Source organism: Magallana gigas, chromosome 9 (genome assembly GCF_963853765.1).
Source record: "Magallana gigas chromosome 9, xbMagGiga1.1, whole genome shotgun sequence".
Classification (NCBI taxonomy): Eukaryota; Metazoa; Mollusca; class Bivalvia; order Ostreida; family Ostreidae; genus Magallana; species Magallana gigas.
Genome location: NC_088861.1, coordinates 49177987 through 49456468, shown reverse-complemented (window position 1 = coordinate 49456468; position 278482 = coordinate 49177987). Strand labels below are relative to the sequence as shown.

The 278482-nt window shown below is 32.7% G+C and overlaps 11 protein-coding genes, 4 long non-coding RNA genes and 1 pseudogene across 22 annotated transcripts; 7 read left to right on the top strand and 9 right to left on the bottom strand.

Annotated features, from left to right (window-relative positions):
• Positions 1 to 1999: 1999 nt before the first annotated feature.
• On the bottom strand, positions 2000 to 14113 carry LOC117692039 (multiple epidermal growth factor-like domains protein 10). The gene is made up of 16 exons (XM_066072535.1): positions 13994 to 14113; positions 10131 to 10361; positions 9233 to 9487; positions 8223 to 8357; positions 7900 to 8037; positions 7152 to 7289; positions 6872 to 7009; positions 6375 to 6512; positions 5944 to 6081; positions 5663 to 5800; positions 5157 to 5294; positions 4720 to 4860; positions 4236 to 4370; positions 3721 to 3858; positions 3595 to 3624; positions 2000 to 3072 (listed from the first exon to the last, which is right to left on the bottom strand). Exons 1-16 carry the CDS (start codon positions 14076 to 14078, stop codon positions 2711 to 2713), a joined length of 2478 nt encoding a protein of 825 aa, XP_065928607.1. The 5' UTR covers positions 14079 to 14113; the 3' UTR covers positions 2000 to 2710.
• A 2690-nt stretch (positions 14114 to 16803) lies between these two features.
• On the bottom strand, positions 16804 to 21996 carry LOC117691902 (uncharacterized). Its single transcript, XR_010709559.1, has 8 exons — positions 21843 to 21996; positions 21086 to 21509; positions 20658 to 20800; positions 20074 to 20208; positions 19296 to 19430; positions 17319 to 17456; positions 17196 to 17228; positions 16804 to 17102 (listed from the first exon to the last, which is right to left on the bottom strand). It is a non-coding gene; the product is annotated as an uncharacterized lncRNA (long non-coding RNA).
• Positions 21997 to 28079: 6083 nt separating this feature from the next.
• LOC117691879 (multiple epidermal growth factor-like domains protein 10) lies at positions 28080 to 35628 on the top strand. Its single transcript, XM_066071973.1, has 9 exons — positions 28080 to 28158; positions 28979 to 29138; positions 30797 to 31045; positions 31538 to 31672; positions 33289 to 33420; positions 34004 to 34141; positions 34482 to 34619; positions 34877 to 35008; positions 35353 to 35628. Exons 3-9 carry the CDS (start codon positions 30862 to 30864, stop codon positions 35496 to 35498), a joined length of 1005 nt encoding a protein of 334 aa, XP_065928045.1. The 5' UTR covers positions 28080 to 28158; positions 28979 to 29138; positions 30797 to 30861; the 3' UTR covers positions 35499 to 35628.
• A 736-nt stretch (positions 35629 to 36364) lies between these two features.
• LOC117691883 (baculoviral IAP repeat-containing protein 2) lies at positions 36365 to 58814 on the top strand. The gene is made up of 10 exons (XM_066071972.1): positions 36365 to 36940; positions 42814 to 42960; positions 43450 to 43575; positions 44001 to 44078; positions 52888 to 52992; positions 53912 to 54001; positions 54214 to 54339; positions 54754 to 54879; positions 56681 to 56833; positions 57815 to 58814. Exons 1-10 carry the CDS (start codon positions 36847 to 36849, stop codon positions 58000 to 58002), a joined length of 1233 nt encoding a protein of 410 aa, XP_065928044.1. The 5' UTR covers positions 36365 to 36846; the 3' UTR covers positions 58003 to 58814.
• Positions 58815 to 64321: 5507 nt separating this feature from the next.
• On the top strand, positions 64322 to 72893 carry LOC136271354 (E3 ubiquitin-protein ligase TRIM71-like). 2 transcript variants are annotated; one of them, XM_066071251.1, is made up of 3 exons: positions 64322 to 64465; positions 69487 to 69573; positions 70292 to 72893. In XM_066071251.1, the coding sequence occupies exon 3, from the start codon at positions 70323 to 70325 to the stop codon at positions 71991 to 71993; it is 1671 nt and encodes a 556-aa protein (XP_065927323.1). In that variant the 5' UTR covers positions 64322 to 64465; positions 69487 to 69573; positions 70292 to 70322; the 3' UTR covers positions 71994 to 72893. The 2 variants fall into 2 exon arrangements, with proteins under 2 accessions (XP_065927323.1, XP_065927322.1); XM_066071250.1 differs by having other exon boundaries at positions 69487 to 69607.
• Positions 72894 to 76338: 3445 nt separating this feature from the next.
• LOC117691867 (uncharacterized) lies at positions 76339 to 79242 on the top strand. The gene is made up of 2 exons (XM_066071971.1): positions 76339 to 76770; positions 78441 to 79242. Exons 1-2 carry the CDS (start codon positions 76434 to 76436, stop codon positions 78983 to 78985), a joined length of 882 nt encoding a protein of 293 aa, XP_065928043.1. The 5' UTR covers positions 76339 to 76433; the 3' UTR covers positions 78986 to 79242.
• A 5782-nt stretch (positions 79243 to 85024) lies between these two features.
• Positions 85025 to 253352, top strand: LOC105323696 (uncharacterized). 7 transcript variants are annotated; one of them, XM_034478767.2, is made up of 20 exons: positions 85025 to 85113; positions 95989 to 96097; positions 97083 to 97121; positions 97569 to 97640; positions 104478 to 104519; positions 121177 to 121218; positions 122031 to 122072; positions 233132 to 233257; positions 234367 to 234459; positions 235733 to 235870; positions 242907 to 243023; positions 244074 to 244220; positions 244499 to 244621; positions 245596 to 245721; positions 245871 to 245945; positions 246143 to 246256; positions 247002 to 247211; positions 247692 to 247817; positions 248280 to 248432; positions 252726 to 253352. In XM_034478767.2, exons 2-20 carry the CDS (start codon positions 96001 to 96003, stop codon positions 252911 to 252913), a joined length of 2070 nt encoding a protein of 689 aa, XP_034334658.2. In that variant the 5' UTR covers positions 85025 to 85113; positions 95989 to 96000; the 3' UTR covers positions 252914 to 253352. The 7 variants fall into 7 exon arrangements, with proteins under 7 accessions (XP_034334658.2, XP_065928034.1, XP_065928036.1 ...); XM_066071962.1 differs by having other exon boundaries at positions 85026 to 85113; positions 246134 to 246256; XM_066071965.1 differs by lacking the exon at positions 85025 to 85113 and adding an exon at positions 96879 to 96981 and having other exon boundaries at positions 96010 to 96097; positions 246134 to 246256.
• On the bottom strand, positions 133593 to 136195 carry LOC136271697 (uncharacterized). Its single transcript, XR_010709636.1, has 3 exons — positions 135934 to 136195; positions 135620 to 135759; positions 133593 to 133779 (listed from the first exon to the last, which is right to left on the bottom strand). It is a non-coding gene; the product is annotated as an uncharacterized lncRNA (long non-coding RNA).
• LOC136271614 (multiple epidermal growth factor-like domains protein 10) lies at positions 178831 to 186903 on the bottom strand. The gene is made up of 11 exons (XM_066071968.1): positions 186756 to 186903; positions 186183 to 186401; positions 185050 to 185280; positions 183564 to 183692; positions 182839 to 182976; positions 182476 to 182613; positions 181820 to 181957; positions 181388 to 181525; positions 180441 to 180578; positions 180013 to 180150; positions 178831 to 179657 (listed from the first exon to the last, which is right to left on the bottom strand). Exons 1-11 carry the CDS (start codon positions 186838 to 186840, stop codon positions 179353 to 179355), a joined length of 1797 nt encoding a protein of 598 aa, XP_065928040.1. The 5' UTR covers positions 186841 to 186903; the 3' UTR covers positions 178831 to 179352.
• On the bottom strand, positions 194292 to 203137 carry LOC117692035 (angiopoietin-1 receptor-like). The gene is made up of 9 exons (XM_066071970.1): positions 202875 to 203137; positions 199007 to 199237; positions 198131 to 198385; positions 197136 to 197270; positions 196685 to 196822; positions 195870 to 196007; positions 195592 to 195729; positions 194634 to 194771; positions 194292 to 194341 (listed from the first exon to the last, which is right to left on the bottom strand). The coding sequence occupies exons 1-6, from the start codon at positions 202957 to 202959 to the stop codon at positions 195907 to 195909; spliced, it is 945 nt and encodes a 314-aa protein (XP_065928042.1). The 5' UTR covers positions 202960 to 203137; the 3' UTR covers positions 194292 to 194341; positions 194634 to 194771; positions 195592 to 195729; positions 195870 to 195906.
• LOC117691891 (uncharacterized) lies at positions 209626 to 210581 on the bottom strand. Its single transcript, XR_010709558.1, has 3 exons — positions 210499 to 210581; positions 210077 to 210217; positions 209626 to 209760 (listed from the first exon to the last, which is right to left on the bottom strand). It is a non-coding gene; the product is annotated as an uncharacterized lncRNA (long non-coding RNA).
• LOC136271248 (uncharacterized) lies at positions 215205 to 216213 on the bottom strand. The gene is made up of 3 exons (XR_010709139.1): positions 216123 to 216213; positions 215615 to 215709; positions 215205 to 215339 (listed from the first exon to the last, which is right to left on the bottom strand). It is a non-coding gene; the product is annotated as an uncharacterized lncRNA (long non-coding RNA).
• On the top strand, positions 223577 to 231139 carry LOC105323697 (multiple epidermal growth factor-like domains protein 10). The gene is made up of 9 exons (XM_066071969.1): positions 223577 to 223710; positions 224511 to 224747; positions 226392 to 226640; positions 227135 to 227269; positions 228566 to 228697; positions 229294 to 229431; positions 229772 to 229909; positions 230155 to 230286; positions 230853 to 231139. The coding sequence occupies exons 1-9, from the start codon at positions 223659 to 223661 to the stop codon at positions 231068 to 231070; spliced, it is 1431 nt and encodes a 476-aa protein (XP_065928041.1). The 5' UTR covers positions 223577 to 223658; the 3' UTR covers positions 231071 to 231139.
• Positions 253353 to 253796: 444 nt separating the features above from the next.
• On the bottom strand, positions 253797 to 254927 carry LOC109618101 (uncharacterized; annotated as a pseudogene).
• A 1255-nt stretch (positions 254928 to 256182) lies between these two features.
• LOC117691897 (uncharacterized) lies at positions 256183 to 258317 on the bottom strand. The gene is made up of 5 exons (XM_034478812.2): positions 258213 to 258317; positions 258009 to 258112; positions 257704 to 257918; positions 257418 to 257582; positions 256183 to 257329 (listed from the first exon to the last, which is right to left on the bottom strand). Exons 1-4 carry the CDS (start codon positions 258250 to 258252, stop codon positions 257420 to 257422), a joined length of 522 nt encoding a protein of 173 aa, XP_034334703.2. The 5' UTR covers positions 258253 to 258317; the 3' UTR covers positions 256183 to 257329; positions 257418 to 257419.
• Positions 258318 to 262241: 3924 nt separating this feature from the next.
• LOC136269706 (E3 ubiquitin-protein ligase TRIM71-like) lies at positions 262242 to 270631 on the top strand. The gene is made up of 3 exons (XM_066071292.1): positions 262242 to 262372; positions 267642 to 267728; positions 268852 to 270631. Exon 3 carries the CDS (start codon positions 268883 to 268885, stop codon positions 270560 to 270562), a length of 1680 nt encoding a protein of 559 aa, XP_065927364.1. The 5' UTR covers positions 262242 to 262372; positions 267642 to 267728; positions 268852 to 268882; the 3' UTR covers positions 270563 to 270631.
• The last annotated feature ends 7851 nt before the right edge of the window (positions 270632 to 278482 follow it).

Below are 278482 nucleotides of genomic sequence, written 5' to 3'. Positions count from 1 at the left end.
ACGCCAAAATAGATCAAAAGTTTACCAATGTTGTTTTAGATTTTTGTGGTTTATTTCACTTGTTTAATGTTTGATAAATTTTCTCAAATTCACAAACTACATTTTGAGAAGAGACAGAACTCAAACCTCATCAAATAGAGTCCTTCATAAATCAAAATCACAACATCGCAGGACTGTTGCTATATATAGAGAGCGGATATTTCGGCAAGATGTTTTCTATTAATGCATGTTCATGCAAGAGTTTGATTTTATTAGGCATTTCACTGGTACATGTCAAAGATGAGAGCTACGAGGGTCAATAAAAAAATACGAAGACAATTGGGCCGTCTACCATGTATTTTTCATAAAAGCCATAACTAACAGATTAATTTATGCAACGATACTTATTTTATTGATATACAAAGTTTCATTCCATTTGATATAAAGGATTTTTTTGTTACCCGATTTTAAAAACAACATGTTTTGTCACCACAGCGCACGGTAACGTTGAAAACATGACGTCAAAATGACGCACGCACAGTTAATAGAATTATCCAATCTTTATATTATCCTGAGTCTGTTATGCTTTTCACCATACAATTTATATCGGCACTATATCACTTGACATCTAGTTTGTTAACATTTGTTTGAAAATTATAAGTTAGTCCTCCGAAGATTTCTTATTTTTTACCGCATATCTATTCGTTTACAGTAAGAAACTCCTTAATTGTCAAATGACGTTGTTTATTATTTTTTTTTATCAAATATTTACTGATATTCTACTCTTTTTCGAACTGATTAATGTTCAAAATACACTTTCCACAACCCAAACAAAATGTGGTAGAGTTACACAGAAGTGTGCAAATAATTTTTGACTTATTTATTTCCACCAATTACCATTTTCACACCTTTTATCGGTTTTTTCCCGAGTTAAATCCATACTGTTAATACTTTTCGTTGCGCCGGGACGTCACACGACGTCAACGTTTTTAGTCAATTTTAAAGAGGACTTTATGTCTTAAGTCACTGATATCTCTTCAACTAGTATTTATATCCCGTCATTATTTGGTACATAGAATATCATGACAATTTGTAATTTTAGGTCTCAGTATTAGTTGATTAACTGAGATATTACTTTCAACATAATATGTTTTATTGTTGACAAAACACAAAACTTAACCATGCACAGGATGAATCTCTGTCATTCAGTCAATGGAAAGGTGACTAAAAGGTAGCTGAAAAGTGACTGAATGGTATATGTGTGCCATTCAGTCACCTTTCCAGACCATTCAGTAACATTCAGTTGACTGAATGGCAGAGTTCATCCTGTGATGCGCCGTGACTTCATTTTCAGGATTAAATTCTGAAAAATTCTTAGAAATAAAGGAATATATGAACTTTTGTTATTTCAAATTGTTTGAAACAGTTGCTTAATAATGGTTACTAAATTTAGTTAATATAAGACGTTAAATAACATAGCTATGGCCAAAGTCTTCGTATTTTTTTGATTGGTCCACGTATTTTAATAGATTCGGGACTATTATTATATAAGGCGATGCATCAATTTGATACTATTATGATTATTTAGAACGCGTTAAAATGTTAACATGTAGTAAAAACAATTCAATAATGCAATAATGTTATTGACAAATTGGGTCATACTCAGAAGCCAGTTAACTATTGGGGTTTTTTTCAGTCAAAAGTATTTAGTTAACGACTTTTGGGTAAATAATGAAACTTTTCGTAATAGATAATTTAAATGATATGGATAACTTTGTATGAACTGCATTGATATAGACAATTTTATTTAATTTATAACAAGTTTTTAATTTTTGGAGTAAGCCCCAAAATAAAACGTATTAGTGTTGAGCATTCAATCTATATACTTATTAATAATGTATGTGCATTTGTACAAATATAACCTTTTGTAGTATACAGATGATTAAAGAGCAAAGAAACATGCAAAGAATATTGATTGCATACTTTTATTAATCAAGTATTATTTACACAACGTCTAGAGAATAAGCATGTGATTATCAAAAATGATCATTACATACAAATGTCTTTCAATTCTTAGCATACCGTGTTATACATGATGATATCCCTCGAGTAGGAGCACATCTTAATTGCTATGCAAGCATTTCTATCCGACGAGTGTATATTTTTTTATTTCAAATCTGTCAATATATTTTGATATTTTGCTTATGTTTTTATTCTCAAAATGTGATTTGACTTATTTGACAAGTGTACAGGTACAAATTAGTTCAACGACAGATTTCATTTTTAATTTAAGTCTACTTCTAAAAAAAGACCTTCCCTTCCTCTTTTTAAGTATAAGACACATTTCATTAAGTTGGAGTTCCCGAAAAATTTAAATCAAATACTTTGTTACAATTTGCCTTTCATCGTTGCTTTTTAACACGAAAAATCAAACATTAAAATCGCTTTTAGCATAAAATGCTGAACATATACATTTTCATGATATTAAGCAGGAAATGTCTATTTTAAAAATACAAAAATTGATATTCTTAAACGTTTTTCTCTTCCAAAATATAAAGAAATCATTTAGGAAAAAAACTAACAAAAATATATTTACAACTTTGATTTTTTGGACCAATTTTGTTACTGATGCAGATTAAAATCTTTAGAAAACAAAATAGTATTTCCTTTTAGAACGTGGCAGCCACACAGTCACAATGCCAGTGATTGACACCACATCAAGTAACTTGTTTTATCCTATAATATAATTAAAATAAGTAACTAAGGTTAATATCAGTGTTTGAACTTCGGTAACATAGCAAATGGTTATTGTATAAATGTGATCCCACATGGTTATGTTAATATCTTCATAATGCGACTCTTGTTTTTTCGGTTCCAATGAAAAGTAAATATTCATTCCCCCGGGTCTGTTGAGGCTGTCATAATGGTTCAAAACATTCTGAATGTTTGGCTTGGTGTCGTCAGTGGGATGTTTATGGTAAGGATTTGTTGACTTCCGTCTTACCTTAAGGAAAATGACAGCAATGGCTACTAATAGAAACATGGCGAGAGCACCTATGATGGCATAGAGATATAGGGTCGATATCCCTTCGCCTAAAATAAAGAACAGTAAGGATATTGATATCGTAATTTTAAAGGGACATGATCATTATTTTTTGTCAAATTTTGTATTTCTATTTTAATCGGTTGCAATGCAACAGTAATGCATTTCCAGCTATCAACAAAAATGTTAGGGTCAGCCGTAGCGTCATAAGCAAGATACAGAGCTATGTTAACAAGGTTCGTGCCATATTTTTGTTTTTTTGATTGGTTTAATAAACAGGTCAAAGTTCTTTTTCAACATTATATCTCTATCTTCTTATTCGTTTTAAACATTAATAAACAGTTCACATCGTTTTTCACTTTTTAGCATTAACATATTAACCAAACATTTCCCGGACTTTGATTACATAGCAAAAAAAAGGTAACGACTGGCAATAAAATTTTGGTAGATTACTGAAGCACTGTAAACATTTAAAATGGAAAAATGAATTTCGACCGAAATGGTGACCATTTCCCTCAAGGTATAAAAAAATTTGTAAGATCTTACTTTTTTGAATTGCAAATATAACTTACTTTTTGTTACTAAAATGTCTGTTGAAATCGCTAAAAATATAAATATATCAAAACTTAATATATATGATTTGTCCCAAGCCTATTTCTTACTGTTTGAAACGGAAACGATCTAACATGTACTCATACCTGTTAAACAAAAAGCATCAGTCCAACCTTGTTGACATCCATCTGCACATTTTCCAGTCATCCAGGAACATGATCTAGCATTTTTACAATGACCACAGTCCAACGAGCAATTTGGACCGTACTTGTAAGGCAGACATTCTAAAAGGTTTAACCTTATAATTGATTTTTTTTCGTATAAAAAGAGAAATGATTAAATTTCGATTGATTTTTGTTTTCAGTAGTCTGTTTTCTAGCTATTAGTTCCGATCTGCAAAAATATATCAATAGTCTGTTGGGTTTTTTATGTGCGCTTTATCTAATATGGTATTGGTTACATTTTAGCGTATAAACACGTAAATTAAAACATCGGCACCCTTCTTTACCTAACCGTTTACACTGTAAATTGCCTAACAGCTAATGCAAAACCAAGAAGAAAACCATGGAAAAACATTAAAATATACAGAGATCAGAATTAAATTAAAATTAATGTTATCTTATTTGTTGATAAACATATTGGTCATTATATTTATATTTACCTGTACACATTGGTCCTACCCAGTAGTTTTGGCACCCCAATGGACAAACACCAGATGAAACATTACATGGCATTCCATCCACACACTGTCCACATTTCTTATCACAGTCTTCTCCATGAAAACCAACTGTGCAATCTATACGTAACAAAATAAAAATATAAACACACACAAAAAATAAAATAAAATAAATATCAGAAAATTCAACTGAGATTTCCTTATGATGGGTACATTTAATTGCATTTATAATATGGATTGGTCAGATTACATGTAAGCGTTTGGACTTTATTATGAAACATAAAAGCTTTTTAACATATATTTTTGGTAATTTTGTTCTTTATGTTCAAACAAAGAGCAAGCCCTTATTTTGCAATTTAAAGATTGTTTTTATTTATAGCATAAGTAATCAGAAGTCAATTTGCGTAATAGTTTTTACTTATAAATAAAATATCTTTAGAAAAAGACACAGAGGATACAAACTGCACACCTTGACAGAATTCCCCAGTCCAATAGTTCTTACATCCGTTCGCACATATCCCTGTCAAGTTGTTGCAAGGTAAATCATCTTTGCAATTACCGAGGCAAAATATGCACTCTTCTTTTGATGTGTTGGACTTAAAATTACACACTGAAGATTGATAATAAAATGAAATATTTAAATGCAAAAAGCAAAAATTGTGCTTTAATATGAATAGGCGAATAAGATACATAAAATACATGTTTGATTATATGAAGAGAGACATCTTTATGTTTTTCATTTGGAACCAAACAGAAAGCGTTCATCTTTTTTTCAGCATATTTTCAGTTTTTCTGTTTAGCTTACCGGTTGTCCAGCAGTCTAACCTAACTGTTCACCTTCAGTGTACCTATTCATAACTATACATCTTCTCTGCTTACAAAGCGTTACGTTTTTAACCTACTCACGTGGTTTACATAGTTTTCCTTGGTAACCAGGCTTACATCCGGTTAAGCAGGTTCCGTTAATGTGAGAGCATTGGGTAACGTCGCGACAGTGTCCACATATTTCACTACATTGATCCCCATACCGTCCATCCTCACAGGCTGTCATATCAAACAGACATTTCCATGACAATAATAAGTGGGAAAATATATATTTACATGTACCCCTTTACAAAATTAAGAAGGTTTCTTCAAATAAACTGATCCCCATACCATATATTCTCAGAGGCTATCATATCAAACAGACATTTCCATGACAAGAAAAAGTGGGAGAATATATATTGACATGTATCCCTTTACAAAATTAACAACGTTTCTTTCTCATTTAAATATACTGATCACCATACCGTACATTCTCACAGCCTAGCAAGTTAAAAAGACTTATACAACAAAAATAAAGCAGGACAATATATCATATATCTATATGTGGACATAAGCATGAATACAATGTAACAATATCATGTACTCACGAATTTTACACAGGTCGCCTTTATAACCATCGGCACATCCATATAAGCACGTTCCATTTGTATTCAGACATTGGTCGTCGTTACGACAGTTCCCACAGGTTTCATTGCAGTTAATTCCATATAGGTTGCTACCACAACCTAGTGTTTATATAATCAGACATTTATCCTCTGACATTGCCGGACAGTAAAACATGCTCAAACATAAATTAAACCAATTTTTCTATCATTATGATATGCCTTTATACATTTAAAAACTTGAGTTCTGGTTGGTTTATACTTACGTGTTTTACAAAGTTCACCCTGAAATCCGCCCTCACAGCCTGTCAAACACGTGCCATTTACATGGAAGCACTTGCTGATGTCTGCACAGTTTCCACAATTTTCTGAGCAGTTAAACCCGTAACGTCCTTTGTCGCAACCTTTAATTTGAATTATTACATTTGATTATACTTTTATTTACATGTATATACTGTATACCCGGATTTTTATTTGCCTGTCACAAAATTTTTAAAAGTAGGATAAATAATATATTCTCATTTTTGCGTCAGTCATTTCAGCGATTCGGGTAATTTCTAGGAGCGAAAATTAGACAATACAAAATTAACCGGATATACGGTTCATCAGATATTTGCATTTGTTAACTCAATGTGTTTTAACTTTCAAGTATGGATGTCCAAACATTTAATGAATAGTTTGGTTTAAATGTACACACGTGTTTTACACAGTTCGCCCTGGAAACCATCACTACATCCGGTGAGACACGAACCGTTGCTATGGACACACTGTTTCACATCACGGCAATATCCACACTCTTCCATGCATTCATTGCCATACTTTCCGTCGGCACAACCTATCATAACCCCAAAATAGTACCCGTTATAAGATTTCACATTTTACAAATAGTTAGATACTGCAAACCAAACTATTTTTTGCATGCGAGCAATTGTCGCAAGATATGCGTTAAAATCGTCAGCGCAAACACTTATCGCCTCACACCATTCATTCAATATCTTTTGTATACTATAGTTCAAACATTTTGCTAATGTTACGTACCATGAGACAGTTTATCTCCTGAAATTGCGAAATAATGTTGTCGCAAAAATAAGTTGGTTTACAGTTAAACAATAATATATGTCATAGTTATCCTAACAGTTGTACATGTAGATGTCCTATCTTCTTACTTGTTGTACACTGGTCCCCGGTACTTACTTGTTGTACACAGGTCCCCGGTATAACCAGAATCACATCCACGTGGACACGACCCATTTATTGATGAACACTGGCTACCATTGAAACAGTGACCACAAGTTTCATTGCAGTGAATGCCGTAAGATCCTCTGGTACAAGCTGTCGAATTGATACTATATTCAGTTATTGTTTTGTTTAAGAATTGTTTAAAGCTGCATCAACGTCACAAAATATGGCTGAAATGATTTCTAAAAGTATATGAAATGTTATATGAATTCTCTATCCATATAAATGTACTCACATGCTTTACATAGTTCCCCTTGATAACCAGCAGAACATCCAGTCAAACACGTCCCATTTATGTTGAAACATCGGCTGACATCGATGCAACTACCACAATTTTCATTGCAATCAACCCCGTAGAATCCTTTGTCACACGCTACATGTGTTATAAATTGTATTAGTTATTTTTAAAAAATCAAAAGACAAGTTTGTGTGGGATTTTTTCTACTCATGTAATGTTAACACATGTTTATATCATATTTATTGCAAAACTTAAATTGTATTCTTTTATTTTCATTGATGTTCTTATATTAATTGTAAATTAACTCAAATCTTAATTCTGTATCTCTTTATAGAGGAAATAAAAGATGAATGAATGAATGAATGAATTACTACAAGTGTGTGTCACGTTTTGTCTTGTTCTTGTTTTTTTTTTTAGGTTTGTTTGTGTTTTTTTTTGTTTTTTTGGTTTTTTTTTTTTTTGGGGGGGGGGGGGGGTGGTCTGTTTTGCCCGATTTTCCAATACTTTTATGTACACATACATTGAGCAAGATTGTTTATAATTTATTTTTAATGTTGAAAAAATGTACTAGATAGCTTGATAATTTATTTAATTGCATTGCTACCTTTCACCTGCAGAACTTAATTTAACTGAAATATCTTTACCATTAAGTCTTCCCTTTTTGGGGAGTTGGACGTATTGCTTATATCAACACAAAAGGTAATGCATCTTAGAATTAAAATGATATGAGGATATTCTGACTTACGTTGTTTACAATCGAATTGTTTATATCCGGGTTCACATCCGTTTGGGCATGCTCCGTTTTCGTGGTGACAAAGTGACATGTTTCTACAATATCCGCAATCTCGGTGACAACCGTCCTCGAACTTAACATTTGAACATTCTGTGAAATTAAAATTACAAATCAAACTTTTATTAGACAGTGATATTTAAATTTAGTTTTTCTTTTCGAATAATTTAAAAACAACGTCATGAATATGTTGATTTTTTTGTTTCATGAAAGCACATATGTAACGAAATAACATTGTGTTTGTATCGTTATTTGATGGTGACAGTGTATTAGTTTACCTAATTCACAACGTTGACCTTGATATCCAGGTTTACAGCCTTGGCAGGTGCCCGTCTCTATGTGACAGTACCGACAGTTTACGTCTGGACAGGGGATGGAGCAGTTGGATCCATAATATCCACTTGTAGGGCAACCTAAGATAGCATTTTATATTTTATTTGATTTTTTTGATCTAATTTATATTAATTATAAATATAATTGAATGAATAGTTGCTGATATTCGCAGAGGCTGTTTAGTCAGAAAATATACCTTTTAGATAACTTTACATTGTAGGTATGATTATACACCTTAATATTAAGTAAAAAGAAATCAAAATAGATCATCTATAATAAGGACTATATTCGGTATGGTCAAATATCTTCTCCATTTTTTTTTTCAAATTTTTAAATACTATCTTATAAAATCTGTATAAATCATAGTAAGGAGGATGCCTAACATTTTAATTTTGATTTTAGTCTTTTGTTGCTCATTCGCTGTGTTTGTCTATGACGTCTTAAATATAACCTAATTCCTGCAAATTTGCAAACAAATGAAAATATTGTCATTTTTTTCTTTATATTTCGCATTCGAAAGTATAGAGCGCAGGTCTGCTCAAGTACGAATTTAACATATGATGTTCTTAATATATTTATACACATACTAAAAAATAGTGCTTGAGCAAGCCTGCGCTCGATGTTTTCCAGTCGAAAAACATCGGGAAACACCCGTATTTTGCTACAAAACATACATTTTTGCAAAATAAGACGATCTTCATGACGTCATCTTTGCATTATACCGTCACTGTAGTGATAACCTTTTACCAACTTATTTTCGATTTGATTTCAACTATTTTCCACCTTATTTTTGAAGAGTTTTATCAGACTTTAATTTTGGGGGCAAAAATGCAAAATACCGCACATAGTCCTTTGAAAAAAAATTCTTATATTTCTAAACAAAACTCATTTTTAAAGTGAGGTAACTATACTGTAATGATGGCCACGACTATTTATCCCTTTAAAAACTAATTACCGAACACCTCCACTTCACAAAGATCATTGTAGGCGTTCACAGAATAGCCGTCCGGGTGAAAAACCCGTGGGAGCCTCTCGTTGTAATATATGACGTATTGTCCATGTACAGGACAGGTGACTGTTATGACAGCAGGTATTGTGTAAAGTGTAAAGTTCCTGTCCTTGAAACACAACTTCCCCTGTAGAATGTCTGTCGTGTTCGAGATATAGATCGAAAATCCTAAAAAGCTTGCCGGTAAAAATGTATTGCTACCTGGAAAAAAATTCAACTATGAAAAAGACAATTCAGAAACAATGCATGATAAAATTAATATTATTCAAACGCAGGTTTGACAATCAAAACTGTGCATCGAATTGAGTTTGATTTATAGCGCAAAAAGAACAATTTCGGGTATATTGAATAAAAAAAAAATTATGTCCGATTCTAATTTATGTACATTTCAAAATAGCTTGAATGTATAAACATGAATTGGTACTTTCTGAAATCAGCTCATACCACGTAAACTTCTTGAAAAATCACTTGCCGCTTAATGTACATGCTAAATATACTTTGTCAACATCATTATTTCTTTTTGCTCGCACAAAAGCAAACATGTTTTAATTATGTAAGCTATTTTATTTATTTCACTCATGTTTTTGCAAAAAATAAAAAAAATTACAGCAACACTTTCGGATACATGTACAAATTCTGCATATTGTATTCTATTCGATATTTAATTGATCGCTAAATATTCCAATGATAATTAAATTAATAATTTGATATTAAAAATTAGTGAAAACATCTTTCCGCCGAAAATGCTACATGTATAAACAGTCAAATTTTAAACAAAAACAGGATACAGTAAATGCTAATTAGTGTATTTCACAGACTGCATGGGCCAATGTACAATGAATACCCCACGTGGAGCCTTCAGTTCTGTAGTAAATCGTGATGTGATGGATGCTGTAGATACTGGTCAGGTTGACCCACCAGGTGGCGGTTTTAGAGCCAGCTGACACGACACATTGTTTTCCCTCCCATCTGAGGTCTGACCTGAGCCCATCTACGGCGTTACTGGCGTCATATTCGTCAAAGCCAGGGTACGCGGGGTGCTTTTGGTATGCTGGTTTATGCAAGGCAACATTAACTGCAAAAAGAAGACGCACTCTTTTTATAGGTTTTATTTATCACATCTTTGACTAATTAAGCAGAGTGGACAACAATCAACGTTGTGTGACTACATCATATAATTATGCCTTATGGCTATTAAATGATACTGGGTTTTTTGGTTAAAATAGAGGTAGTCACTACTAGTATCTGTGAGATACACTTTAGTTTAGTTTAGTAGTTAAAGGGATTTTTTATCTTCATTTTTGGTGGGTTGTTAATAAATCAGCAAGGACAATTATTTATGCATTTTAACAACGCATAAATGTATCCTAAAAAGGTGGATGAATACAAATGTGAATGTATGGCAATATGAGTTAGGGAACTGGTAGCTCAAATGCAAATGTAAGAAAAAATGAATCCAATGCACCTATTAACCTGTCCTTATTTAGAAACATCTAAATATGGAGTGATTCTACGTAGAATCAAAGGTAATAGCTTTAACAAAAGAGCAATGTTTCATACAATTCGTAACTATGAATTTATCTCTCTTGTTCAACCAACGCATATTATAAATTTTCTTTTTAGCTATCAAATCTCTCTCTCTCTCTCTCTCTCTCTCTCTCTCTCTCTCTCTCTCTCTCTCTCTCTCTCTCTCTCTCTGTTACACCTTTAATCCATACGCCATGGTGAAGATTTTTTAGAACATAACTGTTGTATCCATTTCTAAAAAAAATGTTACAATGATTACATATTAAAAAAAAGAGCAATACCATTTTTAAAAGAAGGACTTTCGAGTCACGCTTTAGCACTAGAAGCTGTTGGGCCATAACAACTACAATTATAATTGAGGCACCTTTAATCATTGAGAATATCCGTTTATGTTTTTCATTAGATATGCATATTAAAGGTACATTTTTAAGTTCCATTAATTTTATAGCTAACTCCCTCTCACTCCTATTTAGGACGGCGTCGAGAAGTTTTAAGTGTCTCTCTCTGTTTCATATGTATAATTCAAATAAAAAAAGATGATATATGAATCGCTAAATATTTCGATAAAATAAACTGCATTTTTTAAAAGATTGCACCTTACGACTGGCAAAAATGATATCTGAGTTCATTCATTGACCTCAAACAAGAAATGCGTAGTTTTAATAATTTGTACAATATGTATAAAAAGTGCGTAATAAAAATGTTAAAGATAAAATGAGTATTCAAAAGTATCAATAGATGAGTGTTGTTAAGCGTTTTTGAATTATATTGTATTTCGTGTAAAAAGAAAATACGTCCTTATAAAAATCAGATACTCTGAACTATTCCGGGTGACCATCTTAAACAAAACGTATGAGAAGCAAAGGTTTCCCCATTGCACTTGACATTACTTTCAATTAAAATGACTTAATGTTATGAAACTTCTTTAAACAATATTTGCGGTTTTGTTTCCTTTCACTGTGGATGTTTAACATAGCGTGCTGAATATCTCTCTGCGGAAATATTCATATTAGACAGTGCAAACGGACTTATTAAATTTCAAACCTAGCAATAGATTAACCCCTACTCATTTTTGACATTGTGCTGTAAAACAAATACAATAAATTATTTGCATGTTCGTTGTTTACCTTTTTTTTTTATAAAAAAAAGTAAAATAAAGTCAACCATGAGAAGTTCAAGCAATATGAATTGAAATTATTATGGCGAAAATTTATTTTGATATTTTGATTTTTTACTTAAATGATTAAAAAGAGTATTTATTAATTTCGGTCAGTCATATTTTTGTGTAAAAGGCCTTACATTATTGTCGTTCTGTATAACATTTATTTGCGAGATGTTCCTTAGTTAAATAACTTGTATTCTTAAAGTTGATGATTTCTTTTAATCTTATTTTTTGTAACATTGAATTTGTAGCATTTGTGTCATTGCTTCTAAGATAGAAAACAAGCAAAATGTTATGATATCAAAACAAAGTTCAGTTATGTATTCTGAATTGAGAATTACCAATTTGTATCATTTAAAGTAAATACATTTCATGCAAGATCATATTTTTATTTAAATTGATGTAATGCATTACCACAATGTTATACTTTCGCATCGTGTTACTAATGTATATCTTTTGAATATTCGTTTTTATACATGTACATCGTTTGACAATGTTATAATTCTCGTTTAATATGACTTAAACAATTCCAGTGTTATGCTGAACTTAAGTAATATAGAATTTTCCGTATGTTATTCGATAACAAAACTTAAAGTAAACTTTAACAATTTTTTAGACAAAACAATTTTAGACTTGGCTATAGTGATTATTTTGCTGTTTGCTTTTGTTGTATGTACAATATCATTTGCAGACAGAGTCCAGCCATTTTACAATGGTTCAATGTCAAGTAACCATTTATGCAATCTAATATTATTTCTGCAAACGTTTTTCTGTTGTAATTGACTTATCAGCAAATACAATTTTCCAAAGGGTGGCATGCTGACTGACGTTTTTTCATACTTAATGTTGGAACACAATTTATCACTTAATTGTCTATGGATTTTTCCGTTTTTCCCGATTACGACAACCAGGGGGTGTGGACGATCAACAGAGGATGCACACTCCTCCATGGCACCTGATCCTTTCTTTAATACTTTAGTAGTCAGTGTTTGCCCTGCACCTGTTTTGCATTTCTCCTTTTAAAGGGGCATGGTCACGATTTTGGTCAAATTTTATTTTTCTGTTTATATTATTTGGAATGCTTTAGGAATGCATTTCTAATGATTAAATGAAATTATGGTGCCAGTCGTTGAGTTTTAAGCAACATACAGGGTTCACAATTCTTCGTCATGTAAACAACGCTCGTGCCCTGTTTTTGTTTACATAGGTTCAATATACCAGGAAAATATCTTTTTAAAGCTGCTTTGTCTATCTTATTATTCATTTAAAGCATAGATAAATATTTCCTAACGATTAACACATTTATTTTGGGTCTAATGGGTGGAAATTCGATATGTAAACAAACGCTTTGTTTACATAGCGAAGAATGGTAAGCTCTGTAACTCGCTTATAACTTATCAAATGACACTAAAATTTTGGTTGTCTATTAAATATGCCTTACTAATTCATTCTAAACATTAAAATCTAAAGAAAAAAAATTGACCAAAATCGTGACCATGCCCCTTTAAATTTTGATTTTAGACACTGTTCGTTGTCATTAAATGTCATTATTTCAATGTAGATTAACTTATATATATTCATGTATCAACAAATAACATTAGAATATTGTTTGATGCAGTGCAATGCAATCTTTTACATACAGGGTAAATTTCACTCCGTGTCATTTTCGCTCTTTTACAAAATTTCGCCTAGAATTCGCCCAGACAGACTTCTGTTTACAAAAATAATATGATACATTGTAATTCGTCAAGTCTTAAATTCGCTGGCAGTGAGGTTGAAAGGGGTGAAAATAAACGGTGGTGAAAATTACTCTGTACACATTACTATATATGATATAAATAGGATTATACACTACCATTTGCAGTCAAACAAATAATACGATAAACTATGTCGAATTAATTAAATAAAAAACGATACATACAATCATTAAAATAAAAGTAGGTTTAAGATATTCGTACTTAATATTTCCTACACAAAAGCCAAATGACATAATAAAAGCATATTAATTCTTCACTCACCATAGGAATGTGACGTTTCAGTCAAATGGAGAAACAAAATGACGACATTGGTATACGACAACGCGATGTTTGACAGGTAGATCATAGTCGAAACTTGTATAACACCAGTAAGTGTACAAATAATCAAGCTGAAGCTCCGTTTTAAATAAAACCCGAATTAAACGCGCATTCGATTAATTATTAATTGAACCTCAAAGTTGATTTAAAACTACATTACTAGCCAAATTAGCTGGATCTTAATATATTAAACGTGTTGAAGGAATACACAAACAAATAATAAGGAAGTTATTGGTTGGTACTTCTTTTTTATTGCGTTTTATAATGAATCAATACTTCCTTGAGCTATTAGATAATAGAGAGTAAGCATTGACTTAACATAGTCTTAGTAACTTAAAAGGCGAGACACACAGACTAGATTTACAAGATAAATTCGAGAAACATTAGACTCTAAAAATTAGCTATAACATGTTTGAAATAAATTTAAATGCCGTTAGTTCTCTCAGAAAAGAAGGTTGGCATCGTAAAAATATTTGGATTCCAAAAATATTGTAAATGTCGTCTTTATGGTTATAAGATGCTCTAGAAAAAAATCAGACTTGCCATTCTTTTTAACAATTTTTAAGTAATTCAAATAAGGCTGGATGGTCAACAATTTAACTATCAGACCTACCTTAAATTCTAAGAAAGGGTTTTTTTAACTATAAACTTTTGTTTGGTAAAGAACAAAATCATATATTTCATCTTTTAAATTTGGGTATTTTTTCAATATTTTCATATAGAGTTCTTCTTTGAAAGGAGATCAATACAGTCAAAATATGGTCACGACTAGCAAACCATCTTAATGGACGTATATTATTACATCAAACATTACATATGCTTTCATTGTCATAGCATGTACAAAAGAAACACGACTTATTGCATCTTTCATTTTTCAATTACAGACCATATCTCTCTTGATAATGTTTGTACAAGAAAAGAATTCAATGCACATTGAGATGATATGTTGATTTTTACTCATATTTTCATTAATCATTATATCCTTTTAATAAACTATTATTTAAAAGCTAGTTCTAAATATATTACATTATATGATACAATGTATCTAAAATTATTATAAAGAATACCTAATACAATAGTCCAAGCATACAAATTATAAAAAAAAATAACGTTGTAATTTTGTTTTAATCTAATCATATCCTGATATAACTTATTTCAAGTAAAACACGAAAATATTTTTTCCTTAAAATACAAAGTTTGATTACATTGAACTGCATTTCTCTTTGCTTTTTTCTCAAAGATTTACAATTCTATGTAGAAATATAGCATTTTGGCCACATAGCTCGCCTGAACAATAGTTCTTGTATCACTTTCTAAATTTTAAAGAAGTATACATCTTTATATTTTTTATAAGTTGATCCGACATACATAAAACATTATAAAAACAAAACTGTGAAATCTGCTGATGAGACATCATATCTTCAGTTCTAAGATGCATTAGCTTATATGATTTTGTTAATTTTGCCCATTGTGTGTAAGTTATTTTTCTATTCAATATGTCGACATCCAAGATAAATATGTCAACATGCAACATACTTTTGTCAACATGCAACAAAATTATTTTGACATTCAAGAAAATTGCAACCAGATAAAATCTCAAATATCGCCCACCTCTCACATCCAAAATGGTAGAAGCTACATTTTTATGCAACTTATTTATGTTAACATGCAAGATAAGTATGCTAACAGGCAACTTATTTATGTCAACATGCAACTAATTTATGTCGACATGCAACTTATTTATGTCGACATGCAACGTATTCATGTCAAAATGCAACTTACTTATGTTCACATGCAAGATAAATACGTAAACATGCAACTTATTCATTATTACATGCGAGATAAATATGTTGACATGCAACTTATAAGTTGTGTGTCAACATAACTAAGTTGCATGTCAACACATTTATCCTGCATGCTAACATAACTAAGTTGCATGGCGACATAAATAAGTTGCATGTCAACATAAAGAAGTTGCATGTTAACATGAATAAGTTGCATGTTGACATCAATAGGTAGCGTACCTAACATCTTGGATGTCACATGTTGGCGATATTTGAGATTTTTTTTATAACTTATTTGATTGCAGTTTTCTTGCATGTCAATATAGTTATGTTGCATGTTGACATAACTATCGTGCATGTCAGCATATTTATCTTGCGTGTCGACATAATTAATAGAAAAATAACTTGCACACAAGGCCAGAGATTGTTATTTTAAAGAGTTCACATAAACCTTTGAGTCAGGTGAACTGAAAAGTGGTTTGATTACGAACATCGATAATCTTATACAAAACATGAACGGTGGGGGTCAAAACATACTTTCGCCATATCAAACATAGTACGTTGACAGTCTTGGGTAAACATTCAAAAATATTAAAACACAACCAATGCTTTTTTGAAACGTTGTTTACTTTGCATTCAAAATACCAATATTTATCCGATTGTTTTTATTTCTTTATAATATAGACATGAGAAACATTTTTTAAATCTTTTACAAAGTTTTTAGTCATTAATAATGAAAACCACATAAATTATTGTATTTGTTATCCGGCATTTGATATTACTATAGTAATATTTATTTTATAGTATCAGTATAATGCATGTGAAAATGTAATGATTAATATATATACCGTTAGTACCCATAATTGAGTATTATTATGACAGGAAATTTAGCATGTATCGCTAACAATACACAGGGGTCTTTACACTTCACTATAACTAATATTCAACGTCCCAAGATGCTCTTGTTGAGAAAAATTGTAAGAAAAAAAAAACCTGGGGGGAGGGGGTCAGAAAAAGCTTATTTTAGGGTTTAGAATAATCTACTTTTTCTAGAACCTAAAGAACTGATAATATTTTCTCGTTATCTTGATTTTCTTTGCATTCTGTATCCGTTTCCTGGTCCTATGTGTCAGAATCCTCCAATGGGCTCTCGTCATTATGTTGTGAGGACGTGTATTGCTTCGAAAAAATTATTAGGAATACCACAAAACCTATCAGAACTGTAAAAAGGACTAACAAAACCACGGCTAGAGTAAAAAAACTATGTTCTGAAAAGACAAAAATACACAGATTATTGTTATCCTATATGGAGTTGTTAGGAAACAAATAAAGTGGGTGCTGATACGATTACTGTTACTTACTTCCAGTTCCTTGTTTGTCAGCGCTGGGGATAACTAAACAAAAGTGAATCAAGAGTTAAACAGTGAATCAGTTTGATACACAAATGACAGGATGCGTACCACCGTAATGTTGACGTTACTTACCTGTGATGCAGTGCTTCCCTATCCATCCTTCCATGCATCCACTTGGACAGTCCCCAGTGTCCATAGTACACTGTCTGTTGTCCTTACAATGTCCACAGTCAAACGCACAGTTAGGACCGTATTTATAAGGTTCACATTCTAATGGGTAAGCCAAAGAAAATACATATATCTTCTTTTTTTCAATTTGAAGACATATTTGAAATTCCCTTTACCAGAATCATTGCAAACATTAAGCATATGCATTTATTAGAGTCTATTCTTCAGTATTTAATGACTGATGTGATGGTTGGCATAGTGTACTTCTCTAACACATAGTGTGCTGTAATATATAATATTTACTTATTCAATGGCTATCAAGGTAATACATAGTTAAAAGTCAATTAAATGTCGTTCTGCACTTGAGTTAGATGATTATAGCTGCAGATCTGTAGCACCCAATCTGAGAACAATCGAATTGACAATCGGGAACTACAGTTTTTTTCGCCCTTAATCTTTACAATTCACCGTACACAAAACTTGATCTAGTTTTGGACTCATTGGTTAATTTTATTTTCCACAACCTCAATTTTCCGTAGAGCGATAGATCTGCAGTTTTTAAGTTGATTGTGTCGAGTTCAGGTAATCGGACTTTGGATTTAAGATCCTGGAACTAAGAGTAGGTACACTTTCAGTTATATTGTACCATGTTTTACAGTTTTCAAAATATCACCAAAAAATGGAAATGCAGCATTTATATGCACATGAATGCCTGAACATTCAGACCGTATACAAATTACCAGATTAGAGATTCAAATGTCACAAGAAGTGCATTTCCTCATATTTTTTTTTAAACTTAGCAGCAGACACAATTTCTTCCGTAGTTTGTTTGTAGAAAACTATACATAGTATGTGCAGCCCTCGCCCACAATTAAATTAACGTGATATTGCATAAAATATATTCATTTCATTGTGAGTGACGGCTTTAGATGCATTTTTCTCTTTGAAAAACAACCAGAAAATGTGCGATTATTCATCATTTTCGGCATATTCTGAGAAATAAGGTTTATTAATGAAATCATTTTTACCTTTTAAAAACAGAAAAAAAGTTAAAACTTTAGACACCTACGTTTTCAAAATGGTATAGTAGTATTTTCATGAGATTTAAACAACTGTTTAATGTTATGGCATATATTGCAGGAAACTGAACCTTCTTCCTCCCAAACAGGTCTAATAGCTCATTTCGGATAAAACATTCTATATGAATTTAAAAAACAGTGCCCAAAAACATTTCATTTGACTAAAATTTTGTAAATCCGGGTAAAAATCCTTCATATATATAAGATTTTCTGGAAGATAAGTTTTCTTCATGACTACTGTTTTGGAAATCGATCCCTCAGTACATTCAAATCTAATTAATCTGTAGGTTTACGGTAAATCTTGTTCAACAAAGTTTTTTTAATGGATACCGTGAAATCAGAAACATTTGTGGGGGCCAATTTTTCGGGGATTGCTTTATTTTTACTGGTTCCTAAGGAGTAATTTTCTATAATACCTATAGATTGAATTATGACTTTATTGCCTTAATTTATTAATTTTTGGAGGAAATTTTACGTGAATGTACCCATGAATTACACAAACATTTTGCCACCACGAAATAAAATAATTTGCAATATCATCAGGATTTATTACAAATGTTCCTTATAATAAAATTTGCCAAATTTTGCACTGTAAATTTATGCCCCCATTTAAGGTAATACATCCCAAACGAACGTGATATTGTATATGCATTCGTCGAAATACACGTAGGTAAAAACCCACATATAATAGATACTAATATCCAAGCATTCTGCCTGCGCATGACGGTAGTGCCCAATTTTCTCTGTTTCCAGGTAGGCACATGGCGGGAAACTTATTCGTAAGAAAGCATGCCAGGAAAAAGGAAATAGAATATGACATGGTAGGGTTTTTTCATTAACTATCATGATCACAACTTTTTACCTTTGCACAGTGGTGGTACCCAGTGTTCTTTGCGGCCATTTGAACACAAACCGGAAGTCCAATTGCAGCCTGCGACATCTTTACATTTCCCACACTCTTCCTGACAGTCGTCTCCATAGAAACCAGGAGCACAGTCTAAGGAAAGTGAGAATACATTACATATCGTATATTAAATCTATAATCCTACACAGAAACACGCCAACCTACTGTATTATAAAAGTAAAATAATCTTTTGCTGCCTCGTCAATCTTTCTCACAACTGATCTAAAGTTGTCTTTCATGAATAGTACAATCGCAATATAAAGTTACAAATAATACTTTAATTGTATATAAATGATAAAATATATTTTATAAAACACGTGATCATTTATTTTTGACACAGTACTTGTAGTCCATAAACAGTACAACGTACATGTTTAGAACACATGCTTCAGAGTTTTCAATATAGAATATAAAGAAAGATAACTGTTAAATCCCGAACATCAGCGTCATATTTACAAGGAATTTTCCCTCTGTATTTATTTCCTTTTACATATAGAAATGGACAATTGATTTGCAGTAATATATATCTGCAAGGGGATTTCGGTAGCAAAGTTCAGAAAATTTATTAAAAATATATATCGTTATCGGTATATTTTGCTATAAAAACCAAAGTTGTGCATAGTATTATTCATGTCGGCAATGGTCAAATGCATACATACAAACTTTTAAACAAAAAACATATACAACAAATCCGTTGTTATAATGATTCATTATTACACCACATTGTTTCAAATACCTTTACACAACGGTTGTTGATAATTTGCCTTACATCCATTTGTACAGTGTCCATTAATTTTCTCACAGAATTGACCATTGACACAGGAACCGCATGTCCCACTACAGCCTCTGTTGTAAAATCCGTCTACGCATTCTAGAATCCAATTTGAATTTCGCCATCAATATTTGTTAACTTTCGTTTATTCATGTTAGTGCGCTTAAGAAATAAATGCAGAGAGAGAGAGAGAGAGAGAGAGAGAGAGAGAGAGAGAGAGAGAGAGAGAGAGAGAGAGAGCTATGAAGACAGAAAAAGCATACAGAACCTATCAAGATGTTTTTCCTGTTGCTAACACAGAGAGAGAGAAAGAGAGAGAGAGAGAGAGAAAGAGAGAGAGAGAGAGAGAGAGAGAGAGAGAGAGAGAGAGAGAGAGAGAGAGAGAGTATGAAAAGACAGAAAAGCATACAGAACTTATCAAGATGCTATTCCTTTTGCTAACTATACATCGTTTGATCTTTGTTTAATTTAAGTGTAGTAGATTGTGCACTTTTCAAACCAAACCGTCATATTTATATATATATTCATTATCTCCTATCATGAAGTACCTTCTCACAGAACTGCCCGGTCCAGTTTTTATCACATACCTGGTCACATCGACCCGTCAACTTATTGCAGAGGGAATCGTTCTTACATCTCCCCGGGCACCTGACACACATCCCGCTAGAAATGTATGTCCTGTCACTGCACACTAAAACAAAACAGAGTATATTGTTTACGTTGCATTTCTAACATACATACAAGTTAACGTCCAACAGATTGGCTTTTGTAGAATAACATTGACAGCAACGACAAGGAATAGTTAAAACCAAATCATGTGCGATAAATCGTGTGCACAATAAATAAATATATATATACATTTTGTAGGCTTTGTTTTTACTGTCAGAATATAAAATTCAGCTTGTTAAATAATCCTTTCTATGATTTGATTTATATTTTTGTTGAAAAGTTGTCTAAATATATCAGTATAATTCACCTATACAGTCAGAAGTTAAAGCATTAGGATCAGTACACCCGTGTATACAGGAGCCATTGAAAGCGTCACAGTGTCGGTTTTTACATTTATTCAAACATTCACGACCCCATCCAACACCATATTTACTGTCATAAACACCACCCCTTGTGTCACCATGTTGACTGTAATATTCATCACCGATGCCGGACACCCGGACAGAGCGTCGTGGTAATACACCAGGTGTTTGGGGTCATTCAGCGGGTTAACGACACCTACCACCAGGCCGAGTTGTTCTGGTGAGAGATATCGGATATAGCACAAGAATTGGCCGTGTAGTTCTGGTATGTATCCCCATATATTGCCTTAGCGGCGGACCAGACCGGATTGGCCGGAACTGAACTCATCGTCGCCCCTCCGCGTAATCCTTGGTCGTGAACCAGATTAACTAAAAGTTAAAAAGCAAATTATTATAAAAACAATTGTCCTTCCATCAACCAATGACGGTTAAAATCCTAATTGTATCGGACTGGTATTATAATCGTATGGTCAAAGAAGAAGTTGAAAAAGCCCTCTGTTGTTAACGCCCGACTTAACTTGTTAACGAAACAATACGCACAACAAACATTGACCAAGTGTGGACAGCAAAGAAAAAGAAAGAAAAAGTAGCTGAACAATCTCCCAAGTTTAAATCGTCGTTTACAGACGACGGACACTATTGTAGAACATTTTTATTTCAGTGACTCAGATGACGTGAAAAATGAATAATTCAAATACTTACCATAAGATGTTACTTCTTTTTAGCCTAGAAATTGAATAAACAACTCAACCGCAAAGTACGACATCATCGGTAAGTTATATTTACCTTGCTTAAATTTAAACAGGGCAGTTATCAAGGTAAATAAACATAGGTGGTGATAAACATTAACTTGAATCTAATCCACTTATTCATTATGATAAAATCTGTTAACACGCATACAATAGTTTCTTTTTTCCACGAAATACTTTACTTTCAATATCTCAATCAATCAATAATACGTTCATGTTTTTCATAATTCCTACTACTAGTTGTTCTTATTACAAGATAGTGGTAACAAACATCTTTGTATAAAATTTAGAACAAAAAGTATATTCAAGTTTCTGATAATCATGTTAACATGCCCCATGTCAGCATTTGCACTATAAGGAAAATAATACTGTTCATTGGTCAGGACGACAGGAGCTTGATATTTCAATTCCAGTCATCTTGTGAAATATCAATAAGTGCTGATAAATGACGAACCAAAACGATGAAACACACACTGGTCAAGCACATTTATCTTACGATATCGAGACTCAGAAGCTAATCGTAGCAAAGGAAAAATCAGGCTGATTTTTAAACAAGCAAGTGTAGTTCATGTATTCTTTCATGAAGCTTAGCAGATTCATTTATAATTATATGTTGTATAGCAAAGTTTTTTTATTAGGCAAACTATTTAATATAAATTTAAGAATAGTAATGAATTTGATATTTTTGTTTATTCATATATTATTTTCAATTTGGTTATTATAGTGTGTCAAATGTTTTATTAATAATGTTCTCAAAGAAAATAAAAACAAATCACCTTTGTGATGGTTTTTATGAAATCTTTTTATGGCATTCGCAATATGTTGATTTTATTATTCAAAATACTTTGTGACTAAACAAGTTAATGGTATATTTAAATGTTAAGAAAAATTTGTGTTAAAAATTTGTTTTTAAATCATATTAAAATAATAAATTTGGGTTTGTTGCACACGCGTTCTTGTTCAGATAATATAGTGAATTTAAAAAATATATATATATATACAGTTGAACCCTTTCTTTCATTAAAGATTTGTAAATCTAAAAGAAGTTGGCCAAACCAAGCCTGTAACTCCATTGATTTTAGAACATGAAAATTTTGTGCCAATAATTTTCTAGAGGATGAAAACACTTTTTAAAACATTGTGAATTTTACAGTGATTTGCGCTTTGATTTATTTGCAAAGTCTTAAAACATTGAAGTAAACTTTGAAGATTTTAATGAAAAAGTTATACTTTTTAATGAATAACCCAATTGTACAAGACATTTTAGCCAAAACACTTGTTTAAATGAATAAAGGAAGGAAATATGCAGATATTATATTGTTTTGCTGTATGTTGTACTTTTTATGCAAAGGGGAATAACCTGTGCTATTTTTAGTGTCTCACATGTCTTTTAAGGCAGGGTGCCAATATTTTATGTATTGTAACTATATGAAATTTTACTTGTAATATTGGAGAACGTGACACTCAAATAGACGATTATTTACATACTTACATCTCCAGGCCTAGTGTAGAACTTTATTTATTGCTATTTGCGTCCTCATTTAATGAAAGAGCATTAGTTTTGATATTGAACAAAATTATAATTATACGCTAAATCTCCTTGAAAAAAGAAAAAACTAAGGGTCATTGTTTACCAACAGGAAGTTAACTTCTTCACTTAATAAACAACGGAAGATTCGAAAATTATTCATAATCCGGATTTGACTATTTAAAATCTAATGTTATATCGGTATCCGAATCTTTAATCCTATGAAATTACTATCGAATATATCAAGTATTGAGCATAAGGAAGTTTTGTAATGGTCCTATTTATAATTTAGTAGAGATTAGATTTGCAATGAATGTTTAAGAGTTGATGACAATGATGCAAATGTAAAGAGTTCAGCTTAAGATACAGTCGTATACTGACGGTAAAAGGAAACAAACTGGTATCTAAAAAGATCATTTATGATAGTTCGTTTAGCATTGTATGAAATGGGAACTTCAAGTAATCATAATCAAATTTTAAAAGACCATATAAATGAACATCAGCTTTAGTTTACTACAAAAGCTTCAGTACGCTTCTTTAACACAAAAAGACTGTGCAGACAAATTGAATACCGCGCATAATCGTGGTATGATAATTTGTCTGCACATCCTTTGCGTGTTAAAGGACCGATGACATGCGAAACTTCACATTCGATGCTTAAATAAACACACTTAGGTTCATATTTACCATAAACGTACGGTAAGTTAATTTTCTGTATATTTTTTTTAGCTTGGATTAAATGTTCTTCTTTGAAATTAACCTGTACTGTTAGTATGAACTTTCGAGGAAGTCGAATTTTTTTTTTCATAATCCTGTTGACTGGTACATGTTTTCCTCATATTCTTAATTGTTAAAATGGTGACCCAAAGACCAGTACTGCGGTTCTAAGAGAGGTTTAAAGTTTTTCGAGGTTTAAAGTGTAATGCTAAAATATACAGGAAAATGTTTTTAAAGATCTTCTTTTCAAGAACTACAAAGCTAAAATTTTAAGATTACTATACAATTATCCTCAGATCGTATATTCTAAGCCACTAAAGTCTGACACCTAGGGCAAACATAGACTTCCCAAAATGAGTTTAAATTTCAAAATTTAAATATAGATTTAACCTGTTTATAATCTTCTGCCCAACAATGAGAACTACAATGTTACATGAAGGCTTCAGATTATTTGAAAATTATTTTTAATCTCCTTCCATTAGAGCACTTCCTGTCGCTTTAAGTCCAGTCTGGGTAGTAGCTGTATTAGTCATTGAATTCATCAGAGTAAACGCATCATTAGCGACATATTCTCCTTCTGGTGTTCCTGGGGCACTGTTGGGTTGGTATCTGCGCTCATATATCCTCCCATAAAACTGATAAGTCCGGGGTAAATTAACTAGTCTTTTCCCCTCAACTACCTCACATTAAGTGCGCATTAACTACACCGTTCCTGGACTCTACGTTTTTGGGTCCTCATGTCTGACTTCCTCCTACATGGCACCCATTCATTAAGATGTAATTGCTGATAGCCAACTTAAGTCACTACTCCCAATGCCCTAAAAATACTTACGGGGTGGGAGGCTTTGTCCCTTTGCATCTTAGATCGGGACATACTCTTTCTGAATAATCCTACAAAATCTCGATTTTCTCTGACATTAATGCCGATTCCCATCGACAACATGACAGCTGTCATTTTCATGACATAACAAGTACACATCCCAACACCCAGACAATCAATATTTTCACATGAGAAAAAAAACACAGCAATACATATATAAGCTTTTCACATCAAAATTCACTAATTGCTTTTCTTCACTTTTAAGTCTGGTGAACATTAATCATTTATTGAAACTTCAATAGAAGACCCCTTATATGAATATGTGAATTTTTATAAACACAATGCCTATTTTTGTTTGAAACACACATAGATACAGTTCTAGAATGTTTTAAAGTCTGTTTTCACTAAAAGTTTTTAACTTTTACCTATTGTATAAAAAATTTCTCAATTGACCTTAAGGACGAAGTAAGAATTAATTACACGAACAATCTTTAATTCCAACATTCCGCAAAATAGTCCCGACATTACAAATTCAACAACGATATTTAACAATGAATGAATTTCCGCAGTACAATTTTTGAATCGTGCGAGACACACGGTCTGTAACATTCAACTCCGTGAGTTTTCATGAAAATGTTATATTCTAACTATGGTCATGTAGAGACAGATGTTAATTCATAAGTACCAATTTTAATCAATATCGTAGATCCGTTTCTTTTGTTTATTGTCTATTTATCAAATTAAAAAGTAATTTGAATAAGTAGATGTGCGATAATGTAATGTATTACTCTCAAGCACTCACTTGTTTATTAGCCTTTTAAATTCAATGATTTATTTCCGGGTTTAGATAGAAACGCAAGAGAAAATCATAACTCTTCATAAGTAAGATAAAATCAAAACTTTTTAAAGTATTTACATTATATTAACTATAAATTATAAAATTATAAGCATCCTTATATTATAAATATACGATTGATATTCAGAAATGAAAACTATTTCCTTTAGTATCTTTTTTTATATGATACACATCAACAACAAAGGCCGTTACAGATGGTTGTTGTTTGTCATATCAAATAAATTAGACTTTTGAATTATGCACATGAGACAGATGCAAAGATACCATGACTTTATTGACGATTTTATTTTATCTTATTATGTAAATAAAGTACATATGGAATTTGCGAAAATAACCATGGATATAGATGTATTAATGGCTGCAGGGTTGTAGCTCCCGACTGCAAAAAAAGTGACATGAACGATCTGATAACTACATTTCCTTATGTGTCAAAATGTTGCAATTTACGGCACACAAAAACTTGCGTTTGTTTTCGGCAGTTCAACTTTATCACCACACGAGTTCTAAAGAGTGTTGTGAATTACTAAATCTCTCAGACAATGTACTACTGATGCCGTTGCTTAACTTAACTCAGGCTTTCTCTAAATCACGTTGACTGACTTCGAAAAATGAAGTATGTCACGTCCAGATCGAGAGTCGCCTATTTTACATATAAACAACCTACACTACTTCACGTTGCGGGGCTGGTATTAGTGATTTAAAGAATATCAGAGCCAGATTAAGTAAGGAGTAAAATGTCTGAAGAGTTTTCTGGAATCAAATATTATACAGAATGTGTACGAATAAGATTGATAAGAACAACAATGACACAAGTGTTTTACGCTTTGAATTGCAACATTTAACAGGTAAGAAACTGTAGTTCCCAAAGCATAAATCCATTTTTTTATTGCAAACTAGGAGCGACAGACATGCAGCAAACATATTAAGTATCAAGGAAATAATAATAACTGCTACAGGTAAGTACAGAAGCTTATTAAGGCCAGTTCAGTAAATAAATAAATTTATATTGCGTTAAATCGCAATATTTATTGCGTTTTAATGCAATGTTTTGCGTTTATTCGCAATGTATTTTGCGTTTAAACGCAAAAGACTGTGATAAAACGCAAAAAGTATTGCGATTAAACGTAAAGTGGATTACGTTTAAACGCAAAGTTTTGCGTTTAAACGCAAAGATTTGTGTTTAAACGTAAAGTATTGCGTTTGATCGCAAAATTTTTGCGTTCAAACGCAAAAAATATTGCTTTTTGACGCAATGCTAATATTCTTCTTTAAAGTTCCTCGCGTTTAAACGCAATAGCTATTGCGTTTAATCGCATTTTTTTGCGTTTAAACGCAAAACTTATTGCGATTTAACGCAAAAGATTGCGATTTAACGCTTAAACGAAAAAGAAATTATTGTTTCTGTTAAGCTGGCCTCAATGAGCTTCCGTAGGTAACACTTAAGACCATTAATTATATTTGCATCGAATTTGGTTTTTATGTTTCAGGAGTCAGTTACCGCCCAGGTAAATGAAAATTCGTTTGAAGATAACATAGTAAGGAAAACTATTAAATTTAGCAATTTAAAATTAAGGTGGTTGGATGGTGAACAAAATATCTACCTTAAAATTTTAATGTAAAGGAAATGAGAAGTCGTGGCCCTATTTATACTTTATAGATCTCCATAAGAAGACGGCTGAATAGCGATATAGAAATATTCATAGATCAAAACTAACATGGATTTTATCTTTTGTACTTGACGATCGTGTAAACTTAAAAGAAAGAAAGAAAGATCGAGGTAGATCCTATGGCTAACTTGTTGACCACTTAGTGCCCTCTCCTTAACCAATAAAGCTATAAGGAGTTATCAGAGTGACCAAAAATGCTTCACAAATGTGTGTTATTCAATTTTTCATTGCTAATTTTTAATCGTAAACCGAACATAGCAACACTTCTATAACCTTTTATGGAAAATACAAATATATTTACTTATACAAAAAGTGTCACCGTCATTGCTCTTCATACAGAACGGCGAAATGGCCCATATCATTCAACTTAATGTATTTAAAGATAAAAAATATACACAAAATATTGGCTTAAAATATCAAAAGCTGATATATTGCACTTGCAAAAATGCTTGAAACATTTTTTTTTCAAAACTAAGAAACAATATGATATGTTATAGTACATTGATGTAATACATGTTAAAAAGTGTATCAAGATGGAATTGTTTCCTGTATAATGACGGAAGTGAGCTAAAATCCTGTTAATTTTGTATAGTAATACAACTTCAGTCCTTGCATGCTTTGTTCTAGTCATGGCTTTGATGTGCGTGTTCTTCGGATTTTTGGAAATCACAAACGGTTTTGGTAATATATTTTTTAGATTAATATAGTTAAATAAGTGTGGTTTGAGAAGGCTGGGTAATCAACAAATTATCCATTAGATTGGTTTTATATATGAGTTGTATTGCTAGAAATTATCATTAAGTATAGAAAAATTCCATATGTAAAACCTTTTGAATTCGATATTTGTTTCTATTTTATCATGCAACATGTCTTTTTAAAGAAGTTTAGTTTTAACATATACGACTCTCCAGCCCTCTCGATTTATTAAAGATCGACAAATATTAGCTAAGAAACGTTTAAGAAATGGCATTTCGGTACTTCCATCATATAATATTATACAGAAATTGAAATGTCAAGCAACATAAGTGTGTATTTTATAATGTAGTTCATATTAGTGATCAACATTATTTTAAATTTATTTTAACATTCTGCAGTTTTAACCAAAATCACTGAAAGGTTTAGTTTTTTTTAAATTCTGCTTTTTATCTCAATAACCGCAGTGGTCCATATAAAGAAAAAAAAAAAAAAAATATACATTTTTTTAAAGAACTCGACCATATAATATATCTGATCAGTGCCAATACATGTATATTGATGTTAATGTACTGATGTGGGTTACAGATTGGTGCGTTAATTTCCATTTTTTTTTTTAGGTGGTTGGGGTAATTTTTTATAGTTTTCTGTTTAACAAATCTCACTGTCTTAATTTAACTGATTTTTATATCAAACAAATTAGGGGATATATAGTTATCAAATTAAATTCAAATACTAAAGTTCTGACAGAAACGCACATGCAACAGGAAGTTAAAAAAATATGATAATACTTTATTTGAATTTACAGTTAATGTTGCTCTAAACAAACCAGCACATCAACTGTACCCATACAGATCAGGCGACGATAGATGCGACGCCAGTAACGCTGTAGACGGACGTAAATCTGACCTGAATTTGTGGGGAGGTCAATGTGCTGTATCGGCTGATTACAAACAAACCGCCACCTGGTGGGTCAACCTTACAAGCACCCACAGCATCCATCACATCACCATATACTTCCTGACAAACAATGCTACCATGTTAGGTAAAAGTAAAAACAAATGTTAGAAGACTTAAAAATTATACAACTTGTACACGAGAAAAAATGTTGTTGTATTTTCTATTTGTTTAAATTACCTCTAATTATTATTACGCTGTACGGCGGTTGTCCTTCAAATGATTGTTTTTATGAAAGAGACAATATAATCAATGCCATATGTAAAAGTGAATGCATAAACTAAATTTTAATTTTTTTTTTCTCAATTATACAAGCTTACTTAAATTCTCACTTTAATAAAAATAGAAACGAAAGATCAAGACCAATAGTGGGCTCGTCTAAGCAAAGCTTGGTTTCAATTAGTTTAAAGTAAATAATTAGAGATAGTTACAATGAATGATATCATTGTGAATATAGCCCATAGAAATAACTTTACATCTAATAAATGTGCCAAAAAGTTTGAACGGGGAAAAACATTATCCCCTAAGTGACAGAATCAAACATTTCAACTATTGGTGATTGTGTTACGTAATTTTACATGTTTAAGATTTGAATAGAAAAATACAAAATTATTAGACAAAAGCAAATTGATTTTTTTTTTTAATATTTCATAACATTTTTAACAATATATACTGTTGTATATCTACGAGGGTTGTCTAAAAGGTTCGTAGACACATGTTATGTCATTCAACATAACTACGTTATTTTCATGAAAGTATTATATATACATGTACATTGCCTTTACAGGCTGCACAACCCAAGCTGACGTTAAATTTTAATGACGTTTTTATAACTTCGTAGTCCTTCGGTTACCTTAGAGTAATAAACCGCATTTATTCGATTCGCCAGCCGTATAACCCCACGCTCCATTAAAAATAGTTTGTGCCGCTTGTGGATTAGTGATCTCGAAATATCACGATGCTTTCCTGTTTTATCCATCAATTGTATCGTTTCTATCAATGTTTAGCCAAGTCGACACAAGCTGACGCATGAAGATGACGAACACAATGCTACTTGCATCTCTATTGAAGATTATGAAGTTTTGACAACTTTTTAAAGAAAACCAGTAAATAATCATAACTTAAAGGAATTCTATGAAGTTAAGACAATATCTACTCTCGGAGGTGCATAACCTCTGGGACCCTTTTAATGCAGAAACCAGTTTGTTTGATTTTAGGGAGAAGCATTCAAAACAACTCAAGTTTGATTTTTGTGTTTTATGACAAACATTTCGGTATCCAATATCAATCTATAAACTTTTTGGAAAGCCCTCGTACATGATATAGTATTTGAGGTTTTGATTACGGATATGTATAGTCCGTTTTTATTTTCCAAAAATTATTGATGTTTTATTGATTTTTAATCTAATTTTATAGGAGTAAAAACCAGGTTGTCCACTCTCCTGTTAGACATATGTAAAGATTAATGTCCTTTTTTCCATGAATACAAATATGAAATCGATGTTATTTTTGTTGACAATTTCAGATTGAAAACTAGTCAATTCGATTTATTTTTATTATTGTGGGTTTTAACGACAAACAGAGAGACTCAAAGTAAAGAATCTTTTGCAAGACATTCCTGTTTTTATTTAATTTACTACGATATTATTATTGTTGTTTCAAAATGCAGATTTCCAGAGAACATATGCCAACTTCTATCTTGGATTCTCTTTATACGTCTCAAAAACTACAGACATGCATCAGGGGACTCTATGTTTCAAGGACAACCACTTCACAATATATACCCTCCCTGCCGTCTTCACCGCCACCTGTCATGCACATGGACAATACGTCATCTACTACAACGAGAGACGAAATACTTACCGCCGAGGCTTCACCCTCAATGTTTACAGTAACCTCTGCGAAGTTGAAGTTTATGGTACGTGATCAATAGTTTAAAAAAAAAGTTATAGCAATGGTCAAGATTTAGCTATCGAAATAGAAGATTGTAAAGTATTTTAATTCACATACAATTTTTATGTAATTTATTTGCGTTGTGTTAATAAGAAACATTAGTTTGTAATTAAACTTATGCTAACCAAATTAACGTTTATGGAAACCATAACCGATTAATAAGAACGTAATAACCAAAAAGGCAGCTTAACAACTTGGATATAAGAGTACTTACCTATATGCTTACCTATATGTAATATGAAATCTTGTATAAATTTAAAGGAAGAATTGTCATAGCCAATTAAAACAGTCCGGAATGAAGAACTTTGAATGTGTTCACAAATTAATTTTCTTTAATTCAAAGTATCGTTTTATCACCTTATCTGAGTTTTGCTCCTGTGGTCATTGGGCCTCTTGTTCATCATTTGATACAATTTTTACAATAATCTAACTTGCCAATTTTTATCATTGTCTTAAGGTTGTCCTAAAACAGGATTTTACGGATCTCACTGTTCCATTCCCTGTCCAGACGCTAACTGTCAGTACTGTCACATAGAAACGGGCACCTGTCAAAGCTGTAAACCCGGGTTCAGGGGTCAACGCTGTGGAAATGGTAATATAATTATTCACGGCACCATCAATTGATATCTACAGTACTATGTTAAAATAATAGACTCGAAGTTTCAGCTTTTAATACTAATAAATCTGGAAAATTATTGTATCCTGTTTTACATATTTTAAACATCATTGTTACTTAAAGATTACCAATATTACTTATTAGGTTTGTTACTGACTGTTTAAAGAAATTTGTGGGGTCGGTAAAGTCCATAGAAGGCGAGGCGGAGCCGAGCCTTCTATGGACTTTACCGACCCCACAAATTTCTTTAAACAGTCAGTAACAAACCTAATAAGTGTTTTGTTTTGTCGAGGACCTAAAGTTTGATATGTAAGCAAACGTTTGTGTAGAAAATCAGTTCAAATAACGTTACGTCCGCCATGTTGCGCTATAAATTTTGACGCTTGCCTTTTAAAGAAATTTGTAAGGCACCCACGTGACGCGTTTCATCCAATGACGTCGCGACTTTCTAGTCCGAGGCAAAACAATATGTTTTTATTTTTATTCAATCAAGCTTAGTTAATTGATAATCAACGAAAATTGCTCAAAAATTCCGGAAACTATCTGAATTTTTTAGAATCTAATTATCTTGCGCATGCACATTGGATCCACCCTATATCATGAAAGGCATTTTAGTTTATGTTTTCACAATATCACATTTGCATGGATAAACTCAGAAACGATAATACAAATACGTGTAAATTTTCATTAGAAATTTGCTATTTATTCTGTTCATCAAAGAAAATACTGGAAATAACTCTTACACGTTTCAATTACTATGAAAAACCCCGGGAGGTCCGAATGTCAACATGGTGTGTAAATTTTAAGCAAGTAAAAACGTTAATGAAAAATTGTTGAATTCTTCAATGATGTGAATTAATTTTTAGATGAAAGGAATTTACAGCCTCAAAATGGTTTTTTATAAATAATGTGACTGTTATTTTTAATACAACTTCAAAAATATTCTCCAAAATCGTTTCGGAGAGATTCTGCAGTTTTCTGCTACATTACGGGTATATGGGAGGTAATTTAACTGTGGTGAAGGCCTGTTCCGAGATAGTTAGATTATTCTAACTAGGCAAAGTGTAGTGAAATTAAAAGCATTGTTGAAGGCATATAGCTTCTTTATGTAAATGTCAAGAATACGGGTGTGTCGATATCTATTTCGTAAATGTCTGATATCGTATGCAATGTCATCCCATGCAAGCATGGGTCAAAGTCTTGTTTCTATTGAGATAATGAATTCACTTGAGAAGTACTGAATTAAGAAGTCAATCATACACGATGTCAGCTTAAGATGAGATCTAAGTTAGTTGGTTTTGTTGAAACGCATGCATAATAACTAATTATTTAAGTTAATATTATTTTACTTCCGTCAAAAGGTTTATATTTAAATAAAGGATACAAGTGCAGGATCATATGCCCTCTGCAATCAAATCAATGAATACAAGATGAATGCATCTTGATAGCGCTGTGCCGATGTGCTGAAACTTTATTTGATACATGTTTCAAACTTCTTGAAATCTATTTGGTGTTGATTTCTACAAAAGATGTAATGAGCATCATAAAAAGTGTCGCTTTTTTATTGAACACAATTTTTTTCGGCATTTTAGCTTGTTCAGCTGGATATTTTGGACAAGATTGTACTAGAAAATGCAAAAGTTCTTGTAAAGGCTGTAACCATGTTACTGGTCTATATGAGTCTGGCTGTCAGCCTGGATGGGTCGGGGACTTCTGTGAGCAAGGTAAATTGTCATATACAAAAAATGTTACTGTTGTTGAGTGATTCATTCAATATTTTTTTATCAGGAATATTTATAGAATTAAGATTACCTATAGGAGAGCTTCTGATAAAAAGTGAAATTTTTCTTTTAAAAATTCATTTGCACGAGACAATGGAATAAGGAAAGAATGTTGTCTTAGTATATGCTTAAGAATATATTTCTGCCATTGCTTAAGCATAATGATTCGTTATTATTTTCCAGCTGAAAATTACGTCATCGTTAACATTCCAAATAAGTATCTAGCAAATTAGGATAATGATTTATTGTCAAATGATTATTAACTAATATATTTTCCATGAAAATTAAAAGTAACCGTTGGGATCAGAAAAAGTTTTTGTTTCCAAGAAGTTTTTTTAATCAATGAACACGATGACTGAGAGTGTATTTTTTGTTGCCTAAAACTATGGTTGTGACTGATATTGGTACTATTTATATCAATTCACAGCTTTGTGCTGGTCGTTTAAAGATAACACAGAGTTAGGCATATTATAGACAGTTGCCCATTTAAATAACGCCATGACGCATGAAAATTTCGTCATAACAGAATGTAAAGAAGGGAAATACGGAGATAAATGTATTCGTGACTGTGGGCGCTGCAAAAACAAGACAAAATGCCACCATGTGGACGGAACATGTGTATATGGGTGTGAACCAGGATACAGCCTAGGTTACTGCCAGCAACGTTAGTAAAGCGTGTTGTGTATTATGTATTTTAAGTATTTAACTATGTTAATGCGTAAGTATTGAATTATTGAGCACTATTGTTAGAGAAAACAAAAAGAAAGTTAGAACAGTATACATTAAACAAACTGTGCAACCAAACAATTTTTTTAGATTTTGATTTTACACGTTTATGTTGTTAAAAAAAGTAAAAAAAGTTTAAACATACTACACAAATTAAACGTGTACAACAAATGTTTTTTTTTAAAGTTTATGGTAGATAAAAATGTTTGACAAATATATCTAGTTTTACAATACCAATGTCACAAATAGAATTGCTAATCATCATCAAATTGTTTTAGCTTGTGAAAAAGGACTGTATGGTGTTGACTGCAGGGAGTCTTGTGGACACTGTCATGAAGTAAGTCAGTGTTCCAATATCAATGGGACATGTTTGACTGGATGTGATGCTGGTTATGAAGGTGTACTGTGTAAACGGCGTAAGTAGTTCTTAGTGGCACACGTTTTATATCTTTATGTCTTCGAATTACTTACAAACATTGATTTTGGGACAACCCTCGTAGTTGTATACTGCAGAAAGTTTTTATCAGATAAATAGACACATGACCGGACGGCCAATGGATGTATTCATTTGATTTTGGCCAATAAATAACCGCCAACATATAAATAATCATGACTGTATAAAAGAAAATAATATGTATTTTGCCCACACGTTTTTTTAATTTATTTCTTTCAGCTTGTCATAGTGGATATTTTGGACAACATTGCTCAGGGAAATGTAGCGAGACATGCCTAGGCTGTAACCATGTCAATGGTTCCTGTAATTCCAGATGTCTCCCAGGTTGGAAAGGAGGCTATTGTCAAGAAGGTTTTACAGAAATTTCTGCATGTTTATCATGATTTTATTATCATAGAAAATAGATTAGTAAAATATCAAAATTCCTTTAAAAGCTCCTTAAAATTAGAATTTAGAGAGTTTTTTTTCAAAACATTTGATTTAAAGATACCACCAAAGATAATAAAAACAAAGACATTGCTTTGTTTATTACAAAAAGGATCAATATCAAGCTTTTAGTTGACGTTAGGTCAAGCATTTGAAGTGCTCAAATTATTCTTTCGAGACATTGATAACAAAAACATAAAAATTAATAAAACTATGCCACTTTAAGCCTTATGTGCCCATATCACTATTCATATTAAAATTGATTTCAGCTTGTGATGAAGGTTCATATGGAGGAGACTGCAATGAGACATGTGGACATTGTCTTGACGTCAAACAGTGTTCCAAAATTAATGGAACATGTTTAACTGGATGTGATACAGATTATAAAGGTGACATGTGTAAAGCACGTGAGTGAATTTACTAGTATATTTTTTTTTTATTCAGTTACATGGATGGGTACATCTTAAGAAGGACTGCTACAAATAACTAATGATAATAATACACAACAAAAGAGAGATAAATGAGTACACACATTTCACGATCTTTACTTCCTAAGGTTGTTTATAGTAATGTTAGAGTATTTCTTAGACAAACTTTTAAAAAATGTTGTATAAATACTTAAACACAGATTGCATATAATTTTCTGCTCGAAATATATTGCAAATAGTGATTCTACATTTACAAATAGCATATATTTAACTCCTTGATCTTTTCAAGTGCGTTCTTGCTTCAATATATTAGGGGCAGAATCAATTGTGACACATCATAGAATATAATTTTGTTTATCAAGCATTGCAACATAAATAGTCTACAAAACATAAATAACAATACATGTATAGTGACAACAAATGATTCTCAAATGTGTTTGCGTGTGTCTTTAGGTGCAAAATATATTGATTGATTTTAGTTAAACAAATCAAAACATGATCAATTATTTGTACAAACGTTTAAAAAATACCGCGTTATCAATAAGGGTAATCGTTGTATATTAGTATCTTTATGCGTAAAATGGAACCAAATGATAAACAAAGGAAGCTGCTTTAAATGATCGCGTTGATTAAACAATTCATGGAGGCAGAATAACGAGGTTTAAAAGACATGACAGTCTTCATTTCGTTGGCATGATTAAAAGATTCATTGCCGCACAAGGTAAGTTTGCGATTATTCATTATACCTTTGTTATCTTTTGGATTTATTTAACTACCACAACAGATTATTTTCCGAATGTTTTATTTTATTGACTTTATTTCCACCGATAAGACTCATTTTGTGGAAATTCCATTCGCAAATGTTATCATTAAATCTACATCTACCGAGTATTATTCCCTCTATTTCTCACAGAGACTTATAGTTAATGTATAGCTCTATAGAAACAGTCAGACTGAAATACACACGCCCTGTTTATCGATTGGTCGAATTCTACAGCGACTGAAACCGACAGGAAACTGAAGGACTGGAATAAATATATACGATCCGTTTATCGATTGGTCGAAACCTACAGCGACCTAGGAAAAATCAAACACTGCACACAAATATGATGATATCAGTCTCAAGTTTCCGTAAGAGGCGACTTTTGACAGTGTAGATTCGTTTTGAATGATACCCTTTTACTTAAAAAAACAATTGTTACACTTGCATTTTTTTTAAATTTTGTCATTCTAAAAATATGTACAGGTAACGGCAAAGCACAAAAATATATGTAAGTGATATTGTAAAAAAGATCGATTTTTTTTAAACAAGGACTATGTTTTAACCATATAGGCATGAATGACCGAGGTCGTTGTGGAATTTGCTGTGTTTGTTGTGGACTGTTCTGCTGGAGAGTGAAACGTTTTACAGATGGATCAAATCAAAACAGTAAGTCGGTGTTCAAGGTAGAGACTGCAGGCATTAACTGTATGCATTTTTTTTTTAAATTTGAAATATTAATGTATTTTGAAATGAATATCTAAAAATTCTTCGTCAATACAAACAGGTGCTTGTTTCTGTAATAAAAGTTAATAAATTTTATAAACATGTCAATTTTGATTTTACAGGGGATAAATTGTTCTTTGATATAAACCATACACTTTCGTTTTAGTTCTTTTATATAATGAAAAGTTACCGAGTATATACCAGAATTTAAACAACAGCCTTTAAAAAACATGAAATATATATTCATTCAGTGAAATTGATTTCATTAAAAAGTATATTCTCATAAAAAACATATGTAGATGAAAAGTCAAAGATTCAATTTTACTAGTAGCTCATTCAAATAAAATTGATCGATTAATGCTTTTTTTAAATAGGAAATGTTTCATAGAAAATTTACCACCACGTCAATATTAAACGTTGATTCCACTACTTGTTGACAGTGACGTAGATAAACGTCATTCCTAAAAAATGACGTCATAATAGACGCGCATTGCGGCGGTTTTCTAGCGTAATGATATTGATTATTCAAAGTTTGAGCTGTCAAATTTGGGTCGTTATAAAGGTCGATATCATGAAAAAAATCTTATAATCTCAAAAAAGTATCTTTGAAATGAATGATTACAGACAAAACATTCGGAATTTTTTTTACTATATTATAGAATGAGCACTTTTAACAAAATAGAAGGAATTCGAACTAAAATTTTAAAATTTTTGTTTTACGCTAAAACAATTTTGGTATTACTTTAATATTAAAAGGTTAAGGGTTAAGTTTTCATTTGTTCGTAAAAATAATTTTGCAAGTTTCTGTTTAATTTAGCTGACTTATTTATTAAGATAATAGTGTGGCACACAATGCAAAAATATTGAAAATGCTTAACAAACGTTAAAAGACAACAGCAGAGGATGCTTACTCCCTAGGCACCTGATTCTATCTCTATTTAGTTTTAATTACATGTAACACTTTCAAAATTAACAACGTCTCAATTATAGTAAAAATTTATTAAGGATTTTTCTTCGTTTTTCCAAAAATATTCAATAGCCAATAACTTTGAAAGTGCATGTATGTCATTAACCAACTTTTTTGAAAGTGAAAAATGACATATTACATTCAAAGCCTAATAACATACAATATATGGATTTTCATTATTATCAGTGATTGTTTTTTCATTCTTTGTAAATACCACCCATAAAAGATACAAGGATTTGCGAAATTTTAAGGTGCAAAAACAAATAGAATATATCTGTAGCATAATTTTTAAGGGGCGACGGAATATTAACAGAGACTTTTAACATCGAGGATATTTAGGGAATGGACTTTGCGAAAAACAGACTAGTGATTTCAATAATGATATGAGAAAATATTGTTCTAAAATCCTACTTCAATTTTGTTTTCAAATTAAAAAACAAATGTTGACTGTGTTTTCGTTAATTTAATTACGTTCTTGGAACAAATATCTTGCCCTTTGCTTCGGGTCGTATCGAGCAGTATATTCGTTTCTCGAACAATAAAATAATCAATGTTGCACTCTCGTTTATATTAGTATGTTCTATTTGATTTTGTTTTGCCTTCGACTAAAATGAGGTTCTTTTATTGGATAATGAATGTCATCTACACATCTGAAAGCGGCGATAATCAAAATTTAGAACACAACATAACGGACGTAACGTCAATTCTAATGAATATTGACTCAAACGTCCAACCATGATTAATATAGTTTGTCAGTCCTATAATATGAAGGGAAATCCTTATTTTTGAATGGCGTATTGTTTACAATAGACAAAAGTAGTAGCCACTATCATCACGTATGTACCACAATATGCTGGGTGTATACTATGTTGTACACATAGTGTTTGCCCTCGAAGCGCCGAAGAGGAGGTCAAGTGACGATATTTGGTTTATTTTTTTACTTAAAGACTTATTTCACCGGACTTTTGTCGATGTGTGTGAGAAAACTAGAATGTGTTTACTTTCTAGTTTTCTCAAACACCCCAACACAATTCCGACCACCAGAGCAAATTTGATTTTGCCGTATATTTACGATCAAATACTAGTATTAGGACAAAGTTTATTACTATGTTTATATCATTTACAAATACATGTCATCTGAATATAATTATAGATAGATTAACAGTTTGTATCAAAGTACTGTGCAAAGTAATGACGGGAGATGATTTTATTGAAAATTGCGATTTTTAAAATCAAAGATATGTAATTTTGCATGGCAAGTAGTTTCTTTTAGCTTTATTTATATTTAAATAATTACGCACATGAACTACAATCTGTACGATGCATTAGGTATCAGTATTCGAAACATTTCTGAAAAATTGTATCCAAGCCATCTTGAACTTTGGCATAGGAATACATACGACCACCAAATATATCTAAATTGTTTGTACCATTTAAAATCTGACTATTTTTAAGGTATTTATAAATAAGTTTCCTTGAAAACGATGCTTCTGATTACATTGCATCGACATTATCGATTATTTTAGAGTACTTAAAAGTTCTAAGTCCTGTTAGCGGTGATGATTTGTGCTAAAGTCAATATACTGTTTCATTTCTGGTTTGCCAAAGTAACTGCATAGGAGAGTTGATTAAAATCAAATCCCAAAAATCAATCATATACATAGTTATTCATGTAAAAATGATATTATACATGGGGTGTATACAACTTGTTGTATCAGGAGCGTATACCCTAATGTTATTAGAGCGGGGTGATAATGTAGATTGACATCAAAGTCGCAGTATTTTCATTATTAGACTGAGTATGAACAATGTATTTCAATACTTATTTACAGTGTATATTTGAAAAATCATTACATATCTCCAACGCAGATCTTCATATAAGCGCTGAATTCATTTCATTTAACTGTTATCAGACCTGAATCTGCATGTAAACACTATCCGCGAATACCCATGGACTATTGGCTGTCCCTCTATTACTATTTGTATCTTATCTAATCACATTTATGGTTGGTAAAAATGTGTAAGCACAAGTCGACATAAGTTGAAATATGATGACAGTTTAAAGTGACACTTGAAAATACACCAAATTCTCTCAAATCTGAGAAAAATTTATAACTGCTGTTAAAGCTTGAACAAACATTAGCATTTTCAAGTTGATGAGCCCAGAACTTATATATTGAATGGTTTCGTTATTGCAGTATAATGATATCCAGGGGGCATACTAGAACATCGATATCCAACCCTATAAAACCGTGTTGCTAAGGTACATGTAAATTGTTCGGTTTTATAGGCATTTACGAAAATACCACAGACGATTAGTAAACCTTATCAAATTGTAAACAACAAGTGTTTAGATATTCAATTCAGCTTCCATAGAGTAGATACCTGTATCTATGTGCATATTTTTAAATACATGTTCCAATGGTCTTTGTTTGTGGTAACACTACGAATTGATTTTGTAACATATACTAGTATTCCAGTACAGTTTATCAAAGACAGAGTTGGGGCGACGAGGTTTGCATGATTAAACAAAACGATACAGTAAAATGTCGACAGGTTTATAAAACAAATTAAACGATGATTATTTTAGATTTAACTCATATGGAATCATTCTTATGATATTATGAGGTGGTTAGATACGACCGGGTGTAGTCAAATCTACCATAAAGGCATAATGGCTTTATTGTAATTGATCACCTCCGATCGTATTTGATCAAGGCAAATAGCAAAATCATTTTTAAGCAAGCCTAACATCATCCTTAAACAAGTTTCCTTTTTATCTCAGTTTCACTTATAAAATAACACTTTTGTCTACGTTTTATTCCTTTTGCTATTATCAAATTTACGTTACATGTAAAAGTGAGCTCGTCTAAATTTTATGGCCATAAGTGTCTGAAACCTATAGATCCACTTTTATTTTCTTCACTGATTTTGAGTATTACATTTTGCCAGATATTTAGTTGATTATGTTGTTTCTATGTAAACTAATAATCATTTTCTCAATGACATGTCAATTGACCAGTTACATTACAGCTACTCAGGAAAAAAGATCATTTTGACTTGTAATATCAACATTTAACTTGTACTCATAACAAAACCCTCTAAGGATTAATAATTTGAAAGTATACACCCCTGGTACCTGAAATACCATAGATATTTTCACAAATATGGAAAGTTTACTTAATGGTCATTAAATTAATCGACGTGACATGTTTTTCTTATAATTGTTCAACTACTCAAAAAATTTGGTCCTCTACAAAACAAAACACTTTAAAAACTGTTACAATTGTTAAACTGCATACGTGCATAGAAGATGAGCTCGGGGCGATTGAGTCTCAAAAAGACATTTACCTGTCCTGTCCAAAGTGAAGAAATAAGATATGCACTTTACAAAACATAGAGAAATGCTGGAGCTGGAGCTGGAGCCTCAACTCAATTTGAAAGTTATCGTCGACCATTTCAAAAATCCATAAAACGAAATACAAATTGAAATCAGAGCATCACGGACCTCCAAAAAAAATAGAGGTAGGATCAGGTGCCTAGGAGGAGTGTCCAGTCACACCCGCCGTGTTCTCTTTCTCGTAAACGGGGGGGAAAATCGGAAAAGTCCGTATTTGCTGACAAGGTCGGTTTATCGACCATAGAACTTACAAAAAATGACTTCAAACGAGACTGTTGATAGTCCTGTTTTATTAACTTGTTGGTCAGTAGCTTGCCTCGCCTTAGAAAGTGTTCATACGAAGAGAATGCCCTTGCGTATCGAATTAACGGAGTGACAAAAACACAATATGCATTTGATGAAAGTATATTGCTACATAAGTAAGGAAAGTTGACTATAGAAAAATTAAAGTCATCGCGTTTATCATAAAGTTCGTTGTTAGGCGACAATCAATGTCCATTTCCAGTAAAATATCTAAATATGAAACAGATGACACAGACTCTGTGGTATCATTTATTTAAAGTTCACTGGGATATATCATGTTGACGTAAGAATGAAAATAACAATTGTTAATTGGTAATACGTCGTCGAATGTTGAGTTGAAGGCCATATCGAGTGATTTATTTTATTTCCCGTACAAATTTTTGAATGAATTCTGCTTCATTAGAATACAAAAATAGATCCGCTAACAATGGGGTACAAAAGGTACCAATGGGAATTCCAACTGATTGTTGGAAGACTTGATTTCCAAAAACTACATTGATGTTGTCTATCAGAAACTTAAGCAACTTTTTAATGACAACTTCAAAGTACTTGTGTGTGCAATCAAAATGGTTTTTAACAAAATATATTTTAGATTTCAAATGACAAGGTATGCATTTTTACGACAAATGTTACAGGTATGACAAATGTGACAATTTTTACGACAAATGTGACAAGGGACGAAATCATATAACTGTTTTAAGCATTCTATAAAGTATCTTAGGGTTTTACCGCTATTTTCGTGTCGGAACTGTAAAAAAAGAAACATTTGTTTCCATCATCCTCATTATACGCAAATAAGTACTTTTTATGTTGTGATCGGGTACAAAAATTTGCAAATAGTTTATAACCAAACACTTCTAAAAAAAATTCTGATTTTAGATTCGTTTTGCTTTTTACATTAACATGGAGGTTAGATGTTATGTTAATTTCAATATGTAAATTGAAATTATACATATGTAAATATTATTTTTTTATTTCAAATACATCTGTGAATTCAATGCGTAAGGTCAAAAATGACATTTGCTAATAAACCTTGTTCTTTAGAAATATGTTTTTAAATCATATCTTTTAATAGTATAAATAATATACTCGTAAACTGTTCTGGAAAAAATCAATGTAAAACTTTGCTATCGATTCTGCTTTTAGACGATAACCGCCTAAATTCTGAGGGACTGTTCAACGCAGGTCTTACTTTGGAAGAAAGTCCTGAAGTCCGGAATGCCCCCCTTGATGTCTCCTTACAATCTTTGGATCTGTCGTCAAACGGCGAAAATGTCCCTATTCAACACTCAGGTGAGATTCATTTATGACAATTTTAAAATGCGAAAAAATACACATGTACATGAGCCCAAATCATTACTATAACATTACAGAGAACCCTAAAATTTAAGGATATGCTAGCATTCCTAAATTTCACTTAATTATATTTATTCATTTTCCAGTCTTTCTTTTTGTTTTAAAAAAGATTTGCGATATGAGACTTTACTGCAGAAAACAAATCCAACCGCATATCAATTATGTTTAATCTCTCTGATGTAATGAATCAAAAAGGCTAGCAGCTTGTTTTCCCCTTTCCTTGCCCCTTTAAGAGTATTATTTCTGTTTAAATGTAAATACTCGTATTCATTATGAACCAATTATATATCTTTAAATAATGCTATACAATTTAAACTTTAAATGAATTGATTTTTAATTATTTGGAAAACATAAAGCCTAATTCATTTCAAACATAAAGTAAAAAAAGAAAAATGCATCTATAATCTCATTCAACATACATCTCAGATCACCAATTGCATACCAGAGAAGTGAGTGCTCAAATGGAGTCACGGATTGTCAAAACTGTCCTGAGCACAGGAGTGGATCGGCAAAGGGTGATGCAGGTCATAGAGAGAAGGCTAAGAGAGACAGGTAAGGGGACTCATTATCAGTGTTACTTATCATTTTGTGAAATGTATTATATAAAGGTTTCATGGTAATGAAACTGACTTTTATCGTCTTCAGTATTCTCAACGGCTTTGAGAAAGGTTTCGCGTACAAACCCAACATTCTATTTTAGTTTAGATATATGAAATTATAAAATGTGTTTTATGAAAATGCCAGAGAAAAAGATCAATTGTGTGACAAAAAATCAAATTTATTTTATCGAGTTGATTTTTAATCACGAATCAATTCTATCTTTAATTATTACACAACACAATTCATACGGGGTTTTCTCAAAATTCTTGTCGGAAAATTCCTAAAAGTCCTAAAAAGTAAAAGTCACGTGGTGTTGATAACCCTAAGATGATGTTGTTTCTAAGTCTTTATACGACAATTTCTTTTATTCCTCATAGGTGATAACTTCTTAAATCCGGAAGACCTGCTAAACGCAGTTTTGACCTTGCAGCAGAATCATGTGTCTCCACAGCAAGGTTTGACGGTTTGACGTTTAACTTAATCCCAAATTAAATTTCATAGCATACAATAGAGGGAAACAATATTCCTTTTTTAATTTTTTTCTCCAATATTTTCCCTTGTTTATGTCATTATTGATTGTTTCTAATCCAATTGCAAGGTGTATCAATGTTTCTAATCCAGTTACAAGGTGTATCAATATGAAATAGATCTGTTATGTATTCAATCAGAATTTAGAAACTTTTAAAAAATCTGGGTGGTCAAATTATCAAATATATCTTAATTCTGAATAATGATTTGTTATCCTTTAAACATTTTAGTGAAGAACAATTCCATGTATTTTAGCTTTTACATTTTAGTATCTTCCTATAATTTTATACAGAATTCGATCGCCTTTAGAAGGAGATTAAAAGTCTAACAATGACCAGGACCTTCTAGTCCCTTTTAAGAGGGATATGCGGCCATCTTGTACATTTGAGGATAAGAATGTAAACATTTCTTGAACTGGTCAAAACTATTGCCAAAAGATATAAAAACAATAAATATGAGATTCTACATGTTGTTTTGTATGCAAATTATGCATACAAGAACAGGACAATGCCTTTTTAATCACTTAAAACAGCTGTGGAATTGCGCAGCTACAGACTTATTTTGAAAATTTGAAAATCTTAAAAAATATTGGGTAGAAACAATCCAGTTCAAGAAATGTTTACATTGTTATCCTCAAATTTACAAGGTGGCAGCACACCCCCTTAAAAATCGTTTTTACAAATAAATTATCTGTGTCAAAAGATGTCTTCTAATTCCTGTATTTCGTAGCATTTAATACCTTAAAGAGGCTGGATTGTCAACAAATTACAGATCAAATATAACTTGCAATTTTGATTTATAATACTTTTGGCAATAAACTAGCATTTCGTAAAAAAAAAAACCAGTCCAAATATTTTAACTTTAAAAATCAAACATGTCCTATATTTATTAATGAAGAAACAATCCATGAATTCTAACTTTAAAATTTAAACATATTTTCATACGATTTCAAGCGATTCATCTTATAAATATATACAAACATAGTGAATGTAGCCACAACCAGTCATTTCTAATGATATTGCATAAAAATAAATTAGAACCTTGCAGAGGATGATGTGAAATGTAGCCTTAGATTTGATTTTGCATGTATATGCCCCCTTATAAACTCATATGGAAATAATAAAGGTACAATTAAGGGCTAAAATAGGCATGCCTGCCTGCTGCCCAATCTCATTCAATATGTTAAATTGAATAAAATATTGTTTGAAAAAATACATCATTGTTTATGGTACGGGTTCACTGTTTACAAAATATTTAATCTACGTATACTTTTAGTTCTGCACTACATTTGAAAGACTTTTAAATATTTGAGCGCATTTCGTTACGTTTTTCTTTTTCAGCTGGTCATTGTATGTTTTCGAAATCTAAATAATATCTATTTGTCTGTGAGTGTGAAAGGAAAAATGTACTTCAATGCGCTCAAATGTAACTTTTTAAAAAAATACAAAAAGTGTAGCTTTCCCCATTATAAAGTGATGTTGTTTACTATATGTGAACTCGATTTACCTTTCAAATGTTACATGTCTGTACTTCTCAGATCACGTGACATCCATATGGGTAAGCGTGTAAGATGTGACTATATACGTCATTTAACTTTATTAATGATCGGCAAGATTTCACTTATCTTTGGTGATTTTGGCGATAAAGAATGTCACGGGATATGTAAACAAGTCATCTGCTTAATATATCCTGTATAATTGTAATAAGGCTCGCCCATCTGATTCCTTTTTTAGCTCACCTGAGCTGAAAGCTCAAGTGAGCTTTCTGATCACATTTTGTCCGTCGTCCGTCTGTCCGTCCGTCTGTCCGTCTGTCTGTCCGTCTGTCCGTCTGTAAACTTTTTACATTTTGAACTTCTTCTCTAAAACCGCTTATCCAATTTCAACCAAATTTGGTAAAAAGCATCCTTATGGGAGGGCTAATATAAATTGCAGAAATAAAAGTTTGATCTGTATTCAAAGCGGAGAAAACCTTGAAACTGTAGAAAAAGGGGGGTGCATTTTTAAAAATCTTCTTCTCAAGAACTACCGAGGCAAATTCAACCTAGTTTAGCATAAATTATCCTTATGGGAAGGAAAATATAAATTGCAAAAATTAAGTGGTAATTCTGTTTCAAATCTGAGTTATTACGAAAATAATAATAAAGGAAAGGCGTGTTTCAATCAGTTTAATAGCTTCGGGTTCGGCATCCGGTAAAATGATTCCATACTTCTAAAACGAGGTTCTTTGTTTAAAGCAGCCATGACATTATACGAAAAAGGGTCGATCTGACTATGATGAATTTGCTTGTTGTGCAACAGTTCGCGTATGAAGGGAAATTTTGAAACATACAAAATATATTGGTGCCGATTTTGTGAAGTAAATTGAGGCTAAATATTTCAATGCGTTGACAGTTTTCACACATGACGTTGGTGTTAGCTTGTTCTGATTTTCGTTTCGTTCTCATTATGCTTTGTAACCTGGAAACTATCGTCTGTATTTCGTGATTTTTACGTATAAAATCAAACAGAGACTTCGGTAAATCAAACAGTTAACTGTTTACCTGCGCAAATTAAGCAAAATCGGATGTAGGGGTACTGAAATACAATTCATTCTATCGGTAATTCGGCATTATCTTTTGCGTAATGGAACATGTAGATTAATGCAATAGATTTTGTTGAGATGCTCGGTATTTTCTCGAATTTATTCAGTTTAAATAGAGTTTGATATCGCTGACGGAAATATGTTGGTATATACATGTATATATATGATTCATTTCGAAAAAATAAATTGTGTTCTTTATTTGTTATACATGTAGTGCATGTTTCTTGTGTTTAATTGTTTACAATTTCTATTTACCAACCATATTTGAGTGTTAAGTTTCGAATTATAAGCAAGATTTGCTCACAATTCTATGTTTGTACACAGATCTTAAAAACTAAAGCTTAAAAAGGTAAAAAATTTGTCAATATTTATTAAGAAAATTTTCAAAGTCTGTTCTTCCAGAAACAAACTTTAACAACTTATTGTATTGTAAACTTAACCTTTTTAGCTCATCTGAGGGTGGGGCCACAATTGGGGGTCGAAGTTTAACAAATGAATATATAGAGTAAATCTTTAAAAATCTTCTCCTCAGAAACTAATCAGCCAGGAAAGCTGAAACTTGTGTGAAAGCATCATCAGGTAATTTAGATACAAATTTGTGAAAATCATGATCACCGGGGGTAGGGTGGGGCCACAATGAAGGATCGAAGTTTTACATAGGAATATATATAGAATAAATCTTTAAAAATCTTCTTCTCAGAAACTAATCGGCCAGGAAAGCTGACACTTGTGTGGAAGGATCCTCAGGTAGTGTAGATTCAAAGTTGTGAAAATCATGACCCCCGGGGTACGGTGGGGCCACAATGGGGGATTGAAGTTTAACATAGGAATATATAGAGTAAATCTTTAAAAATCTTCTTCTCAGAAACTAATCAGCCAGGAAAGCTGAAACTTGTGTGAAAGTATCCTCAGGTAGTGTAGATTCATAGTTGTAAAAATCATGACCCCCGGGGGTAGGGTGGGGCCACAATGGGGGGTCGATGTTTTACATAGGAATAAACAGAGTAAATCTTTAAAAATCTTCTACTCAGAAACTAATCGGCCAGGAAAGCTGACACTTGTGTGGAAGGATCCTCAGGTAGTGTAGATTCAAAGTTGTGAAAATCATGACCCCCGGGGTACGGTGGGGCCACAATGGGGGATTGAAGTTTAACATAGGAATATATAGAGTAAATCTTTAAAAATCTTCTTCTCAGAAACTAATCAGCCAGGAAAGCTGAAACTTGTGTGAAAGCATCCTCAGGTAGTGTAGATTCATAGTTGTGAAAATCATGATCCCCAGGGGTAGGGTCAGAGTTTAACAAAGGAATATATAGGGTAAATCTTTAAAAATCTTCTTCTCAGAAACTAATCAGCCAGGAAAGCTGAAACTTCTTCGGAAGCATCCTCAGGTAGTGTTGATTCAAAGTTGTGAAAATAATAACACCTGGCGGTACGGTGGGGCCACAATGGGGGGTCGAAGTTTAACATATGATTATATAGAGTAAATCTTTAAAAAATCTTCTTCTCAGAAACTAATCAGCCAGGAAAGCTGAAACTTGTGTGGAAGCATCCTCAGGTAGTGTAGATTCAAATTTGTGAAAATCATAACCCTGGGGGTAGGTTTGGGCCACAATGGGAGGTCGATGTTTTACATAGGAATAAACAGAGTAAATCTTTAAAAATCTTCTTCTCAGAAACTAATCAGCCAGGAAAGCTGAAACTTGTGTGAAAGCATCCTCAGGTAGTGTAGATTCATAGTTGTGAAAATCATGATCCCCAGGGGTAGGGTGGGGCCACAATGGGGGGGTCAAAGTTTAACAAAGGAATATATAGGGTAAATCTTTAAAAATCTTCTCAGAAACTAATCAGCCAGATGTTTCTTTATAATTGTTAAGACTTTGGCCCCAGGACAATTCTTTGGCCTCCCGAGAAGGTTCAGAGTTTGATGTACGTTTATATCTAATAGATAAACTATTGTTAAGGATCTTTTTGAGAACTTCAATACTCAACATATGATATGACTATAAAATCATCTTGTTAGAAAAGGGACTAATGATTATAAACATAAGAATATCCAGGGGAAAATGGATTTTATTTATACAGGATCTACAGTAAAACACGCTTATAACGAATCGCTGGGGACTTACAAATTTACTTCGCTATAAACATACTTCGTTATATCGTTTATAACGAAGTATCTTCAAACCAACAACTAAATTCGCTATAAGCAAAAAAAAATTACCAATCAACTCTAAACATGTTTTATTGACAAGAAATGTTTAGTATTCAATGCAGAATTTTATTTTGAACAAAATTCTTGGATTTTTGATTGTTTTAAGCCTAGAATTTGCTGTTTTTTCAAGTGTTTATTAATATCAGAGAATGCTTTAAACACAGAGTCGGGAACATTCTCGGATCGCTCTACGCAAGCCTGCACCATCTGCATGTAGACTTGCGCTTGTTTTGTGGTTATTGAGACGTCTGCTGATGGTTCATGGTCAATAGGTTCGCTGTCATCGTCGCTAGATTCGTCGTTGTTAGTAACTGCATCGATAATTTGATCAGTCAGGCTTTCGACGGAAACTATTTCTTTGTCGATGTCTACGTAATCTTCCGTACTCAGTTCATATGCGCATGCTCTCATGAGGTCTGCTAAGGGAACATCATCGTCACTGTCAGAGTCAATGGTCGGTACAGTCAGTTCAAGCATATCTTTTACAACATACACCATATCATAGCATAGCATTGAAATCTCATAGCATAGCATTGACATCTCATAGCATAGCATTGGAATCTCATACCATAGCATACAATCGCATAGAATCGCATTCGTCATATCATACCATAGCATACCATAGCATAGCATACAACATTATTTTAACTCGGTTTTAAATGTTTTTATTTGAAAAAATAAATGTTTACATGATAGAGTTGTGGTAAACTTAGGCTTCTTATTATTTTACTTTGAAATGTGTGGAACTCTTCTGTGTATGGAGGCGTTTTTGTTCAAATCTCATAGCATACCATAGCATAGCATAGCATACCATATCATTAAGCCCTTCATTTCAATTTCTCATAGCATAGCATACATATCTCATAGCATAGCATACAAATCTCATAGCATATCATTAAAATCGCATACCATAGCATAGCATTCAATTGTAAAAGATATGCATGAAATGACTGTACACGTACTAACGGTAGATCGTCCTCTGGGTCAAATTCTGTATCATCAATAGATCTAGACTTCGTCAGTGATAACAGAAACCCAGCTTTTTGGAAGCATCGTGCGACACACAAACTTGTCACGGCTTTCCATGCATTAAATAGCATTCTTATTGCACGCAAAACATGCACCGCAGGTTCCACTTTATCTTCATGGCACTAAATAAAAAAAAAACGAGAAAAAAACACTATTCAATTCTAGTGTGCAAGATAAATCTCTCTCTCTCTCTCTCTCTCTCTCTCTCTCTCTCTCTCTCTCTCTCTCTCTCTCTCTCTCTCTGACAATGAGTGATTAACTTATTTCTATCCTTTACAGAATTTAAAATCATACATATTTTTATCTCACCTCAAGGATGTAAGTGATTAAAGACTGTCTGTATTTGACCTTCATGTTGTATATGATTCCTTGGTCCATGGGCTGTAATTTGCTGGTAGTATTTGGTGGTAAGAAAGCAAGTTTTATTGCACGAAGTTTATCAACTGTAGGGTGGGCGGCGCAATTATCAACAAACAAAAGAATTGAGCGATTCTGTGAGAACATTTGTCTATCAACAATACGAAGCCATTCAATAAATATATCAGAAGTCATCCAAGCGCGTTTGTTTGCCCTGTAAATGACAGGTAGGGATTTCACACCTTTGAAACATCGGGGGTTTTCATATTTACCAATAACCAAGGGTTTAAGAAAGTCGGAACCGTCCATATTTGCACACAAAAGAACTGAAAGACTTTCTTTGGCTTTTTTCCCACCATAACATTTTTCACCTTTTAATTGTAATGTTTTATTTGGAAGTAATTTATAAAATAACCCGGTCTCGTCGGCATTAAATATGTCTCTCGGCTCATAATTCTTTATCAAAGTCGGCAATTTTGTCGTCAGCCAGTTGTTTTCCAAATCAGCATTTACCTCCGCTGATTCTCCGCTGATGGATCGGGACACAATGCTATGTCGAGTTTTAAACCTTTCCAACCAGCCTGTGTTCGGATTGAATGAGATATCACCGAGTCGTTTTGCAAAATCTTCTGCTTTTGTCATTAGCACAGGACCTGATAACGGAACATTTTGCGCACGTTTTTCCTGAAACCACTTAAATAAAGCTTCTTCAACTTGCGTATGTGCTCCAGAACGATGCCGTTTTCTAGAGGGAGACGAAGAATCAAACTGTTTCAAAATAGCATCACGATTTTTAAGAATTGTACTGAGAGAATTTGGTAAAATGCCGAATTCACATGCAATGTATTTTTTTGCTTTTTTCCCTTCATCCACCGCCAAAATTATTTGATATTTCGTTTCAAGTGAAATAGCTTTCCGTTTTCTGGACGGCGAATCCATGTCTCATGAATGAATGAATTAACAGAATAAAATTTAGCCGAAAACCCAAATCATCATATGAAAACAGTTCATTTAAAATTGCCCATATCGTTGATAGTTTAACCGACGAGAAAACAGTTCACTTAATGTCAAAATTAACCCGCTTGGGGCCTCTATCAGAGATATTTAAAGCTAGTGGGAAATACCAGATTCTATTTATAGTACACATTTTGATGTTTTATAAACGTTGTTTATTATTTTTAATGGCAAAAAAAGTGCAACAATCTCACTTTAATCTATATTGATAATGAATTAATTATTCATTTGCTAATACGACACAAGCGGACACCTGTACTAGCTGCTGTGTGCGTCCATGTGGAAATGTGTGAAACCAATCTTCTTCCGTGTGCGTCCAGGTGAAAATGTGTGAAAACACAACTCAAGATATTCGCTATACACAACGGGAAATCTGTGTTGTTTTAGCTAGAGGGCATTAAAAACTACTTCGTAATATCCGTGAATTCGCTATATTCAACTTCGCAATAAACGTAAAAAATATTAATAAAATGATAGAATTTTGGCCGGGGAATCACGAGTGATTCGCTATAAGCGTCAATTCGTTATAAGCGTGAACGTTATAAACGTGTTTTACTGTACATGTATTATTGTACATTGTCCAGATAGTTTGTATTATGACTCCATGAAGCTGATTTTATCATACCTACTGTTCCTCAGGTGAGCGATGTGGCCCATGGGCCTCTTGTTTTCGTAATGAATAGAATTTAAAAAAAACAAAACGAATTTCACTGTTTTTGGTTCACATAATCATCGATATATCTTCAATATTAAGGAGAGACAGGACTATGATCAAATCACCAAAATCTTGGAATTTTTATATGTTAAAAAGCACCTGCTAGGGTACAGTTAGACTTCGGTATCTTGAACATCGATATCCCGAATACAATGGATTTGTCGAAGTGACTTGTAAGTCTCAGCCACTTATACCTCAAGTAATTTACCTTTTATATCTCGAATACTTGGATATTTTGAGGTTTTTAACCAGTGCCATTACGTTGGAAACAATGAGGTATTATGATAAAAGAAAATATTCAAAAAATTTCAATGAGTATTTTTTTTTGTGATATAACTTTGTGTTTGAATTAAGAATGGGAGTTCTCAAATTTGAAGTGTTGAGTTTATCAATACCCTTATAAAATCATGATATTGCTATGTGAAAAGACCAATATTGTAATCAAATGTTGTAATCAACAAAATTAATATATGTTGTAAGGCACAGGTTAATGTTGACGTGTTAAAAAACCCAAATAATTAATTGATAAATAATTCTACACTTCAACGTCCTGGTCCCCCTAAAATCATAACCAGATGTATCATTTTGAAAAATACAAAAATTATTGCCGATTTTTCTAGAATTCAATGTATAATGTTTAAGAATATAATCTTCTTTTTTTAAACCTATTGCAATATCTTAAGCATGAAAAAATGACAATAACAAACCATACAGCTCTTTAGGTTATTGAAATAAAAGGAGGTTTTATTGTTGATTTCTAAAAAAGGGGTGCAAAAAATCAAGACCAATTTCATACGTTTTATATCTGATATTACTAAACTAGACAACACAGACACTAGCCAGCCACCTATGATCGAAGTTGTCCTGGACACGGGAGTTAATTGGAACAGCGTTATGCAGGTCATAGAGAGGAGACTGATAGAGACAGGTAAGAGGTACTCAAAAAACGCTTATCCAAAGAAATATTTGTGTATAAAATTGTAAACTAAACACAAGTATACACAGTCGTCGCTATAATTGCCCTGATAGTTTATCTGTATAAGCTCCAACAGCATGAACAAAATATTTGCAACGTATCAATATTTAAGATCAATTTGAATGATTACATAATAATCTTCAAATTTAAAAAAGTAACACGGATTAAACCATGGAGAAACCTTAAATGATTTAAACTACGTTAGATACTTCCATTAAACAATTTAACATGAGTTGCGTTTTATGCATGATTTTATACATCCCGTTTGTTGTCACCGCTGGGCAAACGCAATGCAAGGTTATAACAGAAATTATTAACAAAACTAAAAAACAATGAAAAATGAACAATGCAAAAAAATTAATTTATTGGTAGCCCTAAATAAATTAAAGTATCGTTATGTAATTAATGTCAGCGTTAAATCAATATTGAAATTTTTTTTAGAATTTTCAACTTCAAAAAATTACTTACACTAATATTCAATGTTGAATCAACGTCGTGTGTCTGCTTGGTCTGTGACGGAAAGAATTCAAGAAATGGAATAATGTATAATGTTTATTCTCAAGAGACTCTCCATGCTGTCCATAAAGATAATTTTGGCAATGTTAAGATAATAGATAATTTGCAAATAAAATTAATTTTCCAGTTAAAAATTCTACAGTAATGTTTACTAGTGATAATTGATATCAATATGAATAAAATCAATGCAAAATTACTTTTAAATGAGTATTTTTACTTTAATTATGATTATATTTTACTTGACTTTCAACATGAAATTACAACTATATCTCTTTTCCAGAATTTATGATCTGTAAATCTAAAGACAGGTTTTTAAACATCGAAGAATACTAGAATATAACTGTGGATTTTCTAGGTGTAAACTATCAAACTGCTGAAGAGTTGCTCGATGCTGTAATAACTTTGGAACAGAATTCTGAGACAAACAGTACCTACCAACATCCAGGTTTTAGATTGTTACCATATGACCTCACGAAAATTTCAAATGTCTTATACCGGAGATGATTCTCTTGATTTTTTTAATTGAAATTAAATTCACTTTTCTCTAAGAAGTAAAATATTCATGTTATGTATTTTTAGATCACCTGAGTAAACTCAGATCTGGTCTTTTATCCTAAAAAATACCCATGTCGTACTCAGTCGTGTATGTTTTTATAGATTATGAAGATTATATCGCGGCCATGGTTTTAGAAGAGAGTCAAGGGAGCGACTTTATCATTCCAGATACCACACCACTACCTTATACAAGCGGTGACAGTCTCAATGCTAACACTTTAACATCTGGTAAGATTCTTTAACCATTAATGTTTAGATTTTTATAATTTATAGACTTGTTACATATTTTTACCAAAAAAATAAAATGGAAAAACCATACATAACACAACTCATTTTCAAAACGGCCTTGAGAAACATTTAAACTGACTAGCCTTTAGATTTCCATACCAATTTAATTTCTGAAAAAAGGCCATTAAACATAAACAATTCATACTTTAAGAACTTTGCGTTATAGATAGGTAAATTTGTAACAAAATTATGTACTTATAAACGGAGCTCATGTTTAAGAGGGATCGATGGTCGTCGCCATAAAAAAATAGGAAGGTACCCAAATTTTAAAATAAAATATATATTTTTTTGTTTACACTTAATAAAAGTTCAAATCATATCTTGTTACGTCGGTCCATTTCCTATGTTTTACAGATCATCCAGTTGACACTGAAGTCCTTCGTGTTGACATGCAGCAGCCTATTGTCCTGTCTGTTTTGGAGACTGGAGTAGATCGAAACGACGTGAAAACAGTCATTGAGAGAAGACTAAGCGAAACAGGTAAGGGGATAAACTAACGTAGAAAAATTGTTCATCATAGGCTTTTAAAATAACTGAGATATGCATTATATTTGTGTGTTTGTCTGCATTTCAACCTTACTTTACATCAATTGCTGTATTTTTTAAACTAAACTTTTTGTTTTCCAATACCTTAAATCAGTCTAATACATATTTCAAGTTCATCTGGAGCCCTTGATAAATACTAGTAATTTAAGTGTTCTAACCTGTAAAAGAACAAACAAATCTTCATTCTTGGGCGGAGGCTATAATATGTTTCACCTATTTAAGCTTTAGTTATCATCATCATCATCATCATATGGTGTGGATAAATCGGACCTTGACCCAATGTAGTAGTCTTAGAACCCAAAGAATATGGTTTATTTATCGTTCATTTCGGAGTTCTTCAATATCATTTCAGATGGGCTGTTCCGTATTTCAAAATATTGTTCAATATAACTTGACCTGCGCCTCATTTAGATGTAGTATAAATACACTTGATACTTTCTGCTTCTTATTGTGCAAATAAAAACCATCTTGGAACCAGGAAAAAGACAATTTTTCATTTGAAATATTTCCAATATTTTATCAACTTCTATTTGCTCTTTAATTTATGGAAATGAAATTTTGTTATTGCCCTTAAAAAGAGGAACTTTTATATAAATGCTTAAAGTTGGGTACATATCAAGTCTCTCAATTGAATCTGAAGATCCCTATAATTGTGTTAAGTAAAGATGAACTTGGCTCGGTTTTTCTTTAAAACATTAATGTAAGAGCGGTCAGACATACATAAAATAAGTTTAAGGTGATATAACTGCCTTATTTAATTTTCAATTCAGGATGACTGGAAGCTTCTTTCTATTTCAGAGCCAACTTATATGAAAATATTTGGTTTTATTAACTTCTCCAATTTTCATTTTTGCTATACATATCAGAGATGGGGTCAATTACTTTCAAAAGTAATCGATTAAATTATAATTACTTTGGATTTTAGAAGTAATCGATTACATTAGACTACTTCTCCTCCTCTTAATAATTTAGTTGAATACTTTAGTTTACATTACTTGCATTTGAGTTTTTTACCGGGTCTTTTTCTTAGTTTCAATGTTTAATGTTTAGAAAAAGAACAATTATTCTTTGACAGAAGTATAATTCTGATATCAAGATAACAATTTTCACAAGCCTCTTCACAACACTGTATTATCAATAACATTTTGATGAAGTTGTTTATGTGTTTGTCAATTGACATTATAGAGATGTTTTGTTTCTAACCATCTTTTTGAGTTGCGTAAATATATCTGTTTTACCTCTAAAGAAAGAAAGAATTCATCTATCATATTGATAAAACACAATTTTTTGTTAATCTACAGATTAAACAGAAAATCCTTAACATACAACTGACTGTGTTGACATGTGTTGGTGAATGTTTTTAGTTATAAAAGTAATCAAAAATGAATTATGATTACAGGCCCTTTATACAAAGTATTCGAATTAATTACAATTACTTTCAACCAGAAAATGTATGACTACTGATTACGCATGATTATTCTGCAACCTGTATTCGATTACGGCTGATTACAATTCTGATTACGAAAACCCCATATCCGATAAATGTTAAACTGGTTGACAAGGATCTGGATTGAAGAAATTCATATAAGGAAAGTACAAACAGATAGTCCACCTTATTGATATGACCTGGAAAGTCCATTCTATGAAATAAAATATGTTTAAGTAAATAAATGAATAGATAAAATCCATTTTGATTGCCTTCACTTACGTTGACTTGTGTTGATATTCTTACCAGGAGAGGATTTCCCTAATGTTCAGGAATTGATGGATGCTGTCCTTGCTTTCGAAAGTAATACCAGGTACTCAAATGTCCGTCAAGGTATCTCCAGATTACCTGTACCTCTTAATGCATCCCCTGGCAATGTCAGCTATCGAACTCAAGCTGCAAGTAAGATAAAAAGCTATGAAAAATATAAGAAGGTTCATTGGTCGGGCTATCTTATACATATTAGTCTCAATTAGAGAAAGAGCTATTTCAACGATATTAAGACATTCAATTCTTGTATCTAAAGTGTAAGGGTTTTTACTCAATGAGTTTATCACAAATTTATTAAAGATAATATTTAAATTCAGATATCATGATCCTGGATTTCTGTTTACCATTATTGCAGTTATTACGACTATGGCATTCATGAGCTTTTTTTGCAACCAAACAAAAAGCAATCTTTTGAACTTTAAGTTGAAATTGTGTGGAAACAAGTTTATTTTAAACCTTGTTTTCGACCATCTTTACCTAAAGTTTTGAAAGTCAACTTACGTATTTAATGGAACATTGCGTATCAAAATTTGATTTTTGTGGAATTTGCTAATATTATATAGAATAAAATAAGCCTAGAATTTGAAAATTCATACCTGATAGTTTATACACAGAGAAAAGGAAAGGGCTTTCCTCGTTATCCTAAACGAGAAGATCCAAGGTGTAATATTTCTACCAGACACTGGTACGTTGATCAATCTTGACAACTAACATTTTTTCTTCTGTACATTTAACTATTTTCTAACTTTGGACCAGTAGGTGAATTCTTTAATTTAAGAAATCGCAAAAACAGATTTCAACTGGTACAGTAGAACACTTGTATGGCTATTACTGTGGAATCATTAGATTTTGTGGTGGCTCAATTTTCGTGGAATTCGTGGGTACCTCTCATCCACGAATTAACATCCCCCACGAATTAATAAATTAGAGCTATAAAGTCATATTCCTCTTGCATGTATACGAAAATACACGAAATTATGTCCCCATGAACCTGTAAAATTTAAGCAATCCACGAAAATTGGCCCCCACGAATTTTAATGATTCCACAGTATTATTAGAGGGTTTTTTTTGTAAATAACTATCAACAGATGTGATTTAACTGTATATTGATAGAATTGGCAGAAGAGAATCGCCAACTAAGGCAGCAGAAGGTGTGCAAGGTCTGTTTGGACGCTGAGATTGGGATGGTCTTTCTGCCCTGTGGACACCTGTGTTGTTGTCAGGCGTGTGCTCCCAATGTTGGACAGTGTCCAGTATGTAGGGCAAACATTAATAACAGAGTGCACGTGTTTATTCCGTAAAAAACTTCAACAACCGTGTGTCATGTTATTTATAATATGGAAAAGAAATCGAATGCAATGGAATGTGTAATGTGTTTGCCACATTTTTCATCAGATTAATGTAAACATGGATATATCACATATTATACAATGACCTGTAAATAATTATATAAAATAAAATATAAATATCAATGTAAGAAATTTTTGAGAAAAAAAATGGTTTATTCTTATTCGCCGATAATTGGCTCCTATAATGACTACTACAAAGCCTTCGAAATAATACTTCTACAACATATAACCGGGGGTCGTTTTTAAATTATACGATTTAATTAAACATATTGTACTTTTTGTTTCAATAATTGACATGTGTGTATATACAATTGTTACACTAGCGGTTTAATTAATAATAAGTGGCTAGTTTGTATAAAAACATATTGATAGCTTTGGCTTATCTGATATAGGCATCAGTAAAATCTTATTATATGTCCACAAATTAAATAGTGAACTACAGAGTTCCTCAAAAGGTTCATTTAAATTGAAAGTGCGACTTATGTAAAGCCAATCAAATTGGCGATGAACTTTATTATATTTTAGAATGTAGTGCATTGTCACATTTCAGAAATTAATCATTATCTTAAAAACCTAAACAAGTTGATATTTAGAACTCTTATGTCATCTTCATATCATCTTCAAACCATGTATTTGTTATAAGAATGTGTACTTTAATTAGTAAAGTATTTGATTTGGTCGGTCATCCTACGTAAGAACTACATAAAATTCATTGTTTATTTTATTATTCTGTTATTATTATATTATTATACTTTTGTATATCATTCTTCTGTACCTCATGTAACATTATATGTTTTGAGTGAAAATAAATGAACTTAACTCTTGTACCAGTTATATGGTTTTGATAAGAAAAAAAATTGAACCCAATTGCACTAGTCTCGGTATAAAGTAGAATAATGACAGGGGGTTAATTTTCTACGTAGAATATTGACCCTCCCCCCCCCTCCCCGGTCCCCGGTCATTGTTTATTATTTGTGAAATAATCTTTACAATGTTGGAATTTTAACTACAGTTTACAGAAAGTGACAGAAATAATTATTCATATTCACATAAATTTAAAGTAAAAGAAGGGGTATATCTTACAAAATAGAATTGTATCGGGGTATGGTTGTCATCTTATTAAGTTACATTTACCTGTATCTCATTATTACGAGTGACAACAGATTAAAATTATTTCGAGATACAAGACGCAATAAAACAAAATTCTGTTTATTAGCGATGAAAGAGTAGACTCTGATAATTTATAGTCTACATACTTTCCTTAAGGCCGCACAAGTTTGATTTCCTTTTCTTCGGAGTCTAGGCAAAAACATATTGGGATAAGCGGGTGATTAATTAATCTTAAAATTGAAAAACTGTAATCTGAAAATATTGAAGCGACATCAAAAAATAGACGCGAGCGATTTCTCGTCTACATCAAACTTTGTTTAAATTTTACAAGTTCACAATTTTCAGAAAAAATAAGTGAAAGTTTAAAACTGGCAATTAAGGTTTACATATCGTAATTTTACGTAATTATATGTAATTGTTGTCTGTAAAAACGCAAGAATATACAGTTCTGAAGCCTAATGAGAGTCATATAGTAATTCATGTACGTGATAATTTTCAAATGTACTAGTCTACAGGACATGCTACACCCCTTGGCAGTACGTTTCCCGGCCTTTTTTAAAATTTATATTTAAAGAAGATGAGTGAATAAGGCGAGAAGAATGCCCATACAGTAACGGTTGATGTTTTGTCATAAAAATGTCCTAAAATATAAAAAAAAATCCAATTTCATCTTAAAAGCTTCATTTTTATCATATGGGGCATCAATTTTTTTTTAATATTCATTCTGATATGAATATAATGTAACCATGATCTGATTAAGCGTAGTGGGTAAAGCGATAGGATTACACATTAAGATATTATCATCGGCGGTTCGAATCCTCTTCAGTGCGAAACTTTTTTTTACACTTTATCTAATCATTTTACAATGCTTTCCTACAAATTAATGCAGTTCCTTAAACACGATGAATTTGATTAAATATTGATATTTACAATAAATAAAAATAAAGAGAAAACCTATGTTTTAAAAGTATATGTTACAAGAATATGTTTCGGATGGGCAGCTTATATTTAGACTTGTAGTACATGTAAACGCAAGTAACAATGGGTTCACCGACTCGATACGGCTGCTGTGTATGTAAAAAGCAAGTAAAAGAGAAGATAAAGCGTCTAGCGAGTAAAGGCCTTGTTATGATTCTACAAGACAGAGGCGAAAATATCGACAAAAACAGTCAAATTTGCTATCTGTGCATACTTAAAGTGTCAAACAGAACTGCTTAATTAAAGGAAGTGAACATGAAAATATTAATTGTTGCTTAATTAATTTTAAAAGCCTTTTGAAACTTAAAAATGAGGTCTGTTACCTTTTTGTTTATTTCTATCAAGAGATTTTATCAATTTAACACTCTCAGTCAAAGGTTTATGGAGGTAATCCATTATTCCCCAGCATGCATCTGTTCTCTGACGTAGATAAGCCACATTGCTGCTGGTGACTGGGTCAATGTTGGAACTAGGCCAGTGTTAATGTACAGAGTTGATAAAAGTTACAAGAAAAAATATGCCTTGATGTGAAGAAAAATTTTGTGTACTGTCATGAGAAGACAAGGATTTAGTACATTTCTATAAACGAACCTCCGATAACTATACTGCAGTATATGATTTGTGCAAAAAATGAATAGATATATTAATTTGTGAAATATAAGACCATCGCATTCCAGATGTTTGTACGGAGATGTGGCAGTCAGTGTTTACATAAATAAAATGCTGTTTGTAGATTTCAATTTAAAATAATATAAAAATGCAATTTCATTTTCTTTGTGGCCATGGTTTCTTACCGTTACTTTTTATTTAAATGCCCTGGAAATTTTTCTGATTTGTTTTTATCTTAGATCTTGATGATATATGTACGCCGGTTCTGTTTATACTGTCAGAAGAATAACAGGACTAAGACACTTTTTAAAAGTCAGGATGCTGAGCAATGCACCTTGTGTGCTCATTTATGTAGCACACATAATGTTCAAACTCATAAACAAGAAATTCCCGAGTGCAAGAAAAACTAGGTCACAATAACACTGATCCACGGACATTCCATTCTAGTTACATTTCACATTAACTGCTGGTTGGAATGCATCATTCTGAGATCCAAAATCTTCCTCCATAAACACTGTTTAAAAATGACAACTCTTTACATCCACTGCTAGTTTCAATTCACATTTTGAATGATGATGGCATTTTATCTCTATTACTAAACGTGTGTAAAAATGCAATGTGTCTCACTGGCGTCAGCATCAGTGCTGCCCTCTCTTAGATGCTTAGAGATAACCCAGCAGGGAGGTAATGATTTTAACAATATGGCCGCGCTCATGGATTGCAAGAATTAGTTATTCTAAGTGGCATATCTTCTTACTGAGGAAAGTTCTGTCTAAATGGTTTTCAGATATCATTATACACATCAAACAGACAAATTTGAGCCCTTGATAATTTTTTCATGTTCACTTCCTTTAAAGAGGTACAGAACAGGTAAAAAACTACTACTTATTCAGTGTCTGTTCCTTTTTGTTCTGCGGGAAAATCACATTATAAGTGTGCATTTTATAGCTCTAAGTGAACCTTAGGAGAATTTCAACGGAAGCCAAAATTGATTCCTTTGTTTTGTTTGGTTTGCTTGTGCCGGTAGGATGTAAATGTTGTCCAAACACTTCTTAGAAAAAACATGAATCCCAATCAAGATATTGTTGTGTCCTCTTACAGGAAGAAAACGTCTATCCTCACCTCAAATGAATTCAAAACAAGAGCATTATGCACATAATTTGTCAAATTTCAATCTTGATATTGAAAATTTACATAATGAAGACTGTAACACTTTGATAGGAATTCAAAGAACAGGGTTTTTTTTTTATTTGAGATCAAATATAACCTCGCTTCGAAACACAAACTGCGAGTGGCATACTTCTGTTCAAATTGAAATCAAGCATCGGGGCCTTAAAACTTAGACAAGCTCACTTTCGATCTCAGTCTCACTTTTCCTTTTGTAAAAGTGAGACGTAGATTAATAGTAAGCCAGTCTTAGTTTTATGGCCCCGGCCTTGTCTAAGTTTTATGGCCCTGGGGCCAGATCTGTCAAATGAAGTTCTTGTTACACTCTGTGGCATGCGTAGCAGACGTCAGGTAGCTGAAATTGTAAGAACCGCGCGTGTTGCAGTGATCCTATGAATCTTGGCTTCAATGACACTTCTCGGGGAAGCATCATTGACCGTCACATTATAGATATTTCTACACAACTCTTTACCAATCCAATATCCGACAACATTATACTTGTTTTATATGGGACATTTATTAACATACAAAAAGGTTGTCTTACAAGTTCCGACGCCTTACATACTCAATACATAAAAAACCCTTAGTCACACCGATATAATGACTCCTCTATTCTGCCTCGCATTACGAAAACAAATGCCGGAAATTTCATGACGTTTTGATCGTTGACAGAGGTTTTAGGAACTCGGTGCGATTTCTTCAAGAATGTGGCTTTCAAATAGAAATGCCGTCATTTCTACATAAAACTAGAAAACAACATACAACGAAAGGAGCCAATACGTCAAGATTGGTGACCAAAATTTGGTGGGTTATTGGGGCAACTAACGGAGGGATAGAGAAATGGCTATATCTTAACAATGTGCTCCATAACAGTCAAATTCAGCATTCCTTATATTGGTGATTTTGTGCGTACAATGTGCAGCATGATTAGTAAATACCGACTGCCACATCAAATCAGCGACAATGCTGATCTTAGTCTTTGTTACAAAATGTTAAATTGATACAATCTTCGAGAAAACGCAAATGCTCTGAAACAATTGAGTACAAGAGACAAACAAGCATTTAGAGCTAATTCTAAATTCTGGAAAAGAATTGATCTCAAGGATGTTGTTTGTTGGTTTTCCTGTCCTTAGTGAGGATGAAGTGAGAGAGTTAACATTTGGTGTCTATCAAGTTCGACAAGCAAATCCCTACGTCATAGAACACACTGAAAACGGCCAGTACCACGTAGACGTGTCTGAAATTGAACCTGATTAATTTATACAAGAATTCAATCAAGACATCGAAACAGTACCACTTACAACCTTTGGGTAAAGTACACTATGCCAACAGTCAGTGTGGTTGGTACTGTCAGTGTAAATCTGGCGCCCGCACTGTAGGATGTTGTGCCCGCATCTGTGGCGTCATTTGCTATCTTGCGTACTCTCGCCATCAGTGCAATTACGCTGTTAATGCTAGTAAACAATCCATTTCAAACATTAATGATGCATACGAACGCCAAACAGATTCTGATGAATTTTCTGACTAACCATGATTTTAAACTGACTTCTTGTACATTGAATATTGTGTTAAGTTTATATATTCTTGCACGAGACATGACAAACTTTACAAAATCTAAAGCCCAATTAGCGAACATTTATGAAAAGGCATTTTAAATGGCTTCTACCCCATCTTCTTTAATTAAATCTTATGTCTATATCTGTAATGCGTGTACTAGCAACTTAGGTATTAACTGCAATACCTGCCTTAGATGACGTTTTCGATTTTATTTAAAAAGCAGCGCCCTGGTGGGGGGTTCAGGGGGGGGGGGGGAAGCCCCCCGACGGAAAACAGATTTCATGTTTTATGGAACACACAGGAACAAATTTTAGGCACTTTTCGCACATAAAATTTTGATTTTTTTTAAAAGATTTTTTCCGTATATATTAATCATTAGCATCATCGATGTCACATATTTGTGACCTCAAACAATCAGAGTTTTGAAATAGGGAAAAGAAAGATATTTGCTGTGTGCTTTTTAAAAAAAAAAAATTCTTAATTAAATGTGATATTTTAACATTTTTAATTTTTGGTCTTAAAATGATGTGTAGGCACGTGCCTTAAGTGCCTAACGGCAGCTACGCCACTGCTGGCTACAAACAGGGACCAGGGGCACGGATACAACGTACGTAATAAAATTAGAATGCAAAAATAAACAAACATAAAATATTACTAAATTGATCAATGAAGGCATCATAATGGATCTAACACCAAATAAGACTTTCTGAAATCATTAATTTCATTATCAATAAGTTTTGAGCTCAATTAAATACGTTAAACGTCTTGGTCGATGGTCCTTTTTAAAACTGTGGGTCATGTGATAGATTTAACGTCTCGGTACAAATCCGCAGTCGGAGCGAAACGTCTCGGTACGAATTGCCCCGTAACCCAAATAGGTCTAGGTCACGGTCGGAACGCCTGCTGCAATCGCCATATTGGACGAACTTTTGGAGGAGCTCGATCGGTCGTTTAACGCTGTTAAATTGAAATGATATTGACGCCAAGAAACATTGTAAGTGCTAGGCCTACATGTTGTGGGTTTTTTTTCAAGGAGCATGAATGTTAGAATAGGTTATAGTTGAAAGAACATGGTTTTCGTATTTTCATTGGGCAATGAAAGTGCAGTGCATTGTTTATCGAAAAAAAAGATTGAAGATATCTGCACTGGGTTTACACGTATTATTTATAGAAACAATACTCCCCAGAACAGCTAAACCAAGATCACGATATGATAATAGTTGTTTAACATTGTAATGTTTAGGTCTGTTTCAACAGGTCGAGACCACTATATTTTGTGACGTCGGTATAAATTTGCATACTAAATTAGGCATCTGTTTACTTTTATCGACAAACCAATCAGGTGAATGAGTTGCAAGGCATTGTGGGCTACTACAAGTTTCAGTGTATACAAAGCGTATTGAAAATATATACCATTTTGAATTGTCCTTTGGAACAGTCTGGGCGGACTCCGAAAAAGGAGTAAACTCCGAAAACGGAGTATTTGGCACCGTCATGCATTGCGATTTCCTCAACTTCCGTTTTGTAGCTAATGTAAATAATGGAGAGTTGCCTCCCTTTCCCGTAAAAACGCGATTGAAAAATGGATTAAAATCCTTCAGAAGCGTGAAAAAAAAATGGAAACGACTCTGAAATGGTTAATTTTAAAATTATACCTCAAAAGAAATGTGGAAATGTTTCGATAAACAACAGGAAAAATACATACAAATATTAAAACTCATACGTGGTCGACCAGGACTTATAAGATAAGAAAATCAGACTTCAAATTAAAACTTGGAAGTATGGAAATTGAAATTTAAATGCTGTATTCATGTAAGTATTCAAGCATTTAATATACATGGTGATTTTTAAAAAATACGACTAATTACGATGTATACAAGGTTTTAAGTGCCGACTGGGCGAGTCAACGCGTGATCAAAAGAACGGTGTAATGGCTACAAACGGGTTAAAAAAACTCACAGTAATAGTTTATTTCACACCCTAGCACATAAATAATCTTTAATAATAGTGAAATCATGGAAAAAACATTAATTTATTCACTTTTATTGACTTCGTCATCGGAAACAGAATTGACCAACTTTGACAGCAAATAAAATTTGATTTGCCCAACGAACGTATATTTTTGCCAAATACATTCTGTTGAAACATGTCTTATAAAGCATTTAAACGTATTTTCAGACCTGCATATGAATAATCCGCTTTGCACGATCAATTTTCCTGAGTGCCCTGTTTTCACGTAAAAATGTGATATTTTGATTAACTGCGCATGCGCCGAACTCCTTTTTCGGAGTATTTTTACTTTTGAGAAATAACTTCCGTTTACTCCGTTTTCGGAGTCCACCCAGACTGTGGAAACTCATTTTGAATGATTTTTCAGAATTCATGAAAGTAATATGGACAATTATGTCTGAACTTCAATTTCTATGCTCACATTTAAAAAATATTGCATTTGAGGACTTATATTAACCTATTTAAATACCCCATTGTCAATGTTCAAAGGAGAGGTACGTCCTATTGAATTAAAAGCAGCGAGGTTTTTTTCACGTGATACCCCTATTTGGGACAACATTAGTAGAACGCGCGTTGATGTTTTCTTCAGGGACATTCATCAGAATGCTTAAAAGACAAACTATACTTTATGCTGCATATAGCTTGCGCTTCAGCGTTTGTATATTTGTGCATTTGTACTACCGTGGCTATTCACGTATGTTAAAATGTACAGTTTCCTGTATTTATTTCTAGTGCACAATGATAAAGTCACCAATACACAAATGTGATGTTTTTGTCTTATTAAAATATGTTTGTACTTTTATGCGTATGGTTGTCAGTCGTTTGATACTAATCATTTTTGAAGCAACAATTAATCAACTAAAACAACAGTATTTTTTAAAGGGGCATGGTCACGATTTTAGTCAAAAAAATATTTGTTCGATTTTTATCTTTATAATGCTTCAATAAGGCATTTTTAATAGGCAACCAAAATTTGATTGTCATTTGTTGAGTTATAAGCGAGTTACAGAGCTTACAATTCCTCGCTATGTAAACAAAACTTTTGTTTATATTTTGAATGTTGATGTGAAAATTCTAGTTTTAGACCTAGAATGAATGTGTTAATCGTTAAGAACTGTTTATTAATGCTTATAAAGAATAAGAATATAGACAAATCATCTAGAAAAAGATTTTTTACTGGTATATTGAACCTATGTAAACAAAAACAGGGCACGAGCCTTGTTTACATGATGAAGAATTGTGAGCCCTGTATCTTGCTTTAAACTCATCGACGGGCACGCAAATTTCATTTCATTATTTGAAATGCACTCATAAAGCATTGTAAATAATAAAAACAGAAAAATAAAATTTGACCAAAATCGTGACCATGCCCCTTTAATGTGAGCATGGAACAAAGTTAATGGTACGTAATCTTTCCTTTTTTACCTTCTAAAGTAAAAATCAAGATGTACAAACAGTCCGGCAAGCAATTAAATATTGTGTATAGAACAAACAAATACCACGTGCGTTTGTTGAATCGTAAACACGTTATAGACCGCCATGCATTGCAACTCATTCATTTGATTGGAGAATCTGTTTGCCGAAAATACTGTCACGTGTTAAATAATGCTATCCATATAAGGTAATGTACCCGACCTGTTCAAGATCAAATGGATTTTGTTTATTTCATTACAAGATGTTTTGGCTAAGATAGTGGTACACATGTAATACATGATCAACACAAAATATACTTAATAAAGACAGATAATTTTAGGTTATTGAATGTTCACAAATACTTTTGTAGGATGTTAACATAGCCCTTCTCTCTTGAATTTATTACACATTCAGGTGAAAATATGTTAATTTGCTATTATTTTTAAGAAAGGAACCTCACACATTGCCCCCCCCCCCCAGGCCCCCAGTAGATTGACATGCGTTAATGCAAGGAACACTGACCCAATGTCTTTTGTTGGTTACTTTGCAATATCATTTGAAATTAAAGTTGTTATCAAAGAAAACAGTAGTGGAAAGTACAAAGTATATGGGTGTAAAAGGTTTTTTTACTGATTAGATACCTTATACTGTATAACCTTTGATGTGAGATTCTAAAAGCTGTACAAATTATGAAATTTGTTTTTTAGGTCACCTGAGTCACTCAGGTGACCTATTGCAATTGGTCTTCGTCCGTCGTCGTGCGTTAACAATTTTACATTTTTAACTTCTTCTTGAAAACTACCTGGCCAATCATTACCATTTTTGGTGTGAAGCATCTTTATGGTAAGAAGAATCTAAATTGTGAAATTCATGGCTCTACCACCCCTGGGGTGCCACGGGCGGGGCAAAATATGCAAAAAAAGCCAAATTTTCTAAAATCTTCTTCTCTACTCCCACGCATGTGAGGAAAAAACTGGTTGCATGGTTATGATGTCCATGAAGCCTTCTACCTAAATTGTGAAATTCATGACCCCTGGGTCAGGGGTTCTGGCTCTAGGGTGGGGCCAATATGGCCATATAGTAAAAATGTATTAAATCTTAGAAAATCTTTTCTCTACTACCATATACATTTTTAAAAAACTAAATGCATGATTATGATGTCCATGAAGCCCTCTATCTAAATTGTGAAATTCATGACCCCTGGGTCAGGGGTTCAGGCTCTAGGGTTGGGCCAATATGTCCAAATAGTGAAAATGTATTAAATCTTAGAAAATCTTCTTCTCTACTATCATATATATTTGTTAAAAACTAAATGCATGATAATGACGTCCATAAAGCCCTCAACCAAAATTGTGAAATTCATGACCCCTGGGTCAGGGGTTCAGGCTCTAGGGTGGGGCCAATATGGCCATATAGTAAAAATGTATTAAATGTTAGAAAATCTTCTCTACTCCCATATATATTTTTAAAAATTTAAATGCATGATTATGATGTCCATGAAGCCCTCTACCTAAATTGTGAAATTCATGACCCCTAGGTCAGGGGTTCAGGCTCTAGGGTGGGGCCAATATGGCCAAATAGTGAAAATGTATTAAATCTTAGAAAATCTTCTTCTCTACTGCCATATATATTTGTTAAAAACTAAATGCATGATTAATGTCCATGAGGCCCTCTATCAAAATTGTGAAATTCATGACCCCTGGGTCAGGGGTTCAGGCTCTAGGGTGGGGCCAATGGCCAAATAGTGAAAATGTATTAAATGTTAGAAAATCTTCTCTACTCCCATATATATTTGTTAAAAACTAAATGCATGGTTATGATGTCCATGAAGCCCTCTACCTTAATTGTGAAATTCATGACCCCTGGGACAGGGGTTCAGGCTCTAGGGTGGGGCCAATATGGCCAAATAGTAAAAATGTATTAAATCTTAGAAAATCTTCTTCTCTACTATCATATATATTTGTTAAAAACTAAATGCATGGTTATGATGTCCATGAGGTCCTCTACCAAAATTGTGAAATTCATGACCCCTTTATTAGGTGTTGTTGGGGGGGGGGGGGGGCAATATGGCAATATAGTGTTAATGCATAATGCATATAATGTTTAAAAATCTTCTTCTCTATTCTCACTCATCTGTATAAAAAACTGAATAATAATTATGTTTACTAGGAAGTCCTCTACTGAAATTTTAATTTTCATGTCCCCACAAGGATGGGTTTTGACTCTAGGGCAGGGCCAAAATGGATGTATAGATGTTAATGCATATAACATTAAAAATTTATCTTCTTTACTCCCACACACCTGAAAGGAAAACTGAAATCATATCATGATTTTGTAGACCAGATCTTTTAGTTTTTCACCAAAATTATAGCTTTCACAGTTCTTTTTGAAATGTGGTCGTCATTACAAGTTTTTAATTTTTCTACTCCAGTATAAAACCTAATTAATTAGATGCATATATGAGACTCCATGACAAGTTTGTGTATGGGATATATGCTACTCAGGTGACCGTTAAGGCCAGTTGGCCTCTTGTTTAAACCAAAATTTGGTAATTGATGTTATTGATTTTGATTTGTTTGTTGTTATTTATAGGCCTGTCTTTTGAGAAACTGCAGATTTCCCCAGCTGAACTTCCATTACAACATCTGTACATTGTCAACATGAACCAAAGTGTACAAGGTTTGTAGATGTCATGTGCTACAGGAATGTATCGGTAAAAATCATTATAAAGTAGACCGATAACAACAAATATTGTGGTTTCATATCTATTAAAATATCAAACTTGTTATTGATAGGCCAATCATCCATTAAGTTTCATAGCATTTGATTAACCAAATTTGTAAAAATTAATTGCCAGCCAAAATTAATGAATTACAGACCACAATAATTGTCATATACCAGTCAACTGAAATCTGTTTTTGCCATTAAAATGGATTACTATCTTATACAACTGGAAATCTTGGAACCTATAGTAAATGGAGTTTCAGTACATTAGAAAATTAATAGGAATGAAACTGGCATTTTTTTTTTGATAAATTTGATAATTTTCTGTAATTCATTTAATTGCTATAACAAGTTTCAAAAATGGATTAAAAAGAGAAATGGAATGAAATAATGACCAACATTTGACATGTCTGATAATTGTTTCATGATCTTGATGTTGATAAATTGTGGATCATGAAAAATTTACTTAAATCTATTTGATATGTTGTTAGTATGCTTGATTGCATAGTTAAGGAGAGAATGGCTATGCATATTACATTGAAAACTTTCGTTCACATTAATATGATAAGAAAAGCATTTTATCAGGATACAAAATTTACATAGATTAATGTATATATAAATATAATCTATTCCAATAGGATTGGAATTAATGATATATACATGTATATTACAGGGTAGATGCACCATACATAAAGGACTTGACCATGGACCCTCGAAGCAGTGCCCAGGATGTGGTGCGTTGTGATGTGTGTGATACTCCTGTCCCCCCACTACACTGTGACTTCTGTCAGACCAATCTCTGCAAAGCTTGTGTTGGAGAACACATGCTGGATTTATCCAAAAAACATCAGGTGGTACCGTTCCAAGACCGAGGATCCACTCCAAATTATCCCATTTGCACAAAACATTCCCCCAAGCAATGTGAGCTTCATTGTGAACAATGTGACATTCCTATTTGTGTCCTTTGTGTTTCCTCTGAAAGTCACAAAAATCACAAGTTAGTAGACATTTATACCAACTATGAAAAGAAAAGAGAAGATATACAAAAAGATTTGCAAGAACTAATTAAATCCCTTTCTCCTAAATACCAAGAGATTGCAAACAAAATAACAGTGCAGAAAGCTGATCTGAGTAAAAACTCAGAGAAATTGACATCAGCAATTGACAAACAAGGAGAAGTCTGGCACAGAGAAATAGACACCATTATACAGAAACTGAAATCTGATCTTGATGAAATGGACTCCAAACACCTGGCTGTCTTAAACAAACAGGAAGAAGAAATCACACGCACCATTTCTGAAATCAGACAGAGCATTGCTGATCTGAAGTTACTGGACTCCAATGATGTCAGCCGTGTCTCTGCCTACAAATCCAGGATTGCTGAATTCAGAAGATTGCCTCCTAAACTCACAGTTTCTCTAACAAACTTCACCCCTCAGAAAATTAACCCAGAACAACTTTACCAACAATTTGGTTCCCTGTCAACATTCTCCATTACAACAGAGGAACATGGCTACACCATGGAAACCTCAGAAGCTGGATCCTCTCCTCTCAAACCACTGCTTGATGAGCCACGGATCATCTCCACCATACAGACACAGTATAATTATCTAACCAGTGTTACTTGTCACAGTGATGAAGAAATCTGGGCGTGTAGTTGTTATAATAAGATGATGAGTCTCTACAACCTGCAGGGAGAACTAGTGAAGTCAGTCCAACCCAAGTCAGGGAACGCTCCACAGGACATAGCAGTGACAAGGAGTGGGGATCTAGTTTATACTGATTACAATGATAGAACTGTGAACATAGTGAAGAATACACAGATACAGACAGTGATCAGACTACAGGGGTGGAGACCTCGCGGTGTCTGTAGTACCTCCTCTGGTGACCTCCTGGTTGTCATGAACAATGATGATAAACAAACAAAAGTTGTGTGTTACTCTGGCTCCACAGAGAAACAAAGTATTCAGTACGACGACAAAGGACAACCTCTCTATTCATCTGGTGGATTATATAACATTAAATACATCAGTGAGAACAGGAACCTAGATATCTGTGTGTCAGACTTTGACGCCCGTGCAGTAGTGGTGGTCAATCAGGCCGGGAAACTCCGGTTTACCTACACTGGTCGTCCCTCTACTACCAAGGGATCATTTGGTCCACGCAGCATCACAACAGATAGCCAGGGTCGGATCCTGACAGCAGACTATAACAACCACCGTATCCACATCCTGGATCAGGACGGACAGTTCCTCCGCTACATTGACAACTGTCATTTACAGTGGCCATGGGGTTTATGTGTGGACACCAGAGACAACCTCTTTGTGACTGAGTACAACACAGGTAAAGTGAAGAAAATACAATATTACATGTAAACATTGTGTGTGTGTATTATATATAAACAAACTGTGTGTATGTGTATTATATGTAAACAAACTGTGTGTATGTATTATATGTAAACAAACTGTGTGTGTGTATTATATGTAAACAAACTGTGTGTATGTATTATATGTAAACAAACTGTGTGTGTATTATATGTAAACAAACTGTGTGTGTGTATTATATGTAAACAAACTGTGTGTATGTATTATATGTAAACAAACTGTGTATGTATTATATGTAAACAAACTGTGTGTATGTGTATTATATGTAAACAAACTGTGTGTGTGTATTATATATAAACAAACTGTGTGTATGTGTATTATAAGTAAACAAACTGTGTGTGTGTGTTATATGTAAACAAACTGTGTGTGTGTATTATATGTAAACAAACTGTGTGTGTGTGTGTATTATATGTAAACACACTGTTTGTGTGTATTATATGTAAACAAACTGTGTGTATGTGTTATATGTAAACAAACTGTGTGTGTGTATTATATGTAAACAAACTGTGTGTGTGTGTATTATATGTAAACAAACTGTGTGTGTGTGTATTATATGTAAACAAACTGTGTGTGTATTTTATGTAAACAAACTGTGTGTATATTGTATGTGTATATGTCAATGAACCATGAGCAAGTATCATAGTATATACTAGAAACAAACTGTATGTATGTATCATTGTAAATAAACTATTTTGTTCTATATGTAAACAAACTATGTGTATGCATTTTATTTATAAGAAAAACTGTGTATAATATCTGTGTACACAAAATATGTGTATATCATCGTTAATTGTAAACTAAAGAAATAATTTAATGTACATGTGTGTATTGAAAGCAGTTGGAATTGGATGTATAAAAATATTTCTTTATTAAATGTACAGATCTAATAAATATTTTTTTTTCTTTTCTGAAACAAGCAATCTTTACGGTATATGCAATGGATACATATATCACCAATGTTATAATATATAGGATCCCTCAAGATTCGTGATGGCATATGATTTGTGAGTGCCTTTAATCCTTTTCAAATTTATATCCAGAAATCCTTTTTATGAGAGCCTTTATAAGAAAATAGCATAAATCTTCATGTCTACAGTAATGCCTAAAAATCCTTTGGGATGTCCTTGGTAAAATTATTACAAGGGATTTTATGTCAGTCAAATATGTGATAGAGTGACGAAGTCCGGGGGGGGGGTAAGCTATACCGTCTGTGTCGGATGAATGGATACAAGGATGTAAATTAATATATTCGAATGTCTAAAAGACCTTAATGTTTTAATTTGTTAATTCTATTTCAAAATAAACTGAAATATTTTTGTTAGTACTTTGAGGTACCTACGGTCGTGTGAATAAATTCAATAACGTCCAAAGGCCTTAACGTATTGTTCTTTGTGCATAATAATTGATAGGCGACTTGGTATGACCACTATATATAGTGGCCCCTTCAGAAAAACTTCAAAGATAACACGCGATCTTTTCTTCTCATCTCAAATTTATTTCCTTGAGATCTTTTAATTGGTTGATAAAGAAAGTAAATTGAAAATAATTGTATATACTTGTGTAAAAATATTCCTTTTGTTTATAAATGTACCTCGTGTATCAGTTTATGGTTTTAGAGTGAATATAGACTGAACTGAGACAAACTTGATAGAATTACAAACAGCGCACTCAGGTAAACTGGTCAGGCGTGAGTAATTAATGCGAGTTAGCTCCCTTATACCATGAGTGATGTATGTTAATTTTTAAACGTCAACTGACCATGCTGACGGAACTTAATTCGCTTAGAAATGAATATGTAGGTTGGAATACATTTCCATTTTAATTGAGTACATGTAAAGATTGATTGCTATGATTGATCAACAGAAGCTAGGAGATGGTGCTATAGGGAATGTTAATCCTCACCTAAAAGCAGTTTGCATAGAGGACAAACAACACGAAAACAGTAGGATTTAAAGAATATTAAATAAATTCGCAATGGTGTGATGATGCGAAGATATTCCAAAAATGAAAATGAAGTTCCTGCTATCTTCTCTTTTGGCATATGATTATCTTACTTTTTTGCAGATCAATTAGGTATTCACATCATAAGAGATGGACCCCTGTAGAATTTTAGGTAAATCGATCACCGTCATAACCATAGCCTGCCCTAAGGACCCTTTTCAGATCTATATCACGTTTATTAGACCAGTTCTTGAATATGCTTCTGTAGTATGGGACGGTTGCAATATGTTTGACATGGAGAGATTAGAAAAAGTTCAATTAAGTGCTGCAAGGATTGTTACTGGTTTGCCCATTTTAGCATCTACAGAATCTCTCTACACATAAACTGGCTGGGAATCTCTGGCCAGTCGACGAAATAAGGCTAAATTAATAACCATGTTTAAAATTCATACAAATCAAGTACCTGAGTACTTGAGCAACATTATTCCTCCCGTAACAAAAAATGTCTCAATATTTCACACAAGAAATAGCGAAAATTATAGTGTTCCAATCAGCAGATTAGAACTTTACAAAAAATCTTTTGTACCTGACACCGTTCGGAAATGTGACAATTTGTCTTACAATACAAACTGCTTTATTTTTTCAGCAGTTCAAAAGTTCATTAAAGAGTCTGGAAGATTTAATAATTAAATTCCTTTTTGCTTTTGCTTTCTATACTGTATATTAACGTTATCTACTATATATTTGCAATTACTTTATAAATGTATGTCTATGAATTTAATTAACTATAAGTAACATGTAATATTACATGTACTATGACAATTGTATATATTGTATGTATTATCATTAGGAGAGGAACTTGTAAGTTGCAAGAACTTGTTTCCAATCCTTTTGTGTTATTTACACAATAAAATATGTTCAAATTCAGATCTTACCCTCTTCCGATATCGAAAATTAATGTAATCCTTTTTCAATTCAGAACCTATAGGAAAAAAAGCACGTTTCTATGCAGTCATGCTTACATGTATTTACCACGGTAAGGGGATTCTCCGTTATAGGCCTACTGAGACTCTTGTAGACAAGTGGAGAAACTCAGCAATGTTTTAGTTGATATCATTATGGAATGTATAGTACGTGTATATATACGTGTGCTCTGGGACTTTTTTTTTAAAAAGAAAAATGATATAATCTGTGCCTGAAACATTCCCAAAAATATATATGGTTTATGCACATCTGCTTGGAGGGGGGGGGGGGGTTATTATTTGCATTGTTGTTGGATCGGGAATCAGGGAAATAATTCACGGTGGCATAAACAGAGAGTTCATGCATGGTGCCTTTAATAAAGAGAGAGAGAGAGAGAGAGAGAGAGAGAGAGAGAGAGAGAGAGAGAGAGAGAGAGAGAGAGAGAACGTTTCACGTAATTGCTGTTACAGCAGTATAGACCTTTAAATAAATGCTTCGGATCCATATATAGTATACCTATGACTTCAACTTCTCAATATTTCAATCTTTTCAAGATAACTTTAGGAACTGTTATCTTTGCTGCGAGAAAAAAGGGCGGGGGGGGGGGGGGGGGGGGGGGGTAACCCCCTCCTCCCCCCTTCCCGGTTCCGATGCCTATGTAATATGTATATTAGCTGTGGAAAGAAATGTCGTTTTCAAAAAGGGGTGGGGCTACTTGATCATACAATTTTGAGTCTAAAAATCAATTAGTAAATAAAAACAGAAAACGGAATCGAAGAAATGCGGAGAGATCATTAATATTATATGCCTGAAATATGTGAACGTACGTACGTACGGTATCAAATTTGTATTTACCTGTTTCGCCTGTAATATATGGTAGGAACATAAATCTTCAGGTTTTTAACAGTTAAAGGAATAATTTAATGTTTTGTTTTTTGAAGTTTGAATTTTTTTATGTGTGTATATTATAAAAAAAAGTGACATTAAACATTTCGTAAGATTGTCTGACATCAATAATCTTTTCACCTTTGACCTTTAGCCTATGTAAACAGTACTTAGCAAGTTGTGGAAAAATCACCCTAGCTGTTGACTTACTTTGTGAAATGAACATCAAATATTATTGCCAGTAAATGTAAACATGAATTATTTATTAAAATGGGAACGTTCCCGATATCAAACAGGTTTCTTTGTTTTTGGAGAATTTTACAATGTACATGTGACCCAAACCAAAATATTTACTTATACGGGGTCAAAGTTCAGTTATGAATGGGAGAAAGCTGTGCATGCGATAGTGCATGCAGACTACACGTGGGAAAATAACAATAAACGCGTTAACCGACTAATGGCAGAGATCAGTTCGAGACAAATCGTTTCTGATTGGCTGATCATAAATAATCTCTGTCAGCAATAAATACCGATACTCTGTTAATCTTACAATCATAACACAGTTTGCCACGCAAGGAGATTGATCAAGAATAAAAAGCTACCAGACTAAATCCACCCTTATTTATTTCTTAACAAGTCAAAATGCCGATCATTGAAAAAAGCCAGGTCTTTGATAGCCGTGATGAAATTGACGAATGTTTTCTGGTCAGAAGATTATCCATGTACGCCACTATCCGTCCCGAGGACATCAAATCTCTAGGCGCGGATCCAGGACTGACCAAAACCCCGCGCGGGTCTCTCAAAGATTTGTTCCGGCCCGCCCTGGATCTCCACCACGACCTGACCATCACCGAGGAGAGAAGGGGGTCCTCTTCCTCCCTGGAGAGAGTGTGTGACGACACCCCGGTCATTGACGGGCGGGGTTTCCCCATCCAGTATAAATCGGCGGGAATCAAGCCGCACGAATTTCCCGTGATCGGTAAGGTTTTACCTTTATAAAATGATTTACAACCGATTTACATTATTACGAAACTATTTCAGTAGTTACATTTACTTCAATATATTTTGTTAATCCTTGTTAAGAACACATTTTATAGCCTATATAATATGTATCAAAATAATATATATATATATATTGAATTTTTACACTACTTAGTGTAATTTTACCCTTAAATGTACAGCAGGAACATTTTAATTGAGTAAAAAATATTAATTTTTATTTATTCAAAATGTTATTTTTTAACTTTGTCAAAAGTACCAAAGTAAATTGTTTAACCTTATTGATATTTTTGAAAAGATGATCATCTAAGCATTGAGTATTGTAAGGTGAGTTTATGATGATGAATCATTGACCGAGACTTTGTACCTTATCGACCGACAGTTACCATAGTAACGACAAGACAGATCTTGCTAAAACTGGAAAGTACCAGCTTATCTGGTGCGCATCTGTAATCGATATTATATACCGGTACCTCATTACGCATAAAGGGGTTCAGATAGGTGCGCATGCACGCTGTTTATCCACATTAGGGAGGTTCGATACTCGCAGCTATTTCATAACACTTTTTTATATTCTAACACAGAAGAGTTAAAATTGTTCTGTATTTTACAAATAACCCACGCGAATGAAATTGAGTTTAACAATATCGAAATATAAATATTAGTTCAGTTGACCTTTGTTTACATTGACAATTTTGATATTTAGATATCGGTGTGCATGGGGGGTGGGGAGGGGGGGGGGGTGAGAACTCTACAATTTAATGTGACCTGAGACCTCTTTATCAAACAGTGACCTCTCTGACCTGTATTGCTGACCGTATGTTGTGGTTTGAAAAGGTTTTGTCTTTTCAGTTACCTTCGATTTCTGCTGTGACGATTCGGCAGATAATTACGGATAGTTGTGTAAGTGGTAACATATTCATGTTACGTTACTGAAAACAACTGCCGAAATTTGTAGATTTTATTTCTGATGTCATTTTGTCACGTGGTATATGTAGATGGAAAAAAAGATAGCAAAACTTAAATTCATTCATTGAGGATTGAGACTAATTTACCATAGAGCATATGAAAAACGGGGTATAATTTTTAACATTTCTTTGAACGTGGAGAAAGATTCACCCAAGAGACAGCGATCGAGCAGTCGAGGAAAAAAGAAGAGGAGGAAAGACCTACACAACACAACAGCAATGTTCTAAATTACCCCATATTTAACTTCATTCAAAATTATGCAAACGGGGAAAAATATTTATTAGATAAACGGCATCTGCCAATGCTCATTTTATTTTTGAACAGGGCAATGAAATACCACGTGACAATTAAATATATTTTAAATTGAAATCGCTCATATACTTGTACCACAAAAAACTTTATAACAAAAATATATATATTGATAAGTTTATGTATTTTGATGAGCGTTCTGTGTGAATATATTATGCCGAGTGAATTTTTTTCTTGATGCAGTATATATTGAAGCACTCAGTAACCGTCAAAACTTCACACTGTATTTCATATGTGCACTTGAAATCACGGTTAATCTAGTCAGTTTAAAAGTACTGTGATCTTTATTCAAATCGATGCATTGTAACGAATGAAATGTAAGACAACCGGTTTGTTTGAAGAGTCCTCAGCATCTGGCTTTTTTTTCGTCAGGTTTCCATGTCGACGAAAGCATCTGTCCAGGGTTCCGATACCGAGTTCGCTACATGGGATCCAAAGACTTCCTGTTCAACGGAGAACCGCGCATGCTCCAATCCATCGGCCTTGGATATGGGAAGCGACTGACTTTCTCGGGAGAAACTCTCAACAACAACGAGAACTACTTCTGGTCCGACAGCCGACCGGAAGGATACGCATTTACAGTATGCGCAGTGGAAGCAGGCGACAAATTCGTCATATATGACGAAATGTCACGTGTCGTTGGTGACGTTGATATTATTGAGGTCTACGAGAGCCAGACAGAAGAAAAGACCGTCTACGAGCCTGATTACGTCACAAAGATCGTCCGCGTGCGTCTTACCGCCAACATCCAGTACCATATACACCACGGTATGTTGATGGACGTCACAGACCACGTGACCAACCTCCAGGGTACTGCGGTGCTTGTACGTCACAGGGGCTCAATGGCGGCAACTCTGCAGCAAATCAGTGACGTGAACGTTCCCCGTTTCGGCAAGTGCTCGCTGTGGAAAGAATGAGGGGGTTATACTCCAGAAAAAGACTTTATCTCAATAGGAAGCGACCAGGGGCTCCAAATCCCCACACTGCCCGCGGGGTCCCATCGATGATAGTCCCTGATGCACGTGCATTACACAGTGCCGTGCAAATAACTGATACCATGTTACTTTCAGAAAAATATTTTACATATACATTTGTATACTGTTGATGTTTTTTATATACATTATTGTTTTCAATTTTTTTTAAGTTTAAGAAATAAGAATAAAAGGATATTCTTTGAGAAAATGTCTTTGTTGTTTGTCAAGTGGATTTATATAGTAAAGTCTTTATATTCCATATGAAACCAAACTTATACAGTATATCAATTGCGTCAGAAGTGATCTTGTGTTGACAATCAGTTTAATTGGAGGGTTCAGCCGAGTTACAAATGTGGAAAAAATAATTTTGAACGTTCTACATTGGTTTCTATGACAACAATTTCTTTTACTGAATTGCTAGAGTTTTTTTTATTTAATTAAAGGAGAGCATGTCAAGTTAAGAAATGTAAGAAACATATATTATTCAAATTTCTAACACTTATTTTAATCAAATTTGGTTTAAAAACTTACTTCTTTCGAATAAGTTTAGGTAGAGGGTGCCATTTTACCAATTCAAATCAAATGCGCAACATGTAAATAATCCTTTTGCGCTTTAAAAATCTTCGTAACTTTAAAATTTTTAATGATGGCGTTTTTGACGCCATTTTACGATGCCTATATTGCTATTTCTTTGAAAAAGTGACTGCATGGCAAATTCTTTATAATGATTAATTTCATGAGTTCTAATTCAGGGACATATACGAGACAACACAACAACACAACAACAGGGACAGTTTTGTTTTCCGGGATGGGGGATGATGGGTGGGGGGGGGGGGGGGTCCAAGGCCTATTTTCCATGAACCCCACCCCCGACCCCCTCTAGATCCACACAAGCGTGAAAGTATATACAGTGCGGTCTTAGAGCAATCGCAACTTCTCGGGCCTTTCCGACAAGCTCGGTAAAACACCTCGAGGTGTTTTTTTTCGAGCTCTGCTGGAAAAGCCCGAGAAGATGCGATTGGTCTTAGAGGTAACGCTAGTTCAAGCATTGTACCCGCGTTCATACACGGACGTTGTGCTGGGTTTGTCTGTGGCTTTATGAACACCATTATTATACTTTCATGTTAAATACTGAAATCTGATTGGTTAAGACGCAGTTAATAATATTAACTATTACCCTCAGCGTTAGCAACGCACTTGGCAACGGGTAACATTAAAAAATGTTACATGCGCGAAAATTATGCGCGTACGGTTCGCTGTAGAATTCACGTTATTCCTTTATAAAAGCAGTAAAATTTTCTTAAAAATTAAAAAAAAAGACATTCAGTATAACAAAATAAATAGTGCCTGTTTGGGAGGATAACAGTTGAAATTGACACCCCTCGAAAACCATTGTCAACCTCCGCTTCGCGTCGGTTGACAATGGTTTTCTCGGGGTGTCAATTTCAACTGTTACCCTCCCAAACAGGCACTATTTATATAATAATACGGTTGATGTAAATATTTAACAGTACATTACATAACCAATTTAAGGCAATTTAAATGAAAAGAACATTCACAAGAATTTCATGTAAAACTATATTTAAACAATAAAATGCTTTAATTCTGTGGCGATATGAAGGTGGCAACATTGCAGAAATAAATACTTTTTTTCTGCAATGGTCGCTACCTTCATAACCTGCATGAATCATCAAAGAAAGCATTCTATTTTTTATATTTACACTTTTTTGCAAATTAATAAATGGATTGGAAAAAGTAAGTAAAAATCACTTTATTGCCAAATCGTCTCCTATGGGACTTTGAGTCTGACATCATGATTATTTCGTGCAGTCCGTGATTTTTCTTTTGTCGCTGTAGGTTTTGACCAATCGATAAACGGGGCGTGTATATTTCAGTCTGGCTGTTTCTATAGAGCTATGAATTCACGATAAGTTTCCGTAGGAAATAGAGGGATTCATACTCGGTAGATGTAAATATATTTAGATGCATTGGATATATTTCATCTCTCTGTCAACGGAAATCTCATGATTTTAAGAATCTATATTTATGAATTTTAAGACATTTCGCCAAAAAACTACAAAACGCCTGCACCAGAGTATATAAATGCTTATACCTTTAGTAGGCCTATATATATCAACACGTGTGATATGATATGTCCATAAACTTGTAATTGAATTGGTGGACACGCATTGGCGGATCCAAGTCAGTGCGAGTTTGCATCAAAATATATGCTTGTTATGAAATTATATTGAATGGTACATTTTTGGGGGTGAATATATATTTACTGGGAACGTAGAAATTAAGATATGACAATTATTAAAATTGTTGAAAAAAATAAAACGAGTCAATTCGTTTCTTGAAGGCGCGATTTTAGGTTTGATGGATAAACGCTTGCAAAGCACGACCTTATAGGTGAGAAAACCGGATACATGGGAGGGAACTTTCCAGAACGGGGTATACCATAAAACCAAGGCTAGGGCATCGCAGGCTAATATCTTGGGTTAATAAAAAAAATAATAATAATTTTTTTTTATCAGTTTGATGCGGTTTTTAATTTGATGGAATGAACTTTCCAGACGGGTGTCAAGGAATTCGGTGAGACAAAATAACGTTCCGGCGGAGCTAGAGTATAGCTAGGGGGAGTTAACCATTGGGCAAATTCTTTATATCTGTCAAATTGTGTTTATATTATGTAAATAAATATGCATCCAGTAGCGGTTTTTTTTAATTTCATACATTTTTTAACATGACAGATTGGAGGCAAGCCTTTTATACAATAATTTGCAAATAATGAACAGATTGTGCTAAAAAAAAATCAAGTATGCATAAAACGGAGAAGTTGAATTGGGGGGGGGGGGTCTTCAAAACAGTCTTTTATCAGATTTCTGATATACTTATTTGGAACAGTGACAAAAAATTAGAGTTAAATAGGATAAAAAAACCCCAAAATTTAGAGAAACGATGCACTAAAAACCGATTAACTGGTTTGAATTTAAATAGAAAAGTTTGCTATTTTTTCCAGTCATCTGCAACAAATTAAAACGAATGAAGACCATGTACGTATATGTATAAATCATCCATTTCAGTTTATATTTTTCATCACTGCCCGCTCCTCTATATATATCCAGCCATGCTGTTTTTTTTATTTAAATTTTAAAGAATATTATGAAAGCAATTTTCTAAAAGCAATTAAGAAAAAGTGGATACAGTATATACAAAAATGAACAAAAATATTGTTTTACGTGCATTGTATCATTCTAATGCGTACAGTGTTGATTCCCGCGCTTGCGCAGGATATCATCTGGTGATTTCTAGAAATAATTGTAAACATCCAGAACCATTCTCTCATGTAGTATTCCATAAAATCCTCTGCATTATCTTAATGCTATATAATAATTATATATAATGTAGCTTTTTTTTAAACTGAGTTCAAATTATGATCCCCAATTGCTACGTCCCAGTGTAGCGGGTCATTTCCGAACTTTTAGCCCCACTCCCATTTTTTTTTTTAAAGATAAGAAGATCCTCTTCACAATTTTTAAATACATGCAATTAAAAAAATAATAATAATGAAGATATTCTATTTTTTTAATTGTGTCTTTATATAACACTGACTGATGTTCATATGGTGTACATAGGGTTATTGGGGTTACATATGTAGGCCACTGCTTGAGTGTCACAGGATCCGGTTTGGTCGACTTCTAACAAACCTGAAGTGCATATGTATATCCCCTGCACATTCATGTTAAATATGTGTAAGGCACTGTTGGTCATATTTCTCTTTCATCACTATGTCCCTACAACCCTTATATAAGGGGCAGACCTCTGAACAGTTTAAAGTACTTCACTGTAGAGGTCTCACCTGTGTGGACACACATCTTGTCTCGCCTTGTTATTCGGTTGCGATGAAATTATCAAATTTTACACATTTTTTTCAAGCCAAATGAATACTAACATCAAATAAATTGGGCAATGCATTATTTACAAACAATATGCACATAGAATAATAAATGCATAAAATCCAAAGACCACGAAAGGAATACTACATGTCAGTCACGAGTTTCAGGTGTGCAATCGAGTATAACAAAATCAAAGGGTTGATATACCAGGTATCTGTGTGATGGTGCCTATTTACGAGCGGTGTTCACCTTTAACATTCAATTTATCACATTCCCACCAACAAAGTACATGTATTATCTGACTATTTGTTAACAATATACTGAGGTGATTTTGTTTATACCTTCCCTGCATATGTTAATGCATTACTTAATATATTCAGGGCACATTTAGAATACATTTACCAAATAATTTTAACTTATTAAAACAAATTGCAACTGAATTGTCACCTACACTAAATGCAGTTGATCATTACCGTATGTTGTACTTCTTGTTTGGTAAATGTAGCAGTCTCATATTTTATGATTTAATTACAAGTACATGTATATTACATATGCATCATTTCATTTTGATATTTTCATGATTTTTTTGAATGCATATATATTGGATTCTATAATTATTTTATTGATCTTAAAATACATTAGTGTGCATTCATTCATGACAACTTAATTTGTAGAAAGGTCCAGAGTTGCCTTTAGGGCAGTAATTATATTTTGGTCAAAGTTAAGTTGTGTCTTTTAATTTCATTGGTGTTTTAGTTTGTTTCTTGTTTGTCTATTGGTTGGTCGATTTCCCTCCAAAAGTTCTTTGGGTTTTAGTTTAATCTTTGTCAAGAGTTTGAAGAGAGCGGACTGTAATAAAGGTGTACAGACGTTTTTGACAAATTACATCTCTTCTTGGTAAGTTAATCTAATATTACTAATATTAATATCATTTATAATATTCCTACTAAATGTCAAATCAGTATTTAATCATATTTATAATTCTTTTGCACTTTTCTCTGATTGAATGAATAGTGAGAGAGAGACTTTTGAAATAATAAGTTAAAGTTAAAATAGTTATAACTGAAGTCTCCCTAGATGTGTTTTAATCAAAACTACTTTTATGATAGTGTAATAGATGTGTAATTAATTACAGAATGCACATATACCTTGCAACCATTGAGTCATATTGAACTTGGTTCAACTAGTACATGGGGCTTATTCCCATAGAATGGTATGTGTATGTTCATATGCTTAGAATATCCGATTAATGTATTATATGCATTACATAATTATAGCAATGGTTTTATAACTGAAATGTAAATGCATGTAAATTGATATAAAGGAGATACTATGTAAATTGTAGTTTACTTATATAAGTTATCTCCCTTTATAAAGTTAAATTACTTCAATACATTGATTGTACATCAATACGTAATTACTTGAAGTTCATGTGTTTTATGCCGTATATTCACACTTGTTATATTGTTTTTACAGGGTCAAATCAATCTATTTATATAACTGGTGATGATAATAAAAGCCCGTTATTCGAACCCTAACAGGAGTGTTGATTTCTTCTTTACATCAACGGATAAACCTGTTACATAAACAATTGTTGGATTTGCGATAATAAACCGCATTACTTCACAACATTAACACTGTGTAAAATTAAGGCATTAAATGGGAAGTTATTGAATGCATGCAAAAGATACTGTGTGCTTTTAGAAGTGGAGGATTGCTGGGGATGTTCGGGAGGGGGGGGGGGGGCACTACAACATAGGTTTTATATCAAATATTTACATCAAATTACAAAATTTTTCAATTTATTTTATGATAAAGTTTCTTCTAGCAAACAACTCTTGTTTTCAACCTGCCTTTAAAATTAACGAACAGCTCGGTGTGCGTTGGGGGGGGGGGGGGGGGTATCCAGGTTATATACGTTAACATGGTTAATATATAACGATCACATTCACAACTATGTTACTTTGAAGTTGGCCGTATAAAATATTATTAATCTTATACGTTCCTGTGTAAAAATACACGTATATATGTGAGAAAATCATCTTACTGCTTTAGCAATGTTTACATCCTGTTACTTTCACTTTGTGAGTGACGTCACAGTGATGGTCACATGGTGTGCAGGGAGCTGCCTTTAGTCTCGTTCATTCTCGATGTACACATGATTCATTGATTGTAAGTTTTTCCTGCATTTAGTTTTGTTCCTTTTTTTTCTTTTTGTCATCCACAATTCACACCACGTTGGTGGAACATTAATGTAGAGTGGAAATGTCATGTCCATTACTAACGTTAAAAAAAGTATGTAACTCAAGTTAAAGCTGACATGAATTCATAAATACGCATTACTTCCCTTTTATCTCCGACTACCGCCATATTAGTTGTCGATTTCTATTGTTCTGCTCATCGCTACACACCCCCTATATAAGGCCGAGAGCCCTCGTCATGCTTCACCGCATTCAGGAATTTCATACACCCGAACACGTTACCTTGGACGAAAAGACTTGTAAAAACGCGTTTTAACAAAAATAATATGAGAACCACTTCACTGGCAAGATATATCCAATAAACGACGAAACAGGACAGACTGAAATCCAGGCGCAGATACTTCAGAAATTCCTCGATAATTGTAGACCGTTTTCCTGTGTATGTTATAACATCGCACATGCGCAAACCACACACTGTGGCAGATCGAGCAATGTCAATTATCGCATGGATTTTATAAACGGGGAGTTTTTGTAGGAACGGATAGAAACGTTGTTACCTTCTTGGATTTACTATCATTTAGCTACTGTGTTGGATGTAGTGTCGCCAGGGTTTTTCAAGAAGATGCAGACGTTATGCACTCTGTATGAACGACGCACGTGTTCGATGTGCATGCGAAGTAAGGCAGCACTGTCTGTGCAAAATAATACAGATACCTTGGACATCCTTTCAAAGAATAAATATATTTTGTATTTCATTGATTGTTGTTTTCTTTATTCTTTATTACTACATTTTACTACAATGTGTAGTTTATGCATTTAGAAGTCCGTGCAATGTGAATGCCTCTATCGGAAAGCAACCGACCGTAACTTTCTCAACCGGTATATATACCCCAGTGGCAGTAGAGGAGCGATCGAAACTAGTATGGCGACCAAATGCTTTTATGAATTCATGTCAGCTTTAAGGTTGTGTTTCTCCTGAGACGTTAACAGTGACGACTTGTATATATTTACTGATGCTACCTAGCCAAATCACAACCTTCTCGTATTACTATATTTATTTTCTTTTACGAAGAGTTACTCTACATTTAATGTTACCTTCACGCCGATTGTTATTAATCTTTTTATTACATACACATTATTCTCTTAAATATTAGATCCATAATGATTTTTGGTTAATCTTCTCTGTGCAAGGTTGATATCTAAATCATGTTTTTTGGTTCACCCGTATGTGCATCCTGGATTCACGACTTATTTTTTACTCTTCTTTCTCTATCAACACAATGTGGGGGTGCAGTATTCTTTTCCACTTTTTATATCATGGTAGAACAAATAAACAAACACCAAGAAAACCTCCTTAAAATTTTAACAGTAAACTGTCAGGGCCTTGGTGATGGAAACAAGAGGAAAGACGTTTTTCAAACCCTTAGAAACAAAAATTATCATATATACTTTTTACAGGATACCTATTTTACAGAAAAAGAAGAAAATATGATTAAATCACAATGGGGTTATAAAGCTTTTTTTAGTTCTTTTAAGTCAAACTCCAGGGGTGTAGCTATTCTTTTTAACAATAACTGTGAATTAGAGGTTCACAAAACATTTAAAGATGATAGTGGCAACTTTCTTATTCTTGATGTTTCTGTTGATGATTTACATGTTCTACTGGTAAATGTATATGGCCCAAATCTAGATACACCTACATTTTATACAAACTTATTACAGCATATTATGAATCTTTTTACGAACCAACGTATTGTTCTTGGTGGTGACTTTAATTTAATTTTTGATAAAGAGTTAGATTCAATGAATTACAAAAGCTTGAATAATCCCAAATCAAGACTTGAATTACTAAGACTAATTGAAATTTTAAACCTTAAAGACTTTTTCCGTGAAAACAATCCAAATCTGAAAAAGTATACCTGGAGAAGGAAAACCCCAGTAAAACAAGCCAGGCTGGATTTTTTCCTAATTTCAGATACATTACAAAATATGTCTCCAATGATTGAAATAGAAAATAGCTGTAGGTCAGTCCATTCCCCAGTTGTTTTATTTATAAAAAAGAATGAATTCTTAAAAGGTAAAGGATTATGGAAATTTAATAACTCCCTATTAACTGATAAAGAATATATCAAAATAGTAAAACAAATAGTTATAGATATTAAACATAGGTAATCACAGATTACAAAGCTCACCGAGACGAGACATCACTCTTATGAGACTTCACCTTTATGAGACCACCTTTATCATATTAAATGAAAATCATACTTTATGATCTTGGATATTCATGGATTCTGTTTTGACACAATATCGCATATCATCTGTTAAAAAATTGTATGATAATCATATGTTCATATGTTAATCAATACAATAATTTAAAATTAAATATTGCATCCTATCATATTTACAACATATATCATATAATACAATAAAATACCATAATAAACAATGATGAGATATGATATTGTTAACGTATGATATGACATTGTATTGTGTTATACGTTATTGTATTTGATCAAATAATACAATATCACAATATAATAAACAATATAGTATTATATTACAATATCATATTACATAATACATCATAACATTGAAACATATGATATTATATTGTATAATATAGTATGATATTGTATGATACTGTATCATTTTTGTTACATAATATGATATTGTATCATATTATACAATGTTATCAAATGATACAATATTATGTGATAAAGTAAAATATTATATAATACAATATTATACATATTGTATCATATGATACAATAATATATTTTACAATATCATACAATACAATTTCATGTGAATCAGATGTGATAATAAATCATATTATAAACCAATATCATATTATACAATATCGTATGATACAATGTTATATAATATAACAGTATCATATTTTACAATTTTATGTGATATAATTCTATATTACAGAAACTAATATCATATTATACAAAATTGTATGATACAATATTATAGAAAATACAATATAGTATCATAGGATACAATATTATATTTTGCAATATCTTATGTAATAGTATCATGTGATTTAATAATAAATTAATAATACAATATAATATTTTACAATATTGTATCATAATATACAATACTATACATAACGATATCATGATACAATATCATAACATAAAATATCAAAAAAAATTACACAATATCATATCGTATCATATAACTTTTTATAATATTACATATGATATTATATTGTATCATATTAAACAATATTGTTTCATACCATACAATACTATATCATAGGAATCATGTAATATATCATTTATAAACAAACACATCTATCTATCGGGCAGGTTTGAGTGAGGTAAGAGATTTCTTTAGCATCCTTGATAATGGAGATCAGGCTCTGCATTTGAAGCAACCTCTGCGTTTCATTTATAATATAGTTAAATCAACTATGCAAGCTATCATCTATAAAACATGTGACATGTTCCAAAAATTGAACCTCATCCAGCATCCGAAACCTATGGCTCATATTCAGCATTTAAGCCTGTCAGGTGCATCAGTATACATAAGACGCATCTCCATGCAAGTTTGGTGAAGTTCAGACCAGTAATAACTAAGATATCATCATCAGAGGGCACTAGCAATTAAAACCTTAACCTGCTCCAGCATCCGCTACCTTTGACTCAGATTCAACATCCATGCCTGTCAGGTGTATCTGTATCATAAGACACACCATCCATTCAAGTTTGGTGAAGTTAGGACCTGTAATAACTAAGATATATTTTATAGCATCCTTGATAATGGAGATCAAGCTCTGCATCTGAACCTTCCTCTGTGATTCATTCATACTACAGTTTAATCAACTATGCAAGTTTGAAAAAGTACTATTATCTATTAAACATGTGACCTGTTCCAAAAACTTAACCATATCCAGCATCTGAAACCTATGGCTCAGACTCAGCATTCAAACCTGTTAGGTGCATCAGTATCATAAGACGCACCATCCATGGAAGTCTGGTGAAGTTAGGACAAGTAATAACTAAGATATAATCATCAGAGGGCACCTGTTTAAAAAACTTTAACCAGCTCTAAAAACCTTAACCTCCTTCAGCATCCGAAACCTATGGCTCAGATTTAGCATTTAAGCCTGTCTGGTGCATCAGTATCATAAGACGCACCATCCATGCAAGTTTGGTGAAGTACGGACCAGCAGTAACTTAGATATTGCTATCAAAGGGCACCTGCAACAAAAACTTTAACCAGCTCCAAAAACCTTAACCTCCTCCAGCATCCGAAACCTATAGCTCAAATTCAGCACTCAAGCCTGTCTGGTGCATCAGTATCATAAGACACACCATCCATGCAAGTTTGGTGAAGTACAGACCTGCAGTAACTAAGATATTGCTATCAAAGGGGACCTGCAACAAAAACTTTAACCTGGTCCAACAATCTTAACCTCCTCCAGCATCTGAAATTTAGGACTCAGATTCAGCATCCAAGTCTTTCAAGTCCATAAGTAGGTCCAGATGCATCATCCATGCAAGTTTGGTGAAGATAGGACAAGTAATAGCTTAGATACAGGACCTGCAACAAAAACTTTAACCAGGTCCGGACGCCGACGCCGACGCCGACGCCGAGGGTATAGCATAAGCTCCCCCTGACTTCGTCTCGGTGAGCTAAAAAACAATACTCCTGTTTTGTGTACAATAAAGACAATATATCCTCTGTACCGGATGATAATATACAGTTCACTATAAGCGACCAATTGTTTTTAGATACCCTGCTCATGGAAATAAGAGGAAAAACTATCTCGTACTCAACTTATATTTAAAAAAAACTCTTGAAAGAGAAGATAAGCTTAAAAAGGAAATTTTAAATCTAGAACAGAATTTGACTCAGGATTCTAGTCAACAACTTGAGGAAAAACACAATGAATTGGAAGAAATTAGGAATATTAGATTAAAAGGTCAATGTATACGATCAAAAGCAAATTGGATAGACCAGGGAGAAAAACCAACAAAATATTTCGCTAATCTAGAATCAAGAAACTATATTAATAAACAAATATTGTTAATTGAGAAGGACGATGGATCAATAATAAGAAAACAACAAGAAATTCTAAGTGAAACAAAGACATTCTATGAGAACCTTTATACAAGAAAGGACATAATAGAAACAGAAAATATACATGAAAAACTGAAAGACTTTAATATACCTAAACTAAATCAAGAGGAATCGGAAAATATCGAAGGTCCTATTACAAACACAGAAGTTTTCAATTTTTTAAAAAACAAGAAAAATGATAAAAGTCCAGGACCTGACGGATACACTAGTGAATTTTTCAAATTTTTTTGGAATAATATTGGATCTTTTATTACGAGAGCAATTAATAACTCAAACGAATTACTGCATTTTACAGAACCAAATAAGTTAGGAATCATAACTTGCTTGCCGAAAGCTGGAAAACAAAAACAGTTCCTAAAAAATTGGCGCCCAATAAGTCTTCTAAATGTTGTTTATAAAATAGCATCAGGATGCATTGCTAATAGGATTAAGTCACTATTAGACAAATTAATAAATAAAGACCAAACTGGTTTTATCAAAGGAAGGTTTATTGGAGAAAATATAAGACTCATATATGATTTAATGAATTATACCGAACTACATAGAATACCAGGTTTAGTAATGCTTATTGACTTCGAAAAAGCATTTGATACTATATCTTGGAAATTTATTTTTGAAACACTGGATTTTTTAAAATTTGGACCATCTATAAAAAAATGGATAAAGACCTTTTACAATGGCGCCAAATCATGTGTTTTGCAAAATGGATTCACTTCTGACTATATTTATCTTCAAAGGGGCTGTTGACAAGGTGACCCCATTTCTCCATATCTTTTTTTATTATGCGCTGAGATCTTAGGAATTTTAATTAGAAATAATAGGGATATTAGAGGAATTGTTATAGATGGAATAGAATATAAGCTTTCTCAATATGCTGATGACACCTCTCTTATTTTTGATGGTTCGCCTCAGTCTATGGATGGTATTTTAAGAGTTTTAGATTATTTTGCAGATCTTTCAGGACTAAAAATTAATTACACAAAAACTAAAATGGTTTGGATTGGGAGTAAGAAATTTTCAAGAGAAGTATTTCACCATACAAGATGGAAACTAAATTGGAATAACTCAACCTTTGATTTACTAGGAATAAAATTTTCTGTAAATCTAGATGAGATGTCTAGCATTAATTATGAGCCTAAACTGTCAGATATTAAAAGGATTTTAAACCAATGGAAATTAAGAAAACTAACCCCAATTGGTAAAATCTCAGTAATAAAAACATTGATTCTGCCCAAATTAAATCATCTGGTGCTCTCTTTACCTAACCCAGACTCTGATTTTACAAAAATTTTAAATAAGGAAATTTACCAATTTTTAGCTCACCTGAGCCAAAGGCTCAAGTGAGCTTTTCTGATCACAATTTGTCCGTTGTCTGTCGTTGTCGTCGTCGTTGTTGTCGTTAACTTTTCACATTTTCATCTTCTTCTCAAGAACCAATGGGCAGATTTCAACCAAATTTGGCACAAAGCACCACTAGGTGAAGGGGATTCAAGTTTGTTCAGATGAAGGGCCACGCCCTTTTTAAAGGGGAGATAATTGAGAATTATTGAAAGTTTGTTGGTATTTTTCAAAAATCTTCTTCTCAAAAACTATTTGGCCTGAAAAGCTAAAACTTGTGTTGAGGCATCCTCAGGTAGTGTAGATTCAAGTTTGTTCAAATCATGGTCCCTGGGGGTAAGGAGGGGCCACAAGAAGGGGATTAAGTTTTACATAAGAATATATAGAGAAAATCTTTAAAAATCTTCTTCTCAAAAACTATTGGGCCAGGAAAGCTCAAATTAAAATGGAAGCATCCACAGGTAGTGTAGATTCAAGTTTGTTCAAATCATGGTCCCTGGGGGTAAGGAGGGGCCACAAGAAGGGGATTAAGTTTTACATAGGAATATATAGAGAAAATCTTTAAAAATCTTCTTCTCAAAAACTATTGGGCCAAAAAAGCTCAAATTAAAATGGGAGCATCCACAGGTAGTGTAAATTCAAGTTTGTTCAAATCATGGTCCCTGGGGGTAGGGAGGGGCCACAAGAAGGGGATTAAGTTTTACATAGGAATATATAGAGAAAATCTTTAAAAATCTTCTTCTCAAAAACTATTGGGCCACAAAAGCTCAAATTAAAATGGGAGCATCCACAGGTAGTGTAAATTCAAGTTTGTTCAAATCATGGTCCCTGGGGATAGGGTGGGGCCACAATAGGGGGATGAATTTTTACATAGGAATATATAGAGAAAATCTTTAAAAATCTTCTTCTCAAAAACTATTAGGCCAGGAAAGCTTAAATTTGAATGGGAGCATCCACAGGTAGTGTAGATTCAAGTTCGTTCAAATCATGGTCCCCGGGGGTAGGGTGGGGCCACAATAGGGGGATGAATTTTTACATAGGAATATATAGAGAAAATCTTTAAAAATCTTCTCCTCAAAAACTATTGGGCCACAAAAGCTTAAATTTGAATGGAAGCATCCTCAGGTAGTGTAGATTCAAGTTTGATCAAATCATGATCCCTGGGGGTAGGGTGGGGCCACAATAGAGGGATGAATTTTTACATAGGAATATATAGAGAAAATCTTAAAAAATCTTCTTCTTAAAAACAATTAGGCCTGGGAAAGCTCAAATTTGAATGGAAGCATCCTCAGGTAGTGTAGATTCAAGTTTGTTCAAATCATGATCCCTTGGGGTAGGGTGGGGCCACAATTGGGGGATTAATTTTTGCCTAGGAATATATAGAGAAAATCTTTAAAAATCTTCTTCTCAAAAACTATTGGGCCACAAAAGCTCAAATTAAAATGGGAGCATCCACAGGTAGTGTAGATTCAAGTTTGTTCAAATCATGGTCCCTGGGGATAGGGTGGGGCCACAATAGGGCGATGAATTTTTACATAGGAATATATAGAGAAAATCTTTAAAAATCTTCTTCTCAAAAACTATTAGGCCAGGAAAGCTTAAATTTGAATGGGAGCATCCACAGGTAGTGTAGATTCAAGTTCGTTCAAAACATGGTCCCCGGGGGTAGGGTGGGGCCACAATAGGGGGATGAATTTTTACATAGGAATATATAGAGAAAATCTTTAAAAATCTTCTTCTCAAAAACTATTGGGCCACAAAAGCTTAAATTTGAATGGGAGCATCCTCAGGTAGTGTAGATTCAAGTTAGTTCAAATCATGATCCCTGGGGGTAGGGTGGGTCCACAATAGGTGGATGAATTTTTACATAGGAATATATAGAGAAAATCTTTAAAAATCTTCTTCTTAAAAACAATTAGGCCAGGAAAGCTCAAATTTGAATGGAAGCATCCTCAGGTAGTGTAGATTCAAGTTTGTTCAAATCATGATCCCTTGGGGTAGGGTGGGGCCACAATTGGGGGATCAATTTTTACCTAGGAATATATAGAGAAAATCTTTAAAAATCTTTTTTTTAAAGACCATTTGGCCAGAAAAGCTTTAACTTGTGTAGAGGCATCCTTGGGTAGTGTAAATTCAAAATCACAGTCCCTAGTGGTAGGGTGGGGCCGTGATGGCGGTTTGAATTTTTACATATATAGAGAAAATCTTTAAAAATATTCTGGGAAAGTTTTTCGGTCCAAAACTCAGTACTTAGTGTGAAAGCACAGGTTATGCAGATATAAGTTTGATGAAACCATGATACCCTAGAGAAAAGTGGGGTAACAAAATGGGGGAGGGGGGTATATAGGAAAAGAGAAAAATCATCTTACAGGTACAACAACAAAAGGGGATTGGTATTTACCAAAAGAAAGAGGTGGATAAAAATTGGCAGATTTTCAATTTTTTTTAGCAAGATCTACTGTACTTAGTTGTCAAGATATTTTGATACTGTAATGCTAATTTGATCAGAATTAAGGCAATTGTTGCTCAGGTGAGCGATGTGGCCCCTGGGCCTCTTGTTATGGGGAAGCAATATTCACAAAGTAAAAAGAAACACTATTATACAGGAATATGGATATGGTGGTTTAAAAATGATAGATTTTACAGATTTTAGCTCTGCTCTAAAGTCTAGTTGGATAAGAAGAATGATCTTCTCAGACACAAAATGGATAAATCTCTTAGAGGCAGAATTACAAACAAAAATTAAAAACATATGGGTTAAAGGTATGGACTTTACAGCTAATTTATGTAAAAATACAAAAAATATTTTTTGGAAAGAAGTTTTTAACAGCTGGATTTTAATCGTAAAAGCAACTAGACAGGAAGTTATGAATGTTCCATTTGAAAACATTTGGCTCAACCCAAAAATAAAAGTTAATAACCATTCTTTTTTCCTAAAACACTATTTTAATGCTGGTTTTATACATATACAAGATCTTTTTGATAATGAGGGTGTTTTTCTTAGTCTATAAACAATAGAAAACCAAAATATAAAAACAAATTTTATCGAATACGCAAGCCTAAGGAGAGCAATATTTGAAAGATTAGATAAAGACAATATCAATGAAATCAAATACAAGTCTGGCCTAAGTATCCCCAGTCATATAAATATCTTCTTCACCAATAAAAAAGGTTGCAAAGACATGTATAACAAACTTATTAAGGAGAAAAGAGATCCAATTACATCTGTAAATAAATGGCTAGAAAGGGGCTTTATTTTTAACAACAAAGACTGGAACAAAATATTTGAACTTCCGTTTAAAATTACTAAAGAGTCAAAACTACAATGGCTACAATTTCAAATTTTACACAGAATAATACCAACAAATGACTATCTTCACAAGATTAAGGTTAAAGAATCCCCAGTCTGCTCCTTTTGTAAAAGAGTTAATGAGACTATTGAACACTTATTTGTAGATTGCTATTGTGTAAAAGAACTTTGGGAACTATGTGAGGAGTGGTTGTTAAGGAAATTGGAAATGCAAGTAACATTTGACAAAAACTCAATTTTATTTGGAAAATATAAAGAGAGAAATTTGTATAAAGTACATAATCTTTTAATTCTAATAATAAAACAATACATATTTGTAAGTAGATATAAAGAAGTTCCAAAGCTGAATTTTGGTGCACTCGAAAATATAATGAAAAACAGAATATCCGTGGAGAAATATATTTTGCTTAAAAATTGTAGATTCTCAGATTTTGAAAGGCACTGGCAAAAAATATGTGACATTATTATGATATACTAGCTATAATCATTAGATTCAATAGGTTATATAATGTACTACCCCCCCCCACCCCACCTCGCACAGAAACACTTTTCTTTCATCTTATTCTCACTATCTTCTTTTTTCAAGTAGTATACAGGTACATTTGTAAAGATATATGTATATATATGCATAATATATAGACCTACATTATGATCTTTCTCTTTAAGAGACAAGCTATTACATTGTGAGATATGTGTACTTCTATCCTTTGTATCTCTTTCTGCTGTCTTTGTCTTTGTCAAATAAATCATGAAATTCTTAAAAAAAAAAAAAAAATAAAAAAAATAAAAAGTAAGATATAGTCGTTACATGTTTTGTAGTTGACCTAATATAGTTTATACATGGTCAGACAATTTCATATGGAATCTACTGACTATGTATAAACTATATTAGATCAACTACAAACTATGTAATTAATAATATAAGTGATATCCATCATACATGTATATTTTAAAAAAAAATTAACCTTCTTCAACTCTAATTTATTGGATATTTGAATGATTTTGAGATATAAGTACATACATTTATATGAAACTAAAAGATAGTATATAATTGTGTTGAATGAATTTTATTGATACTTATTACTTTTATTTGTATTTAAGTTTTAGAAAAAAATGACGTCATCAATAAATCAAGGCACCCGGGGAAGAGGACGTGGTATGAACCGCTCGATGCAAATCGCACTTTTAAGGAAACAACCTTCTGATTTAGGTATTAAGAAGAAAAAGTCGATTTTTTTCCATAACAGTTTAGCAGTTTATCCTGCAAATGCCCATTGCATTGACCGAATAAAGGTAATCCAATAAACAAAAGCTATATACATGGCCATATGTAGTATCGTCTATTTATCCGACGTTCAACTGTATTGTGACATTATATTTTCTGCTTCGGTAAAACATTGCTTAAACTTTGGTGTGTGGTCATGACGTCATGGGTTTAACTGCAGATATGCAGCGACTTTTGTCAAAAAAGCTGGTATGAGGCGTTGTGTTTTTTTTAATCTCCAACTTTGGCGTAGAGAAAGAAAACACACAACAAGATGGATAAAAATCATTTACCATTGCAAATTATGAGAAATTCTTTTTATCACATGTTTTCCACGCAATATGTTTAACCTTAATATTTTCTGTAAACAATATAATTGTTAGCCGTACAAATTAATTTTACTTTGAGCCATGCAAAAACCTTGCGCACGGATAAAAATATCCTTGAATATTTACAAACCAACATTTCATTTTCTATTATATTTTTATTAATCTATGAAAAAAAAAATCAGCACTAAATGCTTCCCATTTATAACTATACACCTTTCAACTGAATTATTCTGTTTCTTTTTCATTCTACCTCAATCATCCTCTAAAGCTACGTATTGTAAATGATGATGTCATGTGGCGTAAGAAGACACAGTAAAATATCAAAAAACCATTACATGAATGATATCTACTGTATATTGAAATAAACATGTCATAAAAAATGTGATAATATGTTGCAGGATAAACAAAACACATGGTTACTGTCCTAAGATATAAGCAATATTTCGACTCGTGTTGTAAACGTGAAAGCAAAGAGGACCGACAAGTCTTACCCTTTGTCAGGTTTTTTTTACCCCCCCCCCCCCCCACTCAAATATCTTATGTACTTGGTGTTTTTCGTGTTACATTTGACTGTTTATCGATATTGATAATATTTTGTTCAGTTTCAGCATATACCGAAACGTTCCCGTCTTGTTTTAAAGGTAATTGACATAATTAGGATATTGCACAATTGTTTTGACCTTGTTCAATATGAAGTTGCTTAATAGGCATTATTTTCGATTTTCCGATTACTATAATAAGCACACGGCGGGTGGGACTGATCAGCAGTAGATGTTCCCTCCTCCGTTGCTTTTGTTCCTACCTCTAATATTTTAGAGGTCGTTTTTGCTTTGCTTCTGTTTTGTATTTTTCCCTTGAAATTTTGATTTTGGACTTTTAATCAAATATTAACAAGTTAAGCTTAGAATGTAAGAGTATTTTCTGGTAAAAGGGATCAATAATAAAGGAACTCAGTTTAAAAATAAATACTCAAAATAGAAATTAAACATTAATCAACGTGAATGGTGTGTGAATTCCATAGTTGTAAAAATACAGCAGTTATGCTGAAAATTGCTAATCTTTTCATTTTCGTCAATCTGTTTTGTCAGGTGACATCTACCCTTACGCCGAGAACCTTACGAACATGATTCGGGAGTTTAATTTGAAAGGAGCCAAAGATGGTAATACCAATATGACCAATGATCGAAGTATGCCTAGTTACAATACACTTTGAAAACTTACTCACTTAAAAATATTCAAGTGCGTTAAATCTTCGACCACGCCGACACACAACAAAATGTGTTGAAATGTTCAATATTTAGGCACTTTTGGAGCTATTAAAACGCCCAGACATAAAATCTAATTTAGATTGATGAGACATAACCAAAAGAACCATTAAATTTTTAGTTATCACGAAAAGGCTCGTCGATTAAAATATTTAGTTTTATAATTTGCACATGGGAAACAATAGTTTACTTAGCATTGGTTTACTCTCTTTTTTATCATAATATCACATAAACTACATCTATTCGACGTTAGTTTCTCTTTCAATGTTCTTATATTTTCACTCTGTGAATATATTCACTTATAAAAGAAAGAGAAAATGATCAATCCTGTGGAAAACAATCGCTGACTTATGTTCAGAATAGCGTATACATGTTTATAAAAAGACATAATGATAAAGTATATAATAATATATACAACGGTAGTTTCTTGTGGTTTAAAATTTATACAAATAAATTCATTCCCAAATTACTTTAACAACCTGATATGTAACTATCTTACTTTGTAATCTAAATAATTTTTGTCTTGCATTAAATAAATGAATGCATTGAAACCTGTATATTCAACATATTTCCGTAGAATAAGCTATTGATTTCCTTGCTTGTTTTACATTTGACATGACTTAACTCTGATAATAAAAGATTATGCAATTCATATGCTGTTCGGGAAAAAAGATGCTGGAGAGATCTTAAATGAATCATATTCAATTAAGTTTAGGAAAACGGACTGTAGTTTTGGTTGTACTCTCAAGAACATGTAGGAACAAAATCCGTTAATTCAAGTTTTAACAGAAAGACAAAAACTCCAAATGAAGGCTATAGAGGTATATTGCTACATAAAAAAGGAAAGTTGACGACAGAAAAATTGAAGTCATCGCGTTTACCATTAAGGTTTGTTGTTAGGTTGCATGTTTAAATTTTCTCAAGATATTTATGCAGCGCAGTAAGACGATTTTTAATAAAAATATATGTACCTGTGAAAGAAGTGCATTTGACATTGATGAAAGGGAAAATTTCCAAGATATATTTACTGACACATTATCATTTTTACCCGGAAATATTCACACTAGCGAAAACCGATTTCTAATGGGGAATGTGTACATCGTCTCTCTATTCGGAACTCATTAGGAAAACCTTGTGCAATTTTTCAACGTTGTCATCCGGGCTTTCTGCAATACAAAATCCCTGTTGACGTCACGCTTTTTTTAGCTGTGTATTGAAACATTATAAGCTAATGGGGGAGTTTCAAAGGAAGTTCTTGGAAATGTTCATACTTTTGAATGAACATCATTTGAATTCTGAGGAATTTATCAATATCGAGTAATCAAGCAAAAAGTGAATCAGGGATATTTTGGGACAGAGTATTGTTTTACCTTGTCTAATTGAATTATCAGATTAGAAATAAAACCATTGACATCAAGGAACTGATCTGTTAAATACTTAATAAATTATTCAATCTCATTACCTGTTGTCAACATATGAATTAAAGAGATAAATTTTTTTAGATGCAATAAAGAAATCGTAATCACGTAACTCCCTTCGGCTATTTCCGAGGAAAAAAATAGTAATTTTTTTCGTATCAAACATGACGTCATAATGGCGACTGAGCACGCGACGTTTAGTTCAACTTTGGCTAACCAGGCAACCAGGCGAGTGCTACTCTGTGCGTTTTAAAAAAATGTTGTTCTGCAAAAATCACTGCACTATGTTAAATCTGCGCTCAGTCCAACGGCCACGCCGTTTACATATAATTTTAGTAGGGAGCAAAGAATTTCTGGAATTTTATAAGTTCATCAAAGTTAAGAGTAGAAGACACCTCAATTCAGCTATCATCCGCATCTAAGTCATAAAGATCACAGTCATTCATCGTGCAAAATCAAACAAGAGTTGATTTAGATTCGTAAGTATGTGGAACACAAAAACATATAAACTATGTAACGGAATAGCATGTATCATATAGATGATAAGATTTACTCATTCCTGCACGAGATCTGTCCACATTGTTAAAAGTGAAATGAACATGTTCCTTTCGACATTGGGTTGTAGTTTGTCATTAACTATATGGAATCCGAACGATTCTATTTATATAGAACAATTTAACATTTTATTTAAAGATCACAATTGCGTACCGTCGATGCAACAGACCCAACAGATATCACGTTGTTACTTAACAAAAAACAAACAAAAGCGAAGCCTGCAAGCATAAATATATAGTTGCATAAGGGCGATAATTTTGAATTCCGGTAGTGAGGTATGTGTGTGTATGTGTTTGCTTCTGTGGACAGAGACACGTTTCTCCTGACATACGATGCAAATACTTTTGAAATGAATTTGAAAAGTTTGTGGTCAATCAATTTCATGCTTGTCATCATATAAACTATGGTAATTGTATATGGTTTTGTATTCGTAGATTTTGAACAGAAAAAAATAGAGTTGAGACAGACGACAAAAAGTAATTGTTCTAAGCGTAATAAATTATTCACGCAGAACCTAACATATGAATTGTTTAAAGAAGTTGGACCCTGCTCTTAATTTTTTTTTTCTACAGCATTTTTAAATATTCTACACTCATAGCTTAACCATATTTCAAAACAAAAATTGGGGGTCTATGCAGGTTTTTTTTTGGCGCGGCGGTGCGCTTAACATGACCTATCGGCACTGAAAGTGCAATTTACAGATAAATCTTTTTTTCTTTTTATTACCTTTTATTCAAATGAACCATGGCATCAAATACATATTTCATCACCTAATTAATATTTTGACCCTTTTGCACTTTAAAAACGCTGTTACCAGTCTTTAACAATTTAACATGCAAAAAATTAATTTAAAATTCTCAAACTTTTACTTAAATTATGACTTAAATAATAGAAAAAACTTATAAATTCAGAAAACAAAACCATAAATATGGGTCTTCCATGTTAATTTTTAGATATGGCATGAAATAAGCTAATTTAAAGCAAAAATTTGAGTTAATGTTTTCTACATTAATTTTTTCTAGCCTTTTATTAAATATAAGCTAAATATGCAAATATAATTCGATGGAAATGTTTATAGATTTTTCAAATAGTTTTTTTTCGGAACAAGATGAAGATATCCCAAGTCCCTTTCTAAACTCTGTAAATACGTAAATATCCCTCACCTATTTAATTCAATATAGTTTTTTTGGCATTGTAAAAAATAAATATAATTATAACTAAAATACATTGCAACATTTTCAGAATAGAGGTGATTCAATATGGCTACCTCAAAAACGTAGGAACGAACCTCTTTAAGCGCCGATCGCTCTAGTGTAATTAATCCGCTGGATTTAACCGATCGATTACTCAAGATCGATTGGCTGCTTTGCAATCACCTTCTCTAACATTGATAATCTAAACTGTATAACATGTTGTTATTGTTTCTTACAGTTTTTTTAAGTATTGTAAGTTGTTTGTAGTGTTCTTTACTTTCACTCAGGTAATTTATTACTTGTGCCCTAAAGAAAGGATTGGTTGTCGAGAAATTTAAAACAATAAACTGTTTATATGTTGTTAGCATTTTTTGGTGCTTCGGATATCAAATTTACTGGCTGGGTATATGTTAGATACGACACTTTAGAGACGACAAGTGTTTTAAATTTATTATATATATATATATATATATTGTGGGATCATTTTGTTATTGATTGTAGAAAAATCTAAAAATAATACTGTTTTCTCCTGAACTGATTATAAATATGTTTGCATTTATATTTATTTTTCTCTTACTGTTTTTTGTTATATAGTTTCATGTTAAACATCATAATACTCTCCAATAATGTGGAGGAAATAAAGAATATCTTATCTTATCTTATATATGTATATAAATAGTATAAATCCACACACGTAGTATTATATGAAAAAAATCACAACACCGAAATAAACTCAACTAGTTTCATTTTAAATCATCAGGAGTTTTCTTGGTTTTTTTGTGTTATTTATATATATATATATATATATATATATATATATATATATATATATATATATATATATATATATATATATATATATATAAAATATCTATAATAATAATAATAATAACTAGACACGATCTCGTTGCGAGCAACGAGGAGGTCTTCCGTGCGATTTTTTCAAGGTTATATGACCTTGACTTTGATATTTGACCCTTTATCTCCTTATTGGGGCAACAACAAAAAATTGATGGTTGAATTTTATTAGGAACATCATTCTCAGCATTTTATTCTATATTGATTTTCAAAATAATGTTTTTTAAAATATTTGTTCTGTTTGAGGTATGTTATCAAAGTTTGGTACTTCTGGCCCCTTAAAACCCATTAAAACCCCTTAATACGGAACACATGATAAAATAATTATAATATGTTGTTAAATAAATGTGAGATGAACATTTTTGCTTCCTAAGCATATAACAAAACATTTTTCAGTAAAGTGCTATGGAAAAAAGACTTTAGAGCCCTTTTGGTCCCTAAATTGAAAGACCAGCCCCTTTGTCTTGGCATCATACGAAAGTTCTTTTGATATTAAACATATTTTGTTCAACAAGTGTTTAGAAATTCTTTACCGTTTTTGAGCTATCTGGGATATGACGTTTTAGGGGCCGACCCCTAATCTCCTTATTGGGGCCAGATAACGAAAATTTTATGATTGAATATTGTTTAAAACATCATTCTAAACATCTTTTATTCTATATTGCTTTTCAAAATATTTGTCCTTTTTGAGATATATTCGATCGAAGTTTTGGACTTTTGGTCCCTTAAAACCCCTAATTACGTAATGCATAATAAAAAAATTTATAATGTATAGTTTAATTAGTAAAAGATGAACATTTTTGCTTCTTAAACATATGACAAAATATTTCTCAGTAAAGTGCTATGGAAGACAGACTTTAGAGCCCTTTTGGCCCCTAAATTGAAGGGCCAGCCCCTTTTTCTTGGCATCATACGAAAGTTCTTTTGATATTAAACATATTTTGTGCAACAAGTGTTTAGAAATTCTTTGCCGTTTTTGAGCTATCTGGGATATGATATTTAAGGGGCCGACCCTTAATCTCCTTATTGGGGCCAGATAACGACACTTTTATGATTGAATATTGTTTAAAACATCATTCTAAGCATCTTTTATTCTATATTGCTTTTTAAAATATTTGTCCTTTTTGAGATATATTCGATCGAAATTTTGGACTTTTGGCCCCTTAAAACCCCTAATTACGTAACGCATAATAAAACTTTTATAATGTATAGTTTTATTAGTGAAAGATGAACATTTTTGCTTCTTAAACATATTACAAAACATTTCTTAGTAAAGTGCTATAGAAGAAAGACTTTAGAGCCCTTTTGGCCCCTAAATTGAAGGGCCAGCCCCTTTTTCTTGGCATCATACGAAAGTTCTTTTGATATTAAACATATTTTGTTCAACAAGTGTTTAGAAATTCTTTGCCGTTTAAGAGCTATCTGGGAAAGGACATTTTAGGGGCCGACCCCTAATCTCCTTATTGGGGCCAGATAACGAAAATTTTATGATTGAATATTGTTTAAAACATCATTCTAAGCATCTTTTATTCTATATTGCTTTTCAAAATATTTGTCCTTTTTGAGATATATTCGATCGAAGTTTTGGATTTTTGGCCCCTTAAAACCCCTAATTACGTAACGCATAATAAAAAATTTATAATGTATAGTTTTATTAGTAAAAGATGAACATTTTTGCTTCTTAAACATATGACAAAATATTTCTCAGTAAAGTGCTATGGAAGATAGACTTTAGAGCCCTTTTGGCCCCTTATTTAAGGGACCAGCCCCTTTTTCTTGTTATCAAACGGAAGATCCTGTAAATATAAATTTTATTTGCTCTATATATTATGGTAAAATATTTTCAGGAAAGGAGATAAAGAACGAAAACCATTAAAAATTACGTCGTTTTTTTAAACTCGATTTTCGGGTCCAGGCGAGCTTCGACGCCTTTGAAGCCAGACAAGCACAAATGCCTTTAAACACATCTACAATCTTTTGTCTACAATCCCTGAAAATTTAAATTCAATATCTTCTTTCGTTTAGGAGAAGATAGCAGGACAAAATGACCCTCTAAAAATCACTAAAACGTCAATATCTCCCGAACGGAAATGACGTCATTAAAATAAAAAATTATATATAAGGTTTTTATCAATATCTACAAGATCTGAAATTTTCACGAAAATCGGTCAAGTCGTTTTCAAAAAATCGCTTGTACAAAAAAGCGTAAGAAAAAAAAAATAAAAGGGAAAAAGAAACAAAGCAATAACAATAAGGTCTTCCGTTGGAAACGGAAGACCTTAATAAACAGAAAGCCGATAAAAAAAACTCTACCTATTTCTTGTAATCTTCAGGAGTTTTAAGCAATTACCATATATACATAGGTACATGTACATACATTACAAATGATCATTGTGACGTCATATAACATCAAGTATATGTTGCACTTTTCAGACTTCATAATGACGTCATAGCATAAGCATTTTATTGTAGTACGGAACACATAAAATATATCAAATATTTTATAACTGTACATGAACACATTGAATATCTTCAATTATTCATAATTATATTGCATTCAGTTCTGGTTTATATAACAAATAAATATCTTTTTGATTAACTTTTTGTTGGTTGCTGTTTAAAATTTGTATATAGGACACACTGTAAAATTTCGTAAATATTATAGATAGGACAAACAGTACTTCTTTATTTTTTTTTTTTTTTTCAAGATCTAATTCAAGAAATAAAACAGTTGATAGAGTTGAAAGAAGGTAGGTGTTAATACTCATTTATGCATTATCCAATCTGTTGACTGTTTTAAAGTTTTAAAACTTTTTATTTTCTTTTCAGATAAAATAAAATATTTGTTTTTTTATAAGTACACTATAAAATGAAATTGTGTATTTGTCTGTTTAATTCATGGTGATAGTTAGATATTATCTTGAAAATTGTTGACACAGTTAATTGGTACATGTATAAGATGTACAGTAATATATTCTTGCAAGAACCAATATTAGAACCATGATCGTTTACAATTTTTCATCCCTTAGGTAGCAAGGGACAGTTTCGGATAAAGTACCCGTCAATATTTTTGTAAAATTAAGAGTTGCTGTACTTGAAGGCTTATGAGTGTTGCTATATTTCATGAAATGATTTTTAATGATTATCATTAGTTAGAGGGGTGTCTCTTGTTGAAATTGAAATGCAATATGTAGGCCCCTTATGTTAGGTACATGAGAATCAGAAGTAAAATGCAAAACCTGTGGCTATGACTGTTGTGTTGACTTTACACAGTGAAATTGCAAGTTACAGACGGGAGGTAAAATAACACGAAAAGTAGGTGGATTGGACATTGTAAACTATACACCGGTAAGATTTTGACATGTGATAGTGCAACATGCACGCGGTGCGGAAGGTCAACCCTCTGCAGGGAATTAGGTCTAAAAAGCTGAAAAAACATTAAAAAAATGGCAAAACATGAAATGGTCAAAATCTCATAAAAACCCGTATGTAGAGAATTTTACAGGTTTTGACTAGTAATTTTCTTCAGAAATTGGTGATTGGCCTTATAAAGGGTGAATTAAAGGTATATGTGCCTAATGGGACCTGAGGAAATTCTAGTTACAGAGTTTCGAAGACATGCATCCCTTGGCTACAATGAATTGTATAAAACTTAACTATCAGAATATGGCTTCTTCAAAACAACATATAAACATTTTAACAGGAGTCTTTTTTTTTTCTTTAGATTGATTGTTTCATATTTGTAAATTTGTTTCATTGCTTATTTGTAAACCGATGTTACATGTTGCAAATCATGCCGGTGTGCAGTCACACCATTGGTTTATTGTAAACATAAAAACATTAAGGCATTCCAAACGTAAAAATATAGCTTGAGGATTATAATCTTGCTCGCAAAATAAATTGCCTCGCACGACTTATACATACATGTATTACCCTCTATGGAACATATAAAATATATAGCATACTCAACTCTCTGGGGGACATACAAGCAGAGTTGCCAAATTACGCCGCTAATGCTTTTCATTTTCTATAGATTGCTCATCTCATGAGTCGTGTACCCATTTTAACCCCAATAGAAATAGGACACTAGTAGAATTAGTTAGCCTGCCTTAGGTTACAATATGACCGCAAAAGCGAGACAGAAGGATTTTAACCCGGAGCTACTGTGTCCAAATCAGTCTATGCTATCAAAATGCGACACCAAAAGTAAACAATGCATCAAACATCGTCATTAAAGAAGTTTCAACTAATCAACACTGTCCTACAGAGAAATATAATTCTAAAATTATAGGATGTTTGATCTAAGATGAATCTAGTTCACTAAACGTTTCTATTTTTGTTGTTTTGCTGATACGACATTATTGGGCATTGTATTCATTATACTTAAACTAAATTACATATTATTGTTTACGGATGATTATCAAAATGGGGGATCAAATGGGGGATAACAAAACTGGTTTTTTACCGGTGTTTAAAATACCTTACATTTTACATTTAAGTTATGACGTTACATCTTCCCTCAATCTGATCCTTTGCTTTTTATTCAAAATTAACGTACTCGAAGATCGCAAATATTGGTAATTTGTTACAAGGTCGGATATCATTGCGGCAAGAGGGAATATTTGTAGTGGAATTACATGTAGATCTCGAAAGTAAGATATCAAAGAAAATTAAATATACATGTATCCTTAACTGAAGAACTAAGTTTTATATTGTTGCTTAGATTACGATACTACAAGAAACAAAGCAAAGGTAAATCTTATAATGTCTGTTGTTCATTTACATTCATCCTGAACACACGAGGCTTCAGAACGGTTTTAGTCGGGTTTCTGTGCAAGAGCATAACAAAATAATGTATCTAAATACTTTTATTTTGCCACCAGCCTGCTTTTTTTTTAATTCGAATCATTTTTGTTTGTTTCATAAAACACTTACAACCGTTCCCTGTTCGAGTCATTTCAAATTAAAGAGCATTTGCAACTTTGTGTATGTGAACAAACTTGACTATTAAAGTATTCTATATCTAAAAAAGGGGTAAAGCTCTCCGAAAAAAAGTATATAGGTATGAAAAATATTGCAAAGTTTATTTCAGTGAAACTTTACATTAAAACACCTATATTAATATCCAAGTGAAAAACTAAAATGTATCGCGCAAGATTACAAAAACCGCGGAACCAGCGTTGCATCATCGATTTGGACTTACAATTATATACTTACACTGTGTTTTTGACATCTGCTATGTTTTCTACGCATTCTTTTAAACTGGAAGGAGATTGATGTACATAAAAGATTTTTACGCTTTTTAGCGACATCGTGCACCGTATCTATACCCGGATCTATAGCCTGGTCATCGTAAACAAGCGCGTAACAAAAACAAAACCATGAAACTACGATTGTAATTGAGTAGCAGAGAGTAAAACCGAAAAATCAAGTCTGACGTTAACAAAGATCTTCTAGTTCGGATTTCTGCATCGATAGATGTCGCTTCAATCTACAAGATATATTTATCTTTAAAGCGACATGTTATTATGTTGGATCGTAAGGAAGGTCGATCGTCGTGATTATTCTAAGATTATGTTGATTTATTGGAACGAATTAGGAACTTTTAGTACTTTAAGAACTTTTTTGAAATCAAGACGAATATTCATATATTGATAGGTAGAATATTATGTAGAAAATCTTTATTTACATAGATAATAGTGTTTTGCTCAAAAGGTAATTTGTATAAATAAGAAATATCTGATTGGCAATTTGTTGTCCAATCAGATTTTTAAGAGGCAAAATAAAAAAAAGAGACAGAGGAATAAAAGTTTAAAGGTCTTAAAGTCATTTACATTAAGCAACACATACAGTTTGTCTTTTTTAAACAAAAAAGTGTCTCTTTTGGACCGATTGGTTTTCATTTTTAATTTGTAATGTTGTAATTTGTCACATAGTCGTCAAGGATAACATACCCAGGAATGTGTTTTACAAAATAACTTGTATATGAATGTTTTATTTATGCTTGTCAGGCACAAACTAACTAATGTTTCGATTTAATGCCATTTAAATATAATTATAGAAATCGAAATGAATATTAATTGTTTTATACAGATTTTGTTCATTAAGATACTACACGCAATTTTATGGATGATTTCTAAATTTTGTTAAAAGTTTTGTTAAAATGTTAAATGGTTAATTAGTTGGAAACCTCAGAGTTTTTTCGTCGTAATTGTCAAACAAAAGAATGGCGAATTCAAACGTTAGATTCATCGTAAATATTATTTTCTGTTATCGATCAAACATGATCACAAATAAACATGTCCAAATGTTTATTGTTATTGGTTGCCATTAACGCATTATCTAAGATTGATGTTTATTATGTTAACATTGATGATATTGTTAACTCTGCATACAAAAAATTAAGATAAAACAAACTTAAGTATAAAATTTTCTCAAGATAATATATAACATTTATTTGATATACCCTTCAATATGCTCTAAGTTTGTGGGATAGCTGTTCTGTGCACGGTGCAGACTAACTTGAAAAGATTCAAGTTTGGGCTTTCCGAATTGACACTGAGCTACCAATTAAGGGAAGATCTTTACTTAGAATGAAAATAGTTGAAAAGCATTTGAAGATATAATGAAATACATCTTCTTCAAAGTCAATACTTATGAAGTTTTAGTTGATATACGATATTTTAATTTGATGGCTATTTATTTACGAATTGATAAAGGCAGGCTTTAACTCGTTGAGGACATCTCTCAGGGTGATCTTTATCCTTATATAAAATACAATATAGAAAAATACCCGGTAACCATTTAAACACACATATGCATAAGAAAAATAATAACAATACTTAACTTTTTTACTTAAAGTTATCTAATTTTGCGTATTATACACGGTTATATGGATAATCCCTAAAGTTTGACATCCTCATTAGATTTTTATCTAGAAACCAATGATAGTTTTCATAGCTAATGTTTCGATGTTTAGTATTTTGGGATCTGCCATTTGTTCCGTTACATTTGTTGCAACCCATGGGTATTAATTTCCCAGTACTTTATAGATGACAATGTATTTGTAATACTTTCTTTTTTGCTTTTTGTTTAGAACTCGAGCAGGAGAATGGCGAATTGACATGGTCGAAAAATTGTAACTGTTTTTTCTCAAGATGCAAATATATTTCATTAAGATAAAAAGACCCGCTTCATAAACATTGCGACCAGTAAAGTGACATAATCTTTCTTTTTACACTAATTAGGGTCTTCCGTTTCCAACGGAAGACCCTCTTGTTATTCTACAGTTTCTTTTTCTTTATTAGGGTCTTCCGTTTCCGACGGAAGACCCTCTTGTTATTCTATTTAGGGTCTTCCGTTTGCAACGGAAGACCCTATTGTTTTTCTTCGGATTCTTTTTCATTATTATTATTCTTCCTCTGACTTTTTTGGTGGCTTATATCTCAAAAACTATTCAACCGATTTCCACGAAATTTTCAGAACTTTTTTGGTATCGTAAATACTCGAGGTTATTAAAATTTAAACTTATGACGTCACTTCCGGTTTCAGTAATTGGCGATTTTGTAAATTTTTAAGGGTCATTTTGTCCACGCATCTCCTCCGAAAGTAATCAAGATAGAAGCTTGAAATTGCGACCAGTAAAGTGACATAATCTTTCTTTTTACACTAATTAGGGTCTTCCGTTTCCAACGGAAGACCCTCTTGTTATTCTACAGTTTCTTTTTCTTTATTAGGGTCTTCCGTTTCCGACGGAAGACCCTCTTGTTATTCTATTTAGGGTCTTCCGTTTGCAACGGAAGACCCTATTGTTTTTCTTCGGATTCTTTTTCATTATTATTATTCTTCCTCTGACTTTTTTGGTGGCTTATATCTCAAAAACTATTCAACCGATTTCCACGAAATTTTCAGAACTTTTTTGGTATCGTAAATACTCGAGGTTATTAAAATTTAAACTTATGACGTCACTTCCGGTTTCAGTAATTGGCGATTTTGTAAATTTTTAAGGGTCATTTTGTCCACGCATCTCCTCCGAAAGTAATCAAGATAGAAGCTTGAAATTTTCAGGGATTGTAGATCAATGTATGTAGATGTACCCCATTGCCTTCACTTATGAAAATTGCTCAAGGCCTCGAAGCTCGCCAGAACCTGAAAATAAGCACCAAATTTTTCCACGATAATTTTGAACATTTTCTGAAATATCTTTTAATGTATACATATTTTGTGAAATAATGTAATGCAAAAGATGTTTATTTTTGCAATAATTTGATTTTAATTTGATATAAAGGACAAGGGGCTGGCCCCTCAAATTAGGGGCCTAGAAGGCTCTAGAGTCTCCTTTCAATAACGTTTTACTGAACAATAATTTGTTATCAATCATAGAAGCAAAAATGTTTATTGTACAACTGTTAATCTATACAGTACCATAGCTTAGTCTTATATTACGTAATTAGGGGTTTCAAGGGGCCAGAAGTTCAAAACTTTGATCATTAATATCTGAAAAAGGAGAAATATTTTGTAAAGCAATGCAGAACACAAAATTTTAAGAATAATGTTCTTAACATAATGGCAATTAAAATGTTTTTGTTGGTGGCCCCGATAAGGAGTTAAAGGGTCGGTCTCTAAAACACAGCTGTTCAGATATCTCGAAAACAATTCGTGAATACATGTGAACAAAATATGTTTACATTTGCGAGACATTTTATTTGATATAAAGAAAAAAGGGCTGGCCCCTCAAATTAGGGGCTAAAAGGGCTAGTAAGTCTCTTTATGATAACTTTTTTATATGCGATAATTTGATATTTTTCATTAAGCAAAAACAAAGAACTTTTTAAGCTTAATCTAACGCTGACATTTATTTTAAAATCGGACCATGCACTACAGAGAAATTGGGGTTTAAAATTTGATTTTTATAGAAATTTTGATTCTGCGTTCTTGGTTTAAAACATAATTCGTACCAAAAAAATTCGTGTCAAGTCGTACATGAACACATTCAGGTTTATTTTGTTAAGACATTCTTGAAATCGGAAAGGTTTTTGTTAAGTCGTACTTAAAATCATTCGGATTTTGCAAGTCGTACAAAGAATTATTCATTTTCTTATTGTGTTAGTTACTCTTGTTCTTGGCTTAAGAACTCTGTTTCTTACAGGTACTTCTAGCTTTTCTCTCGACATTAACGGAAGACCCACTCGTTGCTTTGCAACGAGCTCTGCTCTAGTTTCTTTTCCTTATTATTATTTTATTTTTTATTTTTTTTCTGACTTTTTTCGAACGCTATTTCTCGTGAACTACACGACCGATTTGCATGAAATTTACAGGACGTATTGAGCATTAAAAGTACTTGATATTATGAAATTTCTGGCTGATGACGTCACTTCCGGTTTGAGATTTTGAGGATTTAGTGAATTTTTAAGGACCATTTTGTCCACGTAACTTCTCAAAAACTAATTGCGATAGAAACGTGAAACTTTCAGGGATAGTAGATGAATGTCTGTAGATGATCCTATTTATTTGATATTTTGAAAATTGCGCAAGGCGGCGAAGCTCGCCCGAGCTTAAAAATTGGCACCAATTTTTTTCACGAAATTTTCGCACATTATCGGCCCTACCTTTTAATGTGTAAATAGTTTGATAAGACATGTAATTCAAAAGTTGTTAAGATTATCTAGGACTTGCGTTTGATTTCAAGAAAAAGGGGCTGGCCCCTCAAATAAGGGGCCAAGAGGGCTCTAAAGTCTTTTTGCAATAACTCTTTACTGAAAAATAACTTGTTATCAATTATAGAACCAAAACTGTTCATTGTACATGTGTTTATCTATACAGTACCATGCCAAAGTCATATGTTACGTAATTAGGGGTTTCAAGGGGCCAGAAGTTCAAAACTTTGATCCCTTGTATCTAGAAAAGGAGAAATATTTTGATAAGCATTATAGAACAAACAATGCTTAGAATAATGTTCTTAACAATATGCTACCTTAATTTTTGTTGGTGGCCCCAGTAAGGATTTCAAGGGTCGGCCCCTTAAACACATTTGTTCAGATATTTTTAGAACGGTCAACAATTTCTGAACACTTGTTGAACAAAACGTGTTTATATTTACAATACCTTTTATTTAATATCAAGAAATAAGGGCTGGTCCCTCAAATAAGGGGCCAAGAGGGCTTTAAAGTCTTTTTATAATAACTCTTTACTGAAAAATAATTTGTTATCAATTATAGAACCAAAAATGTTCATTGTACATCTGTTCATCTATACCTAACCATACCTAAGTCATATGATACGTAATTAGGGGTTTCAAGGGGTCAGATGTCTAAAACTTTGATCATCCATATCTAGAAAAGGAGAAATATTTTGAAAAGCCTTGTAGAAGAAAAGTTGCTCAAAATGATGTTCAAAACGATATGGGATCTATAAATATTTTGTTGGTGGCCCTGGTAAGGAGTTTAAGGGTCGGCCCCTAAAACACAGTTGTACGAATATCTCTAGAACAGTTAACAATTCGTGAATACTTGTTGAACAAAATATGTATATATTCACAAGACCTTTCATTTGATATCAAGAAAAAGGGGCTGACCCCTCAAACTAGGGGCCAAAATGGCTACAAAGTCTTTTCATTATAACTTATTTTTTAGCGATAATTTGTTATTAATCATAATAACAGAAAATAAGAGCTTATTATTCATAATTCAAAACTGAAATCCGTTCTAAAATCGGACGATGCAATACAGAGATATAGGGGTTTAAAAATTGATTTTTCCGGAAATTCTGATTCCACATTCTTGGTTAAGAAAATAGTTTTATGTTCAGAGTTAAATTAACTCGTACCTAAATTATTCGCTAATTGATAAATCTTACTTTTACAGATTCGGATTTGTATTTGCTAAGTCGTTCTTAAAATCGATAAGGTTTGTTAATTCGTACTTGGTATCATTCGGATTTTATTAACACGTACCAAGAATAATTCGATTTCTTTGGTCTTAGTTTCTTATGTTTTTTGGTTTAAGAACTCTGCTTCGTACAGGAACTTCTAGCTTTACTTTCGACATTACCGGAAGACCCACTCGTTGCTTTGCAACGAGCTTTGCTCTAGTTCTTATTATTCTTTTTTTTCTTTTTCTGACTTTTTTGGAGCGTTATTTCTCAAAAACTATTTCAGGAGTGATAGAACATCATCGTCGCTACATATTATAAAATTTTTGCATGATGACGTCACTTCCTGTTTCAGATATAGACGGTTTTGTAAATTTTTAAGGGTCATTTTGTCCACGCATCTCCTCCGAAACTAATCAAGATAGAAGCTTGAAACTTTCAGGGGTTGTAGATGAATGTCTGTAGATGTACCCCCATGTTTCCAATAATGAAAATTGCTCAAGGCCTCGAAGCTCGCCTGAACCTGAAAATTAGCACCACATTTTTCCACGAAATTTTTGCACATTTTCTGTAATACCTTTCGATGTGCACATAATTTGTTAAAACATGTAATGCAAAGTTGTTTCAATTTTTACGAGCTTTCCTTTGATATCAAGAAAAAGGGGCTGACCCCTCAAATTAGGGGCCAAGGGGGCTCTAAAGTCTTCTTATAATAACTCTTTACTCAACAATAATTTGTTATTAATTATATAAGCAAAAATGTTCATTGTACAGCTGTTTATCTATACAGTATCATACTTAAGTCATATGATACGTAATTAGGGGTTTCGAGGGGCCAGAAGTTCAAAACTTTGATCATTTATATCTGAAAAAGGAGAAATATTTTTAAAAGCAATGTAGAACAAAAGTTGCTTAAAGTGGTGTTCTTGTCAATATGCTACCTTAAATGTATTTGTTTATGACCCCATTTAGGAGTTAAAGGGTCGGCCCTTAAAACACATTCATACAGATATCTCAAGAACGGTTAACATTTCATGAACACTTGTTGAACAAAATATGTTCAAATTTGCAAGACCTTAAATTTGATATCAATAAAAAGGGGCTGGTCCCTCAAATTAGGGACTAAAAGGGCTCTAATGTCATTTTACAATAACTCTTTACTTAACAATATTTTGTTATTAATTATAGAAGCAAAATGTTCATTGTACAGCTGTTCATCTATACAGTACCATACCTAAGTCATATATTACGTAATTAGAGGTTTCAAAGGGCCCGAACTCAAAACTATGATCATTTATATCTGAAAAAGAAGAAATATTTGAAAAAGCAATGTAGAACAAAAGTTGTTCTAAATAATGATCTGAACAATATTAAACCAAATATTTTGTTGTTAGTGGTCCCGGTAAGGGCTTAAAGGGTCGGCCCCTAAAACACATTTGTACAGATATCTCGAGAACGGTTTACAATTCATGAACACTTGTAGTACAAAATATGTTTATATTAGCGAGACCTTTTATTTGATATCAAGAAAAAGGGGCTTGCCCCACAAATTAAGGGGCACAAGGGCTACTAAGTTTTTTTTATGATAACTCTTTTCTGACCAATAATTTGATATTTATTACAAAGCAACAAAGCAGCTTTTATTGAGCTAAATTAAAAACTGAAATTCGTTTTAAAATCGGACGATGCATTACAAAGATATCGGGGTTTAAAAATTGATCTTTCCGGAAATTTTGTTTCCGGGTCCTTGGTTTAAAAAATAGCGTAATGTTTAAAGTAAAATTAACTCGTACCAAAAATAATTGTTAAGTCGTACTTAAACACATTGGGATTTTTTTGTTTAGTCGTTCTTGAAATCAAAAAGGTTTTTGTAAAATCGTACTTAAAATCATTCGGGTTTTGTTAAGTCGTACCAGGAATAATTCATTTTTATTTTAGTTACTCTTGTCATTGGTTAAAGAGCTCTGCTTTTAACAGGAACTTCCAGCTTTACTTCCGACATTAACGGAAGACCCACTCGTTGCTTTGCAACGAGCTTTGCTCTAGTTTCTTCTTCTTTTTTTTTTGTTGAAAAAAGCAACTTAAGATATTTTTTATTTTTTAAATATAAATCGAGTAATTGCGGTAAAACATCAGACTTAAAAGCGAAAACAAATATATCAAAACCATTTATATCTGTACAGGTTGTACTAAAAAAAAAACTAAAAGCGCAAAAAATCATCAATCAAATTTTCAATGTCATACTATTGATATCTGTTTTGATAAATACATGTATCTTAAAAATTCTTCCGGTCAAAGTCAAATTCGTTCATTAAACAGTATCTTTTCAGCTCCCTGACAAATTAGCATTGGTACGAAAGGTGTTACTTTGTAAGAATATTCTTAAGTATTTTATATAATCATATGTATATGTCTTTATGCTTTTTTGTAATCGGTTTCGGCCAATCACTATTGTGTCCATATGTGGCATCCGGCAAATGCTTCCACGTGCGCACACATTCCACTTGCATAAGTAGTTCTTATAAAAAAATTGAAGTTTGCTTTAGTATTTATATACTATTTTACTCAGTTTTATTTCAATTCAGTTCCCTTATGAGATGCAAACATACATAAAATACAGTTCGACCTGTTAATTTAAGAATGCACATTTTGTCTCACGCGTAAGAATTTCGATTGAAAGATTCATTCAGTAATGCAGGTGACCTCGATGAACTGACCTCAATCATAAGAAGATGCTCCAGGGACTGACCTCGATCTATTGATGTTGCATAATAGTAGCTAGGAAGACGGCTTGATTTATAAACAAGGTTACGTTATAATGTGAACTCAGAAGCAAGTTATGATGGCATTCAATGTTTTTCAGTCGCATTAAATTATTAAGGTTTTCCGCTCTCAGCGGAAAACCTTACTATTATTCTGAAAAATTTCAAATTTCTTATTATTTTTTTTTCTTCTAGACGCCAACTTTGATCCTTAATATCTCGCTCGTTTGTTCGGCGATTGTTTTGAAATTTTCAGGACTGTTAACATGCCGAGTGATGTTGTCGTTGCATATTTTCGTTGAGAAAAATCCCTATCCGGTTTTGAGTTATTCCGCTTTTAGTAAAATTTAACGACTTCTTTTGTCCAGGGGGTTTAGCTTTAACGATGACTGGCAGAGTCTCAAAGATGGGCTGGTTTGGAAGCTAATACATTGAATTTTTGCGAGATATATTCTATTAGGGTCTTCCGTCTTCAGCGGAAGACCCTTCTATTATTCTATTGTTTCTTTTTCACTTTTCTTCTTATTATTCTTTTTTTTTCTTACCGATTTTGTGCAGAAGATTTCTCGAAGATGGCTGGGTCGATTTCGCTCAAATTTTCAATATAAACGTGTTTTTATCTAAAGCTGATACATTTTTTTTCATTTTTGAAAAAACACTTCCGGTCAGAAGTTATCGTCCGTTTACGATTTTAAAAAGTCAATTTTGTCTGTCGGGTTTCTCAAAAACGAGTAAAGATAAAAGGCTGAAATTTTCAGAGATGATAGATCTACCGTTTTTCTAATGTACCTCGGTATAGAGAATGTCCGCCGAGAAATTAAGCGTCAAAGTTCTGAAGCGGAGTCCGAGTAGCTCAGTCGTTATAGTCGTGGACATGGCCCAGGCGACCCGGGTTCAAGCCTCGAGTGCCGCAAAATTTTTTTCTCTTTTTTTCGCTTAGATCTACGATTTTATCTTTAAATTGATAAGTTTATACTTATCTTTTCAAAAATTGGACGGAAGACCCACTCGTTGCTCGCAACGAGATCGAATCTAGTTTATTATTTAAATGCAAATAAAAGGGGTGGTAAAGATGTTGAAACAAAGGTAAGAAAAAAAATCAAAAAAATTCGCGTATTTTCCGTGTTAGTTTTCTACCTGATAAAAATTTGTTATAACATGTATTTTAAAAGTTCTTGGTCTTACCCAGACCTTTCATTCGGTATACCGAAAAAGGGGCTGGCCCTTATAATTAGGGAGCTAGAGGCGTCCAAAGTTTCTTGTCAATAACTTAAAAAGGAATAAATATTTCTAATGCATTATTGAAGCAAAGTTGTAAAGAAATTAATTTTGAATCCTTCCATAGTATTCAATTTAATGTTTTCGTAATTTATAGTCAGTATTTGCAGAAACAATTGTTGTCAGTTCGGTCCATTTTTTTTTTGGGGGGGGGGGGGGGTGCGCACGTTTATGAGGTTATGAAAGGGATTCTTGTAATGCACTAACTGATACATGTAGCGCGCAAAAATAATTCCACATACAATTCCCAAATGTTTTATACATATGTACATTTTCATTTCATATAGATAAACCTCTTTGACCTTATTTTTGTTGTTTGTTTCATAACTGTGCCCCTGTCTATATTTAGATGCATTACGAGACTCAGGTAACCGATCGATAGGAGAGTCGCTAGCTGTATTCAGGCCGTCGCATAGACGACAGTGCAGGTGCTTATAAAGCTGGATGTACACGATTAACGCCCCACTGTGTTACTGTAACAGAGACATTTTGAATTGTTTCAGTACTGGGAGATGTGTTAATAAAAAGGTTCCAATGCATGGTAATCAAACTCAACTTTTCTACAATACGTATACACGGCCGTCATATAAAGCACAATGTGTATTACTGACATGACAAATTAAACGAACGCGGGATTGCTCCCGATAGAACAATTCTTTTAAAGCAAAAAAAAAATACTGATTTGCGATGGATATAATATAATTATCATCGTGGAGATGATTTTAAAAAGTGAACTTAATATTCGTATACGATAATATTTGAATCCAAAGCCGCTACTTTTAAGTTACGGTTATTAGGGATATTAATTATGACTTGCCCCGCGTTTCAGGTTTTTTACTTGCAAAGCATCTACAAACGAAAATACCAAACAACCTTCAGCAGCAACTTATAAATTATTTATTCCATACACAATTCTAAAGAGGTAATTATATAAATTTTATAAATGCTTTATACTTGTATTCGCTATCTTCCATGGAAAAAAGTGGCATGGAAAGAATGTTGTTCAATGTTCATCAAATACGCTGTAGCCTTAGCAATAGAAAATAATTAACAAACTGTATATTGATAGATTGACATATCAACAAACATTCAGACCCGCATTGTGTTTTCTTACAAGTTCTATAAAACGTAGACTCAATGACTGAATTCTTTACTGTTTTCCGTCTGGGTTATTTTGAATCACGTGTGTACGTTTTGTGTAGCCATATAGATGGACACTTTAAGTGTTTAAATTTTAAAAGAAATTGTGTACATGCAGAGCATTGCAATGCTAGGACAATAAAATTCCAACAATGTATATGGTGAGGCCGGTCAGACTGATACTGGTTCTGCTTGTTCTACAAATAGCGAATGTATAAGACGAAGTATTTGGATGTTATATTTTAAACAAATATAAGTATTGCTTTCTTAAAAGCTTGCATTACTCAACAAAGTATTTTATTGGGATCATTCTTAGTTACCTTAGCTGCATATATGTACCGCTCTGTCTGTATCCCGGAAAAATTGACTACCATCCGAAATTTTTCATACAAGGTCTACAGACCTGCAGCTAACATTACCTTTAAAATACATTTTAGAATTTGCCGCTGTTTTTAAATTCATTAAAAAGACGCGCAGAATCAAGTGGTTATATGGCGTTTGATATGGGATTTATGACGTCTATTTATATTGTTTTCATTAAAATTATTTCATTATTTCAAGCTTGTGGGTGGAATGAAATCAGTTTCACATGTTATATGACATAAAGATGTCCTCTCCCCACTTTTTCTCGAAGCAACTATTTTAATAAAATTTACATAAAAAAAATTGAATTATCATGGAGTTGCCCCCCCCCCCCCCCCCCCCATTTTGGTAGCATGGTATGGAAATCATGAAATTAGGAGTGAAATTTTGGAAAATTCCATTTTTTTTTTTTTTGCTTGTCAAGATTTGTTGGATGAGTTTGCTCCCCCCCCCCCCCACTTTCAAAAACGATGCTACGTGCTTGGAAATTACTCATTTCTTTATTCCCCTCTTTAATAATCAAAACAAACTAACAAACATAACCGATCCAGATAAATATAATTACATGTATCAAAAATAAACTTAAAAAACAAATTACACATTCATCCTTCACCTACAATATTGCCTTTTCGATATTTGTCATCGTTGTAGACCCGTGTAACAATCTGTTAAGTAGGTGCTTGCACGAAAAAGAACCCCTTGCTGATCTACATTTTCATTAACGCATACAAAGAAAAAATATATATTTTGATTTATTTTTGATTTTCTTCTGATGTAAAAAAAAAAGAGAAAAAATTGGTTCTCAGTCTCTCTTTATGCCTGTTTGTTAGCGGTTAATCCAAGTTCATTTTGAATATCCTTTTGTAATTTAAAAAATGCGATGTAAATTTTTTTCATGCAATATATCGGATAAAGCAATGAAGAGTTGTTTCTTGAAATTTTATTAGACCATAAAATTGTAAAATGCTAACATTGAAAATTGTGCCCGATTTCTTTCTTTTTTTTAAGGTAAAATTTTATTGTTTTAAAAAAGGATTCTTTGAGACAAACAAATTGACATAATCAAAAAGAGTTTGAAAATCTCTAACTGCAGGTTTGTAGCTTTTAGTCAGAAAAAGAATCGGATGGACGACCTAGGACACAGTTCGTCCATCCGAATTTCTTAAGAATTGCCATGATTTTCGTACGCGGACGCAATACTCACCGAGACTAAATGGTTTGTATCTTAAGTTTTAAGTTTTAACTGCTTTGAAAGGTAATATTGGTTTTCTGATAATTATGAACATGAGTAATTAAATAAAAATGGTTAAAATTACAGTAAAATTATCGGCATCGGTCTTCTCCGTGCGCGGATCTAGAAGGGAAAGGTTTCCTTCAATTATGTGTACATTATAAACTTACCAAATATGCCTCGGACATCCCTTGGCAAACTCAAATAACCGTCTGACTTTTCAACCCCCACCCCGGAAAAATTTTCTGATCCGCGCATGTTCCCCCTCCTCGAAATACAAAATTATTCTTCAAAACCCCTTGTAAAATTTCCAGGATCCCCGCATATATACTAATAGATTCATTGGTGCTTGCGTTCGATAAAAATGCGTGTAAAACGTTTGCAAGTGGTCTTTTTACCATCGTACCGGGCATAACCACAGTCCCACTCTGTCAATAAAATGCGGCGAATCAAACTAGAGACAACGTGTTAAGATCTGTATTTGCTTATAAACATGTAGTATCATCGTGCAAAATGCACTGTTCAATTATAATTATTTTTTTTACTTTACTTGTAAAATTCAACATCTGTTTCGTAATTTTTTTCTCACAGTTTATTTCTTACATAGTTACTTTTTTTATTTAGTGATTGACACTTTTCAGACTTTATATGTGATTTCAAAGAGACAGAGTGTCATGTCTCAAGGACTGTTAATCTCTTAAAACAACATTGTGCAATTATCAGATTTTCATTTCTTGGACATCAGTCTCATTGAGTTTATTTAATTATTTTATATCTGTGAAACTTTCACTCAGCTTACTTATATCATTACCTGTTAATTGCAATTTATACTCATTGTTAAGATTCTTATAAATAGTTATGTACAATTGTCAATGCGCAGTCTGGAATACGGCGGCCAGCCCCGGCTACGTCCGACTCTCCCAGAGTATTGAGTCCGGAGGCCACTTCTGGTCATATCCGACTTGTTTGTAACATGTCTGTCTGTTAAATTGTTATAATGTTGCCATCGTTGAGTCTCGTCCAATAATGTGGAATCCTGCATCAATTGCCTGTTTATTTCTCTGGAACTGTATACTGGTGGACCTTCGGGAATACGGCAAACCTACCCTTCGTTTTAGCTTACGGCCCACAGCGCGCCCCAACCTTTTACCTTATACACTTTACGCCATCATTCCCTCACCCAGTTCGTACTGCACACGACCGATGCAGATCCAGACGAATTCTCTATCACCGTAAAATCTACGCGGTCACAGAAATATAATACTTTGTTTCTCAGTGTTTACACATCTAATATTGTACGATGGTCAGCTATCAATTTTTTGTAATACGTCACAAGTATGACGCAGCTACGACGGAAAACCTAATCGTTGTTTGTAACGAGCTCGTCTTTAGTTTAATACAACTCTTTCTTTGTATACGTGTTAATTAATGCTCTTTGAAGAGCCCTATTCAGTATTCTGAAGATACATTAAAATATAATACTTACGTTAAAATATAAAACTAGACAAGGAGTTTACGAACGGTTTTCCCCAAATTTGCAATTCAACATTATGTCAATGAATATGAATCTTTTTGATGCGCTGTTCATTGTGTTACATATAAGTGATAACACCACTTACGGTAATTGAAGAGAAAATATTACAGTAGTAAACCAGTTGCAATATTTAAAAACTGAAAAGGCCACGCCCATAGAATTTCCAATAAAAAAGGTTTGTTTTTTTTTAAGTGTCCATGTTTATTTTTCATATGGCTTTATATTAATAGATCTTGGTCGGGAGAATAACACCTTGAGAAAGAGTAAAGATGGTAAGTGTTTCAAATTGTAAAAAAATAAAGCCTAATCATTAGGAATTGTAAATTTTAACTTGTAATTATTTTTTTTTAAAAGCGCAACTGATTCGATCATCCGAAATTGTAGTCCTTTTTTAAAATAATTAAATGCAAGATTGAAAAGAGATCTCTATACTCATTTCGATAACAATTCAGAGACTCTTTACTAAGCTCGCTCAAAAATCTTTAGACTGTCATTCGAACGAATTTTATTTAATGAAATACAATACACACAACCGTGTATCTAAAACCCGTGTGATAACAGTCAGACAGGGATTGAGATTTTTCAACATTATCATATTCAAGTTTAAAACATTTAATATTTAAAATGCATTTTATGTTGTAATAATCACATCTTGTCAAAACAATATATGTATGACATTTAAGTTGAAAAATCTGTCAACAAATTAGTACAGCATTGTGGTTTGTGTTGAAACTTTTAAATAATTGCGAATGTATTGTTTTCTTTTTGTTTATTATTTCTTTACTTAGATATGTACTATTAAAAGCAAAAGCACGCATCCACATATTAGAAAAACAGTCACTACACTGTCTACTACCCAATTAGCAGACTCAAGGTTATCTGATATCGCGTACAACACGTGACATTATTTATGATTCCTAAAAAAACATTGTAATTTGATTAATATAAACAAAGATGATTTCTAAAAATGCGTGTTCTGATGTTTAATATCACTTAAAAACATCTCAATTGTCATGTCACAGTTTTCAAATAAATTTTACGTGACTTACTGTGTCGATAAACTATTTTCCCCTTTTTTATTCAGAACTCGAACACATGAATAAGAAAATGACAGAAAAAACAGAGCGTAAGTTTTTTAAGTGTGAAAAAGATTCTTTGTGTTAAGACCTGAATTTATTAACTTTTGCATTTTTTCATTAATATTCAAGAAACGATGGATAGAAATAAGCTTAATATTTATTGGATTTAGAAATATCACACAATTAAATGGTCAATATCACGGAAAATGTATGTACCTATGTATCTATGGTGATTGTTCAAAACTCCTGAAAATTGTAATGAAACCGGTAGATTTTTGAATCGGCTTTCTGTTATTTTTTATTATTTAATACTTGTGTGGATTAACTTTACTCATTTTTGATTATATATATATATATATATATATATATATATATATATATATATATATATATATATATATATATATATATATATATATATATACATACATTTCAAATGATCATTGTGACGTCATATAACATCAAGTATATGTTGCGCTTTTCAGAGTTCATTATGACGTCATAGTATAAGCGTTTTGTAATAGTACGGGAAAAACATATAATGTATATATGTATAATGCATATATATATGCTTTTATCTAACAGGTATGTCAATAAAATACCACACATCAGGTTTCTTATTTCATTTTTAGCTCACCTCAGCTGAAAGCTCAAGTGAGCTATTCTGATCACATTTTGTCCGTCGTCCGTCTGTCTGTCTGCCCGTCCGTCCGTCTGTCCGTCTGTCCGTCTGTAAACTTTTTACATTTTGAACTTCTTTTCTAAAACCGCTTATCCAATTTCAACCAAATTTGGCACAAAGCATCCTTATGTGAGGGCGAATATAAAATGCAGAAATAAAAGTCCGATCTGTATTCAAAGCGGAGAAAACCTTGAAACTGTAGAAAAAAGGGGGTGCATTTTTAAAAATCTTCTTCTAAAGAACTACCGAGGCAAATTCAACGTAGTTTAGCCTAAACTATCCTTATGGGAAGGAAAATATAAATTGCAAAAATTAAGGGGTAATTTTGTTTCAAATCTGAGTTATTACGAAAGTAATGATAAAGGAAAGGCGTGTTTCAATCAGTTTAATAGCTTCGGGATCGGCATCCGGTAAAATGGGTAGGCAATACTTGGCCTGGGCAAAACCAAAGATTGGCAGTTATTAATCTGCCAATCTCATTAAAATTTCAGGATATTTGATGGACTAGAATATTTGTATTCGCTTTTAATATTGCTGCAAAAAAAAATGCGTATTTGGAATTGACGATTGCCGATCTGTCCCGGCTTTTATTTTGCCACGGCCCGGGTTTGCATACCCATTTTACCAAGACTCGTATTCCATACTTCTAAAACGAGGTTCTTTGTTTAAAGCAGCCATGACATTATACGAAAAAGGGTCGATATGACTATGATGAATTTGCTTGTTGTGCAACAGTTTGCGTATGAAGGGAAATTTTGAAACATGCAAAATATATTGGTGCCGATTTTGTGAAGTAAATTGATGCTAAATATTTCAATGCGTTGACAGTTTTCACACATGACGTTGGTGTTAGCTTGTTCTGATTTTCGTTTCGTTTTCATTATTTACGCTTTGTAACCTGGAAACAATCGTCTGTATTTCGTGATTTTTACGTATCAAATCAAACAGATACTTCGGTAAATCAAACAGTTAACTGTTAATCTGCGCAAATTAAGCAAAATCTGATGTAGGGGTACTGAAATACAATTCATTCTATCGGTAATTCGGCATTATCTATTGCGTAATGGTAGATTAATGCAATAGGTTTTGTTGAGATGCTCGACATTTTCCCGAGTTTATTCAGTTTAAATAGAGTTTGATATCGCTGACGGAAATATGTAGGTAAATAAATGTATATATATGATTCATTTCAAAAAAATAAATTGTGTTCTTTATTTGTTATACATGTAGTGCATGTTTCTTGTGTTTAATTGTTTACAATTTTATTTACTAACCATATTTGAGTGTTAAGCTTCGAATTATAAGCAAGATACAAAGACTTGCTCACAATTCTATATTTGTACACAGATCTTAAAAACTAAAGATTAAAAAAGTAAAAAATTTGTCAATATTTATTAAGAAAATTTTCAAAGTCTGTTCTTCCAGAAACCAACTTTAACAACTTATTGTATTGTAAACTTAATCTTTTTAGCTCACCTGAGGGTGGGGCTACAATGGGGGGTCGCAATTTAACAAATGAATATATAGAGTAAATCTTTAAAAATCTCCTTCTCAAAAACTAATCAGCCAGGAAAGCTAAAACTTGTGTGAAAGCATCATCAGGTAATGTAGATTCAATTTTTTTAAAATCATGACCCCCGGGGGTAGGGTGGGGCCACAATGGGAGATCGAAGTTTTACATAGGAATATATAGAGTAAATCTTTAAAAATCTTCTTCTCACAAACTAATCGGCCAGGAAAGCTGACTCTTGTGTGGAAGCATCCTCAGATAGTGTAGATTCAAAGTTGTGAAAATCATGACCCCCGGGGAAGGGTGGGGCCACAATGGTGGGTCGAAGTTTTACATAGGAATATATAGGGTAAATCTTTAAAAATCTTTTTCTCAGAAACTAATCAGCCAGGAAAGCTGACACTTGTGTGGATGCATCCTAAGGCAGTGTAAATTCAAAGTTGTGAAAATCATGACCCCCGGGGGTAGAGTGGGGCCACAATGGGGGATCGAAGTTTAACATAGGAATATATAGGGTAAATCTTTAAAAATCTTCTTCTCAGAAACTAATCAGCTGGCAAAGATGAAACTTATGTGGAAGCATCCTCAGGTAGTGTAGATTCAAAGTTGTGAAAATCATGATCCTCAGGGTTAGGTATGGGCCACAATGGGGGGTCGAAGTTCAACATATGATTATATAGAGTAAATCTTTAAAAATCTTCTTCTCAGAAACTAATTAGCCAGGAAAGCTAAAACTTGTGTGGAAGCATCCTCAGGTAGTGTAGATTCAAATTTGTGAAAATCATGACCCCTGGGGGTAGGTTTTGGGCCACAATGGGAGGTTGATGTTTTACATAGGAATAAACAGAGTAAATCTTTAAAAATCTTCTTCTCAGAAACTAATCAGCCAGGAAAGCTTAAACTTGTGTGAAAGCATCCTCAGGTAGTGTAGATTCAAAGTTGTGAAAATCATGATCCTCAGGGGTAGGTTGGGGCCACAATGGGGGGTCAAAGTTTAACAAAAGAATCTTTAGGGTAAATCTTTAAAAATCTTCTCAGAAACTAATCAGCCAGATGATTCTTTATAATTGTTAAGATTTTGGCCCCAGGACAATTCTTTGGCCTCACGAGAAGGTTCAGAGTTTAATGTACGTTTATATATTCCATATATAAACTATTGTTAAGGATCTTTTTGAGAACTGCAATACTCAACATATGATATGACTATAAAATCAACCTGTTAGAAAAGGGACTAAAGATTATAAACATAAGAATAGCCAGTGGAAAATGGATTTTATTTATACAGGATCTACATATATTATTGTACATTGTCCAGATAGTTTGTATTATGACTCCATTAAACTGATTTTATCATACCTATTGTTCCTCAGGTTTGCGATGTGGCCCATGGGCCTCTTGTTTATATTGTGCATGTTTATTTTTCATATGGCTTTATATTTAAAGATCTTGGTCGGGAGAATAACACCTTGAGAAGGAGTAAAGATAGTAAGTGTTTCAAATTGTAATTATTAACAAAAAAGCTCAACTGATTCGATCATCCGAAATTGTACTTTTTTTTTAATAATAAAATGCAAGTTTGAAAATAGTTTTCCATACTCATGTCGATAACAATTCAGCAACTCTTTAAAGAGCTCGCTCAGAATTCTTCGAACGAATTTTATTCAATGAAATACGATACACACAACCGTGTATCTAAGACCCGTGTGATAACACTCCAGGAGGGATTGAGATTTTTCAACACAATCATATTCAAGTTAAAAAATGATATGTAGTCAAGAGGCATTTTGAGTTGCAGTAGTCACATCTTGTCAGAGCTTAAAATGTATGACATTTCAGTTCACAAATTTGCCAACAAACTATTTCAGCATTGTGGATTGTGTTGAAACCTTTGAATAATTGCGAATTTATTGTTTACTTTTTGTTTGTTATTTCTTTACTTAGATATGTACTATTAAAAGCAATAGCAAGCATCCACATATTAGAAAAACAGTCACAACACTGTCTATTACCCAATTCGCAGACTCAACGTTATTTGATATCGCGTACAACACGTGACATTATAATTGATTCCTAAAGAATATTGTCATTTAAATAATATGAATAAACCAAAGATGATTTTTAAATGTTTATTATCATTTGAAAACGTCTCAGTTGTATTCTCAGTTTTCATTAAAATTTTAGGTCACTTGTTGTATCTATAAAACTTATAATTTTTTTTGCTTTATTCATTTAGAACTCGAACACATGAACAAGAAAATGACAGAAAAAACAGAGCGTAAGTTTTTTAAGAGTGAAAACGATTTGTTGTTTTAAGACTTAAATTTGTAGCCTGTTGCATTTTTAAATTAATATTCACGACACGATAGATAGAAATAAGCTTTATATTTATTGAATTTAGAAATATCACACAATTAAATGGTCAATCTCACGAAGATGGTATTATTAGAACTATTCTTAACCAATTTGTTTTTAAACAGGTCAGAAAATAGTAATCACGCGGCTATGTTAAGGCTGTCCGAAGCTAAATATACCGTAAATCTGGAAATTTTTACGTCGATTTATTTTTGCGAATTCGAGTCATATAGCTATAGATTAATTTTTACGTTTTAAATTTTTGCGAATTGTCATCGGCGCTAGAAATAAAAAGCACTCAAGTAAATGTCAATATACTGACATGAGCAATCTTAGCTAACCTTCGGACATCGTATATTACCGCCGCCTCTTATTTTTTCACGAATCGCATATATGTTTACCAACTTTATATAGTATCATGCGAGAGTTGATGTCTGCAATTTATATCTCGTTCAAATTACCGATATAAACAATAATAGCAGCAAATGCAACAAAACTACCTAAAGGGGTATCTTGATACGGAATTATAGCGAGATAATTATCCCAATTAGCAGTTCACGCCTTCACATGCGACGGTTTGTGTACACCACACAAGTATCGGAGGGTCACGTGTCAAACACAGGTGATGTTTTTTCTGTGTCAAGCGAGCGATGTGAGAAGAAAATGGCGGCATTCAGCGAGAAATTCAAAATACTGTACAAATTTTCGAATTCTGTGAATTTTGGTGTCCCGCCGGTACACTGTGAATGGGGTAAAAAAATAACGCTACATTCTGCGTAACGCCAGTACATGTCATATCTATGAATAAATCACGCATGCATGCAGTGTCATCAGTATACATGTACACTTAATTAAGATAGACATAAGGCTACCAGTCAACCGAAGATACCGATTTTGAGTGAATTCCTTCTCCACACGCTGGTTATAGCTTGGGGGTAATTACCTGGTTATATAAACAGGTTTTTTAAATGACCACTACTGACGGACACCTGTTCATATAGTAAGGAGAAGAGACCAGCCTTCGGCAAAATTTTTATAGCTTTTTTTTTGTTGTTGATTAATTTTTAGGAAAAATTTTTTGGCGAATGCAGAAGACGCGCAAATTAGCTAAAAATTTATCTACGGTAAAAATTTCCAGATTGACGGTATATCGAAAAATGATAGTATTTTAATTATCGAAAAATGCTTTAACCGAGTGAGTTTCTTTAAACTTTTATTACATAAGTTAATAGTGGCATCCAACACTATATTTGATGTATTTTTGTGACGTCATATATTTTTCTTAAGCACGTGACGGGTGTATTCTAACACGGTAAATAATCTATAAAAATCGCATCGGCACAAGTGAATATGACATTAAATTAAAAATATTTTTATAAAAAATCCTTCGATAAGTAATGTATTTTGCAGTTCTTGCTGGGGGGTCATATAAATATTTCGTTTATTTGAAATATTGTCAAAACATTTCACACTGCCATCGAAATTAGGCACATTTTTACCTTTTAGGCTCGATTTACACAAAATCGGGTCAATCGGTAGGTTTCCCCCAGCAAGATTCACAGTGGTACTTATTTTCTCACCCGATTTCACGTAAAATATACTAAGATTGTTTTCATCTTTCACTTGTGCCAAGCCGATTTTATATACACATACATATCACCATTCATTAGATTACACGTAGCAGGGGGAGTCTCAAAACCATTAGTTTATAAATAGTTATTTACCTATTACGAAGCTTTGAAACTGTTGATTTTTTTATACTCCATATCAGTGATATTGAATTTAGTATCACTAGCATTTACAACAGTGTATATGTAAAGGAATGAAGCGGTTTTATTATGCACAATGAATATCACTTATTACGTTACGATACATTCCCTAAGAACGATCGAAAGGAATGCAGATCGTGACGTCAAAGTTAACTATGACGTCATATCTTATGAAGTACAGACAAGTGACTTTCTACATATCGATGTGAAATTAATCGGACAGCCTTAACATAGCCGCGCAGTTTCACATATCTTAAAAGCCGTAGTTAAACATGCCACAAATCCCGTGGCACTGTCTATTTCTTACCCCAGTTTTCAATTTAAATTAAATTTGTATTTTACTATACCACTATTATTGGTCAGAATAGCCCTAAATCCCCAGAAAACTGTAAACGTTATGATTTATTTCCAGAAATATAATTATATAAATACAAAAATGTTACTTACACTAACAGTCCAAACATAAGAGTGTCCTTTACAACCTATTGAATAGATATTACATATCACAATGTTCCTGTAAGTAGGTAACTGTGCACAGTTTGATGTCTTCGTACAAAAGTCGAATAAGATTGTTCATAAACTGTCACTACTGGATTCAAAATCCACTGATATTCCCAAATATTGACTGACATTGTCTGACATCCACTGTACATTGACTGTACCTCACTGTACATTTCACTGACTTCCACTGTACCCCACTGTACATTTCTACTGAACAGCACTGTACAGTCCTACTGACTTCCACTGTACCCCACTGTACGCCACTGTACAGGGCACTGACCAGCACTGTACCCTACTGAACACCACTGTACCGGGCACTGACCATCACTGTACCCCACTGAACGGCACTGTACTATAAGTTTGAGAAAAAAATAAGATTTTTAAATCTTCAGTATATTTTGTTTCTTCGATATTTATTTTTATAATGATGTATATATAGCATTATCATTATGTAAACAGATAACTTGACAGAAGAATGCAACAGGTAGTTAAATTTTTAATACGTTTTCTTTATTAATAAATGTCTATTGTTATTGAATGTTACGATCATAAAATTATGATAATTTCACTACAGTCAGTTCAAGCATATCTTTTACAACATACACCATAGCATAGCATAGCACTGAAATCTCATAGCATAGCATTGAAATCTCATAGCATAGCATTGGAATCTCATAGCATAGCATACAATCTCATAGAATCGCATTCGTCATATTATACCATAGCATAGCATACAACATTATTTTAACTCGGTTTTAAATGTTTTTATTTGAAAAAAATAAATGTTTACATGATAGGTTTGTGGTAAACTTTGGCTTCTTGTTATTTTACTTCGAAATGTGTGGAACTCTTTTGTGTATGGAGGCGTGTTTGTTCAAATCTCATAGCATACCATAGCATACCATATTATTAAGCCCTTCATTCGAATTTCTCGTAGCATAGCATACAAATCTCATAGCATAGCATACACATCTCATAGCATATCATTAAAATCGCATACCATAGCATAGCGTTAAATTGTAAAAGATATGCATGAAATGACTGTAGCTATAAGGTGAAAGTATTGAATTTTACATGTTGAATCTGATTATTAAAAAAATTACATGTAATTATGTTCATTCTGCCAGTCATTCGAAAATACCCCCCCCCCCCCCCCCCCACCAGCAAAGTAACATAATCATTTCTTATTGGTGATATATGACAAGCCTACGTTTAAATGATCGGGTTGTTAATTCTCTGTGTCTCATAAGCTGTGTTTTAGCCACTAAAAACAGTCAATTAAACACAGAATCCACAAAATATATCCATGCTTATTTTTTTGTACACATGTCCAAATATCATGACATCCCGCATGACTACACAGGTACATTTTGAAGATAGCGTGCGAGTTTCTAGCTCATTTGTTAATTGATTTCTTTTTATTAAAATATTCAAATATACATTGCAAATGTCGGGTTTTAATTTTACAAAATAACACCTACTACAGAATACATTATGAATTTTAAACATAATCAATGACATATTAAGCGGCAATTAACTTTATCATTAATTTCAGCGATAAATAAAAGGAAGAATTTAAATCAAGGAAGGTTGTAACATGTTGTAACATGCATATCTGTACAGTTTTCTTAATATATAATTTACTTTTAAATGTTTAAGAAATAAGATATATAAAATGCCCTACGCTACACACTTTTTTGTATAATGAGAGAGAGAGAGAGAGAGAGAGAGAGAGAGAGAGAGAGAGAGAGTTTGAGTTTGTTTGAGAGTTTTTTAGAAGATTTAAAATGTTTGCTATGATACAATATACTGGTTTCAGTAAATGAAGAAAAAAAACAGAAGAAAAAACGAAAGATCGTTTAACGGCCAAACTTTTTTACCGGGTGGTAAATCTCAGGTGAGGGCGGGGCTTAATTTCTAGAGGTGTGAAAGCCTCCGAGGCTGGAAGTCTACCTGCGATCGTGAACGCTGCTAATCACTATACACTGGAAGCAAATATTACACAAGATATAAATAATTAGTCAGAATTCGTCATAGTTTGAATATCTTTTTGTTTTGACCATACGAAGCGATTTTATATGGAAATGTCGTCCGAGCACGTGTGTAAAGCACAATTGAAAAAATTCAGTAAACTAATTCTGCTTTAAAGATTTAACTCATTGTGTTTAGCACTTGACATTGTTTAAGACGTGAATTTTAACAAATATAATTGTGTAAGAAAACCATACGATCAGTAAAAATATTCACTTGAATGTAATGGCAGCCATTATACGCTGACAACTAATGGAGTTCGTTTTCCATGGAGTGACGTTTTCGTGTAACAAGTTCCAATTGAGTGTGTAATCAATAAATACAGCTTTAATAGCTCATAAGTTTGTTTTAAAAAAGAAAATTTTGTATGCATGTTTTCGGCTGCATGCTCATTCATCGTCGTGAAATTTATTAGGTCATATACATTTAACATGATTCAAAAATAAATTGCGTATTTACTGAATAATAAAACTGTTTATCTCATTCATCCGACCTTCACACAATTCACTTATTACGAAAAGAGAAAATAAACATGTTTGCCTATTAATTAAGGTGTCGCTTATAATTGAAGAGATGCTAAAATTAAATTGTGATGCAGCAAAAATATTGCGCGGGGGGGGGGGGGGGGGCTTATGTATACCTTTCTGACTTTGGAGGAGAATAGCTACAACATGAGGGATAGAGAGAGAGAGAGAGATAGAGAGAGAGAGAGAGGAGGGAGGGAGGGAGGGAAGGAGGGGGTATATTTTTTCTTATTAAAACTGTTACTACATGTATATAATGGCAACATTCTTAGCTGTGCAAGAGCAGATACATGTAGATGTATTACATGTGTTGATAATGAACAGTGTTCAAATTCAAAAGTATATAATTAAAAGTACCGTAATAGGGTGAAATATTATTTGAACACTGTTCGTTATCACCATATTTCATTTTTAATTTAACACAATACTTATGTTGATATCAGCGACTGGTGGGGGGGGGGGGGGGGGGTTGGGGGTGGGGATTTATAAATGTTTAACATGTTTAATATCCGACTTGAGTTAAATACTAAAAAAAAGCATCTAAAATGATTAATATAAAGAGTATTTCGTTTAATTATACATGTTATGTTTTTAAAAAATATATTTCAAATGGATTTAATAATCTAAAGACCACAAATACCCTTATAAAGGAATTACATAATATCTTGAACAAGGTGTCAGACTGAAAATTTACAAGGTTGAATATTGGGACATTTACACCTTTTGATCTACTGAAAGTATGTATACTATACACAGATACTGACTCGCTGATCTTCCTGTGAAGTAAAACTTCAAAGACATTTTAAAGTCCAGACCAGTTATCTTCTCTCTTTTGAAAAAAAAAAATCAGTATATTGAGCAATATGGTGGAATTTTTTTATCGTTAAAAAAGTTGTCCCTCCTCCACATATATGTTACATTAAAGTTTTAAAATTCAGATAATTTAAAACTATCTATAAATTGTAATTCATAGTTTTAAATTCTCTTAATATATGTTGGACAATATTGATTAAATGAAATTCATTGTAAAAAAAATCAACTAGATATTTAGTTACTAAAACATTGATTTTGAAATATATAAAAATATTTTCCCCTTTTTATTGAATAAGTTGCTATATTTTGTATGATAATTGGATTCCAAGTTTTCAGAAAAATACATGCGTGGATTGGAGGATTGGGGGGGGGAGGGGGTCAGAGGATAATTTTTTTTAAAACTTACATAGTACAACTATCCAAAATATGTCTAAGCTCCCCCAGCAAACAAGTATCCCTGCCCTTTCCTTGGAAAGAATTCTGACCGCGCATGTAATTATATATGAACTTAAAGAAATAGAAGCCCGTTTTCTCTCTTGTAAGCAATAGGAAAGAATCACAGCAAATCCAGATTTTGGTCTCAAATAAAGTAAATAATCAATTCACTGTTTAAACATAATAACTTATAAAACATACTAGGTACAGTGGGTTACAGTGGTGTACAGTATTTGTCAGTACCCTGTACAGTGGTGTACAGTGGGGTACAGTGCTGGTCAGTGCCCCGTACAGTGGTGTACAGTGAGGTACAGTGCTGGCCAGTGGGTAGGTACTGTGCTGTGCAGTGGAGTACAGTGGCTCTGTACAGTGGGGTACAGTGGGATACAGGGTGGTACAGTAGCTCTGTACAGTGGGTGTACAGTGGATTTACAGTAGGGTACAGTGGTTATACAGTAGATGTCAGACAATGTCAGTCCATTTTTGGGAATATCATTGGATTTTGAATTCAGTAGTGTGTGTACATGTTTTTAAACTAAAATATCAATCTACCAAATTCTAAATAGTCCAGAATAGTCAACTATACAAACTTATATATATATATATATATATATATATATATATATATATATATATATATATATATATATATATATATATATATATATATATATATATATATATATTTCATATGTTTTTGGCGCAATATTGTTGTATGACGTCACTTGCCAGACTGTATTCATATTGTGACGTCATAGTATATGTCCTACGATGTGTTGCTATAGACAATTGACACCGACTGATGATGACCGGTAACACGGTCGAAATATTTTGAAACAGTGTTTTAAAAGTTTTATATTATATATATATATATATATATATATATATATATATATATATATATATATATATATATATATATATATATATATATATATATATATGGGTATAGTCAACTTATACATTTTCCATAGCCTGTAATGTTAACAAAATGTCACACAGAATTCTCCCTAATTTTCGTTCTGCAACGAGTGATCCCTCAAACTAAAGCTACACAAGTTGTCCATCTCCGGTCCGAGTTTCGTGGTTTGATGTCAGATTCGTTTTCCCGCAAAATCCGACTGTTTACGTCAAACCCTGAAAAAGAAAGTGAAAGTGGTAAACTCCTGCCTTTCAGTGAAGCAACACATAACACAAAATAATTCCATACACTTTCAGGTTAAATCACATTTTGCTTAATTTACTTACAGGAAAAATGATCCTCACATGATGTTCATAATAATTCATAGCTACATAATTTTTGTATGTAGTCTGCTAATAATGGAACTTTTCATTTTTATGGCACTACTTTGTTGTCCTACCGATTCAAAAAATAGTTGAAGGGATGAACCCAATATGTAAACCCATTTATTAATCTAATGGTTTTTCAACATATCATTATCTATTATACATCACTCACATCCATACTACCGAGTTTCGTGAAATTCCGATAAATAGTAAAAGCTTTAGAGACTTATACAAATTACATGTACCTCCCCTCATTACATGTAAATACAGCTGTTCTCAGACATGTATTCTGATTGACATAAACACACATACATATTACGTTATACCATGATTTTTTAGTTTAAATTGCTTCTTAGAACTAGATTTAAGAATATATATCAAAATATTGAGAGTAAACTGTTAATTTACATTAAAAAATCAGTATATTAAATACACAATTTTTCTCATTTCTGGATACATTTTTACTCAAATCAAGAAAAATTGCATCACAAACACCACGGATAAGGAATTGCAAGAAAGAAGAGAATACATGTATGTCGTTTCTAAAAAGGTGCTACATGTGAAGTTTGGTATGTTAGAAATGGAGTTATTAAACTTTCAATGTGTAAACCTATCAGTCTAACCTAACTACATTTATACGCTAAAACCCAACGTCATGATGTCATAGACAGCATAGGCAGCCATATTGAAATGTGATGTCATCGGAACAAGGTTATTTGAACCTGTGTATGCATAGAAAATGAGAGGTGAGAGAAAAAAGCACAAGTTTGTCTATAATATTAGAAAGGGGAGAACGGGTCACGGCCACTCTAAACAATCTGTTTGGTTACCACGGTTAACAGCTAATCAATTTAACTTGATTACTAAAGCATCACCTGACAGTAAGTCGTACACTTTGTCAGGCGCTGAAAAAAGTCTCAGTAATGTTAATGTTTTGCGCCCCCGCCCAAGTGATCCCAACCCTTATTCAAGAGTCACCAGACCCGACAGCCGGGAAATGAGGGTTGTAGACAAGGGTCTGATCATTGTCATGATAAACGACCTGTATGTATCACATGCCAGGTGTAAATGCCAACTTGCTTATTTTGAGATAAAATCCGAAAATAAGCGGGGACTAGGCTGGTCATGGACATTCGGGTGCAAGAGTTGCAATTTTATTTCGAAGCCATATAAATTGCATCATGAGGTTCCATCTGAGCACTGTGGCAGGAAAGCTGCAGAAATGAATCTAGGTATACAAACGGGTCTCTACCAGACCCAATTAGGTATGATGTTCGCTGCCCAAATAATGGGCATGTCGGTTGTACAGCAAATAAAAATCCTGCCGAACCATTCTCCGAGAGGGAGACGGGATACAACATTGGGGAAAAACTGGCTAAACATGATCTACTGGTTAAATATGTGACCACTGATGGTGATGCCACCAGTTGTGCGGTGTTAGAAACCGCCCTTCGAAACAATCTGTCCCCCCTGTGGAAAACTAGCCGACAAGATGATAGGATTCATAGCGGCAAAGTCTGTATCGTCAAGGTGTTAAAGCCGAATTCAGTCCCAAAATGTTTCCTGCACACACTAAAACTCATTTGTAGATAATGTTTGCCAATGACATCAAAGAACGATGCCATGGCATTTATCAGGCATTTTTTGAAAAAACATAACGGTGACTTGAAAAAAAATTCAAAATGCCTACCTAGAATCGTAGACAGGGTCATCAAGTGCTACAGTGGGGGTTGCGGTGAAGGTTGCAGATGGAGTGTAAGTGTAACTCTCTGTAAGGGTGGTAAGAAAACTAGCTGGTGGCACAAATCTGTTGGTCTACGGACACATAATCTAGAACCAGGTGACCAAAAGTTAAATCAAAAAGACAAGGTTAGTCTTAAATCATTACTCGGAATGGTTCTATCGATCTCTGCCTTAAACGAAATGAAACTGAACACAACTACAAACAAGTGCGAGTCAGTCAATCGAACCATATCTGTCAGTCTTCCAAAAAACAAAACTTACAGTAGAAATGCAAAATCCTGTGCTTTCTCAGGTCTGTTACGAGCCAACAATGGAATAGACATGGCTGTGTGTACAACCCTTGCTTCCCTAGGTGCTCCCCTTGGTGCTCAGTCTCAATCACTGAAAGCTCTGCAAAGAATAAAACAAATGTCAGTGTATAGCATAACGCATGCAAAATCGCTGATTCAGAAAAGGAAGCGAGCATAGGTTCGATGTAGAAATGCGATACAGTATGTCAAATAAAAACTAAATCGGTCTGTAAAGACTGACTACCGAAAGAATCAGCTAAAACTGTCACTCTCTGGTCTGGCAAAACAAAGGTGTGAAAATTTAGAGAATCCCGATCCCGATCAACCTGGTTGCAGTCATTGGTGAAAAATGAATTGATATCACTTTTTAAACTCTTGCGTTTAAAAAATAAAAACTGATTTACAATGAGTATGCAATAAAAATTATGCGCAATATTTTTAAACATAAAATTTGTAAAGAAGAAAAAAAATTGTAGACCACTGGGGGAGGGGTTGGAGATGGGCCTCCAGTGCTCTGCATATTTTTATTTTTATATCTTTATAAAATTACACAATTCATAAATTTAAAGTGAATTAAATCTATGATATACATACCATTACTCATTTAAATGGAGATTTATGAGACAAGGGGGATGATTCACATGCCGTCTGCACACACCTTCAGACATACAATTGACACGCTGCATATTAACTCCATTTGGTTCAAGTGAGAGATGATCTGGGTTTATACATAACGGGTTGTGGCATAAATGTGAACAATCAAGAGATGGAGGGGGGATAAATCTGAGTTTAATAATTAAAGAAATTTAGCGGGGGAATAACTATGCCATTCCAGGTTCGGAAGTTTAAGTTTTATCTGACCATATGACTTTGACCTCTGGCCATAATGCCACAGTCTACACTGGAGATTGGCAGCAACATAGCTTTTTTCATGTAATTTCTTAGAGTATTTAGCCACAAAAGCATCCATATTGATGAAGAAGATGAACAAGAAATGGATAAAATAAAAACACACACCGTTGAATTTTATATTTCAGATAAAAAAATAAAAAAATAAAAAAATCAGATATTTTTGCTACTTACTCAATATGGGTATTGTCTACTAACACATTTTCCATAGCTGGTAGTGTTTAAAAATGTCACACAGAATTCTCCCTAATTTTCGTTCAGCAACGATTGATCCCTCAAACTGAAGCTACACAAGTTGTCCATCTCCGGTCCGAGTTTCGTGGTTTGATGTCAGATTCGTTTTCCCGCACAATCCGTCTGTTTACGTCAACCCCTGAAAAAGAAAGTGAAAGTGGTAAACTCCTGCCTTTCAGTGAAGCAACACATAACACAAAATAATTCCATACACTTTCAGGTTAAATCACATTTTGCTTAAATTACTTACATGAAAAAATAAGCATCACTTAAAAGTATGATGTTCATAATAATACATAGCTTCATAATTTTTGTATGTAGTCTGTTAATAAAGGAACTTTTAATTTCAATGGCACTACTTTGTTGCCCTACCGATTCTAAAAATAGGTGAAGGGATAAACCCATATGTATGCTTTCATCTAAAAGATATGTCAATAAATAACCACACATCAGGTTTCTTATTTCATTTTTTTTATATTGTGCATGTTAATTTTTCATATGGCTTTATATTTAAAGATCTTGGTTGGGAGAATAACACCTTGAAAAGGAGTAAAGATGGTAAGTGTTGCAAATTGTAACTATTTAAATAAAAACCCAACCGACTCGATCGTCCGAGGTTGTAATGTTTTAAATAATAAAATGCAAAATAAATTGTCGTACTCATTTCGATGACAATTCAGCAACTCTTTACAAAGCTCGCTCAAAAATCTTTAGACTGTCATTCAAACGCATTTTATTTAATGAAATACAATACACACACTCGTGTATTTAAGACCCGTGTGATAACACTCCAGGAGGGATTGAGATTTTTCAAAATAATCATATTCAAGTTAAAAAAAAAATGATATGTAGTTAAGAGTACGAAAACCGAGAAGGATCATTCGACATTCGAGATTCGAAATACGAGATTCGAAATACGAGATTCCAGATTCGAAATTCGAGATTCAATATCTAAATTAACCAATCAAATCATGGATCTGAAACCTGTATCCTAGCAACATCAAACTGTTCTAAATAAAGATCATTCGTACATGCTCTTTCCTACAAATAAATGTCTTAATAGCTCTTATATAGTGGTTATAAAATGGTTAAATTAACATTGATGAATTAACCCCACACAGTATAAACAATTAAATTAGAAATAACACTGTTGGCTTTGCGAATCTAAGTGGTTTTGTTTGCCCTGTATGTATTCCCCCCGAACAATTTTAACCCGAAGTGTATTCGCCCCAACTGTGTAAAAATCGGCTCGCGAAGAAAGATCTGTTTAATCTAAATGTTTTAGCTATGAAACGAAACTCAATGAAATAATCGACATGTCAAAATATAGGTTATGATAAAGTTTTAAACCATAGAAGATATAATGATTTACAACCGCAAAGACAAAAATCCAGATAATAGTATATTGTAGGGTATGACAATGCCATTGTCGATATGAGAGAGAGAGAGAGAGAGAGAGACAGACAGACAGACAGACAGACAGACAGACAGACAGACACAGAGAGAGTTTTGTAGTGTCAAATTCAGTTTGATTTAGAATTTGAAATTGATTTGATTTGATACAAGAATATATAGACAATAATTAAGACTCTAAAACGAGAAAAGAGAGGAGGTAGCTAGGGTAGGGCAGACCAACTAGCAAGCTTTAATTTTTACGGTGTTAGCGCACCTGTGATTTACATCGACTCTCTCTCTCTCTCTCTCTCTCTCTCTCTCTCTCTCTCTCTCATCACCTAGCATTTCCTTTTCCGTGAGGGGGTTTGGGGTATTTGTGATGTCTTACATTAGCTAGCGAAAATGATAAAAAAAACATGAAATTTTCTTTAAATTGTGTGCGGATGTTGTACGCCAATAATCTGTTTTCAGTATATACATTTCAAGAGGGGGGGGGGGGGCTATATAGTCCTAATTAATTTGTCAGTTATTCTGTCCCCGCTTTGTTTTCTCTTCGTTTTCCAGGTTGTTTTTTTTATTTGGCTCGGCAAATTAATATAAAACTTAATAATATAATATAAAAGCTCCATAACGATGCACTGTAGATAAATTATGAGTAGTTTTACTTTTGATAAACAGGTACATATCCGTACTTGATTTTTAATTTGACTCTTATATTCCAATAATTACAGGGTAGGAAAGAGTAGACGGGACTTTTTTGCGCATATCCTACTGTACCATTCATTCAACACAGGTATTAGCACTCATCGAGTTCGACTTGCTTTCCTTTTCTTTCATCCACTGGATTTAAAGCTATTAATTTTTGAAAATATTTTGAATTTATGGCCTGATTATATATAAATTAGAGCTGCGCTGGTGCATATATTTACCCAAATGGACCAAAATATAACCAAATGAATCTAAAAATTTTGACAAAATTAGTTTTAATCGTACGACTCTTTTTCAATTCTAATCGGGTATGTCCTTTAGAAAAATCTTGAACCACACACATTTTAGCAAATAAAACGGCAATTGTTTCATTTTTTTAAGGGGAGGGAGGTGGTGCCGGTAAAGGACATGTATTGCTTGTGGCAGTTGTGCTATACTCTCATCTGTCTCATCTCAATAGGTAATACTCTACATATTGATATAAAATGAAAGTTTCCAATTACACTGTACATAGCTTCTATCACGCATTTTGACCCGTGCGATAGTTTAAAACAATTTTCAAAGCATTTAATGTAATTCAACCGATCATTTTTGAAATTTAATTTTCTGGATCCCCGCCTGATACGTCCGCCTTCTTGTATATTAGAATTACATGTACGTTGACCATATGTACACATTAACTTAATCGGCTATGTTATGGGACGATAACATTTTTTATCAATGTTTTTGCAGGATATGTAACAAATAACAGCCTATTGGTGGGTTTTTGCACTGATTATTTGAGATAATTTGCCGCCATCTTTTATGCATTCCACACACCACTCACAGTTTCTTTATTTGGTGTTCTGTGTGTATGGCGACAAATTGGTAAATTTGCACCACTCACCCCTTGTAGCTTCATCCTGATTACATTTTATCTGGCTAAGTGTAATGTAGTAGTATTTTAAATACACACATCTTTGTTTGAAGTGCTTATTTACATCTTTAGAGATTTACTTAAAAAAAAGTAAACATTTGTATGACTTATATGTAATTATTGTCAATTTTGGTGCGGTGGGGGGTAGGGGGGGGGGGTAGGAAACTACAGAGAAACTTAACTTGGCTGTGAAACATACGCTTTTATTCTTTCTTGTTGATATATCAATGAATGAATTATAACAAAATATATGTACAACAATTAATTTTGAAATATTCATGCACAATCAAATAAAAGGTTTTACTGTTCTCTGCACAAGAAATCGGCAATGTGAACAAATTGGCACCCTATCATCCCTACCTTTAATTGTAGAGAGTAGGTATCCTTCTATATTGAAAACAATTCCAAAAGTAAGACTCATAATAAGTTGTTTACTGAGGAGAAGGAAAAAAAATTGTATTTATTAATAATTCCGTATGATGTGATATTATCTCAATGATTTGTTTATAATCATAGTACTAGTGTATCACTGTATGCATACATAAAAACGATAAGTAATGCTTATATTTATTATTGAAACAGGACAGATTATTTATATTTAGCTAGATTATTTAGATACATGTACTAATCTTCATGCGGGGATCTAGAAAGGAGGGGGTCAGGGGATCTGGAACCCCTCCTCGGGAAAATTGGAGCTTATTAAATTTACATTGTAAAAATTTTTAAAATTGGCCTAGGACCCCCTACAGAAAAAATTAGCTACGCTTATGAAGTTCTCTACCATAACCGCATTTTTACACAAAAGAGGTGAATAAACCCGGGTTTTAAACTATTACTGGTGGTGAAATACCTTAGGGTTCAAACGCATCAGGTGGAAATGCACCAGGGCAAACAAAATCACTCAGATCCGCGAAGCACACTGCATTATTACTAGTCTATTTAGATATTCTGTGTAAAAGTAAATACAAATAATTATTTAGTTAGGTACGGAGAAGTGAACATAGCATTTATTTGTATATAAGAGCATGTACGTATGATTTTTATCTAGAACAGTTTGATGTTGCTAGGATACAGGTTTCAGATCCATGATTTGATTGGTTAATTTAGATATTGAATCTCGAATTTCGAATCTCGAATCTCGTATTTCGAATCTCGTATTTCGAATCTCGAATGATCCTTCTCGGCTTTCGTATAAGAGGCATTTTGAGTTGCAGTAGTCACATCTTGTCAGAGCTTAAAAGTTCACAAATTTGCCAACGAACTAGTTCAGCATTGTGGTTTGTGTTGAATGATTGCGAATTTATTGTTCACTTTTTGTTTGTTATTTCTTTACTTAGATATGTACTATTAAAAGCAAAAGCAAGCATCCACATATTAGAAAAACAGTCACAACACCGTCTACTACCCAATTCGCAGACTCAACGTTATCTGATATCGCGTACAACACGTGACATTATTTATGATTCCTAAAGAACATTGTAATTTGATTAATATAAATAAACCAAAGATAATTTTAAAAAATGCGTGCTCTAATGTTTTTTATCATTTGAAAACATCTCACTTGTATTGTCACAGTTTTCATTAAGATTGTGTTCCACTTATTGTATCTATAAAACTTATAATTGTTTTTGATTTATTTATTTAGAACTCGAACACATGAATAAGAGATTGACAGAAAAAACGGAGCGTAAGTTTTATAAGGGTGAACACGATTCGTTGTGGTAAGACTTGAATTTGTAACCTTTTGCATTTTTAATAGTAATGTTCAAGAAACGATGGATAGAAAAAGCTTCATATTTATTAAGTTTGAAAATATAACGCAAATAAATGGTCAATCTCACAAGGATGGTATTATTATAATATTATAACTAATCATAACCATTTTGTTTGCAGAGAGGTCAGAAAACAGTGATTCAGTTTCACTTACCTAAAACGTCCTAATTATACATATGCCACAAATACCATGGCAATGTCTATTTGTTTCCTCAATTTCAATTAAAATATAAACATAAAGTTAAAATTTGTATTGTATAATACCACTGTTATTTGTCAGAATAACTCTAAATCCCAGAAAAGATCACTCACAAATAATAAATTGTAAACTTTATGATTTATTTCCAAAAACATAATTATATATATATATATATATATATATATATATATATATATATATATATATATATATATATATATATATATATATATATATATATAAAGAACTAAAAATGGCTAACGACACGTACAATAGAAATTGTAAAATTTTCGGGACAACCAGTCCCTTCTTCAGGACCAAAAAATAAATTACATGAGTACAAAACAAAGAAAACAATATCTAAAGCTACTACTAAACTACTTAAGAAACTATAAAAACAGCTACATTATAAACATTTGTTCACATTATTAAAGTAGGTATTGCTTCTGTCGCCGGTCGCTCTAAAGTAATCAATCGACTGCCAACTTCATGCCTGATTAAGTTAATAAGCTCATTAAAATTGACGTCCGAGTTAATAAATGAAAATTTGAACCCCCGTTGTTAACTCGTACGGCACTTAAGATATAGACTCGACTTTTTGATTAAAAAGAGATAAAATTAAATGAAAATAAATTAATAAAGTTAAGAAAAAAAATGATTTACAAATAAAAGGTAGTAAAGAAACTAATAAATGAATGGAAGAGGCGCAGTTGACAGATTTCATGAAATTACTATGTGGGTGTCAGGCGATGTATGGCTATGAGACGTTCATTTTAGTGAAGTCCATTTGTTTGTTCATGCCATCAGGTCTGAATGATTTGAGTCTGTGCATCCAGAACTTTTCCTTGCTTTTCCTCTCCGCGTCTGTCCAATGAGGATTATGGTCAATAACCAATACTGTCATATCTTCCCATTTGTGGCCACTTGTATTGAAATGTTCTCCAATAAGCTCCTTGACTTTTGTGGTCTTTATGTTAGAGCGGTGGTTGTTGATCCTTCTGCAGAGGTCACCTGTTTCACCAACGTATTGCTTAGAGCAGACTTTGCAACTGATGAGATAGATGACGTTGTTTATGCGGCAAGAAGTGTTGCCAAATATATTGTAGGTGCGACACGTGATGGGGCTTTTAAAACTGTCCGCGTTGGTGCTGTCTTTGCACAACAGACATCTGGTATCGGAACATGTTTTAAAACCACCATTTGGCAACAGGTGTCTAATTTTGCCCTCACTACTATGTCCTTTAAGTTCCTCGGTCGTTTAAACGCAGCCATTGGTGGATCCTTGAAAAGATCAGCCGTTAGTGTAAAGAATGGGCAGATTATTTCTAAGGATGCTGTTGAAGTTCTTAAGGGCGGGGTGATATGTAGTGACAAATGGAACCCTGCTTTTGTCTGTTTTCTCTTTGTATTGTTAAAGGGTTTTCCTGTCTTTTGTAGTAATCTCATCAATTGCAGATTGAATTCTGTGGGCTTTATAGCCTCGATTACACAGATGGGATTTTAATATTCTGCTCTGTTCTTCCAAGATGTCATAACAAGAACAGATTTGTCTGATTCGGGTTGTTAATCCTTTAGGAATTCCTCTAAAAGTATGGGGAGGATGGCAACACGATGGCTTGAGGTAGAGGTGAGAATCAGTGGGTTTGGAATGGAGACTGAATTTTATTTCACCATCTTCCAAGGTGGATGTAGTATCCTCTGTGAATTTAATCGAATTGTGGAAGGAGTTGGCAAAGGTGATGAAGTCATTTAGGCAGTCGCGGTACTATAGCTGTACCACTTATTTGTATGTAATGTTCGCCATTAAACATGAAATTGTTCAGCTTGATAACATGTTTAAGGAGCTTAAGTAGAGATTCGGTTGACGGCTGCTGAATTGTTCTACTGTCCCATACCTCGATGCAGGCCTCGATACCTTCATCGTGAGGAATATTCGTGTACAAGGACGCGACAAATCTTCTACATGTGGACAGCGATGTAAATCTATAAATTCAGATATATTCTCCGTGGGGTGACCGATGGCACTGACTATAGGGCGCCCAGGCATTCCTTCCTTGTGGATATTTGGAAGCAGATAATATTGACCCGGTCTACAGTTGGTTGGGCGAAGCGTTTCATAAACATTAACACCAATCTCATCATTTTCATACATTTTGTCCAGGGTGTTAGTAATGAGAGCTGAAAACTCTTCAGTAGGATCAGAGTCCAGTTTCTTGTAGAAACGATCGTCTGTCAGTTGTGTGTTGGCTTCGGCTAAATACGCTTGTTTGTCTAGGACAACCACTGTAGATCCTTTGTCTGCTTTCTTTATGACTATGTCGTCCCTGTTTTTCAACCTTTGTAGAGCAGATCTTTCTTCTTTCGTCAGATTGTCAGAGACTATCTTTTGGTTGGTCAGGAGCTTCTCAATGTCTGACTCAACAGCATCAATGTAAGGCTCAAGTGCTCCACATTTGCCCGGTGCCGGTTCCCAAGTACGTTTGGGTCGGTACAACCTATGTTCCTCTAAGTTGTGCAAGGGTGGAGGAGGTTCGTCTGTGTCATCATTGCTGGAGTCTTTTCGCGAGAAGTGTTCCTTAATATTAGCCTTCGGAAAAATGCTCTGGTGTCCTCTCTAACCTTTTTGTCATCGAGCTCATGCGGTGTTGGACAGATATTGAGACCTTTATATAGTAGCGATGTCTCAACGTCTGTGAGAGGAATCTTAGATGTATTCAGAACTGGGCAGGTGTTGGTATCGGCCAAGGACTCTTTTTCATTTGTTTGCTTCTTGCGCTTGAAGCGTATAGAGCGCCGTTTTTTAGCAGAAGGACGAGATGACAACATATTAGACCTAGTTCTGTTTGTTGCCGGAACACCATCCCGAAGGAACTTCCTGTTTTGGGGTATTGTTGAGGTTATTAGATATTATATTGAATGTTTAATAATTCTTTTTGCTTCAACAAAATCTGTATGGGAAGTGGATTTGTTAAGAGAAGACTCAACTGAAACTACATCTTTCTACAGTTGTCGAAGTCTGTGGTTATCCCACAACAGACAGAGATACATTAATTTTTTGGAGCATCTTCTTAATATGAAGTCCCAGCGTTTTTGGAAGTTTTTAGAAACTAACCCTACGTTGGGAGTGACATATATCTGGAAGCCCTTTGGTATAATGTCACAGTTGATATACGTTTCTAAATTTGATATTCTGTGTTTGGTTTTGATACATTTCTTATTTTGTTTTTCAGAAGTTTAACGATGTTATTTTGTTTAAGAGCCATGAAAATAAATTAATTTCAATAAAAACTAAATAGCCGAAATATGTGTAACGTATAAGACAAACTTTATACAAAAAATAATGATATCAGGTACGACTTAATATTTTTCACAAAACATGAAAAGTGGTAGGTCGTACCAGAAATGAGACTGTGTTATGTCAAATTTAGAAAGTATGAACTAGAAATCACAAACAAAGAAAATAGGGGATAGAAAAAAAACCAAATAGAAAAAGTGAGGGAAAATCAAAATAAATAAATAGTATAAATGACGGGTAAGTTAAAGCTATGTACATGGAACAAATTCAAATCCTACCATGGTAGGACGAGACTCTGTACCGATAAAAGATGCTAGTGGATCTAAAGATACAGTTAATCAAGAATAATATATGTATAAAAATGATGAGATTTGTGTTAATGTTTATGAAACGCTTTGCCAAACCAACTGTAGACCGGGTCAATTTTATCTGCGTCCAAAAATCCACAAGGAAGGAATGCCTAGGCGCCCTATAGTCAGTTCTATCGGTCACCCCACAGAGAAAATATGTGACTTTATAGATTTACATCGCCGTTCACATGTAGAAGATTTGTCACGTCCTTGTACACGAATATTCCTCACGATGAAGGTATCGAGGCCTGCATCGAGGTATGGGACAGTAGAACAATTCAGCAGCCGTCAACCGAATCTCTACTCAAGCTCCTTTAACATGTTCTCAAGCTGAACAATTTCATGTTTAATGGCAAACATTACATACAAATAAGTGGTACAGCTATGGGCACCAAAATGACACCCTCTTACGCCAATATATTTATAGGAAGATTGGAACGCAACCTGCTTCTCAGAGCTCCTTTCAAACCTTTGAGCTGGTTGCGGTTCTTTGATGATATTGAGATGAAATGGGTCGAAAACCGAGACTGCCTAAATGACTTCATCACCTTTGCCAACTCCTTCCACAATTCGATTAAATTCACAGAGGACATATCTAGTTCCAAAAATGTATTTTTGATTACTACATAAATTCAGTTTCCATACCAAACCCACTGATTCTCACCTCTACCTCAAGCCATCGAGTTGCCACCCTCCCCATACTTTTAGAGGAATTCCTAAAGGATTAACAACCCGAATCAGACGAATATGTTCTTCTAATGAAATCGTTGAAGAACAGAGCAGTATATTAAAATCCCATCTGTGTAATCGAGGCTATAAAGCCCACAGAATTCAATTTGCAATTGATGAGATTACTACAAAAGACAGGAAAACCTTTTTACAATAAAAGATAATACAGACAAAAGCAGGGTTCCATTTGTTACTACATATCACCCCGCCCTTAAGAACCTCAACAGCATCCTTAGAAATAATCTGCCCATTCTTTACACCAACGGCTGATCTTTTCAAGGATCCACCAATGGCTGCGTTTAAGCGTCCGAGGAACTTAAAGGACATGGTAGTGAGGAGGACAAGATTAGACAACCCGTTGCCAAATGGTGGTTTTAAAACATGTTCCGATACCAGATGCCTGTTGTGTTAACACAACACCAACGCAGAAAGTTTTAAAAGCCCCATCACGTGTCGCACCTACAAGATATTTGGCAACACTTCTTGTCAAGGAGCCCGTCGGAGAACATTTCAATACAAGTGGCCACAAATGGGAAGATATGACAGTATTGGTTATTGACCATAATCCTCATTGGACAGACGCGGAGAGGAAAAACAAGGAAAAGTTCTGGATGCACAGACTCAAATAATTCAGACCTGCTGGCATGAACAAACAAATAGACTTCACTAAAATGAACGTCTCATAGCCATACATCGCCTGACCCTCACCCACATAGTAGTTTCATGAAATCTATCAGCTGCGCCTCATCCATCCATTCATTAGTTTCTTTACTACCTTTTATTTGTAAATCATTTTTTTCTTAGTTTTATTTATTTATTTTCATTTAATTTTATCTCTTTTTAATCAAAAATTCGAGTCTATATCACAAATGCCGTACGAGTTAACAAAGGGGAATATATATATATATATATATATATATATATATATATATATATATATATATATATATATATATATATATATATATATATATATATATATATATATATATATATAACACGGGTTCATATATACAAAAATGGTACTGCCACTGTGAGTCCAAACATAAGAGTGTCCTTTACAATCTACTGAATAGTTATTACAGATCATGGTGTTCCTGTAAGTAGGTACACTGTAACTGTGCACATTTTTATCTCTTCGAACAAAAGTCGAATAAGATTGATTATAAACTGTGTACAGGCTATTTAAACTAATATATTAATCCACCAAATTCTAAAAATTATGTGTACAAGAAGGTACATAAACTACCTGTGCTTTTATCTAACAGATATGTCAATAAAATACCACACATCAGGTTTCTTATGCGACTTCATTTCATGTTTTATATTGTGCATGTTTATTTTTCATATGGCTTTATATTTAAAGATCTTGGTTGGGAGAATAACACCTTGAGAAATAGTAAAGATGGTAAGTGTTTCAAATTGTAATTATTTAAATAAAAGCCCAAACTGATTCGATCGTCCGCAGTTGTAGTGTGTTATTTTTTAATTAATTAAATGCAAAATAGATTTCCGTACTCATTTCGATAACAATTCAGCAACTCTTTAGAAAGCTCGCTCAAAAATAATTAGACTGTCATTCAAACGAATTTTATTTAATGAAATACAATACACACAACCGTGTATCTAAGACTCGTGTCATAACACTCCAGGAGGGATTGAGATTTTTCAACCTAATCATATTCAAGTTAAAAAAATGATATGTAGTTAAAAGGCATTTTGAGTTGCAGTAATCACATCTTTAAGAGCTAAAAATGTATGACATTTCAGTTAATAAATTTGCCAACAAACTAGTTCAGCATTGTGGTTTGTATTGAAACCTTTGAATAATTGCAAATTTATTGTTTACTTTTTGTTTACTATTTTTTTACTTAGATATATACTATTAAAAGCAAAAGCACGCATCCACATATTAGAAAAACAGTCACAACACCGTCTATTACCCAATTCGCAGACTCAACGTTATCTGATATCGCGTACAACACGTGACATTATAAATGATTCCTAAAGAATATTGTCATTTAAATAATATGAATAAACCAAAGATGATTTTTAAATGTTTATTATCATTTTAAAACGTCTCACTTGTATTGTCACAGTTTTCATTGAAATGTTATGTCACTTATTGTATCTATAAAACTGATAACTGTTTTTGCTTTATTTATTTAGTACTCGAACACATGAATAAGAGATTGACAGACAAAACGGAGCGTAAGTTTTATAAGGGTCAACACGATTCGTTGTTTTAAGACTTAAATTTGTAACCTTTTGCATTTTTTATATTAATATTCAAGAAACGATGGATAGAAAAACCTTCTTATTTATTGAATTTGAAAATATCACACAATTAAATGGTCAATCTCACGAAGATGGTATAATTATAACTAATCATAACCATTTTGTTTGCAGACAGGTCAGAAAACAGTGATTCAGTTTCACTTACCTTAAACATCCTAATTATACATGCCACAAATCCCATGGCAATGTCTTTTTGTTACCTCAATTTCAATTAAAATAGAAACATAAAGATATAATTTGCAGCATATAATACCACTGTTATTGGTCAGAATAACCCTAAAACCTTTAGAAAAGATCACTCACAAAGTTTAAATTGTAAACGTTATGATTTATTTCCAGTAATATAATTATATAAATACAAAAATGTTACTTACACTGTGAGTCCAAACATAAGAGTGTCCTTTACAGTCTACTGAATAGATATTACAGATCACACTGTTCCTGTAAGTAGGTAACTGTGCACACTTTGATCTCTTCGAACAAAAGTCGAATAAGATTGTTCATAAACTGTGTACAGGTTATTTATACTAATATAGTAATCTACCAAATTCTAGAAATTATGTGAACAAGACGGTACATGAACTACCTGGACAGTCATTGATGTTCTAAAAAGAAAACTGACCCCTTTAAAATAGTCCAGAATAGTCTACTATACAAACCTTATATAGATATATATATATATATTTAAGAAATAAAGTACGAGTTTTCGGGAATGTTGCAAAATTAACCTCCGAGGTCGAGAAATGTTGTTTTGAAATATAAAAGCCGAGGCGTTAGCCGAGGCTTTTATATTTTGAACAACATTTCGAGACCGAGGAGGTTATCCTGCAACATTCACGATAACAAGAACTTTATTTCTATTCTACTAACAGCCCAGTATTTCTACAGATCGTTTCTCCTATAGAGAGACGATCTAGGTCATTTTGACGGCTGTTCCGTGTAACCCCAATGGTTTTGTTGGTAATGTGTATACATGTGAATCGATCAAAGGAATCACATGCAGACGACAGAATTTTCTTTGGATTTTTAATACTCTTATCTTATTTATAAAATATCTTTGAATCATGTTCCTAATATTATCAGGGCAATTTAATACGATTATTACTACTACATGATATATATTTTATGTAAAAACATGCAGTGAAAATATGCTAGGGAGGTGCTAGGAACAGCCGCATTGATCTCTTAAAAATAAACATTTGAGGCAATACAAATCGTTTTGACTGGAACTAGCACGTGAAATTGACATGGTTTTAAAACTTTTTACGGTTTGAAGTTGTACTTTCATAGTCAGTGCGAGACAAATAGGTATTTGTGATCTGATAATTTACTGATGACGTTCGTGGTATATTGGAGAATAATGTCCGCGGCATTTCTTTGATCTCGGCAATAACTGTAGTAGAAATATATATATATATATATATAATAAAAGAAAAAAAGCAACACTAACTGCAAAACATAAGCGCTTTCATTGTTAAAAATCTTCAGACGTTTTACAGTCGTTAACGACTGTAAAACGTCTGAAGATTTTTAACAATGAAAGCGCTTATGTTTTGTAGTTAGTGTTGCTTTTTTTCTTTTATTATATTTTTACCGGACACTGAGAAAATACTTTTGTGATTTGGATATATATATTTATATATATATATATATATATATATATATATATATATATATATATATATATATATATATATATATATATATATATATATGTGTGTGTGTGTGTGTGTGTGTGTGTGTGTGTGTGTGGCATGCTTGGCACACACACATATATTTATAATGAAAAACGAATGCATATATATATATATATATATATATATATATATATATATATATATATATATATATATATATATATATATATATATATATATATGCTTTTATCTAACAGATATGTCTTTAAAATACCACACATCAGGTTTCTTATGCGACTTCATTTCATTTTTTATATTGTGCATGTTAATTTTTCATATGGCTTTATATTTAAAGATCTTGGTCGGGAGAATAACACCCAAATTGTAATTTTTAAAATAAAAGCCCAACTGATTCGATCGTCCGCAGTTGTAGTGTGTGGTTTTTTTTGATAATAAAATGCATAATAGATTACCGTACTCATTTCGATAACAATTCTGCAACTCTTTACAAAGCTCGCTCAAAAATCTTTAGACTGTCATTCAAACGAATTTTATTTAATGAAGTACAATACACACAACCGTGTTTCTAAGACCCGTGTGATAACACTCTAGGAGGGATTGAGATTTTTCAACAAAATCATATTGAAGAAAATTTCCTTTCCATAAAAAATGTAAACATGATTTTGTTTTCTTTATGAAAAAGCAGTTTATTACAGATATATAAATGTATAAAAAATGACGGACAAAATGTCAACCATCTCAAAAATATCTGAAGCAAAATAGAATTTTAGGCAAAGCAACACGGTCTTCTATAAAGATGGATTCGGGATCAGGTACCCGGAAGAAGTAAGCATACACTGCCAACCGGTCGCATCCGCAGTGTGATCGTTATCAAGATAATGAAAAACGAAAGAAATCGTAATCAGTCCGGTGTATCAATAATGGTCTAACAAGTATAAAAACGTGAGTCAGGATAGGTTCAAGAAAAACATTTTACTTGCTGACAAGAACGGAGGAACTTATTTTTTATAGAAACAAGAGTATATAGTTGTATATCAGAAACGCATACAACTACATTTTCTATCTTATAGGTTTAAGGGTCTTCCGTTTCCAACAGATGACCCTCTTGTTATTCTACGGTTTCGTTTTCTTAATTATTCTGTTTTTTTCACATACATATGGGTTTCAAGGGGCCAGAAGATCAAAACTTTGATCATTAATATCTGAAAAAGGAGAAATATTTTGAAAAGCAACGTAGAACAAAAGTTGCTCAAAATAATGTTCTTCACAATATAATACCTCAATTTTTTTCTGAGCATTAATTTTAAATTAATGTTTAAGCAAAAAAAAAAAACACCTTGTAAGCTTAGTGTAGTACTGAAATCTAATGCACTACGGAGATATTGGGTTTTAGAAATTGATTTTTCTGGATATTTTGATTCCGCATTCTTGGTTGAGAGAATTGTGTTATGTTCAAAGTTAAATTAACTTGTACTTAATAAAATTCAATGATTGTTAAATTGTTAAACATATTTGGATTTTTATTTGCTAAGTCGTTCTTAAAATCTACGAGATGTTTGTTAATTCGTACTCAAAATTATTCGGATTTTGTTAACTCGTAGCAAGAATTATTTGATTTTTTCTTTTTGTTTTAGTTACTTATGTTTATTGGTTTAAGAACTCTGCTTCTTAGAGGAACCTCAATCTTTATTTTTGACATCAACGGAAGACCCTCTCCTTGCTTTGCAACGAGTTTTGCTCCAGTTAATTTAATTATTTGAACTATTTGAACTTATTTTTTTTTCAGAACTCGTACAGGAAATTGAGCAGCGCAAACTGTGGATTAATCGTAAGGAGAATTATCCATAATCTTAGAGAATCATTGCGCAGGAAAAAGAACGAGCTAAATCTAGAGATCCATTAACAAAAAACATGGTTGACGCAGCCAAGCATGTCATTTTATTCCTGTAGTGCTGTACCAAAAATGGCTGATATTTGATTCGTAGTTTACGGTTCCTTAAGGATTGAAAAAAAACGTTTTGAGTATCGCAAAAGCTTTTGTGAGACCCAATATATTTTTTGCACGCTCTCATTCCTTTCTGTTGTGTCAAGATACGTAAAACAAGTAAATGATTGTTTTTGTGTGATATCACGGTGATCTTGTACTTTATTTCCCGCGATAAATTTAGACATTTGTTTCGTGTATTCGTTATTCCTATGTAAACTGCGATCCCTGAAATGATTTTTTTTTTGGTTTTTTGTTTTGGCTTAAATAGGGCAATGATTTATTTATTAACTTAAGCTCCATATTTTTAAATGGGAAATATTATACCTGAAAATTTGGGATGGGGGCAGGTTTACAAAGTACATTTAGTATGCAAAGTAAGTAAATTAGAAAAACGAAATAAATGAACCAGGAAAAACAAATAAAAGTAACAACAAGGAACAAAAGGAAATTAATATGTATAGTTCACCGACAGATTTGATCAAATTAAACACATTTTACATATTACAGACGGATCACTTTTATCCAAAAGTAAATAACGGTTTTACACGGAACAAGTTTATGAAATGTATTTTGTTATAAACTTTTTAAATTTAGAAATATCGGTGTTCTCTCTCTCTCTATCTCTCTCTCTATCTCTCTCTCTCTGTGAAAAAATATCTGAAGTTGATATGTAATGGTAAAAATATATCACAGCTGACCGTAATGGAAGCTATGTGTACGTCCTACTGCGTTCACCAAAACTGTTGCACCGTAAAACATATTATCTTTATCCTTTAAATGGTGTTGATTATTTTGACCTAGGTACATATGCAACATCTGAAATTTGAAACGTGTTTAAAGTACAAAATTAAAAATTATTTATAATGCATCGTTATCATCAGTTTGTGTGATTGAAGAAATGTCAGAAGTTAACAAAATCAATATTTTTCAACATATATTTCTTTCATTTTATTTCAATTGTTATATTAAATTTGCTATTTTATTTTTAGATGTCGAATCGCAGAAGGCAGATATGAAAAAGCAAATCGATGGTAGGGGTAATATATAGATGTCTTTATTCAGTTGTGTTTAGTAAACCTATTTAAATGATTTCACTTTAAAGGCAAAAATGACATTGGTCGTTACATGTAATACATTTCAATTTAATAAATCACTGCAATAAAAATTGCAACAATTAAGTTTTTTTATTGGTTAGACGTTTAGTTTGTCAATATGTATTATCGTACAATACTCACATTTTCTAGTGTTTATGATGAATCTATGACATATCTTTTCCCCCAGAAAACCAAGAACTGTTAAATGGTCAAAAATGTGTGTGTTGTAATACATAATTGTTGAAGCAATAGTTTGGATGTTTATGTAAAAATACTTAGTTTCTGTAGCATTTTAATTCACATTCTGCATTGAATAAAAATCGTTAAAGTTTTAACTGTAATCTATTATTAAACCCTAGGGGCCTTATTCAAATTTGATCACCTATCCGACCTTACTTTTATTGCAACGTTTTTTAAATTCAAATGTTTAAAAATATAATTTTAAAAATGTTTTTGGTTGGTATGCAATTAAAAGACCACAGTAGGGTATCAAAGATTTTTTTTAAAAATATGCGTCCCGCAAGTGTTTTTAGAAACAATCAATCAATTAAATCAAACAAGATGAACTAAAAAAAACCATTAGAAAAGTCAAATGTAGTTTGCACTTTTCTGATAATAAGGAGACCTGGACGTAATATGTTATCTAATTTCAAACTGTAATTTTCCATTTATAATGTCTACAAAGATTGATATTGGTATTTTGAAATAATTTATTCAAATTTGAAAGTTAAATATTGAGTAACGAACCAAATACACGGTTTGAATATTTTTGATTGTAAACAAAGCTATAATGTTGTTATTGTTTATTATGTGTTGTGTTGGTATTAGTTACAATCAAATATTTGCTTTCTTTTGTCAAAAGTATTAATTGTATACAAATTATGTCACTTGATAATGTTTGCCGATTCATATTTTGTTATTTCAATAACTCACCCTTACCCATCCTATTCTAAGAAATATTGTCATATACCCCAAGGCCACGCGACTGGAATTATATTACAACACTTAGAACGAATAATGGAGACCTTTAACGCATTTTCAATTTCAAAACAGTAAATAAAAATATGAAATTCATTCTAAAGCTCGTGAGTGCTCTAATAACAACTTTTCCAAAAAATGGATTGTAAGGCATGATAGTAAGTATACATCTTTTTTGAAATCATATACATCTGATTTGATACGGGTTTGTTTTTGTTTTTTTGATAATCTTTTTATACCAATATTTTCTATGTTGTTTATTGTTAGATTTGTCCCAGGAGATAAGTGATTTAAGGCAGAGAATAAAATGTAAGTTCTGCCAGGAATCTGATTTGGAGGTCGTGTTGGAACCATGTGGACACCTCTGTTGTTGTCAGACATGTGCATCTCGGTGTGACCGGTGTCCAATTTGTAGAGCAGCAATATCACATAGGGCACGCACTTTTCTTTCATAATTTGACTTTTTATACTGTTAAGTCATTGACAATTGATTTCAGTTTATCTCTTAATCGATTCCGATGATATTTTATAAAATGCCTATACTACTGTAGGTACATACAATATTAATAGTAATGTATTTTTAATTTCTAATTTACATAACAAGCTATGATATGAAGTTATATAGATGTTTTTTGTATGAATTACATGTACATGATGTTATTGCCTGCCTGTTTTTTTCTGTTTTCCTTCCTTCTTTTTCCTAAATATTTCTCCATAACTGACAAACTTTTTACAAATTATCAATCATAAAAGTAAATTGCATTGCTAAACGTGGTGGTTCTTTTTAAAAGATAAGAGCAAATTGTTGTTTGTTTGTACCATGCATGTGAAACTTAAAAAGTCGTTAAAAAAATAAAGAAGATTTGCCTCTTTGTGGCCATTTTGTTAATATTTTATAGGAATCTGGATAAATATACAATAACTAGAGTAAGGAGAAACGTTGGAAATTCCTGCTTCATATAAAGATTGCCTGTGATCTGAGGGTTGGTTATACATATAGCCAAAGGTCGTATGTGCAAGTTTAAAGTTACAGTTAAAATGCACAAGTTCTGCATAGGTCATATATTTATACTTATTAATGAAAACATTTTGCCAAACTACTGTTTATACCTTAGTGACTGCATACATATACATCATTGGTATTAAATTGTATCTGGTCATTTTTGGAAAATAAATTAAAACATACACTGTCCCTTTTTATTAAAAAACCAAGCCCATTAAAGTAAAGATTAGATTATTGTAGTGGACATGTTTTGGCGGATCTTAGTTAGTTGGAGTTTGCATCAAATATATAAATGCACTGAAACAACGTTAATTAATAACGTAGAGAATGAATGTATTTGCCAGTGATTTGCTTAGGATATACTTGATTTTAACACTAGAAAAAGTGTTGAATTAATGAAACGAGCCAATTTCTTTCTTGAATGCGCATTTTTCGAACAGGGTAACCAAGAACGCGTTTTACTAATTAACAACTTGGCCAAAAGTATAGGACGAGTTCATCATGCATCAAGCAAATCACTTGGATCAGGCAAGTATAGTTAAAAATTAAAAAAAAAAAAAAACAATATAAATAACGTTTTCAGATTACATACATTTCTCATACCACTGACAAATTTTTTTAAACCTTACATATCGATTTATTAACCATTATAAATGATGATAACAACAATATCCCTAAAATACGCATCCAAAAAGATGGTGCATCAGGAAGGTGTGGTGGCGTACACTCTCCAAATCTATCAAAACATACTTTCATTTGAAATTCTTATTACTGGCGACGATTTTCCAAGCTTTCCATATTGTACATATACAATATACACCTACATATGAAAGAAGAAAAACATATAAAAACTAGCCCCAAACTGAAAACTAAATAATATATAAAACACCGGATCGGAACGTGGCAACTACATTTTTGTTTTAAAGATCATAACCCGAGAAAAAAAAAATCCCGTCCGACGCAGCGGAAGGTCTGTGTAGAAGTGCTGAAAGATAACATGAACGAATAAATATGCTAATGGGGGGTTGCTGTTAATTTAGATGTACTAATTAGATGATTCGTAATGAAGGTTCGTAGATATTTAGTTTTTAGTTTGGGGGTAGTTTTGTAGATGTTTTTCTTCTTTCATGCGTAGTTTTTATCTTGTCCTGACGAAGGGACGGGTTGTTCCGAAAATGTGACAATACATGTATTTTATTTCATTGTTTGTGACGTTTGTTATTTTTAGTGCTTTTTAAGGTCTTCCGCTGGGAGCGGAATACCTTACTATTATTCTGAAAAATTTTCAAATTTCTTATTTTTTTTTCTTCTAGACGCCAACATTGTTCCCTAATATCTCGCTCGTTTGTTCACGGATTGTTATGAAATTTTCAAGACTGATAACATGCCGCGTGATGTTGTCGTTGCATATTTTAGTTGAGGAAAATCCCTATCCGGTTTTGAGTTATTTCCCTTTTATTGAAATTTAACGACTTCTTTTGTCCAGGGGGGGTTTAGCTTTAACGATGACTGGCAGAGTCTCAAAGATGGGCTGGTTTGGAAGCTAATACATTGAATTTGTGCGAGACATATTTTATTTATTTTTAAAATGCAAATAAAAGGGATGGTATAGATGTTGAAACAAAGGTAAGAATTTTTTTTTTAAATCGCGTATTTTTCGTGTTCCTTTTTTACCTGAAAAAAATTTGTTATAACATGTATTTTAAAGATTCTTGGTCCTACCAAGACCTTTCATTCGGTATACAGAAAAAGGGGCTGGCCTCTATAATTACGGAGTTAGAGGCGTCAAAAGTTTCTTGTCAATAACTTGTAAAAGAATAAAAAATTTTAATGCATTATTGAAGCAAAGTTGTAAAGAAATTAATTTTGAACCCTTCCATAGTATTCAATTTAATGTTTTCGTAATTATAGTCCGTATTTGCAGGAACAATTGTTGTAAGTTCGGTCCATTATTGTGGTAGTGCGCACGTTTAGGAGGAAATGAAAGGGCTTCTTTTAATGCACTAACTGATACATGCAGCGTGCAAAAATAACTCCACATAAAATTCCCAAACGTTTTAATTGAATGCCATCATAAGTTGCTATTGAGGTCGCATTATAACGTAACCTTGTTTATAAATCAAGCCGACATATCAACAAAAATTCAGACCCGCAATGTGTTTTTTTTACAATATCTATAAAATGTAGACTCAATGACTGAATTCTTTACCGTTTTCCGTCTCGGTTATTTTGAATCCCGTGTGTACGTTGTGCGTACAAATAGATTAGCAGCCAATATAGATGAACACTTTAAGTGGTGAATTTTTAAAAGAAATTGTGTACAGCAATGTAATGCTAGGGCAATTAAATTCGAACTATGTATATGGTGAGGCCGGTCGGACTGATACTGGTTCTGCTTGTTCTACAAATAGCGAATGTAAGACGAAGTAGTGGGGTGTTATATTTCAAACAAATATAAGTATTGCTTTCTTTAAAGGTTGCATTATACAACAATTGAAAGTATTTTATTGGAAGCATTCTTAGTAACCTTAGCTACATATATGTACCGCTCGGTCTGTATCCCGGAAAAATTGACTACCATCCGAAATGTTTCATACAAGAGCTACAGACTTGCAGCTAACATTACCTTTAAAAATACATTTTAGAATTTGTTTATAAATTCATTAAAAAGACGCGCAGAATCAAGTGGTAATATGTCGTTTGATATGGGATCTATGACGTCTATTTATATTGTTTTCATTAAAATTATTTCATTATTTCAAACTTGTGGGTGGAATGAAATCAGTTTCACATGTTATATTACATAAAGACCCTTCCCCACTTTTCTCGCAGCAGCTGGTTTTTTTTTAATTCACATTAAAAAAATGATTTATCATGGAGTCCCCCCCCCCTATTTTAATTTGGTAGCATGTAAAAGAAATGGTATGAAAATCATGGAATTAGGAGTGAAATTTTGAAAATTTTGGAAAATTCAAAATTCTTCTTGTTTTCCCTTCTTTTTTTTTGCTTGTCAAGATTTGTTGGATGCGTTTGCCCCCCCCCCCCTCTTTCCAAAACGATGCTACGTGCCTGGAAATTACTCATTTCTTTATTTCCTCTTTAATAAACAAAACAAACCAACAAACAAAACCGATCCAGATAAATATAATTACATGAATCAAAAATAAACTTCAAAAGCAAACTACACATTCATCCTTCACCCACAATATTGCCTTTTCGATATTTTTCATTGTAGTAGACCCGTGTAACAATATGTTAAGTAGGTGCTTGCACGACAAAGAACCCCTTGCTGATCTATATTTTCATTAACGCATACAAAGAAAAAATATATTTTGATTTATTTTTGAATTTCTTTTGATGTAAAAAATAGAGAAGAAATTGGTTCTCAGTCTCTCTTTATGCCTGTTTGTTAGCGGTTAATCCAATTTCATTTTGAATATTCTTTTGTAATTTAAAAAATGCGATGTGAATATTTTTTTCATGCAATATTTTGGATAAAGCAATGAAGAGTTGTTTCTTGAAGTTTTATTAGACCATAAGATTGTAAAATGCTAACATTGAAAATTGTGCCCGATTTCTTTCTTTTTTTTAAGGTAAAACTTTATTGATTTTAAAAATAATTATTGATTTAAAAAATGATTCTTTGAGACAAAAAAATTGACATAATCAATAAGAGTTTGACATTCTCTAACTGCAGGTCTGTAGCTTTTAGTCTTAAAAAGAATCGGATGGACGACCTAGGACCCAGATCGTCCATCCGAATTTCTTGAAAATTGCTATTTCTTTAGTACGCGGACGCAATACTCACCGAGACTAAATAGTTCGTATCTTAAGTTTTAACTGCTTTGAAAGGTAACATTGGTTTTCTGATAATTATGAACATGAATAATTAAATAAAGACTCATATAATATGAATAGTCAAAATTACAGTAAAATTACCGGCATTGGTCTTCTCCATGCGCGGATCTAGAAGGGGAAGGGTTCCAGACCCCCCCCCTCCCCCCAGCGAAATTTCTTTCAATTACGTGTACATTATAAACTTACCAAAACTATGCCTCGGACATCCCTTAACAAACTCAAATAACCGTCTGACTTTTCAACCCCCACCGCGGAAAAAATTCTGATCCGCGCATGTTCCCCCTCCTCGAAATACAAAATTATTCTTCAAAACCCCCTGTAAAATTTCCAGGATCTCCGCATATATACTAAAAGATTCATTGGCGCTTGCGTTCGATAAACATGCGTGTAAAACGTTTACCAATGGTCTTTTTACCATCGTACCGGGCATAACCACAGTCCCACTCTGTGAATAAAATGCTGCGAATCAAACTAGAGACAACGTGTTAAGATCTGTACTGCTTATAAACATGTAGTATCACCGTGCAACATTCACTGTTCAGTTATAATTTTTTTGGACTTTACTTGTAAAATTCAACATCTGTTTCGTCATTTTTTCTTACAGTTTATTTCTTACAAAGTTACTTTTTTTTTTAGTGATTGACACTTTTCAGACTCTATATTATGTGATTTCAAAGAGACAGAGTGTCATGTCTCAAGGACTGTTAATCTCTTAAAACAACATTGTGCAATTATCAGATTTTCATTTCTTGGACATCAAAGACTCATTGAGTTTATTTAATTAATTTATATCTGTGAAACTTTCACTCAGCTTACTTATATCATTACCTGTCAATTTATACTCATTGTTAAGATTCTTATATATAGTTATGTACTATTGTCAATGCGCAGTCGGGAATACGGCGGCCAGCCCCGGCCACGTCCGACTCATCCAGAGTCTTGAGTCCGGAGGCCACTACTGGCCATATCCGACTTGTTTGTAACATGTCTGTCTGTTAAATTGTTATAATGTTGCCATCGTTGAGTCTCGTCCAATAAATGTGAAATCCTGAATCAATTGCCTGTTTTTTTCTCTGGAACTGTTTACTGGTGGACCTTCAGGAATACGGCAAACCTACCCTTCGTTTTAGCTTACGGCCCACAGCGCGCCACAACCTTATACCTTATTCACTTTACGCCAACATTCCCTCACCCGGTTCGTACTGCACACGACCGATGCAGATCCAGACGAATTCTCTAGCACCGTAAAATCTACGCGGTCACTTTAGTATAATACTTTGTTTCTCAGTGTTTATAAATCTAATATTGTCCTATGGTTAGCTATCAATTTTTTTATTACGTCACACGTATGACGCAGCTACGACGGAAGACCTAATCTTTGCTTGCAACGAGCTCGTCTCTAGTATAATATATCATCTTTTGACCGTGTATCTTTTGATCCGCCACTATATATATATATATATATATATATATATATATATATATATATATATATATATATATATATATATATATATATATATATATATATATATATATATATATATATATATATATATATCCAAATCACAAAAGTATTTTCTCAGTGTCCGGTAAAAATATACTAAAGAAAAAAAGCAACACTAACTGCAAAACATAAGCGCTTTCATTGTTAAAAATCTTCAGACGTTTTACAGTCGTTAAAACTATGACGTAATTATATATATATAATTTCCCAATACAACAAAAAATAAATCGGCACAGTTTCAAATAATTTAAAAATAATTAATATCCAGAATAAAATCACAAATTGATCATATTAACCGCAAACGTTTTCGCCATTCCTGGATCTTCAGGCAGTTATGTACAAATGACTAATATGTAACGTAGTAACGTCAATAAGCAAAAGTTCATTTTTTATTTATTGTACATGTTTACATGTTCTTGTATAATCAAATCCACTTGTTAAAATTGCTGTGTTGTGTGTCTAGACATGCTTTTATTTCTTTGTATATATCTTATTAAAGATCTAGTGTTTGATAAACCTCAGAAAAACCCTTGAACTAACACAAAATATACAGGATAGACACAACAGGTGTGTGTTTTGTCCAGACGCTTGTAATGCCTTTTTAAAATAAATACTATGCATATATATGAATACTATGAATATATATTTATCTTTTGATCACAGCTGATTAAATTATCATAAAGTTAATACATTTTGTCGGTAAATTAAGCAAAATATTTAATAAAGGTTTTTTTTTAAATGGCTTAAAAGTGGCCTAACGGTGGCTTTAAAAAGTTAAGACATTAAGTTTTCCTTAAAGGTGGCTTAAAGACAGTCTTTAAGCGCCTGTAAGCCATCTTTAAGCCACATTTAAGCCACATTGAAACTTAAAGGTAGCTTAAAGGTGGCTAAAAGATCGTCTTTAAGCTACCTTTAAGCATCTTTAAGCCCCTTTTAAGGAGAACTTAAAGAGGGTCTGTCATCCTGTGAAAATCATTCAGTATCAATGATTGCCCAATTCCATGCAGTATCAAGTCTTATTCAAGTCTTTTCCAATTATATTCATTAAAACATCTTGTCCAATTCAATGCAGTATTACATCTTGTCCATTTTTATGCAGTATTAAGTATTTTGGATTCTATGCAGTATTAAGTCTTTTCCATTTTTATTCAGTATCACGTCTTGTCTTATTCCATGCAATATCAAGTCGTGTTCAATGCAATGCAGTATGAAGTCTTGTAAAAATAAACAAACTTGTAAATCGTGTTTAATTACATGCAATATCAAATCTTATCCGGTTACATGCAGTATTAAAACTTGTCTAAATTTATTCAGTATAAAGTATTGTCCAATTTCATGCAATATCTAGCATTGTCCAATTTAATGCAGTATCATGTCGTGTCCAATTCCATGCAGTATCAAATCTTGCGTAATTCTATGCAGCATCAGGTATTGTCCAATTCTATGCAATATTAAGTCATGTCCAATTTAATGCAGTGTGAAATCTTGTCCAATTCTATGCAGTATCAAATCTTGTCTAATTCTATGCAGTATTAATTTTTGAATATTTTCACGCAGTATCTTGCTTGTCCAATTCAATGCAGTATTAAATCTTGAATAACTACGTGCAGTATGAAGTATTGTCCAATTCCATGCAGTATCAAGTCTTGTCCAATTCTATGCAATAGCATGTCTTTGTCCACTTCTATGCAGTATCACATGTTGTTCAATTCTATGCAGTAATAAGGTTTTTTTTTTATTATCTCACCTGAGCTGAAAGCTCAAGTGAGCTATTCTGATCACATTTTGTCCGTCGTCCGTCTGTCCGTCCTTCTGTCCGTCTGTCCGTCCGTATGTTCGTCCGTCCGTCTGTCTGTCCGTCTGTAAACTTTTCACATTTTGAACTTCTTCTCTAAAACCGCTTATCTAATTTCAACCACATTTGGCACAAAGCATCCTTATGGGATGTCGAATATGAATTGCACAAATAAAAGTCCGATCTGTATTCAAAGCGGAGAAAAACTTGAAACTGTAGAAAAAGGGGGTGCATTTTTAAAAATCTTCTTCTCAAGAACTACTGAATCCAATTCAACGTAGTTTAGCATAAATTATCCTTATGGGAAGGAAAATATAAATTGCAAAATGTAAGGGCTAATTCTGTTTCAAATCTGAGTTATTACGAAACTAATAATAAAGGGAAGGAGTGTTTCAATCAGTTTAATAGCTTCGGGTTCGGCATCCGGTAAAATGGGTAGGCAAGACTTGGCCAGGGCAAAACAAAAGATTGGCAGCTATTAATCTGTCAATCTCATTAAAATTTCAGGACATTTGATGGACCAGTATATTTGTATTCGCTGTAAATATTGCTGCAAAATAATGCGTATTTGGAAATGACGATTGCCGATCTGCCCCGGCTTTTATTTTACCACGGCCCAGGTTTGCATACCCATTTTACCAAGACTCGTATTCCATACTTTTAAAACGAGGTTCATTGTTTGAAGCAGCCATGACATTATACGAAAAAGGGTCGATCTGACTATGATGAATTTGCTTGTTGTGCAACAGTTCGCGTATGAAGGGACATTTTTGAAACATGCAAAATATATTGGTGCCGACTTTGTGAAGTAATCTGAGGCTATATATTTCAATGCGTTGACAGTTTTCACACATGACGTTGGTGTTAGCTTGTTCTGTTTTCGTTTCGTTTTCATTATTTATGCTTTGTAACCTGGGAACTATCGTCTGTATTTCGTGATTTTTACGTATCAATTCAAACAGAGACTTCGGTAAATCAAACAGTTAACTGTTTACCTGTGCAAATTAAGCAAAATCTGATGTATCAAAAAAGTACTGAAATACAATTCATTCTATCGGTAATTCGGCATTATCTTTTGCGTAATGGTAGATTAATGCAGTAGACTTTGTTGAGATGCTCGGCATTTTCTCGAGTTTATTCAGTTTAAATAGAGTTTGAAATCGCTGACGAAAATATGTAGGTATATACATGTATATATATGATTCATTTAGAAAAAATAAAGTGTGTTCTATATTTGTTATAGTGCATGTTTCTTGTGTTTAATTGTTTAAAATTTCTATTTACTAACCATATTTGAGTGTTAAGCTTCGAATTATAAGCAAGATACAGACATTTGCTCACAATTCTATGTTTGTACACAGATCTTAAAAACTAAAGGTTAACACAACAAAATGTCAATATTTATTAAGAAAATTTTCAAACTCTGTTCTTCCAGAAATCAACTTTAACAACTTATTGTATTGTAAACTTAACCTTTCTTCGTCATTATTACTCCTACTGTACTTGTGATCCTTGACTGTGGTTGTGTACATTTGTATAAACTGATTTTGAACCTCAAATACCAGTGAACTGGTCTTGAGTGAATAAAAGAATTTAAAATCTTAGGCCATTCTTCTTTTCCATTTTAAATGCTGAATTGGAAATACCAAGTTAAAAATCTTAAGCTGAATGTTATAAACTCATGTGAACAAAATATAACTCAAACCTAGGCGAACTGTGAGCTCTGTATCTTGCTTATAATTCTACGATTGACGCTGAAATATTGGTTGAACATTCGAAATTCTATATGAATTAGAGTATGTTAAATACTTGTACAAACAAAATAAAAGAATGATATTCCTACTCTCTTGGGCCCCCTCTTTATACAATAAATAATATGAAATCTACATCAATTTTGATAGTTTTTCAAACACGAGTAAATAAAAAAAAAGACATCTATAAAAAAGTTTCCATAGTTCTGACACATTTCTGTTGCGGGGATAAAGTAATTATCGCTATTCCTAAGAAAATAGCACAGCGGAAAACTATCCTGGTTTGTACGCGAAGTAAATAACAGTCATTTAATTATTATGGAGAAGACAAATACATTTTTTGAATGTTTTTAATTTGAAGAATTGAGCTCATTGAGGTACAATTTTCTTCTTCACATCTATACATGTAGGATTTTTTAAAATAAAAAACAATAACTATTATATTTTATTTAAATACAATAACTAGTAAGTAGTTGGTGAAAAAAATGTACCTATATGCTCTCATATATTTTGATCGCTTTACAAAGTGGGGGGGGGAGGGGGGTATAACGAAAATATAGGGAATTGGAAGTTAACAACTTAACACTTAACAGTGTTTCCCTTCCAAATGTTTAGTTTTATATCTTACGTAGGATTTTTTTATTCTGGTAAAAAAATAGTATTTCATGAAGGTACAATGTCAAAGATTACGTGTATGCAAAAATAAGTGTAAAATTCGAGTACTTTACAATATATTTTTTTGTATTCTACCGATGGACCATATGGCACAATATCTTTTAAACGCCTATTGTTGCTCAGGTAAGCGATGTGGCCCCACGAGCTTCTTGTCCTATTCAGTATTAAGGTTTTTTTTTCAATTTTATGTAGTATCACGTCTTGTCGAATTCCTTGCAGTGTCAGGTATCGTCCAGTTCAATGCATTATCAAGCTTTGTCAAATTACATGGTATCAAGTCGTGTTCAGTCCCATGCAGTATCACGTCTTGTACAAATATATTAAATATTAAGTCTAGTTTAATTACATGCAGTATCAAATCTTATCCGATTACATGCAGTATTAAAACTTGTCTATATTTATTATGTATCAAGTATTGTCCAATTCCATGCAGCATCAAGTCGTGTCAAATTTCACGCAGCATCAAGTCTTGTCTAATCCCATGCAGTATTAAGTCTTTTACAAATCCATAATTAAAGTAGTATGTATTGTTTACCTACATGCAGTATTAAGTCATGTCCGGCTACATAAAATTTCAATCAATTTCTATACGACCAGGGGGCAATCGAGAAGGTTTAATTTTAATTTGGGCTATTGTTAATCAATTTTAAGTTTGGCATTTTTCTGGGTTTTTTTTATTTTAGGTATATTTTTCTAGCTGTTGTTGGATACACACAAATTTGGTTTTTCGTTGCACAGTGTTGTTACACGTTGAGTTGCTTCTGTCAATTTGTTGTTGTGTAAGACAAGGAGGATAAAACAGAACTGATATAGAAATTATCCAAATGTCTCTGGAGTTAATGTAAATTAACAAGGAAAACAATTTTGCTAAAAGTAAAGCATTTTTTCTGGCTTGCTACTTCGGAAATGAACAAACCGCTGCTTTATATCTTATCTATTATGTTTGTTGGAAGTACCGTAATGCATTTGCATTTCATTAACAGAGCTGACAAATATTACATGCCGATCGTTCCTTTAAAAGGAATACTTCTATCTTAACAACGTATAACATAAATAAATAAAAATAATGTCGTTAATGTCGCTACTGCTGCACAATTTGGTTCTAAATCTAATTGTAAAACAAGTTATGCAGATTTTGTCCCACATACTTTAAAAACTTCATCGTTTATAGTTTGCAAATAAGATAAATCTCTGCCATGCCTTTATTAATTCCAAAAAGCATTTGATTGTTGATAAGTCTTAACTTGGGCATTTCTAAAATTGGTACACTTCCTCGTGTAATTAAATGATATATATTAACGTGTTGAAAAACAATCTGATGATTTTTTGTGAGATTATTTCTGTCAGTAGTCTTTGTTTATTGCAAGGTTAAGTTCTTTTGTCCATTTTATAAAGTTTGTATGAAATTTATTTTGTTTTAAATTCTGGATATCTACATCTTGAAATTGAAATTAAATGTTTTAATTTTTCTTTTATATACTGATGGCAAGGCGATAATTTAAAAAAACAGTTGATGATCTTCAATGTATTTTGATCAGTTAAGATGTTGTTGTAAAACATGAAAACTGCACAATTATGTTGACGTCAAGGTTTCTTTTTTTTATAATTTTAGAATTTTAAAATAAGGTCAAAAGGTGAAAGAATGTGAAAAATGGTATATTTATGGTAAACATGTAGGCTTGAAATTGTACATCAGTTAGCCTATCTAAGCACTTTTAACTTCAGTTTAGTTCTAAAGAGCTAAAAACAACTTGCGTAGTAAGGAAAAAATGCACTATTTGCATGGACAAAAATATAAAAAAAAACAAAAAACCATGTATTTTGTTTCATCCTAAAACATTACTATGACTGTTTTATTGTGTTATTTACTATGCCTCTAAGCTATTGGGTTCACTCAAAGCAGCATGGCATTGTACATTTATACAGTTTTATACCGATTATTGTAAACATATCTTTGAGTTAAAATGCCAACTTAAGGAAGTATGGGACTGACACCAAAGTAACTAAAAAATTATAAAACGTGGTTCAACAGTTAGCACTGTATTTCCTCGAACAGAACATAAAACAAAAAAAATGAAGGTTAATATGTTTGTTTCTATGGTAACGGTACCCAAACATACTCTTGTTGGAGATACTCCAGCTCATTAAAATACACCGCTTGCAACAGAAATGAAGCAATGCTACATAGTTTGCAGTTTTTCGATTTCATTTTTCTTATATGCTATGCATAACACATTAACAGAAGAATGAGTTTTTACAAAAATATTTTGTCAAAGCCTACTCAGTATTTTACAGACTGCAACCGAATTTCCTCTGCATAGTTCTAATTTGTTGCTTTTTGTGTTGACCTTTATTGCAAAATGGTCAATATTTAAATATAATTAAAAGTCTTATTTTTGAACTGAAATTAAATGTTCAAACGTTATGCTTTCACTCGAAAAGGAGAAACTCATATGTAAATGACTTAGATAAAAAGATATTGCAGTCTGAATTTCCTCTGGTCTGTTTTTTTCAATTTCGCGCCAATTTCACTTAAACATTAATGTAGATAAAAAAATCAATACCAACTTTTTGTTCAATAAACACTCAGTCAATTAATAATATCTTTATTACAATGCTAGTACTTTATAAAATTCACCAAAAAAGTACAACAATATTTATTTAAATCCCAAATTTCCTCTGTTTAACTTGAAATTCTTTTGTTAAAGTACAAATTTTTAAACTATTTGCACCTTATAACAAGATACTATGTAGGAACAAAATAATTCTAATAGGAATAAACAAATAAATATTTAATTTATGATTTGCTGCATGTATCTCATAATTATTTTTTCAACACTGAAACATATAAAAGGATAAAAATCAGCATTACATCATGCACAATATGCAAAGTACAAAGGGCGAATTTAATTTCAAGCCATTCGGTAGAGCAACATCCATTACTATTACAACCATATAACTATGATGGTATGTTTTTTTTTTATACTAATCAACTTTATACTGCACATTTAACTCCTCACATGTGTATGTAATAAATCAACAGACTTATACAAATAATGCACCCAAATCAAAAGCCTTTCAACATTATTACATGTGTTACCAATCTAGCATCAATAATGAAGCTGGTAATTATCGCTCCAAAAGAACAACCCTTTCAGCATTTATTACATATCTAACATAAATATTGAAGCGGACAAGAGCACAAATCCTTGGCTAATCCTTGCAACACCTCTTTTTCCTTGGGCAAGGATGTAGTATAAACATCTTTTGAGATACTGTATGACGTTGAAAGTTAGTTTTGAGTTATTTTTCACAAAGTATAGATGGTTCCTTAAGATTTCTTTCACATGATTAGCATCCAATGTTTTACCAATATTTGTGTCAATGTTTGTCCAAAGTTTGGAAATTATTGTGCTATCTTCATCAACAACTATTGTCTTTATAAGTACAGATCCATCATTCACATCTTTCCCATCTCTTCTATCATGTCACTCTCCATGGCCTTCGTAGTTCCGTTCCAGTTGATACTGCAATCGTGGAAGAGGTGTTGATTTGGAATTAAGAGACAAAGTACATGTGCGACAGGATTTCGATCTTGTTGAAAAGTTTTCTATTTTTCCAGAAAATGTCCTGATCATAGATAAATGACCTGAACGATGGGAAATAGCATCACCTAAAATACTTATACATAGAGAAATATCTAAACAAAAACTGTTGTGACATTCAAACACAATGATTTCCTAGGATGGACAATTTATGGTTCATAAATATTAGGGCTGGGACAATTCAGGGTTTATTCAATTTGTTAGATTTCTATTCAAAATGCTACAATTCATTATATTTTTTTCGATTTGATTAAATATAGATAAGCCTTAATATTTCTCATTATAAATGAAATACCGATCTTTTATCTTGTACATTCCTTTACCTAAGGATAACAAACAAAACATTCATAAAATATACATAATTTAGAATTTACTTATAAAACAAGCATTCTGAGAGTATTGCATAAGCAATACACGTCCCCTACCGGTTTGTAGAAATTTGTGAAAAAAATGCACTGTTATGCAGAATATCATTTCTTACCGTCTAAACAGACCAACCCGATAACGAACCCGATTGTAATATTAATACATAAAACCCTGTCGATTAAATTTATAACACAATTCTTGACACTATTTTACAGATTTTATCTGTTTGTTAGAAACAATAAAAGGAATGGTCCAAGAAATGCACGATATTATTACTGACAACATACTCTCCTCGTTTATTTGATACACACCGAGCCCGATAACGAACCCGAACATTAAAAAATTGGAATATAGAAAATTAATTTTCTCGAAAATATGTCAACCAGACGCTACAAAGGTGTTAACTTGATCTGTAGTTTGACATTTTGAAGCTGTTCAGCAAATTTCATATTATTCCTCAAACGCATAAAGAAAAAAAGTGTGGAAAACTGAAGTGGGACAGACAGACGGACGGACAGACGGACTGACGGACGCAGAGGAAAGCTATAGTCCCCTCCGGTGAAAACCGGTAGGGGACTAATAAACAGCCATTTTTAATAAATGACAGATTTTCAATTGGCACACTCATGCTTATAGTATTAAACATTATAAAATCAATGAAAATAAATGGCACAGTGATAATCTCTGGGACTATAGATTTCAGTTTACAATATATGGAATATAACAGTTAACTTTTACAGTGATGTCAAATTATTGAATTTTGTGAGGTATAATTTTTGGGAATTGTTATCATTCATTAAGGGTTCATTACATTACATTACATTATTCCTTGTTCGCTCCTTGGGGAGCATATGGCCGCAACCACTCCTCGCAAGCGGACTCTGTTTTGGGCGACTTTCTTTAACTGGGCCAAGGGGAAGCCTGCCTCTTTTGCCTCTGACTCTAGTGATCTTCTCCAGGTTTGCCTAGGTCTTCCCACCTTCCTCTTTCCCCGTGGATTCCAATCCCGTGCCTGTCTTCTGATGTTTTCTGGGGATTTACGTACAGTGTGGCCTATCCATCCCCATTTCCTCTTTTTTATTTCAATGTGGATGGGATCTTGTTTGGTATTTTCCCATAGGCTTGTGTTTGATATGGTGTTTGGCCATCTGATGTTAAGAATATGGCGGAGACATTTGTTGACAAAAGACTGGAGATTGTTATTGATCGTTTATGTTACCTTCCAGGTCTCCGAGACATACAAGTTACAACAGGACTGATTTTACGTTTGTATTAAAGATTCTTATTTTAGTGTTGTGTTGATGGAGAGTGCTTTTGAATTCCAAATTTGACGGAGGGTGTTGAATGCATGTTTTGCCTTGTTGGTACGACTTTAACGTCGTTGTCAGCGCCCCGTCCTTGCTGACTGTGCTCCCAAGATAGGTGAATTTGTCGGTTTCTCTGGTATTCTCTCCATTTAACTGGATTGTTGTATTCTGTTTGTTGTTCATTCTCATCACCTCTGTCTTTTTAATGTTTATTTTTAGGCCAGTCTTTTCTGCTTCTGCTACGAGGCGTGACAATTTCTCCTGCGCATGTTGTTGTTTGCAGGATAGCAGGTCAATGTCATCTGCAAAAACCAGGTCATCGAGGTGTTTGGTGAAGGTCCATTGGATTCCAGTATTGTTGCCTTGCGTTGTTTCCTTCATGATCCTATCAATAACAATTAAAAAAATTGTTGGTGAAAGAATGCAGCCCTGTCTTACTCCTGTTTCTACTTTAAATGGATGTGTTAATTTCCCATTGTGGATTATCTGACACGAGGCATCGTCGTACATGTTTCTAATGATGCTAATGTTCTTCGGTGGTATTCCATAATGTTCCATTAGTTTTCAGATGGTTGACCTATCCACACTGTAAAAAGCTTTTTCAAAGTCCACAAATGTTGAATATAGTGGAGACTGTCACTCAATAGACTGCTCTATGATGATTCGAAGGGTGGCAAATTGGTATGTGCATGATCTGTGTTGGCGAAACCCTGCTTGCTCTGGTCTTAGTTCCTTGTCCAATGCTTCTTTCATTCTTTCCAAGATTACTCTTGTTAGAACTTTGCTGGCAATGGATAAAAGCATGATACCTCGCCAATTTTCACATAGCGACAGGTCACCTTTCTTTGGTAGTTTAACTAGGTATCCTGTTTTCCAAGCATCTGGAACTTTTTCTTCTTCCCATATCTTTTGTAGTAGAGGTTGTAACATCTGTGCAGAATTTGTTGGGGTAGCTTTAAGAACCTCTTGGGGAATGTCATCTGGACCAGCTGCTTTTCCGTTTTTCAGTGTTTTAATTGCTTTGGTAATTTCTACTCTAGATGGGGGTCCAGTAATGATTTGAAGTTCATTCATCATTGTTGGTATGTTTGCAGTACTGGGCGGTGGTGGCCGATTTAGAACTTCCTTGAAGTGCTCTACCCATCTAGCTCTTTGTCCTATATCACTACTGATGATCTTTTCCTGCTTGTCTCTTACTGGGGTGTTAGTGTTCACATTATTTCCTGACTGAGTTCTGCTTATTTCATATAGCTTGTTCATGTTGTTCTGCCTGGCTGCTGTCTCTGCCTCTTCAGTCATATCGTGGACAAACTGTCTCTTGTCTTTTCTAGCATTCTTTTTTACTTGTGTGTTGGCTTCCCTATATTCTTTTTTCAGTTCCTCTTTTTGTTGAGCATCTTTACACTGGTTAATTTTCTGCTTCAACTCTTTGTCCCATATTTCTGCTGTTATCCAATCTTTGTGCTCCCTCTTTCTCTTTCCTAAAACTTTACTGCATGCAGTTTTCCAGATGTCTTGAAGCTTAACCCAATGGTCCTCAATAGTTGTTGCTGTCAATCCCTCTAGTGCATCGAACTTGTTGCTTACTGCGATGTAAAACTCATATTTTTTTCTTTGTTTTTAAGAAGGTGGACATTAAATTTGTAGTGAGGTATTTTTGATTTATCTTTAAATGCTCTGAGTTTCAATCTAAGCGTAGCTGTAACAATTTGATGATCTGAGGCTGCATCTGCTCCTCGTCTTGTCCTAACATCAAGCAAACTTCTTCTCCATTTTCGCATGATGGTAATATGGTCTATTTGATTTTCTGTCTTTCCATCTGGAGAAGACCAGGTTGTTTTATGTATCTTCTTATGTGGAAAGATGGTGCCACCTATGACTAGGTCATTGAGATTGGAGAAGTCTGTAAAAAGTTCTCCATTTTCATTTATGTTGACAATGCCGTGCTTTCCCATGATGAGTTCTTTGTTGGTGTTGTCCTCTCCAACTTTGGCATTCAGATCTCCCATCACAACTATTATGTCTCTGCGAGGTGCACAGTCTATCATTGACTGTAGTGAAGCGTAAAATTCGTCCTTCTCCTGCTCCTCTGCTGCATTTATTGGGGCATAACACTGAATGAGTGTGATCTTCCTTCCCTTTGAGTTGAACCTGGCTGACATGAGTATTGGCGACATTGGTTCCCATACTATCATTAAAGGTTCATTGGGATGCAATTTCATGGATTATTTTGCACAGTGAATGAAGATTTTTTTTTTTTTTGGGGGGGGGGGGGGTTAGGGTTTTTTGTGGGTTTTTCTATTTGTTCATATGAAAGAGTATACCCCTGAAATCCATTACAATTAAACCAATCACAGAGATACCAATCGAAAGTAATTTATGTAATTTATCAAATACCTGACAAACTGTAATGACTTCCTACTCTCTATCTATTCTGCCAACCAGCATATTTTTATATATAGCTCTTCTTCCTTAGGAGATCAATACAGTTTCAAAATGGCCACGACCATCGAGCTCTCTTAAATGCATATCTGTATACATCCCTAATTCCACCAAACTCCTCCACTGTTTCCAACCACAATCAGACATGTTGACAACCTCTTCATGGTCAACATCTGTAATATTAAGTTACATAATCAGGAATGTTTGCACAATGAGAGAAAATTAATTAAATGGAACACCAATCGGTTGCCAAGTTGATAAGTAAAAAAAAATATATGCATATTTACTTGAAATTATAAAGACATAAACAGAGGTTAACTCAGATGTAACAAACATATTAATATTTACTGGAAGATGGATAGTTATTATTAGGCACTGACTTCTAAAATCTTCACTTTTAAATTAGTTGTTCTCCAATCAGATACATACATATGTACATGCAAATCTTTTACATGAAGACGGACATGGGGCTGTAAAAAGTAAATTTTGAGGGGCCATTATTGTGAAAAGACTGAAAGTCACACAAAAGCTCCAGACACTGTTTTAACTGGAAAAAAAAACACCATCTGAGGTTGAGTTTTAAATAAAAAACATTGTACTTGACACCTATTTCACACCTATTTGAAATTTATTTTGCTGTCAATATGTGTATACCATAACAAATATCATTACCCAAAGTGTGCAATCTGTCTTCCTATTTTAAAATACATCTCCTGACGCCATGGGTTTCCAATAGTTTAACACCTAACGCCACACATATTGGCTGTCAGGTAACAATTTTTATCTAAACTGAATCATTTTTGACCTCACTCAGACATAGCATCTGAAATTACTGATACAAAATCAAAGTTAGTTGTCATCATAGCAGTTTCTCCTTGTAGCTAAAATATAAACTTGATGCCACATAATTCGACTAATGGCTATCACAGAGACGACAGGAGATTTCGTATGTGTGGTTTAACATCATTTTGGAATGAAATCATGCATTGAAAATCGATTACTCGAAACATCTGATTTTCTGAAACATGTGACAACATGATACAAATTCTGATATATTTTAGATTTACTATTAATAATGAAAGACATTAAGAAGTCTACTGGGTTCTGATATGTATATTGAACCATACTGTCAAAAACTTGTATACATGATTATAATTATTTTTTTTATTATGAAATTACACCTCAGGTGTTTGGGTCTTTACTAACGAATATGTACGATACCTACTTATATAGGTATAGGTATCTTACACATTCATGAGCAGAGACCAATGAATGCATGCAAGCACCAATGCATTACACCGGCAAAGCATTAGAAAAATTCGATGATGCCCATACCAATTTTACTTTTACTCTAATCTCAGCAAGATTCGCCAAAACTGAAAAACTGAAGATACATGTGTCAAAAATGTTCAGTCTTGACGAACTTTTACTCTATCAATGAATGTAGGTCAAACCTGGACAGATCGCTTATTGCTGGCTTCGAGTCATCTTCCTCCATCTGTGATGAGAATTATCAGCTGTAATATCAAAATATGTGATTGGTCTGCCCAAGAGAGCGTCTACGTTTTCACTATGTGACTAGACCATCCTTTTTCTGAGCTTTAGCAACCTTTATGTCTTTTCAGCGTTCAAACGATATTTATGTCGTAAAATAAGATTGTTGGGTTAAATAAACTTTTATTTTCATTTATGTTTACGTTTTATTTTAAAAAGAAACTATGAAATCCTTTCCACAATAAATTTTGACAGGCTCAGAAAAACACCTCGAAATGTATTACCTAGGCGTCCATGACAACCCCCCTTTTTATAAAACTTGATATAAATACAACACATTTTATGATCTATTGAGATATAAGCTAGACTTCATTAAAGTAAATGATATACCCTAAAATATAACAAAGAAGCGACTTATAAGGCTGTTTAACCGATACTTATTTTAATTGGAAGCGACTCCATTTTTTAAAAAATAAAATTCGAACATCCGGTAATGTTGATATATTCGAGGTGTTTTTCCGAGCCGGCCTAAAAGGCCCGAGAAGTTGCGATTGCCAACATATTCAACGATCGCGAATTGGTTTACGTCATTCGGAGTTGCGCAGTAGTTTAAAAACCGTGAGTCCCATACTGTCTTAATATATTGAGCAATAATCGGGTTTTGGATAGTGTCATCGTCTGTACCAAAATCAATACTGTAATACAATTATATATCATTTAAAATTGCCATTATACACTATATGCCTGTGTTTAAACATGCCTAAACTGCCAGTTTGAATTTGCCTGCCATTTTGTTGGACATTGCACTCGAACTTTCTCGGATTTTCTCATTAACATGGCGACCATATACAGCGATTTTTTTTTCAAACGTGATGTTAAAAGTGGTAATGATTTCGTTGCAAAAACAGTTAATGTGGTAAAAGGGGATTATAAAAGAGCAATATTCGAGGTTTTAAAGACAATTCATGTGAAAATATAGGCGAGATACAGCTCGATATACTTTTTTGAATACATCATAATATGATTTTGTATCATTATATTGTAATTTATTACCTTATCAAAGAGATTTTGTTGTTTTATTACAGATTAAATATTTTCGTCTATTTTGTATGTGTATACAAATTTGAAAGTGATCTATTGAACTGCCGGTCTATAGACTGCGACCTATACGACCGCCGGTCAATAGACTGTGATCTACATGTATTCGACCGCCAGTCAATAGACTGCTATCTAAAAAGTTTAATTGCTACAAGATTAAAATATAACTTTCTTATGTTTATTTTACTATTGTTCTTTAAATATATCTTTTGTGTCATCTAAGTATGGATTAATAATGACCAGAATACATAATGGTATGAAAACCTGTAACTCATAAATGTGAACACAAGTTACTAAAGACGGAAATAGGTAATAAAACAATTATTTAATGCCTGAACAGTCAATAGACTTGATTTTTTTCCCGTGGTGCAGGGAACAGCTCAGTTTGATCTATTGCCCTCGGCCGTTGGCATCAGGCAATAGATCATACTGAGCTGTTCCCTGCACCTCGGGAAAATATTCGGGTCTATTGACTGCTCAAGCATTAAATAATTGTATAGTATATTATAATACAATATTGTATATTGTATTATTGTAAAATATACTATTTTATACATGATAATGTTTCATATGATATTGTAATATATAATATTTTATCATATGATACGACATTGTATAATATAATATAATAATCATAATATTGTTTACATTATAAATTATTAAATCACATTAAATTCTATATAATACAGTATGAAATAAACATATGAATATCATACAATTTTGTTACCATATGATAAATCAATACGATATTGCGTCAAAACAGTATTAATTTATATCCAATACCATTAACAATGATTTTCGTATTATATGATAAAGGTTGTATCATAAAGGTGATTATTCATTAAGGTGATGCCTCGTTGAGCTTTGTAATCTGTGAATACCTATGTTTTTGTAAAGTCAGAGATGTAACGTGATCTGATTTACTAATTACACAGGCACATAGAAGACACAAAAGCGTAAAAAACATCCCTGTATGATCGTAGTTATGATACGCATGTGTTCAATATAGACAAATGTATGTACTATCTGATTAATAAAATTATTGATTAAAATAATACCTGAAAACATATTGAAAAAAATACACTAATGGTACTCAATATTGTTTTTAAGTAATCATTATAATCATTAATAACTGAATAAAAGCTTAACAGACATGTTGTTTTAACAGTTATCATTCATTACCATAACTATTCACTGACAGATACATGAAATTGAATATTTGATGAAATTGAATTAATATATACAACTTTTATATCATAAACGAATAACCAATTTCTGATTTTGTAATCAGTTACCATTGTTCTGACCGGGTAACCAGTTAACCAGTTAGAGAGTGCCTTCCCTGGTAAATTGGTTATCGTTGCTTCGATCTTCAGCCTTGAAATATTCTTTGTGTTTGGTTTTATCAAATTATGATGATACCTGGTCATCTGATTTAATAGTGTATCCAAGGCAGTCGTTCTGCTTAATGAGGTTTAAACGGCAGATAGCTCACAAACATATTAAACAGAACAGTAAGGAGTGAGAAGTTTAGATGTCGATCGCAATGTCTCAAATCAATGCAGTCTGACCATTTGAGATCAATATATATTCGTGAATTGCTATGTCAATATAAAATAATCAAAAGGCTGTTCATAACCATTTGTTCCAGACTCATATTTGTGTAGTTTTGGTTGAGCACACTTGCTGTAACGTAAAGGCTAAGACACATTTGACCTAAGGACAGGGGCTCAAACACATGGGGAAAAAAGGAATATATATTTAATCATATTTGAGATCAAAGTACAAAGATTTCAGTTTATTTTCATTATTATGAACTTTAACATAATGTGATATAAGAAAGATTAATATATCTCGTGGTCAGAACCCACAAAGAAGATTTCATCACATTGTTGTAAGATACCAAGGACTTCTGTTTATTAAATATCATGATGTAATTACAATCATTATTTTGATAAGGATTTAAAAAGTTATAAACCTTGTTGTAAAATTAGAAAATATGATATATCGCTATGTCAAAATTTAAAGTCTAGTTAACGTTTTTATTTCAGAGTAAATAAGACAGATAAAAGATTTGCTGGTGTTATAAAATACCAAGGACTTATGTATTATTATGAAATCACAATCATTATTTTTTTAAGAATTTAAAAAGTTATAAACCTTCGTTGCAAAATTAAAATAATACATTAGTTCAAAACGTGATAAATATAAAATATCGCTGCGTCGATATTTAAGGTCTAGTTGCCGTTTTGTTTTTTAAGATTAAATAATACATATTAAATATTCGCGAAACTATATTTTTAAAAACAAATTTTAAATGAGCTTTTTCAAACTGATATAAGTTTGGAGGTTATTGTTGATTTTGATTATCTACATGGAGCTTTACAACTCTCTATTGAAAAATAGAAGGTTGGATTACGACGTCATTAGTAAATGTGTATATCATGATATCATGCTATATATTTTCCAACGTTATACTTCTTATGGTAAGAAAGGTACAAAACTATAACCAATGTTTTTTACTATCAAAATTTTATCAATTTTTTTGTTTCAAATACATATTTGTGATTTATTATAAATACGATAATATATGTCACGTCCGTCTAATTTTATGCTGTACTGACACGGATTAGATTACAAGAATAAAAACTTATGCGGTCATGTAATGCTACAAATACAAAAACACAACATTATTCTATTTACATATGAAACACAAAAATAGTACATCAAAGGGACTTTAACCGATTTGACTTAAAATTTTCAAATTTTGTTTTTCCATTTTTAATGTTTATACTGATAAATATAGAAATTTATAATACTATGTCAAAATTTGAAACTCAAATATCAAGTAATAAGCAAGATACGGAGTTCATAATTCTTTGTTTTGTAAACAGAGCTCGAATATTGTCATTTTTACATATGTGTTGTATTGGTGTAAGTTTCGATCAAATATAACTTAGTTTTGTTGATAATAGTATTTATGAAGATATTGAATTAGTTTAAATTGTTTTTTACATGTCATTTTGTCTAAGAAATGTTAAAATTCTTCATTACATTTTTTGTAAACAACTATAAGACTCGAGCTTTGTTTACATAACTATCAATTCTTACCTCTGTATCTCGCTTGTAACTTGACTTCAACATTTAATATTTTGGTCAATCATTTAAAATGCACCAGTTAACCATTTTATGCATAAAAAATAAAAATAAAATGTTTGATCTCAAATTGTGTCCAAGTCCCTTTAAACATTGAACCTAATACAAACAATGTCAAACATAAAAAAAACAAGCTACTTAAAACGAAAACAAATATCAAGTCAATGAAATTTACATTCACTTTGTACAACAAAATTCTTTGCAATGTATTTGCTTTCACTGACACGAAGCCCTGCAAATTCATAGCTAAAAAAAAAAATATTAGTATTATCATTATTGTTATGACTTTTACACCCCTTTTTTTATTTTCATTTTTTAGGGGGGGGGGGGTATACTTCCCACCTTTATATTAGGCATCCACGGATGTTAAATAATTTTTATTACATTGATTGTAGATTGATCAAATTTCCCTGAGTATTCACTGTTGTATTTATACGTTTCATCCTGAGAAATGTTCCTATCCAGTTTTTCCTATCCAACTGGTATTAAGGTAACTCTAACTAAGGAACCCATTTAAGTGATGTGCATTTTACATGACATTGTCTTAACTATAAAGGCTCCGGCTGATGCAACTATAAATTTGTCGTTTTTCTATATAGCCTCTCCAAATTTTATCTCTAATCTATAAGGAAAATTACCCTGCGACGATAGGGAATTTATGTTTTCCATATTTCAAAGGATTTTTAAATAAAAAAAAAACTAAAACCAAAATCTGAACCTCCTTATTGATCGCCATTGATCACCTGGAAAGGAGCTCATAAATTATTGAATAGTTAAGTTGTACTTTGCTGTCAAGCTCCGTAGAGTTATTTAATTTTGATAAATATGTTCCATTTCAACATAAGTGTTGTCTTCAGGAACATTGAAACACGTCTGATTTTCCACCGGACTCTTACACTTTGTATCGTCGTATATTCGCGCCATTATCTCACTTTCAGCTTTCATATGTACATCTTCAGCTTGGACTTCTTTTTTGCATCGTTTAAAATTTTGTTGTCCACACCGTCCTCTTCTATTACAAATTGTGGAGATTATCCAACAAATCCATGTCAGTCCCAATATGGAACATAACGAAAAGATAAAAAAGAGAAGGGTTCTTCTAGACAGCTCGTCAACTGAAACGTAAAGTTCATATAATGTCAACATATTTACCAGAGCAAATTGATGAAACAATGTTCATGAAAAAAGAAATATAAAATATTCTTTTATTGGTATCATCAGTATTCATTATATTACACAAAAATCTCATCATTTGCAGACCATTGAATAAGATACGACAGTTTACTTTGCCAATAGGTGTTTTTTATTTTTTTTTTTATTTTACAAATACTTAGAACATGTAATTTAATTAAACAGATATACATGTATATATATATATATATATATGAAATTTAAAATAAAAAGAAGTACACCTCATTATTCTAATAGATCATGATTTATATTGCTCACACAATTAGTCTATGTACTCACCTGTTTTGCATTGGTCACCATGGTAACCAGCATTACATCCAGTGAAGCATGTTCCATTGGTGAAGGAACACTGGTTTAAATCACGACAGTGTCCACAGGTCTCATTACAATCAACTCCATACGTTCCTATCTCACAATCTGCAAGAGTTTCGTGTTTTGAAGACAGTCTCAATAAAAAATAATCTTGGTTAACATTAATATGGGTATGTTGAATATTCATTTTTCTATGATTTTTAATGTATTACTAAACTTGTGATTTGGATATTTTTTTTAATTGACTCTTTAGTTGCAATGTATTGTTTGTTAAATCATTTATTTGCTTGCATATCATTATTTTTCTATGCATGAAAGTAAAAAGGATATATAGAAATATTTTGATTTGCTTCGTTTGACCAGAACATGAAGTTGATAGCGAATCATTGTCGTACGTTGTGTACAATTGTCTTGTGTATATCCGGGTTCACATCCGTTTGGACAAGCCCCATCCACGTGGTTACACGGCACCATATCTTTACAGTGTCCACAATCAGTCTGACAACCATCACCGTACTTCCTGTGTGTACATTCTGTAACATAAAAGCGTCATCTTTCATTGATTTTTTAAAACATTTTTTTTTAAATTAACATCATTATTTTACACTCATTGTTCTAGTATTCAGTGCTAGCAATACAATCTGTAAAGAAATATTTCAGCACGCGTCACCAAATTAATTGTTTGTTTACTCAAAGACCATCGTAGAAGGAGGCGTTGTCAATCAGGGCTGTGTACTAAACTCCGAAGTGCTCAACCTGATAAAAAAATATTTGGGAAATAACACAATAACACAATCAACACTATATAATTTCAATTATTCGTGACAAAAGCTCACACCAGAAAGATGCAGGCGTTTTCAGCATGTACGTTATATTCCTGGCAACGTTTTGTATTAGATATTGATCTTAGTAAGAGTATCCAATGAAAAACACCTAAAATGTAGATTACAGGAAAAACCAAGAGCCTTTGGTATCTCTTTTTCTGTTCTTGCAACAGGCTGTATTCAATTTAAATATTTATTTATTTATTTATTATTTACATACATGTTTATTTCACCCTCAATATTGTTTAAAAGTTTAGGCAATCCGTAACGAAATTTATATAGATAGAAATATAAGTTGTCAATTCTGTAACTGCAACTGGAAGATACTTTGTGTTTGAATGGCATATTTTTTTGGATTTTTTTTTAAATACCTCAGTTGATATAAATACAAGATATTATATTATGCAAGGTAAACATGTTAAAATGAAAATGATACTAATATCATGTACAATATGCAAGTTAAAAGCATAAATGTGTCTACATGTTGGTGATTTTAGTAAAATAAATCCTCTACTCACGTGTTTTACATAAATCCCCGTAATACCCAGTCATACACCCCGTTATGCATGTTCCGTTTGTATGTAGACATTGGTTTGCATCACGACAATGTCCACATTGTTCTCTGCATCGATCACCATACCATCCCTTGTCGCAGACTTTATTTTCAATTATAACATAAATATAAACATAAAAATAAACAAAATATTAATGTTATATGTTTATGAATTATTTAATTGACTCTACCAAATAAGTGACAAATAAAACATCATTGTATATTGATATTTGCATAACCTCGTGGTATATCTAGTTAGAGTGTCATTTTCTCTATTATAAAAAAGAGAAAATGTGATGCAAATAAAACAAAATTGAAAATGTGCTCTAAAGAACTGCTTTCGAAAGATGAGTGCCACTGTTTAGAAACAATGTGTTCGGTAACATTTCTGATGTACCTGTTTTGCACCTATCTCCTATGAAACCTGGTTCACATCCGGTTACACACGTTCCATCCACGTGGTGGCACTGCATCATGTTTTTGCAGTGCCCGCAATCAAGCTGACAGTCCTTTCCATACTTTCCTGCAGTGCATTCTGTACGAAATGATTTTACTAACATCAATGACGAAATACGTTTTAAGAAATATTGTCATATTTTTCATACGATAAAGAAGCATAGTCATAATTGAAATAAACTTGACATATCTATGCGTTTTACTATACATATCTTAGTGACTTTATTTCGAGAATTATTTAAGCTTAACTAGTTTGCGATTAATATGTAGTTTACAGTGCTGCTATCGAAAATGTTAATAAAACAATAATACTCTATTTTATATCATGTATCCTGCTTCCTATCCTGAAAATAAGCTTAATCTTGTTTTATCCTATCCCATTTCATCAAAATATAGAAATAAAAGTTAAACAGAACGAAAGTAGAGGAACAAATGATTTTATCAACTAATGTAGTACTACAAAACACTATAACGTTAACAAACAGGTAAGCGATTGGATTTTTTTTATATAAGAGAACTGTTTGTGACTAGAGGAACGTAGAACATTCTCATATCGAATCAAATTTGATTTATAGCATATGAAACACATGTACTCACGTATTTTGCAGAATGCACCTTGATACCCAGCATCACACCCATTTAGACATATTCCATTGCTATTGGAACACTGGCGGATATCTAGACAGTGTCCACAGGTTTCACTGCAATCCACCCCATATGAACCTATTTCACACTCTCCAATCACGAACAATAATAATTATGATAATGTGTTTGTATCAATCATAATATAATAACAATTTCTATGAATAATATGACTGTATAAACTACGATAAAATTAAATATAGACAAATGGTTAGAACATTCAAACGGAGACAAACTCTCTTTCAATCTTTATATTAAACTTGCACAACATTTAAATTTGTCCTTTAAAAAATTATGAATCATAATTAATATACGTACTTTGTGTACACGTTGGTTGTTTATACCCCCACTTACATCCATGTACACATGTCCCGTTAATGTGATTGCACTGGGATACATATCTGCAATGTCCACAATCATTCTGGCAATGTTCTCCATATTTCCCATTTGTGCATTCTAAAAACAATATGTCAACACTACTCAAGAACGTTTCAACGAAATTATTTACATGGTTGCCATTAGTATTCTGGGAAAAAATTTTAAAGGTTTAAATAAAAAAATTAAATAAATTTTTAAAGACAAAATAATATGTTTTTGCATTTTTTGAGTTAGATATGAGTTGTCAATAATTCAAAAAAACAAAAAACAAAGTGTGTTTTTATGTATCTGAACTTTTTGTTACTTCGTACTATACATACGACGGAAGTACTTGCATATTAATCAAAATCATAGCAATGCAACAGTTTACATAATAAATGCTTCTTAAGGTTTGCAAAAATAGTTTTTTATGAAAATATTATTTTCAAAAATTATCTAACATTTTTTATGCGTGTGCTTACTTTGTTGATCCCATTTTATATGAAAATAACTGATCGTATTTCAGATCTAATAGATTGTAAGTGTGCTAATTGGATTCTTAGTATGAGTTTGAAAGGTTGTTCATGTCATAAAATGTGGAATGATGAATGTTTGAAAAAATATAAAGAATTGATTTCCTGAGTTTAACATTGAGATATATAGCAGACAAACTAGTCTTTGATTACCTGATCGACACCTTTCGTCTTTGTAACCAGGTTTACAGTCCAAACAGGCGCCTGTTTCCATGTAACAGTATTGACAATTGACATTTGAGCAACAGTCTGCTCCATAGTACAACCCAGTGTTAGGACATCCTTAAAAAACAACTGATGGTTACCAAAAGCTTAATATTAGGAATTCTTCTTCATTTCTAATCATTCGTATCCCCATACATACATTTGCTGTGTGTATCAATGAATTAATTTTTTTAACAATTAAACGCCGGTTACTTTACAAAACAGGTCATGCTATTTTTATTGATTATTTCACATGTCAAAGCAATCAATAAATTTGGATTGAAGTGTTGAAAAATTCACGTGCTATAAAATGAACGAAAAGCTCTAAATGGTGATTGTTAATATAATATTTGTATCTTATTCAATAAGAAAAAAAATAAAATAGATCCAGTGTTCTGTGATGTCATACTTTTTTGTGAGATTTTGATTTCTTAAAAATTTGTGCAGGAGAGTTGTATATATTCTACGTGAATATAATCACATGGATTTACTGTGGATTCCTTATTTTACGCGAGCACTTAATTCCGCGATTCAACGATCTACCATCATTTCGAGAGAACATAAAATCGCAAATGCCGAAATTTCATCATAGTTTCACGTATTTTACATGTCTCCCAAAATTAAAAGCGAGATTTAGAATTCGCGAGACGGGATTCTCGCGATTTAACTCGGATATTAATTCCTCGCGATTATTTAGGAACTTACAGAAATTAGAATAAATGTTAAGTTCAAGATATTTTTCACAACTCAATGTTATCCTTAATTTCCAATTGTTATTAATTTTATCTATGCTAAGGGGTTATATCTCGTTGTCTGACTTTTATTTTATTTCAGTTTCATGTCTAAATTCTTTAATTTTTTTATCCTAGCGATTAATCTTAAAATAATTTGTGGTTTTCTGACACAGTTAACAATACATCTAAACAAGATCAAAGATTTTACATCAACAAAAAAATACGGTTTTATTCTAAAATATGCTGTAGTTTATGTTTTTCTAACATCTCAAAAAATGTTTTGACATTTTTGAGTTGGAATCAGTTCTCTTTTTAATTTAACTTTCATCAGAGAATTTTACGAGTATGGAGTTGCTTTAAAAAGATAATGCTAATCGAAAATCCGTTCAATCTTTAAAGGTAACATATCGTAACTTATTAGTTTTTTAGCATTAATCCCAAAAACTTTAAAGGGAAGATTAAATGCATTTAATTCTGTCAAGATTATTAGAAATATGAAATTGATTAAACTTAGCGTAAAATTAATATGTGTACTAAAAGGAAATAAATTATAATAAATTAATCGACAATATAATTCATTTCGAAAAAATGTCAACAAGTAGATAATGAGCTGTCAGAAAAATAAAAAAAAAATATTTATATAGAGAAAAGGTGTTTTTGACATAAATATTTGATAAGGCATAATAAATTCAATAGCTTACCATAGACTTCTACTTCACAAAGCATGTTTTTTGCATATGTAGATTTATAATCAGGATACTTGACACCTGGTCGTATCTCGTTGTAGTATATAACATATTGTGCTTTTGTCGAGCATGAAATGTTAACAATAGCAGGTACAGTGAAAACTGTATAGTTACTGTCGCTGAAGCACATAAATCCATCTGATATATTGGTTGTATTGGATACATAAACAGATGATCCAACACTGCCTGTTTAAACAAGCAATCATCAATAAGTTATATAAGCTGTTATCATTTAATTTGTTTAATATAGTGAATAACCGACTGCTTACAAGTGACTTACGGCGATGTCAGTATAAATCTATTACATAATATAATTTATTTTTTAAATATCTTAAAGGGGCATGGTCACGATTTTGGTCAATTTTATTGTTCTGTTTTTATTATTTGCAATGCTTAAGGATTGCATTTCTAATGATCAAACGAAATTTGGGTGCAAGTCGTTGAATTTTAAGCAAGATTCAGGGCTTACAATTCTTCGTCATGTAAGCAAGGCTCGTGTCCTGTTTTTGTTTATATAGGTTCAATATACCAGTAAAAATCTGTTTAAAGCTGGTTTGTCTATCTAATTATTCATTTTAAGCATAAATAAACAGTTCCTAACGATTAACACATTCATTTTATGTCTAAAACTGGAATTTTCACTTTAACATTCAAAATGTAAACAAACGTTTTGTAAACAAAGCGAAGAATTGTAAGCTCTGTAACTCGCTAATAACTCATCAAATGACACTCAAATTTTGGTTGCCTATTAAAATTCCTTTACTGAAGCACTGTAAACATTAAAATCGAAAAAAAAAATTGACCAAAATCGTGACCATGCCCCTTTAACTCTCTCGTTAATTTTGCATCACTCATATACAGCAACAAAGGAAACTTATGAAAAATTGGTACCAACTACATAAAACGCAGAAAAAAAACATTCCTTTAATGTACACGTACAATATAGGCCTAATTATGTTTTATCTACATACGTGTACATGTGTTCATGGCGAAATATTGTTATATTCAGATAATAGTATAATTTAGGAAACGTTTAAAAAATACAAAAAGAAAGATATGTAAAAACAGATTTAAAGTGTTAGCTTAACCCCAATGTCCATAGTACTTCATGTAATAGACCACTATGTGATGGATTCTGTGGATGCTGGTCAGGTTCGCCCACCAGGTGGCGTTTTGATCCCCATACGTTTTAGAACACTCTCCAGCTTTCCCCGTTTGGTTTGATTTACGACCGTCTACGGCATTTTGAGCGTCTTCGTCATGCCATACTCTACTCTGATATGCCGGTTTATTCAGTGCAATATTGACTGCCAAAAACAACCACATACATCACTTATTCTTGATTACAATAAAATAACTCAAATTTTCGTTGGTGCTTCATGGTTGTATTCGTTACTGTTAATTTGCCATCTCTTAACTAAGAAAACGCTTTAAAATATACCGTTTGCATTGATATAAGTCATAAACTACAAGCCTTTACTAATGCATTTTCAAACCATGAACGCTTTCTTTAAAAAAAAATCTCTGTTAGCTCTTAAATAACTTTAAGAGGTGAAATGTGTTCAGACTTTTCATAACCTCAAATAATTGTTTTTCTTTGGAAAAAAATTATTTCTTAAGTTAATCATACAATGTGTTATCAATCTTTAAATAATACTCACCAAATGCACCGGATACGGCCAGGATACTTAGGCAAACGATGATTTTATAAGAAGTGTCACCGAGCGGTAACAACATGATTAGCATCTTGTATGATGAAGACCATTCTTTTAAAGCGCATTTAGATAGAATATTATTTTTTTTTGAACTCAAAGTCAAGTGAGCTGCTTGGGAGTCTTGACAAATAATAAACTTTCAAATTGAAAATGCACAAACGCAATAATATCTTGTTGAGTGAAAAGGAAGTTAAAACACCAATGGCAAGGCGGGTCTACATGCGTACTTGATTCTTTTAAAATATAGAGTTTGTCTGTCGTTCATTCTGTTTAGATGTATTTACAAATTCATAAACTGATATATCATAAAGAAATCGATTAGATTTTTGAGAAGAAAAAAAAACACGTAATGCAACCAATGTAAAAACGACATAATCTTTAGGACAATGGATACTGCATATCTCATTGAACAATAAATATCAGAACTATAAGCTTAATCAAATTAAGATGTACAACATGCTTAGAATTTTTATTTTGCCCTGAAGTTTCCTCTGATTGTGGTTTATATTTCCTTTAAGAATTAAATGTGAAAGCTAAATTATATAAACGTAAATTGATATGCTTTTGAAATTATCAGACATATTTTGGTGTTGGCGATAAATGTTTAGATTATAACATATTGTTGAGACAACAGCGTATTAATAAGGTCAAAATAGTTATTACAGTCTGTCCCAGGTAACTGTTTTCGTCACTTATCGACTAAAGTTTATGGAAATACACATACTTGTCCATGAAGTGGAGTTAAGATCCATGTAAGAAAAAAATCTTTTAAATCATTTAACATGAACAAATGCCTAATGGGAATCATAATGGGAAATGTATACATATTTTTCACTCAGAAATACTCAGGACATCTCGCACAATTTTTCAACGGTATCATCTGGGCAAATTTTATTTGTTTGCAATGCAAAATCCCCCTATACTGTCTATTGTTGGTTGTGTATTGAAACAAGGGGCGGTGGATAGGGCGTTTTAGATATGGACATTTTTGTTCTTGTTGAAAAAAGCAGTTTAGGCACAAATGCATTTATAATTGTCAAAATATTGAGCTAAACGTTGTAGAAGCAGAAACTCGGGATATATTATAGTTGTTATCTCAATTACAAGAAGGCTTGGTGTTATATATGAATAAACAAACATATCACTCATTTTAGTTTATTCACTAAAAACCAGGTTTTTCGTATAGTAGGTACATTGTATAATATATCTGTAAATTATAAAGACATTCAAATAAACACAAAATCATAAGAAAAGGCGAAAGTACAGTCGATTTTGACAATGTTTTAAGTTTCAGATGACATAAGTGTTCATCAGCTCGTTAAATGACAGTAAATTCAGATAGAGATGGGAATTACTAAATTCGGTGTACTCTTGCATTATATAAAATTATATGTCATCACAATATATTTATTATTTCTTAACAGTACTGAATGTTTACGTAATATAGAATTACAACTTTAATAACAAATTAAGTTGGGTAGGAATAAAACACCAACTATAGCATCAGTGATTTCGTTCTAGAATCGCTCTGAAAATACCAACCCTTCACACTATCCTATCAAATCGTAGTTTATAAATAATGCCATTCGGTCAGAATAGAGGTTATAGAATAAATATAATATTTTACAAAGGTTATGTACTGCCAATTTTCAAGTGGTTTTCATTTTGATGGTTTAAAAAACTTCCTGCTGTGTAAGATGCTGTTATAATTATCTAGTAATTGCAATTTTGGCAGGTTCAAGGGTGTAATTTATTCTTGATTTGTCAAAACATTTAACAAGCTAATACAGCCTTGTTAAAACCACTTCATTGTATTCGTAAGTTAGGCTGCATTGTCAAAATTAAATACGAATTGCTCAATTTAAAAAGTAAAGATAAGTGTTTGTTTATGAGCTGGATACGCGTGTAATTTAGTACGCAATATAGGTCAAAAGTGTACTCGACATTTTGGCGAATTCCTGTGTTGAAAAAAATACGCATGCTTAAGTTAGGGTGTTGTTCCCTTTTCGACATATATTAAACTGCAATGAATGAAATATATTTAGAGAGAGATGTTACATTACTATCTCTTATATCAAGTGTGGTCATGCATTAGAGCAGTCAGAGAACACTAGGAAACCAATTATAAAATATACGAATCTAAACATTTCAATATTGCTTGCATTGACTCCTCTTAAAAGGACATGTTGGAGTCAATGCTTTTATGACACAAGAAGCAAAGTTGTGAACTAAACTTTAAGAATTTGCTTACATATAGACTAAATAACAAAGAATTTAAGTTTATAAGATATTGTCTGATCATTGTCATGATATATGTCGATAATGTTCTTATTTCACATTAAATGCGTAAAGTGCTAACACAGTTACTGTTGACAAGCCAGTCATGTAATCTGAATGATCGTTTGTGCATCCTGTGTGTTACTACGTGTACTAGAAAAAAATAGTTGCAATCTTCACCTGCGTTAGCGTGTGTGTTCGTAAACATATTTGCGTTTATTCATTTTTTATTCTTATTTGCCAAGATTTATCTAACTTAAAACAATGACGAGAAGTTTTTTGTTTCTAATGAACGGTATGCCCTTTTAACGTATCATAGAAAAATATTGATTGTTTGATTTCCCGAAGACCTAAGTTCGAACAATTTACACACACACACACACACACACACACACACACACACACACACACACACACACACACACATATATATATATATATATATTTATTTATAAGTCTAATTACAACATACTTTTTAAAAACAATAGCGACCGAAAAAGGACAGGAAAATACTAGTATTCTATTAACTGATATGTTTTAACACTTGATCGGCAGATTTGGGTTTGATAAATGAAAATTTTTTCCATAATTAATCTATTTTAAGCACCCTTTGTTTTGCTGTTATTGTCTTATCAATATTTAATAAATGGGCATAAGTCGGCATCGAAATGTTGTTTAGAAATATAATAAGCTCGGCTTCGCCTCGGCTTTTATATATCTAAACAAGATTTCTCGACCTCGGAGGTTATTCTGCAACATTCATGAAAACTCGTACTATATTTCTTAATAACATATTCGTGTGGTATAGTGGAACTCCACCTCTAAGGTTCACGCTTTAGAACATGGCAGGTCCTCGTCTAAAACCCCGAGATAGAATTTTCTTTTCACACACTCGTTATAAAGAATTATTCTATATTCATACATTTATATATTCTATATTTAGATTTATATATGATGTCATATAAAAGATAAAATCATTAAGTTGTTAACTGGCTTGTTTTCTTTTAACAACTTCTATAAAACATGAACACGTTCTATCTATGTCACTTTTAATGACATTAAAATATTTCTGTCGACAAACGCTGATTGTTTCTATTCTAAAATGTAACAATCTTCTTTTTTAGGAGTAAAGCCCCAAAATAAAGCATGTTAGTGTTGAGCATTACATATGTACTAATGATTAATGTTTGTACATTAGAAACAATATATAACATTTAATAGTGTAAAAATGGTTAAAGAGCAAATATTGATAAGATACTTTTATTTAGTATATGTTAATAATACAACGTCTAAACATTAGGTATGTGATTATCCAAAATTGATCATTACATAAAATAATTTTCAATTCATTGCATACCGATGATGATGTCACTCGAGTAGGGATTCACCTTAATTGCTATGCAGGCACGTTTATCTAATTCATGGACATTTTCACTCCCGATATATATTTTGATATTTTGCCAATTTTTTTTGTTTTTTTTTTTGAAATCTTTAAATTCGATTTTAATGCATTTAAGTCCAAATCTTTCCAATCTACAGAGACTGATTTCATTTTGAAATTAAGTCTTATTCTAAAAAAAAGGCCCACCCTTCCTGTTATTATGTGTAAAACTAAAAAAAACTACATTTCATTTACTTGGCAAATAATAGTCAAATACTTTGTTGAAATTTGTCTTTTATGGTTGCTTTTTAACACGAAATATCAAACATCAGAATCCCATCAAGCATAAAGTGCTGAATGTGTACGTATTCATTTAATGATATTAAGCAGGAAATGTCTCTTTTAAAAATTCAAAAATGATTATTCTTAAACGGTCTTTTCTTCCAAACTCGCTTTTCAATAAAGAAAATAATTTAAGAAAAAGTACCAAAAATATAATTACAAAAAGGATTCTTTTTGGCAAATTTTGTTACTGATGCAGAATCAGATCTTTAGCAAACAAAATATCATTTTCTTTTAGAACGTGGCAGTAATTTAGTCACAATGCCAATGATTGACACCATATCAAGTACAGTTAAGTTTTATCCTAAAATATGTAACTAAAATAGGTAACTAACTATTGTTAATGGAAGTGTTTGAACTTCGATGTTTATATAAATGTGATCTCATATGGATATGTTAATGTCTTCATAATGCGACTCTTGTTTTTTCGGTTCCAATGAGAAGTAAATATTCATTCCCCCGGGTCGTTTTAAGCTGTCATAATTGTTTGAAGCGTTCTGAAGGTTTGGCTTGGCGTCGTCAGTGGGATGTTTATGGTAAGGATTTGTAGACTTCCGTCCTACCTTGAGGAAAATGACAACAATGGCTACCAATAGAAACATGGCGAGAGCACCTATGATGGCATAGAGATATAGGGTCGATATACCTTCGCCTAAAATAAAGAACAGTAAGGATATTGACATCGTGAATTTAAAGGGACATGATCTTGACTTTTTTTGGGGTCAAATTTTGTTTCTCTATTTTAATCGGTTGCAATGCTTTAGTAATACATTTCCAGCTATCAACCAAATATTGGGTCAGCCGTAGAGTCATCAGCAAGATACAGACCTATGTAAACAAGGTTCGTGTCATGTTTTTCATTTTTCGTTGGTTTGATGTACAGGTCAGAGTTCTTTTTCAAGCTTATTTTTTATCTTCTAATTCGTTTCCAAAAAAAAGTTCACAGTGTTTTTCACTTTTAAGCATTAAAAACTTAAACCAAAAATGTCCTTGACTTTGATTACATAGCAAATAAAAAAAACTAACAACTGACAATAACATTTTGGTAGACTATTAGAATTATCATTACCGAAGCACTGTAAACATTAAAATTGGAAAAATAAATTTCGACCGCAATAGTGACCTTCCCCCAAGGTGTAAAGAAACTTTGTAAGATCTTACTTTCTTGAATTGCAAATATAACTTATTTTTTGTTACTAAAATGTCTGTTGAAATCGCTAAAAATATAGATATATCCAAATTTAATATATAAGATTTGTCCAAAGCTAATTTCTAACTGTTTGAAACGGAAACGGTCTAACATGTACTCATACCTGTTAAACAAAAATCATCAGTCCAACCTTGTTGACATCCATCTGCACATTTTCCAGTCATCCCGGAACATGGTCTAGCATGTTTACAATGACCACAGTCCAACGAACAATTTGGACCGTACTTGTAAGGCAGACATTCTAAAAGGTTTAACCTTACAATTGATTTTTTTCATATAAAAAGAGAAATAATTAAATTTCGATTGATTTTTGTTTTCAGTAGTCTGTTTTCTAGCTATTAGTTCCGATTTGCAAAAAGATATCAATCGTCTGTTGGTTTTTTTACGTGCGCTTTATCTACTATGGTATTGGTTACATTTTGGCGTATAAACACGTGAATTAAAACATCGGCACCCTTCTTTACCTAACCGTTTACACTGTAAATTGCCTAACAGCTAATGCAAAACCAAGAAGAAAAACACTGAAAACCATTAAAATATACAGAGATCAAAATTAAATTAAATTAAAATTAATGTTATCTTATTTGTTGATAAACATATTGGTCATTATATTTTTATTTACCTGTACACATATGTCCTACCCAGTAGTTTTGGCACCCCGATGGACAAACACCAGATGAAACATTACATGGCATTCGATCCACACACTGTCCACATTTCTTATCACAGTCTTCTCCATGAAAACCAACTGTGCAATCTATAGGTAACAAAATAAAAAAAAACACATACAAAAAATAAAATAAAATAAATATCAGAAAATTCAACTGAGATTTCCTTATGATGGGTACATTTAATTGCATTTATAATATGGATTGGTCAGATTACATGTAAGCGTTTGGACTTTATTATGAAACATAAAACCTTTTTAATATATATTTTTGGTAATTGTTTTCTTTATGTTCAAACAAAGACCAAGCTCTTATTTTGCAATTTTAAAGATTTTTTTTATTTATAGCATAAGTAATCAGAAGACAATTTGCGTAATAGTTTTAACTTAAAAATAAAAATAAAAACACAGAGGATACAAACCGCACACCTTGACAGAATTCCCCAGTCCAATAGTTCTTACATCCGTTCGCACATATCCCTGTCAAGTTGTTGCAAGGTAAATCATCTTTGCAATTACCGAGGCAAAATACGCACTCTTCTTTTGATGTATTGGACGTAAAACTACACACTGAAGATTGGTAATAAAATGAAATATTTAAATGCAAAAAGCAAAAATTGTGCTTTAATATGAATAGGCGCATATGATACATAAAATACATGTTTGTTTATGTGAAGAGAGACATCTTTATGTTTTTCATTTGGAACAAAACAGAAAGTCTCCATAACATCAACGTTCATCTTTTTTTCAACATATTTTCAGTTTTTCTGTTTAGCTTACTGGTTGTCCAGCAGTCTAACCTAACTGTTCACCTACAATGTATCTATTCATAACTTTACATCTTCTTTGCTTACAAAGCGTTACTTTTTTTTATCCTACTCACGTGGTTTACATAGTTTTCCTTGGTAACCAGGCTTACATCCGGTTAAGCAGGTTCCGTTAATGTGAGAACATTAGTAACGTCGCGACAGTGTCCACATGTTTCACTACACTGATCCCCATACCGTCCATCTGCACAGGCTGTCATATCAAACATGACAAGAATAAGTGGGAGAATATATATTTACATGTAGCCCTTTACAGAATTAACAACGTTTCTTTCTCATTCAAAAATATACTGATCCCCATACCGTACAATCTGACAACCTTTCAAGTTAAAAAGACATATACAACAAAAATAAAGCAGGACAATATATCATATATCTATATGTGGACATAAGCATGAATAACAATATCATGTACTCACGAATTTTACACAGGTCGCCTTTATAACCATCGGCACATCCATATAAGCACGTTCCGTTTGTATTCAGACATTGGTCGTCGTTACGACAGTTCCCACAGGTTTCATTGCAATTAATTCCGTATAGGTTGCTATCACAGCCTTGTGTTAATATAATCATACATATATCCTCTGACATTACCGGACAGTAAACATGCTCAAGTATAAGTTAAACCATTTTTTTTATCATTATGATATTCCTTTATACATTTAAAAACTTGAGTTCTAGTTGGTTTATACTTACTTGTTTTACAAAGTTCACCCTGAAATCCGGCCTCACAGCCTGTCAAACACGTGCCATTTACATGGAAGCACTTGCTCATGTCTGCACAATTTCCTGAGCAGTTAACCCCGTAACTTCCTTTGTCGCAGCCTTTAATTTGAATTATTACATTTGATTATACTTTTATTTACATGTATATACTGTATACCCGGCTTTTTATTCGTGTGTCACAAAATTTTCCAAAAAGGAGTAACAATTTATACTCCTTTTTGCGTAAGTCAATTTAGCGATTCGAGAAATTTCTAGAAGCGAAAATTAGATTATGCAAAAATAACCGGATATACGATTCATCAAATATTTGCATTTGTTAACTCAATGTGTTTTAACTTTAAAGAATGGATGTCCAAACATTTAATGAAAAATTTGGTTTAAGTGTACGCACGTGTTTTACACAGTCTCCCCTGGAAACCATCACTACATCCGGTGAGACACGAACCGTTGCTATAGACACACTGTCTCACATCACGGCAATGTCCACACTCTTCCTTGCATTCATTGCCATACTTTCCGTCGCCACATCCTATCATAACCCCAAAATAATACCAGTTATAAGATTTCACATTTTACAAATGGTTAGATACTGCAAACCAAACTTTTTTTTTAGGTGCGAGCAATTTTTGCAAGATATGCGTTAAAATCGTCAGCGCCAACACTTATCGCTGACACCATTCATTCAATATCTTTTGTATACTAAAGTTCAAATATTTTGCTAAAGCTAGGTACCATCAGACAGTTTATCTCCTTCAATTGCGAAATATTGTTGTCGCAAAAATAAGTTTGTTTACAGTTAGACAAAAATGTATGACATAGTTATCCTATGTAGATTTCCTATCTACTTCCTTGTTGTACACTTGTCCCTGGTACTAACTTGTTGTACACAGATCCCCGGTACTTACTTGTTGTACACAGGTCCCCGGTACTTACTTGTTGTTCACAGGTCCCCGGTACTTACTTTTTGTACACAGGTCCCCGGTACTTGTTGTACACAGGTCCCCGGTACTTACTTTTTGTACACAGGTCCCCGGTACTAAATTGCTGTACACAGGTCCCCGGTACTTACTTGCTGTACACAGGTCACCGGTACTTACTTGTTGTACACAGGTCCCCGGTACTTACTTGTTGTACACAGGTCCCCGGTACTTACTTGTTGTACACAGGTCCTCGGTACTTACTTGTTGTACACAGGTCCCCGGTACTTACTCGTTGTACACAAGTCCCCGGTACTTACTCGTTGTACACAGGTCCCCGGTACTTACTTGTTGTACACTGGTCACCGGTACTTACTTGTTGTACACAGGTCCCCGGTACTTACTTGTTGTACACAGATCCCTGGTACTTACTTGTTGTACACAGGTCCCCGGTATAACCAGTATCACACCCACGTAGACACGACCCATTTATTGATGAACACTGGCTCCCATTGAAACAGTGACCACAAGTTTCGTTGCAGTGAATGCCGTACGATCCTCTGGTACAAGCTGTCAAATTGATAATATTCAGTTATTGTTTTGTTTAATAATTGTTTAAAGCTGCAACAACGTAACAAAATAGGGCTGAAATGATTTATAAAAGTATATGAAATGTTTTATGAATTCTATATCAATATAAATATACTCACGTGTTTTACAAAATTCCCCTTGATAACCAGCAGAACATCAAGTCAAACACGTCCCATTTACGTGGAAACATTGGCTGACATCGAGGCAACTACCACACGTTTCATTGCAATCAACCCCGTAGAATCCTTTGTCACAAGCTACATGTGTTATAAAAAATCTAAAGACAATTAACACATTTTGTGTGGGATTTTTTTCTATTTATGTAATGTTACCACATGCTTATATCATATTTATTGCAAAACTTAAATTATATTCATTTATTTTCATTGATGAACTAAGATACACAGAAACTTCTTCATTATTTAATTGCCACATTAGTTCTTTCATTTTAATTTTTAGTAAAGTCGTCTGTACATCTCGCCTGGACTTTTTATCCCCTTACAATATGACACTCTCTTAAAATTTATGTTTTATATAGAAAATTAAATAAATAAGTAATTTTGTAAGGGACATTACTGATGCTACAAGTGTGTTTCACGTTTTGTCTTCTTTTGGGAGGTTTTTTGGTTTTTTTTTTATTTTTTTTATTATGGGAGGGGGGGGGGGGTCTGTTTTGCCCGATTTTCCAATACTTTTATGTACACATACATTGAGCAAGATTGTTTATAATTTATTAATTATGTTTTAAAAAATGTACTAGATAGCTTGATACTTTATTTAATTGCATTGCTACCTTTCACCTGCAGTACTTAATTTTACTGAAATATCTTTACGATTCAGTCTTCCTTTTTTGGGGAGTTGGAAGTATTGCTTATATCAACACAAAAGTTAATGCATCTTAAAATGAAAATGATATGAGGATATTCCGACTTACGTTGTTTACAATCGTATTGTATATATCCGGGTTCACATCCGTTTGGGCATGCTCCGTTTTCGTGGTGACAAAGTGACATATTTCTACAATATCCGCAATCTCGGTGACAACCGTCCTCGAACTTAACATTTGAACATTCTGTAAAATCAATATTACAAATCAAATTTTTATTAGACAGTGATATTTAAATTTAGTTTTTCTTTTCGAATAATTTAAAAACAATGTCATGAATATGTGAATTTTCTTTCATTACTAAAGCAATTGAAATGTTTTTCTTACAACGGCTAAAAAGCAGGGTTTGGTGAGTATCCATGTTGTTTTTAAATTAATCAAACTGTCATAAATGTGCAAAGCAAACGTTTTTTGATATTGTTGTTTCATGAAAGCACATATGTAACGAAATAACATTGTGTTTGTATCGTTATTTGATGGTGACAGTGTATTAGTTTACCTAATTCACAATGTTGACCTTGATATCCAGGTTTACAGCCTTGGCAGGTGCCCGTCTCTATGTGACAGTACCGACAGTTTACGTCTGGACAGGGGATGGAGCAGTTGGATCCATAATATCCACTTGTAGGGCAACCTAAGATAGCAGTTTATATTTTATTTAATTTTTTTTCTATTTTTAGTTTATATAAATTGTAAATATAATTGAAGGCTGTTTAGTCCTAAAAATATACCTTTTAGATAACATTACATCGTTGATATGACTTTACACCTTAATATTTAGTAAAAAGAAATCAAAATAGATCTTCTATAAAAAGGACTATATTCGGTATGGTCAAATATCTGCTCTAATTTGGGGTTTTTTTTCAAATTTTTAAATAATATCGTAAAAAAAAACAAATCTGTATAAATCATAGTAAGGAGGATGCCTTTCATTTTAATCTTAATTTAAGTCTTCGTTGCTCATTCGCTGTTTGTCTATGATGTAATATAAATTACCTAATTCCCGCAAATTTGTAAACATGAAAATATTGTCATTTATCTTTATATTTTGCATTCGAAAGTATAGAGCGCAGGTCTGCTCAAGTACAAATTCAACATGTTTTTATAAATAATATTATACACATACTTAAAAATGATGCTTGAGCAAGCCTGCGCTTGATGTTTTCCAGTCGAAAAACTATCGGGAAACACCCATATTTTGCTACAAAACATCCCTTTTTCAAAATAAGACTCTCTTCATGACGTTATTTTTACATCATGACGTCACTGTAGTAATAACCTCTTACACACTTATTTTTCATTTGATTTCAACTATTTTTCACCTTATTTTTAAAGAGTTTTATAAAAACTTAAATTTTAGGAGCAAAAAATGCAAAAGACCGCACATAGTCCTTTGATAAAAATTCTTATATTTCTAAACAGAACTCTTTTTAATGTGAGGTTACTATACTGTAAGGATGACCACGACTATCTATCCCTTTACAGACTAATTACCGAACACCTCCACTTCACAAAGATCATTGTAGGCGTTCACAGAATAGCCGTCCGGGTGAAAAACCCGTGGGAGCCTCTCGTTGTAATATATGACATATTGTCCATGTACAGGACAATTAACTGTTATGACGGCAGGTATTGTGTAAAGTGTAAAGTCCCTGTCCTTGAAACACAACTTTCCCTGAAGAATGTCTGTTGTGTTCGAGATATAGATCGAAAATCCTAAAAAGCTTGCCGGTAAAAATGAATCGCTACCTGAAAAAAAAATCAACTATGAAATTCAGAACAATGCATGATAAAATTAATATTATTCAAACGCATGTTTGACAATCAAAACTATGCATCGAATTGTTTTTGATTTATAGCGTAAAATAACAATTTCAGGTATATTGAATAAAAAATATGATATCTCATTAATATCAAATTATTAATCTAATTATCATTAGGGTATTTAGCGATCAATTAAATATCGCATAAAATACAATATGCAGAATTGTTATCAGAAATTGTTGCTGTCATTTTTTTTTTGCAAAAACATGACTGAAATATATAAAATAGCTTACATATTTAACACATGTTTTGCTTTTGGGTGGGCAAAAAGAAATAATGCAGTAGACAAAGTATATTTAGCATGTACGATATTAAGCGGCAAGTGATTTTTCAAGAAGTTTACGTAGTATGAGCTTATTTCAGAAAGTACCAATTCATGTTTATATATTCAAGCTATTTAGAAATGAACATAACTTAGTGAAAACAACTTTCCACCGAAAATGCTACATGTATAAAGAGTCACTTGTTAAACATATTCAGTAAATGCTAATTAGAATTTGTTTTCCACAGACTGCATAGGCAAATATTCAATGAAGTTCAGAATACCCCACGTGGAGCCTTCCGTTCTGTAGTAAATCGTGATGTGATGGATGCTATAGATGCTGGTCAGGTTGACCCACCATGTGGCGGTATCAGAACCATCTGACTTGACACATTGTCCTCCATTCCATCTGAGGTCAGATCTAAGTCCATCTACGGCGTTACTGGCGTCATATTTGTCATAGCCAGGGTACGCGGGGTGCTTTTGGTATGCTGGTTTATACAAGGCAACATTAACTGCAAAAAGAAGACGCACTGCATAGACATCTTTTAATAGGTTTTATTTATCACATCTTTGACTAAGCAGAGTGGGCAACAATCAACTTTGTGTGACTACATCATATAATAATGCCTTATGGCTATTAAATGATACTGTGGTTTTTTTGGTTAAAATAGAGGTAGTCACTACTAGTATCTGTGAGATACATTTTAGTTTAGTTTAGTAGTTAAAGGGATTTTTTATCTTCATTTTTGGTGGGTTGTTAATAAATCAGCAAGGACAATTATTTATGCATTTTAACAATGCATAAATGTATCCTAAAAAGGTGGATGAATATAAATGTGAATGTTTGGCAATATGAGTTAGGGAACTGGTAGCGCAAATGCAAATGTAAGAAAAAATGAATCCAACGCACCTATTAACCAGTCCTTATTTAGAAACATCTAAATATGGAGTGATTCTACGTAGAATCAAAGGTAATAGCTTTAACAAAAGAGCAATGTTTCATACAATTCGTAACTATGAATCTATCTCTCTTGTTCAACCTACGCATGTTATAAATTTTCTTTTTAGCTATCAAACCTCTCTCTCTCTCTCTCTCTCTCTCTCTCTCTCTCTCTCTCTCTCTCTCTCTCTCTCTGTTACACCTTTAATCCATACGCCATGGTGAAGATTTTTTAGAACATAACTGTTATATCCATTTCTAAATAAAATGTTACAATGATTACATATTAAAAAAAAGAGCAATACCATTTTTAAAAGAAGGACTTTCGATTCACGCTTTAGCACTAGAAGCTGTTGGGCCATAACAACTACAATTATAATTGAAGCACCTTTAATCATTGAGAATATCCGTTTATGTTTTTCATTAGATATGCATATTAAAGGTACAATTTTAAATTCCATTAATTTTATAGCTAACTCCCTCTCACTCCTATTTAGGACGGCGTCGAGAAGTTTTAAGTGTCTCTCTCTATTTCATATGTATAATTCAAATAAAGAAAGATGATATATGAATTGCTAAATATTTCGATAAAATAAACTGCATTTTTTAAAAGATTGCACCTTACGACTGGCAAAAAAGATATCTGAGTTCATTCATTGACCTCAAACAAGAAATGCGTAGTTTTAATAATTTGTACAATATGTATAAAAAGTGCGTAATAAAAATGTTAAAGATAAAATGAGTATTCAAAAGTATCAATAGATGAGTGTTGTTAAGCGTTTTTGAATTATATTGTATTTCGTGTAAAAAGAAAATACGTCCTTATAAAAATCAGATACTCTGAACTATTCCGGGTGACCATCTTAAACAAAACGTATGAGAAGCAAAGGTTTCCCCATTGCACTTGACATTACTTTCAATTAAAATGACTTAATGTTATGAAACTTCTTTAAACAATATTTGCGGTTTTGTTTCCTTTCACTGTGGATGTTTAACATAGCGTGCTGAATATCTCTCTGCGGAAATATTCATATTAGACAGTGCAAACGGACTTATTAAATTTCAAACCTAGCAATAGATTAACCCCTACTCATTTTTGACATTGTGCTGTAAAACAAATACAATAAATTATTTGCATGTTCGTTGTTTACCTTTTTTTTATAAAAAAAGTAAAATAAAGTCAACCATGAGAAGTTCAAGCAATATGAATTGAAATTATTATGGAGAAAATTTATTTTGATATTTTGATTTTTTACTTAAATGATTAAAAAGAGTATTTATTAATTTCGGTCAGTCATATTTTTGTGTAAAAGGCCTTACATTATTGTCGTTCTGTATAACATTTATTTGCGAGATGTTCCTTAGTTAAACAACTTGTATTCTTAAAGTTGATGATTTCTTTTAATCTTATTTTTTGTAACATTGAATTTGTAGCATTTGTGTCATTGCTTCTAAGATAGAAAACAAGCAAAATGTTATGATATCAAAACAAAGATCAGTTATGTATTCTGAATTGAGAATTACCAATTAGTATCATTTAAAGTAAATACATTTCATGCAAGATCATATTTTTATTTAAATTGATGTAATGCATTACCACAATGTTATACTTTCGCATCGTGTTACTAATGTATATCTTTTGAATATTCGTTTTTATACATGTACATCGTTTGACAATGTTATAATTCTCGTTTAATATGACTTAAACAATCCCAGTGTTATGATGAACTTAAGTAATATAGAATTTTCCGTATGTTATTCGATAACAAAACTTTAAGTAAACTTTAACAATTATTTAGACAAAACAATTTTAGACTTGGCTATAGTGATTATTTTGCTGTTTGCTTTTGTTGTATGTACAATATCATTTTGCATACAGAGTCCAGCCATTTTACAATGGTTCAATGTCAAGTAACCATTTATGCAATCTAATATTATTTCTGCAAACGTTTTTCTGTTGTAATTGACTTATCAGCAAATACAATTTTCCAAAGGGTGGCATGCTGACTGACGTTTTTTCATACTTAATGTTGGAACACAATTTATCACTTAATTGTCTACGGATTTTTCCGTTTTTCCCGATTACGACAACCAGGGGGTGTGGACGATCAACAGAGAATGCTTACTCCTCCATGGCACCTGATCCTTTCTTTAATACTTTAGTAGTCAGTGTTTGCCCTGCACCTGTTTTGCATTTCTCCTTTTAAAGGGGCATGGTCACGAATTTGGTCAAATTTTATTTTTCTGTTTTTATTATTTGGAATGCTTTAGGAATGCATTTCTAATGATTAAATGAAATTATGGTGCCAGTCGTTGAGTTTTAAGCAAGATACAGGGTTCACAATTCTTCGTCATGTAAACAACGCTCGTGCCCTGTTTTTGTTTACATAGGTTCAATATACCAGGAAAATATCTTTTTAAAGCTGCTTTGTCTATCTTATTATTCATTTAAAGCATAGATAAATATTTCCTAACGATTAACACATTTATTTTGGGTCTAAAACTGGAAATTCGATATGTAAACAAACGCTTTGTTTACATAGCGAAGAATGGTAAGCTCTATGACTCGCTTATAACTTATCAAATGACACTAAAATTTTGGTTGTCTATTAAATATGCCTTACTAATTCATTGTAAATATTAAAATCTAAAGAAAAAAAATTGACCAAAATCGTGACCATGCCCCTTTAAATTTTGATTTTAGACACTGTTCGTTGTCATTAATTGTCATTATTTCAATGTAGATTAACTTATATATATATTCATGTATCAACAAATAACATTAGAATATTGTTTGATGCAGTGCAATGCAATCTTTTACATACAGGGTAAATTTCACCCCGTGTCATTTTCGCTCTTTTACACTTGTACAAAATTTCGCCTAGAATTCGCCCAGATAGACTTCTGTTTAAAAAAATAATATGATACATTGTAATTCGTCAAGTCTTAAATTCGCTGGCAGTGAGGTTGAAAGGGGTGAAAATAAACGGTGGTGAAAATTACTCTGTACACATTACTATATATGATATAAATAGGATTATATACTACCATTTGCAGTCAAACAAACAATACGATAAACTATGTCGAATTGATTAAAAAAAGCGATACATACAATCATTAAAATAAAAGTAGGTTTAAGATATTCGTACTTAATATTTCCTACACAAAAGCCAAATGACATAATAAAAGCATATTAATTCTTCACTCACCATAGGAATGTGACGTTTCAGTCAAATGGAGAAACAAAATGACGACATTGGTATACGACAACGCGATGTTTGACAGGTAGATCATAGTCGAAACATGTATAACACATGTATGTGTACAAATAATCACTCGTATATAAGCACCGTTTTAAATAAAAACCGTATTAAACGCATATTCGATTAATCATTTATTGAACATCAAAGTTGATTAAGAACTACACTTCGAGCCGAATTAGTTGAATCTTAATAAATCAAAACGTGTTGAAGGAATATACACACAAATAAAAAGGAAATAATTGGTTGTTACTACTTTTTTATTGCGTTTTATAATGAATCAATACTTCCCTGAGCTGTTAAAAAAAAAGAGAAAGCATTGACTCAACAAAGCCGTAGTACTAGATTTACAAGATAAATTCAAGAAACGTTAGACTTTAAAAGTTAGTTGTAATAAGTTTGAAGTAAATTTGAATGTTGTTAGCTCTTTTAGAAAAGAAGGTTTGCATCGTAGAACTATTTGGATTCCATACAAATTGTAAATGTCGTCTTTATGGTTATATGATGCTAAAAAAAACAACCAGACTTGTCGTTCTTTTTATCAATTTTTAAATAATTCAAATAAGGCTGGATGGTTAACAATTTAACTATCAGGTCTGCCTTAAATTTCAAAATATATTTTTTTAACTATAAACTTTTGTTTGGTAAAGAAACAAATCAGATATTTCATCTTTTAAATTTGGGTATTTTTTTAATATTTTCATATAGAGTTCTTCTTTGAAAGGAGATCAACACAGTCAAAATATGGTCATGACTAACAAAACCTCTTAATTGACGTATATAATTACATCAAACATTACATATGCTTTCATTGTCATAGCATGTACAAAAAAAACACGACTTAATGCATCTTTCATTTTTCAATCACAGACCATATCTTTCTTGATAATGTTTGTACAAGAAAAGAATGCAATGCACATTGAGATGATATGTTGATTTTTACTCATATTTTCATTAATCATTATATCCTTTTAATAAACTATTATTGAAATGCTAGTTCTTAATATATTTCATTATATGATACAATGTATCTAAAATCATCAGAAAGAATGCCTAATGCAATAGTCCAAGCATACAAATTATAAAATAATAACGTTGTAACTTTTTTTAATCTAATCATATCCTGATATTACTTATGTCAAGTAAAACACGAAAATATTTGTTCCTTAAAAACAAAGTTTTATTTCATTGAACGGCATTTCTTTTTGCTTTTTGTTCTCAAAGATCTGCAATTCTATGCCTTTGTGCCACATAGCTCGCCTGAACAATAGTTCTTGTATCACTTTCTAAATTTTAAAGAATTATACATCTTTAAATTTTTTTATAAGTTGATCCGACATACATAAAACTTTATAAAAACAAAACTGTGAAATCTGCTGATTTTGTTAATTTTGTCCATTGTGTGCAAGTTATTTTTTTATCCAATACGTCGATATGCAAGATAAATATGTCAACATACAACATAATTTTGCCAACATGCAACAAAATTTAGTTGACATTCAAGAAAATTGCAACCAGATAAGAGTTATACAAAATCTCAAAAAATCTCAAATATCGCCCCCCTCTCACATCCAAAATGCTAGAAGCTACATTTTTATGCAATTTATTTATGTTAACATGCAAGATAAGTATGCTAACAGGCAACTTATTTATCTCAACATGCAACTTATTTATGTCGACATGCATCTTATCTATGTCGACATGCAACGTATTTATGTCGACATGCAACTTACTTTTGTTGAACATGCAAGATAAATACGTAAACATGCAACTTAGTTATGATTACATGCGAGATAAATATATTGACATGCAACTTATATATAAGTTGTGTGTCAACATAACTAAGTTGCATGTCAACATATTTATACTGCATGCAAACATTACTAAGTTCCATGACTACATAAATAAGTTGCATATCAACATAAAGAAGTTGCATGTTAACATAAATAAGTTGCATGTTGACATCAACAGGTAACGTATCTAGCATATTGGATGTCACATGTTGGCGATATTTGAGATTTGTATAATTCTTATTAAATTGCAGTTTTCTTGCATGTCCATATAGTTATGTTGCATGTTGACAAAACTATCGTGCATGTCAGCATATTTATCTTGCGTAATTACATAATTAATAGAAAAAAATAACTTGCACACAAGGGGCAGAGATTGTTATTTTAAAAAGTTCACATAAACCTTTGAGTCAGGTGAACTAAAAAGTGGTTTGATTACGAACATCGATAATCTTATACAAAACATGAATGGTGAAGGTCAAAACACATTTTCGCCATATCAAACATAGTACGTTGACAGTTTTGGGAAAAAATTCAAAACATATTAATACACAACCAATGCTTTTTAGCTCACCTGAGGCAAAGGCTCAAGTGAGCTTTTCTGATCACAATTTTATCCGTTGTCTGTCGTCGTTGTCGTTGTCGTCGTCGTCGTTGTAAACTTTTCACATTTTCATCTTCTTCTCAAGAACCACTGGGCAGATTTCAACCAAATTTGGCACAAAGCACCACTAGGTGAAGGGGATTCAAGTTTGTTCAAATGAAGCGCCACGCCCTTTTTAAAGGGGAGATAATTGAGAATTATTGAAAATTTGTTGGTATTTTTCAAAAATCTTCTTTTCAAAAACTATTAGGCCGGTAAAGCTTAAACTTGTGTGGAGGCATCATCAGGTAGTGTAGATATATAGAGAAAATCTTTAAAAATCATCTCAAAAACTATTTGGCCAGAAAAGCTCAAATTAAAATTGAAGCATCCTCAGGAAGTGTAGATTCAAGTTTGTTCAAATCATGGTCCCCGGGGGTAGGGTGGGGCCACAATTGGGGGATCAAGTTTTACATAGGAATATATAGAGAAAATCTTTAAAAATTTTCTTCTCAAAAACTATTAGGCCAGAAAAGCTCAAATTTGAGTGGAAGCATCCTCAGGAAGTGTAGATTCAATTTTGTTCAAATCATGGTTCCCGGGGGTAGGGCGGGGCCACAATTGGGGGATCAAGTTTTACATAGGAATATATAGAGAAAATCTTTAAAAATTTTCTTCTCAAAAACTATTAGGCCAGAAAAACTCAAATTAAAATTGAAGCATCCTCAGGAAGTGTTGATTTAAGTTTGTTCAAATCATGGTCCCCAGGGGTAGGGTGAGGCCACAATTGGGGATCAAGTTTTACAATCTTTAAACATATTCTGGGAAAGTTTTCGGTCCAAAACTCAGTACTTAGTGTGAAAGCACAGGTTATGAGATTAAAGGTAGATTTAAGTTTGATGAAACCATGATTCCCTAGAGAATAATGGGGCCACGAAATGGGGAGGGGGGGGGGGTTATAGGAAAAGAGAAAAATCTTCTTACAGGTACAACAACAAAAGGGGCTTGGTATTTACCAAAAAATAAGAGGTGGATAAAAATTGGCAGATTTTCAATTTTTTTTAGCAAGATCTACTGTATTCAGTTTGGCAAGATATTTTGATACTGTAATGCTAATTTGATCAGAATTAAGACAATTGTTGCTCAGGTGAGCGATGTGGCCCCTGGGCCTTTTGTTTGAAACGTTGTTTACTTTGTATTCAAAATACCAGTATTTATCCGATTGTTTTTATTTCTTTATAATATAGACATGAGAAAAATTGTTTACATCTTTTACAACGTTTTTAGTCATTAATAATGAAAACCACATAAATTATTGTATTTGTTTTCCGGCATTTGATATTACTATAGTAATATTTATTTTATAGATCAGTATAATGCAGGTGAAAAACTAGGTTCTGAAAAGACAAAAATACACAGATTATTGTGAAACATATATGGAGTTGTAAGGAAACAAATAAAGTAGGTGCGTCAAACGCACAGTAAGGACCGTATTTATAAGGTTCACATTCTAATGGGTAGGCCAAAGAAAATACATATATCTTCTTTTTTTCAATTTGAATATATATTTGAAATTCCCTTTACCAGAATCATTGCGAACATTAAGCATATGCATTTATTAGAGCCTATTCTTCAGTATTCAATGATTGATGTGATGGTTGGCATAGTGTACTTCTTTAACACATGGTGTGCTGTAATATGTATTATTTACTTATTCAATGGCTATCAAGGTTATATATAGTTAATAGTCAGTTAAATGCCGTTCTCTACTTGAGTTAGATGATTATAGCTGCAGATCTGTAGCACCCAATCTGAGAACAATCGATTTGACAATCGGGAACTACAGTGTTTTTCGCCCTAAATCTTTACAATTCACCGTACTCAAAACTTGAGCTAGTTTTGGATTCATTAGTTAATTTTATTTTTCACAACCTCAATTTTCCGTAGAGCGATAGATCTGCAGTATTTAAGTTGATTGTGTCGAGTTAAAGTAATCGGACTTTGGATTTAAGATCCGGGAATTAAGAGTAGGTACACTTTCAGTAATATTGTACCATGTTTTACAGTTTTCAAAATATCACCAAAAATGAAAATGCAACATTTATATGCACATGAATACCTGAACATTCAGACCGTATAAAATTTACCAGATTAGAGGTTCAAATGTCACAAGAAGTGCATTTCCTCATATATTTTTTTTAAACTTAGCAGCAGACACAATTTCTTCCGTAGTTTTTTTTTTGTAGAAAACTATACATTGTATGTGCAGCCCTCGCCCACAATTAAATTAACGTGATATTGCATAGAATATATTCATTTCATTGTGAGTGACGGCTTTGGATGCATTTTTCTCTTTAAAAAACTACCAGAAAATGTGCCATTATTCATCATTTTCGGCATATTCTGAGAAATAAGGTTTATTAATGAAATCAGTTTTACCTTTTAAAAACAGAAAAAAGTTAAACCTTTAGACACCTACGTTTTCAAAACGGTATAGTAGTATTTTCATGAGATTTAAACAACTGTTTAATGTTATGGCATATATTGCAGGAAACTGAACCTTCTTCCTCCCAAACAGGTCCAATAGCTCATTTCGGATAAAATACTCTATATGAATTTAAAAAACAGTGCCGAAAAAAAATTTCATTTGACTAAAATTTTGTAAATCCGGATAAAAATCCTTCATATATAAGATCTTCTGGTAGATAAGTTTTCTTCATGACTACTGTTTTGGAAATCGATCCCTCAGTACATTCAAATCTAATTAATCTGTAAGTTTACGGTAAAACTTGTTCAGCAAAGTTTTTTTTATGGATACCGTGAAATCAGAAACATTTGTGGGGGCCAATTTTCGGGGATTGCTTTATTTTTACTGGTTCCTAAGGACTAATTTCCTATAATACCTATAGATTGAATTATAACTTTATTGCCTTTATTTATTGATTTTTGGAGGAAATTTATTTGTGAATGTACCCATGAATTACACAAAAATGTTGCCACCACGAAATTAAATAATTTGCAGTATCATCAGGATTTATTACAAATGTTCCTTATAAGAAAAATTGCCAAATTTTGCACTGTAAATTTATGCCCCCATTTAACGTAATACATCCCAAACAGGATATTAAATCCAGTTCGGGCAATTGGTCCCAGCATGATTGACGCACGTAGCAAATCAAAAAGCAAGCAACACGAGCTTTAAAGCGGATACATGTAAAACTAGAGAATGTTAAATAATAAACCGAAATTGAATGCTGCCAAAAAACAGTTCAGATTACTTTACCACGAAATACCACGAACACAGTTTTAAAATAAATGAACATGAACTTGTATATGCATTCGTCGAAATACACGTAGGAAAAAACCCACATATAATAGATAACAATATCCCAGCATTCTGCCTGCGCATGACGGTAGTGCCCAATTCTCTCTGTTTCCAGGTAGGCACATGGCGGGAAACTTATTTGTAAGAAAGCATGCCAGGAAAAAGGATATAGAATATGACATGGTAGGGTTTTTGTCATTAACTATCATGATCACAACTTTTTACCTTTGCACAGTGGTGGTACCCAGTGTTCTTTGCAGAAATTTGGACCGTACCGGAAGTCCAATTGCAGCCTGCGACATCTTTACATTTCCCACACTCTTCCTGACAGTCGTCTCCATAGAAACCAGGAGCACAGTCCAAGGAAAGTATGAATACATTATACATCGTATATTAAATCTATAATCCTACACAGAAACACGCCAACCTACTGTATTATAAAAGTAAAATGATCTTTGGCTGCCTCGTCGATCTTTCACACAACTGATCTAAAGTTGTCTTTCATGAATAGTACAATCGCAATATAAAGTTACAAATAATACTTTAATTGTATATAAATGATAAAATATATTTTATCAAACACGTGATCATTTATTTTTGACACAGTACTTGTAGTCCATAAACAGTACAGTGTACATGTTTAGAACACATGCTTCAGAGTTTTCAATATAGAATATAAAGAAAGATAATTGTTAAATCCAGAACATCAGCGTCATATTTACAAGGAATTTTCCCTCTGTATTTATTTCCTTTTGCATATAGAAATGGACAATTGATTTGCAGTAATATATATCTGCAAGGGGATGTCGGTAGCAAAGTTCAGAAAATTTATTAAAAATATATATCGTTATCGCTATATTTTGCTATAAAAACCAAAGTTGTGCATAGTATTATTCATCTCGGCAATGGTCAAATGCATACATACAAACTTTTTAGCAAAAAACATATACAACAAATCCGTTGTTATAATGATTCATTATTACACCACATTGTTTCAAATACCTTTACACAACGGTTGTTGATAATTTGCCTTACATCCATTTGTACAGTGTCCATTAATTTTCTCACAGAATTGTCCATGGACACAGGAACCGCATGTCCCACTACAGCCTCTGTTGTAGAATCCGTCTACGCATTCTAGAATCCAATTTGAATTTCGCCATCAATATTTGTTTACTTAGTTTATTCATGTTAGTGCGCTTAAGAAATAAATGCAGAGAGAGAGAGAGAGAGAGAGAGAGAGAGAGAGAGAGAGAGAGAGAGAGAGAGAGAGAGAGAGAGAGAGAGAGAGAGACCTATGAAAGGCAGAAAAAGCATACAGGACCTATCAAGATGTTATTCCTTTTGCTAACAAAACAACGTTTGATCGTTGAATTTAAGTGTAGTAGTTAGCGCACTTTTAAAACCGAACTGTCATATGTATATACAATCATTATCTCCTATTATGAAGTACCTTCACAGAACTGTCCGGTCCAGTTTTTATCACATCCCTGGACACATCGACCCGTCAACTTATTACAGGGGGAATCGTTCTTACATCTCCCCGGGCACCTGACACACATCCCACTAGAAATGTATGTCCCGTCACTGCACACTAAAACAAAACACAGTATATTGTTTACGTTGCGTATCTAACGTACAATGCAAGTTAACGTCCAACAGATCGGCTTTTGTCGAATAACATTGACAGCAACAGCAAGTCATAGTTAAAACCAAATCATGTGCGATAAATCGTGTGCACAATAAATAAATATATATACATTTTGTAGGCTTTGTTTTTACTGTCAGAATTTTTAATTCAGCTTGTGTAATAATCATTTCTATGATTCGATTTATTTTATTGAAAATTTGTCTTAAAATATCAGTATAAATCACCTATACAGTCAGAAGTTAAAGCATTAGGATCAGTACACCCATGTATACAGGAGCCATTGAAAGCGTCACAGTGTCGGTCATTTATTCAAACATTCACGACCGCATCGAACACCATATCTACTGTCATCACAGCCTAAGAAATATAAATGAATAGACAAGCTTAAGTAAGTGAAATGAAACAATTCGAGAAACTTTTTTATTACATTTTGAGCGTTCAATTTCATATTTAAAGAGGTTGGATGGTCATCAAATCATTCATTAAATCTACTTAACAATCTTAATTCTGATTATGATTTTTTTTTACCACTAAACTATTATCTAATAAAGAAAAATTCGTATTATTATAGCTGAAAAGTTAAGATATGTTCCAATGTCATCATACAAAGCTCTCTCTTTAAAGGAGATAAATATATTCTTAAAATTGCCGTGCCTATTCAGCTTCTTTAATCATGGAAATCATGCTGTTTATTTAACATATGACACAAGGCTTACCCATGGCTTTAACCTCGCATATATCAATCGAAGTGTATGAGGAACTAGCATCTTTACAAGTAGAAGTAAACCCCGGGTGTCGCAGGTTCATAAACACCACCCCTTGTGTCACCATGTTGACTGTAATATTCATCACCGATGCCGGACACCCGGACAGAGCGTCGTGGTAATACACCAGGTGTTAGGGGTCATTCAGCGGGTTAACGACCTGTTTATTGTAGGTGTATATTGAGAAACCCGTTGCATTCCTATAAGCTTAAAAAAAATCATTCTATAAGACATGTTTTTAAAACTTTGAATATGTTATTATTAAACAAATCGTAGGTAGTTTGGATTACAGAAGAGCGACTAATTAAACTATCCTAACAGTTTGGGGCAAAGTATGAATTGAAATTAACTATTTCCTTCTTAAAAACCTTTTAATTTCGTGTTCATAGACAATTTCGCCACATATGATTTCCATATGTGTTGCATTAAGTTAGGATCATGTAGTAATCATTTGTGCATATTTATATCAAATCATATGATGCAGATCATATGAGAAACATACCCACATATATGTGGACCATATTTTTTGCCATATATGATTCTTATAATATGTCTTTGTTATCATATATGTTTAAGTTGCCTTTTACATGTTTAACATATCTCTCTCTCTCTCTTTCTCTTCCTATTTCTTTCTTTCTCTTTCTCTCTTTCTCTCTCGTTATTCCCCTCACTTTCTTTCTCTAACTTCATTCTCTGACTACATTAAACGGTCGCTGTAACCACACCTACCACCAGGCTGAGTTGTTCTGGTGAGAGATATCGGATATAGCACAAGAAGTTGCCGTTCTGGTTTGTATCCCAATCTATTGCCTTAGTGGCGGACCAGACCGGATTGACCGGAACTGAGCTCATTGTCGCCACTCCGCGTAACCCTTGGTCGTGAACCAGATTAACTAAAAGTTAAAAAGCAAATAATTATCAAAACAATTGTCCTTCCATCACCCAATGGCGGTCCAAATCCTAATTGTATCGGACTGGTATTATAATCGTATGGTCAAAGAAGAAGTTGAAAGAGCCCTCTGTTGTTAACGCCCGACTTAACTTGTTAACGAAACAATACGCACAACAAACATTGACCAAGTGTGGACAGCAAAGAAAAAGAAAGAAAAAGTAGCTGAACAATCTCCCAAGTTTTAATCGTCGTTTACAGACGACGGACACTATTGTAGAACATTTTTATTTCAGTGACTCAGATGACGTGAAAAATGAATAGTTCAAATACTTACCATAAGATGTTACTTCTTTTAAGCCTAGAAATAGAATAAACAACTCAACCGCAAAGTACGACATCATCGGTAAGTTATATTTACCTTGCTTAAATTAAAACAGGACAGTTATCAAGGTAAATAAACATAGGTGGTGATAAACATTAACTTGAATCTAATCCACTTATTCATTGTGATAAAATGTGTTAACACGCATACAATAGTTTCTTTTTTCCACGAAATACTTTACTTTCAATATCTCAATCAATCAATAATACGTTCATGGTTTTCATAATTCCTACTACTAGTTATTCTTATTACAAGATGGTGGTAACAAACGTCTTCATATAAAATTTAGAACAAAAAGTATATTCAAGTTTCTGATATTCATGTTCACATGCCCCATGTCAGCATTTGCACTATAAGGAAAATAATACTGTTCATTGGTCAGGACGACAGGAGCTTGATATTTCAATTCCAGTCATCTTGTGAAATATCAATAAGTGCTGATAAATGACGAACCAAAACGATGAAACACACACTGGTCAAGCACATTTATCTTACGATATCGAGACTCAGAAGCTAATCGTAGCAAAGGAAAAATCAGGCTGATTTTTAAACAAGCAAGTGTAGTTCATGTCTTCTTTCATGAAGCTTAGCAGATTCATTTATAATTATATGTTGTATAGCAAAGTTGTTTTATTAGGCAAACTGCCTATAAATTTAAGAATAGTAATGAATTTGATATTTGTGTTTATTCATATATTATTTTCAATTTGGTTATTATAGTGTGTCAAATGTTAAATTTATTAATAATGTTCTCAAAGAAAATAAAAACAAATCACCTTTGTGATGGTTTTTATGAAATCTTTTTATGGCATTTGCAATATGTTGATTTTATTATTCAAAATACTTTGTGACTAAACAGGTTAATGGTATATTTAAATGTTAAGAAAAATTTGTGTTAAAAATTTGTTTTTAAATCATATTAAAATAATAAATTTGGGTTTGTTGCACACGCGTTCTTGTTCAGATAATATAGTGAATTTAAATATATATATATATATATATATATATATATATATATATATATATATATATATATATATATATATATATATATATATATATATATATATATATATATATATATATATATATATACACAGTTGAACCCTTTCTTTCATTAAAGATTTGTAAATCTAAAAGAAGTTGGCCAAACCAAGCCTGTAACTCCATTGATTTTTAGAACATGAAAATTTTGTGCCAATAATGTTTTAGAGGATGAAAAAACTTTTTAATACATTGTGAATTTAACAGTGATTTTTCGCTTTGATTTATTTGCAAAGCCTAAAAACATTGAAGTAAACTTTGAAGATTTTAATGAAAATGATAAGTTATACTTTTTAATGAATAACTCAAATGTACAAGACATTGAACAACATTATAATTATACGCTAAATCTGCTTGAAAAAAAAACTAAGGGTCATTGTTTACCAAACAGGAAGTTAACTTCTTCACTTAATGAACAACGGAAGATTCGAATATTATTCATAATCCGGATTTGACTATTTAAAATTTAATGTTATATCGGTATCCGAATCTTCGTAATCCTATGAAATTACTATCGAATATATCAAGTATTGAGCATAAGGAAGTTTTGTAATGGTCCTATTCATAATTTAGTAGAGATTAGATTTGCAATGAATGTTTAAGAGTTGATGACAATTGTGCAAATGTACACAGCAAAATGTGCCACATACGTTTCACATAAGTTTAACATGTGTGATACGTATGTGACCTCACGTACGTTTAACGTGATTTAAGTACCATGTGTGTTTAACGTACGTTAATGAACATATGTGAAACGTATGTTACACGTGTGTTAGACATACGTGATACATTCCATACGTTTTACGTATGTGGATCCAACGTACGTTTTTCACATGAATTACATACATATCACATGTAAATTGCTTAAAATTAAATTACTTGAATATTTCTAATTTTTCAGTTCATTCTTGATATACTTCATCTTGCTGCTTGAATCATTTCAATTGATTACTCAGTAACTTCAGTGGATCTTTGGAAACATTCATTTTGCATTTCCAGCTACTTGTTAATTTAAACTAGAGTTTCAGAAGAAAGACGGTTTTGAGATTAAAAATGAATTTAATTCTTTGAATGATTACATTTAGATTTATATTGTTGTCATTCTTCTGTGCTTTAATAGTTTCTGGAAAAAAACAAAGAATTTTACATTAAATTTCATTTTATGATAAAGTAAAATTTACAAATGCCTCGGTTGCTTTTTTATTCAACAATATTGTTAAAGAAAAACAGGATCCATTTAGATTTTATTGCAAATACAACATGAAGAAAGTTTACAATTGTTAATATTTTTTTCTTTTATTTGCAAGCTCTCAGAGAGAGAGAGAGAGAGAGAGAGAGAGAGAGAGAGAGAAAGAGAGAGAGAGAGAGAGAGATAGAGAGGGCAAAATAGGTCAATCACAAGTATTAATTTGAAAAATTAATACTTTACCTCTAGTATATTCATCCTGATTTTTGTCCACCTCCAACTTCTTCCTTTTTAATGTTTTCCCATGACAATGATAAAAAATAGAATTTATACATGTGAGCGGAAAACAACGTATACATGTAAATATTTTTTTATGCAAATAATTTGAATCATTTAGGTGAAATGATATTCTAAAGTACACTTACACATAGTTTCACATAGTCCCCAGAAAAGTGTGTGTGTGTGCGTGTGTGTGTGTGTGTGCATGCATTGGGGGGGGGGGGGGGGAGGGGCAACTCCTTGATAATTCCCTTTTTATATGAAAATTTAAAAAAAAATCTTTGCTGAAACAAAAGGAAATAATAGGGGGGTATAAGGTTGGGGGGGGGGGGTGACTGGATACATGTATGTATTAAGCCTTATCTAAATTGAATTACCTCAATCTGTCACTAAATTAGCAACCACAATGCAACTGTCTTTGAACTCCGCGAAGATCTTTTGGATCCTGGATCATTCATTACAAAATCTTCAGGCTACATCACATCAGATCTTTGAAACTTCTGTATTATATCCATTTGCTACAAACTATAATACATGCATTAGATAAATAGATATATCAAAATTTTACACTTACTTACGAAGAAATACAAATTTACATGTAGGTGTCATGCAACAGATTATCATTAATGATCCTGAACACCCAATGACTTCTACTTTTAATGAAGTATGTCATAGAAGTCCATACCTTAGAGTTATTTATTAAGTTGGATTTGTATGGAAAAAAATTTCCCATCGGTGTTGATGACCCTTAAAACATGTTTAAATTGTGAAATGCAATGCTATGTGTACTTACATTATAATTTTATCAATTCAAAGAGACATCTGTCATTGACTGTGTTAGCTAGTTGATGTCCTCTTCTAGGGATATGTCAAGCAGCCAATGCATGCCTATAAAAAATTTCAATTACCATGCAATAAGAATACAACTTAATAGAGGCAATTCAATAATCATTTCACTTAGTTGCAATGGTAGACCTACTCGTTACTTTGTACAGGCTTTGCTCTAGTTTTTCTTTACTATCAAATATTTCAGTTTTCAACTGCGTATTATCCAAGATCGACATATATTTTATGGGTTTTAATAAGTAATGATTCTTCTTAATTAACTAAACCAAATAGCCTAGCTGCTTAGTTGTAGCTCTCTGGGGAAACATCATTTTTATCGTCATTAATTCAACCCAAATTTTCCCGGAGAACACAGTTACAGCTCCGTGCTACATGTTTACTCTTTTGACAAAGGTAATTGTACGATATAATTTTCAAATGCAAGTAAATAAAAACGAATGCTTGACAATCATTACCTCTGCTAAATTCATCCTGCAGTTCGATCTTCTGCCTCCGTGACGTAAAAATGTGACGTATATTTTGTCATCGACAAAACTAAAACCAATTCGTATTAAATCCGGATTCGTTATCGAATTAATTTTAAGAAGACACGAGGCTTCTGTTAATGAAACAACTTTATTTATGCATAACTACATATAAAATTTAAACCAATAAAGCAACATCAGACATGTACATGCAGATCATGCGCGGATCCAGAAGTTTTTTCCGGGGGGGGGGGGGTTCAGAAGAATAATTGTGTTTGCCCGGGGGGGGGGGGTCCAAGGCATATTTGCGATAATTTTACTGTGTAAATTTCATTAACTTTCATTTTCGGGAAGGGGGGGGGGGCTGGTATCCCTCCGACCCCCCCCCCCCCCCCGCCCCCTTAAATCTTAATGTAAAGTTATTCAAATGCATGCCGTCACACATATGTAAAACATATATATTATTAACGCACGTGTAACATATGGTTTTTAGAACTCATGTTAACCATGTGATTATTAACAAATGTGTAACATGTGGTTGAGATCTACATATGTAAAACATATGGTTCACATCTGTTTAACATATGTAAAATCTAACGTATGTTAAACATATGTGATGTTGAACGTATGTAATCACACGTATGTTAACCATGCGTTTCTCAACATATGTGTAACGTACGGTTTGACTTCACGTGTGTAACGTATGTTTAACGTATGTTGTACGTGTGTTAAGTTCAAACATATGTGAAACGTATGTGGCACAATTAGCTGTGTAAAGAATTCATCTTAAGAGACATTCGTATACTGATGGTAAAAGGAAACAAACTGATATCTAATAAGATCATTTTTGATAATTCGTTTAGCATTGCATATAATGGGAACTTCAAGTAATCATAACCAAATTTCAAATCAGCTTTAGTTTACTACAAAAGCTTCAGTGCGCTTCTTTAACACAAAAAGGCTGTGTAGACAAATTGAATACCGCGCATAAGCGTGTTAAAGGACCGATGACATGCGAAACTTCACATTCGGTGCCTAAATAAACACACTTAGGTTCATATTTACCATAAACATACGGCAAATTAATTTTCTGTACATTTTTTTAGCTTGAATTAAATGTTCTTTTTTGAAATAAACCTGTACTGTTAGTATGAACGTTATAATGTATTTGAATAAAACACATCACGAATCTATTTTGTTATCACAAATATTCAAATATTTCGTCTTAACAAGTGTTCTTATTTCAATGATTTGCAAATGCTACTTACATATGAGCTTCTTTAAAAAAAATCCTCCCCCCAAAAAATACATGACAAAACCTCAATATCTATGTCTCATTAAAAATAAATGACATAAGTCGGAAAATAATAAACGTTTTTATATCTTAAATTTCAAAAACATGAAAGCACCTTTCTTTTACTAGATAATAGGTATTGACTTTAACATTGATCTCTTATATTCATTCAATATCAAGTTTGAAATTCCTATTGATATCTGTCAAGTAAATACGTGTTGTAATATTGGTCTAGTTTACCATTTTCATTTCTTTCTGGCTTTCATACGTGAGGAATCTTTGATCTGATGGGTCTGTTTCTGCTTCCTTTTGTTTGAAATTTGTTTACGTATAATGTAAATATAAACTTTTGGTTTTATCTGATTTCATTCAGCCCCACGGAATCATAGATTCACGAGAGCTTATCGATCATCTGTTGCCCCCCGTCCGTCTGTTAATTTGTCTGTATGTATGTCCGTCCGTCTAAGAATTTTGTCTTTTTTATTCTTCTCTGGAGCTACCAAGAATAATTCAACCAAACTTGGTGCAACTAAATCTTAAAATCAAATAGTGTTATACATTTGTTATGTTAAAAGATTTGGCAATGTTTTTCTGCATAATTACAGGGAAAAAAGAACTTTAAAAACTGTTTCTGTTTTATACAGCTACACATGAATTTCTGATATGCATTCAATATCAATTTTGAAAAACATTTTGCCATGGTTTCGTTGAAGTAAATATTTGTTTATCATGTGTGTATAGTTAAACAATACATTTCATAATAGATAAAACTTGTAAAACTAGCGGATATCTGTGATGTCGTTTCGAGTGCAAAATATAGAAAACGCAGAAACGTATTCTGATAATTGTATATAACAAACTTTAACAATCGCAAAAAAGACTGACGGAAATAAAAAAAAAATGCTCTACAATTTACCTATTTCCGTAAATTTCGTGACACGGGGGAAAAAAGGATATCCGGTATGTCTCATAAGTGAAACACATGTGTATCAAACAGCTTCAAATATATTAGACCATCTGTATCCTTGGCCTGGTTGGTTCACTACTACTGCTTATTGTTTGAAGTGTGTTCATCATAGAGGAAATAGAACCTCTTGATTTTGTTGAAATTCCTTGAGCTCTTTCAGCTCACCTGAACCAGAGGTTGACATGAGCTTTTTCGATCAGCTGCTATCCGTTTGTCGGATTGTATGTCCGTCCTTCCGTTTGTGAATTTTTCTTAGTTTTGCTTCATCTGAGGAAAAGTCAGGCATAATATAACCCAACCTAGTAAAACAAATTTGTATAGAAAGTTCAGAATTGTTAAAATCATGAGAGATACCTTTGTTAAAAGAGAGACAATAACGAAACAGTAAAAATAACCTTTGTGTCTCAAAAAATCTTCTTGTCGAAAACCACTGCACCAGAAATGCCAATATTTAAATCCACAGCTTGTATTTATAGTGAAGAATCTGAATTGAAAAAGTTGGGATCGTAGGGGCCCCAAGAGGGTAACAAATTTCAATATAGAATTATTTTGCGAAAATATTCATATACCTTTTCAAGAACTACAATTCTGCAATGTGTGATATTACTATGCAAATATCCTCAGATGGTGTAAATTTTGAATTTTTAAAATTGTGATCTGATGGTATAAAATTTGGATTGAGGAAATTGTGATCTTGGACTAATATAGGGGCCCTAAGAGCGGTTTAACGTTTAACATACAAATATATAGAGAAAGTAAAATTTTAAGATTACTATGCAATCATCCTCAGATAGTATATTCTAAGCCGATAAAGTCGGACACATAGGGAAAACTGAGCCTTCCCAAAAGGAGTTTAAAGTTTCAAAATTTAAATATATAGTAACCTGTTTAAAATATGTTGCCCAACAAGAAGAACTACAATGTTACATTAAAGCGGCATGGTCACGATTTTGGTCAAATTTTATTTTTCTGTTTTTATTATTTACAATGCTTTAGAATGAATTTCTAACGATCAAATGAAATTTGGATGCAAGTCGATGAGTTTTAAGCAAGATATACAGGGCTCACAATTCTTCGCTATGTAAACAAGGCTCGTGCCCTGTTTTTGTTTACATAGGTTCAATATACCAGTAAACATCTTTTTCAAGCTGATTTGTCTATCTTTTTATTCATTTTAAGCATACATAAACAGTTACTAATGATTAACACATTCATGTTAGGTCTAAAAATGGAATTTTTACTTCAACATTCAAAATGTAAACAAAAGTTTTGTTTACGTAGCGAAGAATTGTAAGCTCGCTTATAACACAACAAATGACAACCAAATTTTGGTTGCCTATTAAAAATGCCTTACTTAAGCATTGTAAACATTAAAATCGAAAAAAATAATGTTTTACCAAAATCGGGACCATGCTCCTTTAAGGCTTCAGATTATTTTAAAATTATTTTTAATCTCCTTCCATTGGAGCACTTCCTGTCGCTTTAAGTCCAGTTTGGGATGTAGCTGTATAAGTCATTAAATTCATCAGAGTAAACGCATCATTTGCGACGTATTCTCCTTCTGGTGTTCCTGTGTCACTGTTGGGTTGGTATCTGCGTTCATATAGCCTTCCATAAAACTGTAAAGTCCGGGGTAAAATAACTAGCTTTCTCCCCTTAACTACCTCACATTAAGAACTACACTGTTCCTGGACTCTACAGTTTTGGGTCCTCATGACTGACTTCCTCCTACATGGCACCCATTCATTAAGAAGATGTAATTGCCGATAGCCAACTTAAGTCACTACTCCCAATGCCCTAAAAATACTTAAGGGGTGGGAGGCTTTGTCCCTTTGCATCTTAGATCGGGACATACTCTTTCTGAATAATCGTACAAAATCTCGATTTTCTCTGACATTAATGCCAATTCCAATCAACAACATGACATCTGTCATTTCCATGACATAACAAGTACACACCCTAACACCAAGACAATTACTATTTTCAAATGGGGAAAACACTTAGTAGATAGGACACAATAATACATATATAAACTTTTCAAATTGTAATTCACTAATTGCTTTTCTTATCTTTTAAGTCTGGTGAACATTTATCATTTTTCAAACCTCTATAGAAGACCTCTTATATTAATATATGAATTTTTATAAATATAATGCAATTTTTGTTTGAAACAACAAACATACAGTTCTAGAATGTTTTAAAGTCTGTTTTCACTTAAAGTTTTTAACTTTTACCTATTGTATAAAAAATTCTCAATTGACCTTAAGGACGAAGTAAGAATTAATTACACGAACAATCTTTAATTCCAACATTACGCAAAATAGTCTCGACATTACAATTTAACAACGATATTTAACAGTGAATGAAATTCCACATTACAATTTTTGAATCGTGCAAGACACACGGTCAGTAACATCGAGAGTCGCCTATTTTACATATAAGCAAATTACACTACTTCACTTTGCGGGGCTGGTATTAGTAATTTAAACAATATCAGAGCCAGATTAAGTAAGGAGTAAAATGTCTGAAGAGTTTACTGGAATCAAATATCGTACAGAATGTGAATGAATAAGATTGATAAGCCAAACAATAGCGCAAGTAAAACACTCTCGCTCCCAAAGCGTCAATCCATTTTTTTATTGCATACTAGGAACTACAGACATGCAGCAAACATATTTAGTATAAACAAAATAATTATAATTGCTACAGGTAACACTTAAGACCATGACTTATATATGCATCGAATTCATTCCATGTTACAGGAGTCAGTTTAAAAAATCGTTATAAGATTACGTAATAAAGAAAACTATTTAATTTAACAATTTATAGTTAAGGAGCTTGGATGGTCAACAAACTATCTACCATAAAATTTAATGCAAAGAAAATGAATACTCGTGGCCCTATTTATACTTTATAGATCTCCATAAAGAAACGACTGAATATAGATATAGAAATAATCATATATTAAGGACGTCGTTTACTCAGGGTTTGAGTTCTCAAATCCGGATTGTCAAAAAGTTTAATTTCATGAGTAAAAATTGTTTTAAATACAAAAAGTATTTATGAAATGAGTTATTATTGGAATAACAATCGATATTTGAACTAAATTATGGAATTAGGCTCTGACAAAGTTGGACTTTTAGCAAAACAGAGGAAATTTGGACTAAATTTTTCAAATTTTGTTTTCCACTGAAATATTTTTGGTAGTACTATAATATTTAAAGTTAAGATTTTATTTGTTAGTCAACATAATTTTGCATATTTTCTGTTTTCTCTTGCATTTTCGTTTAGATAATCGTATGGCACACACAATAATATTGAAAATGCTTAAAAATGATAAAAGACACCATATCTCAAAATTTTTATCATTGACCTCATAAAAATGTCATGCCAGCAGAGAAAGGTCAATATACTTAGTTTAATGCTATAAATATTTTAGCATTATCATCATTAATTTTTTTGTTATATTGAATCAAAAATGGGTAGTAATTTGAAAACTGATAGAGGAAATTCGGACTAGAATATCTATAAAAATTGTGAATGAAAACTTAATGCTTTGTATCTATCTAATGTCACTACCATTCATAAACTGTATTTCATTTGTAAAAGAGTTAAGCAATTTGTATTATTTTCACAATTAAGAAAATCTCAATCATAGTGTAAAATTTTTATGGATTTTTCTTAAATTTTCAAAAAATATTCAATGGCCATTAACTCAAAAAGTAGGTCATTGACCTACTTTTTTGAAAGTAAAGAATAACACTACCATGTAAGGTCTTTAACACGCAATAGTTGGTTTTTCATTATCATCAGTAGATTTCTTTTTTCATTCTGAGTAAACGTCATCCTTAAAACTAACAAGTAATTTTTGTGATCAGCTTCGGACGATTACTATTGTGTCCATATTAGGCATCCGGCAAATGCTTCCACGTGCGCACACATTCCGCTTGCATAAGTAGTTCTTATAAAAGCTTGAAGTTTGTTTTAGTATTTATATAACATTTTACTCAGTTTTATTTCAATTCATTGACCTTAAGAGATGCAAACATACATAAAATACGGTTCGACCTGTTAATTCAAGAATGCACGTTTTGTCTCACGCGTAAGAATTTCGATTGAAAGATTCATTCAGTAATGCAGTTGACCTCGATGAACTGCCCTCAATCATAAGAATCCATGAACTGACCTCGCTCTATTGATGTTACATAATAGTAGCTAGGAAGACGATTTGATTTATAAACAAGGTTACGTTATAATGCGACCTCAATAGCAAGTTATGATGGCATTCAATGTTTTTCAGTCGCATTAAATTATTTTAATACAACTCTTCCTTTGTATACTTGTTAATGCTCTTTGAAGAGCCCTACTCAGTATTCTGAAGAAGAATAAGAATAATAAGAAGAAGAATATACATTAACATTTAATAATTACGTTAAAAATATAAAACTAGACAAGGAGTTTACGAACGACTTTCCCCAAATTTATTTCAAAATTAAATTTGTTGACGGTTTATAATGATGAAATTATGGTGTACAGATTCAAAATATTCTATATTTTGTAAAAAATACAGTACTTTTTTAATTATTTTACACCAAACTAGCTATCAATATATCATTATTGCCGATCATTCCTTTAAAAGGAATACTTGTTTCTCCTGTACTTGAAGATCGTGTATAGTTTTAAAAAAGAAGAAAGATTACGGTAGATCCTATGGCTAATTTATTGACCACTTAGTCTTCTAAACCAATAAAGCTATAAAGAGTTATCAGAGTGACCAAAAATGCTTCACAAATGTGTTCTATTCAATTTTTCATCGCTAATCATTAATCCTAAACCAAACATAGTAATACTTTTATAAACTTTTATCAACAAAAACATTCTTAAAATAAAAATAGAACCAGTTTGGGAAATACAAGAGTATATACATTATACAAAAAGTGTCATCGTCATTGCTCTTCATACAGAAAGGCAAAATGGCCCATATCATTCAAGATAATGTATTTCAAGATATAAAATATACACAATAATTTTGGCTTAAAATATCAATAGCTGATATATTGCACTTGCGAAAACGCTTGAAACATCTTTTTTTCCCCAAAACTAAGAAACAATATGATATGCTATAGTACATTGAAATAATACATGTTAAATAGTGAATTGCTCTATCAAGATGGAATTGTTTCCTGTATAATTACGGAAGTAAGCTAAAATCCTATTAATTTTGTATAATAATACAACTTCAGTCCTTGCGTGTTTTGTTCTAGTCATGGCTTTGATGTGCTTGTTCTTCGGATTTTTGGAAATCACAAACGGTTTTGGTAATATATTTTTTAGATTAATATAGTTAAATAAGTGTGGTTTGAGAAGGCTGGGTAATCAACAAATTATCCATTAGATTGGTTTTATATATGAGTTGTATTGCTAGAAATTATCATTAAGTATAGAAAAATTCCATATGTAAAACCTTTTGAATTCGATATTTGTTTCTATATTATCATGCAACATGTCTTTTTAAAGAAGTTTAGTTTTAACATATACGACTCTCCGACCCTCTCGATTCATTAAAGATCGACAAATATTAGCTAAGAAACGTTTAAGAAATGGCATTTCGGTACTTCCATCATATAATATTATACAGAAATTGAAATGTCAAGCAACATAAGTGTGTATTTTATAATGTAGTTCATATTAGTGATCAACATTATTTTAAATTTATTTTAACCAAAATCACTGAAAGGTTTAGTTTTTTTTTAATTCTGCTTTTTATCTCTATTAACTGCAGTGGTCCTTATAAAGAAAAAAAATAAAAATATACATTTTTTTAAAGAACTCGACCATATAATATATCTGATCAGTGCCAATACATGTATATTGATGTTAATGTACTAATGTGGGTTACAGATTGATGCGTTAATTTCCATTTTTTTTAGGTGGTTGGGGTAATTTTTAATAGTTTTCTGTTTAACAAATCTCACTGTCTTAATTTAACTGATTTTTATATCAAACAAATTAGGGGATATATAGTTATCAAATTAAATTCAAATACTAAAGTTCTGACAGAAACGCACATGCAACAGGAAGTTAAAAAAATATGATAATACTTTATTTGAATTTACAGTTAATGTTGCTCTAAACAAACCAGCACATCAACTGTACCCATACAGATCAGGCGACGATAGATGCGACGCCAGTAACGCTGTAGACGGACGTAAATCTGACCTGAATTTGTGGGGAGGTCAATGTGCTGTATCGGCTGATTACAAACAAACCGCCACCTGGTGGGTCAACCTTACAAGCACCCACAGCATCCATCACATCACCATATACTTCCTGACAAACAATGCTACCACATTAGGTAAAAGTAAAAACAAATATTAGAAGACTTAGAAATTATACAACTTGTACACGAGAAAAAATGTTGTTGTATTTTCTATTTGTTTAAATTACCTCTAATTATTATTACGCTGTACGGCAGTTGTCCTTCAAATGATTGTTTTTATGAAAGAGACAATATAATCAATGCCATATGTAAAAGTGAATGCATAAACTAAATTTTAATTTTTTTTTCTCAATTATACAAGCTTACTTAAATTCTCACTTTAATAAAAATAGAAACGAAAGATCAAGACCAATAGTGAGCTCGTCTAAGCAAAGCTTGGTTTCAATTAGTTTAAAGTAAATAATTATAGATAGTTACAATGAATGATATCATTGTGAATATAGCCCATAGAAATAACTTTACATCTAATAAATGTGCCAAAAAGTTTGAACGGGGAAAAACAAAATCCCGGAAGTGACAGAATCAAACATTTCAACTATTGGTGATTGTATTCCGTAATTTTACATGTTTAAGATTTGAATAGAAAAATACAAAATTATTATACAAAAGCAAATTGATTATTTTTTTTTAATATTTCATAACATTTTTAACAATATATACTGTTGTATATCTACGAGGGTTGTCTAAAAGGTTCGTAGACACATGTTATGTCATTCTATATAACTACCTTATTTTCATGAAAGTATTATATATACATGTACATTGCCTTTACAGGCTGCACAACCCAAGCTGACGTTAAATTTTAATGACGTTTTTATAACCTCGTTGTCCATCGGTTACCTTAGAGTAATAAGCCGCATTTATTCGATTGGCCAGCCGTATAACCCCACGCTCCATAAAAATAGTTGGTGCCGCTTGTGGATTAGTGATCTCGAAATATCACGATGCTTTCCTGTTGTATCCATCAATTGTATCGTGTCTATCAATGTTTAGCCAAGTCGACACAGAATTTTATCTTGGCGCGCTGACGCATGAAGATGACGAACACAATGCTACTTGCATCTCTTTTGAAGATAATGAAGTTTTGACAACTTTTTTAAAGAAAAAACTGTATATAATCATAACTTAAAGGAATTCTATGAAGTTTGGACAATATCTACACTCGGTTGTGCATAACCTCTGGGACCCTTTTAATGCAGAAACCAGTTTGTTTGATTTTAGGGAGAAGCATTCAAAACAACTCAAGTTTGATTTTTGAGTTTTATGACAAGCATTTCGGTATCCAATATCTATCTATAAACTTTTTAGAAAGCCCTCGTACATGATATAGTATTTGAGGTTTTGATTACGGAGATGCATAGTCCGTTGTTATTTTCCTAAAATTATTGATGTTTTATTGATTTTTAATCCAATTTTATTGGAGTAAAAATTTGACAACCATCGGTCAACTGAATGCTCTCTTGGTGGTCTATAGACCAGGTTGTCCACTCTCCTGTTAGACATATGTAAAGATTAATATCCTTTTTTCCATGAATACAAATATGAAATCGATGTTATTTTTGTTAACAATTTCAAATTGAAAACTAGTCAATTCGGTTTATTTTTATTAGTGTGGGTTTTAACGGCAAACAGAAAGACTCAAAGTTAAGAATCTTTTGCAAGACATTCCTGTTTTTATTTAATTTACAACGATACTATTGTTGTTGTTTCAATATGCAGATTTCCAGAGAACATATGCCAACTTCTATCTTGGATTCTCTTTATACGTCTCAAAAACTACAGACATGCATCAGGGGACTCTATGTTTCAAGGACAACCACTTCACAATGTATACCCTCCCTGCCGTCTTCACCGCCACCTGTCATGCACATGGACATTACGTCATCTACTACAACGAGAGACGAAATACTTACCGCCGAGGCTTCACCCTAAATGTTTACGGTAACCTCTGCGAAGTTGAAGTTTATGGTACGTGATTAATAGTTAAAAAAAAAAACAGTGATAGCAATGGTCATGATTTAGCTATCGATACAGGAGATTGTAAAGTAAATTTAATTCACATACAATTTTTATGTAATTTATTTGCGTTGTGTTAATAAGAAACAAGTTTGTAATTAAACTTATGCTAACCAAATAAACGTTTATGGAAACCAAAACCGATTAATAAGAACGTAATAACCAAAAAGGCAGCTTAACAACTTGGATATAAGAGTACTGACCTATATGCTTACGTATAGGTAATATGAAATATTGTATAAATTTAAAGGAAGAATTGTCATAGCCAATTAAAACAGTCCGGAATGAAGAACTTTGAATGAGTTCACAAATTAATTTCATTTAATTCAAAGTATCGTTTTATCAACTTATCTGAGTTTTGCTCCTGTGGTCATTGGGCCTCTTGTTCATCGTCTGATACAATATTTGCAATAATCCAACTTGCCAATTTTTATCATTGTCTTAAGGTTGTCCTAAAACAGGATTTTACGGATCTCACTGTTCTGTTCCCTGTCCAGACGCTAACTGTCAGTACTGTCATATAGAAACGGGCACCTGTCAAAGCTGTAAACCCGGGTTCAGGGGTCAACGCTGTGAAAATGGTAATATAATTATTCACGGCAACATCAATTGATATCTATAGTACTTTGTTAAAATAATAGACTCGAATTTTTAGCCTTTAATACTGATAAATCTGGAAAATTACTGTCTCATGTTTTATATATTTTAAACATCATTGCTACTTAAAAATATTACCAATATGCTTTTATTTTTTTCTCAATCAAGTTTTGCGAATTGATAATCAACGAAAATTGCTAAAAAATTCCGGAAACTATCTGAATTTTTTAGAATCTAATAATCTTGCGCATGCGCATTGGATCCACCCTATATCATGAAAGGCATTTTAGTTTATGTTTTCACAATATCACATTTGCATGAATAAACTCAGAAACGATAATACAAATACGTGTAAATTTTCATTCGAATTTTGCTTTATATTCTGTTCATCAAAGAAAATACGGAAGATAACTCTTATACATTTCAATTACTATGAAAAACCCCGGGAGTTCCGAATGTCAACAGGGTGTGTAAATTTCAAGCAAGTAAAAACGTTAATGAAAAAGTGTTGAATTCTTCAACGATATGAATTGAATTTTTTAGATGAAAGGAATTTACAGCCTCAAAATGGTTTGTTATAAATAATGTGACTGTTATTTGTAAGGCAACTTCAATAATTTTCTCCAAAATCGTTTCGGAGCGATTCTGCAGTTTTCTGCTACATTACGGGTATATGGGAGGTATTTTAACTTGGTGAGGGCCTGTCCCAAGACACAGTTAGATTATTCTAACTAGATAAAGTGTAGTAAAATTAAAATCATTGTTGAAGGCATATAGCTTCTTTATGTAAATGTCAAGAATACGGGTGTGTCGATGTCTGTTTCGTAAATGTCTGATATCGTATGCAATGTCATCCCATGCAAGCATTGGTCAAAGTCTTGTTTCTATTGAGATAATGAATTCACTTGAGAAGTACTGAATTAAGAAGTAAATCATATACGATGTCAGTTTAAGATAAGATCTAAGTTAGTTGGTTTTGTGGGAACGCATGCATATTAACTGATTATTAACGTAAATATTATTTTACCTCCTTCAAATGGTGATTTTACTTTATATTAAAATATAGGATACAAATGCAGGCTCATTTGCCCTCTGAAATTAAATCAATAAATAAAAAATGAATGCACCTAGATAGCGCGGTGCCGATGTGCTGATATTTTATTTGATACAATTTTTTAACTTATTAACTTTTTAATTTGGTGTTCTTTTTTAAAATAGATATCATACACATCATAAACAGTTTCGCTTTTTTAATGAAAATATTTTTTTCGGCATTTTAGCTTGTTCAGTTGGATATTTTGGACAAGACTGTACTGAAAAATGCAAAAGTTCTTGTAAAGGCTGTAACCATGTTACTGGTCTATGCGATGCAGGCTGTCAGTCTGGATGGATCGGGGACTTCGGTGAGCAAGGTAAATTGTCATATACAAAAAATGTTACTGTTGTTGTCTGATTCAAGATTTTTTTTACCAAGAATTTTCATTAAATAAAGATGCCCTATAGTCGAGCTTTTGATAAGAAAGTGAAATTTAATTTTTCTAAAAATGTTTGTTTTGCACAAAACAATGGAATAAGGAAAAAAATGTTATCTTAGTTTATGCTTAAGAATATGTTTCTGCCATCGCTTAAGTCTAATGATGCGTTATTATTTTCCAGCTGTAAATTGTGTATTTTGTATTTTATGTATTTAACATTCCAAATAAGTATCTAGCAAATTAGGATAATGATTTATTGTCAAATGATTTTTAACTATATTTGTCATGAAAATTAAAAGTAACCGTTGGAATCAGAAACGTTATTGTTTCCAAGAAGTTTTTTTAAATACATGTACACGATGACTAAGAGTGTATTTTGTTGCCTAAAAATATGGTTTTGACTGATCTTGGTACTATTTATATCAATTCACAGCTTTGTGCTGGTCGTTTTGAGTTAACACAGAGTTAGGCATATGATAGACAGTTGCCACATTTAAATAACTCTATGACGCATGAAAATTTCGTCATAACAGAATGTAAAGAAGGGAAATACGGAGACAAATGTATTCTTGACTGTGGGCGCTGCAGAAACAAGACGAAATGCGATCATGTGGACGGAACATGTGTATATGGGTGTGAACCAGGATACAGCCTTGATTACTGCCAGCAACGTTAGTAAATCGTGTTGTGTATTTTGTATTTTATGTATTTGACTATGTTAATACGTAAATATTGACTTATTGAGCACTATTGTTAGAGAAAGCAAAAAGAAAGTTAGAACAGTCTACATTTAACAAACTGTGCAACCAAACATTTTTTTAGATTTTGATTTTACACGTTTATGTTGTTAAAAAAAGCAAAAAAAGTTTAAACATACTACACAAATCAAAGTGTACAACAAATGTTTTTTTTAAAAGTTTATGGTAGATAAAAATTGCTTGACAAATATATCTAGTTTTACAAAACCTATGTCACAAATAAAATTGCGTAATTATCAACAAATTGTTTTAGCTTGCAAAAAAGGACTGTATGATGTTGACTGCAGGGAGTCTTGTGGACACTGTCATGAAGTAAGTCAGTGTTCCAATATCAATGGGACATGTTTGACTGGATGTGATGCTGGTTATGAAGGTGTACTGTGTAAACGGCGTAAGTAGTTCTTTGTGGCGCACGTTTTATATCTATATGTCTTCGAATTACTTAAATACATTTATTTTGGGACAAATATCGTAGTTGCAGAAAGTTGTTATCAGATAAATAGACACATGACCGGACGACCAATCGATGTATTCATTTGACTTTGGCCAATAAATAACCGCCAACATATAAATAATTATGTATAAAAGAAAAAATATGTTTTTTGCCTACACGTTTTTTTTATTTATTTCGTTCAGCTTGTCAGAGTGGATATTTTCGACAACATTGTTTAGAGAGATGTAAAGAGACATGCCTAGGCTGTAACCATGTCAATGGTTCCTGTGATTCCAGCTGTCTCCCAGGTTGGAAAGGACTTTATTGTCAAGAAGGTATTGTGGGATGTTTTCTATATTTATTTTATCTAATTTTAAACTAATATACACGTAGTGCTAAATATAATCAAAATCACTCTTAAGCTAATTAGCATGAAATGCATGTAAAAATATTAATAAGTAGTCCAAACAGAAAGAAAGAAAGATATTTATGATATGTAATTTTTAATAAGAATACAATCACTGTATTCAGGAAGAGGCTTTTTTTCACCTCTTCGCTCTCCAGCGGGAACATTCTACAAAACGTGACGAGTTCTTTATTACTTCTTAACAGTTGTGTTAATCAGAAAGTTTATTCAGGGAAAGCCCAGTCACCTGTTCATACTTGTATGTGATCCAAAGATGTAGATATAAAAAAACTAACCAGAACTGTCGTCAAAAGATACAAAATCAATAAATTTCGCAGCTTCAGACTTAAATTGAAGATTAAAATATCTTTCAAATATAATGAAAGATCATTGGTTTCCACTTTTCAACTATTTGTTAAGAACAATGTTTAACGTTGTTCAGTGATGTGTAGCTTTTGTTTTAAACATATCACAATCATTTTAAATTGATTTTAGCTTGTGATGAAGGTACATATGGATTTGACTGCAATGAGACATGTGGACATTGTCGTGACGTGAGCCAGTGTTCCAATACTAACGGGACATGTTTAAATGGATGTGTTGCTAGTTATAAAGGTGACATGTGTGAATCACGTGAGAAAATTTTTGGTAGATTTAACTTAAGTCAAATAGACAAACAGTTGGATGGTTTCTGCGATATAATGAAAGATTAGTTAATCCCTACAATGCGAGAGAGAGTAAGATAGAGAGATTCACAATGAGAAAGACAGAGAGATACAGATAAATTATTGATATACATACGATCAAAACAAAATTAAAAATAATCTTTCGACACATTTTTCACAGTAAATACCTAACCCTGTCTGCATGACTGAATATTTGAAAAAAAGAAGTTTATGAAAAATTTCGCAATTTGAAATAATTTTTAAACTCTGTGTTTCAAATAAACCTCCATTTTAAGTAAGATTCTTGCTTAAGTTTACCATAATTAAAAGAAATAAAACACATAATTGAACATACTTTTTCAGCATTAGTCTCAAAACTTTAATTTTTGTGAATATAATCTCGTCAATTTTATCGAAAAAGAGGAGAAAATCGGGGTTTTGTAAAGCACATGGCGGTCATCATTTTATTGCCGTATTCAAAGATTTCTAATGAACATATTTATTGCCACACTAGGTAAGTCTTTTACATTTAGCCGAATTCAGAACAATATTTTCATTTGCCTTATCACTTTTGGGTATCTTTTGCTTTCAATACCACAGCGGAACAAAATCAAATTGTTTTATTATCTTTACTTTTTATTACAAATGGTAAGAAGTCATTCCGTAGAATTAACTTTTGCAAATTTATAATCATAAGTTGTTTGCATTCTACATGAATTCGATAGGTATGTATAGAAAATCATATTGAAGTTTTAAATTTAATCTAAATCCACTTAATGTTTCTCCAATGTTCCCATCGTGTGTTTCACCTACATGTAGCCATAACAAAACGAATCACTAACTATAACGGTGTATCTACTTTTATCTCTTAAACGCACCAAACGTCCTTTCGAATTCAACACGTAGCGCATCTAATTCCATCTGCTATTCAAAAACTTTAAATAGTATTCGCATAGGCTAATTATGTATAGTTTATACATTTTACCGTTTTAGTAATCGATAGACAAAGCCGGGGTTAAGGTAAAACAGCTCTCAGGGTTATCAAATTAGTAATGAAAGGTAGGTATGCAGAAGACATAATTTTGTCTCTTTTTAAAAAGCATTTCTTTCGCGGTATGTGTATTTTTTATTAAAAATCGTCAAAGTCTGCCGCGTAATTATCTTGGGAGAGTCTATAGGACATTATGCTGAAAGGTTGAATCGGGAAAAATTTAAAACAATGTAAGTGTTGTCGATAATCAAAACTACCCTGATACTAACCATTGAATGTTAACCATAAGACATTAACCAATTTGGTTTACACTTGTATTAAGCTCTGTCCCTTACCTTAACATATCTTAGTTAAACAGAAAACCTTAAATTTCAGGATGACTTGTCCCTCGATAGAATTATACATTCTGTATAACCTAATATACGGATTGACCACAGTAGATCTGTTTTGAAGCATTTAAAGCAAACATAGCTTGTATATATATATATTAAATTATACATATACATATATTGAATTAGATTTCACCACAAAACACATTTAACAAATTTATTTTAATTGTATGACCAAGGGAAAACCTTCAACATATATGAGCATCAGTCTCTCTGCTAAAAATGCATCCTTGTCCGTCTTATTTAAACCTATTTTTTCTATGCTACACCATTTAATATGTTTAAGTACACTTGATATACAATACAAAATGTGTTAATCTGTGTTCAGTGGTGTACACCCAGTTAAGCTAAATCATACACACCAATTGTCACCTGAACCGCTTTGAATTTCTACTTTCATTTAATTTAGATTAACAGTTTTAACACGTTTTATTGTCAATTTCTTACCATCGTTAGAATGATTTGCATGATTAAAGCATAACTTTATTCTATTTAGCCTAACTTATCTTAATTTATTTTAGAAGTGTACATTTGTTTCGATTGATATTTGTTTTAGTTTCATTTTCGAATTCTTTCATTCTAAAAATATGTACAAGTATTCATACCACCTATATTGATGAATTAGGTCACATGCACCGAATCTATCCGTAAATCTTTCGTCTGTTTACAACGTAAAATCCTAAACTAGATCAGGTTTTGTTAATTGGTGTGAATGTATTCATTATATAGGAATGAGTGGCGGAGGTAGTTGTGGATTATATTGTTTTTGTTGTGGAATATTTCGCAAGCAAACAGAATATGTTACGGATCGAGAAATACAGAACACTAACTCGGAAGGCGACACGGTCGGTACAGGTATAAACTTGATCTTTTTAATGAGAGTATTTATATACTGAAACTTCTTTGTTAATACCGAATAGGTAAACTTCATGGGATTCAAAACACAACTAAATATATGTTTATGTGATTTGTGAATTGAAAATAAACTGTAGATCGCAAAGGATAATTGAAAATAAATGTTGAAATCCTGTCAGATACGCAGTATATTTTTTTTTATATTAGAAAAAGTAAAACGAAAGTGTATTGTTGTTTTTAAGTAAAGTAAAACTGATTCAACTGAAAAAAACGTTCAAAATATTACATTGTAATTAAACAATACTGCATGAGAAAGATCCGTTACATTCAAGATTTGATGAGTCGATGATCAACTTATAAAAAAGCATATAATTTATGATAAGCGCTCTAATCAAAATAGAATGATAAACTGTGTCAAAGAAATAGATCAATGGACTAATTAGCCTTTTTGGAATATCTACAGCGTTTTTTAGAATATCTACCGTTATGTCTATGTCTGAACTGGAGAACTGCCAATTTTATCAAATATAACTAGAACGAAGTTATTTAAATAATAAAAATACCAAATTAATGTATAATCATGAAATGTATAATGAAACATTACTATAACAAACAGCGTTCTAAAATCAAAATCTTAAAAATTCTCAAAATTTTAAAGAAAAATGGTTTAATATGTTAAATATATTAAAATATTTTTTGTCTAGCTATAACCCAATAAAAAATTTCATTTTGTCTATTGGGAATTAATGATTTATATTCAGTTTTCAATAACACAAAAAAAATAATACGTTTCTGTTAAAAACCATTTTAAACGTGGATTCGGATGTCATCGATTACATTGTAGAAAGGCATTCACCACCTTTAGATCCCAATTATCGCAGCGGCAGCAATCGTGCTTGGACCACTGGTAAGACAAAGAGTACAAACCAGTTTTGATTGGATTTTAAATTTATTAATTATCATAAATATTTGAAATCAAATTTTTCCTCTGCTCTATTAAAAATACACTATGTACATGCAAGAATTTTTTTAAAACATATTTCACAAAGTTTACGTTTTATTTTAAATGTGCGAATTCCATATGTAAGTTCATGACTTCAATTTTCTAGAAATAACAGATGTAGAACAAGGACATGAAGGCAATACCGGACACATCTCTTCACCTTTCCCAAGTCGTGAAAGGAATGGTACTCCAACCTCAGGTAAGCTTCATTAAGCAAAAAGGAATGTATCCATGGACAATCTTATACAGTGGTTTTAGTTCAAAAGCTTCCTCAACTATGTTGGGGTTTTTTTGGTGGAAGGGGGATGTTTTTGGCATTAATTTTATTTATGCTAAATGTTGTTTGTTCATTTAATGCTCTATTTTAACTGAAAGTATATATACATGACATGTGAATAAGTTATACATTTAAAACTTATGCATAAAGATTACAGAGACATCAGCCCGTCCGAATTCTGAAGGGATACAGAATATTTTATATTTTATATTTCAAATATTCCTTTGATTCTTTGTTATACAAGTACTTAAGGATGACGTTTAATCAGAATGAAAAAGAATTCCACTGTTGATAATGAAAAACAAACTATTGTGTGTTATAAACCTTACATGGTAGTGTAATTTTTTATTTCCCAAAAGTAGGTCAATGGCCTACTTTTTGAGTTAATGGTCATTGAATATTTTTTGAAAATTTAAGAAAAATCCATAAAAATTTTACACTATGATTAAGATTTTCTTAATTGTAGAAATAATACAAATTGCTTAACTGTTTAACAAATGAAAACAGGTTATGAATGGTCGCGACATTAAATGGATACATACATTAAGTTTTCATTCTCAATTTTTATGGATATTCTAGTCCAAATTTCCTCTTTCAGTTTTCAAATAACTACCCATTTTTTATTCAATCAAACAAAAAAACTGAATGTTGATAATGCTAAAACATTTATAGTATTAAACTAAGTATATTGACTTTTCTCTGCTTACATTAAATTTATATGAGGTCAAGGATCAAAATTTTGAGATATGGTGACTTTTATCATTTTTAAGCATTTTTCGATATTTTTGTAGTGTGTGTCATACGATTATCTAAACGAAAAAAACAAGATAAAACCAACAGAAAATATGCAAAATTATGTTGACTAACAAATAAAATCCTAACTTTAAAAATTATAGTACTACCAAAAATATTTCAGTGGAAAACAAAATCTAAAAAATTCAGTCCGAATTTCCTCTGTTATGCTAAAAGTCAAACTTTGTCAGAGCCTAATTCCATAATTTAGTAAACATATCAATTGTTATGTCAATAATAATTCATTTCATAAATACTTTTTGTATTTAAAACAAATTTTACTCATGAAATTGAACTTTTTAACAATCCGGATTTGAGAACTCAAACCCTGAGTAAACAACGTCATTAAATATAATTTACGTTTTTGCAAAATGTAAATGTAGAACTTTGATGCTGCTTTTAGACAATAACTTCCAATACTCTGAAGGAATACTGAACGTGGGTTTAACCCTGGAAGAAAATCCTGGAGGACGGAATTCGCCCCTGGAAGTTCCTACAGATTCTTTGTCAAACGGTGATATCGTGCAAACTCACAATTCAGGTGAGATAAAACTTTAAACAACTTTTTTTTAATAAACTGTCATTTAGAAAATATTTGATTTTTTTCAATAAAATAAAAAAAAAAACTGGTAGTTTGTAATATAACAATTTAAAAAATCATTTACCGGGGATGATGATTTTTCAAATAAAGAAAGTGGCCAGCACAATATTTAGAATAAAACCTGCTCTAGCAGATCGATGAAGACATGGAGGAGCAAAAAATCAACAGTCAATCATCTGCAAAATCATGCTCATTATCAATTTCTGAGACAGTAGTCCAAATTTTTTTTAACTTGGTGTTATTTAAGGTGGGAGAATGCATGCAAAAAGTATTTCAGTGTTGTTCATCGATCTATAGTTAAAATCATGCATCCAATGCGATTGATTACCTCTCAACTGGGCAAAATTAAGATTCATTAAAGAAAATCAAAGTGATAAATTATGACAAATATATTAAATGGTGAGCTACTTGTCTCTTTTTTAAATTTATACCCGCACTTTCTAAAGAAAGTTCGGGTATATTGTTGTTACCCTGGTCCGTCCGTCCGTCTGTCCGTCCGTCCGTCCGTCCGTCTGTCACGTTTTACTTTCTCAAACTGCTCTTACATCTTATAAACCAGCAAACTGAACTCTTGGAGTTGGATTTGGGGTATCATGTTGTTTTGTAAAAAGGTTTCAAAAATTCTCTGTTAGTCCTGGGGGTCAAATAATTGGTAAAAAATGACGTTTTTTTCACAAAAAACCTTCTTCCTCGAACTCCTCTTACATTTTCAACAGTAGAAAATCATCTTTTGGAATATGTTTTAGGGTATCCTATAGATGCGCAATAAGGTTTCGGAATTTTCAATTTTGTCCTGGGGGTCATTTCATGACTGAAAATTGACGTTTTTTTACAAAAAAAAAAACTGGTTTCAAAAACGTCATTTTTTTTTTGGCAGTAGCCAAATGATCTTCTAGAATATGATTAGGGGTGTCATATTGAGGCGTGATCAGGTTCCAGAAAATTTTTTTTAATAAGGGGATCAGTGGGCAACAAAAAATGACGTTTTTTGGCCAAAAAAATATGGTTCACAGAACTCCTCTTACAACTTTTGGAGTAGCTAGGTCATCTCTTGGGATATAATTGGGGCTGTCCTATAGATGTGCAATAAGGTTTTAAAAATTTTAATTTCATCCAGGGAGTCAAATAGTAGCAGAAAATTGACGTTTATCACTAAAAAACAAAACATTGATCCAATAGCTCCTCTTATGATTTAATGGATAGACAATCATATCTTGGGATATGATAGGGACTGTTATATAGATGTGCAGTACGGTTTTAAAAATTTAAATTTCATCCAGGGAGTCAAAAAGTAGCAGAAAATTGACGTTTATCACTTCAAAATAACATAAATCCTAGAACTCCTTTTATGATTTAATGGATAGACACATCATATCTTGGGATATAATAGGAACTGTTCCATAGATGTGCATTACGGTTTTGAAAAATTAAATTTAACCCTGAGGCCCATTACCTACCGGTACATACCTTTTGATGCCCTTTAAGGATCAAGAATATATATGGTTAAGGGGTGGGGATCTCAACCATTTTCGAGATATTCGTGCACTTCCTGTTCAAGGAGGGTCATGACCACCCCCGGGGCCCATGACCTACATACCGTTTGATGCCCCTTGACACAAGGAACAAGAATATATATGGTTTAAGGGTGGGGATCTCAACAGTTTTGAAGATATTAAGGGACTTGCTGTTTGAGGGGGTCAGGACCACCCACAGGGCCCATGACCTTCATAACATTTGATGCCCCTTGACATCAGAAACATGAATTTATATGGTTTAGGGGTCATGATTATAACAGTTTCTGAGATATATAGTAATTTCAAATTCCTGGGGGGTGGGAATGACCCCAGGGGTAAGATCTAATAAACCCTATAAATTGCCAGTAACAGCCAATATATGATTATGAAAACCCTACATTATTATCTTTGTCCGTTTTCAAGTTACCATTTACAATAGAGTCTACGATTCTTCCTACAAGGTTCAATGTTAGATCCCACACCCTTTTGACACCCCCCTCCCCCGAAAAGTGGTTGTCTAACCCAAAATGAGAAAAATCAAACCAGGGTGCACAACTAAATATGCAGGCCTATCATATCCTAGGGTTTTGTACAATTCTGTTCAGCCATCTCTGAGAAACAAGTTCAGAGCAGGAAAGAAGAAAAAGAAGATGAAGAATAATAATACATGTATTAAGAACCGTACAAAAACAATAAGTCTCCAAATTTCATTCGAGAGACTTAATAATAAAGATTAAATAGAGATAGGATCATCAAACATCAATAATTTAAAGATAATTGACAATTTCTGATTCTAAGGGGGTCATGATGACCCCTTAGGGTCATGACTTACATGCCATAATGATCTGATGCGCCTGCATGACCTAAGGAGGAATAATATCTTTGGATTAAGGTGGGGATGGTTTTTATGATATTTAATAATTTCAGGAAGAGCACTTGGGATCATGACCTACATACCATCTTAAATGCCTTGAACAAAGAAACAATAATATAATATGTACATGATATATGATTCAATTTAAGAACACAGATACATGTATAGATCAATCATCTGTTTTGTAATGCTTCCTATGTATATATACATGTACATGTATTAGTTTGTGTTTTGTTCTATACTATTCATGTTCATGACTGTAGTATGGCTTCGTCTTATTTTAAATTACATTAAAAAATTGTCAAATATATGACTTCGAACCCCCACTCCCAAACAAACTCAAATATAAACTGTTCTCCTCCCCCCCCCCCCCCCCCCCCCTTGTCGAATGATCTATTAAAATCAAAATATAATTTGGGTGTCTAAAAACTTACATAAACTGGTAAAAAATGTTATTCTTAAAAAAATTATATTACACCTTGCATAATTGACAAATGATCTATTGAGATATGATCAGAGGTCATGTTTCTACCTTGGGATCAATAAGTAGTATTCATTGACAAGTTAAAATTAATAATAATAAATTATTCAAATTATAAATGTTTATACTCCACATTCACCCCCCCCCCCCAATCTAACCTGGTTAAAAAGATTCAGTCTTCTTAATACATTCTTACATGTGTACAGTAGCAAATCTTAAATCATTTCTTGATTGCTTTTTCTCTCGTGATTAACATTTTGGAAATTGCTTAATTCAATTTTTAAGATTTATAAACAAAATGTTATATGCATCACTGCCATGTGTATTCGCCTATTTGGGGCAATTGTAAAGTCTCCTAAACAAAGCAGTGACATATCATTAGGCTAGGAATTACCCACATGGATCAAACACTATTGTATAACATATGAATAAGATAAAATACTTTATTATGGGGGTTGGGGGGTTAAAAACAACACCTGGGGGTCATTAATGTACTTTACACCATTTGATGCATCATGCATGCATATTGACATTATAAGATATTTTGTATTTTCCTGTGTCGTGGGGTCAGAACAGTCCCATAAGGTCAAGACCTACATTGTATTTGATGCATTATAATACATTAGGAAAGAAATACTCCTTCCTTCCTATTATAACTCATATAAAAATGATAAGTGTCTACACCTACTTACATGTAATACACAAATTTAATAAGAAATTGTTTATACAGTGTCAATATGGGGTCAACTCAATAGTGCATGATCATGCAGTCTGACAAATGAAAAAAATAACTTTTGCAACTAAAATGACAGAAACTTTACAAATGCGATAGGATAGGTAACGATGATACGCTTATTTAAATATTAAAAGATGATGATACAGTATGCTGTCAAAGGGAGATCACATTTAGAAAGTGAAAGTAGAACTTATATATGCATGCTGGCATCTCATTATATTGCATTATTATGCCTTCTGTCAGTTTGTCACTATATATTCAATACTCATCTATTTTCGCATGGTATCAAAGGATTTATATAGCGTAAGCATACTATGTCGAAATAGAGCACGGCGAATATTTTCCACGAAAATCTTTCAAGCGCCGACAGCGGGATTCGAACTCACGACGCTAAAATCATTGATTCTAGCATGAAGCCCAACGCGTTACCGCTACGCTAAATTAGCCGTTATTATGAATACCGGTATTTAGGTATATAAAAACTACATATATACGACTGACATCAAGCAATTAAAATTATTCATTTTTCCAAAAAAAAACTTCATTATTGACGGTAATTTTAAAGTTAAAGTTTCCTATAAACTTTTGAACAAATTGATTGAACATTTTTCAAAGAAATTCTACATGAGAATCACAAAAACGCTTTTTTAAATGACGCTTGATAAAGAATGTTCAAGAAAAAAAATTCACTGAGATTTCGTCTGCTAAACATTTCGAGTTTTCTCGGTTAGGCAAAACGTCTCTCTATTTCTTAAAAAGAACATAAACCTTTGTTGACTTTTTATTGTACAACAACTTGTTGATTAAATAAACAATCAAATCAATTGATTACCGTACACGTAATTTGAAAACAACAACAAACGCTTGCTTTTCCGGTGATTATTTTAAGGGACTTTTCAACACTCGAACGTCAGAGCTACTTATAGCAAAGCACGTCAGTATATTTAACAGTCGGCATAATAATAACAATAGTGTTGTGTTGTGCATGTACTATGCCTAAATAGTAGTCAGGGTTTGATACATAGTGCACTCGCCTCCGGCTCGTGCACCATGTATCAAACCCTGACTACTATTTAGGCATAGTACATGCACAACACAACACTATTATATAACTACCGCTACTACATGTATAATGCTTACCTAAATTGGTCAACATCATAATGATAATCCAATTAAAACACAATAATGAATTCCTTTAGCTGATCTTAACTACCGGTAATCCTTTTCTGCATACGGAAAACACAGACATGTATGTATGGGTGTTGCTAAAACGCGGAACGAAAAACGGAACGGAAAGCGGAACGGAATGGAAAATATCATCACGTTTATCGCTTAAAAAGGGTATAGACTGGCCAGAAACGATTTACTTTGTATCTTTTATTTATATCTAATGAATGATTATCAACATGTTGTTAACCTATTAATATTCATATGAATGTCTATCAATTATAGCATTGTATTCATTCGGCTTTAGTTGAGTACGAAACGGAAAAATCAAATGTATACGAATTGTGAAACATTTAAATGATTAAACGAGCAAATTAGCTATAACTTTTTACTTATTTTTCTTATATGGTATTGCTGGCATATCAGCGTAACGTACGTAGTTAGTGAAAGCGTTTTATGCGTGTTTTGAGTATTTTTATATTTCAAATATGATGATGTACATGTATATACTTACATCAAAATTGAATTGTCGGTGTTCTAGACGATCTTTTATCATACAGACGATACAGTATCATTGAGATGGAAGAAACAAAAACTGTAGGACTGACGACATTAAAAATTAAAATACAGTAAACATTAAAATATACCCGGTAATTTGTGAAACTAGTAATTTGTGAAACTAGTATTTTTAGCAATGCTATTTTGTTTACGTTTGCATTACTAAGCAGTTGTTTATTCCAGCAGCTATATACATATGATCCAAATAGAGAGCTCTAGACGTTGCCTAATTTGATTTTCCGATTATATATTGGGACTATAGTCTGTCGATCCCAAAATATTCATGCAGCACATTTGGACGATTTATAATGGAAAATGTTGACATCTTTTCTCCATTTGGAAGTCACTCAGAAGACCTTGCACAATTTTTCAACATTATAATCCAGGTCTGTTGAAATGCAAAACCCCGTAGACTTCTTTGTTTTTAGCCGTGTATTTATACCAGCTGATAAGCTAGAGAGGACGTTTAAAGAAAGAATAATGAGAATGTGTAATGCTTCTAAAAGAGAATCGCTTGAGCCCTGAGGTATATATAAATATACAGCAAAAAGTGAATCGAGGATATTTTGGGACAGAATATAGTGGTCACTGCATGTACTGTTAATTTTGAGGAAATAAATATTCTTGAATAAATAATCTAATATTGCTAATCTTTCAAAAAAAAAATAAAAAGGTACATAAAGTATATCGTTTTAGCATGATTAACAAATCTATGAGGTAAATAACATTAGATAAGATTTTCCGTTTTCCCTTCCGTTCCGTTTTCCATTCCGCGTTTTAGCAACACCCATGTATGTATACACGTGAACCCATCTAATCGAAGAGCTGGGTAAAACTAGTACCCGCTAATGAGACATGCAGACCTGTGTTGTGTACGTAACTTCAGACAAAGATTATTCATTTGTAACATGCATGTATTTTTATGACCTATTCTTCAAATCCACTTGCACTATTTTATGAGGTAAATAACAGCAGGACACCTGCATATTGTGATGTACATGTATACTTTCTATTGAGATAAACAATAAAGTATATTAAATATTGATTAAATATTTACCCCCCCCAAATAATGTTACCTAACATTGAAGCGCAATGGGTTTGAGCGTTTACATGTCTGTAAGAGCATTGGGGTCCAAGGTGTATTTTTGGTAATTTTACAATTGATATAAATGAATTTTCATGGGGGGGGGGGGGGGGGGGGGGGGTCTGGACCCCTCACTCCCACCCCTTCTCTAAATCTGTGCACACGATGATGTTCATGTAGGCACACAGAAGCAAATCTAAAACCGGCAACCGCCACGGGGAGGGGGCATAATTTAATTTTTAATTTTGTTTGTAATAATTATATAGACCATAATACTTTCTATGACATAAAATGTTAAGATTATTGATTAACTGAAAATTCACTGCAAACAGTTCTACCCCAAATTGCACATAAAGTGCTGCTTATGTCACGATGTGTATTATCGTATGGGAAGGGATCTCATCCTTCAGTTATAAAAATTATAAATTTTAGTTGTATTACCGGAGCTTGCATATAGCCTTCATTTTTAATTAAACTGGTACAAAACAGTGTTATTTAGGGGCAAACACATGGTGCGGGTATTACTGTCTAATGACAGCATCTAGTTATGAAATGTTTTTAGGTGAAAATGAAGACTTTCTTGAGGAAATGCAATCACCTATGGTCCAAAATATTCTGGAGACAGGAGTTGATCGAAATATTGTGATGCAGAAAATTAAAAGGAGGGCTAGGGAAAGAGGTATATAAAAAAGATTAAGATTAAGACGGTTTAACTGATACATAACTTGCAATTGAGAGTTGGATTAAACCTCAGCGTCTCTAAAGCAATTCCACATCATAAACATTGTAATTTATCTCACCACATGCTATTCTATAGATTAAATATCAAGTTACTTTAAACCACAGATAGGAACTTTTTATTCATATACATGGTATATTTTTTTAATTACTATTAAAATGGTTCATTATGATGAATATTGATTCATCTTTCAACGTACGTGGAATTATATTAGAATATAAAATATCGCTTAAGCAATAAATATGAAATAAGCTCAATGACCAAATAACGTTTATGTCAACCAAAAACTAAAATAGCGTGCAAGCCAAATACATATTTTAAACAGCTAACCTTTTACAAACATTGAATAAAGGACTATATATGGTTTGAGCCTAAAATGGCCCCTTAAAATGAACATTGTCATTTTACTGTAATTCTTTGTTTTATTTCTACAAATATGCATTTGAATTTTTGTCATAATTTTTATTTTGATTTTTGTGCCCACAATTTAAAAATATGACATCATAATGTTTACCTTTTCCCGCCATTTTTCATTTTTAGCATAAAAATGCTTGATTTGAAGCAGTTTTTCTTTAAGGAAACATTGAGCGACTGCTTGAACAAACAAAATATTTTCACCAAAGATGTATCTCTCCAAAACTTATGAGTGACAAAAAGTTCGTTCTTGTTCAAAGAGTCTCTCTATATTTCCCATTCGAAAAAAGACAAGAAAAATGTCAATTTTTGATTGATATTGGTTGAATTATAAAAATAGCGTCACTTCTGACGTCATATACTGCCAGTGAGTGCATATAAATCAAATAAATAGGTGAAAAACATATTTCATGTCAACTCTTTTATAATGTAACACATTAAATTAATGTACCTGATTTATTTTAAAAACAGCGAAAAATGGGGGCCAAATTTGACTAATATCATATATAGTTCTTTCATTCCCTGACCACCAAAAACAATTATCATATAACATACAAAGTTTGATATTCTTTTAAGGTGACAACTACCAAAACGCTGATGATCTGTTAAATTCTGTCTTATCCATGGATCGGAATTCCGATTTCCTGAATACCAACGCAATGCAAACTATTCCGCCATTAACGTTGAATCCCTCCTCGAGAAATCAACATACTTCAAACACGGGTGGGATCAAAACAATTTTTTTTAATTAGTTTGAAAAGAAAAGGTTGCATCAACCGATTGGCTGATTATTCTTATACATTATGTATAGTTTTCCCTTCCTAATTTTGATATATTATTTTGAATTCAGGAATTTTATCTTCCATCTATTAAACATATAAATATATATATAAATAAGTATATTGCAAACTAATCGATTGGAGAATTTTTTTCTGAATTTTACTTGTATACATTTTATTTTGAAAAACAAAATAAAGAAAATATTTTGTGTATGATTTTAGGGTACGATCATTTAGATATTGAGAACCAGCTGATTGCAGCCCAATATTTGGAGGAGGAACATGGGAGCACCAATGTGTATCCAGAATTCCATTCTCTTTCTTTACCGTCACTAACTGTCTCAGGTAATGAGTATTAACGTTCATTAATCTCATGTAAGTTATTTTTAAATTACTGTTTTGAAGGTTACATTTTAGTATATATTGTGTTTGCACCTTGTAAGTAAAAACGTGAAAGTTTTTAATAGCCAAATTTCAAGTTAGTATATTTTCAGAATTTCTTTCACAAAGATATGGTACCCGATTGCAATTTTTAGTGATAAGGTTTAATAGATAATTTAATTGAAAAAAGAAAGGGATACGTGTTTAATAATTAAGCAAACATATTGAGGTTTTCCATTAAGTTAGTGTACCTTTTATTACTTTTATCTAGAGAAAAAGACTAATCAATAGCAAAGATACAGGCTCAGATACTTTTATAGATTACAAAGCACTGATGATGCTTTATACAAAAACGCACTGATTTTAAAATGTTTGGTAAACATATTTATTAATCGGTAAAAATATATCGTAGACTTTGGGTCAATTACTTTGATATTAAGAACATTAAATTCATATTGAAATTCTTTCCGTTTCAATTTCAATTGCCACTACTTTCATTTACAATAGCAATAAATGGAATTTCAATTACTTAGTGGAAGTAATGAATTATATTACATATTAAAAGAAAAAAAAACACTATTTATTTGCCGTTACCTATTAAGTCATATCGTAGACAAATATAAGAATGTCTGTCATTTTACACATTACGTTGGCATTTTATCATTTAATCATCATCAGACTTTCGAAAAAATTGTCAGTCAAAGAACAGTGGTCTGGCCTGAAAAATGCCTGAAATGTAATTCAAATGTAATTAAAAAGTAATTGTCATTACTGGTCTACAAGAAGTAATGCATTACATTACAATTACTTGTAATTCAAAAAAGGGTGATAACACATTATCCACAATTTTTTTTAAAATGTAATGATTATAATAAATTTTACATTGCACATTACCATTACCGTAATTCTAATATATAGTCGTATTACATAAATCTCAGATAACCAAATTGATCATAGGACAGTTCGTAACCTAATGGAGTCCCCCATTGTCAAAACTGTCTTGAGCACAGGGGTGGATCGACAGAATGTTATGCAGGCAATAGAGAGGAGGCTAAGAGAGACAGGTAAAGGTTACATTGACAGAGTAAGTCTGATAAGCTTACGTTCATGTTTTTTAAATTTGGCCAAAATAGTAAAATTGACTGCATTTTGACCTTGAAAGCCTAGAAAAAAGTTTATATCAAAATGAGACAACCGTTGATATTCTATCCAGGTGACACCTACTCAAACGCCGATGAGCTGCTGAACGTAGTGCTGAGTTACCAGCAAAATTTTGTGTCTCACCAAGGTAACAACAATGCCAAACCTGATCAAATTTTTTTCGCAAACCTTTTGGTAACTTGTGCATTTACTTTTTTAGACTATTTGCGTGCAAAGCCAAAATTTGTTCAGAAAAGGAGTTTTTACTGTGGATTTTTTTTTAAAAAAGGAGGGAGTGCAATCAATGTGATAAATTTAATATCTTTTATATCTGAGGTTTAACAGTCAGCCAAGAAAATGTCGCTGAAACACAACAACCTATGATTGAAGCCGTTCTAGACACGGGGGTCGACTGGAACAGCGTGATGCAGGTCATAGAGAAACGGCTTATAGAAACAGGTATGAAGATTACTGGAACAGTTTGATTAAAGTCATAGAGAGGATGATGATAGAGACAGGTAGATGGTTAGTTGAACAGCGTGATGAAGGTATTAAAGACGGGGTTTGTAGAAATAGGTAGGGGGTTATAAGAACAGCGAGATCCAGGTCAGAATGAAGAGGCTTATAGAAACAGGTTGGAGTTACTTGAAATGCACTCATCAAAATCATACTCTCAGGTTTATGTTTATCTACCGAAGACAACATGTTCTTGATTCTTCTTGATCAACAAAAACTCGCCTTTTGTCGCTTTGAGTCGTTCCTTTCGCTCAACTATAGACTCGTGAACAACACTGCAGCTCTTTACAACAGAGCAATATGTCGAATTGAAAAAAGTATGGTTCTTACCTAATTATTCATGCATTAATGTATTCATCAACCATGAAATCTATTGTGGTAAAAACAATTTGAAATTTTAATCTTTTAGATCCTGCAATTCATTTTGAAATATATGCTTCCGACATTGTTTGGTTTTTGAGAATTCACATTATTTTACATCTACCCAAGTTAACAATCATACAATAATATATACTAAAAAATATTATTTAAAACTACTTAATTAATGGTATAAATGTCTAAGTTCATATCTTTTTCGAAATTGGTATTATAATAAACTTTTGTGTAGATATCTTCTCTTTCAATGTCACAGTACACCTGCACTTTAAATCTTATGTCTAAGAATACACACATGTTAATATATCATCAGGAGAGAACTATCAGGATGCTGAAGACCTGCTGAATGCTGTACTGGTTTTGGAGCAGAATGCTGGGACTCATATGCACTCTACCCAATATTCCCCTACAATGGATTTAGAAGAAAATCAAGGGAGCGACTTTATCCTTCCAGATACTATACTGTCATCATCAGACCCCTATACAAGCAGTGACAGTCTCAGTATTAGTATTCTAACATCTGGTGAGATATTTTAACCGATATGGGTCATAATGTTTACTACTTAGATTTTACCTGTTTATGTTAAACTTGATTGACTCCTAAGGTTTAATGAAACTTATTGTATAATTAAGTCCAGTTTAGTAGCCTAACGTGCTTGTTATTATTACAAAAGATTACAATAAAATTATACCTTAGAGTTATAATATGGTATATAGAAATAGAAATAAAAAGCAATAAATTTCTAAAGCTAAAGTCGATTTTGTGTAAATGACAATAAAGGCATTGTACACAAAAGTTTGAAATCAATGATTGTTATTCGTTAAGCTCTAGCTAGGTAAATTCATTATAAAGTAACGTTCTCAATCATCGCGAGCACAAGTTTAGTTTATAATACATGATCTTACGCTAGTGAATTTGGCTATTTTGATTGAGAAATATGTGATAAAACATAATGTACTTATCATGACTTTAATGATCGATTTGAAATCAAATATACATCAGAATATCGAGTGGATGCTGAAGTCGTTCGTGCTAACATGCAGTTACCTGTAGTCCGGACCGTTTTGGAAACTGGAGTAGATCGAGACATCGTAGAAAAAGTGATAGAGAAAAGATTAAGGGATACAGGTTAGGAAGGAAAAACATTAGGTTGATCACAGGCTAATACACTTAAGAACATTGCTTTCATATTATTCAAAATTAACTAATCATCGTTCATTGCAGAGTGCTTCAATATCGATTCAAAATCACTGTTTTATTTCTTCAAAATGCTAGTTTTTCTCTCTCTGCCCTTTCCAAAGCGCCATCAAAAATAGGTACACGCACGAATATAGCTAAAAATGATTCATACTTCCAGGTTCCGTTTTCTGGACAAATAACTTCTTTGACCTAGAAAGAGACAATCGTTTTAAATCAATACTCTATTTGATATTAAGTTTATGAAAAGAAAATATTTTGTTGTCATACCTTTAAATACATTCCCCGTACTTTTTCGTTACACTGGATTCTTTCTATCATTAATGTATGCCTTTCAATAAAGATAACTTCACAATTCATTGTGGTCTTCAGTTATTTTTATGTTATAACCAGGTGACAATTTTCAAAATGCTGAGGAATTGATGCATGCTGTTTTGACTTTGGAAAGTAATTCCGGGTCTTCACATGTCCCTTGGAGTATCTCTACATTGCGTGTACCTCTGGATGCATCCCCAGGCAATGCCAGCTTTCGTATCCAAGCTGCAAGTAAGCTATATAGCATTAAAAACCTTTTAAGGTACCTCACTACACCTGTACTTATACTTTTTAAGACGCTACGTCAAAAATGGCGATTTAATTGTTTTGTTAAACTGTTTATATCATTCGATTGGGTTTTATATCGTCGTAGCTTAGTGGTTAAAGTATTGGGCTCCTGAAGCGCAGATCATGAGTTCGAATTCGCCAGGAGCTTTTGTTTATGTTAATTGAATTAAATTTTTGAAAACGTAATTTTTCATCTAAAATTACCCATTTTTGCCTAATATGTTTTACGGTGCGACTTTTGGGGCGAGCGCAGCATGTGATCAAACAATGAATTATGAAAAAAAAAATTAACAACATATTATACGAATTTGATTGCAAATAAAGAAACAAACTATATTTTTCAGTAAAGTTTCGTAATTCATAGTTTATAAGATTTGTTATGCATTTATTTATAAGTAAAACAATAGTTTAATCTCAAATACAATGCTATTGAATAATAAAGATTTTAATATAAATGTTCATTGCACTGTATGTCCTCTTTGAAAGTGATTGTAACGTCAGTTCATCCCCTTTTTTGCAGTAGACATTTTTTCTTCAACTTACATAAAAAAAAATAGTATTGTGTTAACTAGTTTTCAATTATCATATAGAAATTCGACTTATCATGGAGCTGTCCCCTCAATTTTTTTAAACAACTCATTTTTTTTTAATTTACGCTTCAAAATATTTGCTTATCATATTAAATGAAAATGAAGTTGTACTCCCGCCCCCTTGGAATTGGGAGCATGTAGTAAATGGAAGTGAAAATAAAGAAACCATTGAACTGCTTAAGAACTGAAGGATTAGTTTTTTATGATTTTTAAAGTTATCCTTTTTTTCTTTTTGCTTATAAAGATTTTTTTGATGAGGCTGTCATCCACCCACCCACCCCGTTTGAAAAAAAAACGTTGCTACATGTACGTTCCTGGAAATTACCGTAATTATAGTGAATAGAATAAATGTGAGCTTCATCCAAATGAATGCATCTTACAACTGTTTCCTATATCTAAAAAAAACTGTCATCATTCTTTAGCTTTGCAAGATTTTGATAGGATTTTGGTAATTTCGGCAGATTAACAATAATTTTAGTTAGAGTAATTTCCCCTTATTGTGACGTCAAAGTTCACGTTGGTCAACAATCGCCTCTCGGGCCTTTCCGGTGTAACGAAGAATATTGACCCGGGTTGAATATTGACCCGGGGGGTTGAATTTTTCAACGTTGAAAATTGAGACCAAAATCGTGAAATTTATACCCGGGGTCATTTTTCAACGCTATGAGAAAGATTTTTCTAATGACCACGACACGTTGAAAATTGATCCTGTTGAGAATTGACCCCAACCTCAGAGTTTTTATTTAAACTGTAACTTACTTTATACGGTTTGAATGTACAATCATGCACATATTTGAAAGTTTCAGTTTTAAAAAATGTTCATACTGTCCGATACCTATGTGGACGTGGCTGATTTCTTTTTAGGTTGATATGTCCGATTAATCATTAAATCTTGAGACTGATAACATGATATTCATTTATTATTACAATACTACGTAAATAAAGCTAAGAAGATGACCGTTTGCTTTGGAATGAAACAGGCGAGTCGGGCTAGAATACTGTTTGACATAAAACTGATTTTCATTCCCCCGTGTGACAGAATTTAAAGTTAAACTTGTCATAATCTCTGATAAATATATCTAACAAATATATTGCCCGTAGGCCAAAATTAAAAATATCTATGTTTTCCATTTCGCGACCGACCTAATTAAATACGACTGAATTGGGTTTTTTTAACACATTGAACAGATTTTTTTTTAAGAAACCTGATTTTATTGAAAGTCGTTTTAAGAAGTCCCACATCTTTTTCGTTTTACAATCATTTTGATAGTCTCGATCATCAACTTTGGCGAAATACTTGCTTTATGATCGGTACATGTAACTTCGCCAGAATTTACTCCGAAAGAGTTGAAGTCGCCCTGTATTCAGAGTTCACGATCGTATTAATTTATCCCAGAGACATTAAAATGATAGTCATTTTATTCAGAAGACGTTTTCACAGCCTCAGTTAACCATGATTGTTGTGATTAATCGAGTGTCTTATCATTTATGGGTATACTGTGCATTAAAAATTACAACCATTGTTTATTACTTTTAGTGTTAATATTACAATTTGTTGGCAACTTGTAATTAGTTAATAACTCTGCCAAATTAATGCCAAAACAATCATAAAACCGTTTGCCTACATTTATCTTAAAATGTAAATGATCCACAAGACAACGGTTGTAATTGGGTCAAAAGATTTGGACTATACCTCTAAAATACACAGAAGTATACAGAGACTGATTATATTTGTCATTTAGCTAACACAATTACAAAATATTTCATCCATAAAATATATGAATACATTAAATAAATTGAATTTAATAGATTGGATAACAAGTTTTTAAAACTTTAAGAAGTTGTTTTATTTTTTATCAACTTGGTTAATCCAATATCAATTAAGGTTAAATCTGTGTATATCATCATTCTTGTAAATTATGCTGTATCAAATATTAACAGTTTCCCTGATGTCAAACTTCTCCCTACATTTATGTTAGGGAGAAACAAATCTCCCAAAATTTAGGTTGGTACATGTGAAATGAAAGACTTTTTGTTTTGAAAAATTTAAACAGTTCTCTTGACTTCATCAAATTTCAAATCAACAGATACAAAAAAGTTGAAATTGGGTAAATTTATATAACATCTTTATTATCAAAATATTCTCTTCTTCCCTAGCATTATGTTTCAAATTTGGGTTAAAATTTTCTTGTCTTCTGCAAGTGTAGTGACTTTTTGTAACCTTATTGTTGTAGAATCATTAAATATGACTTCACAAATATTTACATTTATTACACTACCTTAAGTTTATCAAATTATTGTTTTAATATACTTTTAGATATTTTGTCAATCAAATTTTTGAAAAAATTAATTTATACTTTAAAGTAGGTACATTATGACCATTAAAATGATATTTAAATACAGGCTTACATGTACATCAACATACAAATGATAATGCATGTATTCATGCACATGCATGTAGTCATTGAATCAAACATGTTTAAATTTTAAGATGCACAAACGTGTTCTTCCGAGCTTCCCGGAAAGCCCAAGAAGTTTTTATTAAAGTGTCGTCTGACCCTCTAAAACTCCCCGAGAAATAAAATTACGCGAAGTTTACTGTTTTCTTTTCTTAAAAAGCATGTTGTTCTTAAAATTACACATCTAATATGTTTCTCAAAACTTTACTTTCAATTGAACCTCACAGGACTGTTTGAAACCAATAGTACTGTGGATTGTGGGTCAAACTTTACTGACGCCGAAAAATTCCATCGGATCAATGTGTAAACCTTTGTGAGGTCACTCGATTAGTTTTGATTGAGAGTGTACTGAGGTAAACTTCAAAGGTAACATTGACTGTATGTCATATACATCGTTATTGCTTTCATATTGCCTTGTTGATTCTCGTGAGAGTGCGAAGTGATAAAAAATACCACGATTACAGGGAACTACTGGGACGATTAAAACGATGCATTACTGGTCCGATTTACTGACGCAAAAAAATCCGTTGAATGAATATGCAACTAGTCCGAATTTTCTATTCACACACGTTTTGCCGGTAGAGCCCTTCTTATTTGAGTAAATAGTTCACGATGTAGTGAGCCACCTTAACAGGGCTGGACAATAGACAATATCTATCGCCTTTTGATAAAGAGCTCTGTATAAAACTAATGGGAAATATTGGAAGTTAATTTCTGGGGGTTTTCTTCAAATAGACAGATTGGTTTTCGTTTTGTGTGACCATACGCAACAAAGTATTACGTTGAGCCCATAGTTTAATCATTTGCTGGAAAAGCAACATATTTATTATTATTTTAAATTACAAAAACAATCAAATAACTTATAGTATAGACTAGTGGAGTAATAAACATTGTGTATCAAAAAAAAGTAAATTTGGCATCGCTGGTTTATAAAATACGCAGATCATTAGTTTATACAAAAGATGAAGTAAAGAAGCTTCTGTCGTTTTTTCTAAACAAAAAGACCCAAGTGTATTCTTTCTTACAAACATTTGTCGTTTGATTTGGCTACAAGAAGTTTTTTCTTGAATAAATATGCATGTTTCGACATGTTTATGACCTGTATGTTTTTAGCGCTGCTAGAAGAGACAGCAGAACACTTGTGAGGCGTGTCTGTTAATGGATCTAATGTTACTTTCTGTTTACAGAACTGGCTGAAGAGAACCGGTTGTTACGGGAGCAGAGGACGTGTAAGATCTGTCTGGACGCTGAGGTGGGGGTGGTGTTCCTGCCCTGTGGACACATATGTTGTTGTCGGACGTGTGCCCCCAAGGTTGGACAGTGTCCAGTATGTAGGACATACATTCAGAGCAAAATGCACGTGTTTAATTCATAGAAAATGTGTATACCCGTGATTCATAACTTTTGATACTTATTGTAAATTAAGATTATCTCTTTATCTTTACAAAAATGTGTTTCAACTAAGTTCATTCAAGATTTTGTTTCATTAAAAAAATGAATTTTTAGAAAATCTTGCTTTCGTAATACTCTTTGTTAAAAGACATATTTCATATCCATGTATTTTTGTCATCAATAAGAACGCCTATTATAACTGCCATTTCATATCCATCGATATTATGCTAACAGAGATGTTTACATGTGCTTTAATATGTTACAAATGTTATGTTTTATCTGTATGATCATTACCCAATGCACGTTTGAAGTTTGTATATCTTTAATTTGTATGATTTAAATCCCATTTTTTTATACTTGCTGTTTTTTTTCAACCGAACCTCCATTTTTGTTGATATGTTTATTAAATAATCTACAACCTCGTCAGATTGTTTTCCTTTAAATGATAAAAAGAATGTTGTTTTCAAATATAGAAAACTGCAGATTGTTAATAAAAATGGTGAAATATTTATGTTTTATATATATATATATATATATATATATATATATATATATAGCCCTTTCGATCGGTCGATTCATAGATATATCGACTTCATAGAAAAGTATATCAACTGAGCACTTCGTGCTCGGTCGATATGCTTTTATATGAAGTCGATATATCTATGGATCGACCGAGCGAAAGGGCTATATTCGTTATATTATTTTCCAAAGAAGAATTGGCAAGATTAAAATTATGAAAACATCTTAAAGCAATCAAGCAGTTTTCAATCAATGTTGTGCTTTTATACTGATAAAGCAATATTTAATTCAAACAATTGATTAATAGAGTAATTTCATATTTCCTGAAATAACAACACTTTATTTATTCAAATAATTTTAGGTATTATAGAACATAATATGTTGTAATTGATAGTAACATTTGAGCAATTTCTAAGTACTGGAGCAGCAGGTAACATGGCATTTGCTTGAACTGAATTATGATTAACAGTGGGTTTGAATACATTTTCATTGACATCAATGGAACGCAAAATGTCATCCACACCATCCATGTCGTTTAAGTCATCCAAGAGACAATTTTCCTGAGAATCCGTCAATGGAACCAAGTTAAAGTATGCTTGTACATTATCATCTAGAGGTTGCAGAAGTTTTTTTCTCTTATTTTCTCGCTGATTTTTTCCGACATGATCTTCTTTGTCTTTTCATCAGTTCTTCCTGAATGGGTTTTTAATGAGGACTCTGCTTTATGACCAGTAACGGACATGATGTGTCTACTCGGTATTTGTGCAGCATCGAGGACACTGACGGTTGTCGCTCGGCATGAGTGGTTAGTGTAAATTGTAGATATCCCTGATATTTTACTGATAGTTTGCATGAACTGTCCGAGTCCATTATGACCAACTGCAATGTTATTAAAATAAACACCATCCTTCGGACTGGTTCTTGGTTGTTGGAACAAGCGTGGACAGTGTGGGTTCAGCCTTCGGATCAACTTGACAAAACTACGGATCGGACATCTGTCGCTACCTGAAATTGTACCAAATCGGTTATTTATTGCCTTAAATTCAGTTTGTTTTGCTTTTTAAAAGAAGGTATGCAGTTTTTATTATTACATGTATTAACAGAAAGTGCAATAGTTGTAACAGAAAATTATCTATATGCTAACTGTCTAAAATTACTACTTAATCAATTAATAACTTTTATCTCATACATTCTGCCATCTAAAGATCTTTCACTATCATCCTGGTGGTTTTTGGTCTTTTCATCCCTTGTTTTGTAAACAAACAGTCCATCATCTCCATTCATCACAACAAAATCATCTCTTGTAAGTTGTGCTAAATTCTCCCTGCCCCGTCTTCCAAAATGTAGCATGATATCAAGGAAGACCTATTTTTTTAACCATATCTTTTGTTAAAATACTGATATTTAAATAAATTGAATTCATTGGCAAGTATATGGTTTACAATTACTTACAAGTCTTTAATTTGACTGTGGCTCAATGTACACGTAAACAGTATTTTCTTCAGAGATATTGAAATTACCTTGTATTGCAAGATCTGGGTATCTACCAACCGTTTAGTTAAATAATCGTAGATGGTCTCCAGTTGTTGATCTGTTATGGCTGGGTAATGTTTTATGGCCGCAAGCCCCTGTTTTCTAATAATTTCCCGATACATTTTAATGCTTTCGTGGATTTCTTAAAGCTGGCATGAATTCATAAATACGCATTATTTCCCTTTTATCTCCGACTACCGCCATATTAGTTGTCGATTTCTATTGTTCTGCTCATCGCTACACACCTCTATATAAGGCCGAGAGCCCTCGTCTTGCTTCAACGCATTCAGGAATTTCATACACCCGAACACGTTACCTTGGACGAAAACACTTGTAAAAACGCGTTTTGAACAAAAATAATATGACAACCACTTCACTGGCAAGATATATCCAATAAACGACGAAACAAGACAGACTGAAATCGAGGCACAGATACTTCAAAAATTTCTCGAAAATTGTAGACCGTTTCCCTGTGTATGTTATAACATCGCACATGCGCAAACCACACACTGTGGCAGATCGAGCAATGTCAATTATCGCATGGATTTTATAAACTGAGTGTTTTTGTAGGAACGGATGGAAACGTTGTTACTTTCTTGGATTTACATGTACTATCATTTATCTACTGTGTTGGATGTAGTGTCGCCGGGGTTTTCAAGATGATGCAGACGTTATGCACTCTGGATGAACGACACAAACGGGCTATATAACTCTAAATTGTTGTTTAACCAACAATCAAAATACCCCTAATAATAAGAATTTAAAAAAAAATGTCGCTATTTTCATTCATATTCTCCTTCTTCTATTTTTTGCATTTATTACAGAACTCATATAGATCAAGGAGCAATTTATCAGAGGAATCAGAAAAATATTTACCAGATGTTTCAAGAAGATGAAGGGGTCGTGGAAGACGAATTCTACCAAGTGTAATTATATTTTTTAATAATGTTTCAATACAAAAGGGTAAATGTTGAAAATGTTGTCCAATTTAAGAGGGATACAGCTGCAAAAAAAATTATTCGGGGGTGGGGTGAAGGTGTTTGCCGGGGGTGGGGGAGGAGGATGTTGGATGATGGCATGGTCTAATTTTGTTAGCTTTAATAAATTTAGAAAGTTTGTATTTAACAGCCCACTCCCTCAATGTGTGGAACTATGATACAAAAATGTTATCAAATTTCAATTTAAAATCAATTTCCATAGCCCTATAAAAAATATGTTTCCTTTTCTTAGCAGACTCCTGCAGCTAGGAGTAGAGGTCGCCGTGGCGCCGGGAGAGGGAGGAGTAGAAGAGGAAGAGCTGACCAAGGACCGAACCGTGTGGACTTGGCAGCAAGAGCAAGAGAGGAAAGAGAAGGTCATATGGACGTACTGGCAGCAATAAACAAAAATAGTAAATAATGGAACTAATATTTTTAAGGATTTCAATTTTATATTTTTTCATATGAATATGTATTCAATTTCAGAATTGCATTTCGTCACTAGACACCTTTGGTCTCAGGGATGCCTTAAAATTAGTGTGCTCCAAGCAACCTTTATTTATGCTCGACATCCTCCAGACAATCCATGGTGAAAATCCAAAACCCCATCACACTACAGTCACAGTCCCAAGTTGATGCATTTGCTCAAATTGTAGAGAAATGCCATCACAGAGAGAAAAGGTATGCTGCAACAAACCCAGTCAAAGTTGCATCTCAAGATTACCTGTAAGCATTTCTGCTTGTAAGCTATAGCTATATGATTTTATTTAGCAAAATGAGAATCATTAAAAATTTGCAGTTTATTTCTCATTATATTACGAATTTCCTTTTAAGGATTTTCAACCTGTTGTCCTTGATGAGCTTGTGTTGGAAGTGGCGATGCGATACCACAATGATGTTCTTGCAGAGCCAAGAGACGAAAACTTTAATCGATCATGAAGACATACAGCTTATAGGCAATAAATTATGTGGATTCATGGTAAACTTGGTGCAGGCAATAGAAAGGTGATTCCAAGCTGATGTGTTTGGGAAATAAGGGAAAAGTTTCAAATAAAAACAACAAATTAAATGAATCTGAACATTTCTTTTTCCTTTTCATTTCGGGTCCACTTAGTGAGTAAACGACTCTCTGAGAAGTGATACTTTTTCTCAGCCACTAGTTCTGCTGTAGGTGGTGGAGGAACTGGTGCAAGAACAGAGGACACTCTTCTAGGATCCTCTACACTTAATACTGATGTCTGGTTCATCCCTATTTCATGCAGTAATCTGTTCTCCAAACAGACCTTCATCAGCTTCTCGGATACTTCTTCTTTTCCTTATCCCGATAGGTTGACCACCACCCAGTCTTTTTGTTAAAGTATCGTTGATGTCTAAACGAGTTGAAAAATATGTTTTGTACAGTTTTGCTCTTTGGATTAATTTGGATTTAAAACATTTTAACAAAGGAAATCGGATTACCTCTAAGAGCCATTCTTCTTTCTTGAAATATCTCTATCACAGTTTGAGTTGTGGTCTAAAGCAGCAATAAGGTTCCTAGCGTTGTATACAGGTGGAGTATATGAGTGCTGCTTTGATGTGTATTTCAGGATCAAGTTCTTGAAATTTTCGAAGGCAGCTGTGCTCCTGTTAAAAAAAAAGAAGTTAACCAAATATAATGATTAAGTGAATAAGATGTATACATTCATTTCAAAAGAAAAAATGATTACAATTATGCAAACATGTATATTTTTAAGCCAGTACAAACCTGCAATTCAAGTAATATGGAATTTTTTTCACCAGTCTTTTGTCGCGAACTATATTTCTTAACGCAACACTAGCAGGTGATCCTGGCTCTAACCAGCCCTTGTCACGCTCCTCCGTGAGAGGCCCATGCAAGCAAGAACTTCTAGCTCCTACTTTGTACGGGAGGATCCATTCATGCTCGTTGACAACATGATGAATAACGCCAAAGCACATACCCTGGATTAGTTAAGAAAAGCAAAAGAAGATTAAATAGATCTATTAGAATTTTGGAAGCAAAAAGTGTTGTAATGTGATCTTATGACTTACAATAAAATCCTCCTCTGTGTTAGCTGTAGCAAGCAGAACCAAAAGTGGTTGACGACCTCTCGAGCCCAGGATAGCAATGGTTTTTTCGTTTTCTCCTGTCCAGCCTTTGTTAAAAAATGAAAATGTTTCAAATTCACTCATCGTTACTAAACAAGAATTGTCAGTATAATATTGCAATGATATCAATTCAAAACTTTATCCTACCTGAATTATTTTTTTCCCAAGATTCTTTGAACCATGTCATATATCAAACGAGTGTTTGATTTGGGGATAGTCCTTTCCTGAAAAAAATGAAACCATGATCTGATGAAGCATAGTGGGTAAAGCAATAGGATTACACATTGAGATATTATCATCGGCGGTTCGAATCCTCTTCAGTGCGAAACTTTTTTTTTTACACTATATTTAATCATTTTACAATGCTCTCTTACAAATCACTGCAGTTTCTTTAACACGATAATTTTTTATAAATTTTGATATTTACATTAAATAAGGAATAAGGAATAATTTTTTGAGTATTAAGAGGTGATAATTTCGGTCGGAGCGTGATCAAATCCAATAAAGCCCGAAGGGCTTTATGATAGATTTGATCACGCCCCGACCGAAATCGTACGATTAAATATTTAAAAAAGAATAAGAACACCCTGCTGGCGCCTCATTTTGGCGTCATTTGTATTATGGGTTATAAAGTATAAAATCGATACGTAGTGTTATCACAGGCAAAGACACTGGAAAATGTAAATATATAAAAATAAAAATCTTTTAAACAGTATATGTAACAAGAATATGTTTCGAATGGGCGACTTATATTTTTACATGTTGTACATGTAAACGCGAGTAAGCAATGGGTTCATGGATTCGGCTGTTGTGTATGTAAAAAGCAAGTAAAGGGGAAGATAGATAAGTGTCTAGTAAGTTAAGGCCTTGTTAAGACTCTACAAGACAGAGGCGAAAATATCGACAAAAAACAGTCAAATATGCATTCCGTAAAGGTGTAATTAAAGTGTCACACAGACCTGCTAAATTAAAGAGGTACAGAAACACCAAAAACAACAGTAACTACTTATTGAGTCAACTCCATTTTGTTCTGCGAGAAAATCACATGCATTTTGTAGCTGTAAGACGAACCTAAGGGAATTCCAATGGAATATTTTTTTCCTACCAATCTTGGCTTTAATCACACTTCTCGGGAAAGCATCGTTGACCACACCATCAAAATACGGTGGGATGTCGAGGCAGCTAACGGAAGGATAAAGAAATGGCTTAACAATGTTGCTCGTTACAGTCAAATTCCTTACATTGGAGATTTTGTGCGTATTGTGTGCATCATGATTTGTAAATTCAGGCTGACACTTCAAACTAGCGACGATGGTGATCTTAGGCTTGGTTATAAAATGTTAATAGAATCTAGGGAAAACGCAAATGTTCTGAAACAATTGAGTATAATAGACACGCACGCATTTAGAGCTAATTCCAAATCATGGAAAAGAAATAATGTCAGTGATGTTGTTTGTTGATTTCCAAGCCTTAGTGAGGATGAAGTGAGAGAGTTAACATTTGGTGTCTATAAAGTCCAACAAGCAAATTCCTATGTCATCCAGCACATTGAATACGACCAGTACCATATAGACGTGTCTGAAATTGAATCTGGATTAATTCATACAAGAAATTAATCTAGACATCGAAACAGTACCACTTACAACCTTTGGGTAAAGTACACTATGCCAACAGTGTGGTTGGTACTGTCAGTGTAAATCTGGCGCCCGCAATGTAGGATGTTGTGCCCGCATCTGTGGCGTCATTTGCTATCTTGCGTACTCTCGCCATCAGTGCAATTACGCTGTTAATGCTAATAAACAATCCATTTCAAACATTAATGATGCATACGAACGCCAAACAGATTCTGATGACTTTTCTGACTAACCATAATTTTAAACTGACTTCTTGTACATTGAATATTGTGTTAAGTTTATATATTCTTGCACGATACATGACAAACTTTACAAAATCTAAAGCCCAATAAGCGAACATTTATGAAAAGGCATTTTAAATGGCTTCTACCCCCATCTTCTTTAATTAAATCTTATGTCTATATCTGTAATGCGTGTACTAGCAACTTAGGTATTAACTGCAATACCTGCCTTAGATGACGTTTTTGATTTTATTTAAAAAGCAGCGCCCTGGTGGGGGGGTTCAGGGGGGCGAAGCCCCCCGACGGAAAACAGATTTCATGTTTTATGGAACACACAGGAACAAATTTTAGGCACTTTTCGCACATAAAATTTTGATTTTTTTAAAAGATTTTTTCCGTATATATTAATCATTAGCATCATCGATGTCACATATTTGTGACCTCAAACAATCAGAGTTTTGAAATAGGAAAAAGAAAGATATTTGCTGTGTGCTTTTTAAAAAAAATAATTTTTAATTAAATGTGATATTTTAACATTTTTAATTTTTGGTCTTAAAATGATGTGTAGGCACGTGCCTTAAGTGCCTAACGGCAGCTACGCCACTGCTGGCTACAAACAGGGACCAGGGGCACGGATACAACGTACGTAATAAAATTAGAATGCAAAAATAAACAAACATAAAATATTACTAAATTGATCAATGAAGGCATCATAATGGATCTAACACCAAATAAGACTTTCTGAAATCATTAATTTCATTATCAATAAGTTTTGAGCTCAATTAAATACGTTAAACGTCTTGGTCGATGGTCCTTTTTAAAACTGGGGGTCATGTGATAGATTGGTGTCTTCCCACTTAGCTAAAATTCTGAATTTTCTATGGGTGACTGATTTTAGCTAAGTGGGAACGGTGCACAGGTAAGGGTGTCAAAGATCAAAGGAAATTAGTTACAGGTGAACTATAGTCTGTTCAATTATTGACCTTAGGTACATTTTTGATTGAATGAAAAAATAACAGACAAATTTTCAAGATTATGTTTTAAAATAAAAAAAAAATTAATTAAATACATTTAAAAGATGTAAATTTTAATAATTAAAATGGTTTGTTTTATGATTCATCTTGGAGTTAATTTTATTTTATTTAAAATTACTCAATATTCATTCTTTTGAGTGATGAGAAGGTAAACAGACATAGTTGCATTATATGGGCATGGTCACGATTCTGGTCAAAGATGGTGTTGCACTTCCTATGCTAATTTTCCCGAAAGGAGTTGCTGATGAAATGAAAAAATCAAAGTAAATGAATTTGATGTAATTTTTTTGTTGTTGCAACATTGCATATAAAGCAGTGTATAATTTTATCTGGAAACTTTGTACTAACTTTTATAAGAACATTTTATAAATTTGATTTTTTTAATCACATGAAAAGGGTATGTGGATAGATGATTTAAGAATGTTAGAATAAAGTTACTGAAACGCTTGATAATGTAATATTCTGCATGCGTGCTTAATTTTTTTTTCAACATTATTACTGTGTGAAGTCCCCGTTATTAACTTGCATTACAAACATTTTCTTCTTTACAATGGATTTTAAAACAATGCACGTAGCAATGTAGAAAAGTTGATTCCCCCCTTTTATGAAAAAACCGGATTTGTTGATTTCAAAGACACATATACAGGTTGTTATAAGCAACCCCCCCCCCCCAAAAAAAAAAAAAAAAAAAAAAACACCAAACAAACAAACAAGCAAACAAAAAATCATTAAAAAGTATAAATCGGTGATGAAGCAATAGGTTAATGAAAATATGTACGGATAAAGTTCCACCTTTTTATCTAAGCGTTTATCTAGGGATGATTACATTTACAACTCTGACGGTTTTGGAGAGCCAGAATCATATTTATCCATGTAGCTCAAAAGAATGACAATAGAAATCAAATTAAAATATGTTAACATCAGAAATGAGAATACATAATATATGGTCATCTTCCTTTTTAATTTATTTATTTTTAATTTTATTTTATTTATTTAATTTATAAATATGAAACATTTTAATAATTGATAGTTCTTAACATTTTTATAACACTGTAAATCCATATTATCAAGAATTTCTAAAAGTATATCACAAGTGAGTTTTATACAGGTAACGTTAGTTCACACCTAAAACAGACTATACTCAGTGCTCACTCAGGTGTGAAAACCACAATTTTAGCTAGGTGGGAATAAGAATGTCAGAATTATAGCTACGTGGGAATAAACCGATTGATTTAACGTCTCGGTACAAATCCTCAGTCGGAGCGAAACGTCTCGGTACGAATTGCCCCGTAACCCAAATAGGTCTAGGTGACGGTCGGAACGCCTGCTGCAATCGCCATGTTGGACGAACTTTTGGAGGAGCTCGATCGGTCGATTAACGCTGTTAAATTGAAATGATATTGACGCCAAGAAACATTGTAAGTGCTAGGCCTACATGTTGTGGGTTTTTTTCAAGGAGCATGAATGTTAGAATAGGTTATAGTTGAAAGAACATGGTTTTCGTATTTTCATTGGGCAATGAAAGTGCAGTGCATTGTTTATCGAGATATCTGCACTGGGTTTACACGTATTATTTATAGAAACAATACTCCCCAGAACAGCTAAACCAAGATCACGATATGATATTATCAAAACCGATTTGGTTTGACTTTTCCTATAGCGTCACGATCATTTCTGTCAGCTACGTCATGCATAAATTATACACGCCGCCGGTGTGAAAACTATATGATTGGTTCACTCCTATTTTTAGGCCGAGTTATCAGTATACGCTTATGCAATGCCAGAGCTGAAGGATTTCTCAGAACAGTTTATTTCCCCCCAATATTCATTCAAAATCGACTATCCCGTATGTTTAAATTCTGTGCTAAACTCTCTCTCTCTCTCTCTCTCTCTCTCTCTCTCTCTCTCTCTCTCTCTCTCTCTCTCTCTCTCTCTCTCTGGGTAAACGGGGCGTTAAACCATAGCCTCAAGCTACGGTCCAGAGTACGGCGTTATAAAAAATATAATATTTAAAAGTTGCATGTGCTAAGCGTTCATTTCATGTAAATACCGTAAATGTATAATGCACATGTATTACCTACTAACTTGCCAGTCAAAGTGATAGGTATGAATTCCTCGATTTCTACACCTTTCGATCGGCAATCGACAGTCAATAAAAGTATTGAACGATGGTGTGAAAGAACGAGACGGAAGTGGAGAGTGCAAGGAGGTTTGTACATGTGCGTCTTCATTAGGCAAGTGTCCGATTCGTTTCTCTTCTGTTGCCCTATCACTTTCGGTGTAAATATATTTACTAAAATATCCACAAACCATTTACTGCAGATTTCTTTATTTTACCTGTCTCTGAACCCCCGATCACCCGCTCCATACATGAACACCGGCTTGTTTACATACATAAAAAATACAGTTCTTGATCCGCTTTCCGAGTACGGTTAAAGGTTGTTTAATAGGAGAAAGTTTGGGGCGGGTAAAGCTACAATTATTAACAGTAGTAAACTAATCAAGAATTATTTAAATGGATTATTTGCACAAAATGTGGTATGGTATGATGTAAATCTTTTTAAAAAATACTGTTATTTTTATACGCGGCAAATTGCCGTAAAGTTTTTTTGTACATGTAAGTATCGTATGACTGTAGCTTTATATTTTCTAACCCAAAATTTATTCACAGAGCTACAGCTATATATGTTATGTACCGTATGTATTGTTTTATCACAAGTGTACACTTTCGAAAAATAGCCCAATTTCGACAGTCACGAGTACCCATGTGAATTTTTCATTCTCTGATATGTTGTTGTTCTGTCCGTGCATAATTTAGTCTTAGTTAACCAGCAGCCAATCAGCGGTAAGCTGAATCCACCAATAAAAAAACTGTGGTTAAGGTGCGGGTATTTTTTATGTATGACGTAACTGAAAAAGTTGAACGCGACGCGATCGGAAAAGTCAAACCAAATCGGTTTTAGTAATAATAGTTGTTTAACATAACATTGTAATGTTTAGGTCTGTTTCAACAGGTCGAGACCACTATATTTTGTGACGTCGGCATAAATTTGCATACTAAATTAGGCATCTGTTTACTTTTATCGACAAACCAATCAGGTGAATGAGTTGCAAGGCATTGTGGGCTACTACAAGTTTCAGTGTATACAAAGCGTATTGAAAATATATACCATTTTGAATTGTCCTTTGGAAACTCATTTTGAATGATTTTTCAAACTTTATGAAAGTAATATGGACAATAGACCAATCCACACTTTACAAAAGTTATGTCCCTTGGCCGCCATCTTTGGGGAAAAACCCATATATTTCTCACAGTAGCCTTTGTAGTTTAGAGGGTTGTAACCTCGCCATTTAACATTAGAAATAGGGTTCCTCTGTGAATTTTGATTGCCCCAAGTTGGGGCAACCCACACATCGAAGGAATAAATTAAATTCTAAGAGATTTCTTCACAGGACGCCCAAATATTTGGTTGCATAAAGAAGGGAAAAGTTGTTTTTTCCCTTTTGACCTTTGGGTTGACCCCGTAAAGGGGAACAACTTTTGCAAAGTGTGGATTGGACTATTATGTCTGAACTTCAATTTCTATGCTCACATTTAAAAAATACTGCATATGAGGACTTATATTAACCTATTTAAATACCCCATTGTCAATGTTCAAAGGAGAGGTACGTCCTATTGAATTAAAAGCAGCAAGTTTTTTTTCACGTGATACCCCATATTTGGGACAACATTAGTAGAACGCGCGTTGATGTTTTCTTCAGGGACATTCATCAGAATGCTTAACAGACAATTTATACTTTATGCTGCATATAGCTTGCGCTTCAGCGTTTGTATATTTATGCATTTGTACTACTGTGGCTATTCACGTATGTTAAAATGTACAGTTTCCTGTATTTATTTCTAGTGCACAATGATAAAGTCACCAATACACAAATGTGATGTTTTTGTCTTATCAAAATATGTTTGTACTTTTATGCGTATGTTTGTCAGTCGTTTGATACTAATCATTTTTGAAGCAACAATTAATCAACTAAAACAACAGTATTTTTAAAGGGGCATGGTCACGATTTTAGTCAAAAAAATATTTGTTCGATTTTTATCTTTATAATGCTTCAATAAGGCATTTTTAATAGGCAACCAAAATTTGATTGTCATTTGTTGAGTTATAAGCGAGTTACAGAGCTTACAATTCCTCGCTATGTAAACAAAACTTTTGTTTATATTTTGAATGTTGATGTGAAAATTGTAGTTTTAGACCTAATATGTATGTGTTAATCTTTAAGAACTGTTTTTTAATGCTTAAAAAGAATAAGAATATAGACAAATCATCTAGAAAAAGATTTTTTACTGGTATATTGAACCTATGTAAACAAAATCAGGGCACGAGCCTTGTTTACATGACGAAGAATTGTGAGCCCTGTATCTTGCTTTAAACTCATCGACGGGCACCCAAATTTCATTTGATTATTTGAAATGCATTCATAAAGCATTGTAAATAATAAAAACAGAAAAATAAAATTTGACCAAAATCGTGACCATGCCCCTTTAATGTGAGCATGGAACAAAGTTAATGGTACATAATCTTTCCTTTTTTACCTTCTAAAGTAAAAATCAAGATGTACAAACATTCCGGCAAGCAATTAAATATTGTATATAAAACAAACAAATACCACGTGCGTTTGTTGAATCGTAAACATGTTATAGACCGTCATGCATTGCAACTCATTCATTTGATTGGAGAATCTGTTTGCCGAAAATACTGTCACGTGTTAAATAATGCTATCCATATAAGGTAATGTACCCGACCTGTTCAAGATCAAATGGATTTTGTTTATTTCATTACAAGATGTTTTGGCTAAGATAGTGGTACACATGTAATACATGATCAACACAAAATATACTTAATAAAGACAGATAATTTTAGGTTATTGAATGTTCACAAATACTTTTGTAGGATGTTAACATAGCCCTTCTCTCTTTATTTTTATTACACATTCAGGTGAAAATATGTTAATTTGCTATTATTTTTAAGAAAGGAACCTTACACATTGCCCCCCCCCCCCCAGTAGATTGACATGCGTTAATGCAAGGAACACTGACCCAATATCTATTGTTGGTTACTTTGCAATATCATTTGAAATTAAAGGTGTTATCAAAGAAAACAGTACTGGAAAGTACAAAGTCTATGGGTGTAAAAGGTTTTTTACTGATTAGATACCTTATACTGTATAACCTTTGATGTGAGATTCTAAAAGCTGTACAAATTATGAAATTTGTTTTTTAGGTCACCTGAGTCACTCAGGTGACCTATTGCAATTGGTCTTCGTCCGTCATCGTGCGTCGTGCGTTAACAATTTTACATTTTTAACTTCTTCTTGAAAACTACCTGGCCAATCATTACCATTTTTGGTGTGAAGCATCTTTATGGTAAGAAGAATCTAAATTGTGAAATTCATGGCTCTACCACCCCTGGGGTGCCACGGGCGGGGCAAAATATGCAAAAAAAGCCAAATTTTCAAAAATCTTCTTCTCTACTCCCACGCATGTGAGGAAAAAACTGGTTGCATGGTTATGATGTCCATGAAGCCTTCTACCAAAATTGTGAAATTCATGACCCTTGGGTCAGGGGTTCTGGCTCTAGGGTGGGGCCAATATGGCCATATAGTAAAAATGTATTAAATCTTAGAAAATCTTCTCCTCTACTACCATATATATTTTTAAAAAACTAAATGCATGATTATGATGACCATTAAGCCCTCTACCTAAATTGTGAAATTCATGACCCCTGGGTCAGGGGTTCATGCTCTAGGGTGGGGCCAATATGGCCATATAGTAAAAATGTATTAAATGTTAGAAAATCTTCTCTACTCCCATATATATTTTTAAAAATTTAAATGCATGATTATGATGTCCATGAAGCCCTCTACCTAAATTGTGAAATTCATGACCCCTAGGTCAGGGGTTCAGGCTCGAGGGTTGGGCCAATATGGCCAAATAGTGAAAATGTATTAAATCTTAGAAAATCTTCTTCTCTACTCCCATATATATTTGTTAAAAACTAAATGCATGATTATGATGTCCATGAGGCCCTCCATCAAAATTGTGAAATTCATGACCCCTTTATTAGGTGTTGTTGGGGGGAGGGGGGGGGGGCAATATAGTGTTAATGCATAATGCATATAATGCATATAATGTTTACAAATCTTCTTCTCTATTCTCACTCATCTGTATAAAAAACTGACTAATAATTATGTTTACTAGGAAGTCCTCTACTGAAATTTTAATTTTCATGTCCCCTCAAGGATGGGTTTTGACTCTAGGGCAGGGCCAAAATGGATGTATAGATGTTAATGCATATAACGTTAAAAATTTATCTTCTTTACTCCCACACACCTGAAAGGAAAACTGAAATCATGATATCATGATTTTGTAGACCAGATCTTTTAGTTTTTCACCAAAATTATAGCTTTCACAGTTCTTTTTGAAATGTGGTGGTCATTACAAGTTTATAATTTTTCTACTCCAGTATAAAACCTAATTAATTAGATGCAATATGAGACTCCATGACAAGTTTGTGTATGGGATATATGCTACTCAGGTGACCGTTAAGGCCAGTTGGCCTCTTGTTTAAACCAAAATTTGGTAATTGATGTTATTGATTTTGATTTGTTTGTTGTTATTTATAGGCCTGTCTTTTGAGAAACTGCAGATTTCCCCAGCTGAACTTCCATTACAACATCTGTACATTGTCAACATGAACCAAAGTGTACAAGGTTTGTAGATGTCATGCGCTACAGGAATGTATCAGTAAAAATCATTATAAAGTAGACCGATAACAACAAATATTGTGGTTTCATATGATCATATCTATTAAAATATTAATCTTATTATTAATAGGCCAATCATCCATTAAGTTTCATAGCATTTAATTAACTACATTTGTAAAAATTAATTGCCAGCCAAAATTAATGAATTACAGACCACAATAATTGTCATATACCAGTCAACTGAAATCTGTTAATGCCTTTAAAATGGATTACTATCTTATACAACAGGAAATCTTGAAACCTACAGTAAATGGAGTTTCAGTACATTAGAAAATTAAGAGAAATGAAAGTGGCATTTTTTTGATAGTCTGTAATTCATATAATTGGGATAACAAGTTTCAAAAATGGATTAAAAAGAGAAATGGAATAAAATAATGACCAACATATGACATGTCTGATAATTGTTTCATGATCTTGATTTTGATAAATTGTGGATCATGAAAAATATACTTAAATCTATTTGATATGTTGTTAGTATGCTTGATTTGCATATTACATTATATTTACATTCTACTGTGTTTTTCCATTAAATTCCGTGATGTTTAAATGCCTCTAAATGCAACAAGTAGTCAAAGGTCAAATTGACGAGTTTTATTATGACGTCACAAACGTTGAACGCTGTAAACTGCAACGTCACAAGCGAAAATCAAAGTTCACGTTTGTGGCTGTTACTGTGGCTCTTCCATTAATATGAGCTTACCCTTAGGATAAGATAGGAATTTTAAGGTATGAATCACATTTGCAGACAAGGCAAAAAGTTAAAAAAATGTAAATATAAGCATTAAATCATGATTTTTTGAAGTATACACTCTCATAACTGCAGCGGTGTGTGCATACAAATTTTCATAACGCGCTAACGCGCGTTACTCAATTTGTATGCACACACCGCTGCAGTTATGAGAGTGTATACTTCAAAAATTCATGATTCAATGCTATAGAAAACTTTTGTTCACATTAATATGATAAGAAAAGCATTTTATCAGGATACAAAATTTACATAGATTTATGTATGTATAAATATACTCTATTCCAATAGGATTGGAATTAATGATATACATGTATATTTCAGGGTAGATGCACCATACATAAAGGACTTGACCATGGACCCTCGAAGCAGTGCCCAGGATGTGGTGCGTTGTGATGTGTGTGATACTCCTGTCCCCCCACTACACTGTGACTTCTGTCAGACCAATCTCTGCAAAGCTTGTGTTGGAGAACACATGCTGGATTTATCCAAAAAACATCAGGTGGTACCGTTCCAAGACCGAGGATCTACTCCAAATTATCTCATTTGCACAAAACATTCCCCCAAGCAATGTGAGCTTCATTGTGAACAATGTGACATTCCTATTTGTGTCCTTTGTGTTTCCTCTGAAAGTCACAAAAATCATAAGTTAGTAGACATTTATACCAACTATGAAAAGAAAAAAGAAGATATACAAAAAGATTTGCAAGAACTAATGAAATCCCTTTCTCCCAAATACCAAGAGATTGCAAACAAAATGACAGTGCAGAAAGCTGATCTGAGTAAAAACTCAGAGAAATTGACATCAGCAATTGACAAACATGGAGAAGTCTGGCACAGAGAAATAGACACCATTATACAGAAACTAAAATCTGATCTTGATGAAATGGACGCCAAACACCTGGCTGTCTTAAACAAACAGGAAGATGAAATCACACGCACCATTTCTGAAATCACACAGAGCATTGCTGATCTGAAGTTACTGGACTCCAATGATGTCAGCCGTGTCTCTGCCTACAAATCCAGGATTGCTGAATTCAGAAGATTGCTTCCTAAACTCACAGTGTCTCTACCAAACTTCACCCCTCAGAAAATTAACCCAGAACAACTTTACCAACAATTTGGTTCCCTGTCAGCATTCTCCATTACAACAGAGGAACATGGCTACACCATGGAAACCTCAGAAGCTGGATCCTCTCCTCTCACACCACTGCTTGATGAGCCACGGATCATCTCCACCATACACACACAGTATGGAGGCCTTGGTAATTATCTAACCAGTGTTACTTGTGACAGTGATGAAGAAATCTGGGCGTGTAGTTATTATAATAAGATGATGAGTCTCTACAACCTGCAGGGGGAACTAGTGAAGTCAGTCCAAACCAAGTCAGGGAAGTATCTATGGGACATAGCAGTGACAAGGAGTGGGGATCTAGTTTATACTGATTACAGAGATAGAACTGTGAACATAGTGAAGAATACACAGATACAGACAGTGATCAGACTACAGGGCCGGGAACCTCGCGGTGTCTGTAGTACCTCCTCTGGTGACCTCCTGGTTGTCATGGTCAGTGATGATTATAGACAAACAAAAGTTGTGTGTTACTCTGGCTCCACAGAGAAACAAAGTATTCAGTACAACGACAAAGGACAACCTCTCTATTCACCTGGTGACATTAAATACATCGCTGAGAACAGGAACCTAGATATCTGTGTGTCAGACTGTTACGCCCATGCAGTAGTGGTGGTCAATCAGGCCGGGAAACTCCGGTTTACCTACACTGGTCCTCCCTCTACTACCAAGGGATCATTCTATCCATACGGCATCACAACAGACAGCCAGGGTCGCATCCTGACAGCAGACTGTACCTATAACAACGACTGTATCCACATCCTGGATCAGGACGGACAGTTCCTCCGCTACATTGACAACTGTCATTTACAGGAACCATGGGGTTTATGTGTGGACACCAGAGACAACCTCTTTGTGGCTGAGTACACAGGTAAAGTGAAGAAAATACAATATAACATGTAAACATTGTGTGTGTGTATTATATGTAAACAAACTGTGTGTGTGTATTATATGTAAACAAACTGTGTGTGTGTGTGTATTATATGTAAACATACTGTGTGTGTATTATATGTAAATAAACTGTGTGTGTGTATTATATGTAAACAAACTGTGTGTGTATTATATGTAAACAAACTGTGTGTGTATTTTATGTAAACAAACTGTGTGTGTATATTGTATGTGTATATGTCAATGAACCATGAGCAAGTATCATATTATATATGAGAAACAAACTGTATACATGTATATATCATTGTAAATAAACTATTTTGTTCTATATGTAAACAAACTATGTGTATGCATTTTATTTATAAGAAAAACTGTGTATAATATCTGTGTACACAAAATATGTGTATATCATCGTTAATTGTAAACTAAAGAAATAATTTAATGTACATGTGTGTATTGAATGCAGTTGGAATTGGATGTATAAAATATTTCTTTATTAAATGTACAGATCTAATTAATATTTCTTTTCTTTTCTGAAACAAAAAAAGAATTATATTTCTAGTATATGCAATGAATACATATATCACCAATATAGGATCTCTCAAGATTCGTGATGGCATATGATTTGTGAGTGCCTTTAATCCTTTTCAAATTTATATCCATTAATCCTTTTTTGGGAGCCTTTACATGCAAATAGCATAAATCTTCATGTCTACAGTAATGCCTAAAGATCCTTTGGGATGTCCTTGGTAAAATTATTACAAGGGATTTTATGTCAGTCAAATATGAGATAGAGTTTTTTGCTCACCGAGACTAAGTCCGGGGGGGGGAGTTAAGCTATACCGTCTGTGTCGGATGAATGGATACAAGGATGTAAATTAATATATTCGGATGTCTAAAAGACCTTAATGTTTTAATTTGTTAATTCTAATTCAAAATAAACTGAAATATTTTGTTCGTACTTTGAGGTACCTACGGTCGTGTGAATAAATTCAATAACGCCCAAAGGCCTTAACGTATTGTTCTTTGTGCATAATAATTGATACGCGACTTGGTATGACCACTATATGTAGTGACCCTTTCAGAAAAACTTCAAAGATAACACGCGATCTTTTCTTCTCATCTCAAATTTATTTCCTTGAGATCTTTTAATTGGTTGATAAAGAAAGTAAATTGAAAATAATTGTATATACTTGTGTAAAAATATTCCTTTTGTTTATAAATGTACCTCGTGTATCAGTTTATGGTTTTAGAGTGAATATAAACTGAACTGAGACAAACTTGATAGAATTACAAACAGCGCACTCAGGTAAACTGGTCAGGCGTGAGTAATTAATGCGAGTTAGCTCCCTTATACCATGAGTGATGTATGTTAATTTTTAAACGTCAACTGACCATGCTGACGGAACTTAATTCGCTTAGAAATGAATATGTAGGTTGGAATACATTTCCATTTTAATTGAGTACATGTAAAGATTGATTGCTATGATTGATCAACAGAAGCTAGGAGATGGTGCTATAGGGAATGTTAATCCTCACCTAAAAGCAGTTTGCATAGAGGACAAACAACACGAAAACAGTAGGATTTAAAGAATATTAAATAAATTCGCAATGGTGTGATGATGCGAAGATATTCCAAAAATGAAAATGAAGTTCCTGCTATCTTCTCTTTTGGCATATGATTATCTTACTTTTTTGCAGATCAATTAGGTATTCACATCATAAGAGATGGACCCCTGTAGAATTTTAGGTAAATCGATCACCGTCATAACCATAGCCTGCCCTAAGGACCCTTTTCAGATCTATATCACGTTTATTAGACCAGTTCTTGAATATGCTTCTGTAGTATGGGACGGTTGCAATATGTTTGACATGGAGAGATTAGAAAAAGTTCAATTAAGTGCTGCAAGGATTGTTACTGGTTTACCCATTTTAGCATCTACAGAATCTCTCTACACAGAAACTGGCTGGGAATCTCTGGCCAGTCGACGAAATAAGGCTAAATTAATAACCATGTTTAAAATTCATACAAATCAAGTACCTGAGTACTTGAGCAACATTATTCCTCCTGTAACAAAAAATGTCTCAATATATCACACAAGAAATAGCGAAAATTATATATAGTGTTCCAATCAGCAGATTAGAACTTTACAAAAAATCTTTTGTACCTGACACCATTCGGAAATGTGACAATTTGTCTTACAATACAAACTGCTTTATTTTTTCAGCAGTTCAAAAGTTCATTAAAGAGTCTGGAAGATTTAATAATTAAATTCCTTTTTGCTTTTGCTTTCTATACTGTATATTAACGTTATCTACTATATATTTGCAATTACTTTGTAAATGTATGTCTATGAATTTAATTAACTATAAGTAACATGTAATATTACATGTACTATGACAATTGTATATATTGTATGTATTATCATTAGGAGAGGAACTTGTAAGTTGCAAGAACTTGTTTCCAATCCTTTTGTGTTATTTACACAATTAAATATGTTCAAATTCAGATCTTACCCTCTTCCGATATCGAAAATTAATGTAATCCTTTTTCAATTCAGAACTTATAGAAAAAGGCACGTTTTCATGCAGTCATGCTTACATGTACTTACCACGGTAAGGGGATTCTCCGTTATAGGCCTACTGAGACTCTTGTAGACAAGTGGAGAAACTCGGCAATGTTTTAGTTGATATGGAAAATATAGTACGTGTATATATACGTGTGCTCTGGGACTTTTTTTAAAAAGAAAAATGATATAATCTGTGCCTGAAACATTCCCAAAAATATATATGGTTTATGCACATCTGCTTGGGGGGGGGGGTGTTATTATTTGCATTGTTGTTGGATCGGGAATCAGGGAAAATAATTCACGGTGGCATAAACAGAGAGTTCATGGTGTCTTTAAGAGAGAGAGAAAGAGAGAGAGAGAGAGAGAGAGACTTACAGAGAGAGAGAGACACAGAGAGAGAGAGAGAGAGAGCGTTTCAGGTAATTGCTGTTACAGTAGTATAGACCTTTAAATAAATGCTTCGGATCCATATATGTAGTATACCTATGACTTCAAATTCTCAATATTTCAATCTTTTCAAGATAAATTTAGGAACTGTTATCTTTGCTGCGAGAAAAAAGGGCGGGGGGGGGGGCTAACCCTCCTCCCCCCCCCCCTTCCCGGTTCCAATGGTGTGTTCCTGTTTTGCACACATTTGATAATTGGGTAAAGAACAATAGGTGTGATTTGTGTTGTGATAGCAATTATAGTCTATTTTCAGTCAAAGATATTACCTGGATTTTTACTTGTGTTTTATCATTCATTCATCAGCGCCATGAAACAAGAAGAATATAGATATTTTGTTGTGTTTTAGTCTAATAACTATCACCATTTTTTTCATTTGATAGAATAAAGATCATATTTATATTTTTAGTTTTAAATTACCGCTCACTGATAAGAAAAATAAGGATTAGATGATTTGACTTTCAAATTTTTTGCCCATTTACTTTAAATATAAAAGTCAATGAATTGAGAAAAAATTACTGGTCCTAAGCCAATTGGAAGCTGATTCAGTGGAATTATATGATAAAGGGAAAAAGCTGATTCAGTGGATAATTATATAATAAAGGGAAAAACAGCACAGACAGTCATATGGGGTACTCCGTCTCTTTTTCCAACTTACATTTTAGCTGCAAAATATGTAAAACGCGTGTTTATAACTGGTTGTTTGGTATCAACAGAAAGATTAAGAAAAGAAACAGACATTTATCACAAAATAGTTCAATCTTTGAAGTAGCAGCCTTGACAGTAAATCTTATGATCGACATCACCGCTTTAGTATATTGCGGGTCACTTTTCTGGTTTTTCAAATCAGGAGCTCAATTAATTCCGACAAAAATAATAATTTAAATATTGATTCGATATACCTCAAACTGAAAGAGGTTGAAAATGTATAAATTTGGTCTACAATTGATAGGTTTTGTGAAAAAATATTTTCAGTTTTTGAAGCATAAAGGCCCATGCATATAAAATTGCCTATTCATCATTATATCATCATACAGTTTGTCTATTTTTCTTCGATTATTCAAGCCACAGCATTAACGAAAAATATTTAGCAGCGTTTTCAATCGACACAATTCCTCCATTTATGGAAGCAAAAGCAATAAATAAATATTAATATATGATATTTTCTCTTCAAACTTGTAGCGTGTATATGCACTTCCCAAAGGCAGGAAGTTAAACAAAAGCACTGCATTTTTGCAATAATCTGTTTTGTTTAAAGAAATTAATGAAATTGTTCATGACCAAATCGATGTTTAAAATTAAATTCAAGAACATGGATGTCAATTATTATGTAAATGTGCTTTTATGCAAGTTATATTGTAACATAAAATAAATATAAATATCAACTGAGAGTAGATATGTTTTATTTATTTCATTGTCAATTGTCCTTAACTTGAGGAACTGTGATATAGACTATAGCAATTAAGCAATTATCTCACTTGGTCAAATTCCCGTTTCGCACACATTTTTTCGACACCTAATTTTCAAATGTGTGCAAAACGGGAACAAACCGTTCCGATGCCTATGTACTATGTATATTAGCTGTGGAAAGAAATGTCGTTTTCAAAAAGGGGTGGGGCTACTTGATCATACAATTTTGAATCTAAAAATCAATTAGTAAATAAAAACAGAAAACGGAATCGAAGAAATGCGGAGAGATAATATTATATGCCTGAAATATGTGAACGTACGGTATCAAATTTGTATTTACCTGTCCAGTCTCGCCTGTAATATATGGTAGGAACATATAAATCTTCAGGTTTTTAACAGTTAAAGGAATAATTTAATGTTTTATTTTTTGAAGTTTTAATTTTTTTTTTCATTGTGTATATTATTAAAAAAGTAACATTAAATAAATCGTAAGATTGTCGGACATCAATAATCTTTTCACCTTTGACCTTTAGCCTATGTAAACAATACTTAGCAAGTTGTGGAAAAATCACCCTAGCTGTTGACTTACTTTGTAAAAGTGTAGTGAAATAAATAGCATTATTGTAGGCTTAAAGCTTGGTTCTGTCTGTAAATGTCAACAATACGATGTGATGATGTATCTATTTTGTAAAATCCGATACATTATCATATACAATGTCAACCCGTGCATGCACGGTTCAAAGTCTAGTTTGTAAATAAAAATTTAAAACAGAATTGAAGAATGCGGAAGGGGGGGGGGTTAACCAATCAATGACATCTCAATTTTAAATACACTTTAATTCTCAAAAGCCAAAAACATGCTGTCCATTTACAGCAATAGTAACTATTCATTCTGATATAAATGTAATATAACCATGATCTGATGAAGCGTGGTGGGTAAAGCAATAGGATTACACATCATGATACTATCATCGGCGGTTAGAATCCTCTTCAGTGCAAAAATTTTTCCAACGGAAGCCATAATTTATTCCTTTGTCTTGTTTGGTTTGCTTGTGCCGGTAGGATGTAAATGTTGTCCAAAACACTTCTAAGGAAAAAACATGAATCCCAGTCAAGATATTGATGTGTCCTCTTACAGGAAGAAAACGTCTATCCTCGCCTCCTCACCTCAAATATAAGGTATCCGACTTGCTTTCAAAAATCAAAACAATTTAAGAGCATCATATGTACATAATTTGACAAGTTTCAATCTTGATTTTGAAAATTTACATAATGAAGACGATAACACTTTGATAAAAATTTCAAAGGACAGTTGGTTTTTTTTTTATTTGACATCAAATATAACCACGCTTCGAAACACAAAATGCGATTGGCATACTTCTGTTCAAACTGAAATCAGGTCAGTCAAATGGAGTTCTTGCTAAACTCTGTGGCATGCGTAGCAGACATCAGGTAGCTGAAATTGTAAGAACATCAATGATGAAAGAATTTGCAAATACTTATTAATACTTCTGTTAAAACTGAATGGAGTTCTTGCTACACTCTGTGACATGCGTAGCAGACGTCAGGTGGCTGAAATTGTAAGAACCGGGCGTGTTGCAATGATGAAAAATGTTGTTCCTATGAATCTTAGCTTCAATCACACTTCTCAGGAGATTTCTGTCATCGTTATGCTGGGTTTAGACGGGACATATATTTACACACACAGAAAAGTTCGTCTTACAAGTTCAAACGCCTTACATACTCAGTGAATAAAAACCGACCTTTAGTCAAGCCTTTCATCATGACAGCAACAGATGGATACATCGTAGATGTGGTAGGTCCATTCTTTGCCAACGGTTGCCATAATAACGCCTCTATTCTATCTCACATTATGAAAACAAATGCCGCAAAAATTTCATAGTTTTTTTAAAGAACAAGATGTTTTCGTCATTGACACGGGTTTTGGGGATTCATTACGATTCTTTCAAGAATGTGTTAATTCAATAGAAATGCCGTCATTTCTAGCTTAAACTAGAAAACAACATACAACGAAAGAAGCCAATACGTCAAGGTTGGTGTCCAAAATTTGGTGGGTTGTCGAGGCAGCTAACGGAAGGATAAAGAAATTGTTATATCCGCGGGGGTGTTAACCCTCTGGCTGCGACGTAAGCGTGCAAATATACTAACGTCACTGCGACAATTAAACGACGTCATAAAATTTTTGACGTTATTCGGCGGAAATAATTTTGCGCTCGATTGTATTACATAAAGTGCCCGTTCCAGTCATATCTTATCTTTTATTTTATAATTTCATTTATTTTAACGCTTTGTACTTTTTCTAACTATAGTTAGTATTTTGTGGCCCTAGCCACTTGAGAAATTTTAAGCATCAGAACTGAAATAATGAAATCAATTTTTAAATAATTCCTTTCGTTTCTTACTAATTAATTTTACGATATATAGAGACGGAAATCTGACGATCGTTAAGCATAAAGAAATTGCTACATCAAGTCGGTATATTCTAAAATTAAAAAAAAACAAGATAACAGATTGATGTTTTTATTTATTCCTCAAATTGTCTAGTTGTATGAAATGTGACAAAACATTTCAAACACAGGCCGATGCCGCAGGATGCGCACCACGTTCTTATTTTGCTTTTGCAGATGACGCATACTTTTCTTTTTCTGCCTAGAAATCAGATGACAAAATGTTGTTATTATTAAGTTTGTCGTTATTTAGTTGCTGCATGAACATAATTATACCAGAGTATTATAATTAATTATTTTCGATATCGATTCTAAGGGTGTTTACCATCAAGTTGTTCTATGAAGTGCCTCTCTGTCAGTCTTGCTTGAGCGGACAGACTTGGCCTTCCAGCAAGGCGTCTGGGTTGCCGAAAATTTCCAACAAGTCCCAAGCAAACTCCCATTTGAAAGTCCATCCTGTTCATTTTAGTCCGTAGACCTCTATTTTGCCTGTATATGATGTACGCATTGGCTGAAAAAAATCAGTAAGCTTTATTGTATTGTGATTATTAAAGAAAATGGCCGGGCTGGCAAATTTTTGTCAATGTTTTACTACAATAGAACTTAAATTTATCTGTATACATATAACATTGCATGTGCGCCAACCATAGCATTATTTGTAATCTGTATAGCGAGTTTTTAAATCAATTTTTGTTTCCGTTAAATTTCTGTTAAATACTACCGTTTAATCGCATGCAATTAGAGACATAAATAACATGTCTCTGATGTAATATTTAAGTATACACAATATATTAAAAGGATATTATAATAATAAAATACGACAACATTATACTTGTAATATGTGGCTCTTTACAGTCAAATTCCTTACATTGGAGAATTTGTGCGTATTGTGTGCAGCATGATTAATAAATACAGACCGCCACTTAAAACCAGCGACAATGGTCGTCCTAGTCTTGGTTATAAAATGTTGATAAAATCTCGAGAAAACGCATATGCTCTGAAACAATTAATTGAGAACAAAAGACACACACCGATTTAGAGCT

What these genes read in the sequence shown, in the direction of transcription:
- LOC117692039 (XM_066072535.1), bottom strand. Translation starts at nt 14,078, where the DNA reads ATGATCTACCTGTCAAACATCGCGTTGTCGTATACCAATGTCGTCATT. An exon ending in AGGAAAACTATGTAAACCAC is followed by an intron (nt 4,861 to 5,156) that starts GTGAGTAGGTTA and finishes ATCAATCTTCAG; the next exon opens with TGTGTAATTTTAAGTCCAAC. An exon ending in GGTAGGACCAATGTGTACAG is followed by an intron (nt 3,859 to 4,235) that starts GTAAATATAAAT and finishes TAAACCTTTTAG; the next exon opens with AATGTCTGCCTTACAAGTAC.
- LOC117691879 (XM_066071973.1), top strand. Translation starts at nt 30,862, where the DNA reads ATGCATCAGGGGACTCTATGTTTCAAGGACAACCACTTCACAATATAT. An exon ending in CCTAGGTTACTGCCAGCAAC is followed by an intron (nt 34,142 to 34,481) that starts GTTAGTAAAGCG and finishes AAATTGTTTTAG; the next exon opens with CTTGTGAAAAAGGACTGTAT. An exon ending in AGGAGGCTATTGTCAAGAAG is followed by an intron (nt 35,009 to 35,352) that starts GTTTTACAGAAA and finishes AATTGATTTCAG; the next exon opens with CTTGTGATGAAGGTTCATAT.
- LOC117691883 (XM_066071972.1), top strand. Translation starts at nt 36,847, where the DNA reads ATGAATGACCGAGGTCGTTGTGGAATTTGCTGTGTTTGTTGTGGACTG. An exon ending in TGCTAACACTTTAACATCTG is followed by an intron (nt 54,340 to 54,753) that starts GTAAGATTCTTT and finishes TATGTTTTACAG; the next exon opens with ATCATCCAGTTGACACTGAA. An exon ending in CTATCGAACTCAAGCTGCAA is followed by an intron (nt 56,834 to 57,814) that starts GTAAGATAAAAA and finishes GTATATTGATAG; the next exon opens with AATTGGCAGAAGAGAATCGC.
- LOC136271354 (XM_066071250.1), top strand. Translation starts at nt 69,582, where the DNA reads ATGTCATGTGCTACAGGAATGTATCG. An exon ending in TGTGCTACAGGAATGTATCG is followed by an intron (nt 69,608 to 70,291) that starts GTAAAAATCATT and finishes TGTATATTACAG; the next exon opens with GGTAGATGCACCATACATAA.
- LOC117691867 (XM_066071971.1), top strand. Translation starts at nt 76,434, where the DNA reads ATGCCGATCATTGAAAAAAGCCAGGTCTTTGATAGCCGTGATGAAATT. An exon ending in GCACGAATTTCCCGTGATCG is followed by an intron (nt 76,771 to 78,440) that starts GTAAGGTTTTAC and finishes TTTTTTCGTCAG; the next exon opens with GTTTCCATGTCGACGAAAGC.
- LOC105323696 (XM_066071962.1), top strand. Translation starts at nt 96,001, where the DNA reads ATGACGTCATCAATAAATCAAGGCACCCGGGGAAGAGGACGTGGTATG. An exon ending in AAGGAGGGCTAGGGAAAGAG is followed by an intron (nt 243,024 to 244,073) that starts GTATATAAAAAA and finishes TATTCTTTTAAG; the next exon opens with GTGACAACTACCAAAACGCT. An exon ending in GAGGAGGCTAAGAGAGACAG is followed by an intron (nt 245,722 to 245,870) that starts GTAAAGGTTACA and finishes TATTCTATCCAG; the next exon opens with GTGACACCTACTCAAACGCC.
- LOC136271614 (XM_066071968.1), bottom strand. Translation starts at nt 186,840, where the DNA reads ATGCTAATCATGTTGTTACCGCTCGGTGACACTTCTTATAAAATCATC. An exon ending in GAAGTACTATGGACATTGGG is followed by an intron (nt 185,281 to 186,182) that starts GTTAAGCTAACA and finishes TTGTTTAAACAG; the next exon opens with GCAGTGTTGGATCATCTGTT. An exon ending in ACAACCAACGTGTACACAAA is followed by an intron (nt 182,614 to 182,838) that starts GTACGTATATTA and finishes TCGTGATTGGAG; the next exon opens with AGTGTGAAATAGGTTCATAT.
- LOC117692035 (XM_066071970.1), bottom strand. Translation starts at nt 202,959, where the DNA reads ATGATCTACCTGTCAAACATCGCGTTGTCGTATACCAATGTCGTCATT. An exon ending in TGAAACGTCACATTCCTATG is followed by an intron (nt 199,238 to 202,874) that starts GTGAGTGAAGAA and finishes TTCTTTTTGCAG; the next exon opens with TTAATGTTGCCTTGTATAAA. An exon ending in ACAATACGATTGTAAACAAC is followed by an intron (nt 196,008 to 196,684) that starts GTAAGTCGGAAT and finishes TAACACATGTAG; the next exon opens with CTTGTGACAAAGGATTCTAC.
- LOC105323697 (XM_066071969.1), top strand. Translation starts at nt 223,659, where the DNA reads ATGGCTTTGATGTGCTTGTTCTTCGGATTTTTGGAAATCACAAACGGT. An exon ending in GGGTCAACGCTGTGAAAATG is followed by an intron (nt 227,270 to 228,565) that starts GTAATATAATTA and finishes TCGGCATTTTAG; the next exon opens with CTTGTTCAGTTGGATATTTT. An exon ending in CCTTGATTACTGCCAGCAAC is followed by an intron (nt 229,432 to 229,771) that starts GTTAGTAAATCG and finishes AAATTGTTTTAG; the next exon opens with CTTGCAAAAAAGGACTGTAT.
- LOC117691897 (XM_034478812.2), bottom strand. Translation starts at nt 258,252, where the DNA reads ATGACATGGTTCAAAGAATCTTGGGAAAAAAATAATTCAG. An exon ending in ACACAGAGGAGGATTTTATT is followed by an intron (nt 257,919 to 258,008) that starts GTAAGTCATAAG and finishes TAACTAATCCAG; the next exon opens with GGTATGTGCTTTGGCGTTAT. An exon ending in CCATATTACTTGAATTGCAG is followed by an intron (nt 257,583 to 257,703) that starts GTTTGTACTGGC and finishes TTTTTTTAACAG; the next exon opens with GAGCACAGCTGCCTTCGAAA.
- LOC136269706 (XM_066071292.1), top strand. Translation starts at nt 268,883, where the DNA reads ATGGACCCTCGAAGCAGTGCCCAGGATGTGGTGCGTTGTGATGTGTGT.